The 288,358-nt window shown below is 38.6% G+C and overlaps 11 protein-coding genes across 13 annotated transcripts; 6 read left to right on the top strand and 5 right to left on the bottom strand.

The window, feature by feature from the left end:
- Positions 1-12,515: 12,515 nt before the first annotated feature.
- Positions 12,516-25,407, bottom strand: LOC137385558 (pre-mRNA-processing factor 6-like). The gene is made up of 17 exons (XM_068072042.1): positions 25,249-25,407; positions 22,032-22,091; positions 21,808-21,892; positions 21,522-21,719; positions 21,141-21,422; positions 20,437-20,531; positions 20,063-20,255; positions 19,376-19,525; positions 18,201-18,459; positions 17,443-17,621; positions 16,818-17,033; positions 16,496-16,633; positions 15,279-15,444; positions 14,924-15,163; positions 14,631-14,769; positions 13,706-13,832; positions 12,516-13,203 (listed from the first exon to the last, which is right to left on the bottom strand). The coding sequence occupies exons 1-17, from the start codon at positions 25,341-25,343 to the stop codon at positions 13,051-13,053; spliced, it is 2,775 nt and encodes a 924-aa protein (XP_067928143.1). The 5' UTR covers positions 25,344-25,407; the 3' UTR covers positions 12,516-13,050.
- Positions 25,408-25,519: 112 nt separating this feature from the next.
- On the top strand, positions 25,520-54,407 carry LOC137404594 (uncharacterized). The gene is made up of 11 exons (XM_068090816.1): positions 25,520-25,568; positions 36,414-36,511; positions 37,835-37,941; positions 38,147-38,314; positions 39,953-40,148; positions 40,255-40,292; positions 43,783-43,824; positions 43,965-44,103; positions 44,293-44,413; positions 53,380-53,517; positions 54,059-54,407. Exons 1-11 carry the CDS (start codon positions 25,556-25,558, stop codon positions 54,190-54,192), a joined length of 1,194 nt encoding a protein of 397 aa, XP_067946917.1. The 5' UTR covers positions 25,520-25,555; the 3' UTR covers positions 54,193-54,407.
- Positions 54,408-65,466: 11,059 nt separating this feature from the next.
- LOC137408444 (UDP-GalNAc:beta-1,3-N-acetylgalactosaminyltransferase 1-like) lies at positions 65,467-76,920 on the bottom strand. The gene is made up of 3 exons (XM_068094978.1): positions 76,777-76,920; positions 72,084-72,305; positions 65,467-66,596 (listed from the first exon to the last, which is right to left on the bottom strand). The coding sequence occupies exons 1-3, from the start codon at positions 76,895-76,897 to the stop codon at positions 65,956-65,958; spliced, it is 984 nt and encodes a 327-aa protein (XP_067951079.1). The 5' UTR covers positions 76,898-76,920; the 3' UTR covers positions 65,467-65,955.
- A 15,691-nt stretch (positions 76,921-92,611) lies between these two features.
- Positions 92,612-115,784, top strand: LOC137400506 (tRNA-dihydrouridine(16/17) synthase [NAD(P)(+)]-like). The gene is made up of 11 exons (XM_068086834.1): positions 92,612-92,663; positions 97,551-97,695; positions 97,805-97,982; positions 98,859-99,018; positions 99,147-99,342; positions 100,541-100,644; positions 101,390-101,534; positions 101,884-102,075; positions 105,253-105,466; positions 108,126-108,201; positions 114,989-115,784. Exons 2-11 carry the CDS (start codon positions 97,610-97,612, stop codon positions 115,087-115,089), a joined length of 1,452 nt encoding a protein of 483 aa, XP_067942935.1. The 5' UTR covers positions 92,612-92,663; positions 97,551-97,609; the 3' UTR covers positions 115,090-115,784.
- Positions 115,785-120,618: 4,834 nt separating this feature from the next.
- On the top strand, positions 120,619-147,996 carry LOC137409125 (uncharacterized). The gene is made up of 15 exons (XM_068095541.1): positions 120,619-120,701; positions 125,813-126,129; positions 129,810-130,032; positions 131,550-131,621; positions 131,728-131,955; positions 132,873-134,951; positions 135,095-135,607; positions 136,013-136,597; positions 137,447-137,815; positions 139,944-141,608; positions 141,723-144,230; positions 144,747-145,850; positions 146,144-146,509; positions 146,751-147,149; positions 147,462-147,996. The coding sequence occupies exons 1-15, from the start codon at positions 120,629-120,631 to the stop codon at positions 147,599-147,601; spliced, it is 10,641 nt and encodes a 3,546-aa protein (XP_067951642.1). The 5' UTR covers positions 120,619-120,628; the 3' UTR covers positions 147,602-147,996.
- Positions 147,997-150,810: 2,814 nt separating this feature from the next.
- Positions 150,811-168,658, top strand: LOC137388255 (solute carrier organic anion transporter family member 2B1-like). Its single transcript, XM_068075001.1, has 14 exons — positions 150,811-150,844; positions 151,791-152,070; positions 152,871-152,998; positions 153,747-153,793; positions 155,995-156,174; positions 156,802-156,888; positions 157,855-157,983; positions 163,532-163,696; positions 164,265-164,429; positions 165,072-165,264; positions 165,570-165,693; positions 166,708-166,865; positions 167,126-167,317; positions 168,522-168,658. Exons 2-14 carry the CDS (start codon positions 151,792-151,794, stop codon positions 168,637-168,639), a joined length of 1,965 nt encoding a protein of 654 aa, XP_067931102.1. The 5' UTR covers positions 150,811-150,844; position 151,791; the 3' UTR covers positions 168,640-168,658.
- Positions 168,652-180,148, bottom strand: LOC137389217 (leucine-rich repeat-containing protein 47-like). Of its 2 annotated transcripts, none has more exons than XM_068076456.1 (8): positions 180,043-180,148; positions 174,854-175,600; positions 174,651-174,721; positions 174,281-174,433; positions 174,019-174,135; positions 170,131-170,249; positions 169,683-169,785; positions 168,652-169,125 (listed from the first exon to the last, which is right to left on the bottom strand). In XM_068076456.1, exons 2-8 carry the CDS (start codon positions 175,590-175,592, stop codon positions 168,865-168,867), a joined length of 1,563 nt encoding a protein of 520 aa, XP_067932557.1. In that variant the 5' UTR covers positions 175,593-175,600; positions 180,043-180,148; the 3' UTR covers positions 168,652-168,864. The 2 variants fall into 2 exon arrangements, with proteins under 2 accessions (XP_067932557.1, XP_067931785.1); XM_068075684.1 differs by lacking the exon at positions 180,043-180,148 and adding an exon at positions 179,835-179,961.
- A 66-nt stretch (positions 180,149-180,214) lies between these two features.
- Positions 180,215-204,631, top strand: LOC137398319 (rho guanine nucleotide exchange factor 3-like). 2 transcript variants are annotated; one of them, XM_068084428.1, is made up of 14 exons: positions 180,215-180,320; positions 181,877-181,970; positions 186,102-186,207; positions 197,213-197,389; positions 197,895-198,083; positions 198,466-198,528; positions 198,840-198,936; positions 199,421-199,497; positions 199,884-200,040; positions 200,835-200,893; positions 201,347-201,388; positions 202,395-202,565; positions 203,576-203,762; positions 204,140-204,631. In XM_068084428.1, the coding sequence occupies exons 2-14, from the start codon at positions 181,900-181,902 to the stop codon at positions 204,391-204,393; spliced, it is 1,650 nt and encodes a 549-aa protein (XP_067940529.1). In that variant the 5' UTR covers positions 180,215-180,320; positions 181,877-181,899; the 3' UTR covers positions 204,394-204,631. The 2 variants fall into 2 exon arrangements, with proteins under 2 accessions (XP_067940529.1, XP_067940534.1); XM_068084433.1 differs by lacking the exons at positions 180,215-180,320; positions 181,877-181,970; positions 186,102-186,207 and adding an exon at positions 195,900-196,138.
- A 148-nt stretch (positions 204,632-204,779) lies between these two features.
- On the bottom strand, positions 204,780-220,231 carry LOC137398314 (uncharacterized). The gene is made up of 16 exons (XM_068084424.1): positions 220,149-220,231; positions 219,450-219,518; positions 219,039-219,355; positions 218,187-218,409; positions 217,498-217,578; positions 216,840-217,073; positions 214,406-216,484; positions 213,751-214,263; positions 212,792-213,376; positions 212,252-212,620; positions 210,474-212,138; positions 207,740-210,259; positions 206,438-207,523; positions 205,805-206,317; positions 205,285-205,680; positions 204,780-205,166 (listed from the first exon to the last, which is right to left on the bottom strand). Exons 2-16 carry the CDS (start codon positions 219,496-219,498, stop codon positions 205,018-205,020), a joined length of 10,779 nt encoding a protein of 3,592 aa, XP_067940525.1. The 5' UTR covers positions 219,499-219,518; positions 220,149-220,231; the 3' UTR covers positions 204,780-205,017.
- Positions 220,232-224,229: 3,998 nt separating this feature from the next.
- Positions 224,230-269,687, bottom strand: LOC137399899 (RAD50-interacting protein 1-like). Its single transcript, XM_068086163.1, has 14 exons — positions 269,563-269,687; positions 264,968-265,203; positions 264,208-264,381; positions 263,744-263,893; positions 256,919-257,075; positions 255,520-255,649; positions 253,641-253,850; positions 245,128-245,268; positions 239,417-239,610; positions 233,619-233,720; positions 233,103-233,275; positions 228,741-228,930; positions 226,968-227,086; positions 224,230-224,983 (listed from the first exon to the last, which is right to left on the bottom strand). The coding sequence occupies exons 1-14, from the start codon at positions 269,593-269,595 to the stop codon at positions 224,776-224,778; spliced, it is 2,217 nt and encodes a 738-aa protein (XP_067942264.1). The 5' UTR covers positions 269,596-269,687; the 3' UTR covers positions 224,230-224,775.
- Positions 269,688-274,938: 5,251 nt separating this feature from the next.
- On the top strand, positions 274,939-283,310 carry LOC137401175 (E3 ubiquitin-protein ligase TRIM22-like). Its single transcript, XM_068087560.1, has 3 exons — positions 274,939-275,026; positions 278,680-279,331; positions 281,724-283,310. The coding sequence occupies exons 2-3, from the start codon at positions 278,705-278,707 to the stop codon at positions 282,873-282,875; spliced, it is 1,779 nt and encodes a 592-aa protein (XP_067943661.1). The 5' UTR covers positions 274,939-275,026; positions 278,680-278,704; the 3' UTR covers positions 282,876-283,310.
- The last annotated feature ends 5,048 nt before the right edge of the window (positions 283,311-288,358 follow it).

Below are 288,358 nucleotides of genomic sequence, written 5' to 3'. Positions count from 1 at the left end.
CTAGTCAGAGTGACTAAACTTCAATATGAGGCAGCTAAACAGTATTCAAACAGATGGTTGATATTGGAAGAAGAGAGCATTCAATGTGAAATTATTCAAAAAGTGCCAAGCATTGGGAACTTTGATGAGAGTTCAGACTCGTTATGTCATTATGCCTGTTATAAAAAGTATTGTAACAAACTTTTTATGGAAAGAGCTGAGAAAAGACACGAGAAGAGACAGAAGAATGTGATACAGCAGAAGAGGTGAAGCTAGATATCTATTACTTTACAAATTCATGATGATTACTCCATGATAATGGTACTTTGGTGGGAGAAAAAGAAAACATTTTTATGTTTGTCTGCACATTTTGTGAGCAGCAAAACTAACTCTTTGCAGTTTACATGACGTGTTATAGCTACAATTTGGGCGTAAATGTATAGATAAATTACATGTATGATCCTTCCTTGGTTTTTTGCATATGACCACACAAACTATGCTAGATATGGCACGCTGTACTATGCAGAAATGACTAATCTGAAAGTATCGCAGATCAAGGCGTATGAGGCTCTTATGAAGAAGGGGTATTTTACTTATCAATCACGACATCACTGTCCATTCCGCTCTATCGCTTGTGATCAATCTATTGAGCAAACAGTTAAAAGAGACTCAAAGTCTCACGGTGGAATCATAGAGTTTACCAGGAAGTCATTGGCCTCTCAACGCTGGACTCCATCTCACCAGGAACGAACAGCTGTACATACAGGCATGAAGAAGATGCCAGTGCTTAGTGATTCGGATGCAGCAAGTTATGAGATGCGTGAAAAGGCATGGAAGGCTGATGAGGAAATGAGGGAAGTCATGAAAGACTCATAACAGCAAGAATAAATCCGTTTGCGTTTCAAACCACCAAGCTAGTACGTATTACCAGTGGTGCAAAAGCCTCTATTGAAGTGAAGTAGGATCTTGAAATGGCAAATGTGATAGGAGAGAAACAGCTTTCAGAATTTGTTCAGAAGAGATTAAGCACCGAAGAGATTGATTTCAATGCATCTATCAAGTCAAACAAGCTCAAAACCTTCACCACATTACCATCAGCTAAGAAATCAAAATAAAAAGTCCTAGAGTGTTCACACAGATTGTTTGATAATTTGGAAGTGATCAGCCAACAGCGTAACTTGGATTTGAGAAAAGTGTTATCATTCTCTCTTGGCAACATATCAGCTGGTCCCTGGCTAACTGTGATGGCTCTATATTGAAGACTGCTAAGTTGGCTCTGATGGCTGCTGTTGAGAAAGATGTTGCTGATCAACCATCAATTTATGTTAACCAGGATCAGCTACCAGTCTTTGACGCGGTTGTGGTTGATGCTATAGCCAAAATTCAGACCCTGACACTCCTCCAGCGTTTGCAACGAATAGTTAGTATTGGAAGCTTGTATCACACATGTGGCGTGGATTTTGTTTGTGACACATACCCTGATATCAGCATTAAGGGAGGTGAGAGAAGTCATAGAAGTGTGAGAGGAAGGCAGAAGGTTGCTGTGTTTAGTCCGAACTAATCATTGCCAAAATGGTTTGAATTTTTAGCAGATGGCTCAAACAAGACTGCCCTAGTGAAATTTTTGAAGGATACATGATGCAAGTCAACTGTGAAGCAGAAACTTGTAACAGCTTTTTCTCAAGAATGCCACATGATCAGCTATGACCTTGATGAATCAATCGCTGTAAGCCAAATAAATAATTTGACATCAGACCACGAGGAGGCAGATACGGGCATGTTACACTTAGCGCAAAGATAATGGAAGACAAACCCAGCTCAAAAGTTCTAATGAAGTGCCAGGACACAGATGTTTTCCTAAGCTGTCTATCTCTAGTGGATGAGCTGCTATCACAGAAACTCATTTACTGCTGTGGTAAGAAGAAGCAGTTGAGATATGTAATCATAGGCTGTCTGTCTATCGTCTTCACAACTGAACGATGCAAAGCACTGCTCGGGCTCCATGCTCTAAGTGGATCCGACAGTGTAAGCGCATTCTATTCCAAAGGGAAGATAACTTTCTTCAAGCTGCTAAAGAACAATCCTGAATTCTGTAACACACTGAAATCATTGGGAACAGATTTTGAAGTTGATGGTGCAATATGAGAACCTATTGAGACATTCATATGCAGATTATATGGTGAGGAGACAAATCACATCAATGAAGCACGGAATAAGATCTTCTGCTCACCGTCTTGCACATCACAATCAAACCTACCACCCATACTAGATGAGTTAAATCTCCATATACCTAGGACTGCTTACCAGGCCACGATTTGGAGAAGAGCCAAGCAAATCATCATCAATGCCCCATCCCCCGGCAACATGGATGGTTTATGGAAGGTGGAAAGCTTAAAGCTATATGGATGACAGAACAACCAGCGCCTCCTGATGTGTTCATGGACACGTTTTGTCGATGCAAAACTAGATGCCAGTCTTGTCGCTTTCAGTGCAACAACACAGATCTCAAGGGTACGGACATGTGCAGATGCAGCAGCAATAGAAATAAAGATGGAGATAAAAGTAGTAATGCAGAAGACTCAGATGACTGCGAATTAGAAGGTTATTATTCGAGAGGTATTGTAACCAAAAGTGTGCTTCATGTTTGATTAGAATACATGTGTCATACCGTATAAAAGACTGACTAATTGCGATTTCACTTGCATAATAAAGTACACGGTTCAACATAATAAGCATTAATGATGAATATATGTATACTAAAATATCATATATACATGGTCTTAGTCTCTAAAAATACTTTTCATTTTGTTTTGTAGATCTGTAATGATATAGGAGTTGTGGAATAGCAAGGACAAACTGTAACGCTGCTACAATATCAACAAAACTGGAAATACATAATATTATATAATACACTTGTAATATTATTCTAATATTTGAATAATAAATCATTTAGTGTTATTAGAATTGATTTCAACTTAGGTTATTGCTAATTATTTAGTATTTATATGCCATTTTCATTTTCACTTTGTTGGCAGAAGCACATAAAACATTACAGACATTTGTTTAATTAAAATAATATATTAATTATATTGCTCAAAAATGAACAATCTGAAAGGTGTAGAAACCAGATATTTGAAATCAGCTCAAAATTCTGATCTAGGTACCACTCTTATCACATAGCCCACCTTCAAAAGGAATAAATCACTTTTTTTGACAGCTTTTTGATGCCTTCCTGCTCTACTATATGCTTCAATCTAGACAAGGGTGTTATAGTTCATGCCTTAATCTAAAATTAGGTGTCTATAGCCTAAACAACAAAAATTACAAATTAGTGTTGTAGCGTATTATTTAATCTAGATTAAAGTAGAATAGCCCATAATCCAATCTAGAAAGGGCGCTAAAGCTTATATTCCTATATAAAATAGAGTGCTGTGGCACATTTTCCTATATAAAATTGGGTGCCATAGCCAAAGCTCTATAATGCAGAATAGAGTGGTATTATTAGCCTATGCTCCTAGAAAAGACTGATGTGGCTTATGTTCTAATCTAAGATTAGTATGATATAAACTCATAGGATAGTCAGCACTGGCTTCAAACAGTGAAAGTAGTTCAATTGAATGTTAATAGGATCAAGTGTACCTGTTAGTAATAACCAAATATCCTCTTGAGGTTTGTCTTCTCCTGCTTTAGTGCTTCTACCCAAATTTTACATCTAAATGACTACTGAGAAGGGTTAACCAGTAAAGAGAAACAAGATTATGCATAATTTCTCAAGGTTGATTTTAAATTTATTTAAATAAAACAAAGTAATTTCACCCTACACTCACGCGGAATCAAAATGAATTATTTAAAACATCAGGTTCTTAGGCTAAAATAGAGAAACGCGAGAGTTAGTTCTATATTATCTATCAAGTTGATTTAGTGTGTTCTGGTGATGAGCTCTCTGCTTGCTACAAACATATTCCTAACGATCATCACTAGCTGAGTCATGAGTGCTGCCATCGAAAGATGATGTCATCGGGATTACTAGGGTTTCCTGGCTTGCTTTGTCAAAAGATCTGTAAAGAAAGTTTTTGTCAGTAGTGCAACTGTCTGGTAACAGCGATTTTCTTTTTTCAAAAACAGCTTCTGCCAAGCTTAGTTTTTTTATCTTTTTTGCTGCTTTCTCTCTGTTTGCTGCTTTCTCTCTGTTTGCTGCTAGCTCGCCATCTACTAGAGCCCGAAATTTAGAATTGTCAAAAGACCTCTGAACGCTTGAGCTAGTCGTTTCAGTTAATCGGTGAATCAAACTGCTAGTAGCCTCACTTTCGGGTTGACATGCCAAAACCTCTGATGTCATCAATTTTTCCTTCCTGTCGACTGAGTTTAACAATGCAGAAACCTCTGGTGTCATCGATTGTTCCTTCCTGTCGACTGAGCTTAACAAATTGTCAAATACTCCGACTGTAGAGTCGTCAAAATCAAACTCATCAAAATCATCAAATCTCACACAAGTTTTCACATTTAAGTTTGTCAAATCGTGTGCAAGGGCTGTGAGGTGTTCACTTTCCTTCTGTGAGATGATTCTCATTGCTCGAATGAAGCACATCTAGAACACATATAAGTATGATAAAAACATCTTTGGTAGAACGAGTTATAATACAATCAATTGTAATCAGAAATAAAAATAACTATGAATATTATTTTTATTTCTGATTTCTGACTACTACCTTAAACAGGCATTTTCTTTTTCTCATGTACTCTCTTTCTCTCCGCAATGGTTTTAAGCCTACAAATTATCAAATCGAGACAATTGTAAAACACCAATAATAATGATTTTTTTTCCAAACTAATAAATGCCTCGGTCAAACAAATACAATCAGCACTATACTCCCTAAAGAGAAGTAAAACTCTGAAGTTCAACAATTGGAGTACCTAAACCAATCTAAAATCAGAAAATAATAAATGTGTCGGTGTAGAGATGCCTAAGCTTGTGTCAGCTGTTTTTACCTGACCAACAATTTGTCACTACTACCTTAAACAGGCATTCCATTTCCTCATGTACTTTCTTTCTCTCTCTTTCTCTCTGCAATGGTTTTAAGCCTACAAATTATCAAATTGAGACAATTTGAAAACACTTACCATTAGCTGAGGGTCTCGCAGAAGAACTTTTTCGGCCCGCTTCAATTTAGCATAACCTTGCGTTGAGTCGATTTGGTGTTTCTGTAGCTCTTCATAAACGTCCTTGACTGTAGTAAGAGTAGAAGGTGTATCATTATAGTTTTTTACATGGGTTGGCAGATGATTCCAGAATGTTCTAACTCCTGGTGTCTGTGTATTGTCTCCCTTGCTGTTAAATTGCGGGTCTTTACTTTTTTTTGAGCTTATCTTACCTCCCATCATAAGAGACAGAGACGGAGAGCAACCAGCTGTGAGAAGACACGTTCTGTAGCTTGATGTCACTATTTCTTCATCGCTAAGGAGCAAAAATCAATAATTGTATCAATTAAGATGCCCCTACAGGGAATCTATCACTACCTTTTCAATTCCCATTAAATGGCCTATTAAAGATTACATCTCTTTAAGAGCTCCTAAATAATGAATGCAAAGCTTTTTAATCTATTGAATATCATTAAACTTTTATTAAATTATAACAATGTTTCCAACATTTACATGTACATAATTCTCTAAGAAACACAAAAAATTATATCTGAAGCAGTAAATACTAAATAGAAAGAATATAAGTTTTGTTACAAACTTTGTAAATAAAAAATATTGACAGAGTAATAAGTGCAGTGTGTTGGCTTGTAGGTCTTACCTATATAGCGGTCTTCATAAAGCATGCTATCTCGTACATATAATTATAGTTGCATTAGAAACGCAAACGGCTGTATGGAACAGAGTTGAAATCACGAGTGGTTGTTATTCAGCTAGCTGTCATATATGTTTCTGTTTGCTCACACCGGCATGCATAATTTATATCCTACAATCTTGTGATTGGGTAACATTTTCAATGCTAACACTTACATCAATATATGCATGAAAATGTAGGCTCTGTATTTGTTAAGTTGTATTACATTACGCCCATTTATGGGTAACTCTGAAACATCAATCCCTTTTAACTAAAGGCATGCCTCAGTCTGTCAGCAACAGAAATCAATGGCAAAACTTTTAAAAACAAAATGTTACATCAGCATAATTGACAAGAAAACTTGAGTCGTGTTTGGGCCATGCGACTACAGGCATTGCCTAATCAAACAAGTTTTGAGGTTGTCCGTTTCAAATAATTTTTGTAGCAGTCTGGAATTGCTCCTGGTGGTCCTAAAACCTTTAGACTTATTACACTGAGTAACTCGAGTTGGTATTTTTATGCAATAAGCATTTTCTCTCTATAAGACAGGTCCACGTAAGTGTATAGCAACAAAGCAGTAAAACAGCAATTGTTCCAATTCTTTTATATGCATGCAATGCTTCGAATAAAAAAATGCTTCCGGTTGTTAGCATTGTATCTTCATTTGTGTCTTCACCATCATTAAATGTTCTTCCATGGTTCATCTGTTCTCAACCATATCAAGATCATATCAAGATTGCATTGACCATATCAAGGTCATATGAAGATCATATCACGATCATATCAAGATCACACAGAGACCATATCAAGATTATATCAAGACCACATAGACCATATCAAGACCACATAAACCATATCAAAATCATATTAAGTTCACATCAAGATCATATCAAGGTCATATCAATATCATATCAAGATCGTATCAAGATCATATCAAGGTCATATCAATATCATATCAAGATCATATCAAGATCATATCAAGATCATATCAAGATCATATCAAGATCATGTCAAGATCACATCAAGATCATATCAAGATCATATCAAGATCACATCAAGATCATATCAAGATCATATCAAGATTATATCAAGATCACACAGAGACCATATCAAGATCATATTGAGAAGTGAACGCAAATTTTGATATGGCTGCATTTATAAAATGAGCGTCAAAGTCTGATTGCTACGTATTGTAGGCCACAATAGCTGGCAGCGGACTTGACAGACTATCAGTAAGTAAATGAGAACCTACACACTGAGGGCTGTCGATAGCTGTTGATAGCTGCCAATAGCTGCCGACGGTCAGAGCGACAAATGAATGCTGTTCAATTTTCACAAGGATCTACAAGCAAAATATTTTCAACACGTTGTACAGTTCAAGGTCAGCACGAGATCGTTGCCATGGTTTTGCTGCTTATGTGAGAACTATGCTTAGTAGCTTTAGTGCCTTGTTCAGTACAGCCATTGTCAAATCAACCTTGACATTATGTACCAGTTTAGCCATTCGATTATCAACAGTAAGGCTTTATGAGAGTACATGCATTAGAGTGTAACACCATAATGTTAGTACATGCATCAGAGTGTAATATCATAATGTTAGTACATGCATCAGAGTGTAATACCATAACGTTTTCCTGAGTGAAATTGTAGCCAGTTCTATGGCCAATGTGAAAACCATCCATATTAAAGTCATATAATAACTTGCTATGGCAATATAATCTCTAACAAAAATATTTGCTCAAACCTGAATGATAAAATTTTATTATATGATATGTACTGTAAATTATATGTAGTCTTATAATAATGTAATCTACTTTGTTGTACTGTAATAATCTCTGTGAAAACTGAAAACTGTTGCATGCTGCCCATAATAAAGTCACTATCGGCATGTTTGACTTTTTCTAAATAATTTTATTGCTCAGGTTAATTAGCTAAAAATATTCAGAAGTCAGTTTATCTTAGGAGTGCATGGAGATTGAAGAAAGTCTTTAAAAAATGTTCTAGTGATCCTGTGACCTTAGTGAGTTGTCGGTTTAAAAAAAACCTTTTTTGCCATATAATAATGCAACACAATGCAAGGAGTTTGGCCTGCTGGCAGCTCGCTGGCCTTGACCCCCTGTCTTAAAAGATATTCATCAAAGGGGAACAAATATTGGCAAGTGACCCTGCAATACAAAGAAATGGTCAGCATACAGAGGTATAACCTAGGATATGAACTGCCTTCTTGAGCTTCTATTGATTGTAACAAAATCTTGAATTTAGCATAATCCTAATGAAAAAATGGTTTTAGGTAAATTTTATATATAAAGTGTAAATATAAATTTTATATAACATATAAAAAAGCACTTTTTGAAGATGATGAAAATGTATATAGATAATACTAATTTCGTTTGTTCATTCTTCTAAGCATTGTTATTGTTATTATTATTGTTAGTATTACCATTGTTATTATTATTGCATTTTCAAGGATAATCCGTAGAGTCAACAGGAAGTCTGAATTGAAACCATTACTTTGGCCTAAACTCTATACATAGAGGTAATCAAGAAATGATCATGTAGATATAATGGGCTGTTCATTTTTCGAACTTTTCACTCTTGCCTCAGTCCTAGCAGTCGCAACAAAGTTGCGTCAACCAACTTCTGAGTTAATCATTGATGCGAAGAGCTGGCCCTGGAAATGTAACCTTGAATGTAGCTTAGCCCTTGACAGAAGCCTCAAATTATCGCAGTAGCCTGTTATGACGGTATGGTCAAACAGCTAAAGCAATGAATAACTAAGGCTATAATCTCGAGCAGATACCATGTTTAATAGCATTATAATAAAATCTCCGCTGCTTGTGTGAAGCGCTTGCTAACAACCATATTTTTTGACAACGAATTGATTTGCACCAGTTATATGTTCAAAGCTGTCATAACCCATGCGGTTACATGGTAGCAACCTTCTGTCAACAAAAACGCATGCTGGATAAGTACCCCAGTATCTTAATAACACCAGTCTTGTTTCAAATGAGCAATATGATTGCTTATTTCGACACTTCATGACAAGTGCTCGTTTGATCTGATATTTGCACTAGAAATTCCCTTCTCAGCTATATAGATTCTGTTGCATAATGTTATCTAGAGTAAATAGCAGGTCCTTCTTCAGCAACCTGTAATGGCATGCCAGCAACTGGGAACAGTCATTACATTTATCACACCCTCTAGCACCTGTTTTATCGAGATTTCGCTATCTTTTACCACACTTTCTTACACACATTTGTTCAACCATTTAATGGTACCTACGAACAAGTATTGTTCAAGAATTTTCTAACATCTGATATGTAGACAATGCTTCCTCAAATTAAAACCTACCCAAAAAGGAGCAGAGATGTGAAAAATATTCAGGAATGGATTGAAAAATTTAAGGTAAGATATTAACTGATGGTGTAGAGCTCTATGACTGTAGCATGTTTTAGAACATGTAAAGAACTTTTTCAACTTTTTTTCCGTATATATAGTGATTATCAAAATTTCTCAGTTGATAGTTAAAACTTACTAAAAATGATGCATTCTAGGTATGCCCATATTTAAACAGTTACATAAAAACATGAGAAATCTTCCATAGAGCCTTGTTTATCTGAAAGATCTTTGAGGTCAATTTTGAAATTGGAACATTTTTAGCGCGTTATTATGCAGTCAAATCAAAAAGGCTGAAGTTCTCACCTGATTGAATAAAATTAGCAGAGTATCATATGACTTACCTTTATGTAGCAGCTCGTATCCATCAGCTATTGCTTGTAAGTATACAGAGCCTCAAGCCTGCAGAAGGCAGTGTTTTGTTTTGTAGAGAAACAAGCCAGAGTACAACTCTACCTCGCAATGCATCTTTTACTCACATGAGAGTAACAAGCATCTCTTATACGACAGCAATAGTTTTCCTAAGCCACGGATCTCCAGGTTTGCCAGTTTAAGCTAAAACATAGGATAGCTAACAAGCGATATTTTAGTATATATCAAAATTTATTCAATGCAAATATTGCCAGTTTTGTGTCTAGAATGAAAGTAATTAATGTTTTTTATGCTTAGAGCTTTCTTAATTTCCTAGTCAGCACCCTTTGTTAGTTTCCTAGTGAGTACCCTTTGTTAGTTTCCTAGTGAGTACCCTTTGTTAGTTTCCTAGTGAGTACCCTTTGTTAGTTTCCTAGTCAGTACCCTTTGTTAGTTTCCTAGTCAGTACCCTTTGTTAGTTTCCTAGTCAGTACCCTTTGTTAGTTTCCTAGTAAGTACCCTTTGTTAGTTTCTTAGTCAGTACCCTTTGTTAGTTTCCTAGTCAGTGCCCTTTGTTAGTTTCCTAGTCAGTACCCTTTGTTAGTTTCCTAGTCAGTACCCTTTGTTAGTTTCCTAGTGAGTACCCTTTGTTAGTTTCCTATTCAGTACCCTTTGTTAGTTTCCTAGTCAGTACCCTTTGTTAGTTTCCTATTCAGTACCCTTTGTTAGTTCCGTAGTCAGTACCCATTCTTAGTTTCCTAGTCAGTACCCTTTGTTAGTTTCCTATTCAGTACCCTTTGTTAGTTCCGTAGTCAGTACCCATTCTTAGTTTCCTAGTCAGTATACATCGTCAGTTCTCTCGTCACACCTTTTGCTGTGCCCTAGTCATGTTGGTTTTATAACGACTGACGACAACGACTGGTTTTATGCAAACTGACATAATCTCTGGCAGTGCAGTTGCTCACCTATTCAGCTGGCTCAGAGGCCAGAATGAGCTTAATGTCAAGACAGTCCATTGCTGTCATTTGCAAACAAATCATGATATCTCTAGAATGTAGTCTCTACATATAGGCATGTTTTAACGCTTTTGTTGTTTTTTCAAACTTTCTGAACTTTAAAATTGCTGCGAAAATTTTATCTGGTCAAGTTAATCATACAGACTGAGCATAAAACACTAGTATATTACTGTACTAGTATAAACACTAGTGCTGCGTGAGCGCGTAAAGGGAAGCATAAGTGTGAAATTTGTGACTCTTATCAGCACCCGCCAAGGATATAAATTATACTGTCAATGACTGGCTACTTCAGTCTAGACTTTAAAGCAAGTGTTCATGGAAAGGGGTGTTGGCTGATTCCTTAGCAACCAAATATATTCAATCGCTCTCTTTTTAATAATACTGGTGTTGGTTGCATGTGTATATTAGCTAATGCTGCTACATCTATGCATTCCGAGAAATCTTCAATTATCCTTTAAATTGAATTTTTAATGATCTGTGAATTATTCAATAATTCAGTTTGAAATATTGTATTTTATTCAATAAAATACAATATTATCGAATAAGAATTCTTGAATAATTCACAGAAAAAATCAATAAACGAACTGGCTTACCAACTCTCATAACTTTGTATGATGCAAAAAGTGAGCACATCGCAGCATGGTTAGCCAATGAGGTGTGAGTGATGGAGAAGTGCTTCAAACCAACTCTGAACGCTAAACCTAGTTGCAATGTCAAGAATCTTTTTAGCTACTCCTCAGTAGGTTATGGTAATATAAAATTTCCATCTTGCTTGCAGCGACCAATACTGGCATCAGCTGCTGGACAAAACAGAGAACCAAAAAAAATCGAAAGACAATAGAGGAGATCGCAGCAAGGATAGGTCTATTCGTCAGATATTGGCCAAGCAAAAACGATTTATAGTCGATTTTCAAAACTCATTAGAGAAGAGACGTCAGTTCTTGGAGCCAAATGGTACCAAAAAAGTAAGAGCCAAGATGGGTGGTGGTCATAGCCGGAAGGTTCTAGAACATAGAGTATCAAACACAGAGATAATTGTACATAGCCATCAGACTTGCGCCACAAACAGCTCTTATCCAATGGAGCATGAATCAAGAATCAAACCTCATCCAGTTACTCACAAACATGTGGCGCCCATCCAACTACCCAAGTTGGTTCTACCACCGAATTCACTTGAGCGCCCACAAAGGAACCTTCCCAGGATCTTTCTTACCCCAAAAACGCAACAACGAGTTGAAAGCTGGGTGAACAGCATTCCGGTCGAAGAGATCTCGATCACCTAACTAGAGTAGCGTTAAAAAATTACATTTTACTATTTCTATGTTTTGATATGATTTGATGTAAAATATTTGCAAGGCAAATCGGTTGGAAACAGGCAAGGTATTTTAATGATACACTTGACAACCTGTGCATATCACGAATATTGACAGACTGTAATAATGTAATAATCAGCATTCGTGCTTCGATGCTGAAGTTCGACATATTGAACTCGCACAAGGGACCTTATCTACAGCAATTTTGATCTGTATGTGCATTCCATTAAGTTGGAGCCATTGAGCATTTCAGGCTCACCAGTAAGAGAGAACAGAATAACAGCATTGTGTAGAGCCATTTAGATTTAGACTTCGTCGGACATTCACCTCATTTCGATTAACCAATATATATTGCTTATTGCTCATCCGTAAGACAATTTGAACTGTGTCCAATAAAACGGCTAATACAACAGTGCAGACGATGACTATTGGCTCCGTAGGCAACATGTAAATCCACAGAGAGTTGGCTCACATAGACTTACATTCAGTGCACCTAATGAACCGAAGGAGAGAGTTCTTTTACAAGAGGAAATTTCAATTACCTGTAGTACTATACTGACGCTGCAAACACTGAGCTCCAGACCAAAGATGTCTGTTCCTAGCAATACAGACAATTCAACATACACAGTATATGATAATGCACTTGTATTAGGGAATATAGTCTTGATTCCTTTGTGGCCATATAATGTTTCAAGTTTACAAATTGAAATGTAACATGGTATTGATTTGGCAATGTCCGTATCTGATACATATCAGTTAATATTTAAATTTAGCATATTTACATCCATTAAAGATTTACAGAAAATATCACGAGCGTCAAACTTTAGAGTAAACTATTGACAAAGTGAATATTAAAGTAAAGAATGTGTGCTGCCACACGTGCAAACGATGCATGAGCTCTAACAGAAGCTGAGAAGAAACTAAGATTGAGTGGTAACTGTAAGATGACATTGACATTGTGGCCTAATAAGGCAAAAATATAATACAATATGAATGCCTGTACAGCCATATCTTATCAGTACGCGTGTTCAATGAACCGAAACTGCAGGATAATACACATGTATTGCGTGTCCACCACTAATATAAAAAAGTGATATTTCTATTATCTTTGCTATGTACACAGATGGCAGTAGCTTAGGGCGAGATACCTCCACCTTCAACCGCATCAGGTAGGTACTTGTAGCAGTGCAGCAGCTGCTTTCAAAATGTCTTCCGTTTTAAATCTCCAATTCTTAACATCTTTTGAAACTGAGCACCAGACCTCTCCATGTCTTGGTTCGGCCTTAGTGCACCTCATCAGGATTTCTGCCTGCTGTTCCTAATCAAGTAACATTTAAATGCCACAAATAGAATACAACAACATGAAAAATTTCACAGACGGAAGATGATGTGCAAACATTGAACTAAACAGAGAGATAATTTATAAACACTAGATTAAACGGAGAGAAAACAATGTATAAACACATATAAAGAGAAGACAATATACATGCATTAAAATACAAAGGGAGCAGGTAATATGCAGTAATACATATACGTATATAAGCTAGATTAAGCAGAGAGATGACATTAGATAAATATTGATATCAACAAAGAAAAGATAATATTTAAACAATTACTTGAACAGAGGAAAAATTTTGTAATCCCACTTTCAAGTTGAGAAAAGACAATGTATATCCTAACATAAACAGAGAGCAGACAATATATAAAGGCTTAATTCAACAAATAACAAATACTTAATTCAGCAGAAAAAAACAATATTTCTAACCAGTAGCAAACACAAATTATTACTAAAACTATGAATAGAATTGAAGCAGGCGTACCTCTGTGCCATGTAACATTTCAAACTTGTAAAAAAAGGCCCAAGCATCTCCAAGACTTGAGTCAATCTTGACTGTGCGTGTAAACCAGCTTCTTGCCTTGTCAATCTTCCTGTCACTCCAAAACAACCTGCAGTATAGACATGAGCCTGTAGTAGATACAAACCAACCGTCTAGACTTGAATAAATATTAAATCTGTTGCCTGATGTGCAGTCAAATCTCAAAATAAGGAGTTAATCCATTCCGAGACTGCCTTCGCGTGTCAAAACCGTCGATTCCAGATTTGTGCTCTTCGCATAATTTTCACTTTCTTCCTCGTGATAATTATTTGACAGCTTTAGAGATTTTGGAAAGAGTTGATTTCTTACTGTCTTAATTATAAGCAAGCATTACCTTATTCTTTTTGTCATCACTACCATCAGTAGCGCTAGTCAAAAACTAAAAGGAAAGAAGGTACGAAGGACTGTTTAGTATTAATCGAACACGGTAGAACCTAACTATGTGAAGTAGAGGTGCGTGCATATGTATTGATTTATAAAAACTGCAATGTTTCGAAACACTTTGGATGTCATGTTACAAATTACTTTAGATGTCTAGTCAAATATTTGCTACAACTTTACGTTGTGAGTAAAAAAACGAGCACGTTCCGGTGATTGTCAAGGTTTGACTGCACAAGCACGTTGGTTTAGCAGGTGTGGATGGTAAAGTAATATATTATCTAATAGCAATTAGATTAAGTAGACAACTACTATACCATGTGGTGGGCGAGATACAACTGTTCTGATATAACAGTATAACAGAACACATAAGGGAGATGTTGTTCTAATGGCTCCACACTATTCATTAGAACTCTAATGTTATAATTGTGGCGAAGAGTAACACATGAAAAACTAAACTAACACCTCATAGACCAGCCCTTACTCTTACTTTGCAACTGCCAGCATAACATGAGGATCGTGTTCACATTTTTTAAGAGCGTCGAGGGATTTCGTTCTTCTCTGAGGCTTGGCTTCTAGGAATATAGCCTCAGACCAGAGAGGTCCTGATGTACCACACTCCTGCAAAGCTACAACCCAAAATGTTCAACACAAACATTGATGTTATATTTTTAAAATGTATTATGTACAGCGACATTAATAGGAGGAAGTCATGTTATACATAATTATATATATATTAATTTATTTATATGTAATTAGTCGCTTCACAAACGATTTGCTCACCTTTAGCCATCTGATTTTGAGCTATAACTTTATTACCAGCTCTGACTTCAAGGCGAACTGACTCGAGCCAAAGTAAAGGGTTTTGCGGATTGCGCAGACGAGCCTTCTCGAGAATAGAGCGAGCTTTGGTCAGCTGTTTCTGAGATTCCTCCAGTCGAGACCAGAGTGTCCAGAGCGGAATAGCCTGAGAACATTTTTTAGTAGCCTGACTGTAAGCATCTCTGGCTTCTTTAACGTTACCTGTAGTACATTGATCCACATTTTCATTAGAGCCGCGAATAATTTAAAAGGTCTTTTTGTAAAATACTATACTGAAACAAACAAAAGCTAAAGCAGAAGATAAAGGCAGACTTACTGAGACACTCCTCGATCTGTCCCTTCATCATCCAGAGCTTAGGATAATCATCAAAATGCTTCAGTCCCTCCTCTAAGAGAGCCTTTGCCGTGTCTATGTCTCCGAGGCACCACTCAAGCTTGACTGACTTCATGAAGACTCTCGCTGTCGGAGCATTACCTCGCGCCTACACATAGAACAGCATCGCCTCGCTGCCTTAAATTATATCACCATTGCAACGAGCCTCTTACAAGACCTAACAGGCTACAGCAGTTAAACAGAGATCTGCAACCCACCCATAAAGAGCCAAATCCTAAAGACACCTTTGTTGGTCTTTGTGTGCCCAAAAAAAGATGGTTGACGAGAGTATTCCGTCTTGACCATTCACCTCTTGCGTTGATGACTAACGGAATGGAAATTCAGTTCAACCGAAAGAACACTTGAACACTCTCAAATACTAGCATTGTTACTAAAGAAACCTGACCTGATCGATACTAGTAACAATATTCAAGAGATAGGACTGCCTATAAACACCCAAAGGTTCAACTATCACAAATCCTACAGGTACTTAAAGACCAGGAAACATCTTAATCTGCTACTAGATTTACTTAAATACATGGTCATACTCTCACCTTATGCTAGAGATACCTTAGGACAAGGGCATATTCTTAACTTCTGCTAGAGGTACTTAAAGACAAGGTCATATTCTTATCTTATGCTAGAGGTACTTAAAGACAAGGTCATATTCTCATAGGTCTATATTGTTATAGGTCTTATAGGTCAATATTCTTACCAGGTATATATTCCATAGGTCTCATTTTCTGCAGTAGTTTCTGATCTTTTGCAGCTATTTTTCACATGATCACCCTCTCTATGAATTCCTAAGATTGCCTACTTTTCCTGGAGTTAATTTATAACTAATCTGTGCATCGCTATGCTTCCTAAGGAAGTGTACTAAATTCTATAAAGATACACTGCCTAAAGAACAGTTCTACCAGTTCCGATCACTTCTACAAGGACATGTTACCTTTTGCTGGTTCCCATCACTTCTACAAGGATACGCTACCTTTGGCTGGTTCCTAACACTTCTAAACGGATACACTACCTTCTCCCAGTTCATATCACTTCTACACAGATACGCTACCCCCCGATTTCTATCACTTCTACGCGCTTACGCTACCTTCGACTGGTTCCTATCTTCTGCAGCAGGTTCTCATATTTTGGATGAGCTAGCTTACCTTCTGAAGGAGTTTTCTTGCTCGCACAAACTCATTATTCTCTGACTCAAGTTTAACAGCGGCTAGCCAAATCTCCTCACTATTACCATTGGCTTGAAAAGCAAGGGAGAGAATCCTACGCGCTGCTGGCACATCTCCCTGCGGCAGCAACAGGCACATCAAGGAGGAAGAGAATGCAGGGCCTTTCATATGGCATAATAAAACTAAAGACATTAGATACAAGTAAAGCTGGCTATTAGATGGCTTCATGTGAGTTTGTAAATGTATTTAAGTAAATGGACTACATCTTCATTTCCTGCAAATCTCCCATTAATGAACTTACAGCTAGCCACTTAGACTTGGCGCCCATAAGCCATAAGACCTCCGCTTTAGGGCAATGCTTAACAGCCCGCTGCAACAGCTCTTCGAGAGATTCCCTGTCTCCATGATCTTTCTCAAAATGAGCAGCGTCTATCCAGATAGATTTCTTCTCAGGGTACATGCTGAGAGCGTGTTCATAAATAGCTCTTGAGCACTGTATAGCTCCGTGGCTGGCACACTGTAACACAAAGTCTTAAAATAGCGAGTGCAAAAGAGCTTGAGCGTTGCGATGTGAGCAGTCCGAGAACTTCGAGCAGCTCCTCAGTATGCAGCTGCTATGTCTCATTTTCTATAAGATACATTCTAACATTGCGAGTTGCAACATAAATACAGAGCTGGTAGCTGGAGAGTTGGTACCACTTGAAGGCTCGCTATGGCTTCCTCAACTTTAAGTTACACTATATTGGGCTGCTCACAAGCCAAGCAAATACTTTGTTTTAATACAAAAACCATCATTAAATACAATCTGCATCAACTTCCTTCACTTTCATGCCATGTTTCATGCACTGGTGAAGCTCCTGTCATTCAACACCTAATAAGACAACATAAGTCTAGAAAGTGTAGGACTAGGATAATGAGACACTCACAGCGTCAGCATCATCTATCCAAGTCCTGATGCGGTCCTCCTCCTCCACTCCTGTACCTATGACAGACTTTATGATAGCTTTACATGTAGCAGGACTGCCCGCCTTCTCACAATCCTCTGCATCCTCTATCCACTCCTCTCGTTTTATGTCTACCATGTTCGCCTTTAGTGATGTCAGCGCTGGTAAAAACAACTAAATCCTAAACACTATAAATGATAATGACACTGTTGCTGCCAAAGTTACGAAAAATTGCCCAACCTCCGCTGATCATTATTATACCATTAACAAAGCATCTGTTTTGAATAGCCTAAGTTTTAGTACATGACGCTGTTGATCCGCAAGTTTGTGTCATTCACACGATGGAAATGACAAAAAACCCACAAAGTGAGTTTTGCTGCTCGGAAATTTTCATCGAATGTTTCATGCTTGCGAACGATGGAAACGTCACTTGCGAATGGGAGAAAAAACGCTGGGCAAACTATTCCATTTTAAACATTTTCCACACTTGAGTCATTCTTATTTCAACTTGAACATGTGCTACTAAGTGAGACAAGAGTACCCCAATACAAGCTGTAACATAGAATTCTATATACTTTTTTAACAAAGTGGTCCATTGAAACACTTATGGAAAATAACTCCATGTGCGCACAATTCCAAATCTGCATCATTCGCGCACTGGAAACAACATGATAGTGTGCCCATCAACATTTCCAGCTCACAGCTAATTTAAAAAATCATTCAATAGGAATAGAACATACCTCTGTCCACAATCTTATCCACCATAGTAATATTGCCATGCGCTTCTTCCAGCTTCGCTGCAGTTATCCAAATATGTCTGTCAGAAGGAATACTCTCTCTCGCCCTGTTCAGGACCCGCCTAGCATTCTCATAATTTTCCAACCTAGCCAGAGCAAGCCAGAGCTCCACACTGGTCGGACAGCACTCAACCGCCCGACTCAACATCACCTTGGCGTCTTCTGGAGTCTCTATGTCAACAGCTGCCTTCCACAACCGCACCTGTCAATTAAAGGGGATTAGATAGTTAACCAGAAGAGAGAAATGAGCCAATAAAATAAGGGCCAGTAGGTCAGCAGCAGAGAATAGAGGATTAATGACAATGCTAGTTAATGTATTCGGAACACACTGAAAGTACCCTAGAGTAAGAGCTATTATTTGAGTTAAAAATTAACAACATGTATCTTATAAATCTTATAATAGGTCACCTAATCCCGTCATAATTGAATTTATTCCATTATAACCTCATCAGGTGATCGTAATTGATCCTGATAGCTATAAGTGGGTTTGTGGGGTCGCAAGTTCCATGGCAACTAATGTATGTTCATTTTAGGTAGCGCTGCAAAAGGTGCTCATATCAACTATGAACTTTGGTAATTAAAAATATATGCATCCACGCAAGCTTCACAAAAGGTCTATGTAGTGTTTATAAAATCGTATGCAGACTAAATTTATAATAAAATCACCAACAATGTAAAAAAATTTTATTGGCTAGTAAATTTGTAAGGCTATTTAAAAATTTAACTTTAAGATTTATGAAAAAGAGAAGTATTTATAGAGTTACACTGTTTAAGTGCTGAGAAGTCTCTATAAACATGCGCATGGTACACTTCAAAATAGAGAAAAAAAATCATTATTTAAAAGTATATTAAAATAGTTCTTCATAAGAAACGCGTAAAACGATTACATAATTATTATAGAATGCTCTCCTCTCCAAGGAATAACAATGATTATCATTTCAGTTTAATTTATCATTAATTTTAAATATTTGTCATGAGTTACATAAGGCCACAGTATTAAAACAGCAACCAATCATGATCTTAAATATGAATGTTAAAACACTTTCCATATTTCCTATGAACTATTCCTACATGCTTTCAAGTCTCCAGCATGAAGTTCTGCAATTAGATGCACTTACAGAATTGGGAATGCTTTCTAGAGCTTTCCGAAAGACTCTACGCTTGTACTTGACCTCCACTTCAACATCAGAAGCCTTGATCCATAGTCTGACTGAAGAAGGAAGGTGGCGTACAGCTTGTGCTACGACAGCCTTAGCCTGGTCTGCGGGCTACAATATACATCATTACTCACAAAGAATCCATTAATCTACTGATAGACTATCTAGCGACACTCGCTAGATGGACCCTGTGAAAGGGTTAAATTTTTTTTCTCAATATTTCAACAAAGTGTTTGCAAAATACGATACCAACTTTTATTTGAACACACCATCTAATGAAATGCCGTTCTAAGGGGAGGGTTGAAAAATAGAGCGCCATGACGTTCAAATAAAGGTGTTATGGTATATATGTATTGGCTATTGTGTTCAAATTGCGGTGTTACTCGTCTCTATTATGCTGATCTCTTTGCAAATACAAACACCATAATCACACTCGCTTGATCCAGACGTTTTAACCGGGATCAAGTTTTGTCAATTTTAATCTTGAAACATCCTGTCAGTCAGATCACCTCAAACATCAAAAACAATTGCAAATGATAGAAAAATACCAATACTTTCTGATAAAATCTACTAAAATATTCTGGAAGTTCATGTTTAGGCAGTTGGTTAGGGCTGTAAAGAGGTGTATCATGTATGTATCATGCAGACCATGAGTCGCACTGCCTCCAGCCACACATCCTCAGACTTAGTGCAGTGTTCTGTGCCCTTCATTATAAGATTTCTAGCCGCTTGCAGTTTACCAGTGAGCTCCTCGAGTCGAGCTGATGCAATCCATGCAGGGGCGTGTGAGGGATTCGTTTCTCGCACAGATTTGAGTAAAGTGCGGCCTTTCTTCACGTCACTAAAATATTGTGCGGTATAATTCTTTAGGCAAATCGGTTTATCCTATGGATTATGACGTCTAAAATGGTATGACAGTGAAAATATCTCTATGCACTGATTTACTAGCTGGAAACTACAAAAATTACACTGATATAGAGAAAGGACTAGATCATAGAGCAATGATGAGTGCTAAGGCCTACTTTATGTCCCCTCCGTAGGTCGGTATCATAGACTGCAGGTCAGTCAGGTAGCCCTTTGGATCAACGACAGTTTGTCCTGAGACTGAGTCTGATACCTACAGAGTAACAGAGAAATCATGGGTGCATGATCAGAGGTGCTCAATAACTTACACAAATAAACTCAAGTTTTAATCAGAGCGACTAGTGATAAAATGATGTAAGCGGCTCATAGACTAGACAAGTATTACCCTTTGGCAATGTTGTACTCATATACACATATAGATCCAGCCTAAGAATAGGTAGTTAATAGACTGAGATCCAAATAACCTGAGAGACTGCGACTGTGTTAAATTTGAGACTGAGAGATATTTGCTGTCTCAAATTTAACACAGTCACAGTCTCTCAGGTTATTTGGAAAAAATAAAAAATATGTCTAAAATGCTGTCTAAAATACTCAGGTCACCTCTCCAATCTACCTGACCGTCCATCGCAGTAGTACTTCCCCAGAAAATCGACTAAACCTTGTACCAAACACCAACACCTTGTTAATCCACACTATAGAACAGCATTATGCAAAAAGAGCTTCTTCTTTCAATACACACAATTTACTTGACTATTCATTATTTTTTGTCTTTCATGGTCTAACTTACTTTGTATGGCATTTACTGGTGCAAACAAAGCTCATATCTATCCAAACAATATAAGACAATAGCAAACAAACGTACCTGAGAGAGTTTAATGTCCATGAGAGAGTTTCTCGCCTGCCCAATCTTCTTCATATCGATATCGCTTGGAGTTGAAAGTCCGCTGGTTTCAAGTCCTCCAATCAACTGCTCCTTGACATCGACAGCATTGTTCATCTCTCCGACAGATACAGCCTTTGATAGGAAAGAGTCTGACATGGCTGAATATTTTTCCTTGCGAGGTTTTCTCTGCTTTTTGTTGCGAGCATCACCAACCTCGGGAATGGCATCCCACTCCGCCTCCGACACCGTGTCCAACTTCCTCTAATCAAACATAACATATAAATCTCACTTGTCTCACCTCACCAGCTAAAAGTTCAGGGAAATAACTACGCGGCTTATCATTTCAATGCGTGTGAATACCTTTAAATCTGAAAATTGCTGCTGAATTTTTGGTCTTTCTTGGCGAAACTTTTCAACTTCCTCTTTGAACTTCTGTTCTCTTCGTTCCTTACGCTTCTCATCCATCCTCTGATCGATGGCATCATATATCATGTCAGCCTCTTCATCATCCTTCTCATACGGATCTTTGGCGCAAATGCTGCCTCCGTACCCGGTGAACTACACATAGAACGGGATGAGGTCAACAAAAATAAAATCTAATTTAATTTAATAAAAATCGTCCCAAATGATTACTTTTCTCTTTCACCTCATCATAGTTGGCATCATTGAGATCCTCCTCTTGCTCTTCCTCCTTTGGCTTTCCTGGCTTGAAGTATGGATGTCTATCATCCCTGAACCCAGAAAATATTAATAAAAAATAAATATTCACCACCTTGACACCTTCTAACGCGAAAACCTGGTGATTTCAAAAACAGAAAATGGATTTGCGACGTGTTAGACAGTTACACAGGAATTATGAAGAAAACTTACGTGACATCAGTAGCCTCCCGAGCGGGTCCAATATCCGATCGTGTAGTGAAGCCGGTAGCTCTATGTAAAAGAAGATAAAAAGTTACGTTAGGTTGAGGGAAAGCTTAAGACTAGATACATTGTGTGTTTGAGCAAAAGGTCCACTCGATGGTCAAGCTATGAACATGTTCATACACAGGTAGTCATGCCACCATGTCTCACATGACTGATAGTTAATGAATACCCCTAGCCTGATTCTCTGTATTAATTTTAATACAATGTTATTAATCTTTGCCATTAATGTACTCTTGTTCTGTGCTCCATTATTTCACCCTTTGTCCAGAAGTCTAACTTGGAGATTCTATTTGAAGTCCATCTGGTGGCATATCATTCAGGATTCTAATTTAGACTGCACGGTGTGTGTTAAATATGCCAACAACAAAATCTCCATTAAAGGGAATTTAGCTGCACTTTTTAGTGGATTCATTTAGGCTTTTTAGCTCAGACTCAGAGGCATATATAAAACATGCATACGATTATAAATTTTATTGTTTTATTACAGCGGAATTGCCAAACTGTATTAATATCAATAAACAGTTGAACAACCTATTTTTTGTTCTGTTACTAAAACATTGACCATCATGCAAGATGTTGGACCAATACAAATTATTAAAAAACATTAGGGCACATACATAGCATGGAGTTATTACATCTTTGTATTGTATAGTACACTTACTCTAAAGCATAACAAATTTTAATTTTCTTAGTGCAATATTTCCAAGTGCTAGGTTAGCCTATACAAACCAAAGAGTAGATGATTTTAACCATGTTATTGACTTAAAAAGCAAAAATAAATAAAGAAGCAAAATAAGGATTTGATACCTTTAGAGATGATAATAAATTTTCTGAAAGGAATTAACTTCTTACAGGTATGCTAGTCATTGTACTCAAAATAAGGAAACTGCAGATGAAGTGTAAAGAAGTTAAAATTTACTAAAACGTAGTTTTGCCAAAGCTTTTTGTTTTACCAAAACTTGACCCCAAAAAGTTTGATTTGCAAGTACAACAATCCTTGGTTGAATCGACTTTACTATCTATTTCAGGTAAACTAGTATTGTGTTTGAAACCTAAATGGTTCTTGTGTTGCTGATTCAGAGATATCAAATTGTGATTAATGTAGGCTCCAAGTCCAAAGTATATTTTCCAACATTGTCTAACAAAAAAGAGAAAAACAATTTTCTTCGACTGGAACAAATTTCAATGACCTTATAATGACATAGATTAGCAAATGAATTGCAGCATGATTTAAACAAGGTTTGGCTATTCGCTTAGTGAATTAAACAGGAACAGTAAGCAGACATTCCTACAGACTAGCGCATTCAACTAATCAGATATATTGAAAGGCGTGACTCCACAATAATACATTTGTAGTGTGTAGTTTAGTTGTATTGATACACACGTATATTCATATGCATTGTATTTGAATTGTACTACTTTAGCCCAGCCATCTACTACGAATAAGTAACCTTGCAGTAGTTGACAATCTGTCTCACAAGTTGTAAGTCTATACTATACTAGATCATCTACAATCCATCTGTGTTAAGGTAGTTTAGGGTCTTCAAGATATTACACATGTTTTAAAGTACATGAAAAGCAGTAATGGGTAAGGTACAGACCTTAAGAGGGCACCAAAGGTAATTGGAGAAAGCTTAATGGCGAGAATGGAAAGCGATTTTTGACAAAATACCAGTTAATAGTTGAACTACTAGTAGGTATCAAGGATGTAGATAAGCCACAAAACTAGGAATTACTTCACTGTCAAAAACTTGTTGAAGGCTCTACTAAAATCTAGCATTAGCGCATCAGTCAACTCGCTTGGTTTGTTGAGTTTTGTAAACTGAGACAATATTGACAGACTTCATACCATTTGTTGGGGAAGTATACTAGCAGATATAGGTGCTATATATGCCACAAAACAAAATTTTTGGGAAGCTATCAAATGCCAAGTTTCTTCTAAGATTTTAGTCTTGATGTGCGGTAAAAATTTCTTATTCTCAATTTCACCAAAGGTTTGAAACTCAGTGTTTTCAAAGGGTGAATGATTAATAGCTGGAGAGAGTTATGATCTCGAATGAAAAGCAACTAAGAATTTCTGCAAGCTTTGCGGTTTCTTTAATGTCATATTCAATTATCTCTCTTTAGGCTTAATAGTCAACTTTCAACAATTAACTCTCCTTCATACCTCCATATTTTTCACCTAAACATGTAAACAGGTTGAAATCTCCTGCTCATGGTCTTTCCTCCTAAGTTATAGAAAAAGAAAAACCATTCTTCATGGGTGAGTACTAATTAGAAAGATATAGTGAGAACTAAGCAAAATAAAACGCAAATATATAGGTACGCTTTTAAAACTAACTTTCAGAAGCAAATATAACTAATAGGTAATGAATGACAAGCCATACGTCAATTGAGCTACGAAATGTTTGCATCCTGTAAGATATTCAATTTTTTGCAAATTGCATGAAGCTTCTGACTGTTCCACTCAGGCCTGCCAACCCAATAGTGGGGCAATGCTTGAGATTTGGTTTTGGGGCAATTGATTTTGGGCCACAGAATTTCTCTCCTGATGAGAATTCTTTCAAACGAGGAAAGACTCTAAATACTATCATCAGCATATGACGAAATAACAAACAATAGAACTTTAACTACAATGCACACAAGATCTGCGAAGAGAGGAGAACCTGCCTCAATATATGCCTCTAAACAGTTGTACTACAACAGCTTTCTACCCAGAAGTATCCGAGACCTAAAAATAGGGCAGTAATCTCATGATGCCCAAATCCTAAAATAAATGATTTCAAATAAATTTTGTAATTAAAACAGCTAAATGCTGGAATATTGATAGTGCATAAAGTATTCATAACTAAATCTATCAACAATGAGGCACTCAAAACCCTTATACCACTAGGTAGTTTTTTAGAGTGTTCTAAATTATCTGAGGTAAGATCTGAGGTAAGATGTATCAATGGTAGTACATATAAAATTGTGGAAATTCGGGCAAAAAGCTCACGCATTTCTCACTCATTTTTATTTTTTCTTTGGTGTGATTGCGTGAGTCTCACGCCCAATGCGTGAGAGTTGGCAGGCCTGGTTCCACTATACAATGGTGTAGTGGCAAGCTTAATTTTAGTAGTCATGCTGGGAGACCTTTGGATTACCTATATCTCTATAAACCTACCCTCTTCCTAAACCCGGGACATATCCTAATGGAGCATTCAATCCAATGAAAGCTTTCTTCTTTTTACTAACAAATGATTGTTGTACCCCAGACATGGTCACTCTTTGCGTGTACACATAAGCGAGAAGGATAGAAGCGGTCGCCTAACTAATCGCTGGAATTCGTCGGACTTTCGTTCTTTCAATCAACCTTGACACGGCATGAGAAATATGAAAACATGTACGTACACTGTAAATCATTTGGGTTCTCGAACTAAGTAAAATGTAAATTTCCTGTTTATAAGTTGTTCTTCGTTTGTAACCTGTTCATGAGCAATATTGGTAATTTTCGTATCACTCACGGCGTAATAGTGTCATGCTAACTCTCTCTAATTTTTACACACTACACTTGTTTCCTAAATCATACAAATTGCTAGATGAAGTATAGTTATGTGGAATTGGAATGGGTCATCTAGATAGATTGTGTGATTTGTGTCAAAAGTGTAACGGCAAAAATCGGAAGAACCTGATTGAAAAGTTAAAATAGTATTTGGTAAACCTAAAATTAGCGCTTAGTATTATAAGCAAACATTTTGATTTGCTCGATCAATATTTTGGTAACTAAGGGTGCTATTAATCATCGGATCAGTTTTTAAATATGATCATTTTTGGGCATGCCGAGCTTATCTATGCAGAGTATCTAACTAGTAAGTAGGCTAGTAGCCCTACTTTTTACACCATTTTTTACACTTTTTGGTTCAGCATAACAAGAATAGGTAAAAGATTGACCCAATTTTGTGACATGTGTTGGATCCTGCGACCAACACGTAGAGGCGACTAGGTCGGCTTACTCTACCGGTCTGCATTCACTCTTCACAGGGGCTGTGTAAGGGTTGCCCGTGACCAACACGCGGAGGCGACTAGGTCGACTTACACCACCGGTCAACATCAACCACCTTACACCAGGAACTGCTCCCAGAGTGGTGCTATACTAGTTCAACAAGGTCGACGGGGTCGACAGTGTTTCTGTGGCTTTACTCCCACAGCACAGTCCATAGACTGAGTCTTGGAGTAAAGTAAGTGCTCGGTGTGGTTCTGCTATTGCGCAAGGTAACAGAAGAGTATGGTTCCAAATGCAAGGCATATATTGAACAACGTAAATGAGCCGAGGCTCTGCCTTAAATACAGCTGATTATGTAAATAAGGTAGCACGGGCCAGCCTCCTTTAGGGGCGTGGTTACATAAATGAAAAAGAGAGTACAACTCCAAATGATATAAAGAAAAAGGGAATGGCAACATACGTTTCCATCACACATGCCGCCCCTATAGACAACCATCGGCTATATAAAACAAACCAAAAAAAGAAAAGAAAAATAAAATAGTATGAGAGAACACCAACTAACTAAAACATACCAAGAGAAAATAGGGATAAACAATGTCTTTCGATCGCATCTTCTATGGGGTCGACATTCGGTTCGCCAGGTCTTCTAGACGGCGGGCCGTCCGTCTGAGATTGGAGGCCTCTTCCCGCAGGACGTCCACCGTGACTCGGGGTCGGATATCCCCCAGTCGGCTCTGGACGCTTCCGACCGTGGTTAGTTTCCTGGGAGCTGGGATCGGCCGTTCTACCTTGAGCGGACTACACCGCTTTTTCTTCGGGGGAGAGGGAAAGGGCGCCTGGGGCCCTCTTCTCACAGGCGGCTTCGCTTTAACTGGCCCGTAGGGTGTGGGTTTCTCGAATGCTGGGGGGTTAGTCAGTTGGACCTTCTGGCTCCATGCGGGGTAGTTGGTGCGGTCGACCTCATAAATAGTGATGCCCTTTCCGCCGTGGGCTTTTCGTGTCTCCGCATCTCTAATTCGTGACTGGTGTTTCGCGATAGTGTTTTTGGAAGTGGAATTCCTCCCACATTTACAAAAAAATCTGGTGAAATGCTGCGCGATATGTATCCGGCGCCGTCGGGGGGTAGACAATAGCTGCTGACACAGTGGGCAGTTAACACCATTTTCCCGGCATAATCTTAAGATCTTCCTGGCCGTCTCTTCAGAGATCCACTTGGTCGGCAGGTGGGAGTGTGGAGAGGAATCCTCTTTCACTGAGTCTGACTCCGTGTCGTCCAGGGTTTCGTTAGGAGCTGGGTGGAGCTCCAGTGGAATGATCAATTCGGATAATAGAGGCAAGGCTCCGATGATTGGAGAAGCCTTCTTTACTGTCTCTTTCGTTACTTCCATGTTTAGAGGAGGTGCAGATGTATACGCTTCGAGTTGACAGCAAGCAATGAGCCCGCTCTCTCTGGTGTCCAAGATGGCCGCCCTCTGACCTTGGCCTCTGGTGGCTTCTCCTGATTGGACGGCGCTGGTATCATAGTCGGCTAAATACGCAGGAGGCTTTCTTATTCGTTGGGGCCGGGATGTGTTCCCAGCCCCGGTGTTACTAGCCTGGGCTCCTATATTTCCCGTGGTTCTTGCCTCCTCGGTCGTCAATCCGCAGCCAGGGTCGGGGTCAGCCCTCGAGTTAGGGTTACGTTCCCCTGGAGAGACCAAGGAATCTTCGCCGGGAAACCGAAGTGATTCCAATCTTCCCGGCGATTGGAGTATTGGTAACTCCATTAGTCGGCTAGGCAGGAGTGATTCTAGAATAACGGCATCCGGATTATTGTTTCCACGTGAGACTCGTCTCCGGGGGTGACCTCTCATGTTAGGACGTCGGGCAGGCTCGACTTCAACTGGGGCTCGTCCTTGTTGCACCGGACTAGGGCGACAGAGCCTTAACCTTCCTTCAGCTTGAGTGGATCGCTGTCCATACCTTTCTATTTCGTAAGTATGATTTTCGTGACTCCTTAGTACGCGATAGGGTCCCACATACTTGGCCGCTAATTTTGGATTTTCCCCTTTTCTCCGCCGCTTGCTTAGTAACCATACGAGGTCACCCTCATTGAATAGCGGAGGCTCTCTCACATCGGTTGACACAATTTCCTTCTGTCTATCTCGGAGGAGAGTATGGGCTTGCATCAACCGGTCGTGAACAGTCTGGACATACTCGTGTATGCTTGTAAATGATTCCAGCCTGTTTCCATACAGCAACTGGTCAGGAAGACGAAGCTCTCGACCCAACATCAAGTAATTGGGTGTTTCCTTAGTGGCGGAGTGCGGTAAACCTCGCAGCGTCCGCATGATTTGTGGCAGTAACTGATCCCAATCTTCTTGTCCTCTGCCCAGTAAGAGGGCTCGTAGGGAGTCACCCAGTACACAATTATTTCTTTCGACCACACCATTCCCTTCGGGGTGGTACGGAGTGGTCCTAGATTTGTCGACTCCCCACAAGTCACAAGTCTTGGAATAGAGGACTCGAATTGGCTCCCCTGGTCGGTGTGGATAATTTCGGGCAGACCGAAGTAGCTGAATATTCTCTCGTCCAGGACCTGAGCTACCGTTGGGGCTGTAGCGTCGGGGATGGCTAAGGCATCTGACCACCGAGTAAAATGGTCAGTGAGCACCAACACCCAGCTATTTCCTCGAGGGGTCTGAGGTAGGGGTCCCACCAAGTCTACGGCTAGGCGTTGTCATGGCCTCCCGGCGTACAGCCGTTGTCTGTTCCCGGAGGTCCGGCCTTTTCCCGTCTTGGCCCTCTGGCAAACTTCACAAGAGAGAACTGCCCTCCGGATATCTCCAGCCATGCCCGGCCAGTACCAGTCCAATTGGACGCGTTTCAAGGTCCTCTCCACACCGCAGTGTGTTTGTTCGTGGGCTTTCCACAGGATTTCCTGTCTCAGCGTTTGCGGGCATACCACCACCACCCTTTCTCGCCCATTCTGAGTGAGATGAAGGGTCAATACACCTGACTCGTCGAGCTGGAGCTGGTGGAACATCCGGGCCAATCGCTGCAGCTCGGGGCTGCCTACTTGCAGCGCGGCCTCTTCTATTCTTTTCCGGTTCCTGACGGCCTGGTAAATTATCCCTAGGTCGGTAGCGGGTCTCTGTTGTAATGCCCGTACTTCATCTAGCGAATTCTGCACTACTGTCAACCGTTCCGGGACCTTTGGGACCGTGCTTTCACCAGCTCCCTCAACGAGTCCGGTTTCACCTGCCATCTTGATGGCCCGTAACCGAGGGTCTTGAAGTCTTCTGGGAGGGTCGTCCAACACTCCTGGTGACCCCGCACCGCATGGCAGCCGTACTGGGACTGGACTGGCTGGTGTGGGAATCGGGAGGCCGGGCCCTGAAGCATGTCCGCTGCTGGGTAGTCGAGGCCATTCGTCTTCATCCAACTGGCGGGTGTTGGGACTGGGTGTTCCTGTACCTCTTGGTGGCTGTACCGGAACCTGGTCCACTGGCACAGCAGTTTCCCAATTTGTTCCTGGGGTTACTAGAGAGTCACACACTTGTGACCTAGTTGGCCCCTGATCCCGCTTCTCAATGGCAGCACACTGCCGGCAGTCGATGCACTGTCGTCGACTCAATCCATCGGCGTTACCGTGCTTAACGCCTTTTCGATGGATAATTCGGTACTTGTGCTCGGCCAGGCTCTCCAGCCACCGGGCCACCTGGCAAGAGGGTTCCTTCCTCCGGTGCAACCAAACCAAGGAGGCATGATCGGTCCGGATCGTAAATTCTCTGCCATATAGGTAGGGCCGGAAATGCCGGACAGCCAGCACAACTGCCAGCAACTCTCTTCTAGTCACGCAGTAATTGCGTTCGGCGGTGGAGAGGGTCTTGCTATAGTAGGCTATAGGTCGCTCCTTGCCTTGCTGGACCTGGGATAGCACAGCCCCGGTCCCTACGTTACTAGCATCGGTATCGAGCACGTAGGGCAAGGAGGGATCGGGATATGCCAGTACTGGAGCGTGCGTCAGTGACCACTTGAGCCTAAGGAAAGCTTCCTGTTCCTCTTCCTCCCACTTCCAGGTGACCCCTTCGCTTGTCAACAAGGTGAGAGGTTTGGCGATCGAGGCGTAGTCAGGCACGTATCGGTGATAGTACCCAGTGGTACTCAAGTATGACCTTAACTGCGTCACATCCTGGGGTGCTGCCCATCCACTGATGGCCTGAATCTTCTCAGGGTCGGTAGCCACTCCAGTGTCGCTGACTATGTGGCCCAGGTACTTTACTTGGGTCTGGAACAGACTGCATTTAGAGGGCTTTAGTTTCAGCCCGGCCTGTCTCAATCGCTCCAACACCTCTGCCAGCCTAGTTACATGACTAGAGAAGTCTGCCGACATGACGATGATGTCGTCCAGGTACAACAGCAAGGTTTTCCAGTGTAGCCCTTGGAGGACGCGTTCCATTAGCCGCTGGAAGGTAGCCGGGGCGGAGGTCAGTCCAAAGGGGAGCACCTTCCACCTCCATAACCCACTGCGTGTGGCGAACGCTGACCGTTCCTGGGCCTCGGCGGAGAGGGGTACCTGCCAGTATCCGCTCATCATGTCCAAGGTACTGAAAAGCCTGCTGCCGGACAAGGCGTCCAAACTCTCGTCAATCCGGGGGAGGGGGTAGGCGTCCTGGCGAGTGACACTATTGAGTTTTCTATAGTCTACACACAATCGCCACGCCCCGTCCTTCTTCCTCACCAAGACCACCGGAGAGCTCCAGGCCCCGTGAGCGGGCTCAATCATGCCTTGTTTCTCCAGGGCCGAGACCTGTCGCTCGATTTCGGCTTCTTTCTCGTGTCCTACTCGATATGGGTGTTGACGGATGGGTTGCGCCTCTGGAAGAAGGGGGATCTCGTGCTGTACCAGGGTGGTACGCCCCACGTCCTCGCTTCCTTGGCTAAATACATCCGCATAACGGACCAAAAGGTCTTCCATCCTTCGGTGCTCGGTAGGGGACGAGCAATGTGGCGCCGCCTGTTGGAGCAAGCCCAGCATGTGGGGAGGTACGTTGGAAACAAAAGAGGGAGGTTCCTTAGAAATCTCGGCCTCTCCCTTCGCTGTCCAGGGGACCCCTATTTCGTCCGGCCCGACTCCAGTGTATTGTCCCACGACCGTCCCTGCCGTCACGCTGACTGGATGGTCGGTGGGATTCATGCAGCGGATGGCCACTCTCCCTTTCTCACCGGGTTGATGTAGGCTGGCGGCCACCATATAACCGTTTCTTATTCCCTCGATTAACCCGACTGGTTGATAGGATGAGGACGTGAGACGTCCGGCAACCAGGACCTCGGTTCGAGGGGGAAGCGTTGTGGCTCGCATTATTTGAACTCCACTTGTCAGAGGTCGACCCTCTCGGTCAGTGCAAGTCAACTTCTGCCCATTTAACACCAACGTGGGTTGCTGAAAGTTCATCTCACAGTGGTGGTCGACCAAGAAGGGCATGCCCAGGATGGCGTCCTCCTTCAGTGCACACACCACGAGAGATACAGTAACCTGGACACTCCTGACTCTGACTGGGAGAGTGATGAGTCCGTGAAACTGCAGCCGGGTACCATCTGCCATCCGTCCATAGTCTTCCCGAACCTCTAATTGGCTTTTGACATCCTTGGGTAAGCGCTCAAAGACATGTCGTCCCAACAGATTAGAGGTGCATCCGGTGTCCACGAGAAACTGGACGGGCTGGCCTCCGATGCGACCTGGCAAGAAATAGCTGCTATTATGCGGCTTCCATGATTCGTCTCCGTGAGTTCGTCTGGCTTTGCTCATTCTCTGGGGGCCTTTTTTGGAAGGCCGAGGCGGCTTTGGCCAGACGTACGTTTCTTCCTTGGCTTCTGAGGGTGGGAGACCTGCACACTCAGGTAAGGGTTGATACTGGTTGTGCAAGGGGACCGGTGGCGAGCAGGGGGGAGCCTGTGTCGCCTAGTCCGCCATGGCCGTTGCCACTGGCCTTGCAGGGGTATATTTGATCCACAGTCAGTACTTCCCCCTACTGCTGTGGATGGGAACCGTTTCCCGACCTCGTGGCTTGAGGTGGTTGTCCTTGGGAGACTTGAGGACACCGGCGTTGGGTGTGCCCTGTCTTGCCGCAACCCCAACATTTTGGTCCCCTTTTCTCCACTCCCCGTTGTCTCAACAGATTTCCTTCCCTTAGTCCATCCGCTAATCCTTTTATAGCCATCAGGACGTCATTCAGGGTGGCTGATGGGGGATCCGAGTGGACGGGGGCGACTGTAGCAGGGGTAGTCTCCTCCTCCTCCACTGTCATTATTATGGGTCGGGCACCAGGCCGAGGAAGAGTGGGCTGAATTTGCAGGAACTCATTCCCTGCCTGCACTGCTTCCTCCAAGCTCTGGGCTTTTATTGCCAAAAGATGGCGTTGGAGGGGCGTGTTTCCCAGGGTCAGGGAAAACGCATCCATGGCCATACTGGATTGGTAGGAGTCTGGAAGGTCAGCGTACGCTATCTTCACCAGACGCTCCATTTCTGTTGCGTGTTCTTGGAGGCTCGTCTTGGGTTCCCTCTTGAGGTGGAGCCTACTCTTAGCCTCTCTCGGGGAGAGCCCGTACTTTGTGCGTAAGGCCGAGAAGATGGAGGCAGGCGAGTCCCCTCGACTACAGCTTCTGGCTCCCTCCTTCAATGTCTCACGCAGGTGGAGGAGAGTGGCCTTCTCACTCCACTCATTAGCTTCCGCAACCTCTTCGAACTGGGAGATGAACAACTCTACATCTTCACTCCCATCGAACTTCGGTGGCTTGAAGCTAGCTTCCTTCTTGGGTATTTGTAAGGCTCTAGTAATAGCCTCTGTCAGTTGACCAATCTGGTCGACATGGTGTAACTCTGCCTCAGCCAGACCTCTGGTAGCATTCCGTCGGCTGTTTGGCATGGTTACAAGGGTTGTCTTAGAAGTCCGTGGTCAAATCCCACTGCTGCCACCAGTGTGTTGGATCCTGCAACCAACACGTAGAGGCGACTAGGTCGGCTTACTCTACCGGTCTGCATTCACTCTTCACAGGGGCTGTGTAAGGGTTGCCCGTGACCAACACGCGGAGGCGACTAGGTCGACTTACACCACCGGTCAACATCAACCACCTTACACCAGGAACTGCTCCCAGAGTGGTGCTATACTAGTTCAACAAGGTCGACCTGAGGTCGACGGGGTCGACAGTGTTTCTGTGGCTTTACTCCCACAGCACAGTCCATAGACTGAGTCTTGGAGTAAAGTAAGTGCTCGGTGTGGTTCTGCTATTGCGCAAGGTAACAGAAGAGTATGGTTCCAAATGCAAGGCATATATTGAACAACGTAAATGAGCCGAGGCTCTGCCTTAAATACAGCTGATTATGTAAATAAGGTAGCACGGGCCAGCCTCCTTTAGGGGCGTGGTTACATAAATGAAAAAGAGAGTACAACTCCAAATGATATAAAGAAAAAGGGAATGGCAACATACGTTTCCATCACAGACAACATCAACAAGCTACATTAGAAGAGAAAAAGTAGAAAACAAAGTCGTTAAAACTTGTTTTAAATTTTGGTTGCTGAAGGGTAAAGTGAGTTTTTTAAGCAATGAAGTGTCAAACTCACCTTGTTCTTGTGGTTTTCACGATGACATACATGTAAATGCTGTGCATTTTCCTATATTTATTGCTATGGGCTATAATTTATTTGTAGACCATCTACTTTTAAAAAGTCAAAAAAATGTGACTCAACAACCTATAGGCCTTATGTCTATCTTACTGCGGTGCACCTCCTTCTTCTAAACCTCAAAAATCCTCAGAAACAGCTCTCAATACATAGACTACAGTTGTTGTTATTTATCACGCAACATAAGTATCATACTTGACAACCAACTAGGGTTCATTAAATAGAGATGTCACAGTTAAACAAAACAACTCGTCATTATTCAAATGTTTCTACACAGTATTGCAGCTAAGTTGATGAGCTCTTATACAAATCGCATTTGCTTTACAACCATCAAATAAGTAAAAATTCTTATTTTGTATCTCAGTTAAAGTTTTATATATTGTCATTGCTAGAAGAAGTATTCATAACAGTAGGTTATAAATTTTCAATGAAAAGAATTTCTTATGCTAAACCTATTACAATTGGCTACTACAGTCATTCATGCTAAATATACTTCATGTACAGCAGATACTATTGTTGCTTCGACTTTGTGTAATTTGAAATTATTTTTTGAAAAAATAAAGAAATATCATGAAATAGCAGCTTCTACACACATAATATATGTAAGAGAACTGCATCATGAAATAAAGGGTACTCCAATAGTTCCCCAAAAAATATTGGTAAATGAGTAATCTGCATGACCTGAAGGTTACATTTAAAAACCCAGTAAAGAGACTTAAGGTTTATTGAGGCAAGATAGGCATAAGGATTGTAGAGTTACTCAGAGTAAAATTAAAGGTGATTCTTGATTTAGGTGTTCTCAAAGCCATCCATGTGTGCTGCAATGTTGGCGTTAACTTGTTGCATAATCAGCTGTAAGCAGCTTCTAGCTCCTAAAATATTTTAAGGATTTAAAGAATAGTAATAAGTTTTTGAATAGGTATATGATTTCAGAAGAAACATTGCAGTCATTTTTAGTGAGCACTGAGATATGCGATGTCCTGGATGTAGCTTAATTCATATCGCTGTTGAGAACCATAGGTGCTAGAGGAAATAAAGGGTAAAAAACTATGACTCTTACACTGGAAAGCAGATGCACAGAAGAGTGTGTATGACAAAGTATGTCAAAGGTTTGAGGGACTTTGTATGTTGCGGTTGAAGGCAGCTCAAATTCATGAGATCACCGATAAAATGTGCGATAGAAAAACTAATAATAAGCTTTCAACACAATTACGTACAGTGGTGTGGTTACGCTAATTTGATGTTTTACATATGACAGAGTAATGTTGCACGCTTGAATATTGAATGTTACAGAAAAAAATTGTTCCAAGCACAAGTAACTCCATCACCACACCAACACTGCTGTAATTAATCTCAAATTAATCAGCATTTTGAAAAACATAGGTGCTGGGAGTGTTTGCAGCCAGCCAATTTAATGACAAAACAGAGTGTCCCTATAGCCAAAAAGCTCTGTGTGTATTTGAAACTAAAAAAGCAAAGCGGCTCTAAATATGTTTATTATTTTAAGGGGGAAAACAAAAAAATAATAGCTTAGGAAGGAATCTTCTCATCAAGTTACCTGTTGTAATTACTTAATAGAACAGAAATCTTATAATGCTGGTAGTTATCTTTTAATGTGATGTAATGTGATCTTGTGATAGCAGAATGCACCTACTATATAGAGCCGTTGGTGTCCAATAAAGGAATTGGCAGGGAAAGATATGAAAACTTGAATAAATCATTTGCGAGACTGGAGATACCTCTTAGCATCCAAACTGACAATGCACACAGTTTTCAGCTTTCAAGTTTTAGATCCTGTAAGAAAGTATCATTAATTGCACAGCCAATACTTATCATGAGACATGCTGGACTACTACAGACTTTATAAGTCGTAAACAATTGCTTGCAGGTCGGGATATTTTTTTGATAATTAATCCTTATTCAGTAAAATAGTGCAAATAATGAAAAGAAAGGAAATAGGAATTGCACAGTTTATGAGAGTGTTACAATAAGATGATATCAAAATATTTTTTGTGTTTAACAAACACAGATTGAAACGAGGTATTGGGTAAAGGTAAAAGGTAAAGGTATTGAAACAAACTGCAAAATGTTATTACAGTGTAGACTACAATACTAATACTATATTGCAAAGCTATTAGTGACAAATTAACTCACCAGCTACAAAGTTACTGTTACTAATGCTTGCTGATACTGACCAAGCTACTCCGAATAGTCATTCTTTTTTAACCCACAAAACAATATTCTTGCAGTATAGCAACCCTCGGAACCAAGTGAAATAAGTAGCCCCAAGTATCACTATGAATAGAAAGATCCATGATGATTAAAAAAATTCAAGCAGTATGAAGTAATTATATTGAAAACACTATCAAAGAGCCTTACATTTTTCAGAAAGACTTCATAGGAATTATGGATAAATTTGTAGTTTCTTCTAAAACCAGACATTTTAATTTTTATATCAATGTTTTCTTTTGTACTGTGTCGGGTGTTTTATATATGTTTTTGTGCTGTTTTATATGTTCATTAAATGGATTGAATGCTTCATAATATATTTTTAAGCTATTTTCGCTGTAAAACTTGCCATCCTTCAGTTGGAGAGTTCAGCCAATCATAGTTTTTAATTACAGCGATTCTATGAACACCAATTTACATACTGTGTAAATAAAATATATGTATCTTTTGTAGTCGAACTCACCATGAAGTTTAAAACGGTCCGAGAAGGTGAACAAGCGGTTCTATATAATTATTTAGGGCAAGGGACGTTGTTAAAGGGTCCACAGCGGGCAAGTATCCTTATGAGATTACTCAAGCTAAGCATTAGCCAATTACTATTATACCTCAACATTTGAGCTTAATGCATAGGGGACTGAGCTCATATGTCAATTTGCTCGTATGTCAATTTGCTCGTATGTCAATTTGCTCGTATGTCAATTTGCTTATACATGTATATGTATGTCAATTTGCTCGTATGTCAATTTGCTCGTATGTCAATTTGCTCTTATGTCAATTTGCTCGTATGTCAATGCAATATTTCCTGTATAAAGTAACTAAATACAAATTAATCTGTTGCCATATTATGAAAAGGATATTACGATGGAAAAACATGTTTTTAGTTGTTGTAATTCAGTACCTACGCTTACAAACTCGCGAAACAATTACCTATTTAGTGGTTATGATCTGCAATAAATCGTAAAATCACTATGCGCTGTACGTTATGGAGCTCTTACCTTGGAGACAGAAGTAGTGTCTAATGTCATTTTAACGAGTTTAGCTCACTAAACACACACTTGAAGCTAAGTTTTAATCTTTTACATAACTTTAATTTTGTCATCGTCTTAATTTTTTATTATCTGTTTCCGGCTTGACGCTGTTTTTCTTGCTTTCAATATAACTTTTAGCTAACCTTATTTAAACGTTTTTCAAACTTATGCTCTGAAAACGACCGACCAATCTCGCATACTTGGCTATTTAATGGCCATCAAGAACTGGCTCATAGGCTCGTATCTCAAAGGTTTCTTGTATTTCAAAGCAGTAACTTGCTCGGAATTCTGCTCATATCTCGATTTTTATCTTATGTTAGTGCACTTGTATGTTTAGGCACTTATACGTATGTGGAGGTGTGACTGTATATTGCTACATTTTTCTAGGACGTTTTAGTGCTACAATGGTAATGGTAATAGTAACAGTAATAGTAACAGTAATAGTAACAGTAATAGTAACAGTAATAAGAACAGTAATAGTAATAGTAACAGTAATAAGAACAGTAATAGTAACAGTAATAGTAGCAGTAATAGTAACAGTAATAGTAACAGTAATAAGAACAGTAATAGTAACAGTAATAGTAACAGTAATAGTAACAGTAATAGTAACAGTAATAGTAACAGTAATAGTAACAGTAATAGTAACAGTAATAGTAACAGTAATAGTAACAGTAATAGTAACAGTAATAGTAATATTAATAGTAACGGTAATAGTAACGGTAATAGTAACGGTAATAGTAACGGTAATAGTAACGGTAATAGTAACGGTAATAGTAACGGTAATAGTAACAATAATAGTAACCGTAATAGTAACAGTAATGTTTGGATATCTTGTAATTTATACAGGTCTTTATATTCCGAGACCATCTTGTAATGTTAGAAAGGAAAACTGCTTCTCAGTATGAGTATCTTGAGCTGAAAGACACAGTTGGAAATGTGACACATGTTCCAGGGTAAGTCCTACCACATCTGTGTAAGCTGTTAAGTAGTTGTCTAGACTTACCTGTGTTCCTGTCACGAGAAAATGTTAAAAAGGATTTTTAGGCAATACTTTGTAAATTGTGTATTATAACTTTCGGTCTCTTAACTTTCACCTCTGGGTTTGGCCACCCAGCCCTTAGCGTTTACAACTCCTTATTTCTACATTTGATTACACAGACCTTGTGAGATGTTTCTAAATCCATTGGAGCTGGCTGCGTTGGAGGTGAAGGACGCTATCAGGATCGCAAGCAATCATGTGATCGTCGTGTACAGGAAGAATGAGAATGAGGTCATCAGACGAATAGTTGAAGGTCCAACAGTGTTTATACCCACTGCGAATGAATGGTGAGCCTTTCCTTTACCATGCTACGCTAATAGATGAGATCGGAGCAGGTGTAGGCTTGACCTTAAATAATTGTTGACTAATAATTGAGGTAAAATTAATTTAATTAATTGCTTGTTCTGTTAGCATCACTTTAATAATTATTTTTTCTGCATATATTATGACCCTCAGTTTAACATGGGCTATCTCGCATATTGATTATATAATTAGTATGAATAACATATTGAATATTAAATATGTTATTACTAGCTGTGCTACCCAGCCTTGCCCGGGTAATAGAAAAGTCTTTGGACAGAAAATTGATTTGTATTTAACATGTAACAACATTTGCCATTCTAACTTTCAAACTACATATCATGAAAAAAGTGTTTTGTCTTATAAACAATGAGAAGTAGTGAGAGTTGCTTGCTATTAGCCAGTTTAATAATGTGAGCGAACAGCTTCTCGTGATGTTATGCTATGACCCACGTCATACTCAAAGCAGTTAGGTATTTGCTTTCATATAATGATTCATATTGGTAAGCTCGAAATTCGATATCTGTAGTCTAGTGGGTAAGGCGTCAGACTGGTGAATGGCAGGGTCTGAGATCAAATCTCCTTTGGTACAGAATATTTATTCCAAGATTTTAAGATCTATAGTCGGACAATCAATCCTACAAACCTACATACAACAAACTTTGAGAAATATAGATTTATCCTTGCTCACTGTTATCTTATCAATACCTGATTATTGCTTTGCTAGTGAACTACTGCTTAGCGTTTCTGCATAAGGCATTATTTGCATATCACCATTGATACTTCCTACGTAATCTCGGTGTACGTAATGTCAGTGTACGTAATCTCAGTGTACGTAATCTCAGTGTCTCATTCCACATGACCATAACATAGGTTTCTTATAAATTACGCAACACACATTTTTTTGTTTGACAGTTTTTGATGTTAGTGCTGATATTCCATAACACCAACATGCTACTTCCACCATTGTATGTTTTAGTTTGTGAACTTTCTGTTATTACAACCTTAAATTCATTATCTCGACTCCTCCGTAATACTATTAGATTAACAATTTTTAAAACACGTCTGTTCAACTAACTCAATACTTCATGATTTCTGTTTTGTAATTGTTTTTTTGACAAGTAACGGAAAACATCATTTTGTTGATAATTACCAGTAATCACCGATGTTATGAGGAGTTGTATTCTCATGATGTTGCTGAAGCTCACTCTTCTGTTTACTGGTGTCATAAATTCGCACGAATATCTCTTTTCTAAATTATTTCTGCACACAGATTTAGTTTTCCTAGTAATTGCCATTTGTAGGATGTGGCCAAATCCCTCCTCCTGTTTGATTTAAGAGATTATAAAGTCTTTTTCCATTAAATAAAGAAAGACAAAGTTTAAAAAGTGAGATTATCACGATGACTAATCTTAGAGTAGTTGAAGCAGGCATTTTTAGCCAGTCAATAGTAGATTATGGTCCAAGATAACATGAACATAGATGCCATCATTCCTTTTGGAACCTTTGTTCTCTTCCTGTCTCAACTCTTTGTTAAGATTCAGTGCACTAGTAAAGTACGTAGAACTGCTGTAATGCTATGGAGTGACAACCACCAATATGTACTATGAACCTTTCTTTCTTAGGATTCACACATTTGAATGGCATGGCCCAGACCAGGCAGAGGCAGATCATATGATCAGAGCTGCGCGTAAGATCACACAACTCCCAATGATGCCCGAGCACTTCTCAGATAAAGTAAATGAAGTGCGAACTATCGATGATACAAAGATGGTGATAAAGTTGATGGTGTATTATGAGCTGGCAGATGCTCTGAAAATGGTAAACATTTTCCCTATAACTATTGTCATGTTTATGGTAGACTGATAGTCTTGGACTTTCGTACGTGTTGAGTAACTTTTAATAGATTGGCTCTTGTGTGTTGTAGCTGGAGGAGACGTCTGACCCCATAGCGGACATGATGAAGTGAGTTAAACATTTTAACTATTTTATGACTGTTCACTTGCACAGTCAAACCTCAACACGCAGAGTTGATTCGTTTCCGTAATTTAGTTGTATGTTATGTCATAATCAACAGATGTTGAAGTGAGTATTTCCATACGAGTACCATGTAGTTCATTTGATCGATTGCTCAACTGAAAAAACTATAGCTATAGTAACTCCATGTAAAACAGTAATACTATGGTGAAGCTATGGTAACTCTATGTAAAACAGTAATACTATGGTGAAGCTATGGTAACTCTATGTAAAACAGTAATACTATGGTGAAGCTGTGGTAACTCTATGTAAAACAGTAATACTATGGTGAAGCTATGGTAACTCTATGTAAAACAGTAATACTATGGTGAAGCTATGGTAACTCTATGTAAAACAGTAATACTATGGTGAAGCTATGGTAACTCTATGTAAAACAGTAATACTATGGTGAAGCTATGGTAACATTAGGTAAAAATATGTACAAAACTAAATTATATATAAATAAATTACAATAAAGTGGGATAATGTATGAAAATAGGTTTTTATTAGGTAATAAGCTAACACTTACTTTATTGCTTAAAGAAAAGCGGGTGGAAGTGTTGCTGTGGCAATACGGTGGAAGGATGATAGGTAGAAATTGCAATACAGATGTGGAGCTAGACTAACCCTGTGAGGCCCCATGTAGCATATGCACTACATAGATTATGAAGTCAGGTATTACTTTAGATTTAGCATGAATATAATTAATGTTTACGTTAAAGCCCAACATTGCATCTGTGCTACGCAGAGAATCTGAACTTTCATTGGTTACTCAAATCATGTGACTTCAAAACAGCCATATTTGAAAAATGAATACTACTATTACTAATAAAGAGTTCAGTGCAACACTGATGTCTCTTGTTTGCTGAATTTATGACTATAAAAGGTGAGAAACTACTTAATTTTGAGGCTAAAATATAGAAAAAGAAACTGAAATATAGAACAATGCATCGATTCACTTCGTAAGTATCTTGTATATATTGAGAGTATCATACATCCCTTTTAATACTTGTCACCTATTTGTTTAAAAACCACTCATTTCTTTTCATTCAATAAAATTTTTCATTATATTTCTAGTAGTACCAGCAATAGTAGCATTGAGGGAAAACTAATGTAATACAGCTTGTCAAATTGACATATTTTGACATATTTCATTTTGAGTGTTCAGCTGTTTCACTTGGTTGCTTTTGCTTTCCTATCAGTTTGTAACCTGTTGGTCATGTTTTATTATTATTATCATCAATACATCAATATAAATTATTTCTGTAAAATACTGTATTTTTTAGTTATCTAATAATGGCATCCACCTCAAGACCGCATCTCGTGATTAATGTCTTGAATGCTATAGATTGCAATTTGAATGATGTTGATAGCTTCAGTGATGACAGCATCATCAAACCATCACATTTCGCCATGAAATCAATTTCACTGATTTCGTTTTGTTGGTTTGAATTGTTTTTACCAGGAAATCAATTCAAACCAATAAAAAGGAGATTGAAAAGGTTATAGGCATGTTCTTTCATATGGTTTTAGTGAGGATGTCAAGGGTAAAACAGTGTTGGGATACTGAGACTGCTTACAGTCTGCTTACAGCTCGTTAATGGGTAATGGGTTGAGAGACATTTTGACAAAACTAATTCTTGTGAACAATTTAGAGATTGCTGAAGAGGATAAGAAAGCTGACAAAGTATGGAAGATTATTATTAAATTATGGCCAAATATGGAAGCTAAACTAGAACAGCGTGGATGGTGCAGATATTGTGATTTAAAGTCAAATTTCACAACGACTATACGCACTAAATGCGATGTTCGCCTTTGCTTTGTTGAGGGCAGAAATCGCTCTTTAAACTTTCACCTCAATTAGATATACATGTATGTAGATTTAAGTTATATAGAGGTTAATAATCTTAGAATGCTTCCAAACCTCCAATTGAATGCCACTTTTACGTGTATTTGACCGCCACCTCTATTTGACCGCCACCTCTATTTGACCGCCACCTCTATTTGACCGCCACCTCTATTTGACCGCCACCTCTATTTGACCGCCACCTCTATTTGACCGCCACCTCTATTTGACCGCCACCTCTATTTGACCGCCACCTCTATTTGACCGCCACCTCTATTTGACCGCCACCTCTATTTGACCGCCACCTCTATTTGACCGCCACCTCTATTTGACCGCCACCTCTATTTGACCGCCACCTCTATTTGACCGCCACCTCTATTTGACCGCCACCTCTATTTGACCGCCACCTCTATTTGACCGCCACCTCTATTTGACCGCCACTATAGGGGAAGGTTGAAACTTTTTTTTACCATCACTATTTACATTTTTTGATCTTTATGAATCTATAGTAGCAAGTGATCAGTACAAAAATGTCCACAAAATCATACTTATAGTGACTTGGTTACATTAATAACAATTAGTCTTTCATTGTTTCTGTTCATATCGAAGTTTGTTTTAAAAGTGAGTAATTTGCATTTGGATTACAGAAGCAGTAAATGTTTACTGTGCATTAGAAAATTGTAATGTATTGCAAAATTATTGCATACTGCACTGCAAAATTTATTGCATAATGCACTGCAATGACACAGTGCAGTTAATGCATCACAACCCAAAGCGATGAGTTTTTTTAGGATTCACATTTTAGAAATAAACATTTTGAACAATAAAGAATCAAACTACCGTATATGAAGGAGAACTGCGTACACTTTTTCCGACTTACAAAACTGTAATGTTTCAAGAAATTGGATGTCGTAGGTTGGAAATTACTTTAGATGGGAAGACAAATATTTGTTCAAATTTTACATTGTATGTTGATACATTGTATGTTGATACATTGTATGTTGATACATTGTATGTTGATACATTGTATGTTGATACATTGTATGTTGATACATTGTATGTTGATAAATTGTATCTTGATAAATTGTATGTTAAGGTGATCATAAGTAGAGGTTTGACTGTATTCTATATTGAACTCTCGTACGCTTGTAACATCATCTAGTTGTAATTCTGTTATAAAAGCAGTTTATAGAGTTCTTGTCTCAAACATTTAGAGTGATTTACTTTATATTGCTAAGTGGCTTGACTTTTGCAGTCAAAAGATGTCCTAGTTGACTGTTACTTTTGATATAGCCTACCTATATCATCTTACCTATGGCATGGTATATGTAAAAAGAGGCGATCTTGCTTTCAAATGATTTACATTAGTTAAGATGTGTCAGTTAATGCTTGTGTTGTTTGTTTCTACTTTAGTTTTATTGGTTGCTCGTGTTGTCTATTTAAATATGCAGCTGGAGAGTGCTAGTTTTTGTTAGAGCAACAGTGCTGTTGGTAAGACCTATTCTAAGTAAAATACAATGGGAAATGCTGACTGTAAGGACTTGTAAGCACCACTCAGTCACATGTGCCTATTTAGATTACTATTCTTTGTAGCGCCATGTGTGCAGATGTCATACAGTTTGCTGGGAGACTCACGTGAGTATAATATGACACTTGAGAGAAAATTGTTAAAAATGTTCTCTTTCTACTAGTATTCTATTTCTGTGTGTAATTTTTCTGCATGGAGCTAAATGCTAGCCAATCAAATTTCACCATTCTTTGGCCTTTTGGCGCAGATTTCAAGAGTTTGTATCGCAATCTAACAGCCTGAACAAAACAGACACTTTCACTCAGTTGCTACAGATCTGTGATAAAATTGGCTATAAGCTAAACAAGATAGTCTACCGTGGTTACACCGTTACCATCAAGCTTCAGGTGGGTATAGAGCTGCTGATGGGTGCATTCTCTCTTTCATTTGATGGATGACCTTGTCTCTTATTTACTATTCTTAGCCTCACTTCGCATCTTACCATGTTAGCTTGCCTGCTATCTTTTGGTCGTACTTTACGTTGTTCTATAACATACAATTTGCTGGCCACAGGCTAACTGGCTCTTCACTTACAGGAAATGCATAACAGAAACATTGAGAATCGAACCCGTATGAAACTGCAGCACGAGACGCAGGCTATGGAGCAGAGGATCAAAGACTTTACACTCTCCAAGCAACAGGATCGTGTAGCTCAGTGTAAGTACATGTCATCAAACATTGGTTTGATTTATTGTTACAGGTTTACATTACTCACTATTAATGTATAAGTCACTCCCCATACGTGGATCACTGTATGTGCATGAGTCACTATTGGTGCATGAGTCACTATTGGTGCAGGAGTCACTATTGGTGTACATACCACTGTTAGTGCGTGAGTCACTATTGGTGCATGAGTCACTATTGGAGTACATACTCACTGTTAGTGCATGAGTCACTATTGGTGCACGTCCTCACTGTTGGTGCACGTACTCACTATTGGTGCATGAGTCACTATTGGTGCATGAGTCACTATTGGTGCATGAGTCACTATATATAGCATTTATGCGGATGCTAGGCAAGTTTGGTACACTTTATGCGGAGTATACCGTATGTAGCGACAAGGCTAATCCAAACAAGGAGATTGCACTGCTGCTTGGTAAATGAATTGAACGAGTTTATTTATTCTTGGCGACGAACAAATCTATACATGTTGTCCAACTCTTAATTCACCAATACACCGTGAAATCTAAAAGTTTAAATGAATATGTGACATGTGGTTTGCAATACTAGAAAAGATAAAAAGTGTACATAACAGCCATAAAAACATGCTAGAAAAAATGAATTTTACATTACATAAAAAGTAGCATACCTTTAATTGTCCAGGAATTGCCTTGTGTGCATATAGTAGGCATGAACTTCTGGAGTATACAGCTATACACGTCCTTTAGTCAAGGCATGAAAAAACCTACTGCCCAGGCTTGTCAGAGCACCCACTGGTCAGCAAGAGCAATTACTGGTGTCCCCAAACCCCATTGGTAGATGTAAGGTGACGACCTCCAACAAACCCAATCACAAGTCACCAGACTACCTGCTGCCTAGGCCTGGTTATTACGTAACAAACCCCATCACCAGACCGCTGTTGCCTAGTCCTGTTTATTACATAACAAACCCCATCACCAGACCACTGTTGCCTAGTCCTGTTTATTACACTCCCACCTAATTTTATACAAAATTATACACCTTGATTAAACATGATACTATCGAAGCTATGACACTGTGGGTATAATATATGGGTATAATAACTGTAAGCATATGCTATCTAACTATCTATTGCTGGCACAAGAAGTATCAACTTCTGGACGGGCCTCTCCAGCACAGAAGGTTCCGTCATCTTCTTTCCTTGTCTGTCGAGGTGTCTGTTTGCTACTCGCAGCTGAACTCTTCGTACCAGGGCATCATTGTCCTTGAACACCTGCTGTACAACTGCTGTGAGCCATTGTCCCCGTGGTAGATTTTCGTCCATTATCAACGCAATGTCACCAATTGCTATGGATCTCTCTATCTTTGTCCATTTTTGTCGTTTAATTATGTGAACGAAGTACTGATTGCGCCACTCTGTCCAGAAGTGTTCAGCGAATTGTTGTACCTTTCGCCACATTTTACGGCCATACACCTCTTGATTGCCAAATTCTCCTGGAACTACAGTTGATTGACTGGGCTTCATAGTGATCAAATGATTAGGTGTGAGCACTATTTCGTCAGGCTTGTTGAGATTATCTACACTAAGTGGCCTGCTATTCACGATAGCCATGACTTCGTAGAAAGCGGTTTTCAGAGCCATCGTGTCCATTCTTGTGGTATAGGTAGGAAGCATAGCGTTGAGCACAGACTTCACTGTGCGTATCTGCCTCTCCCACACGCCACCGGCGTGGCTGGCACTCGGAGCATTGAACTTAAACTCTATCATAGAGTCTTTCAAGGCGTCTTGAATGCCGGAGCCCAGGCTCGCAAAACTGGCGAGGAGCTCATTTTTTGCGCCTATAAAATTTGTTCCGTTGTCGCAGCATATTGTTTTAACGGGACCTCGAATGCAAATAAAGGAGCGCAGAGCATTTATTAGAGCGTCTGTTGACATTGAATCCAGGAGCTCTATGTGGATAGCCCTAGAATACATGCAAGTCAGAAGGAGACCCCATCTCTTTACTTCTATACGGCGATCCTTAACTGTGTATGGTCCAAAACAGTCCATACCTATATGCGTGAAAGGCGGAGTAGGCTCAATCCGGCTTTGGGGCAGTTCTCCCATCTACTGCTGTACTGCTGGTGCCCTCATTGCTCTGCAAGGTGCACACTGATGAATATGGCGTTTAACTAGCTTGTTCGCAGCTGTTATCCAATAGCCTTGAGTTCTTAGAGCCCCTAAGGTCATGGCCTGCCCTTGGTGATACACCTTCTGATGGGCTCGTTCTATCAGAAATTTTGAGACATGAGCTTTCTCAGGCAATATCAGAGGGTGCTTCTCTTCGAAGCTTAACACTAAGGATCTCCTAGCTCTCTCACCAATCCTCATCATGCCTTGTTTATCCAGGAATGGGGTCAAACACAGTAGTGAGCTTTGCTTGTGCACCGACTGAGAGCTTTCGAGAGCCTTCAGCTCATCTCTATAGTATTCTCTTTGCGTTAGCTTGATAACTATTTTCTCTGCTTCTTGCAGTTGAAAAACATCCAAGTTTGGTTTTCGCCAACTTCTATTTTTGAGCATTGTTTTAGCCGTGGCGATTGCTCTAATCAATTTTGTCCACGATCCATGTCGTTCAAAGTTTAGCTTTCTTTCTTCTGGCTGAGCCTTCCTTGCACACAACGCCTGCTTGGGTCGTTTGATCTCTGGATCCTCAGGGAGTGTTTCACCTGAATACTCATTGTTTAAGTGTTTCCTTATATCTGGAGCATGCAGAAACTGTGGTCCATCCCACCATGCGGACTTTTGGAGGCTAAATAAGCTTGCACCCCGAGAAACTAGATCGGCGGGGTTAGCCTTTCCTAGAACGTGGTGCCATTGCTCACATTTAAAGTTGCTTCGTATTGTCTGCACCCTGTTTGCCACAAACATGTGATAGCGGTGTTCATTGTTCTTAATGTAGCCTAAGGCTACAGCAGAATCGGACCAAAAATATTTTTTGTTGATTTTCATATTGAGCTCGGCCTTGAGAGTTGCGCTGAGTTTTGCTGCTTCTACAGCTGCCTGCAGCTCTAAACGTGGTATAGTCATCAGCTTCGTGGGAGCAACTCTTCCTTTAGCCATAAGCAGTGTAACATGGACCTTGCTATGTTCATCCACCATTCTCAGATACGTGCAAGCACTATAGCCTTGTAGGCTTGCGTCACTAAAGTGATGCAGCTCTGTGTGCACTGCTCTGCCAAGGTCTTTTGCTTGAACACATCGATCGATTTTGACGGTGTCTAGATTGTCTAGCTCATTAACCCATTCTTGCCACTGTTCTTGCAACTGCATGGATACTTCTGCGTCCTATTCGCCTTTCTCCTGACAAGCTTTTTGGGAAATCATTTTTAGTGTAAAAGGAGAGAGCAACCCCAAAGGGTCGTAAAGCTGCGAGACGGCAGACAGTATTCCTCTTCTGGTAGGGGCTGTGAACTTCATGTTATTCTTGAACTCTATGGTATCGGTTTGTATAGACCATTCTATGCCAAGAGTTCTTTCAGTAGGTAGACGGTCATGAAACAGGTTAAAACCCTGTGCTTCCTGTACTACTTCAGACGGTGGTATAGCAGCCATTACTTCTCGGCTATTGCTTACAAACTTATGAAGTCGCAAGTTACCACTGTTGCATATGTCAGTTGCTTCGGCAATCAGGTTGACAGCCTCCTCTGTTGTATTGACACTAGTGATTCCATTGTCTACGTAGAAGTCTTTGATGATAAATCTGCTAACTGAAGGTTTCTCATGTTCGTGTTGTCTTGCAATGTGTCGCAAGGCAAAGGTTGCGACGCCTGGAGACGAGGTGGCTCCAAAGAGATGCCTTGTCATTCTATAGGTACTCACTGATTTCAGATCTGGGTCAATCCAAAGAAACCGTAAATAATCTCTATGTGCTTCTGGAACATAAAAGTTGTGGAACATTTTCTCCACGTCGCAAGATATTGCTATTGGGTTCTTACGGAACCGCAAAAGAATGCCCACCAAACTATTCATGTGATCGGGCCCAGTAAGCAACTTCTCATTGAGTGACTCATTTGCATATCTGGCACTGGCGTCAAAAACTACGCGAAGTTTTCTCTTTTTTGGGTGATATATGCCAAAATGTGGGATAAACCACTCCTTGCCTTTATCAGCTTCATCAGCGGCTACTTCTGCAAAGCCGTTGTCTACCATATCTTTGACGAAACTGAAATACTCGTTCTTGTACTCTTCATCTCTTTTGAATCTTTCAACTAGCTGCTTTAGTCTTTTCTCGGCTTGTGCCTTGTTATTAGGCATAAAAGACTTGTCCTTGAATGGAAGTGGTAGGCAGTAGGACCCACTTTCTAGCTTTGTTATTCCTCCTTCCAAGGTGTCCAAGAATTGCAAATCATGTTGTGACAGCTTTGGTTGTCCAAGAGAGTGATCATCCAGCACACATTCTTGTTTGATTTGGGTGTTATGTACTGTGAACTCTTGTACCGGCTTGCTTATCTCACCACACAGCGTCCATCCGAGCTTCGTTTTTACTGCAAAAGGCTGTCCTTCCTGCCCGAGTATGGTTTTTAATGGGGCTAATGCTTTTGAGCAGTCAACTCCTATGAGCAGTCCCACTGGAATATCCATCTTGGGTGGTAGCTTTCTGAGCAAGCTCTTTAGATGCGGGAGATCAGCTACATGACTTCTATTCGGTATTTGAGTTGGTGTACAGGGGATACATTCCTGCTCATAAGCCTCAATCTCTAACTCTTCTGTTGCTGCTAAGCCAAAGCCCCTAACTGTGAGCTTGTAGCGATTTAAAAGCTTAGTCTTCTGTCCATTTAGTGTCGTAATAGTGATTCTTTCTGGCGTGAACATTGGCTTTAACTTAGAAGCTAGGCTCTGAGAAATGAAGCTGACATCTGACTGGGTGTCAAGAAGAGCATAGACCAGCTGCTCTGATAGACTCATTCCCACGTAAACTGGTACAATCATACTAAGGAGCCTGCTTTGACCCTGTTTCGCTGCATTAGCATTTACTTTCTCACTTTCGGCTACGCTCTCGCCAGACCTTTGCGGCTGAATTTGCTTCTCTTTAGTACTTTCTTGCTTGATTGCTTTCTCCTTAGTAGAGCTTCTTTTTTGATGTAGAGCTGTAGGATGGGCTTTGCCGCATTTACCGCAGGTAGCCCTTTCTGAACAGCTTTTGCTGCTATGTCCGGGCTTTATGCAGCCAAAGCATAGCCTTCGCTCTATGATAAACTTCTTATCTTCCTCGCTTTTAGCCGCTAATGAGCGACACTCTGTGACAATGTGAGAGTTTTATGACAAAATATGCAATCTTCAGCCTTGCTAGCGTTGGAGCGATAGCTTCTTGCATTTTGTGGTTTGTCTGAGATGTTGGCTTTTGACTTGGAATTTGGTTTTGAGTCACTTCCATCTCGCAAGTTGTTGTTTGACACTCTAGCTTCACGAGCGACAAATTCCACATACTTTGAAAAAGGTGGAAATCCTCCCTTCTCTTCTTGGTCCGTTACATAATACATCCAGCGGTTGATTGCCCATCCAGGGAGAGCCTTTATAAACTTCTTATTCTCTCTTTTCTCATCCAGAGCCTTGAGGTTTGGAATAGCTGCTTGAGCCGCGAGACATTGTCTCAAGAAATATGAGTACTTTTTGAGTGCTACTTGGTCTTTATTGCCTATCTTTGGCCATCCTTCCAACTTGTCTCTGAAGCCATTTTCTACCAAGTCGTCTCTACCAAATTCTTCTTGGAGAGTTGCAAGCGCTTCTTCATAAGCATTAGTAGTTTGCAGCCGGAAATATCCACTGATAGCTTCTAGTGCTTCTCCACTTACATATTTCCTGAGTCGGTGCAACTTTTCTATCAGTGTTCCTTTTTTGGAATAAATGAGGCCATTAAACGAGGCTCTCCAATCGGCATACTGGAGAGGGTCTCCACTAAAGACAAATGGCTCTGGTGGAGCTAACAAAGATATGTGCATCCGTTCTGTAACGGCGTCTGCTATGTCCTCCGCTTTATTTAACATGTTTTGTTGTGACGTTGCTGTTGTAGGACTCCATTGTTGTGCTACTTGATATCCTCCAAGTGCTTCATGCTGAGCCTGGAAGCTGTTTCTAGATGTTTGCGGTAGAATTGGCTGTTCAGATGTAGACTCTCTGTTGAGCTCAATGGCAGATGCTCTTACTGGTTGATGCTCTTGTCTTCTGATTGGCTGGTTAGAAACGTGTGAATTTTGTGGCATAATGTCTGCCTCCAACACTGAGCGTCTACGTCCTGTGGGAAGTGGTGGTGCTGTCTGTATGGTAGCTGGATTCGGTTGCTGCGTACTTTCTGCATTGTCAGATCTTGTTTTTCTCAGCAGTCGTAGCTGCCTAGCAGCCATACGAGCTTGCAACTGCTTCATCTGCTCTTCCAATTGAGTTTTGGCCTCCTGCAATGCTGCCTCTTCCTCTTGTAGCATTCGCTCATTTTCCTCATGCCTTCTCGTTGTTGAAGATAATCTCTTAACTGCTGGCTTTTAGCAATAAACTGCTCAAAGAGGTTTTGTGTGACAGTTTCAACTTTATTTTCACTAAGTGTCTTAATCTCATCAAATGTACTACATATAGCATGCAATTTATGTTCTATCTGTGAAATAAAAACTTGTACATCATGCAGCTCTTTGCTTTCAGCAGCTACTGAAAATGTTTCACTTTGCTCTTGAAACTCATCAACAATTTTTACTAATCTCTGCGAAAGTACTAAAACCTTTTGCTCTCTAGCTTTTAAAGTAAGTTTAGTGTCACGCCTGGACCTTTTAAGTGCTTCGCTCTCAGACACATGTGCACTGTCAGGCACAGCTACATGACTACTATTACCCTCTTTACTCTGCTCAGTCGTAGATAGGGTTTCATTTACATTTGACTACGATGTCATTAACTCTTCATCAGAGGATGCCATTGTGCACAAAATCTTATTATTGAGTCAACCTTATGCTATTACTAATAATCTACACCACAATATTTGTGTGCAGTTAACCACAGCAAGTTTGGGAATGGTCAATACATTAATTGCGAGCTTATCAATAATTGCCTTTTTTACACTTTACTTCAATGTAAGGGAATTGGACAAGGTTCTACTGCAAGAAAGACAGCTTGAGCAACTGCGGCAAACCAAGGCCAAGCAACAGGTAGACAAACCACAAGTAACAGGATGAGGGTGGGGCCACCATCAACTCCGCGAGCTCGTGGACACACAAACAATAACCCGCCCAACCAAGGTGTGCTCTGACAGTCCTACCCAGTTACAAGAGTAACTAATAAAGAAAATGCAGTATATAGAGACAAAAAACAAACAAAACTATGACTAACTGTAACAGGTCCAAAACGAATTATGACTAACTCAAACCTACTGGGTAAACAGATTGCTGGGTAAACAGATTTCAACTTTAATTAAAATGTAATAAATTGTATGTGTAGCAACTTAGCTGTAGCTGACGCATGGGTAAGAGCTCTTGTGTGTTCTCTGGTATGTCGATACAACGATGTCTCTATGTTTAGTGTACGATATGTATGAGAGTGTTAATAGCAGTGTGTTTACGACGATGAACTGTAGTTTCCACTGTGAATGTTTGCTTCAATATGCACGGTTCTATCTCTGTAGATGCGCAGTACTGTGTAGCCTTTGATGTATCTCTGTACGACTATTGTCTGTGATTGTTGTTTAATCAGCTGACTTTTGACTACGCGTGTATCCTTGTACGTTTAGTACGTCTACGATTTAGTGTTAAATCCGTAACGTGAGACTAGATATTCTTGACTCTATGCCTATATGCGTCTAGGTTCACAGAAGTCACTCCTAGAGAGGTCGAAGAATTTCACTCCTTGTGAGAGGAATTAAGAGGTCGAATAATTTCACTCCTTATGAGAGAAAATTAAAGATTTCACTATAGCATTTATGCGGATGCTAGGCAAGTTTGGTACACTTTATGCGGAGTGTACCGTATGTAGCGACAAGGCTAATCCAAACAAGGAGATTGCACTGCTGCTTGGTAAATGAATTGAACGAGTTTATTTATTTTTGGCGACGAACAAATCTATACATGTTGTCCAACTCTTAATTCACCAATACACCGTGAAATCTAAAAGTTTAAATGAATATGTGACACGTGGTTTGCAATACTAGAAAAGATAAAAAGTGTACATAACAGCCATAAAAACATGCTAGAAAAAATGAATTTTACATTACATAAAAAGTAGCATACCTTTAATTGTCCAGGAATTGCCTTGTGTGCATATAGTAGGCATGAACTTCTGGAGTATACAGCTATACACGTCCTTTAGTCAAGGCATGAAAAAACCTACTGCCCAGGCTTGTCAGAGCACCCACTGGTCAGTAAGAGCAATTACTGGTGTCCCCAAACCCCATTGGTAGATGTAAGGTGACGACCTCCAACAAACCCAATCACAAGTCACCAGACTACCTGCTGCCTAGGCCTGGTTATTACGTAACAAACCCCATCACCAGACCACTGTTGCCTAGTTCTGTTTATTACATAACAAACCCCATCACCAGACCACTGTTGCCTAGTCCTGTTTATTACACTATATATGCATGAGTCACTCTTGGTGCACGTACTCACTTTTGGTACATTTACTCACTAACAGTGTTTAATTCACTATTGGTGCCAGATTCAGCCCTTGCTCAAACTTTTAGCTAGTTTTTTGCCATGTGTATATTGTTTGGCGGCAAGTATGTGTAGAATTATTCAGCTTTTCTCTTACTCCAAACACTGAACACGTGTGCAGTTTAGGGGTTTAGTAGTGCCTTTCAACACTTTGAGTCTATGGTGCTCAGGCTATCTACTCGGCTAGTTATATGTTCTTCACATTTATATGCAGTGTTAATGTAAATATAATATTCTGCCTGTCAAATACTTCAGCGTTTTTAAGCTCATAGTTTCGCTGATGCCAAAGGCTAGTTATGAGTTGTCTGTTTTTGCAGTGAATGAAGTTGCTGACATGAAGGAGCAGCATTCTCAGACAAGGACCAAACTAATATCAGACCATGCTCTGCAGAAAGCCTCAGAGGAGCATGCTCAGCTCCTGCGTCTCAAGAAGCTAAGGCTTGACTCTGAAATGAGTATGTTCCTTTTGATCTATTTGGCAGTGGACATGTGATGGCAGGAAAAATTGTTCCTGGCTCAGTTGTCAGAAAGTGCTTGCAAATGTTTTATTACTTTAGTCTTGCTATCTTACAAATGGCAATTACTAGGAAAACTACTACACACAGATTTAGTTTTCCTAGTAATGTTCTACACACAAATTAACTACTATCAAAAGGAGATATTTGCAATAATTTGTTACAACAGTAAACATAAGAGTACGTTTCAGCGACAGCATGAGAATACAACTCTACATAACAGGCTTCACAACTCGTTGAACAAAATGTCATGATTTTCTTGGTATTTTTGTCTAAAAAAAGATTTTATGTCTTCTTTATTCGCCATCAGCGGTGAGACCAGTAAATTTGTAGTCATAAACTTAGAGTTGGCTTCCATCGGCTTTTCTCAGAGATAAAAATGATTGAAGAAACAAACCTTTCTGTAAGCTCTTTACAGCGTCAAACTCGGTGTATCCGCTTTAATGTTCGAAAACTGAAGGAGGTTGTTTAATTTTGACAGGGCTGCAGGCTGAGAAAAATGAGCAGGAGGCAGAATACATGCAGAGGCTGACAGGACTGGGAGTGGATCTCACTCAGTATTTGCGCACAAAACAGGCTGAGCCATGCTCGGAGCTTGTTGTTATCCAGAGTTAAATCTACAGTGAATGTTGCCAGTCAGATTTGAAAGAACATTCGTTAGCGGAAACGTCCATATTTCTATTTTTTTACATTATTCTTGTAAGACTTTGACTATATTACATAAATTATTGATTTATTGTTATTTATCCACGATTACTTATATGGCTTTGTGTAATAACATAAAAGAAAGAGTTTCTGTGCAAAATATTCATGTGTCAAGAAGATATGATTAACATGATTGTGTTTGTTGCCAAGGTACATCATCGCTCTGCTAGTCTCAATCTCTCACTCTCTATCCTTCCTGACAGTCCATATTTAGACTAGGCTTGTTGTAATGTCGCATTCACCAATGAGAACTTGGCAATGTATGGCAGTTTACATCATTTATATTTTACCTCCCGTATATTTGTGAGAGCTCAGATTTGAATCAAAATTGGTAAAAAGTAAGTATAAAAAATAGGTATTGAATGTTCATAAGCACATTTCGCTGCTAGCATATTATAGGTATCCTTGGGGGAACGCTTAGCGACAATCCATAGTGTTGTTTTTACTGCAGATAAAAAAGTCTAAGAAAACTTATTTGGCTTATTGATACAAAGTAGCCTGCTTAGTATAAAAAAATAGAGTATAAACTATAAAAGTAAATAATATGCAAGTATACAGCGTATGGTTAAATAGCCAGTAGAATGTACGTGTACTAAAAATGGTATTTGATTAGCTGATGAAATGTCACATAATAATTATAGACTTCATCGCATGTCAGTGCATAGTAAACAAGAGAGTTATGGCAACGGAACTCCGGATCAGCAAATGAAAGGGTGAAGAGTAGACAATGGTTACATCTAACCAAAACAGGCTTGAGCTATACGTGCACAAAAAAGCAAACGTTATATGCATGTACCTCAACAAAAATTGTACATGAAATGGGAGGTTACTTTTTGTTGTACATGAAATAATCTGGCTATAGACAAAAATCCAAGGCAATTACCTAACTACTATGCATACATTTATGTGTTTTGAGATGGTCATTTCATGAACATGAAAGTTAGTAGCAGGTGCAATATCATATTTACCTCCAGTGAAGGCGTTTTCTCGGAGGTCTTGGGCGGTTTTCAAAAGGTGGCCTTTCTCGTCTACGAAGAGGTTGTAATACACGAATATTTTTTCCATGTTGATAAGAACCTCTAGGTTGCATTTTTAGTTTCTTTTGTTGCATGATGAGGTCTTTGTCATAATCTGGTCGCCTATGTGACGGTCTCCTAAGATTTGGCAACCTTTTCCGACCTTTGTCACGATCTGGTCGCCAATGTGGCGCTCTCCAAAAATCTGATAGCTTTTTCTGTTGTTTTTTTCTCATTTCAATTGTAAGAAATGGCGTCATCATATCTGAACTTACATATTCGAATATTTCTAACATGTGCAGCTCTAGATTTTGCGGCAAATGCTGTGCTAAAATTGTGCCATTGGCAAAGGAAGTAATATTTTTATGTGTGAGGTCATGATAACCATAGTCCAACATACTATATATATCTACGGTAGTTGTCTCTACCTGCTCTTGCAGGACCCCTAAATATCTGTCCTCCATCCAAAATGGCTTATTTACAGCTATTTTTGGCTGCAACAGTTTCGGTATATCTCCGGACATCACAATAAAAAATCCTGCACAGAATGGAGGATAGATTGTTTTACCTGGAAGCACGGAGTCATCCACAGCCCAATAATCTCTGGACTTAGTTTTATATCGAACTATCTTTGCTTCTTCATGCAGACTGCAGGCCATAGTTGCAGAAGGTATAGAGCTAAGGCTTTCAGTGTTGTTTGTCAAGATCAGTGCTATCTCTTCCAATAAAATTGTTGGATGGAAAATAACATCATCATCCATTTTGAGTATTAGCTTAATGTTGTAGCAGTATTCTGCGATATACTCAATTCCACTGATTGTTTTGTAGACCAGAGTCTCATATGTATCTGTAAGTCACATATGAAGATATGAAGATGTTATTGGTGAGCGTATATTTATGCAATAAATGGCAATCACAAAAATCATTCGAGTAATGTTTTACTTTTTTGTGATTTGCAGAGGCTTAACGTAAAAATCAATGCGAATGTCTAGCCAAATAACAATTTGGCACTCTTACCTTTAAAATTAGCCTGTACAATGTCTTTGTGCATTTCAAATTCATATTCTAGCAAGTGTTGGTAGTGTGCCTCCCCTGTGCTTGGTAGTCCCAAAAAGAATACTAACAGTACCTTGATACCATCGGGCCAGATTTTAGGATTCCCCATCGTTTCACGAAAAATGGATCGGAGGTTTGAAGAAATAATTCTGCCTTGCACCCATATCAACACATCTGGGGATTCTGCGAAAAAATTGGAGGTTTGCCTAGACGCTACATTATGACTGAATTTTGTTAAACCAAAATTTTGTACATTCTATATGGTATTGCAACACATTCTAAAATTTTCAGTCTCTGACAATAGCCTCAATTTCAATGTTCATATAGGCTCTCAGTCTATCAAAATAATTTTCTGTGTAAATACAATTTTAATTTAATTTGTGGTGTAATGTAATTTAATAACGTGTAAATACAATTGCTTCATAGTTTAAATCATTTGGAGGTTAATTGTGAATACAATGAAAAGTTGGATAAGCAACACTGGGAGGAGTTCGAACAACTCAGAAATATAAACTGTTTTTTAAAAATATCATTTGTAACACTGTTGCTAATACATGATGTAACAAGTTTGAGCTATGTATGACACTTCACACACTACAGTATATTTAACATATCATATCACACACTACAGCATATTTAGCATATCATATCACACACTACAGTATATTTAACATATCATATCACACACTACAGTATATTTAACATATCATACTCGTTTTATTAGACTCAATGCATTATCCTCGACACTTGATGGTTTCTGGACTATAAACTACGCCTTATATCTTCTGTATGATAATCCATGAATAACACTTTATGCATAATACTCTATGCATAACACTCTATGCATAGCACTCTACGCATAACACTCTACGCATAACACTCAATGCATAATACTCTATGCATAGCACTCTATGCATAACACTCTATGCATTATACTCTATGCATAACACTTTATGCATAGCACTCTATGCATAACATTCTATGCATAATACTCTATGCATAATACACTATGCATAAAGGATTAAATTTCATAAATTGCATTTTATCCAAAATAATAATTTGGTAAACATTAGAGGGTCAGCAAAAGTGTAGGGTAGTAAGGCAACTCCAAAAAAGCCTGTTGACAAAGTCACCCTTTATTAAATGTAAAGGGAATGCAATAGGTAACAGACGTTAATAGTAACTGGTATAAAAGTAGCAATCAAGCGCAGTCAGTGATTGGTAAACTAACGAGGGAATCATATTATTATTTCAACGGCAGTATGATCATCACTCACAAACAGAAGAAAATAGTAGTAATTTGTAATGATAGGTGATAAACTCGATATTGAACAGCAGCAAATAAGGTTAATATTGATAGCATAAGCTATCCTGATTAAAACTAACTTTTCTCCTAATACTCTTGTACTCTTGTCTGCGTCAGTCTAGAAATATTCATCTAGGTAAAAACAGCATAAACATCGATCACGCTGGTAGGTCTATGTATTGTAGTAAATAGTGTGTGATGTTTATAATGAAAGTTACTTCGGCTTTTATTCGCCTTTATAATTTGTAAACTTTTGGTGTGTTGCGTACATAATAATTCAGTCGAGTATTTGTTGAAGGGGTCTTTACAGCAATCGCCTTTACTTCTGTTTGTCATTCTACTTCATCACCCCTACGAAATCATAATTCTGTCTTCGGAGTTAGTACGGTTAGCAGGGTAGATATTTGATGGCACGGACGACGTAATCTCCCTATTTTTATGGCGGGCTTCTATTTCTATGTGAGTGGCGTAGAGTAAGTGGGAATGCTAGTGTCGTTCCCTCATCTCCACTAGCTGAGTGAAAGTTTTCCTGCCTTAATTCGGACCCTACCTTTACTTGTAGAGAGGTCAGTAGGGCACTATCTGAGCCAGAGGGTGTGTCATTTGATATGTCTCCAAGAATGGGATCTTCTGGTGTTATACCATTGTCACAGGGTGGTTGGAAGATTTCATATATCACGACCGTGTCGGTCAGAAGAGTGGGGGTCCTCTCGGTCTGGAGTCGAGAGTCAACCTCTGACACAGGCTTATCTTCAGCAACGTAAAGCTTAATCCAGCCTTCATGTTGGATTGTCTCCTCTTCTCCTTTCTCCATTTCATACACCTGGTATCGTATGATCCATAATTTTAGATTGTAGCTTTGCACATTTCCTCTAAAAGATTATTTCAACCAGACTCGGTCTCCAACATTGAACAGTGGGACAGCTCCTTCTTCAACTCTTGTCCCAGTTTGCCATGCTCTAAATAATTCTCTTACACTCTGCATTCACTCTTGTAGATCAATGATGTATTTATTCTCCGTGAACTCAGGGTGGTCAACGGTGTGGAACACATCCAGAGGTAGTCGCGTTTCTCTGCCCAACATTAGAAAAACGGCTGAGTCTCCTGTCATTCGATGTGACATTGATCCAACAGTTCTCATGATTGATCGTAGTAGTCAGTTCCATGTACTCATCAATTGGCCTTTTAGTAATCGCTCGCAGTAAATTCTCTACGGTCCTGTTTAGTCTTTTTACAATCGAATTCTCTTAGGACCATTAGAGGTCTGTGTCATATCACGCCACCAGAGCTCACAGCATGCTTAGAACATATCTGATTGGAATTGGACACCCTGGCTGGAATTTATGGCCTTAGGAATACCAAAATACGCAAAGACTCATTTGTCCAGTATTTTGGTGATTGTCGTAGCCTTCTCGGCGAGTATTGGAATCACATTACTCTACCGAATGAAATTGTCAGTAAGCACCAGAATTAGTGTGTTTGACTTCTCAGTAGTAGGCAGCAGTCTCCACAGTTTGATGCCGACAATTTGTCAGAGACGACCTGTGTATAAATTGTTGTTTGCTCTGCTACATGTCTGCTCATTTCTCTTAGCATGCTGCTAATCTTTGCATAATCGGATCCCTCGCCTGGCCACACTCGTTATTCCTGGTCAGAATCAGTCTCATCGAATGGCGGCTATAACCTTGTTGGCACCAAAATGTGCCTCCTAATGAGTAGACTCTATCAACGACTTTTGTTGATTGCCTAGACAGAATATTCTCCTTTTTTCGCCAGCTCTTGTGAGCTGCAGTTCTTCAAAGGTATTGAGGCTTAAATGTTTGCTTAGTCACCAGGCTTCAGCAGTTTCTGCATTATAGCCTGCATTATCAGTCTCAAATTAGGGTCCTCGAGTTGTGGCTAGCCGAGGTTTCACTTCCTGGGCGCTCGTACTTGGCAAACAAGTTTCTCTTCTTGTCGAGGTATTTGGGAGCAAACGACTTGACTCAAAGTTCTACACTTTAGTGCTACGATCAGAATTTGAACGTTTTTCTTTTTGTGTCACCCTTGGGATGTTGCTAAGCAGGGTATTTTTCGATAATAGACAACAGTTTAGTGTAGAAAACTGGATCTCTCCGTAAATGTTGGCTGTGTTGCCGGGTTTGACGAGTACAGCTGGCTTAGAGAAATAGTGTCAAGCTTGGAATCAAGGAATCTTGGCATCTTGCACCATGCTTTCCCGAGGTCGAGTGTTCTGAATAGGCTTCCAACAGTGTTGAGGGTACAAAATTAGGCAGCTTATCTGTAGTAGTGTGTAGTCTGGTTTCTTGGAGGAAGCTTTTGGTCGATCGACATCTGTCTTCCATATGAGGATCTGGGCAAACAATGGGAGAGCATTGGCCGCAGTTTTTGCATACTTATCGGCTAAGTTTGTGAATGTTGTTATGAACTCTACCTTTTTGGTACTCAATCGAGAAATTATAAGGAGTCAAAATCTCTATCCACATAGCCAGTCAACCTTGAGGGTGGGCTGTTTGTAGCAATCAGGCAAAAAATGTATAGTCTGTTTGAGCCAAGAAACATTGTCCATACAACTCAGGTTTAAAGCGTAGTAGCGCCTTGTCTATCATCAATAATTTTTTATGATTGGTGCAATAGTTGTGTTCTTCTGCACACACCATCTTGGAGAAGTATGCCAAGACTCTTGAGGTACTTCTTCAAGACTTTCTCTTCCCCCTCTTAACGTTGAGACGATATAGCTCCAGGGCCGACTGCACTGGCGATCCAGTAACAGTGGGTTTGTATAATCTGGATAGGCCAGAGTTAGTGCAGTGACAAACTTTTGTTTCAGGATGTCAAATGCCAATTGTCCTTAAAACTCATCTGTGTGAGTGGTCAAGCAATCTTCAGAATATCCTTGAATAAACTGTCGGCAATAGTTACAGGTTCCGAGGAATGAACGAGATCCTTCTTATGTTGCGGACAAGGCCAGTTTTTTATCTTTGTCAGTCTCTACTCCCTGCCGCTCACCGTGTGTCTCAAGCATTTGACTAAGTCTGCGAATAGGGCACATTTTTTTAGCTTTAATTTCAGATGAGTTGCCTTTAACTATGAGAGAACCTCTTCCAAACGTTCGATGTGAGTGTCCATGTCTGGGGCCAAGACGATGATATCGCCTAGATAGATTAATTCGGTCTGCCAGTGCAGGCATCCAAGGACTGTTTCCATTAGCATCTCAAATGTAGAAAAAGCCAAAGTTAAGCCTAAGGGTAACACCTACTCATAGAGTCCATAGCGCATAGTAAATACGGCCTTCTCTTTGGTGGTCTTGTCCAGCTCAACCTGCCAGTAGCCACTAGTAAGGTCCAGAGTACTCAAGATAGTGCTGTGGCCCAGTGTATTGAGGTTGTCATCTATCCTTGGCAATGGGTAAGTGTCTTTTGAAGTCACCTTGTTGAGTTTTCTATAGTCTACACAGAAGCGCCAGCTAATGTCTTTCTTTTGGACTAGTACCACCGGTGAGCTCTATGCTTCCGTGCTTTCAGTAATGAGGTCAGGTTGCTTAAGCTCCTCTACTTGTTGCTCGATCTCTTCTTCTTGCGCCAGCTCATATCTGTACAGGCGCTGTTTGATAGGTCATGCATTCTCAACTAATGGTTTGCCATGTTGCTCCGGCTCAAGTCAAATTATGAGGAGCTGAACATGTGTTGGTGGCGTGTCAGTATCTGCCGAGCTTTGTACTAATTTTTCCTTTATAATCCACTTTTCCGGAGCAGCTCTTTTAGGGTGGTGGATAGTTTTCAGTTAGTTTCTGTGGGTGTGACTGGTTCTATAGCTTTTCGAGCCTCTTTTACCAGCTGGTATTTCAATGACATTAGCTGTTAAATTGCATACCTGGATCCAGATGTGCCCATTGTGTGGCGTGTGGTAACAATTTGGTAAAAAATGGTAATAATTTGTAATCATACTTGATAAACTCGATATTGAACAGCAACAAATAATATTAATATTGATATAATGCGCTATCTTGATTAAAACTAACTTTTCTACAACCATTCTCGTCTGCGTCAATCTAGAAATAATCATCTAGGTTAAAAACAACGTGAACATCAATAATGCTGGTAAGTCTATGAATATGGGTAAATAGCATGCAATGTGTATAGTGAATGTTACCTCGGCTTTTGTTTGTGTTTTTAATTTGTAAACTTTTGTTGCGCTGCATACATAATAATCTAGTTGGGTATTCGTCGCTTCGGTTTCTACAGCGATCGTCTTTACTTCCGTTGGTCGTTCTACTTCAATTTTATATATACATGTACTTTCTACCAGGTTTCATTGTTAATCGGACTGAAAAATCTTTACAGTCGCAACAATAATGCAGCTATAGCTACTTATTCATAATCAAACAATCATGCTGAATGGGTTTCTATCCATCATAGTGTTTATATCTGCTTGTATAGGATAGTCACACTTGATTAAGTTTGGTTTTTAAACCATGACTTGCAATTATAACCTTAGTTTTGGGAAACAAGAACGTACTGAAGCACTTGCCAAGGAAAACCACTCCAGTATTAGTGCTGATATTTGTCTCTGTCATCGAAGCAATACGTCAGCCTTCTTTCAATTTTCTTGATAACCTCGTAGGCCAGAAGCTTAGCATTAAAGCCTGAGCGCCAAAGGCTCAGCCCTAAAGGCTCAGCACTGAAGGCTCAACACTGAACGTTATGAGTTATCTGCACAATGGCATTGATAGATTAAGCAGCCCTCTATTGTAACAACCTTCACTACAAACTCTTCTCACCAACCTCTAAGGCTCTAAGGTTCTATCAACAAGATACCTTGTGATATGTAGTCAATTTAACCTGCTTATCTAGCATAGTCCTGGACATGTAGGTAATTAACACTGCTGAACTAGGGCCAACCAGCTCATGTGTCTTCAGGAACTGTCCCAATACAATGAGGAGACAACTTGCTAGTTTAGTATCACTCTACTTAAACTAATAACCGACGGATTACATGTACAAGCTAAAAGATAAACTGAAAGACAAAATAATTGTTGCAACTCTTCTAATAGCCTATGTAAAATACATTGCATTGTGTGGTTAGAATTGACATATTCAAGGTTCTTAGGCTATGCCTAGTTTGTACTGCTTAAACAGGCTTTTGTGATTTTGGTGTCAAATAGCTTAAAAACTACTTACTGAAACAAAAATGTGAGTGAAACAAGCAGCTTGCATGGAAGTTATTAATAGCTACAGTAGATGGAGTGCTAATAGAAAACAGTCCACCACAAGTACAGTCCAGTGCATAACCATCTATAGAGAGAGACGATGTGTCTCAATTTTGCTTTGAAGATGTCCTCCTGCAGTGGTTTCTTATAGATGACGTCTTGCTAACAACCTGCCCTTCTTAACAATCTTTTACTTGGCTGTATATAAAGTCATGCTATTCAATGAATCTCAACAGCATGGTTTACAGAGATGGCTTGAGCTGAGGCTAAGCTGAAAAGGACCACAATTACGATTCACCTATGAACTCGCAAAATTTAATTCCAATCACTGAACCTTTTACCCACCAATAAGGAAAGATCGATTTATTCAGCATTTCTTTTCGACGCATCAGCATCTAAAGAGATGAGCTATATATAGGCTTTAGCAAACCCTCACCAGCTCGACATCTGGTTAGATCTCCCATAACAAACTCCGTAGCTTGCTGACTCCTAGAAACTGCAGCAAGAAAGACCACCGAAAATAGGCATAGCTGCCAGCCAGGCATGATATTAGTATATATCCATAGAGTATCTGGTGCCTTAGTGACTACTTCTAAAGAGTATCGTCATGTATAGCTTTTTCATTTAGTATAAGCTCTATAAACAACATCTTTGGTGTACGATTAGATTACGCTAAATGAAGCTCAACTCCTATACATAACATGAATCCAGCACAACTAGGTTACTACCTATATCACAAAGAGCATTATAAAAGCTGTTGTCACAAAAAGGCACACTAATCAATATTTGAACTAGTACAAACATTTGTTCAGCACAATAGCATGAATACGGAATAGAATTTGGTCTGTTTTGGGTGGATGGATTGAAGGAAGAGATGTAGGGGGGGGGGTGGGGGGCGGGGATGAGAGAGGGAGGATTGTTAGAACTAAGTTCAGGGATCGTTACTCAAAGCAGAAAATAAAGAAGCGTTGGGATAGATGAGGCCAGCCAACAGAAAACATTTAATAGAAATATGAGAAAAGTAGGGAGCGTCCACCTTAAAAAACTGGATTAGAAAATTGGTTACAAAGATGTTCATCTTTCTCACCTCTTATCTTCGTTCAAGAGAGAGTAAGTTTACCTTTGACTGGTCAATTTGTGATAGCCGGATGTCACAGTCATGAGAACCATGCCATACACCACATCTGTCTATCAAAATGAGCTTTAAAAAGAATTTAGTTGTTGTTCTAAACAACGTATTTCAGTATATCAGTTTCTTTATCTGACGTCACTTACTGACTTAAATAGTTTCCAAGGCTACCCTGCATAGCTTCTACGCCATATATAAGTTCAGAAATACAACACCATATTTTCCATCTTTCAAATTAACATATTACAAAAAGTTTTTCTGCTCTGTAATGCGTTTAGCAACTTTGTTACCTCAGGTTTGGCAGATTAAAGCACTTGTGAAATAAATAAAAAATGGGAGTTATTACAGACTCAAATGTTTGGAATATAATTCTAGGGTTACATAACCGCAGAACAAAAACGACTAAAATTCAGGGTGCTCTGAGGACACCCCCACTGCTTTCCGTAAACATCCAAGGCTTTTTAGTGACATCCATGTCTCAGTAGTTCTTTTCTAGTCATTCATCATCTCTTAAAAAGATCGAGGACATAATAATGAGTATTTTATTGCAGCAGAGCATCTGTACAGAACAGTGCATGGAACATCATAAGCATATGAGTTAGCATTTTGAGCAATTCTTTTAAAAAACAGAGATGAATAGCAAGTGAAAGTGATGCCAAGGATATATTATTTCCTTATTATTATGCGCGTTAACATTAAGCACCTGGCAGCAGGAAACATCAAGACCCCTTTGAGTGTCAGAAAACCGAAAAACATTGAGGACAAATTTCTAATGATTGAGTGACAGAGCTGAACTAAATATAAACAAAAAGTTGAAAAGAGTTTAAACCCAAGATAATTACCAACTGCCATGTTATGGATACATGAAACACAAAGCATCAGATAACATTATGCGGTATATGCTATTTATCATATAAAAAATGTATTTCATTAAATCGCCATGAATTGAGAGTACCAAAGTCCGTTTCCTATGCCCGCATTAAAGCCAAATGGCTAAATTTACTGAATGGTGAAAAATGTTTAATTGATGTTTTGTAACATAAAATATTGATGAAAGTGCATCGATTGACGATATATAGTTCCAGCTCTGTAACATGTTGAACCAGTTTTTTTGCTAAACTGTTGTACATGTAGTCTGCATATAATCATAAAAATATCATCACCTTATTATCGGCAAGCTTGTACCTTGAGAGGTGGTAGCGACAACACTTTTTATTGTACTATTTAATTAGCAGGCATACAAGTGTTTCACTGAACTCTCCAAAAAATCAAAATTTGAATGAGGAAGGATGAATACAGACAATGTTAGCCAATTGCGAAGCATTAATATGACAGAAATGTTGTTTTGCATGCCACACGGTATCTATGAGTTACTCTAGTTTTTGATAACTGTAATATCTGCCTTGTCACATTCTATATTGCCATGGCAACCAAACAATACAAGATAATGCATACCAACTGACCGCAATTGACTTATAGTGTTTATTTGTATGATCTATATTAATATTGGTTTTCTATCAAATGGAATTTAATTCTCAATTAGTGAAAATTGTGATGCAACCAAATGGTAACAAAAAGTGAGTTGTCTTTCAAAGAAAGCCATTGTGTTCCTCATAAATAATTTGAAAAATGCACAAATAATAACACTTGACAGCATTGTAGCACGAGCCATGGGAGCATGATGTTCTCACAAACTATTAACAATCTCTGACTCATGGATAACATATTATAAACCGTGCCCGGCTGGTCAAATAGTCTAAGGATTTAGGGCTGTATAGCTAATTACCCGCATACGTTATGGCTAGGTCATGGACAAACTCTCCTAATGAATATTTACAAAAAATAAAGAGAAAAACCGCTAGATGATTTGTAGCAAACAATTGAATTGTATGAAAAATATTCAGTATAATAAAAAGAAGCAATATAAAAATATATTTTAAAAATATGCTTATTGTCATCAGGAGTGAATTGGTTCAAAATTTTGTTTTAAACCTAATAATGTCAGACTTAGGTATTGAAATAGTTGCCAAATATGAGCTTTTTGTTTGCCTGGCAGGTGTCTGACTAAAAACCGCTGTTCAAGAATATCTGCCATATCTCTATTTTTTAAAGTTCTATAGCCAAAATCTAATATATCATTGATTGTTATATTTCTAATAGAAGCATATTTTTGTAGAACACCCATGTACCTATCATCCATCCAGAATGGTTTATTTTTAGCTATATGAGGTTGTAGCAATCGGGGAACATCTCCCGACATAGCTACGAAAAAACCAGCACAAAAAGGTGGATAACGGGTTATTCCTGGTAGCACGCTATCATCGACTGCATTGAAATGTTTGGGGTGGTCTTTGAGCCTCCATACATCAAAGTCATCAATAAGATGACAAGCTATCAGTTTAGGAGGAAAAGTTTCTAAAGTCAACACGGCTTTAGCTTGAGTTCTCTTGGTAAGTGCTTCTAGAAGTTTCTCAAGCAGCAGACGAGGATGGAATATGATGTCATCATCTATGCGAAGGATAAGTTTTGCAGTTTTACAATGGTCTGAGATGTAGTTGATAGCAGTCATGAGCTTGTATGTCTGGTTGGTATAGGCTTCTACAAGCGTACTAGATACACAGTAAAACCTTCAACAAACACACCAAACATCGTATGGAATTGTCAACAAACATACAAATATAGAGTTGAAGCATACCAGAGATGAGCCTTTCAGCAGAAACCATATTTATTTTCATGTACGAACTCGTGTACATATTTTTAACTGTTGAGAGTTATCTCCACAGAGTTGAATCAAATTAGACTATTTTTAGAAACTAATAAAAATGTGATGAAATTGTTAAAAGTAAAACTTTCAAAGATGCAAACCTATAATAAAAAGTAAAAATGTGCCAATTCTGAAAAGTCTGGCAGATCCGAAAACGCTATTATTTTAGCAATTCCACTTTCAATCAATTTAGATTTTGAATTAGTAGTTTAAATGAATTGCTTGTCAAATTAGAGCTCAAGCTTCAACAGCAAGAGCAAGCAGAGCATCTTCAAATAGAATCCGACAGTGCAGGGTTGTGACCATTAAGAAACAATCATAACTGCACATTGATAAGTACTCACTGATGCCTGGATGTAAAATATATTACAGCGGCAGTAAATGTTTGCCTGAATGTTTATATAGCAGGGATTGCTAAACATATTATGAAAATGTTTTCTTTTCCATATCCTTTTCCATATCCAGCTTTTTTGGGGTTAATAACTAGCACCGTTAACCGTTATGACGTAACGATTGTAAAGCTGACCCAAAACTCAGTATTGGTTTAGTAAAGATTTTAGTAAAAATCTAGCTTTTCAGGTAAGTTACTCAAATTCATTAGGTAACTATTCTACTACCTGCAATTAGAGGTGGAACGAGGCAGGTTTTCTAAGTTCGAGACGAGACTCAAGACACTGTCTTGTGAAAATTCGAGACTCGAGACACGAGACAGTAAAATAATGAGCATTTGATGATGATTTCACTACACAAGGACTAGCGTACTTGATATATAAAATTAATAAACCTCTTTTTAAATTGAATTTTAACCTGGTGTAAACGATTTAAATACAACATTTTAATAGCGATATGCATGAATTTTTTTGGAAACAAAAGTGAAACAAACAGCTCTAAAATAGCGAAGTTATATATTTCTAAGAAATTTGAGCTTGATTGATAATAATTATTATAAACATATTGCTTTGTACATGATTATCTTTTCCATCTATTGAATAGGTCGTACTTTTTAATGTATTACAATGTGGAATGAAACCGATAGCTGTCGATCTACAAAGAAGTACCACAACTAAAAGAACACACGATAACATTTTTATTCTTATTGTTTCATTTATGTTAAGTTTTTTTTGTGTATTAACTGTAGTATGTGAATTATATATATATTTAAATTGCACTCATGAAATTATATGAACTACTGTACATGTATATATTCTTATATTGAACTAACAAAAATGTCATTGTTACCCGAACACGGACTATGGTCGACAGGGCCTTTAGTTCGTTTCTCCGTGTCCGGGCAAGTTTTACCCGCAATTGGTAGTATATAAAAGAGGCCTGAATTTTATGAAGGGCAGTTAGTGTTTGGACACGATACGATAAAATACAGAGATCTTAGCCGCAACAGTTTTATTTATTAGATCGGATTATCCGGAGGGTAGTTGGATACGACCCGGTATCTGTTTTAAGAACACCGAACCGGACTACAATATACTAACAGGGCCGTTGTCCCTACTACATGATTTGACTCGGTGGCCAACGTAATCAATAACGACAAGTAGTAACGGACCGGGTATAACTTTAAAGGCAGTTGCCCGCAATACATTATAATATACATATACATGTATGGAGTTGTTGTTACCGCGAGAAGCTATGTTTTAACAGCCGTGCGCAGGCGCTTTAGTTCTATTTCCTGTCTCGAGTTTGGCAATAGTTAGGTCGAGACGAGACCGATACGAGATAGGTCGATACTCGAGATGTCTCATGTCTCGTTCCACCTCTACCTGCAGTGCAGGAGTAGAATATGACACAGTGACAATTGACACAGTGCAGTTCTAATGCGTCACAACCCTACTTTCGAATTGTTTGAACTTCTCCCAATCTTGCTTATCCAAACTTACCGTTATACTCACAACTAGTCTCTAAATGATTTGAGTTAAAAAGTGATTGTATTTACACAACAAAATAAATTGATAGATGACATCTTGCAATCTTGTAATCAGTTAACCTGCCTGATCAAACCAAGCGAGTAAATGTGTATGACTGACATCATTTCAAATGATTCAATTATGAGCAGTAGTCTTTTTACTAGAAATTGCTGTGTCAGGCAGTTAGTTATCAAAGCTTATAATACAGTAGTGTCACATGCTATGAAGTTTTGTCATATTTTTCATCTTCGTAGCATGTAAATGGTTGAAACGTAAACGTAAATGTAAAAGTTGAATCTTGAAATCTTCGAAGCGATTCAAACCTCTGTTTCAAGGGGGGTATTTTTGAAAACATCGTAGCAACAACGAAGTACTGCATATCATGTAAACATCGATATTCGTATTATTGTACCAGCCTTTGCGATCGGAGGTTGGATTTTCATCGTTTTCATTAGTGACGTCCTTACAGCATCTCTGTTTTTAATGCACATGCTTTAAAAATATTATCTTCAAAATAAAAAATATTAACTCCGAAATTTAAAGAAAACTTTCTTACACGCTTTGACATTGACGTTTGATCTTAGATGCATTTTAGGAGTGCCAGCCGCTATATAAATCATGCGCCCCATTGTAGATAAAAGCGCAACAGATTAATAGTCTAACAAACAGAAAACGCGGAGTTGTACGACAATTTCTTCGTAGCGGGTAAACTCATCAGCTATGAATAATTGCGAGTGGTGCGACCACTCCTGCGTATCATGTAAATTTGTCCTCGCATTCCTACGATCAAAACCACAACTTCGAAGCTCAAAAATAGCATGTAACACTAGTGATAGACCTATTAACTATACCTATAATTTATAACTACATGTAGGCCCTATATCAGTATAGTTAATAGGTCTATGGAGTTTTGTATCTATGTATGTATAACTTATAACTATATCAGTATAGTTAATAGGTCTATGGAGTTTTGGATCTATGTATGTATAACTTATAACTATATCTGTATAGTTAATAGGTCTATGGAGTTTTGTATCTATGTATGTATAACTTATAACTATATCAGTATAGTTAATAGGTCTATAGAGTTTTGTATCTATGTATGTAAAACTTATAACTATATCAGTATAGTTAATAGGTCTATAGAGTTTTGTATCTATGTATGTAAAACTTATAACTATATCAGTATAGTTAATAGATCTATGGAGCTTTGTATCTATGTATCTATAACCTTTTATTGGCATTGGTAATCATCAGCAAAATGTGTTTTTCATTACATGCCGGAAAAAAGACAAAATGAAAAGACAGAAATCAGGAATTATTCAGAGAGTTGAACAAATGTGTTTTACAAATTGGTAATCTAATAGTATTGCGAAGGAGTCAGGATAGTGAATTGTAGGTTGTAATAACAGAAAGTTCATAAACTGAAGCATACACCGGTGAATTTAATATGTTGGTATCACTTTTTGAGGTCAAAGATGTCAGAGTGTTATACATCTTTGTTGTTCAAAGTAAGAAAGATTACAATTTCTAGATTGCTCTTTGAATGAAGAGCGGCTTCACTTGTAGCATGGACTACTCCAGATACTCTGATTGGGTGATGTGAGGTGTCTGAGTTTCTATAGGCTATCTCTCACAAAGAGAAAAATAATATGTTTTGTTTTTCTTGGATACATGATGGCACATGATGACTGAGTAGGGCAGAGTTCGTGACAGGGGACAAAGCAGCATGACAGCATAGGCCAGGGTTTGAGATATTTATGAATATGTTTATTTTTGTAGGATATGAGAACTGAACTTTTGCCTCTTATCAAACAGAATCAGCATCTGAGAAAAATGTTTATTGCATTCATCCCTAAGTCGTCGATGAAGTAATTACTGTGTCTGTCACATGAAATGTAGAAGATAGTCCTAACTTTATGGATACTCATAGGTCTAAACAAATGCTATTCACTGTCTGCAGCAGATATTTCTTATCATATTTTGTCACTCATACGTCTAGGTTAGTTGTACCGCAAGGCTACTCAGATTTGCACAATGTTTGACATTGCTCCTATACACACGGATTATTATGTCTCTGTTGTGCGTAATATGTAAGAATCCACATTTTTCATACTTTTAAACTCCGGGTATGCAGAACTTAATTTCAAGTTAGTTTTAATGCAGATTTACTAAATCAGACTCAAGCTTCTGTCTATTACCTAACTTGATAATGTTATGACAACTAGCAATGACAATAACATTTATTAGCATGTGTACCAAAGTGAATTGAAACTGATTCCGACCAATGGAACTAGTTGATTACAAGTGCATGGACAAGGTTTTTCAGAAATACAATTTGTCTACTATAGCAAACTGCTAGGAGTAACTTGATAAAACTACACCATGCCATTATCAAAATAATCCAAATGTTAGTGGCCAGAGTTGAACTCTCTAAGTATTACAAATTACATTTGTTGAACATTTTTCTGCAAGATTCACTAGTTATGAGTAAATGCCGTAGAAAAATCGTTTTATAAATTTAATCTAATTTTCATACTTTTGTGCATTTCAATGCATAAATAAACGAAAAAAGCTTTAAATTTTATTCAAAATAAAATAAGCATAGGCAATCATGGTTCATCAATTAAAGATTAATTAATTAGGTAAATTAAATTAAACCATTAAAGGTTCACCAGGTCTAAGGTCATCTTGTTTTTTGTCTCAAAAGCAGCACTTGTCTGAGTTAAGACTTGGCAATGCAGGCTGATGTTTGGTACCAGCCCGAGTTCTAACTTGGCAACTCTCCGCTCAGCACGTACAATGTTTTCCAACCTTTAGCCTGTCTAACCACAAGTTGGTCTGCGATTGTTCAGTTTATTAGCAGGCTAGCCATTAATCGACTGTTTACAGTATAAACATTCCACTTTAGCACCTAACCTTAGTAAAGAGGCAGCCTGTCCCTCAGTGACATGTCGTAGAGGTCGCTTGTAATTTGAGCGTTTTCCACTAGTATTTGTTGTACGATGGAATGTTTACAATATTGTAGGCTACCATATGCATATCATAAATATGCAAACTTGCTGATTTTTAAAAAATAATTTTCATTTTGATGAGAGTTGAATTATTGCTTGTGAAACTTCAATACAATTTAGGTATGTTTTTTACGCTGAGAGTTCAGCCCTTTTTGCCAACTAAAAAAACTGAAAAAGGATAAAAAAAATGATGAAAAAACTTGGCTTAATTACAAAGTTTAACACACCTAATCGAATTTAATAAGATGAGATTCTCAATTCGCCATTGTATAACTTTTCTATCTCTTCATCATATTATTAAGCTCTATCCAACGCCATCAGCTACACGCATCCCTGAATAAAAATAGATTTTAATTCTCTTCAACCAAATATATTATATCTCACTTGCCTATGAAATCAGCCTGCACAATGTCATTGTACATCTCAAACTCATATTCCAGCCGAGATTGATGGAGGGAGCTGTCTTTGGGCGATACCCCTAGGATAAATATAGTCATAACCTTGATCTTGCCAGGCCACATCATTGAGTTGCTAAATGTTTCTCGGATCATACTTCTTTGTTGAGCAGAAGTTGCTCTCCCTTGCACCCAGATTAGTATGTCAGGTTTCTCTAAAAAATACAGAAGTACCAAGTACATATCATTATAAAGTCTGGTCGTTATAACAATGTCACTGTCCGTGACAAAAGATAAAAGGAAAAAATCATTAAATTAAAAGATTGATAAAATGGACTGGCATATCATCAGTAAAAAATTACAGAACTTTGATCAATGCCATCGATACGATTTAAAAAGCCGATCCTATCAAAAAGTTATTGATTGTAGATGAAATTCAGCCCTAAACAATGTACTCGTCTGTATTGTAGACTAATTACTGCGCAGCGATAATTAATCACTAATGCCCGGACGGACGAAAATATATTACAGTTGCAGTAAAAAAATTTCTGAATGATTACGTAGCCGTATTAGCAGTGTAGAAGCAGTAGTAAGCGTGTTACAGCCATGTAGTATGCAGTACAGCTGTTGCATTGCACACTTTTAGTACTGCCCAGAATGCAGTATACATGCAGTACAACTATTTTCTAATCCATAGTAAGTAGTATTGGTGCAGTGATGATATTACTCATTGGGAGTCTATTAGGAGTCTATTAGGAGGTCAGGTATGTGTATCACATTGTTGTGATTAACTTACAGAGCAAAAGCTCACTGAGGTCTAACCTATAATCGAAAGCATCATGTTGTAATCTCTGTCTGGCCTTTGGAGGCGAAGTCTATTTTTATGTTATGCAGACAATAGAAGCACTGCTCGTCCAGTGTTACAAAGTTTGACCGCATATAAGGAAATAAGTAATGATAAATTTAATTGACTCACATTTTAAAAATTTCAATTGACACACCTTCCTTGCCAAACTAAGCACAAACGCATTGAAACTATTAATCAATTTGAGAGCCGAGTACAGGAGAGTGCCAAAGGTTGGCATAAAAGTTTGAATAATTAAATTTGTGTAGGCCGTTTTCAATAAATTGTAAGAGTTACGTGCGTAGATAGTGAAATGGTCCACTGGAAAGGCCTTTAGTACTGCGTTACTAGTAAAACTGCTTTTTTTTCTAAAGCGCAGTATTGCATCGCATTCCACTTTTGTTTTACTAGCTGTTCTACCCGATGTTGCCATAGTAATAAAAAAGTCTTTGCACAAAAAATTGATTTATATTTAACGTATAACAACATTTGCCATTCCAACTTTCAAATTGCATATCTTGAGAAAACTGCTTTGCGTAGTTGAAATAACTTGAGAGAAAAAATATAATCAACTGTAAAGGTTTTCAAACTTTGTCAAACAATTCTAACTTTAAAACTTCATATCATGAAAAAAATATTTTGTGCGGATCAAATATATTTTGAAAAAAAGTAAAACAACTATAAAAGGGTTTAGGTGTAAATGTGAAATAATTAGCAAGCAATAGCTAAATTAAGTCTGTTTTGCTACGATTACAAAAAATATGATTCGGTAATTATACAATTAATACAAACTGAGAAAACAAAATAAAAATCCTGAATATGTTGAATTAAGAATAGCAATTCTTGCATAGAAGTGTGTGTATAAAAAAGGTTACTGCTTTACCAGAAGCTATCCATCAAAACTTTGAATACGACGATACTGGTACCTCTCGATACTGGTACAAAGGTAAAAATGAGATATCGTACTGTGTTTGTCTGACCGAATGGAGAGAGAATGTCAAGGCTCTTCCTATGGAGATAATACAAATGTTCACATGAAAAGAATTGGTCTTGACTGCAATATAGCAATTGAACCTTATGAAAAACCGAAAATAGAAGTTCAAGAAAAGTTACTATAACGGACAACGCTGAACGCGAACTTATTGTCGATATCACTGGGCGGAACAAATTAGCCCTAAGGAAAAAAGACCAAGAAGCATCTGCATATACGTGCTGCACATCTGCATAGCGTGCTGCATATACTTAGGTCCAAAATATTTCTTAACAGGCACATCGTAACGCATGGGCACACTGCTAGAATAACTTAGCGTGTGCATACGCTATACGATATATGATGATGTCTATGATCAATACAATAGCCTTCTGTAGCTCAGAGGTAGAGCGCACGGATTTAAAATTTGCGGTTGCAATCTCTGTGAGTTCAAATTTATCAAAATGCAAAATTTTAATTCCAAGATTTTAATAGCTATAGCTGGACAATCACAAGACAGATACACGAATATACACATAGACAAACTTTGAGAAGTGTACATAGATATGGGAGAGATAGCTCATGGGGTGCCCGTTGTAGATGATTTAGCTAACTTGTGTAGCGCTCCAGGTAAGATTTTAAGCCTGGTTCCCATATACGCCGCAAGTACCGGTGACATCGCCGCAGGTCTATCAGAGGTGAAATGTGAACCGAGTATCGTCGATTGGTGCCAGTGGTCAATGCAAGGGTTCAGCGCTGTTCAACTTTTGCGAAGAGCTGCAGGCAAAATCTTTCTGAAATGCACTGTACAGGTGAAGGTCAGTATTTTCGAGACGGCATGGCGAGCGAATATTTTTAATGCGATTATTAGGGATGCAGCGTTATGTGAACAGAAGCCGCCGAGCCTAGCATCACAAGTGTTTTCCTGCGCAAGAACCGCCGATATGAGCCAGATTACAGCCAATATGGGAACCAGGTCTTACAGTAGTATTCCGCAGAAAGCGTAATCAGTTTCATCTAAATATATTTGTGATCACGACGACGCATTTATGATAACTTCTACAAGCAAGCGGCAAAATCTCATTAGTTGAAAATGAAAAATAAACTGTTATGCACACTGTTATATAATACATAACTGTAATGATTGTTACATAACTAGCAAAAGTAAATCAGGGACCTTGCATTTCATGACAATGTAATATTCGCAGAGCAATAGTTGTAGGAAGATGTGCTAGATGTTAAATTCGCAAGTCCATTTGCTGATGGACTTGCGAAGATTATATGCAATCGGCGAACTACTGTTGCGTTGAACATTGTACATTTCATCATTCGTTCTCACCCCTGCAAGCTATTATATCGTGACCGTCTGATATTTCAGCAATATCCAAACAGTTAGCACAAGGGTCACACGTGTTGGCATTTTTAATGTTTTTTTCCTATATCAAAGGGAGTGTACATTTAAAAGCCAATCAAGCACGTGATGTCAATAAGATCATCTCAGCTGCCTATGAGCTGTATATGTCCTAGCTTTATGCTGTGACTTCAAAACTATTTTTGAAGTGAAGCACAAGTAATAGAACAAAAAGCATCGGTCTATAATGTACAGTTTTGTTTGCTGATTCAATTGCTTGCTACTAGAATGCCACACCTACCTAAGGTCTGTCTCACAAGCTAATGTTTATTCAACGTCTCACCAGCCCCTCTTCGCAGAAGGACATACCTTTCAGAAGCTTGTCTGAATGATTAAGTTTTCAACGTTTCTTCAAAGTTATTTGATGCGCTGACCATTATTCATTAAAACCTGCTTTTGCTGTCAATTGGGCAACAAAGTTTTACATTTGAAATCTTCAACGATCACCATTTCAATTATGTTTAACTTTTAGTAACTTTGCAAAGTGCAAAAAGTGAGTTTAAAGTGGACAGAATCAGCTAATAAATATGTGAGCATTGCTGTAATTTGAACACACTCCAACAGGTTGAGACAAGTCTCACCGGCATTGTTAGGAAATGCTGAACATGTAAGAACGAATCGATGTTCCATTTCATGTTTGAGTTGGAACATGGGTTTGTATGATCAATCCTTCGGAATGTAGATAAGCGCATTTACTTTTCAAAAATATCAAGTCTGTGATAGAATGCACCCAGCATGCTTTCAAAAGCATAATATACTGCTTTTAAAACAAGCATGTGCTTCACCTCGGCTTAAATATGACCCGCAAACTTAGGGACGCTATGTTCATAAAGCACATCACCTATATTCTGAACACCTTGGTTACAAATGTGTTTTCCTTGTGGATTTTTTGTTGCCAATGAATCTAGTAATAAACTGAGCATGCTGCCAAAAAGGCAGTATGCTCAGTTTTAACATTGATAAAACTGTATGGCAATTAAAATGCTCATAAGAAAAATATGTGTAAGATGATGTCACTAGTTGTTTTTTGTTTGATAGTTGACATCGGGTATTACGTTCGGTTTGAGGCGTTACGGGTCTTTATTCTGTCGGACCTTTTGCGATTATAGATGTCATAATCACACTTTTATTGATCTGAGCATTTTATCACGATCAAACTGTATCGACTTCAATCTTGAAACATCTTGGCAGTCCGATCACCTCAAACATAAAAAACTAATGCAAATAATAGAAAAATAGAAAACGACCGACACTTTCTGATCAAATGTACTAAAATTGTTGTCTAAGTTTATTATATTAATTCTCATCTGACTAACTTTGTAATTTTCCATTTCATAAATAAATTAAATTCATCATTTTATTCACAACTAAATTTTACCGTGTGAGAGTTGAAAGATTTATTCCTCTTCATTGAACACATAGAAACCAGTTACAGTTTTGAGAAATAAATGAATGGCTTACCTACTATGCACCTGGAAAGGTCAGCCAGTATGTAGTCAAATGCAATGGTATGCTGCCAGCTCCATGCAATCTGTATAGTCAGCATCAATAACCATAAGAATCGCCTGTCTCTACTCGCCATTTCTTACATGGAGTCAAAACTGATTTGATAGCGCCTCATCAGCTCGCTCTACCTAGTCACGGTCTACTAATGCTTCAAGTTCCAGAGATCATGCATGAGCAGTTTGGTGATTGATGTACATTGGTTAGTACCTTGCCGATAGGACTCTACCTCTTGTCAGAGCTCGCATAGGTCATCAAGTGAAAATCAACATTTATCGTTACCTAATGGCTTACCTACCGCTTACAAAGACAGCGGAAAAACTGCAGACTTTGAAGGCAGCTAGAGTTGAAATCTAAATACCTTAGGAACTGGTTATGCTGAGAAAATTAACAACGTATCACTTGAAGCTCTGAGGTTTCTCAATTAGCGCATAATTAACTCATCAAATACCCAGATACCTGGCAGTTCTTAGCTGCTCAATCCTCTAGGAACATTCAACTAAAGCAGAAGTTAGCTAGCTTTCTCTTTGTGTTAGAAGTGCTGCGGAGGTTTAGTCAAAATCTTTGTTTAAATAGTTAGCTATGTTAGAAAGATGCACTACTCGATAGACAGGCAAAACAAGATATACGCATGTGTATATTAAAACACAGGAGTATGTTGATGAGTGGTCCAAATACTCTCCTGGAGGGGGAGAGGGGAGAGGGGAGAGGGGAGAGGGGAGAGGGGAGAGGGGAGAGGAGATAGTGAGAGGAGGGAGAGAGAGGAGAGAGGAGGGAGAGATATATTCATGGAGATGCCGATGTTATTTCATTCATTAGAAGAGAATCTAGTTGAGCAGATTATTGTCAATATTTACTATAATAAGAGCCGTGTACGTGCGTCTGTTCAGAGCCACACTAAGAGCATTAGGAAGAAAGATTGCCTTGCACAGGACTTGATCTCAGATATTTGGATTCAAAGGCAGGCTCCCTACCACTGCACCACCATCTAAGAATAATTCCACACTTAGTTACTACGCATGATGATCCGTCACAGCGCACAGGATAATAGTAGTAGGCCACATTTTTGCACAGCTTTAGGAGCAATTTTTCACAAACACCATATTAGCTGCCTTGCAGACTGTGCGAAGATGCGGTTGAAAAATTTAGTTAGTAGCAATAACAACGTCCATTGCTTTTTGAAAGCACAGGTTATATTACAAGCAAAATTATTTATTTAGCCAAATGAAATGCCTAAATTAGCTGTCGAAAGGTAGCTTTAGCTGATTAGATAAATTCCTCAACCAAATAAGTCTTCCTAACATTGGGGGGTAGGTTATACACAGTTTACACACCGTCAGCAAACATACTACATCTAGCGGGCACCAGATGCTGAGGTCGGTGGAAAATTCGTTAGCTCCGCCTATTAGCAATATAAAATGTTGTTTCCTATGCGCAGTTATAATAGTAAGACATACAGGTTCTGACTAACCTTTCTGGAATTGAAAAACATTTAAGTCAAGTGTGCGCGTGTGTGTGTGCCCGTGTGCCTGTGTGTGCGTGCGTGTGTGTGTGCGTGCGTGTGTGTGCGCGTGTGTGCCCGTGCCTGTGCGTGTGTGCGCGTGTGCCCGTGCGCGTGTGCCCGTGCGCGTGTGCCCGTGCCTGTGCGTGTGTGCGCGTGTGCCCGTGCGCGTGTGCCCGTGCGCGTGTGCCCGTGCGCGTGTGCCCGTGCGCGTGTGCCCGTGCGCGTGTGCCCGTGCGCGTGTGCCCGTGCGCGTGTGCCCGTGCGCGTGTGCCCGTGCGCGTGTGCCCGTGCGCGTGTGCCCGTGCGCGTGTGCCCGTGCGCGTGTGCCCGTGCGCGTGTGCCCGTGCGCGTGTGCCCGTGCGCGTGTGCCCGTGCGCGTGTGCCCGTGCGCGTGTGCCCGTGCGCGTGTGCCCGTGCGCGTGTGCCCGTGCGCGTGTGCCCGTGCGCGTGTGCCCGTGCGCGTGTGCCCGTGCGCGTGTGCCCGTGCGCGTGTGCCCGTGCGCGTGTGCCCGTGCGCGTGTGCCCGTGCGCGTGTGCCCGTGCGCGTGTGCCCGTGCGCGTGTGCCCGTGCGCGTGTGCCCGTGCGCGTGTGCCCGTGCGCGTGTGCCCGTGCGCGTGTGCCCGTGCGCGTGTGCCCGTGCGCGTGTGCCCGTGCGCGTGTGCCCGTGCGCGTGTGCCCGTGCGCGTGTGCCCGTGCGCGTGTGCCCGTGCGCGTGTGCCCGTGCGCGTGTGCCCGTGCGCGTGTGCCCGTGCGCGTGTGCCCGTGCGCGTGTGCCCGTGCGCGTGTGCCCGTGCGCGTGTGCCCGTGCGCGTGTGCCCGTGCGCGTGTGCCCGTGCGCGTGTGCCCGTGCGCGTGTGCCCGTGCGCGTGTGCCCGTGCGCGTGTGCCCGTGCGCGTGTGCCCGTGCGCGTGTGCCCGTGCGCGTGTGCCCGTGCGCGTGTGCCCGTGCGCGTGTGCCCGTGCGCGTGTGCCCGTGCGCGTGTGCCCGTGCGCGTGTGCCCGTGCGCGTGTGCCCGTGCGCGTGTGCCCGTGCGCGTGTGCCCGTGCGCGTGTGCCCGTGCGCGTGTGCCCGTGCGCGTGTGCCCGTGCGCGTGTGCCCGTGCGCGTGTGCCCGTGCGCGTGTGCCCGTGCGCGTGTGCCCGTGCGCGTGTGCCCGTGCGCGTGTGCCCGTGCGCGTGTGCCCGTGCGCGTGTGCCCGTGCGCGTGTGCCCGTGCGCGTGTGCCCGTGCGCGTGTGCCCGTGCGCGTGTGCCCGTGCGCGTGTGCCCGTGCGCGTGTGCCCGTGCGCGTGTGCCCGTGCGCGTGTGCCCGTGCGCGTGTGCCCGTGCGCGTGTGCCCGTGCGCGTGTGCCCGTGCGCGTGTGCCCGTGCGCGTGTGCCCGTGCGCGTGTGCCCGTGCGCGTGTGCCCGTGCGCGTGTGCCCGTGCGCGTGTGCCCGTGCGCGTGTGCCCGTGCGCGTGTGTGCGTGCGTGTGTTACTAATCCTATAATCGTCTATCACCTACTAGCTGTAATTGTTAACAAGTTAGGATATAGACTAGTTAACACAGTATGCAAACTCTTATAGTCTGGCATGTTAGTCTCCATCTCTATATAAAAAGTAGTAGATGTATTTTACATTATGATTGTCCACAAATGTTTCACTGGCCTTTACTGTTTTACTGTTTGATTGTCAAACGCTTCATACAAACTAATGAAAATATTTAAATTTCTGAAACATCATAACGGATGTTTACCGTCAGATAGAAAATTCATAAAACAAAACTATTGATCATGGTTTGGTAAATGTGTGTTCATAAATCATTTAATTAGCTGATCATTCATTCAATCTGTTACTCGTTACTCGGAATCTATTTTTGTTTGTTTTTAGGTTTAAAAGTTGTAGACTTTTCGTTTTTATATATTTGGATGAAAGCCTCAATAAAGGTGTTGGTATACATGTACATATTACTAGAAATTCCCCTGTCATACAGCCCACGACCTGATAATGGAATAAGTGATAATGGAAAATAGAAATGGCAGTGCTGGTTGTTGAAAAAGTAGTTGTCAGCAGGAGTTGGCAGAGTATAGTGTAAATGAAAATTGTTCGAAATGACATAAAATAAATTTGAGGGAGCACGACTTCAAAAAGGTGCAAATAACAATTTCAACAAATATAGAAACGTTAGATAAGTTCAGCGTTCTGTTAAAGGTCACGCAATCTAGTCTCTTCTCATTTACGTTGTAGGATTTGGTCATTGATAGCTAATCGAGTGATGCGCTCCCTAGCGAAGTTATTAACTTCTAGATTAAATTGTTAATTACAGCTGTAGGCCTAGCTTACTGTAATGTATGTAATTTAACAACAACAATAAGGAAATATGTTGATTATAACTCTGAAATGCAAAATTAGAAGTAAAATGGCAAGCTACTGTGTACTATACACAGTTTGGAAGTTGGTTGTGTTGAATGTAGAATGGTTTTGATAGCGATCTTTAACAAAAAGCAAGTACATGTATGATCGTTCACGCGTCTGGAAGTTTTCTGCAATCTGCAGCAAAATAAAAAATGTTCTCAGCATAAAGGGGCATTGTAGTTCGGCCCTAGTTTGTACATAAACTGTAAAGAATTTTGGCTAACGTTTTAAATAATTTAATGAAACCTTCGGTGATTGGACAAAAAAACATAGGCTTATAAACTGTGTACCACAATTTCGTACCTGTAAATCGGTCCACGCCTCAAATGGTCTACGTTTATTACAGAAACCTTCGAATAAATTCGATTACAAGTAAACAATGCCATAGACTGGTGAAATGAGCACGGTTTTCTCGTGAAATGGGCACTGCTAAATAGCTCTACTATCTGTCGCAAGGCTTTATTGGCGTATCCGTTGGCCGGCCTTAATTTCTATTAAACCAAGCTTTTAAGCGTTTTGTGGCGATTTTCGGCCCAATTAATCTGTCTATTTGTGTATAATCCGATCAGATGGGTAAGTTTTAAGATACTGTCGACAATTTTCAAAGACTTGGTAACATATTTAAATAGGCTTATATGTGTTTTGTATCGTTATTATACTTTAACGACTCTACAAAACGATGGTTAAATTTGTTGATGAGATTTCGAAACAAGGGTTTGCGACGATGTTGATGAAAATTCGTAAGTTGTGTGCACATGCATTTATTAGAAAAACTATCAAATTCGCTCCGCTCGTTTGGTCGTGGGATTAACACTATTAGTTATGCACCATATTACAATGCTATGCAAAATAAACATTAGCCCTTTGCTCATTGAACACATTGCTCAAATCCATTCATAATCTGCTGTTTTCGTCTTTTTTACCAGTAAACTAACATACATTATATATTACTAGATTTAAAATCTTGTAAAGATTCAGTATATTCTGTCAAATATTATGTCGAATTAGATGCAGTTTCTTAAACCGCTGTAATAAAAATAATTGGATTACATATCATCAGGTTTCATGCGATGATTTCTTGTTTCTAATATTTATACATATAAATTCTGTGTTTTCAAAATCTAGTCTTGTTCAAACTATGTGAGTTGAAAACAAGCCAATAAAAGTATGTGGTGTGATCATATCTGTACAGATTGCTATCTTCTACCATTAGTACGATGAAATGTTCAGAAGAAATTAGCCGACATAATCATTAGAGACCATAATTTTACATGTTTGGTTTACATATGTTGAAATCAAAACAAACTGAGGATTAATTTACTATATAGTTTGTGTTTATTGACTAAATTCACAATAATTAATAGTGTTGTAAATGAGAGTATTAGTTTTTTAAGTAAGAGGTTCAGTTTATTCCCCACACCACTGTACATTATATATATCACATACCGGTATGTTGTTAACAATTTTTATGCCTCATTAACACAATTATTATATATTAGATACGATCATTATAGATTCTTTTTAACTATTCTTGCTGTAGCAGTGTTTATGCTAATCGCTTACATTATACATACAATATTATTAATGATGTCCGTCAGTACTGATGATTAACTCTTTGCAACTTAGTAAGGTCTTCTGTAATAATACCGCAGTAATGTTTCAGGTAGAGCTGTGCATATGGTGAAGCTAAGTTAATTTGTGTAGAAAATAGAAAGTTCCCTTCTGTGCAAAACACAAATATTGAAACACTTGTACAACCTAGCGATAATAGCTAGACAAATAAGTATGATTGACATCATGCAAACCAATATCTTTTACAACAGAAATAATAAGCTGATCAAATAGGGCACCGATATTTCTTAGTGATAACCACACCTTACAGCTAAAATTTAGTTCTGTTAGTAGCTCATAAAACTGGGTGGATTCAGGCGGTTGTCGATGTCAAAGGAGAGAATGAGGCTGATAATTTGTACTAGCACCCTAGCAGTCCTGTTTTACTGTGAGAGATAGTCAGGTGTAATAAGTATTAGCACAATTATTCTTTAATTCGGAAGGTGGTTGAGTGGTGCAGTTGGTGGCGTGCCTAATTGAGTTCTGCATGAAGCAATATTTTTTCCTAACACTCTTAGCCTGGCTTCGGACAGACGGACAGACAGACACAGCTCTTGTTATAGTAAAGGCTAACCAAATGCTCGGCGTTGCATGGGTATTATAAAACAGCTTATAAGCTGTGGCGGGTAAGGTAGATGCTTTTGACTAATTTGAATAAGCTAGTATTTAATATTGCTAAACTTACTGATGAGAGCTGTGAGAGCAAGCTTTAGTGACGTTGTGCATAACACAGAGTTGCTATACTTGTTTTAACACAGATAATGACTCATAATTATCTTCTAATGAATCTATTGCATCTCATGCAGCTTAATGGGTTAGCTTGTCGACTTGCGAACGGGAGGTTCCGAGATGAAATCTGCGGTGATACAGATTTTTCATCGCTAGGTGTTAATCGCTATACCTGGACAGACACCAAATGACAACAGCGACAAACTTGAAGATTTATATATACTAGTGAATGCTTAGCATTGCACGAGTAACAAAAAATATTTTGAACAGAAAATTTACTTTGAATCAACAAAAACATTTATCATTCCGATTTTTAAATGAAGGTGTTTGTTTATTTATGTGTAGGCCTACTGTGTTTATTTCTGTTTACCGTGTTTATTTATGTGTAGGCCTACTGTGTTTATTTCTGTTTACCGTGTTTATTTATGTGTAGGCCTACTGTGTTTATTTCTGTTTACCGTGTTTATTTATGTGTAGGCCTACTGTGTTTATTTCTGTTTACCGTGTTTATTTCTGTGAAATTCATACCGTACCGGTTACAGTGCCTACTACAGATCTATACTGATAGCAATAGTCTTGTTGGCTATATGAGTTTAAGCATTTTTCTTCTGGTATGGTTTTACATACTTTGGTATGGCTTGAGGCATAACCATAGCTGCAGTATTTAGCCATGAAAGACTGGCATGTGTTTTTTTAGTATGGGCCCAATTTATTCTATGATGTAGCCAGTTGAACAGTGTAGTGTATTAGATAAATGGTTGTCCTCAGAACTGGAGGTTGTGAGTTCAAATCCAATTAATAGCGAATTTTTCATTCTTAAAACTTTAGTGCTATATAACTGGACAGACAGATGGAAAGATGGACAGACAGACATATACAGGCAGATGGACAAACATTGAGATTTGTATATAAACTAGCTGGATGCCTGGTGTATATGACTAACAAATATGGATTTGTGTATATGACTATCTAGTCTGGGCATATGTATATGCCTAATAAATCTGGGTATGTGTATATGACTAATAAATCTAGGTAGGCTATGTGTATATGACTAACTAGCCTGGGTATGTGTGTATGACTAACTCGTCTGGGTATATGTATATGACTAACTAGTCTGGGTATGTGTAAATGACTAACTAGTCTGGGTATGTGTATATGACTAACTAGTCTGGGTATGTGTATATGACTAACTAGCTTAGATATGGGTATATGACTAACTAGTCTGGGTATGTGTATATGACTAACTAGTCTGGGTATGTGTATATGACTAACTAGGCTGGATATGTGTATATGACTAACTAGTCTGGGTATGGGTATATGACTAACAAACTAAAAAACAATAAGATCAACCATCGTTATCTCTCTTTAAAACACTTACAGAGATTTAGACATTTAATTGAAGATCATTAGCAAGATAGTATAAAATAAGCATTTTAATTATGCTGAGTCATCAATTTAAAGGTCTAGCTGGAACTGATATATATTCTAAACAGAAAACTTACTTTTAAAAATACTGTATAAATGGGACATGTAATCTGCCACTGCAAAGTATGAAATGTTAGTTAAAAAGAGTATGGACATAGCTAAGATTTGTATTTTAATAAATTGTTAATATACTTACGCATTTGCGAGACTATTAAGCTTATCAATCGCTTGTTTAGTTTATGTGTCACGTTACCAGATGCTGTTTAAATCAATTCAATTTGCAATTCAATTTAGTTTTATCTTCCTAATTATTTACTCAATGCAGTTCAACCCAGTTAAATAGAGTTCATGAACAATGAGTTTTAAAAGGACTAACTTGACAGAAGCAGTTAATTAATTTCCCTGAGCTGAGCTAGTTGGACAAAATTTATTTGTGTTCTATGACAGATAAATGATCATCCAACAGTTTAGTTGGAAAATGTCTGCTAACAATTTATTTTGTTTATCCCATCCAAATCATTTTTTTTTCTTTTCAAATTGTATTATAAATTGCTATTGCATTGACCTACATTAGATGAAATAAAAACTGATTCAAATCAGTACCAAAGAGACTCACATTTGCACTCATCTAAACACAGCTCTGCTGGACATGTTTAATGATTTATGCGGCACCATCTCTTGTGTGTATCATCATGCAGCTATAAAGCCAAAAAAACTCAATTTCAGTTTAGATTTAAATCAGGCCAAAATGAGGTTTTCTGCAAAACTCTCATAGTATCTTTATGCGTTTTTAAACACCTAAAAATTAAGTCAATTTTTCTACAATAATCTCTCTCTAACACGTTGTTTCCACTTATGTTTAGGTGCTGTTCCAATATTTTAAGAAAACCATTCAGACATATCAGTACCAGTTATATGTTGTAGTGCAACAGTATAGCACTGCATTGCCTGTGTAAGTAGATTCTGGTTATTAGGCCAAGGGAGGTTGCTCAATCTCTGAACCCCTGTTCGCAGGAATCGCAACTCCAAACTTGCTGCTGGTTTTAAAAGGAAAAATACCACTTCCTCTGAGTCTTTACAAGTGAAAGTAGCCAAAATAGCAAAAGAGATACAGCTGTCCTGCTGGTGCAAAGCGGCAACCCAGCCCTTGGAGAGAATAAGCCAAATAGGTGCAATCTAGAAGATTGCCAACTTAGTCACATATTGAGGATGATGTTTGCAGGTTGACTGTGACACTAGTGCAATGCAAAGGATTGCTAGCTAGTTAATGCCTGTAGAAAGTTCCAGAGAAAGTTTTAGTTTGTCTTCTAATGTGCACAAGAATAAGTATAACTATACATACGGAAGTATTTATACCCTAGAGTTTGGGCCTTACCAAGTTCAAGAGGGTAAAAGTGGATTTGTCAGCTATCTTAAGTGGCTAGATATAAGAGTTACAATGATATGTAGTTAGTAGCAAACAGACCCGCCATCAACACATGAGGATATAAATTATACATATCTAATGAGTACACACACAAAGGATAAATGAGGATATATATTGTACTATTTATACCAGTACACATAACTCTCCTCCCCTAGGATTGAAGTACTAATCCAATTATTTTAAACAATTGAGGCTTTGGAAGAGCTTGAATGTCCCAATTTGTTCAGCGTTTCTTTTTATTAGAACAAGGAGGTCCATCTCTCTGGTCAACTGGCTCGCCATCTTTTTTATTCTTTCAAACTTCAACTTGTTTGTCTGTTTATTTTCTATGTTGTAGAGCTGGTGAATTTGAATGTTGTTGTCTGCACAGTTGTGAGAGAGAGAGAGAGAGAGAGAGAGAGAGAGAGAGAGAGAGAGAGAGAGAGAGAGAGGGAGAGAGAGAGAGAGAGAGAGATGAGCCTGGTGAATATGATTTTTTTTTTAAACCTTGACTCTAGCTTGTTTAGTTCAACATCTGGAAGCCAATCGGGGACCTCCTTGTGCGCACAAATTGTTTTGATGTCTGCTATTGGTTGATTACCTTCTTGAGGTAATCAACCTCTCTACCTCTTCTGATTCATTATTTAGAATTAGTTGAGGTGTGTCATTCTCCTGTACTTCTTTCAGTACTGGCCTATCTAAATTCTCACTAGTTCTCATTGGTTTTATGATGGATGACTCTAGTGTTGGGGGTAGTAACTTCGGGGCTGCAATATTCCATGGAAACAGTTGTTACTCCACCTTTCTTGACAAACAACTTTCTTTTTCTCAACTCTTTGTCCTGCTCTTGGAGGCGAGCAACTGGGTTCTTCGCAACTACGGGCAGATCTTCAGTCAACAGTTGCTGGGTGGTATAATTTTAGTTTTTCCTCATTCACAATGGCGACCATGTCATTTTGTTTAAAGTACCATAATCGAATTGTTCAAGTATTGCATTTGGGTCATAATGCTTTGGTTGTAATTTGGTACTGCTTTCTTTTCTGAAACTCTTGGCTAACATCCACACTTGATTCCCTTTTACAAATTATAGTTCTGGTTCAGGGTCAGCTTTTCTGATGTCTCGTTGTTGACCATAAACAAATATATGACTATCAGCCATTCTATCTGATTGTTCTGCTGCGTAATTGCTCCTTGACTGCTTTGGTTGACTTGGTCTAGCAATGACAGTGTCAGATAGAGCAGTTCTCCCCCAAACATCATAAAATTTCAGTTTCTTTAGTGAGCGAATGTGGTGTTGCACATAATGATCGCATGATCTAGGGTAGTACTGAATCCTAATCAGTTTCATCTCTTGAAAGCAACATCGACCTGAGAGCATCTTCTAGATTGCAACTGCCACGCTCCATCATCCCATTGCTTTGTGGGTGATAGCTAGCAGTGTGAATTTTGCTGACCCCTCCCCCAAGTGCTAGACAGCTCATACATGTATGAGGTTTGACTCAAATTGACTCTCCATATCTTTGTGAATTCTCTCAAGTAGTCTGAAATGAGCAAAAATCCTTTGACCTAGTATCGGCCACTGTCTCGACGGTCTTGTCTGAGATGGCGTTGGCATCTCGCCATCTAGTGATATGATTCAATATAACCAGAATCATTTTATTTCCTCTCCGGGTTCAAAGAGTCCCACAAGGCCAATGGACCCAACTTGTCAGGGTCTGCTAGCAACTAATCTGTGTTAGCCCTGATTTGGGGTGTCTACTGTTCTTAGTTTGTGACAGAGCTCGCTTGCCTTAACTATTCTACAGATGTCATCTGACATCCCTGGCCAGTACCATGCGAGCTGTAAATGTTTTTATGTTTTGCTTATTCTAGCACTGTGTTGAGTGTGTGCTGTTTAAACGACAATAGCCTTCAAGCCCATGGAGCAGATGATCACCCAGTCTGCTGGCTTGTTATGGGTCATCCTGATTTTTAAGATTCCTTCCTCTATTTGGCATAAATACAGTTGTTTTGTTAACTCTTTAAGTTCTTGATCTTTTTGGTTGATTGTCTTTCTGTTGATTCTTGGACCTGACTTTAGGGCCGCGATGATATAAGCTGTACTGTTGCAAGGCTAGGATTTCTTTGCTCTTTGGGTCAGTCATCTTATTTGACTAGTAATAGCTTTTTCTGTGTCGGGATTCACACTTTTGGTATGGAGTGTGATTTTGCATCTTTATTCTTGTACTTAGATTCTAGTAGGCTCTCATCTTTGCCCTCAATACGTTTACATCGTTTGCATTCTGTACAATTTTTGCTGAGCGCATCAGCATTGCCATGTTTATTGTCAGCTCGGTGTTGGGGCTGTCTGACAAACTCTGACAGTATTTCCAATTACCAAGGCACTTGTGAGCTGGCTTTTTTTTCCTGTATAACCCCTGTAGTGAAGCATGGTCGGTGCGCAAGATGAAATGTTGCTCGTACAAATTTGGTTTGAAATGCTTCGCCGCAAGTACTAGTTCGAGGAGTTCTCTCCTTGTAGTGCAGTAGTTTCTCGTACTACAAGAGAGATACTTAGAGTAATAGGCAATCAGTCTCTTTTCTCCATGTTGAACTTGCAAGAGTATGGCTCCAACACTATCTATGCTAGCATCTGTATTCAGTATATATTGCTTAGGGAGATCTAGTCAAGCTAATATTGATGTTTCGAGTAGAAATGCTTTCAGTTTTTGAAAGGAGTCCTCTCCCGTTTTACTCTACTCTAGCTTAGCTTTTTTAGCGGTCAAACACTTTAGCGGCTTGACTACCATGACATAATCAAAACAAAAACAGGGATAACAAATCACATATCAAAGAAATGTGCAAAATTATGTCAGGCAGGTGAGAGTTGTTCACTCTCTAACAGTCTAAATTTTATCTGAGTCTGTCTTGACCTTTTGGTGGCTGGCTACCTGACCCAGGTACTTGAAATTTTTTGCTTGCAGCAACTCATATTTGCCATGTTTGAGTTTCAAGTTGGTTTACTTGAACTTTTCCAACACAAACATCAATCTATCCAGATGCGCATCAAAATTCTTCGCAAAGACTACAATGTCATCAAGGTAGAGTAGTAGTGAATACTACGTATGACCGTGTAGAAATTTATGTATTTTTTGCTCAAACATAGCCGGTGCTGATGTGAGCCCAAATGGCAAGCGTTTTGGTTACCAAACTCTGCTTATTTTACAAAAGCCGCTTTGTTGTTGGCATTTTTGCTTATCTTGAGTTGTCAGTACCAGGATACAAGATTTAATGTTGAGAAGTAGACGCTGCCTGACAGTGCATTTAGGTTGTCATCCATACATGAGAGTGACTATGCATCTTTCCTGGTAACTACATTGAGCTTCCTGTAATAGACAAACAGTCTCCAGGAGTTGTCTTTCTTTTTAATAAGTACTACCAGGGAGCTCAAGACACTGTCGGGTGGCTTTACCAGGCCGCGTCGCACAAATCCATGTACTTGCCATTCTATCTTTTGGTTTTTTTCTGTTCTTAGCCACCGAGGTGCTTATTTCACAGGCGGAGTGCTAATTTTGTGTGGGACTAGCTCAGTCAACTCAAAACATTCTCTCTTGTGCTAAACACAGTTGTGGACTTGGTAATCAGCTGTGTAATTTTATCGAGTTGTTTCACATTTGTGCAGTTTTTACATGCTTGTTCTAGCGGGGGTTGAACGTGTTTGAGGACTTATGGCTCACTGCTAATGGAGTGTTAGACTTGATGAATTGCCATGGTAAGGTGGGTGTTTGGGGGAGAGTTGGTGATGATCTGTTTCTCTTCTAAACTTGTGAACAGTCCGACGCCTGTGCTTGGTTGAATGTCGATGGGAGCCGAGTGTTGGTTGATACACCTTTCTTGAGATCTTTACCAGTATGGAAGCAATACTCAATCTGAGGTCTTCCTCGCTGATTGTTCCATGGGTCCAATTGGTGTAGCTGTTTCAGTGATGAGACATCACTGAAGCTTACATTCAGAGTTGGCTAGGATACTTGTGAGCCCTGTCAGTTCTACCCCTGACCAAACTGGTTCCTGCGCTTGTTTGCACATGTGAGGAGGCATTCTCCTATTCTGAGCATGTTTTTGTTCATTAGTAGCTGGCATAGAAAGTCCTTGAAAAACTTCATATCGAGTATGACATCTTTAGCTATGTTTGCAACTCGAAAAGAAACTTTTGCTGGTACACAGCGTATTCTGCATTGTAGTGAAATTGTTTTGCATAGCAGGAGGTTGCTGCCATTTGCAACTGAGGCTGTGATTCTTTTTGCATCAAGTCTGTCTTTTGTTCTAAAGAGTAGGCGGTTAAATGCATTCTTCGATAAGATGTTGTCACTGGCTCTGGTATCGAGTAGATAGTGGACAGATATTTTAATCTTGATCTTGCCAGGCCAGGCATAGATAGACAACTCCCATGGGCTAAACTCTTAGCTTCTGATTTCAGTATAAGTGTCTCCTCTTCACAGGTGTGTTGATCCTTACGTTTGGGAAGTCTGGTTCGAATGGTCCTCTCTAGTCCAGGCGGAGTAAAACCAATTACTGGTTTGCCATGTGGAGTTTCTCGACGATGCTCTCTGGTCCGTGCTTGCTCTGCCCTTTATTTTCGGCAGCCCTTTTTCCAATAGCCAGTTTCTCTACAGTAGAAGTATGGTACAGCCATGTGAGTAGTCTTCTTGACAGGTCTGGTAGCTTGTGTTACCAAATTAGCTTGGTTGGCAATTAGGGCTTCCAAGATTGTCAAGATCAACTTTAGTTTGTTTGGTGAAGTCATTTGCACTTGTTCAATTTGTGGGTCTGGGTCTACTATTGGGCTACACACCAGTTTAGGTTTCCAACTGCAAACATTCATCTGTTATTTGTACTGCCTTTGTTATTGTGTGGTGAGTCGTGGTGAGTAAGTATTGCTGTAGCCTGGTGTAGTTTAGTCCTTTCTAGAACTTCTTCATCGCTGTCTGAGTGCTGAAAGTTTTATTTATGTAGGGGTATGCAATGTCGACTCATCTACTGATCTTAGCTTCATAGTCATGCAAATTTTGCTTGAGATCCACCTGATTTAGTCTGAACGATCTTTAGCCCGATAAGCTGTCATGACGTACTGTCCCAGTAAGTTGGCGTCAATCTCTGTTGGTGTTTGCTCTCTTCCAGATTTTATTGCCAGCTCATCTTGGCAGGTTCTGAGGTAAAGAGTAGCTTCTTTGTCATTCCAATAGTTAACTTTTTGCCATGTCATTGCATTGTGATATGAATTCATTTGGAGCTACTCATCAGTGGCTCCAAATGAATTGGGGAGGCTTGAATTTGCTTTTTCATTATGTCAGTTGGGAGAATAGCTTCTCTATTAGGCTGAGGTCAGTTTCATATCCCGTCATTGAGGTGTGAAGCTTAGGTGACTTGGCTTGCCACTCCCTCTCTTTAATTTTTTCACTCAATTGTTTTAGTTCATTGGTTGTATGCATTATTGTCCTTCTTCTTGGCATATTGTGTCCCCGGGCTTTTACCTTCTTGTTTACAATCCCACTGTTGCCACAAATAAAGTGGATTTTGGTTAGTAGGATAAGGGAGGTTGCCCGGTCCCTGACTCTTTGTTCCCAAAGATTGCAACTTTAAACTTTCTGCTGGCTTTAAAGGAAAAATACCACATTTTCTGAGTCCTGACAGGTAGAAAGGGTCAGGGAGACAGAACTGTCCTGCTGGTGCAAGGTGGCAACTTAGCCCCTTAGAGAGAACAAGCCAAACTGATTAAATCTATAGGATTGTCAACTTAGTCACTTGTTGAGGCTGATGTTTGCTGGAGCATTCTGAATGCTGGTGCGTGTTAGTTAGTTGATGCTAACTAGCTAGTTGATGTTTGTAGAAAGATTCAAAGAAGGTTGTAGTTTGTTTTGTACTGTGCACAAGAATAAACATAACTATACATACAGAAGTATTTATACCCTAGAGGCCGCGCCTTAGCTAGTTCAAGAGGGTAAAAGTGGATTTGTCAGCTATCTTAAGCGGCTAGATATAAGAGTTACAATGACAGGCTTCGCACTCAAAGCCAATGATATTATTCATGTCTAATGGTTACACACACAAAAGATAGGTGAAGATATATATTGTATTGTTTATACCAATGATATACAGCCTCCCTGCAGGGAGGTGTGGGAGGGCTGTATATCATTGTTTATACCAGTCAACATAATGTGCTTTGATTTTGGACCTGTTGATTGGTTTGTCTTACAACAAGATTGCATTAAAATTAAGTTGCATTTGATCAAATGGAAAAGTTAAAGATTTAAAATCTTATCTTGCGTTCTGATGATTCGATTAATGGTCAAGTTGCAGAAATCTTATTCAAATGTTTCTAATATTGTAATATGCTGAATGAATTAAATTGAGCTGAGAATCTAAACTAAAATATCACAGTGCTAAATTAATGGTAGTATCGGAATGAACTTGAGTTTTTTTAATAATTTTAGAATGGTGATAGTAACAATAAAACCTTGTTCGGTCTAAATTTGTTCTGGAGCGTCTAACGAGCATCAATTATTTACTACAGGATTGTCTACCCCTGCAAAACAATTATTAGTTTATGGTTACATTTATGGGCACGTTTTAAAATAACCTTGACATGTTAAACAGTTTTAAAATAAAGACGACCGGCGTTGTAGCCGTCTCATACTACATTAAGAATTTGGATTAAGAACTAGCAACACAGACATTGGCAAAGACGCAAGTAGGCACGATATCAGCTGATTCTCCCTTTTTAACAAATTTTGGATAGGAACGTGAGAGCATTTGCTATGATTGTATATTTAAAACAATTTTAACATTATCAAAATTTTTATTACGTTTTTTAGTAAAAGCAGTTGACGTTAGAGTCAATAAGTTTTATTTGCGTTTGATTCGCGTGTTGTGCTGACTCGGCTTGGTCGATGTGAAGCTTGGTTGAAGCGCATGAAGTTGACTTTTTATTGGTCTTTCAAATAGCTAATAATAAATTTTAGCATTCTGTTGTCATTTTGGAAACTGTTTGATATTTAAGTGACTTCGTCGTAACACCTGGATAACACTACCGCTTTCGAGTTTGCTTACACGTAGCACTAACTAGCCAGCTTTCTGGGGAAAAGAACGTTTGCATTTGAGGTTTTTTGGTTAATAACCTTTCAAAAAAAGTTTATATGTTTATATATGTATTAAATGTATAACTATTTTACATTATATACTAGAAATTCCACTGTCATACAGCCCACGACCAAAGAGATATTGGAAAAAAAGAAAGGGTACTGATGGTTGAGAAATGCAATATTAGCAGTCAAATGGCACTCCAGTGCAATAGGATAACTGCAATGGTAGCTGTAATGTACTGGGTGTGGGTGTTATTATATACAACAAATAGCAATAATGAAAGGAAAAGATTATATGTTCATAATGTATCTCTCCCCCTGCAATAGGAGAAATGCAATATTGGCCAATATTAGAAGTAAAATGCACTGATATTATTAGAATAACCAATATTATTAATATAGTAATAATATAAACCAATGCACAATTTTGTTTACATTTAAAAACGTCATAGCTAGCAATATCAAGAAGTTGTGATATTTATATAGATTTTTAGAAAATCGGTACTACCTACGTAGTCATTGTTCTGTAGTCATCCAAACTTATAATTAAATATTGTAATAATCTCATAAGAATCGTTAGAAAAAAATATCATCGTCATTTCCTTTACTTACACTGCGTTGGACATCAGTTAGCATACCAAAGTACTCAAAAGTTTCCAAAATGTCAGTTACTTTGAAATCGGCAAAAAGGAAATGATTTCTGTACTTCTACGTTAATTACAGAAACCTTCGGCAATTTGACAATGCTATAGACTGGTAAAATGTGCACGTTATTTTTTCGTGAAATGCGCACGATTTAATGGTTCTATTCTCTGTTGCTCGGCGTTTCGTTTGCCGGTCTTAATTTTTATTAAACCAAGCTTTTCAAGCGTTTTGTGACAATTTTCGGCCAAATTAATCTGTCTATTTGTGTATAATCCGATCAGATGGGTAAGTTTTAAGAGACTGTCGACAATTTACAAAGACTTGGTAATATATTTAAATCGGCTTATATGTGTTTTGTATCGTTATTATACTTTAACGACTCTACAAAACGATGATTAAATTTGTTGATGAGATTTCGAGACAAGGATTTGCGACGTTTTTGATGAATAATTTTCATAAGTTGTTTGCACATGCATTTATCATAAAAACTCTCAAACTTCGCTCCCGCTCGTTTGGTCGTGGGATAATATAAAACTGTCTTGATTTCATTTTATATATAATATATATATTAGTAGATAATTAGATAAAGTATTTATTTTGGTTATCTACTGGTAGTTTCGTGCTTGCGCAATCATCAGGCTCTCAATCTCAACTGAAACGTTTCAGTTGAGGTCTACAGCCTGATGACTGCGCAAGCATGAAACTGCCAGTAGCTAACCAAGTTAAGTGCTCTAATTCTCAACTAATTTATTACTTATAGCGCCAATTTATGTTGAGTGCTGTAGTTTTAGTTCTACTTGTGGTAAACTTCAATATGTATACACATGTATATATAACCGTAAAACCTCTAATTGAAAGCCACCTCTACTTGCACGCCACCTCGATTTGACTGCCACTTTGACTATTTTTTATCTTTATAAACCACTAGCTGTGCTACCCGGCATTGCCCGGGTAATAGAAAAGCCTTTTTGGACAGAAAATTGATTTGTATTTAACATATAACAACATTTGTCATTCTAACTTTCAAACTACATATCATGAGAAAAGTGTTTTGTCTTATAAACAATGAGAAGTAGTGAAAGCTGTTCGCTATTAGCCTGGCATATTGCCAATGGAAAATTCTAGTAAGCTAATTAATAATGCCGGTAGTCATGACGTTGTGTCACAGCTTTGTTGTTCAGCTACGCTATTCTAATAATAGCCATAGCTGGAAGGACAGACATACTTTCACATTTATATACATATACATAGATATATTATATCTATATATATTAGATAGATATTTATATGTATATACATAGATAATATCAAATGATCAGTAGCAAAATATCCACAAAATCGTATTAATAATGAATTTTTTACATTTATAACAATCAATTCTCTCGTTGTCCAACTTCAAAACTTTTTCGCTTTTTCTGTTAAAACTTTGAAAGCAACACCATTGAAATAATTAATAACTGTCTCATGCTACTTCTACTTTCTACTTCGAAGTAACTTACATATGTATAAAAAATGGTTTAAATTTACGATGGTAGATAAAGTTTGATAACAACACCATAGAAATAATTACTGTGTCAGACTAATAGTAGTTCTTTATTTAACGCGGTTTTAATACTTCGATGTACATATATAAGAAACTGTTTGCAAATTTTGGGCCAAAGGTTACGTTTAGCGAGCAAAACTTTTACATTTTGCATTTATGCTAAATTCAGCCGTAAAAGTTTTGCTCTGCCTAAAAATTGTTCGGACGCTAATATTGATTAGCTCAACAGTGCGAAAGAAGAGTTGAGGCCAGAGGATATTGCAGAAGGTATTGGACAACTAGAACATGTTCGTTCCATCGAAAGAAACAATCCGAATGCAGCTATTCACGCTAACGATGAAAATATTTTTGTTTTAAAAACGTTAATTTTTGTATATGCATTTAATATAAGTATAACTCGTTTATGTCACTTGTTCATGAGTATTTATTTTAGCATTTGGTAGATTATCATTATATGACTTATAAATTTGCAAATTTATAGTATACTAGCTGTCCTACCTGGAGTTACCCAGGTATTAAAAAGCTTATAAACAATGAGAGGTAATGAAAGTTGCCTGCCACTTGTTATTAGCTTGGCACATTGCCAATGGATAATTCGAGTAAGCTTAATATTAAGAGCTACCTACGTTACGCCATGACTTTGCATCGTGACCGAAAGTAGTCGCCCAGTTGTTCCCATATAACGACATATATCGCCTAACAAGTCTATTAAGCTCTGTGGCTTAGTTTTCATTCACCAGTCCAGGCACTGGACTGGTGAATGGGAGATTCCGAGATTAAATCTTCTGCTTTACAGATTCTTTATTCCAAGATTTCAATAGCTATAGCTGGACATATACAACGACGACAAACTTTGAGAAATATATATAGATTAATTGATAGCATCATTGCATTAATCTGATCATACAATCGATCCGGCGCTCTTAACTCTTCTATTGCATATGAAAACTAGTTTTGGTTGCAAACTGTAGCAAACATATCAATGCAATGAGCTTTTATGCCACATTGGTAAGTATATATATTAAATAGAAATGTCTTCAAATTTAGAATGAATTGAAAATTGAAAGTGCCAACAAATTGCAAAGAGGGACACAGGCTAAAATACCATTGCAGGTCAATTGCAAGCAATAGATATCAACTAGTGGAGATATTTCTCTGTTTCTCAATGCATATTTATTAAGATATCTTTGACAAGTTAGAGGTAAGCTAGCAGATTTATTGCATCCAAAAGGTTTAATATTGCTCCTCCGGAAAAAGAGAGCAAAGTATAGGTGATATTCGCTTCGCCCGTAAAAGAGCTCAATTTATTTTTCGTAAATCATTTGAAAATACACCGCCAGCCTCTATTTGAACGCCGCCTCCAATTGACCGCCACTGCAAAAATAGAGCGCCATGGCATTCATTTAGAGGTTTTACAGTATATATCATAAGCAACGCAACCAGCATTGACTGCTAGCTGTTCTTGCACTTTAAAATTAACTCATCAAACATTCAGATGCGGAAGAACCGAATGGTTTCTGTCAGTTGCTCTATCTATTAGTGTTATCATAATGCCGATGATAGAGTGGTTGAGATTATTGTACCTTGTATAACTTATAAAAAATGCTCTCTGAGCATTTTTTTGGAATCTCAATCTTTGGCTGACAAACTCTTAGTGGCATCAACTGTACCAGTAATTTTCCACAGCCGTCATCTGCATTACCGCTACCTCCGATTGTAGTGCTTTATAATTGCAGAGCTTACATGACCTTTCTATGTAACTGTATGTAACCCTCTCTAAAACTGACCTTTCTATGTAACTGTATGTAACCCTCTCTAAAACTGACCTTTCTATGTAACTGTATGTAACCCTCTCTAAAACTGACCTTTCTATGTAACTGTATGTAACCCTCTCTAAAACTGACCTTTCTATGTAACTGTATGTAACCCTCTCTAAAACTGACCTTTCTATGTAACTGTATGTAACCCTCTCTAAAACTGACCTTTCTATGTAACTGTATGTAACCCTCTCTAAAACTGACCTTTCTATGTAACTGTATGTAACCCTCTCTAAAACTGACCTTCTATGTAAAAGTTTTATGTTGATTAGGGTGGGTAAGGTAGCTAATTGATTCACACTTTACAAATGTTGTAAGGTAATGCTAGTTTTTCGTGCAGTACCTACAGACATGGTCTTTCCATTGGTGCTGGATGTTTAGATACATATTGTGCAAGGCAATATTTGTTTGATAGATTGGCAAAACTATGTTTATCCTGATGTATTGTAAATAAGGTTTTGGTTGTATAAAAACCTATTTACTCTTTGTTTCAGGAAAAGCAGTCAATATTCTAGCTTACAGGCTTATTGTTGTCTGCTGCAGATCGCAGAGGGCTTCAGCGTACAGTATATCCAGTTCACTCCACGTTTTGAGGGGGTGAAATGAGTAATGCAGATGCTAGTCATTTCTCACAATTGGAAAAATTGCGAGGATTCGATTTCTGGGACAGAAGCCTCCGAGCTGCCAGGTGACTGTCATCAATATAATCAAATAGTCAAAGCCTCAGCTGCCGTGTGTTTTCATGTTGTTCATCACACCATGTCGAGCATTTCAGAAGGCGTGGTGACTGTTTGCAGACATGTAGTGGCTCCTATGGTAGACCAGAGTGAGCTAGCTTGGCGGATGCTCTCTCGTCGTCATAACGCTCATCTCTGCTACACTCCCATGCTGCATTCTTCTGTATTCATTCGTGACCTATCATACAGAAAGGAGAGCCTGGCTACATGCGAAGGAGATCGTCCTCTCATCGTTCAGGTCAGAGGTTTTTTTTTCTAAATTACACAAATGTGCATCTTCATTGAGTATGTTTGACTAGGCCTCACCAATCTGCTGGATAGTAGCAAAACTGCTCCAACCTGTTGCCATTGCTGCAATAGGGCAGTGATGTGGCGATAGTTATTTATGCTACACCCATGTACTGTATCTGCAAACTAATTGGCGGAGCGTCAAGTTGCAATACTACTTGCTACTAACAACATAACTTGTCACTATTTGAGAAAGTTTCAGTTTTTGAGGAACAGTATATTGGAAGTCGTCCTTACTACGTTGTGTAAACAACTTTAAATTATTGGCTCAGATATGTCCAATCCAAAGCAAAAAATAGTAAGTTTCCTGTTGTTTGGATATATGTTTATTTCCCATGAGTTTAATTATTTTTACTCATTAGCTGAGCATGTTGTTATTCTGCACACCCATGTATAACCACTTGTTCTGTTTCCAATAAAAGTTTAACAAGATGACAGCTACTTGTCATCCAATATATTTGTATCGTAATCCCTGTAAAAGTCTTTCAAATGAACAAGTAAGACCTTCCATGTTTCAAGTGAGGCAAAAGTAAAAATTTTCTATTGCCTTTAGATGTTCAAAACAATTTTTCCATTTATTCATCAGCTTTAGTTGTTCTTATATTCACAAAGTTTGGTTAAAGCCGACTTTAGCAGATAAAGTCATTGCTAATGGCTGAGTTTCTGTATATTTATTCATAGCTTTGTATACAGATTCATGTAGATTTGTGTGATGATTTTGTGATAGATCTGTGTAGATTTGTGTAATTTTGCGTAGATTTGTGTGATTCATTTAGATTTTAGCGTATTGAACATTGATTATTACCAAGCATATATTTGACTTCAGTTCTGCGGGAACAATGCGAGTACATTGGTAGAGGCAGGCCTGAAATGTCAGCACATGTGTGATGCTATTGACATCAACCTAGGCTGTCCCCAGTCTATCGCCAAACGGGGTCATTACGGTGCTTTTCTCCAAGATGAATGGCAACTCCTTAAAGAAATTGGTACGTCAGCATTATTACTCATGTGATTGGCATTTTAGGTTCAACCAGCTTCAGGTCATACTCGGAGTATATACTGCGCATGATTTTCTTTGCATGACTCTTATATATCATTCTATGAACTTATTCAGTCTCAGAGTGCCATGCCAAGTGGAGTATACCAGTCACAGCTAAGATCCGAATATTCCCCAGTATTACCAAGACTGTCGAGTATGCGCTGATGTTAGAAGAAGCAGGTGCACAATTATTGACTGTACATGGCCGTACAAGGGAACAAAAGGGGCCTCTCACAGGCCTAGCTTCTTGGGCTCACATTCAGGCTGTCAGGTACAGTTGTAGCACCCTATCATGAATGCCTAATAATATCTCGGAAGGCTCCAATTGTCCGAGCACCAAAAAAGTAAGTTGGCAAGTAGTCATTTAAGGATGAATGGTGTTGCTTTGACATGCGTTTTCAGCGTTTATTCTGTTGGCCATTCAAACTCGCGTGTTGGGCTAACAGTGTTCAACTATCACCAACTGTATAACCGGTAATTCGCTGATGCGAGAGGTTAATAAAAAAACTAGAGTTATAAGTAATTGTCGCTTCATCAGGATAGCTGAGATCCACTACTAGCTGAGTCGCTTGTTATCCTAACTGAGCTAGCCTTTTTTTGCAGACTCTACCCAATATCCTTATATTATGACGAGTCTCCCTTCTGTTGATGGTTTTCTCATATCTGTAATTGTACAAATGGCCCTTCGAAGTTGAGCATAGTGTCACCAGTTGTAACTTGATATGAACTGTTTATGAACCTAGTACTGGAATAGTCTAGGACTGACCATTTGATTGTAAAATTGTTCATGAGTCCAATAAATGATAAGTCTCTAAATCTAGTACTCGAGGATATTCGCTACCTTTTACGTGTGGTTGCTAAGGCATTAGAGAGATAATCTTAAATGAAGTCAGTTAACAAACTATACTGTTATGTTACTAGTATACCCATATGTGAGAATGAATGTTATTTACCTTCTAAGTTCATGTGTTAAGTATTTGCAGTTAGAGAAGAGATTCATGAAAATTAATGTAAATATAGAATTCTACGATGTTCTAGATTTGCCTCAATGCATTACGTATGTGAATTTATCCAAAATATGCGGTGTTGTAGGGTTAGACTGTATCCTGTTTGGTCAAATCTGAGATAAATTAATTTGGTTCAGTGTTATCATTCAGATATAAGATATTGATTATGATAATTTTTATAATATATACTTATGTTTTTCTGTTAACCTTTAGTCCCTTTGTTGATATTTCATTATTATTGTACATTTTGTATTTGTAAATTGAGTTCCAGATGATAAATCCAATGATCCTAATTGAACATACTCATATGTGGCAGAACAGTTAGCCTGTGCTTCTGATGTTTGCAGTTTGAATGTTTCTAAATTTAAAAGCTAATGTACAATGTGCCATACCTGGTTGTAAGAGCCGGTTCACACTTTATCCGTTGTTTCTCTGTTTATTTCTCCACGTTTGATTTTGCAGGCAAGCTGTTAAAATACCTGTATTTGCGAATGGTAACATACAGTACCTAGATGATGTGAGGGAATGCATGAAGGCCACAGGAGTGGAAGGGGTCATGATTGCAGGTGATTGTCTCACGTTTTGCCACTGTCAGTCACATACATGTCCATCTTCAGAGCTAACCTGCTTATGCTTTCCAGTGTCAGAAGTATTGTCAGTTAGCATTTAAGGCCTGGCTCTCACCTTGAAAAACATTACGTGCATTATTTTTATCTTACATTAGAAGCTTCTGCAGCATAAGTAACAGGTATGCCCTGTAGGATACACTCTATATGATATGCTCTGTAGGGGTGTATGTTGCTTAATATAAAACTCATGCTGCAGGATAGTCTTACATTTCTTTGTGTCGTGGTGATAATCAAAGCGTGTACCTGTATCGCGTACCTGTATCATGTACCTGTATCGTGTACTTGTATCGTGTACCCTTATCGAGTACCCGTATCGTGTACCCGTATCGTGTACCCGTATCATGTACCTGTATTATGTATCCGTATCATGTACCCGTATCGTGTACCCGTATCGTGTACCCGTATCGTGTACCCGTATCCTGTACCCGTATCCTGTACCCGTATGCTGTACCCGTATCGTGTACCCGTATCGTGTACCCGTATCGTGTACCCGTATCGTGTACCCGTATCGTGTACCCGTAGCGTGTACCCGTAGCGTGTACCCGTATTGTGTACCCGTATCCTGTACCCGTATCCTGTACCCGTATCCTGTAACCGTTTCGTGTACCCGTATCCTGTACCCGTATCATGTACCCGTATCCTGTACTCGTATCGTGTACCCGTATCGTGTACCTGTTTGCAGAAGGAAGTCTGCACAATCCAGCTCTCTTCGATGGAGTAAACCCTTTTGTATGGGACATAATTGAGGAGTATTTGGAGTTGGCTACACAATATCCCTGTAATCTAACCTTTGTTAGAGGTCATGTCTTCAAGATGTGCATACACGCGTGAGTAGCTGCTGCAGCTCTGAATTGAATTCAACTGCTCCGTCTCATTTGAGCCTGTAGATAGCATTAGTCTGGAACACTTTCTACTCATCATTTGGTTTGAGTAGTAACTCTTCATTTTAGGAGAGGCCTATGAGGAATGGTAGAAAGGCATGCAAAGGAATAAACCGATTGCTTTCATTCATGTGATGAATTCTCAGAGTAGAGTGCATTCTACCTGTATTGCACATTTCATCAAACATTCTCCTAATTTTTACAACCATAGCATGTGCTTTAGCAACCATTGTGTCTTTCTTGACGCATAGAAATATGTCTTCGCGTCTGAATGTCATGTGACTTGGGTTCACAGGTTTGATCAGTACAACAGTTGGAGGATGAAGCTCGGAGAATGCAAGTCTTTGGAAGCTGTGAAATCAGTAGTAAATGATTTTATGGGGGTGCTCAAGGCTGATGAGCAGAGATACAGGGATAACCCTGAGTTGTTTGACTTTGGCAGCCTCAAATATCCATACTGGATGTGCCAGCCCTACGTGCGGCCTGAGTGAGTGTTCTATGGCTCTGTGTACTGCTCATGGTAAATTTGGAATGTCCGATCCTTATTTCAAAAATGTGTAACAATATTTCACAACATCCCTTGGCACTGGATGATCTGAGCGAGCAATCTCTCACAAAAAGCTAAAAAATATTTTTAATTGTCACTGTTAACTATTTAGCAATATTCAATTTCACGCATTTGTTGGTTTGTTCATCGTAAGGGCTGGCGAACGTTAACTTGTTCAAACATTGTATCCGGCATGTTGGTAGCGCCATCATTTGAGAACGTGAGACTTGCAAAATTTTGAATAATTTCTCTATTTGAACTCACGTGTCACGGCGAATACTTATGATGATTCAAGCAGCTCAGCAGTTATGACTGTCTAATATGAAAGAGAAGTAGAAAATTGCAAATTTTTGATGATATCCAGTTGTTAAATGAAAATTAAAATATAACACAGTTCGTTTTAAATGCTTTTTGTTTTATACACTTGAACCTCCACTTATGATCATCTCAGTTTACGAATTTCTTGATATACATGTATGACATCAAATTTGAGCAACAAATAACTCCAGAATTTGTTGAAACATTACAATTTTGTAACTTTAAGTATAATGATAGAAGAAAATAACAATAAAGTTTAAAAATAGTATGGATTATATAAAATTCAAGCTTATACATTTTGCTTTCTACACAGCTTTATAAAAAATATGTTTGTATGCTATATATATTTACTAGAAATATCGTTGACTTTCAGGCTGTTGACCGAATCGAGCGAAATACAAAACATTCATCTAGGAATATTTGCTTCGACGTTTATATTTTGGCAGCCAAAGCAAATATTAATAACTTCCCATGCGGAGGTTTGACTGTATTGATGTACGGCAATAAGTGTTGTTGGAAGTCAATCCTGTCCTGATACATGTCTACATCCAAACCAAGAATATGTTCGGGAACATGTATTTTGACGAAAACTTGATATCACAACTTTAAGACGTTTTATACGATTGAAATGGTTTGTTTTCTTTGCAGTCATCATTTCGTGATGACAGTTCTTGTCCGGACCAATTTTATGGTCCAGTTAGTGATAAGGGAAATGGGTTCTTGTCAGGAGATGTAAAACTATACAATGGTCCATACTATACATTGTATATTACTATACGTTGTCCTCTTTGCTGGTTTTACATGTGCGTGTAGTCTAGAGGTGGAACGAGACAGGTTTTTTAAGTTCGAGACGAGACTCGAGACACTGTCTTGTAAAAATTCGAGACACGAGACAGTAAAATAACGAGCATTTGGTGATGATTTCACTACACAAGTACTAGCTACTTGGTATATATAAAATTAATAAAACTATTTTTAAATTGAATTTTCACCTGGTGTAAACGATTTAAATACAACATTTTAATAGTGATATGCATGTAGTTTTTGTAAACAAAAGTGACACAAACAGCTCTAAAACACCAAAGTTATATATTCTAAGAATTTTGAGCTTGATTGATCATAATTATTATAAACATATTGCTTTGTACATGTATATTTTTACCATCTATTGAATAGTTCTTACTTTTTGATGTAATGAAACTGATAGCCATCGCTCTACAAAGAAATACCGCAACTAAAAGAACACACGATAACACTTTCATTCTTATCGTTTCATTAATGTCAAGTGTTGTTTGTGTATTAACTGAAGTATGTGAATTATATTTAAATTGTACTCATGAAATTATATTAGTTACTGTATACATGCACATGTATATTCTTATATTGAGCTAACAAAACGTTATTGTTAACCGAACACGGACTATGGTCGACACGGCCTTTCGTTCGTTTCTCCGTGTCCGGGCAAGTTTTACCCGCGATTGGTAACCCGCGATTGGTAGTATATACGTAAAAGAGGCCCGAATTTTATGAAAGACAGTTGGTGTTTAGACACGATACGATAAAATACAGACATTTTACCCGCAAGTCTTATTTATTAAATTGGATTATCCGAAGAGTAATTAGATACGACCCGGTATCTGTTTTAAGGACACAGAACCGAACTGAAATATAACAGGGCCGTTGTCCGGACTACATGATTAGACTCAGTGGCCAACATAATCAATAGCAACAGGTAGTAACGGACCGGGTATAACTTTAAAGGCAGTTGCCCGCAATCCATTACAATATATGGAGTTGTTGTTACCGCAAGAAGCCATGTTTTAACAGCCGTGCGCAGGCGCTTTAGTTCTATTTCCTGTCTCGAGTTTGGCAATAGTTAAGTCGAGACAAGACCGATACGAGACGAGACAGGTCGATACTCGAGACGTCTCGTGTCTCGTTCCACCTCTAGTGTAGTCCATATAAGATATTCTTATGTTGTTTGCCATTTTGATATTGGTTTCAGCATCAGATGATGTTTGAATCCCGTGTCAATGTTGGCGAAGCCTAGTCATTTCGTAAGCAATGATTTTTGTGATGTCTTATTATGGATGCTCGATAATTACCTGTTGGCTTTGATCTGTACCATATTCTTGTGTTACTAGTTACTACTACACTTGCCAGTCTCGTGCGCTGTAAAAAATCGTCATGAGTAATCAGTGTATGGAGAATTATCCTGTGAAGCGGTAAGGGGATTGTAATGTGGTGTGTAATCTAGTGGTGTAATGGTAGCAGACGTGCTTATTAACCTGATGCCCTGGGTTTGATTCCTAGCGGAGCAACTTTTTTCCTAGCGTTCTTAGCATGGCTACGGACGAACACTGCTATTATTGTAGTAAAGATTGTTCATTGATTCCAAATTTCATTAGGCTAAAGATTCAAATTTATTTATGAAATAGTCTAACTGAATGCTTGCAATGATCGATGATCTAGGAAATTAGAAGCCCTGAGGTTTCTTGAAAGTATTGCTGCCTGCTGTTTATCAAAATCCTCGAATAGTTGTATCTTTATGTGGGAGTCTGTTGCAACTTTGATAAATTCACTTTCTGCACTTGAGTTTCTCAGTACACTTGGTATCTTTTTTAATGGTCTTACCTTTTGCAATGTCTCGTTTAACTAAGTTGTTACAAATTGATATTAAAAATGTTAACACTTGTGTTATACTTAGATTTGTTAATATATTAGCATTAATCAGTTAAAGCTTCCAACATTTCTATAACAGATTTGTTAAGATGCTAACATTTGTTGCTTGTTGATTAGCCCGAATGCAAAAACTGAGGAACCTAGTGACGCAAAACGACAAAAAATTCTCTCCGATGCACAGCTGAAGAATGGCTTACCCGAGGCTCTTCAGCGACTCTCCAAAAAGAAGTTGAAAAAGGCCCTCCAGAAGCCACATAAGTCTATGAGCAATATAGAAACACCAGGCCGGGGCAAGTTTGAGATGTGTGTGGAATGTAAATCTAATGCAAGGGTGAGCTAACTTTTGACTGTTACGTATGTTATTGTTACGATGTATCTGACTCGTTTCTCACCTTGAACATTTTATAACTCTCTTTGGAGTTATAAAATGGACAATACGCTTTTGATTTTAAAAGACGTTTTTAACATTCTAAAGTTGAAACCCGCCATAACAATGGCTGCTATTATGTCATACGAAGTTCCTGGAGAATATTCTCATCATTCAGAAGGTTTTTAAGGTCTTCAGATTGTAAATCACACTATGAATGAATCTGAAAACAATGAATCGGATTTAGACCTTGATGACATTGAATCAGAATGTAGTTCTGATGATTGTGACGATCGATCTTCTCAGGTACATCGTCACTAAAATCACGACAACCACTACAGCAATAATGAAAAAAAACTAATTGTTATTAATGTAGATGTGTCATTATTAGTACCATTTTGTGTACAATTTTCTACTGATGCATTTAATTATGGGTTTGTAAAGATCAAAAAATGTCAAAATGGCAGGCGACTAGAGGTGGCGTCCAATTAAAGGGTGTCATTGTATTTTTTAACTCTTCTTTTATAAAGAAGTTCAAGTAAAGGTGGTGTGCAAATAGAGGTTTTGCGGTACTTTCTGTTGTTTTTATTACGAGGTCTTACAATTGTTATAACAGTAGAATCTTTTAGAATTACATATTTTTGTGCAAGCATGCAGTACATTACATACGTAATATATATGTATTATTATTCATTATAATATATATTATAATCTATGCATATTATAATCCCACGACCAAACACGAGCGGAGCGATTGTTCGGGAGATTTGTGATAAATGCATATGTGCACACGACTCATGAAAATTATTCATCAACGGCCATCACAAACCCTTGTACCGAAATCTCATCAACAAATTTAACCATTTGATACACAACACATATAAACCTATTTAAATATGTTACCAAGTCTTTGAAAAGTGTAGACAATATCCTAAACCTTACCCATCTTATCGCATTATACATAAATAGACAGATTAATTCTGCCAAAAATCGCCGCAAAACACTTGAAAAGCTTGTTTTAATCATAATCAAGACCGGCCTACGATACGAAAAAAGCCGTGCGACAGATAGTAGAACTATTTAGCAGTGCGCATTTCACAAGAAAAACATGCTCATTTCACCAGTCTATGGCAATGTTTAATTGCTAAGGCTTCTAATATTTTTCCGTTTTTACTATCTTGCGAAAATAATTAATTATAAGAATAATTATTCAATTTTATAAAATTATTGTTAAATTTAATGATAAGAATAGAATAATTATTCGAATTTATCCGAAGGTTTCTGTAATAAACGTAGACCGTTTGAGGCTTAGACCGATTTACAGGTACGAAATTGTGGTACACAGTTTATCAGCCGATGTTTTTTTTTGTCCAGTCACTAAAGGTTTCATTAAATTATTTAAAACGTTAGCCGAAATTCTTTACATCTTATGTACAAGCTAGGGTCGAACGACAATGCCCCTTTATGACAAGAACATTTTTTTATTTTGCTCCAGTTTGCAGAAAACGTCCAGACGCATGAACGCTCATACTTGCTTTCTGTTAAAGATCGCTATCAAAACCATTCTACATTCAACACAACCAACTTTCAAACTGTGTATAGTACACAGCAGCTTGCCATTCTACTTCTAATATTGCATTTCAGAGTTATAATAAACATATTTCCTTATTGTTGTTGTTAAATTACATACATTATAGTAGGTTAGGCCTACAGCTTTAATTATCTTATCTAACTTATCTATATTTGTTGAAATTGTTAGTTGCACCTTTTTGGAGTCGTGCTCCCTCAAATTTATTTTATGTCATCTCGAACAACTCTCATTTACACTATACTCTGCCAATTCCTACTGACTACTTTTTCAACAACCAGCACTACCATTTCTTTTTTCCATTATCACTTATTCCATTATCAGGTCGTGGGCTGTATGACAGGGGAATTTCTAGTATATATTATGATATTACTAAATATAATACTTATATAATATATAGTGTATGTAATAATCTTACCAAATAAAATATATATTATATTTAGTATATACATGTGTATACCAAATATAAATATGGCACAAATACGATCATGCTGACATGCTCGTCATAATTGATTATAAATAATTTAAGGTAATAGAATTAAATACAGTATTCTCTGGCTTCACATGTTACTTTATTCTCTGAATAGTTGGTCCAAATTTTTTTGACGCTATCACAAAGTTGAAATGAGCTTAAAAGATGCCTGCATTGGATAGTAAATAAATCATCTGCCAGGAGATGCAGACTCCTAACTTACTGTGTTCAGAAATGACCTTAACCCTGAAACTAATGAAATATAAAGAAACAATGTATTTCTAAGAATTTAAGTCACTTGCATCTTGATGCACAAAGGTCTTGTCGAGTATGTATAGCATTTTCAAGATGTCAAGATATCTGAATTACACCAATAAAAAAAAATTGCAGTTTTTTAGTATGCAACAACATAATACATGTATGCAGCTAGTCATAATTACTTTTTACCATATTGTTCCCTAAGTGTAACTTTCAAGCATCCTCTTAAGGTTGAAGGGCTCTACTCGTGTCCATCCTTCTCATTCCACTCATTTCAATCTTATGCCATGCCTCTTCTTTTGCAGGGCCTCAAGTGTGAGAGGGAGTGTTGCAAAGTTTGCTGCAAACGACTTGCTGTGGAGTTGTCCTCAAACTGCTCAGGTAAATTTTAGCTTTTACTGTTCTATCTTGTAGCATAACCGTTTTCTTTTTGGCACTAGCCATGGATTTCCGAGCCAAAGGTTGTGTGACTTTCATTACAGAAGGCTGGAATTGGATTATATCGATTTTTACACTACTGTGTAAATTAGAATGATAATTGGACTGTGCTTGAAAACTTGATTAAAAACTTGTGATAATCATGCAAAGCAGTTCATCCCCATCTAGAGTAGTTTCATGAAGAGCGTTATTGCTTTTGCTAATGGCAATTGAGGGCTATAGAATAGTTGATCAGAGTCATTAGATGTAAAAGCTGTATTCTGTTCCAACTAGTACAGAATCTCATTGAATCTCGCTTTACATATTCCTAAATGTGTATGTTTACATCCATCAAAAATTAACACTTGATATATGTACAACTTTTTACAAAAGGTACATACACCAAGTTTTAGTATAGCTCTGCTTCGTGTACAGAGCACCTTTTAGCAAGAAAGACAATACTTCTTTGTCTATCAAAAACCATATATACGTACAGTCAAACATGTATAACTCGCCCACGGATAGCTCGAACACATGGTTAATTCAAACGGTTTCTTTGGTCCGTTCCCACGTAATGATAAATTGCTATAGATAACTCGAACTCAACACTGTTAACTCGAACTGTTTTTTTCCCAACGGCTACCGAAACGGTTGTTATCGCTTTAGAAAATCACTTTATTCCAAGCCGTAGAGGTAAACCTCAACTTTTCGTAATTCATAAGCGTCGTTATTACCACCATCGGCAAAATATTTTTGTCAACGACTTTTCTAAAGGTTTGGTGAAATTTGATTTATACCAAACATCCGCTTAGCGATTGCCCTTCGGAAGCAAAGTAAAGTGAGGTAATATTTGCATAAACTTCAAGAAAAATCGGCAAAATTGATCGTGGGTAAAACGCTCAAAAGAAAAAGATGTCTTTTCTTTTGAGCATTTCAACAACGATCAAGTTTTGCCAATATCAATCTAAAAAACGTCCTGGCAATAAACATCACCTCAAACAACAAACCAGTCTCAAGTGATAGAAAAATCTCTATACTTTTTGATAAAAACGTTTTAAACTTTACATTAGAAGCATTTAATTTGAAACAAGCCATTTGTGCTTTTGATTTATATTATAGTTTGTATATGTACATGTATCTACTAATAAATAAGTAAATACATGGACTTATGACAGTGCTCTGATAACTTGAACGCTCTGATAATTCGAACACTTTCGCTCGGTCCCGTGAAGTTCGAGTTATCCATGTTTGACTGTATATACAGTGAAACATGGATAACTCGCCCTCAGATATAGCGAACACATGGTTAACTCGAATGGATTTGCTTAGTCCGTTCCCACGCAATGATAAATGGTTTTATATAACTCGACCTGGGCACCGTTAACTCAAACAGTTTTTTGCCGAATTCACAAACGGTTTCCGTTCAATTTATTTTGAAGGAGTTTCCACTAGTCACGGAGCTGAGACTACTCTGCTTTCTTAACGAAAGCGCTTTTAGTACGCGTGTAGTGTACGTATAATTTCCCCCGTACCGTATAATGGAACCGAAAAAGAAATCGTATAAAAATGATTGATAGGGTCGCTAAGACGTTCGCTTAGTTACGGCCAAGCTATAAACGTTGGAAGGTATTAGCGATAAAAATTTAATAAAGATAGACACAACATGCAAAAAAACATATTGTAACAGTGATTATATGCGGATACATAAAGATAAAATGTCACAAATAGGCTCGTGGCTTGGCGTCCACTACAACAGACATCTGCTTTACGATGGCATCACGCAAGCAAAGAAAAGCGTGGAAACCTTCTGACAAACTTAAAGTACTCAAGGAAATCGAAGCAGGAAAAAAGCTATCAGCATTATCAAAAAGAGAAAATCTTCCAAAAAGTACAGTGTCAACATGGATTAAACAAAAAGAAAGAATAAGATCGTTATGTGACCAAAATTCATCAAGGCTAAGAGATCGTTCAACGTCGCACGATGATTTGGATGGTGTATTATTGACTTGGTTTAGACAAGTGCGTAGTGAAGTCGTACCTATCGATGGGCCAATTTTGTTAGAAAAGGCTAACAAGTTTTTAAGGACTATAATAACTGTTGAAAATCTATTTCTACAATAAGTCACACTGTTGATCTTTGTCAAAAAATACCTTGTCACAGACTACACTCGATAAGTTTTTTAAATGAAACAACTGATCAGATGTAAAGCATGCTTTTTTGCATTGGTCATAAATGTTTACTTATGTCCAGTTTTAAAAATTATCAGAAAGAATAGATATTTTTCTATTGGGCTGAGATTTGTTTGCAGTTTTAGGTGATGTGACTGACAAGACGTTTTAAGATTAAAATTGGCAAAATTGATCTCGAGTAAAACACTCAGAAGAAAAAATGTCTTCTGAGCGTTTTAACCGCGATTAGGTTTTGCCAATTTTAACCTGAAAAAGTTCTGGCAGTCACATCACCCAAAACAGCACACAAATCTCAAGTGTATAAAAATATCTATACTTTCTGATAAATACTTTAAAACTCTACATCAGATGCCCTTTAACTTACAACAAACAACCTATACTTTAGTTTTATATATACATGTAGTTTGTATATGTATCTACTGATAAATACATTCACTTGTGACTGTGCTCTGATAACTTGAACGCTCTGATAACTCAAACACTTTCGCTCGGTCCCGTGAAGTTTGAGTTATCCATGTTTCACTGTATATGTAAATTCACATCATAAGTAAACGCTATCAGGTTACAAAGTTCCTGTAGCATTTTCTTTTTTTAAATTTGGGTGGAATGTTTTTAGATTTGGTCAATTAATAGACAGTTAGGTTTTATGGCTCATTTGATTATCATAGATCTTGAAGAGTCCTTCAGTTTGGTGCAATTGAAAGGTGGTTAATTCCAGTAATCTCCATCTACGTCCACTTTAACAAATATTCCTAATTAACTATTTTCACTTAGATATGCAAAGAAACACTTTTCCTTAAAAGTTGACTTGCAACAAAATTCGCATTACAGTTATTTGGTAATAAAAGGTTCACCATGTTTTACTCTGTTGTGTTGTAGGTGCAAAATATGTGGAAATGTGATTACAAGCTCTTAAAAGCTCAAAAACGAAGTGTTAATCGCAACCATCACAAAAACGCCATAGTTTACAATCTCTTTATTTCGATGATATACTCAACCATTGTGGTTATTGTTTTGACACGTGATTGTTATCACATGAAATAAAAGGCTCAACATAAAATGCCTCGGTAGCACTAGTTTATGACAAACACTTCGGGTTCTACCAGAAAGCCCATATCAAATATAGATGCTCGCTACATTACAGTTTTGTTTCTGCTTGGTCTAATCATCTAGTCGTAATTGATCTTGTGACCCATACTTCCTGCCAACTGGCGCGAACAATTTCTGCAGCATTTTTTGACTATAACAGGTGGCCAACAGGCTCCTCATGTTTATCAGAGGATTATAAGCACTTCTTTGAGCTATGGTTAAAAGATTGAACGAATTTTTATGGTAGGTTTTGAGCTATCAGTACTCAAAGTGACAGCATTACAATAATGTTGAAATAGTCGCGTAAGGACAATAGACAGGGTTTTATTGAATGCTTGACGTATACTATATTTGTAAAAATATTTCGGCGAATGAGGCTGCATGAAAGTGTAAACAGAAGCCATCGTGTTCAACTACTTCCCATTTGAGCCGTTTTGGAAAGGGATTCCAATCTACGGCGTTTTCATGATGGCTGCGATTAACTGTTCGTTTTTTAGCTTTTAAGAGCTTTTAATCACATTTCCACATATTTTGCACCTACAACACAGCAGAGTAAGACACGGTGAACCCTTTGATACCAACTACAGTAATACTTCAACTTACGAGTGCTCCAACGTACGATAAATTCGAGATACGAGCCAGCTTTTAAGCAAGTTTTAGCACTAGCATATGAGCCATGTTTGAGATACGAGCACGTGAGTCAGTTGCCAAGTATGCCGGAGGTGTTTTATGAGAACAGCATCACTCTGTATTTTTCAACTGCTCAGGCTATACTTTAGTACCGTGTTTTTTGTGCGCGACTTTCAGTGCAGAATTATGTGAATTAAAAGTACTGTGCGTAGACCGAAAGTTTGCCAGGAAAATGAAAGATGAAATGCAAAGAAAAAGCAAATGATAACAATTATTGAACGAAAAATTATTGAAAAATGGGCTGAGTGTGTATGCGTGATTGAGCTAGCTCAGCAATATAACAGAAATACATTCGCAATTATCAAACAGAAGGATTATATTCTGGGCATTTATTTAGTTCGCAAAAGGACTAACCATAGTTTCTAAACGGCGCAGCGACCTTCACGACCGCTGATGGGAGAGACTGCTCAGGCATTGGATAAAAGATCAACAATTGGCCGGTGACGGCGTAACTGAACGATGCTATGTGAAAAGGCCGGTGCTATCTATCAAAACTATAAACATTCGGACAAGTTGGCTAGTGGTCGTACATTAACCGTTTGTGACGACACCTGTGTTCGTCCTAATTGCAACATGTTGAAAGGGTGACAAAGGCAAACGTCCTTAGATAGGTTTATCTTAAAACGGCCAGCTAGTCGTGAAAGCGAAACAAAGGAAAAATTAGCTAACCGGCGAGAAACTTCAAACTACCGTATGAACGCCGAAGAAATTTTAATTACGTCAAGTTAAAAATGAAAGTTTGCTTTTAGGTTTGCTTCTCTAAGTTTGTCTTTTAAGACTTTGATAAAATCCAAATTTATCAAAGTCAACTGTTGTAATGAAGGATAACTCTCTATAACTCCCTAGGATATCTCCCTCTCTGGCAAATGCTAGCGTTAGCTGCTATTGTATGTATTTAATTTTACATTTTAATTAATCACATTTCCTTGCATTATATTTTATTTGTTGCTTTTTAAAAGCTTATGGTAAGTTAGGACAATAACCAACATGTTCTTTCTGTTACAATATCTTGTTTTGAGTGTTTTATTTGCATTTTTTAGAGTATGGAAACCAATCAATATATATTTAATTGTTCTATATATAAATTAATTGCACCAACATGCGAGTAAATTGACATACGAGCTCAGTCTCGGAACGCATTAAGCTCGTAAGTCGAAGTATGACTGTAACTGTAATGAGAATTTTGTTGCAAGTCAAACTTTGAAGTAAATGTAATAGAAGTTAAATGAATAATTGAATAAGTAAGATGATAGGTAACTTCAACCCAGAAGTGTTAGCAACAATGTTCCTGGCACGCAGACACAGTATGTTAGTAGTGATATTAATCACTTGAGTCTACAGAGAGCACTAAATAAACTTTTCATATCTTTCCCTACACCAAGATTCTCTGTTGTAAAGTGATATCGTGGTGTTTTGTTTTTGTAACACCTCAACCTAAATCTGCCTGTTATACTGCTCAGACAGACACTACTGTTTTTGTAATAACTCAGCCTAAATCTGCCTATTGTACTGCTCAGACAGACACTACTGTTTTGTAACATCTCAACCTAAATCTGCCTGTTGTACCGCTAAGAAAGGCACTACTGTTTTTGTAACACCTCAACCTAAATTTGCCTGTTGTGCTCCTCAGACAGACACTACTGTTTTGTAACACCTCAACCTAAATCTGCCTGTTGTGCTCCTCAGACAGACACTACTGTTTTGTAACATCTCAACCTAAATCTGCCTGTTGTGCTCCTCAGACAGACACTACTGTTTTGTAACACCTCAACCTAAATCTGCCTGTTGTGCTCCTCAGACAGACACTACTGTTTTGTAACACCTCAACCTAAATCTGCCTGTTATACTCCTCAGAAAGGCACTACTGTTTTGGTAACACCTCAACCTAAATCTGCCTGTTATACTCCTCAGACAGACACTACTGTTTTTGTAACACCTCAACCTAAATCTTTCTGTTGTACTCCTCAGACAGACACTACTGTTTTGTAACACCTCAACCTAAATCTGCCTGTTGTACTGCTCAGAAAGGCACTACTGTTTTGTAACACCTCAACCTAAATCTGCCTGCTGTACTGCTCAGGAAGACACTAATGTTTTTGTAACACCTCAACCTAAATCTGCCTGTTATACTCCTCAGACAGACACTACTGTTTTTGTAACACCTAAACCTAAATCTGCCTGTTGTGCTCCTCAGACAGACACTACTGTTTTTGTAACACCTCAACCTAAATCTGCCTGTTGTGCTCCTCAGACAGACACTACTGTTTTGTAACACCTCAACCTAAATCTGCCTGTTGTGCTCCTCAGACAGACACTACTGTTTTGTAACATCTCAACCTAAATCTGCCTGTTGTACCGCTAAGAAAGGCACTACTGTTTTGGTAACACCTCAACCTAAATCTGCCTGTTGTACTCCTCAGAAAGGCACTACTGCTTTGGTAACACCTCAACCTAAATCTGCCTGTTATACTCCTCAGACAGACACTACTGTTTTTGTAACACCTCAACCTAAATCTTTCTGTTGTACTCCTCAGAAAGGCACTACTGTTTTTGTAACATCTCAACCTAAATCTGCCTGCTGTACTGCTCAGGAAGACACTACTGTTTTTGTAACACTTCAACCTAAATCTGCCTGTTATACTGCTCAGACATATTGTTTTTGCCTGTTATTAATCACCAAGTCACATGTTTAAAAAACAACCGCATATACGTATATATTTATACATTGTATTTTAAATATATATATGCTAATATCTAATGTTTATTTTCTTTCGTTCTTCAGCCCACAATTTTTACTACAACAAATCTACTGTCAGGAGGAAACTAGAGAAGGTGGAGAGAGATGATAACAGTGTTGTTGGCGCAATGGCTTCTTCTACTTAACCTATCTACTTCAATCTCTCTGTTAAGTTTGCTGAAGATCTTTATTTTTTTACACGTTTTGGTTTGGAATGTCGGGCGTTATGATTAGTAACAGCTCAGCAGATGATGAGAGTCCCATCCATCAGGATTATAGCCTCTAGTAATTATCGCGCTTGTCTCTGTAGGCCAGCGATTCAGTCCAAGTCAATCGGGTCGCTCGAATTCTCCCACTGGGTTGATGTTTATGACCGATCGGTGTGGATTGAAGGCATTATTGCGCTGTATCATTATGCCTGGGATAATGTTCCAGAAAAATCTATTTTTTCTTATGAACAAGGAATGACTCATGCAGTGTTTATATTGCTCTGTTATTAAACTCTTTTATGAATTGAGATAAAGTTCACTATTTTATGTCTGAGGTCAGGATGGTATAATCGAGTATTGAGGGACAACCCCTTGTGTTACTGGCATTTTATTGGCAAATTTAAAGTTTTGACTTTATGAAATGTTTGAAATGTATGCCTTGTTTTGCTGATCATGCATGAAGAATATCTGTTATCACATGTATCACTCCTAGTCTTCAACTGTTTTCACGTGCGGTCTAAGTAACGTTTCCTGATCTGACCTCTCTTTTAAATTTTTGTGTGAACAAAAAAGCAGTTTTTCTAATACAATATCACTTTGAGGAAAGAAACTATTGTGCATTCCAAATACATCACACAAGGCAATAAAGAGCTTTCAAGATCTCTAGCTGTATGAAAATTGTGTAAGTTTGTGAAGTTAGGCTTTGCTAGTAACTACTAGTAAAATGTTATTGCTAGTCTATGCATTTGGTCCATATGTACATTTATCATCCTAATGGGATGTTATGATGCTCAAACAAGCTTTGGTGAATCAACAGGCTACCCGCCGTATCTCTCTGAGCAGTCTGTCGTCTCTCCTCGTAATACCAGTGTGGGCTGTGTATAATGCTCCGTGGTTATTTACGGTTAGCGGTTGAAAAATCTTTGCTTGTCGACATACTGAGACAATCACTGCACAAGAGCTCTGTTACCAAAGTTACCAAACCCCTTGACACATGCTCCTCGAATGTATCTTGGATACTTACGTTTGGGAACATTAATATTGAAAATGACTGCCTGGCTTTTCTCTCCTTCAGTGCACCATCGATGGCGCAGTCAGGGCTGCTGGTCATGGAGCACTAGCCGTATTTCTTCAAAGTTGGGAAATAGGGAAAATATTCCCTTTAATGAAGTTTTGTCTCCTTGACTAGTCAGAACATCATGATAAAAACATCTTTGGCTACATATATCAACATTAGCATTCCATCTTTAGATATAATCTTCAGTTAGCATGTCTACATTTGAATAGTTCCACTACGCCCAAGACAACGTAGTTTTGAAGAACTCCAGCTGTCCATTTTGCCTCAGTAATGCAAGTATTGCTGTAGTGTTGTATTGTAGTGCTGTATTGTTGTAGTGTTGTATTGTAGTGCTGTATTGTAGTGCTGTAGTGTTGTATCGTAGTGCTACAATATCTCCCTATCAGTACTTCATATTCGTCCCAATTGTGCTAAACTTTAAAGGACAAGATGATAAAATAGTGAACGTTTTAATGGACAAAGCATAGCAGCAATGCAGTTGATTGTCTTCTCATGTCTGATAGTTTTACACGCCAGTCCCAATGCAATAATGACAGCACTTTTGATGGCAACACTCCTTCCTTTGCTCGCAATTGTGGTTGTGATTATGCTACCCTCTCTTACTAGCACTCCTGGTTGTTACTGTGTTACCATTTCTTTCAACCAGTTGCTGTTGTGTTAGCTAACATGTTCAAGGTTTTTTGTTATGTTAGAATACCACATAATCATGTCTCTCGTGAAAGTATGTCTCTTCTAGCCAATTTATTTCACAACTAACATTAAGACTGGCGATGACCAGAGTTTCTTACATTCTCAACCAGACAGCCCGCGGGTTGATGTTTGAGAGGCTGGTTCACAGGAACCAGACAGAGTGTTGAAAACAAATATATTTGCCGACGGAGCAGATGCGTGTGAAGCTTGAATGAAATTGGCCAAAAAATTGGAAAACACTGTTTACGCAGACTAACAGACATACATGATGACAAAGGGGATTTATTAATGAAGCTATAGTGTACCGTAACACTATATGATGTGTCAGCGGTATTGTTTATATTTCAAAGCATAAAGTATTTTCACGCATTTTCTCTGTCCCAAAAGTCAATAGAGATTGTTTATCGTTATGTACACCCAACAGCATAATATTACATTCTACACTTCTGTGTGCGCTCTATATAGCGGTATCTATTGTATAGCGCTGTGTGTGTTCCACAGTGCAGGGTAAATGTTACGGCGAACTGTATATTACAGTGTTGTGTTTATTTGGTGTCGCAGTATATTTGACAACCCTATGGGTTCAATCAACCTGCTTCAATTAATTGCTTCTAATTAAAAAAGCCATGAGCTCTCACTACCTTTATGACCTTCCTAAGATGATTACGGTATTAAATAAAAGTTTATGTGTAAGTCAATGTATGTAAGTGTTCCTACGATTTCGTTGACGGCAACTTACTTTAGTAAACTATTGAGAGGGCTGCATCCCTTACCTTTTCTCACCAGCAGATTTATCTGTCATTTTACTACTGATATCATACTGAATCTCAAGTACGTATTAATTACCCAGTAAGTTTCTTATATGTGGGGTGGGAGACTTAATAGAGTGAGGAATAAAGATAAGCCATACCATTGTTATTGCTCATTATGCTCTCTTTTGTTCCTTCGAGTGTAACTCTGTGTATATACGTGGTAGGTAACCTTGAAGAATTCTCATAATAGTCTATTCCGCTACTTAAAATTTCTCCGCTTCCAATTCAAATGATTGAAGTTTTCTTATATCTGATACCGGCAGGTGGTCTTCATAGTCTGTGTTAGTCTTCTGGCTGTCTCCAGCCGGTGCTAATTAAACACTCCAAGAACTGGATATTTCGTTACTTTGACAAAAAAACTGTCGCGATAAATACATCCAAAGACGGGTAATTGGTATTAACACTATTATAGCAGGATGTCAAACTAGTTCTATTGACTATTAAGCGAGAGAGTGTAGGAATGGATCTGTTCAGAGTTGTCTATGTTTACCTTAGTTCATCTCTGACTTAAGGTACTATACAAGCATTAATATTAGTTGACTTACTAGCACGAAAGAGGAAATTATAAGGTCTGTTTAATTGAATTTTTAACCACTACTTTAGAAAAGGAAATTAATAAAAAATATGTATAGAATATGTATTATAACAAGATTTTCCCAGCCTCTATTCGTGTCTGTCTGAAGCCATTATTTTAGAGGTTGGGTAAAAAAGATCACATCATACTAGGGACTTTCAAATGGTACAACAACACTCAAGCGATTGCACCAATGGACCACCTCTTGGCATTCCAGAATAATTGTATGTATATTTATTACACCTGACAGTCTCTTGCAGCACACTGAACCAGCAGGGTCTCTAGCACATATAATCTTTACTATAATAAGATCAGTGTCCGTCTGTCCGAAGTGACACCAGGGCATTACAAATAAAATCGCCTCATTAGGAATTGAACTCGGGTACTGTGATATACAGTCTGGTACTCTAACCACTACACCACTGAATGACCATGTGATATTTGTACATAAATGAAAAAAACAATTACCTGTATCTGCATGTGTTGAACCAATAAAAATATATTAACAACCCATCTTGACTTGTTTCGCTTTGCAAAATCTTTTGTTTTTGTTAGCAATGACCAATCGTGTCCGATGCATTACAGCTACGAATTTCTGCTAATTTTAGATTTATGGACTTTTGTTGATTTTTATTGAACAATACTACTGATGAAAGTTATTATTCATATTATATTAGTAATAATAAGGCCGTACACTGTAATAATATTGATAAATCGTTCACCGCAGACACACGGTCTTTTCGAAAATGGTCGAAAAAGTGTTCGTTCTCATTCTGCAATGCATAGGGGGTATTTTTAATGGCATCAGCTAATGTAAAATTTTATGATTAATTTAGTATCAAAATGTTCTTATAGACTGTATGGTTCAACTGTTATGACGATTTATACACGCCTTTGACAAATATTAGGTTTAAATGATTTAGAGAAGAGCGTTAGAAAAAAAGAATGCTTTGCGCAGGAATCGATCCGGGGACATCCAATTTAAGCGCAAGCACACCACCATTACACCACTAGGGAGCCCTAACAGCTGATTGGATAATTCTCCAATAGTGGCTACTCATGATGATCTCTCACAGTGCACGGGACTGGCACCCATACTAGTGTATAGTAAATTGGTATTGACAGTACACTATATGGTGTACTGTATAGAACATGGTACAGTTTATAATGTGGTGCCATAATGTATGCCATCATATGTATAGTATATGGTATCATAAATAGTATACAATGTCATATACAAAGCAGGAGCTGGGATGTCGCTGTGGTGTTGTACTGACTGCTATTGAAACATTGGCTACACCATAAAATGATCTTTTTCATAATTTTGTAGTATACGTACTGGTGTCACTGTGTAGGTTTTTAAATGGGCCAAAGTAAATATTGGCTTAGAGAAAAATTCATTTTATCTCCTAAAATACCTTTTTTACTGACAATTATTAGATTTATCATTCATGGATGACTCAGTCACAGAGGAATAGCAGGTGTTTTTCCATAGAGATGTACATGTAGGTTGATTTACATGTACTGACAGCCAGACATATAGTTTGTGCCAAGAATGTTGAATCAGTTGGCTAGAATTGGTTTCCAAGTTCATTTATAAATAGCAGAGGAATGTGCCACCTGTGAAATTGATGTGAGGCACACGGCAAGGGTACGCGTCATAAATTGTTGACGAGTGGGAAGGCGTAATTAATTGTCTGTCCTGTCTAATTGGGACAGTGAACATTTACTTCAATTTGTCTCTACACACAATGCTAACACGGGTGACACCTGAATCTATATACAGTTCAGTTTTTTCAACTTAGACGAGGCAGTAGTTCACTCTTTCACTTTATGCATTTTATATTATCTTCTTTCTATTCATCAGCTGATAGTTCATAGCCCTGGTATTGTCGGGCCACTTAGTTTTGTGTTTATGTGCCATAGTTGGAACTTGGATCATTGATGTTACCCCGAGTAATGCATAGTTATTAAATGTTGTCTAGCGGAAATTTCTGCAATACTCACCTACTCAGCTTTCTTACATGCAAAATTTCATAGTTAATTTCTTTGAATTTGAGTTTTAAATCTGATTGATTAGTTTAGCTCTAGATTAATGCTAATGTAAATATTCAAAAATATTTAGTTGTTAACATTTTTCTTTGATACCCATTTACAGCACTAGAGCTAAGGGAAGAGTTGAAAACACTAGAGATCATTGGTACTCCGTTGTGTCCTCAGTGGGACGTATGCGCACGCCTATATGATTGATGGGCCATAGATATGCGCCATGTCTGTGGTAATCTTTAGAGCGCCTTCAGTGTGTTTCTGGCTGAGCTGAAGATGTGGAGACGACGATCTCGTCTCTGTTCTAGCGCAGTGGCAGCTTTGACTTTGGCGCTGGTCGCTTCACAAGGTTAGTAAAGTGGATTTTAAAGTTTGTTAAAAAGTTTTCTTATTCAGTAAGTCATCATCATGATTGTTAGCTCTCAGGATTAAGATTAAACTGTTCCAAGTAGAGAAATTATTATCTCTCACTTTTGGCTTAACGTTGAGTTTGTTTCACAAAAAGTTTGTAACTTTCCAATTTTGCAACAATTAAAAATTCTTAAAAACAATCCAATTTTAAATCTATCAAACGGTTTGTGGTCGAAAAGTTTGGTGTCCATCATCAATATTAACAGGGAAACTATTCTCACTTTTTCAGCTATCATAAAGGGTAATGGCAGGAGTGATTTAGCAAGCTACGCAAAACTGAAAACATCTTTCGCTACTGTGTAATAAATTTGACTTAAAATATAATTCTTAGATATTAAAACCCAGATTTATCAGTAGGATGTGTCCTTGCTATTATTGTGACTCAGATTTGTCAGGATGTGCCCTTGTTATTATGGCCATAAAATAGGAGAATAAGTGTAATTAATTAGTTTATAATTTTTCTCTTTCAGTTTTAGAAGTTTGCCATAACAGGAGACTAAGAAAAATGTAGAATGTCTGCACAGCAGTCTTAAGTTTTTACATATCTTAGACTTTACATATGTAAAGTACAAACAGGCAAAGTACAAAAGGCACCTTTGTGTTTGTTACAATTGTGAACATCATAACATAAGTATAATTTCTTTTCATTTGAGGAATGCTGAATTGAAAAATCTATGAACAATCATACTTCTTGTTGAGCTCGAGCAAGTCATCACATTTGCAGGGATATTGCACACTATTTTTTGCCTCCATTCTCATCATCTCATTTTTTGCCCGTTATTGATCCACTTTCTCATTCATCTCACCTTTTTTTACTCTTATCATCACACAATTCAGCCATTTCATCATCTTCTTCAATTCTTTTTCATCTTCTTTATGCTTTTTCTTACCTACTTTGCTACTCTATTGCTAGATGAAACAGCAAATCAGGTTTGTTTCTGAATGCAAAATTGATTTTTATCTGTATCCCTCCGCTCACGATATGGAGGAAACACTCAACAATATGATTTATGACCTCCCGTCTCATATAGCTGCATTTGATGAAGTCGTGTAGGCAGAAGATGTATCTTTGTGTCACATGTCATTGGTTTTTTGGCAAGCGTAAGGCAATTCTGACTTCAGGTATATGCATCACCTTGGCTATGGGAATAGATATTTAAAAATATCTATTTTTATAGTTTTGTGGTTTGACGCTGCTATCATCAGGGTCATCTCCTCGACTGCTGTCATGCTGTCAGTGTCTCAAGGGTGCTGTTTCTCTGCATTCATTATGCCTCCTTCCTAGACACTTTCCGCTGCTTGTACATTTACCGTTGTTACAAAAATCCCAACCACTAGCAGTTGTCTGTCTCTACCTCTAATTAGAAAAATCTTATGTGATACGAGCTGCTCTTAAATTATAAGTGAAGTCACTTTATTGACATAGAGTTATTCTTAAACATTTGGCTTCGCTTACCACGGTGCTTACAATTAGTTTTTATTGTAATAGAATACTGCTATAAAATGTATTCCTTTGGACTGTAAAAATATGGTTTTTCAATTGCAAATGAAATGGCAATTTACATGAGGATGTCAGTAAAACTGGTATAATATGTAAAAAGCCAAAGGTATATCTTTAAACAGTTACCTATGACACGCCCCTGCAACCAAAGGTATATCTTTAAACAGTTACCTATGACACGCCCTCTGCAACCAAAGGTATATCTTTAAACAGTTACCTATGACACGCCCCTGCAACCAAAGGTATATCTTTAAACAGTTACCTATGACACGCCCCTGCAACCAAAGGTATATCTTTAAACAGTTACCTATGACACGCCCCTGCAACCATAGGTATATCTTTAAACAGTTACCTATGACACGCCCCTGCAACCAAAGGTATATCTTTAAACAGTTACCTATGACACGCCCCTGCAAAACGCGTAGCCATTGCATAGATACAGGTATTTGAGAAAGCTACATGCAAGTGCATGTAGCTTCCTCAGAAAGATTGAATAAAGAGATTTGATCTCAGCCGTGTGAAGACTCGGCGTCCATCATGATTCCCCATAGCCAATATTCAAGTATCAGCATTGTAATTTTCTATTATCGATTATCAACAACTCATGATAGCGATTATGCTTGGGCAGCTCTATCTGTTTTCTCTGTTATATTTTTTCTCAATGTGGAAGTGTCTGATGTAAGTACTGATGAAAGTGAGTCAAGTGTAAAAATAACCTGTGTTCATGAAATGCAAAAAAACTATAAAAAACTTCAGTTTACAGTCAATTTAATCAGCTAAGGAATTAGCCAAAATATTTCATGGACAATTCCTATTTATACCTGTGGCTTTTCCACATCTGTTACAGCTAAGAATATTTTCATACAAATAGTTGTTTGTTTGAAGCCCTGTCACAGCCGGTCAAAAGCAAATCTCAAACAAAATAAGCTCCCGTTAGAAATGAATTAAATGGAATCGATATTATGTCCGCAAGGAATCAGCTTTCTAGGCCAATCACATTTGTGTTTGTTTTTTCTCTACCAACATAATCATTTAGACCCGACACGTCAGGACTCAGGACTGCATCAAGATTAAATAATTGTCACAGATCTTTGGTGTGCGTAGCTCCCCATTAAACATCTCTCGGGGCGCTTATCTTTGGGTTTATTAGATATCAGGCACCTTCTCATGTAATAATAGCAATATAATGCCCAGTCATTTTTTATGGATCATCGTTCTCATGGCACAGTATTCTTGTTTATTATTATATTTAACTTAAGAATAACATATATATTGCTTAATATATATGTTCTTCTTATATAGCTATGCTTATCCCCTCCCTTCCTCATCTCTCTACGGCAATAGTCCCTCTTTACGGTTCTCCTTTTTGCGCATGATAATTTGTGTTGAAACTCAAATGCACTACGTATTTCTAAATTTGGAATTGTTACCTAAAACCCGAGGAAAATCAGTAGATGGGTGCAATTTTAATCTGGTGATGATTAACAACTATTTATCACAAGAAAATTAATTAGAAAAACTTTCCCGCAACTGGTAGGCTTTGTTATAATTTTATAATTGCATTTTCTAAGACAACTGATTGGCTGTAAAAGTAATTCTGATTACAAATTGGCAACCAAATTATGAAGCACGCTGACCTTGTGTGATTACTGAAGAAATCATTAGAAAATTTTTATACAGTCATATAAATTCTTATACAGTCATACCTCGACATACAGTCATACCTCGACATACAGTATATACCTCGACATATGAAGTTAATCCAGTTTAATATTTGCTTTGGGTGACACGACTGTCACAGGTCAAAACTGTCATCTGTCAAAACTGCTGTATGTCAAGGCAGCTCTGGACTGAAACTGTTGTATGTTGAAACTGTCGTATGTCAAAACTGTCATGTCAAAACTGTCATCTGTCAAAACTGCTGTATGTCAAGGCAGCTCTGGACTGAAACTGTTGTATGTTGAAACTGTCGTATGTCAAAACTGTTGTATGTCGAAAGAAATATTTGTAAAATTACCGTATGTTTGTCTGATTCGTTACAGAGCCTGAAGAACAATGTAAGAGAGTTTAAAATAATAACATATAACATTAAAACAGATGCATCATATAAAACTGTGTAAGAAACTGAATGCAAAAACCTAAATTATATGTAGGGATTAAATTATTAAGGTGATAATTATTAAAAAGATATTTTTGTTATTTTACCATAGAGACATGTAAACAGAAATGTAGGTTCAGCGAGTGATAGATATACATATACATCATCTGACTTACACTAACTTACACTTGATATAATTTAAATTAACTTATGCTCTTTTATTATTATTATGTTATATTCCAGCTCCATCAGCACCATTGCTTGCAAAGCAAGTATTCTCAGATATTTTTTACACATTGTACATGTATGTTGAAAACAACATCGTATGTCAAGATATTGACATTTCTTCAAAATTCATACGACGAGGTGATTGTAAGTCAAGGTTGGACTCAGTGACAAACAAATCGTTACTTTTAAGTCCTGTTAGCAATGTTATTATCATAATTTGTATACTGGCTGCGCTAGATATGACATGATTCTATACACTCGCTGTGCTGGTATGCCTGGTGATCAATTACTTGCCAAAATTAAATATTCTGCCACGAGGTGCATGGAATAAATTACCATCAAAATAGGAATTGATCTGAGGGATTAGAGGAAGAGCTCAGCCATACATACATGTTATGAATTGTTTTAAAAACGACTTCATATTATTTCAAAATTTCTCTTAGTGCCACACCATGTAATCAAATTACTATGGTTACCGTTGTCTAATTAAAGAATGTCAACTATCCAAAAAGTTACATTGTCTTTTTGTGCCAAAATCTGTAATGTAGTTGTTGTCATAGGTTGCATGTATTTATTTAGAAGTCAATTTATATCCTATTGTAAAGAAGTTCTGTAACAATAACTGGAAACTGGTATAAGGCTGATATAATCAAATGTGTTGTGGTATCTGTGTGCATTTCAAGTACGAACATGGATTACGTGTGAAAGGATTGGCTTTGCAATCAGTTTCTATCGGTTGTAAGATCAGCATACATCTGGCCCACAATGTCCACTCTAATAGTCCACACGTTTCAACACACAATTTTAATTAAATATTGCGGAAAATTGAAGAGCTCAATAAAGCTTTGTTGCTACTGAAAAATCTCTAAAAATATCAAACATTTATGATTTATGGAAACATAAATCATAAGTGTTTTCAGGGAACTTCTGACTTATGGAAACACTTTTAGTGATTCCATAAATCTATTCTTCAATTGATTTTCATAATCGCTTTTCTCGTTACCAGCTACAAATATACCCAACAATTGTAACTTCAATATTGTGTTCTAATCTACTCTACCTTAGCACTGCTAGAGTGTATCTCTCTATTTTATGTGTTCTTTATTGTTGAAATGAAAAATATGTTACTATTATTGATGGACAGCAGCATAAAGCACTGATAATAGTATCAACAGTAATAAAATAACAGTAAAAGAACAAAATTCTCTTTGCGCTGTTTTAGCCACAGAATGGGATATACCGGTTGGCACGCGATTTTCTGGAAATAACATCACAGCCAGATCAGAGACGCATAACTTAAAGGACTTCGGAAGGTCATATATTGATCTTGGGATAGAGATATTGCCTGGAGTACTGCAGGCCTTCCAGTACTACATATATAATCCATATGGAACAGCCAGACCACAGAGGGCAAAGTTCTTAGTCTGGGAACTTCAGTTTCAAGAGTTCACCGGACAGACTAACCAACTTTACAATTCCTCTATTGTACTCAAGTATGAACTTGCGTTTACTGTTGGAACACAGACTGGGGTATACACGGTGAGTTGAAGAAATGCTTTTACTTGTTCTTTTAGCAAAACAACTATTTAACGTGATTCAAGTATTCTAGTGTCGCTTGAAGTTAAAATGACTAAATTTTGAAAAATTTGAATAGCTTCCTTTAACGAAATCAATGCAGAGACTACATTAGGTGCAAATTCCAGCAGTTGGCACACCACACAGACTCCAACAATTAACGTGAACTGCCGATGGTGTGCAATCATTTCTGCCTAGTGACTATTGCTCGATTGGCAATTCCGTGCTGAAGTGTGTATTGTTCTGTAGTTAATTCTGTGCTGAAGTGTGTATTGTTCTGTAGTTAATTCTGTGCTGAAGTGTGTATTGTTCTGTAGTTATTTCTGTGCTGAAGTGTGTATTGTTCTGTAGTTACTTCTGCGCTGAAGTGTGTATCATTCTGTGGTTACTTCTGTGTTGTTTAGTGTACTGCTACATATGGTGAGTCTACTAAGGAAAATCCTAGACTGTGTTACTTTGAAGATATGAAATTATCACCTGAATGACCTGAGCTATACTATCATAAATTCTCAGATCAGGATTTGTGAGTCTTAGTGTCTCATTCCAAAACTTGCAACACTTCAGAGCAAGAGGATTTAGTTATTGTAATACTACTGAGTATGTTGAGGTTTTTAAGCTATCATATCATATCTCAGACTCTTGATTAGTCAATTCTAATCAGCGGTAGCTTTAAAATTTTATGCAAATGAAAGTTTCTGAAATCACTATGTGAAGCCACTAAGTACTAGATGAAACTGGGTGTTTTTCTATGCAAAAAGAATGCATACGGGTATATGAGTGACGTGTGTATTTTAGTAACTCGCCTCTCACAAGAATTACACTTGTTTTGGGATTCATGATATTAAGCAACAACAAAGCCATTTAATTATCTTTGACAGGGTGGTAGGAGTAGACATTAAAAACTGTATCTTAGGATCTTTATAAGTATTATATTATAATATATTATATAATAATATATAATATATTACATATAAAAAATGTGTTTGGTGAAAGTTGAAAGTACTTTTGTTGGACTCACTCGCAGATCAAACTCTAATCAAAAGAGTATTTTATGTTGAAAGTGGCATGTAGAAGACAACTCCCAGTTTATGGATACTTGTAGGATGACACAATTCTTTATCGAGTAGCCCTCATTCAATAATACAAGGGTAGAGGGAGGAATCCACAAATGCCTATCATTGCTCACACAAGTTCTTGTTACATACGTAGATGAACATTACGCTAGCTCTGCTCCATTCACACGTCTAAACATGACTCGCATAAGTTTATGGTATCTATTGTACATATATGCAAGTGTGTACATGGTACATTTACTTATAAGGATTACAAGCGCATAGTAGAAATCTTTATGTCTATTTGCCTGCTCAGTTACTTCAGTAGCTAGGTGTTGCCATTGGAGTGGGACACGGGCTATTAGGGTTTAAATAGATTAGTTCTGTGAATCGCTATTAAGTAAAAAACCAGCACATCTGTCCTGTTTGGTTGACTATGTAAAGCCTGACATCAGGAAAGTCGCAAGAGACTATCGCAGAGTGTTCATCATTTACCAATACATTTACGTATACAATTTAATATCATATACCTAAAGTTATCACACTTTGCTACCAGAATTTGGAGATACAGCCGACTGGGGTGGCTCCTTGGACACCAGAGTTGCTACTCATAATTCATTCTGACGAGATGGCAGCATTTGAAATTCCTTAGTAATATGATTGAGTGAATAACTCAAGTACCCATAATGCACCAGTTTGAGACTACAAGTCTCTCCTCCCATTCATCAGACTAACCAGAAAATAATTTTCAAAGAGATTTTTGCTAAAGATGAAAGATAAGATACCGTAGCTGAGATCGTCTCTTGATGATATGTAGACGGTTATTATGACCAATATATTTGTCAAATTCATCGTGTGGTTTACTTCTATGTACTTGCATCATATGAGGGGGTACGGTTAAGAGTTGAACTGCGTTACGCCGCTGAATCATTACATCTGTATGTCGTTTCATAAATCAATCAGGTCGGAGCAATGTTTTAAAATAGACTCGTTTCAACGCGTGGCAGGTGACAGTGCGGTTACTTCCACAAATTTCATCAAATACACCACTGATAATAATAACCCAAATTCCACCAAATACACCTCCGATAATAATAGCCCAAGTTTCATCAAATACACCACCGACAATAATAGCCCAAATTTCATCAAATACACCTCCGATAATAATAGCCCAAATTTCATCAAATACACCGCTGGTAATAATAGCCCAAAATTCATCAAATACACCACCGATAATAATAGCCCAAATTCCACTAAATACACCGCTGGTAATAATAGCCGAGAGATGGCATGCTACCCCTTATGCAACCTTTATAAGGAATTCCTCAACTACTTCTTATTGTCTTCTCTTTTTGAAGACTACACATAATTTTGACATTCTATATTATAAAATTTGCAGGTCTTAAACTAAAAGTTTAAACTTTGTTTAAAATAAAAGCTGAATTATGTTTAAAATTTACCCAAGGAAGAGACAGACGCCTAGGAATGTATCTCATGAAAAAGAAAATCCAGGGAAAGTAATTGCAGGGGTTTTTAAAACAGTGCTGGCAGGAAACACTTTGCACGTATCAACAATACCAGTAATATGTTGTAAGAGGTATTGCTGATATTTTAAACCTTATTGTAATGAAATTCAAGTTTTCCATGCTTTGAAAGACAAGATAACTATAGAATACGAGCAAATACCAAAACTGACATATGTGTACCTCGATTGATTATGATGTCAATACACTACTTATGCCCCACCCATCTCCGGTGATCTCATCATAGCCGATGATGTTTGCCACACGGATTAACTAGTTCATAGCTCTTTGAAATAGCAATTTTCCTGAGCTTAGGTTGTAGTTTATCTTTAGCTAATCTTCCTATGGATCTATTCTGTGGTGTGAATTATACTGGCTGCTAGCTGAAAGCTTTTTTTAGCTTTATCTAGTCTCCTTTTGCCTCATGGAAAAAGATGCATTGATAGTTGCATTGGAAGTATAACACTTTTGTTTAAAGTTAGGCGCTTACTGTGTTTCTATAGTGGCCTCAAACCATTAACATGCCCCTAACAATCACGATATCTGTAAACGCCTTGTTTGTGTCTCGTTTGAATGATGGGACAAGTTGAGCAAACTTATTATACCATGTTAGGTATCGCTTAGAGTTTGACTTAAACTTAGCTGAACTCATACACGTAATGGAAGCCTTTCTGAGATTGTTAAGTTCTTATCAGTTTTAATGACTCGGTTAACACAAAATGTTAAGCGACTGTCGCTAGAGGATGTTATCATAGCATTCTGAACTAGCAATAAATTACACTACTGATGTTGTCCTAATAGTTAGGATATATCTATGGTTTTGAATAATTCTCTTTGATTCCGAAGCTAAACTATTAGTAGGATATTAAAAGTTTAGCTTCGGAATAGTATAATAGTAATAGTATAATTATAGTAATTAGGATACATCTATGGTTTTCCATAATTCTCTTTGATTCCGAAGCTAAACTTTTATTCTAATGATCGCTTTTAAGTTTTGTTTTGCAACAGTGCAGTTAAGGTTGACAAGCATTGTGCTGCCATATTTCACTGACTATCCCCTATCTCCTAGGTGCCTGTTACCGATCGACCTAACATGAAAGCCCAGTACTTCTTGGGATTCAGCACTACTGAAGGAGTGATACCATTCACGTTTGACTACGCGACGCATAACTCTGCTAAGAAGGTTGTGCCCACGCTAGAGCTATCTGTTCCACGCGTTGGGGACACCAGCACAGCGCAGGACTCTGACGGGGAACGGGTGATATATTCAATTGGGGCTATCGTTGATCCAGGTGGGTTCTCATCACAATAAATGCCTTTTGTCAGATCAGTAGGTTTTTATCAAGAGAGTTGGCTCTTGTTTAGCGATTACAAAGTTTCCATACTGTAGTGACACCTGGGTGCGCCAGTGCCGAAGCGATACGCAGGGCCGACCAGCAGACCATGTTTCCATAAGGTGCTATAGTAGACAGCGATGGTTGTGCAAGGCCTTGTGTCAAGGTTGTATCATTAAGATGTCAAGGACACATGAAGCATATTAAGCAACAGGAAAGCAAGACCTATAGGCAGTACTAGTGTGGCTCCATTGGTCACTAAGCCCGTTTCTATGGCACAAATATGGCGCATCGCACGGGTCTTTCACTTTCAAACAGCGACACCGAATCACAACAGAAGGAGATTGACACGGCTGTTTCCATGTTGGCATGGTAGCGCCACATGGGGGTGTGTCGCTACTCTACCGCTGCATGGAAACTTAGTAAATATGGACTCCAGTGAGGTTAGTCGCTAGGCGCTCTCCTAACAAGTGAGGTGGTTTTCTGTGAGATAATGTTACAGTTGCATAAGTCTTTTGTTCATTTCCAATGCGTCAGTTTATTTATTACGATATAAACAGTTTATTTAAGCTGTTGAATTGTCTCAGCACAAACCCATCAGTGTCAATTCGATGACAGGCTTTAAAATTTGTGTCTATTGATTTGAAGCTTACTTAATAGATGAGAAGAGCAAATGTGAGGGCAATTTTCTGCGTTTTATAGCTTTTTCACATAAACTATTTAGTGCTGGTTTTATAAAGCCCACAAAGTTAAAACATTTTGTGTAATTACTTTTAGCCATCACTTTCTTAAATGTTATTTCAGCAGAGTAATTGCTGATAGCTCACTGGCTAGCCAGCCAATCAACTCTAGCCACGTAAATTCCTGTTTCAACTCGTTTGTCTAAAAAGTTGGCTATGAAATAACTTTCAAGTTTTTTTAGCAGTCCATCGTGTACATAAGGTACATGTAGATGCTTGCTGCCTATGAGCGGTCATGTTCTTTCATTAACTTATTCTTGCTCTATGATTACATGAAAATATATAGATATAAACACGTGTATTACTCTATTATTGGATTAGAATACAAAGCTACAACTACACTCATTACTCTATTATTGGATTAGAATACAAAGCTACAACTACACTCATTACTTTATGATTGGATGAGAACCTTTAAATATATAGACGCTGTCACAGGTTTCACAAGTGAGCTTTTTTTATCTTTCTTTTTTATTTCATATTTGTCCATATCTTCGTTGTCTTTGTTCTTCTAGTCTTTTTCCTCTCAACTTTTTTGCTTTGATCTCTCATTCCGTTGCTTTGATCTCTCATTCCGTTGCTGGTCCATTATAGCATTTTTTTACAAACATTACCACCTTTTATGTTACATTTTCACTATCTTCATCCTTTTTTGGCTTATTGGCCAAGGCATGCCCAGGATAATTTTAAGTTATGTTGTGTAACATACAATTCACGTGTTACAACATGTTACAGTGATAATAAATGAAGAGACCGGAGAGGAAGACAACAGAATGATGTGTTACTATGGTTACAGCTGTGATTACTGTAAGTTTCTTATACTGCAACCTTCTGAACCGCAAGAGATTTTTTTTTATACTAGACCTTATCGGCTGTGACAGCTTTTATATGGAGTTTTCCTACATTTTATCAGCCATCAATTATGGAGCCACTGGGGCTACGGGCCAGCCAGGTGCTGATGGAGAGCCTGGTCAACCTGGTGCACCAGGTATTCAAGGACCACCTGGTAGCACCGGTGTTGATGGTGATGTCGGAGAGAAAGGGCAGCCTGGAGCCACTGGGGCACCTGGAGAGCCAGGACAACCTGGTATGAAAGGAAACCAAGGAAGAGATGGTAATACTGGCAGACCTGGAAACCCTGGTACGACTTGATTATAGACTTTATTTGTTCAAATGGTCTAAAGGTCCAGCCACACGTAACGAATTATTCGTTCAATCTGACCGAATTCACGAATTTCACAGAATTCACAGATTTATTCGGCCGAATATCACAGAATCGTCTGAGCTGTGCATGCACACCGAATTCGTCAACGAAACGCTTTTAATTGGCTAACCAATTTTTTTAGCGAGCACGGTTCTAGTAGCTTTGACAAGTGGTATAGTCCAAGACACCTACGACGACACACAATAAAAGTATCACCGCGATATGACTTGATACATACGATGCAACGGCCTATATGCGCTATTGTTGGTTCTCTCTCGTTGGTTCACCATGGCAGGAACTTCTCATCGTGTATCCAGAATTTTCTTTTAGATGTTTTAGAAGCTATGAATTATTTCTTTTTCAATAATAATAATTTCTTTTTATGTAGCAAAAGCTCCGTCGCAAAAACAGTCGCTATCTTTAGCGCATATAGGCAGTTGCATCGTATGTATCAAGTCATATTGCGGTGATACTTTTATTGTGTGTCGTCGTACGTGTCTTGAACTATACCACTTGTCAAAGCTACTAGAATCGTGCTCGCTAAAAAATTAGTTAACCAATTAAAAGCGTTTCGTTGACGAATTCGGTGTGCATGCACAGCTCAGACGATTCTGTGATATTCGGCCGAATAAATCTGTGAATTCCGTGAAATTCGTGAATTCGGTCAGATTGAACGAATACTTCGTTACATGTGGCCAGACCTTAATACTGGCTAATTATGCTTCTAATTGCAAGATGAAGTAGAGAATAAGGCATAGCAACATGGCTGCTAGCAATAGATATATGATATACATGTAATATTATAGCAACCAGTTTGCTTTTTATACATATAATTTGGGTTTTGTTAATGACAGGGCGACCAGGTTCTGATGGGCTACCTGGAACAAGAGGACAAGATGGCAGAGACGGATTTGATGGAAGAGATGGTTTTGATGGTTCTCCGGGTGAGCCAGGAGAGCCTGGATTTCCAGGCCAAGATGGGAATCCTGGTTCAAGTGGACAACCAGGTACTCCTGGACAAGATGGTTTTCCTGGCCAAACTGGTGTGCCTGGACAGACAGGCGCTAATGGAGAGCCTGGCTCACCAGGTCAAAAAGGAAATGCTGGGATCAGAGGATCAAATGGGTTGCCAGGAAGGGATGGATTACCAGGAGAAAGAGGTGCTTCTGGTGCACCTGGTTCAGATGGTAGACCGGGAAATGATGGACGTGATGGCAATCCAGGAGACAGAGGAGCACCAGGACAACAAGGTCGAAATGGAGAGCCAGGTAGACCTGGCACTCCTGGTTTAAAAGGTAATGCAGGAGCCGATGGAAGAGATGGAAGGGATGGGGAAGATGGTAGAGATGGCAACAGAGGAGAACCAGGGCAGCAAGGAGCTCCAGGTCAACAAGGTTTGCCAGGCCAACCTGGTAATGAAGGACAGAGTGGATCACCTGGAGCTAGGGGTGCAGATGGGCAGAATGGTGAAAAGGGTGATAGAGGAATCTCTGGGCAAGATGGTAGACCAGGAGAACGTGGGCAGCCTGGCACACCAGGGCTGCCAGGTAGTACTGGAGCGTCTGGTACTCCAGGCCGTGCTGGTAATCCTGGACAGGATGGTCAAGATGGAAGAGAAGGCTCACGTGGAGAAGCAGGAAGGCCTGGCCAAGATGGGGTGAATGGGCAAGATGGACAAAATGGTAGAGATGGTATTGATGGTTTTGATGGGGCGCCAGGGGTAAAGGGTAACCAGGGTGTTAGAGGTGAGCCTGGCGCTTCAGGAACTCCAGGACAAGATGGTATTGATGGGCGTCCAGGCGAGAGAGGTTCTCCAGGGAACATAGGTCAGCAAGGTCAAACTGGCTCTGAAGGTCAACCAGGACAAGATGGTAGCCCAGGACAAGATGGATCGGATGGATCGCCCGGGATGCCAGGGCGAGATGGCTTTGATGGTCAGCCAGGTGCACCTGGGCAACCAGGACAGCCAGGTTCTAAGGGAAGCAATGGTTTACCTGGCAGAGATGGCAATCCAGGCAGAACTGGTGAGCGTGGTGACCAAGGTCTACCGGGAAGCCCTGGATCTGATGGTATTCCAGGAAGAAATGGTGCTAAAGGAGAGCGAGGAAATGATGGCGTACCAGGACAAGATGGTAGACCGGGTCAGCCTGGCAATGATGGATTAAGTGGAGATCCTGGCCAACAAGGTTTACCAGGCAAAGATGGGGCTTCTGGGCAACCTGGTCAAAATGGTCTTAAAGGAGAAAAAGGCAACAATGGTTATGATGGGCAGCCAGGATTACGTGGCGATTCAGGATTACCTGGAAGAGATGGAAATCCGGGAAGAGAAGGCCAGAAAGGAGCAGATGGGGCTCCAGGCTTTAATGGTAGAGATGGGCAAGATGGTAGACCTGGAGACCGGGGAGCTGATGGAATCCCTGGTAACCCTGGAACCGATGGGCAAAGCGGAGCTAAAGGTGAACAAGGAGAACCTGGTCAGCCTGGAGAAAATGGTAGAGATGGAAGGAATGGGTTTGACGGCAGAAATGGTCAAGATGGGCAACCTGGGGAAAGCGGTCTAGCAGGGCTACCTGGTGCTCCAGGATCTGATGGTCAGCCCGGTGTCAATGGAAATCCTGGCACCCCTGGCATCAGAGGATCCAAGGGAGAGCCTGGAAGAGCAGGTGCAACTGGAGCTGCAGGACGAAATGGAGAGCCAGGAAGAGATGGTCAATCTGGTTCTCCTGGTTTTGATGGACAAAATGGTTTACCCGGACTAAAAGGAGATTCAGGAGTGAAAGGCGCTCCTGGTAACCCAGGTGCACCAGGCTTCTCTGGTGCCCCAGGACAGGATGGCCAAGATGGGAATGATGGGCAAGATGGTAGACCCGGTGAAAGGGGAAGTCCTGGACAACCTGGCACTGATGGAAGAAATGGACAACCTGGAAGCAAAGGTATGTAGCAAATACTGTGTAATCATTTAAATTTCTATTATTTTGTAAAGTTGCCTACATAGTTATAAACTTAGTTTTACTATTCCAAATAAATGAACTTTCATACTTCTCTTATGGAATAAAAATGTGCACCCTTGACATAGGTTCACCTGGTTCTGATGGACGAAGTGGAAATCCTGGACAGGATGGTCGACCGGGTGAGCCGGGTAGAGATGGATTCGATGGACTGGATGGTTCACCTGGCTTTCCCGGACAGCCTGGTTTACGAGGAAATGATGGACAACCTGGAGATACTGGTGCACCTGGTGCACAAGGGCAACCTGGTCAACCCGGTCAGAGAGGAGACAGAGGTTCACCCGGCCAGCAAGGAGCTCCAGGGAAAGATGGGGATCCTGGAAGAGATGGAGACAGGGGATCAGATGGAGCTCCGGGGCAAAGTGGTAGAGATGGACAAGATGGTAGACCTGGAGAGAGGGGTGCTGATGGCCTACGTGGTACTCCTGGATTTGATGGGCAAAGTGGCGCGAAAGGAGATCAAGGTGAACCTGGTCAGCCTGGGCAGGATGGAAGAGATGGAAGGAATGGGTTTGATGGTCAGGATGGAGAAAGAGGAAGTCCAGGAGTTCCTGGCAGAGATGGTTCTAATGGTCTTCCTGGTAAGAAATATTGTAAACTATGAATTTTATATTATACCAGCGCCATAATTGGCTAATATTTTAGTATGAATAGTGCACAGAACTTACCGTACTATAGTGTGTTGTAAACTGATTGTTATTTTTGCACTTTGTGTAGCATATACATGTATGTACTGTATATGCTACACATGCACATATACACATGTAGCATATCCATGTATGTACATATATATGCGTATTCTGTGCTGCTAACAGATATTGTAATGATAACTATCTGATTTCCTTTGGATAATAAATATTGACTTGTTTGTGTATATGAAGGCTGATGATGCAATGGATATTTTGTATCCGCTACAACTTTTGTTTGTCCGAAGTCCTCTGCTAGAACAAACTTTAAATAATATATTTGAATTTTGGCTTTTGCAGGAGAAAGAGGTAATTCGGGCCAGCCTGGCGACCGAGGTAGTCCAGGCAGAGATGGATCAGATGGAAATCCTGGCTTTCCAGGACAAGATGGTCAACCTGGCTCGCCTGGTAGAGATGGTGAGCCTGGGAGAATTGGTCAAGATGGCAGAGACGGATTTCCTGGTGAACCTGGAGAGCACGGCCAACCTGGAAATCCTGGTCAGCAGGGTTCACCTGGGAGAGACGGAGAAAGAGGTAGAGATGGCTCTCCTGGTGAACAAGGTGCACCTGGTAGGCCTGGACAGCAAGGCCAACCCGGACAACCCGGTGGTCAAGGACTTCCAGGAAGTGATGGCAACCCAGGCAGAGATGGAGAAAACGGCTCTCCTGGAGCTCCAGGCCAAAATGGTAGAGATGGGCAAGATGGTAGACCTGGGGATAGGGGAGCAGATGGAATTTCTGGTACTCCTGGCTTTGATGGTCAGAATGGAGCTAAAGGAGACCGAGGTGAACCTGGTCAGCCCGGACAGGATGGTAGAGATGGACAAGACGGATTTGATGGCCAACCTGGACAAGATGGACAGCCAGGCCAGAGTGGCCAGCCAGGTGGGTCCTGCACAACTGTCAAATGGCTAATCCTAAATGACAGTAGAAGGAGTCAATGCTCCATCTTGACTCCTAGACACTATAGCTTGTTGTCTGTGCTCACTGTAATTTATTGTAAGCAAGTGCAAAAAGTGGTTTGCCACTTTTGTGTTGCTGTAACTTGGGCTGGTTGACTGAAATATTCTCCTAAACTTGAGTGAATAAGAACTCAATATATTTGTCTCATTCCAAAAATTCTCATAAGTTTTCACAACGCACTTAGGACAACTTAATTTTTGACTATATCTACATCCAGTTACTCTGCTACTCTGTAAAATAATGAAACAATCTATAATTGTTTTACACGCTAGTAGGATTGTCTCGCGGTATATGTATGGTGACTTGTGTTTGTTGAGTTTTTATTATTTCAAGTCTGTAAAACCTCATGACGCTATCATGAACACATCTATCATTGTTACCTCATAAACATCTCGGACAAACATTATAGAGCCTGGCTATGACAAGGTCAAATAACCATCTAGGACATACATTATAGAGCCTGGCTATGACAAGGTCAAATAACCATCTAGGACATACATTATAGAGCCTGGCTATGACAAGGTCAAGTAACCATCTCGAACATACATTATAGAGCCTGGCTATGACAAGGTCAAGTAACCATCTCGAACATACATTATAGAGCCTGGCTATGACAAGGTCAAATAACCATCTAGGACATACATTTTAGAGCCTGGCTATGACAAGGTCAAATAGAGGCAAAAAGTGAAACTTCTGTTTGAATCTATCAATATGAAACTTCGTCTTCAAGTTGAGGTTCTTTTTAAATTACTCGGTTGTTTTGCTTGATAGGCGAAAGAGGATCTCCTGGTAGAGATGGAAGTCCAGGAGCTCCGGGAGATAGAGGAGCTGCAGGGGAGCCTGGTCAACCAGGGCTGCCTGGTAGTACTGGTCTACCTGGACAAGATGGAAATGCAGGAAGAGATGGGGAAAGAGGGTCTCCTGGAGCACCAGGGCAAAATGGTAGAGATGGACAAGATGGCAGACCTGGAGAAAGGGGTGCTGATGGATTATCTGGCACACCCGGATTTGATGGTCAGGATGGAACCAAAGGCGATCGTGGAGAACCTGGGCGTCCCGGGCAGGCTGGTAGAGACGGTCAAAATGGATTTGATGGAAGGAATGGTGAAGATGGACGGCCCGGCCAAGATGGTCAACCGGGTAAGTCAGTTTTCATGCTACGTATCAGGATAGTAATAAGTTTTAATACTTTTTTCATAAGAGCAGCTGCCACAAGGTCTCTACTGCTTCTCATCCTCATTCAAGCACTACAGTCGAGCACCTCATGAGATCACCCTTTTATCAGTGATATACTAAGTTGATCAAGCGCTGTACAGCTCGGAGAATGTCTCATAAACAAAAAGAAAAGATTGGGTGAAAGTAATTGCCTTTTTATTTTCTTAAAGGATACAGGATACTGGCAGGAAACACCTCACACATACCAACACTACCAACGATCTGTTGGATGATGGGAATTGTTTCAAACTTTGGCGTGTAGAATAATACAGCATATATATATATATATATATATATATATATATATATATATATATATATATATATATGATGTATGATGATTTTAGTGAGAGCAGTAGCTACACAAGATGACTTTAGTGAGAGCAGTAGCTACCAATACTACACAAGATGACTTTAGTGAGAGCAGTAGCTACCAATACTACACAAGATGACTTTAGTGAGAGCAGTAGCTACCAATACTACACAAGATGACTTTAGTGAGAGCAGTAGCTACCAATACTACACAAGATGACTTTAGTGAGAGCAGTAGCTACCAATACTACACAAGATGACTTTAGTGAGAGCAGTAGCTACCAATACTACACAAGATGACTTTAGTGAGAGCAGTAGCTACCAATACTACACAAGATGACTTTAGTGAGAGCAGTAGCTACCAATACTACACAAGATGACTTTAGTGAGAGCAGTAGCTACCAATACTACACAAGATGACTTTAGTGAGAGCAGTAGCTACCAATACTACACAAGATGACTTTAGTGAGAGCAGTAGCTACCAATACTACACAAGATGACTTTAGTGAGAGCAGTAGCTACCAATACTACACAAGATGACTTTAGTGAGAGCAGTAGCTACCAATACTACAAAAGATGACTTTAGTGAGAGCAGTAGCTACTAGAGTTGCCCCGATTTTGGTATCGGAATCAGTATCGGTGCCGATATGAGTGTCAAGTATCTGAATCGGTATCGGCCGATCTTTTCTTAAAAAATCTGAACCTTCCGATACTTTTTACAGATCAACCATTTAGCAGAAAACTGTATTTTAGCCTGCTATACTAAGTAAAAAATCATCAGCTGTAAGCTTCTTACTTTTACTTAATGAATTTCAGGCCTGCCACACAATTTATTTCATGTCTATAGCCTGATCAACACAGCGAAGGAAACTTTTTAGCCAGAACGTAAACAAAAAGTGTGGTATTTACCAATTACAGCGATAGGTTTTATTGCAAGCAATCACGAACAAGATAACAAAAGTGGGAAACAAGAACGCAGTGTAATATTTCTATTTACTAGCATTACGAAAGTAATTTAAACAGTCGACGCATAAAGTTATCCATCCCTCTCTTGATCCTGACGATACAATGGATCGTTTGTAATGTACAAAAAACGGTAACCCCAGTGGCGTATCGGTATGTAGCCTGTCCTCCAACATCTGTTGCAAGGGAATCCCCTTCAGTACGCTCGGCTACATTGATAATGATGGAAGAAAAGAGACGTCTTACTGAGATAATTGAATCACTAACGGTTTTTAAAAGAAACATTGATTTGCTCTAAACTTGTACAGGCACAGCAGTTCATCCAACAATAGAAGAGGGACTTCGTTATCACAGATAGAACTGTACCACTAACAGTAATTACCTTTATTTACAAATTACAAGAAACATGGACTGTTTTGTTACTACATGCACGGTATGTCAGTATGTGAATATGTATATATTTTTTCCATAAATGCAAACAAATAGATACAATAATATTCATGTTTTCTTTGCATTATGTTTGTATTTGCAAATTAAAATGAGCTACTATCTATGCAACACAAAAGATCTGAATCGGTATCTGAATCGGATTATTTTTCAATTAGGATCGGTATATCGGATCGGTATCTGAATCGGCTGGTGAATTTAGAATCGGGGCATCTCTAGTAGCTACCAATACTACACAAGATTATAGTAGACTAAAACTATGTGCTCATATCTGCTCGACTGTTTAGAGATATTGGACTGTTTCTAACTTGTCTATGTATTTCCTTTCTAGGAGCTCGAGGACAACCTGGCATTGCTGGCAATGATGGTACACCAGGCTTACCGGGAGCAAAGGGAGACGCTGGAGTACCTGGTTCAGACGGGAGACCTGGAGAAAATGGTCGACCGGGATCTGATGGCAATGATGGTGCAGACGGTTTTCCAGGAGCACCTGGACAAGATGGTAGGCTAGGTAGAAAAGGCAATGATGGTAGACCAGGGGCTCCTGGAGCTATTGGACAGCCGGGTGAACAAGGGAGAAATGGTTTAGATGGTCAAAAAGGAGCGGTGGGTGCTCCTGGTAATAATGGACGAGATGGCATTCCAGGTCAACCTGGCAGGGCAGGTGATCGTGGTAGCCCAGGTGAGCCTGGAAGAGTGGGTCAACCAGGGTCCTCTGGTCAGCGAGGTAACAATGGAGCACCTGGGCAACCAGGGTTGCCTGGAGCAGATGGACAACCTGGACAAGATGGTCAGGATGGGCGAAATGGCTTTGATGGTAACCCTGGCAGGGATGGTAGTCCGGGAGCTCCTGGGTTACCTGGCAATGACGGATTTCCTGGGCAGCCTGGTCAACCTGGAGAACAAGGTCTTTCTGGTCAACCTGGAGTACCAGGTTCTACTGGACTGCCTGGTAATCGTGGAAATGATGGGGCTCCAGGACGTCCAGGTGATCGTGGTTCGAATGGTAATGATGGTAGACCTGGTCAACCCGGACAAGATGGAAATCCTGGACAGAGAGGATTTGATGGGCGGCCTGGACAGGATGGAAGACCAGGTTCAGTAGGTGCACCTGGGCAAGCTGGACAGCCTGGAAGAGATGGTCAGCCAGGACAGAGAGGGACTCCGGGTAGTCCTGGACAAAGAGGGAGCTCTGGACAGCCGGGGCAACGTGGAATCTCTGGTCAAGATGGTGAAACGGGTAGACCGGGAGAAGCAGGTCAAGATGGTCAACCTGGTTTTCCAGGAGCAACTGGACAGCCTGGTATAAGAGGAAGCAAAGGAGATCAAGGGTCACCAGGGAGCCCTGGACAAAGTGGAACAGATGGACTACCAGGGCAGCCTGGAAGACCAGGAGACATTGGTAGGCCAGGTACACCAGGCACAAATGGGGCAACTGGTGCTCAAGGGCTGCCAGGTTCACCTGGACAAAGAGGAATTCCAGGTAGTCGAGGTACTCCAGGAGAGCGAGGAGTAAATGGTCTGCCAGGACAGCAAGGAGAAAAAGGAGCTGTGGGAACTAAAGGGTCAAGGGGTCAAGATGGTCGAGATGGAGAAAGCGGCAATGATGGAAGGAATGGCCAGGATGGTTCACCTGGACAAAGGGGATCGACAGGTGCTAATGGTCGAGATGGTCAACCAGGAGCTCGCGGTTTTCCTGGAAGAGATGGACAACAAGGTGCACCCGGTCAGCCAGGGGAGCGTGGTCGAGATGGTCCAGCCGGACGTGAAGGACAGCGTGGTGCGCCTGGTCGTGATGGTTTACGTGGGTCAAATGGACAGGATGGACAGCCTGGTTCAAGAGGCTTTGATGGGAGACCTGGTGAAAATGGCTCAGATGGTCTGCCAGGACAACGAGGCTTACCTGGACAGAAAGGCCAAAATGGTGCTTCTGGACGTGATGGTGCTGATGGGTTTCCTGGTCAAGATGGAAATCCTGGGGTGCCTGGAAGAGATGGTATGTATTCACCTTTGATCCTTTCTGCAAATGTGATAACTATAAACATTTTCATTGAAACTGTCATAATCTATTTTGCAATATCCAATTTAATAAATTTGTAATTTTTTGCAGGTTTTGATGGCCAAATCGGCGAACGAGGCAGACCAGGTGACTCAGGACAACCTGGACAGCCAGGACCTCAAGGAGCACCAGGACAACAAGGGACCAGAGGGAATAACGGAAGAGATGGACAAAGTGGTCGGCAAGGCGCACCCGGTGAGCCTGGACAACGAGGAGAAATGGGACAACGTGGACAGCCAGGAAATCCTGGAAGAGATGGTGCTCCAGGTCAGCCTGGACAGCGAGGGTCCAACGGTCAAAATGGCCTGCCTGGAACTGATGGCCGTCCAGGTTTTGATGGTTCTCCAGGCAGACCTGGGCAGCCTGGTTTAATTGGGCAACCGGGTGAGCCTGGAGGTCGAGGTGCTACTGGAGCTACGGGAGCTAAGGGTTCATCAGGAAGAGATGGTCGAGATGGAATAAATGGCCTGAGGGGATCCCCTGGTAATCCTGGACAACGTGGATCTGATGGCCAACCTGGAAACCCTGGGGTTTCTGGTAGATCTGGCGCTAAAGGAACAAATGGTGTACCTGGCCAACCTGGTCGTGCTGGTCGTGATGGGCAGCCTGGAAGCCCTGGGCCTGCAGGCAATCCAGGATTACCTGGAAATGATGGCGAGAGAGGTCAACCTGGTGTTTCAGGAAGAGATGGTAGACCTGGACAACAAGGTTTGCCGGGTGGCCCTGGTCTTCAAGGTTTCCCTGGAGATAAGGGAAACCCTGGTCAACCAGGCCGTGATGGACGACCTGGAAGGCCAGGTCTGCGAGGACAAATTGGTGCCCCAGGTGTGAATGGAGTAACAGGAAGTACTGGTGTAGCTGGAAGACCAGGGCTACCTGGACGTGATGGAAACCCCGGGCGAACTGGTCTACCAGGATTTAGAGGTTCTGATGGACAGCGAGGTGCTCCAGGCGAGCGAGGAGAAACAGGTGAGGCTGGCATCAACGGAGCAACAGGAGCAACAGGGGCCAGAGGGCCAGCAGGGCCGGAAGGACAAAGAGGTACTCCGGGAGATCCTGGTCAAAGAGGTCTTGATGGAGAAATGGGAGCTACAGGAGCCACTGGAGTAGCAGAAACTGGTGCTACAGGCGCCCCTGGCAACAAAGGTCAAAAAGGAGAGAGTGGTGTATATGGCATAAATGGAGCCACAGGAGCTACTGGTGCTTCTGGTTTACCTGGAAACCCTGGTATACCAGGAAGCACTGGTCAACCAGGACTGGACGGAGCACCAGGTTTGCCAGGTTTAAAAGGAAATACAGGAAACATTGGCTTGGATGGAGAGAGGGGAGCAACTGGTGCAAGCGGTAGTTCTGGAGCACCAGGTGCGACTGGCATACCCGGAATACGTGGCTTAAAAGGAGATGAAGGTCAGCCTGGTGCAAGTGGTTTTGTTGGCTCTACTGGCAGAACTGGAACTCGGGGCATTAAAGGTGCACAAGGAAGAGCAGGTCCAACTGGTCTTTCAGGTCAAAAAGGAGAACCAGGCACGGGTATTGGGAAAGATGGAGCAACAGGAGCACCTGGGGAGCGAGGTTTACCTGGTAGTGCAGGTGTTAAGGGAGATCGAGGTTTTCCCGGTAATGCTGGTTCAAAAGGCAGGAAAGGAGAGTCTGGCGCATTTGGAATAAATGGTGCAACTGGTGTTCAAGGTGTTCCTGGTCAACCTGGAGTACCAGGAGTTGAAGGACAACCTGGGATTCCAGGTATAAAAGGAGAAAAAGGTTATGGCGAAAGTGGTGGAACAGGTGGTACAGGTGCTACTGGGGCTAGCGGCAGAAGAGGTGCCCCTGGACCCCGAGGTTTACCAGGTGAGCCTGGTGATGGATTTCTTGGAGCAGTTGGATCTACTGGAGCAACTGGTCCCATCGGTCAACCTGGTGTTCCTGGCTTTGTTGGTGCAACTGGATTAAAAGGAGAACCAGGAGATGGATTTGATGGACAACCAGGTGCAACTGGAGCAAGCGGTCAAAGAGGTCGTCGTGGACCAAAAGGTGAAAGAGGAGATGGAGAGAATGGAGAACCTGGTATTCCAGGAACACCAGGGTTACCAGGAAGTAAAGGAGAGGTCGGGGCCACGGGTTCAAAGGGTTCTGACGGAATTGTTGGTCGTCCAGGGTTTCCTGGTGAAAAAGGAGAACCTGGCATTTCAGGAGGAGAGCTTGGTGCAACTGGTGCTACCGGTCGTCCTGGAAACACAGGCTCTTCTGGATCTAGGGGAATAAAAGGAGAGCCTGGAGAGCGTGGATTGGACGGGCTTCCAGGTGTGACTGGCAGTATTGGAGTTCCTGGTGAAAAAGGATCAGATGGACAACGTGGAGAGCCTGGTTTACCTGGAGAACCTGGGGCAAAGGGTCTTCGCGGATTTCCTGGAGATGGTGGGCCAGGCACTAGAGGTTCGACAGGTGCAACAGGCAGGTCGGGAGTAGCTGGAGTCAAAGGAGACATTGGAATCCCTGGATTTGATGGACAAGATGGGGAAGTCGGAGCACCTGGAGACAAGGGAGCACCGGGACTTCAAGGTTTGTACAAAACAGCCTGAGTGTTCACGAGTCGAAGTCTTTTAAAATTTTCCTTTTTGTTGTTAAAATGTAGCAAAAACTTTTTTCAGTCATGCAATTCTTACTAGGGGATGTTTATTAGGGCAAAAGTTGCGCACTAGTGCTCACCAGACACATATAGATAGAGTTAACCATCTGAAGCTAACAGGCATGCTTTGGCGTTTTTGTCAAGCAAAACGGCAATGTGTAGTTTTCTTAGAATGAAGCAATTTAGGCTTTATGTATCTGTAAACATTGGTACCCTAATTACAGTGGACTGAACAGAAATGCAAACTATCTTATAGTGTTTGTAGATTGGCCATATGATGGTGCAATCAGTTAACCAATGTGAGAGGAAGTACTGCTGAGTGAATGTTTGCAGGAGCAATAACGAAAATAATAATCTAGTATATTGATCAAGCATACAATCTGAGATAGAAATATTTTAATTTTCATTGTAGTTCGCAGCTGCATATATCTATTGCTTATTGTTTCTAGGAATTCCTGGGTTGACCGGTGCGAAGGGAGAACGTGGAGAGCCTGGAGCACCTGCTGCTGGTGGTCCTGGGTTTAAAGGAGAAAAAGGAGATCTTGGCCTTCCTGGTTCAGATGGTGTACCAGGGCCTCAAGGAGAGAAAGGAGTTCCTGGCGATAGAGGATTTGATGGTGTGGAAGGCTCAGTGGGAGAGCCTGGGAATCCTGGCATCAAAGGAGACCAGGGTTTGGCTGGTTTGCAAGGTGACATCGGGGCAACCGGGGAGAGAGGGCCTAGAGGACAAAAAGGAGAACCAGCTGGTTTTGAGTTAGGTGGGGATGGAATAGGTGCAACAGGCTCCACTGGTGTCAAGGGTATTAGGGGTGCACCTGGTTTGCAAGGAGTAACTGGAGCACCTGGATTAAGTGGTGCCAATGGTACTGATGGAGCACCCGGCCTACCTGGCATGAAAGGGGAACCAGGAGCGCCTGGTGCAGCCGGACCAGTTGGTTTACCTGGTGCTACAGGTGATCCTGGAGCACAAGGTGATCCAGGGTTGAAAGGATCAATGGGTGATCAAGGTCTGCCTGGTCTTGATGGAGCTGATGCAGTAGCAGGAGAGATTGGTGCAACTGGAGTTCCTGGTGCTCCTGGAATCAAAGGAGCATTAGGAGACATTGGAGCTCCTGGGCCACAAGGAATAAAAGGTGAAATGGGAGACAGAGGTCTGCCAGGTGTCACTGGGGAAAGAGGCTTGAAAGGATTCAAAGGAGATGCAGGTTTTGATGGCCTGGATGGCAGACTCGGTGATACCGGTCTTCAAGGTCCAACTGGAGAAAAGGGAGAGCAAGGTGTAAAAGGCATCGCCGGCATTGTTGGTCCTAAGGGTGCGAGAGGCGATCAGGGAGCTCAAGGTCTTAAAGGAGCTGCCGGAGCAACAGGAGACAAAGGAATTGTTGGTGATCCTGGAGTAGATGGCAGAGATGGAAAGTTTGCCGTGACAATTAATGAATGTTCCACGAATAATGGCGAGTGCTCCCAAGTCTGCCTTAATACACTAGGAGGATATTACTGCGCTTGTGACAAAGGCTTTGAGCTTCTAGCATCTGGCCCATCTAGTTGCGATGGTAAGTACTGCTGAACACAGCTTGGTAAAAAATAGCTCTAGAATAGATTCACTTAAAGAAATCGAGCAAAAATTTAATAGTAACTAAGTGCAGTCATATAATCTCCATCTTTGCTGGATTGTACGCTAACCACTGTACTTTCTAAACGCTTTAAGGGTAGTAGGAAGTATTGCTCATTTCTTACCTGCAAAGTTTTTTATTTTGAACGAGAAAATTCATTGTGATCCAATAACCGTGTAAACCAAACTATAGTTACGGCAGCTTTGCTATCAGCACTGTTGTTTTGGTTTTAGCGGGAACTATCTACTGCGACAGCTATTTTCACTATGGCACATTGTGCTACTGTCAAAAGCTTGGAGTCGTCACTCCTATGAATGGAACAGCTTGTAAAAATATAGATGAGTGTGCTGTTGATAATGGCAACTGTGAACACATATGCACAAACACTCTGGGAAGTCGTACTTGTTCCTGCGATCCTGGCTATGCGCTGACAAGTGATGGACGCGGGTGTCAGGATATTGATGAATGCGCTGAAAAAGCTGACGGCTGCAGCCATATCTGCGTCAACACACTTGGAGGCTATTACTGTGGCTGTCCAGCTAACATGGAAATGTCTACTTCACCAAGTCCTTCTATAGACCTTTGCGTACCTAATCAAAGTGAGTATAGCAAATTATCATTTCAGATGCATTTTGGTAGATTTATGCAAATTGAACCTAACATCGAAGTGCAGTGTATTTTCTGCTCAGCATTTTCAGAACAACATTCCGTAAATTTAATATTGTCATGTGAATAATATTGCTTTTGTGTTTTGGTCGCTAATTGTGAATGGTTTTAAATGGTTTTATTGCTTGAATATGAGGTCACTATAACATAAACTCTATGATTTGACTCTTACAGGAGGAAAGTGCGAATGGACGAAGGATTACCGCAATGTATGTTATTGCCATTTGGCAAATAATTTTGCTGTCACCAAGGAAAACACGACTTGTCAACCACGTAACGAATGTGCAAAGAATAATGGAGGGTGCGCGCATGTCTGTACCAACACACTAGATGGTCACATGTGTTCGTGTTTTCCACCACCTAATAGCGGCGAAACTGCTGGCTGGCCTAGCGATGTTTGGCAGCTTAGTACCAATGGGTATGATTGCATGGACGTAGATGAGTGTGCCGATCCAGCATTCACGACCACCACGTGTCGATCAGAAACACACTACTGCATTAATAAGCCTGGATATTGGGAATGCATACAAAGAGGTTTAATAGTCGCAAAGTCTGGAGCTGTCTTGTCACAACGTATGTCCCAAATATTACTTCGCAGCACTTGTGTAAAAATTAAACTATGTAATTCATTGGAATACAAATGCTCTTTCACCTCAAGCAGACTTGTTAAGAAATGGTTACTATATGTTAACACATGTTAAGAATGGTTAATATATGTTAGCATAGCTTAATCACATATTAACATATAGTTAGCATATGTCAATGTAAGTTAACATATAGTTAACATACGTTAACCATGTTTTAACATATAGCTACCGTAAAGCTAACAAACGTTAACGTATTTTAAAAGACGCGCTTGTCAACATATAATCTTATTTGTTGCAGTGAGTGGCAGCAAGCAAATATCTGGCGACTCTATGCTGAGCACAATGATAGTCGGCAGCATTTCAATTGTCATCATCGTCGTGCTGCTGTCAATCATAGTCGTCCTTAAAGCGAGAGAGCGAAGAGCTTCAAGGTACTGAGTTGTAGGCTAACAAACACTCACCGAGGATATTCATTGCTCAAAAGATCGCTCTCAGTTCTGAGCAGCTTTCATTATATATTTAAACGGAATTAACTTTAGCATACAAGTCAGCATGTATTTCATGATACTCGGTAGGTTTTGCCCAACATTCTGTTAATAGACTTTGTGTATCTATCTAAAAAAACTTAGACTTATTTTGTTTATGCTTGCAATATTCTTTTTCAAACCTGCGGTTTTACCGATTGTATGCTTCAGTGTTGTACGGGAGCTGTACTGTATTTTGTAATATTTATATGGCCAGAAGCGTGAGTAGTAATCCAGAGAGAACATGATTGCTAGTGTTTCTTATATTACTTATTAAGAAATACAGCAATGTATTTGGGAAGCTGTGAATGTATCTTTGTCTGTACACACTGTATCCCAGAACTTGCATAGCCCTAGCATACTTTTGTATGTTCCTAGTAGATGTAGTTAGAGGATAAGGTTGACTTGATTAATTTGGAACATATAATATGTTGAGTAATATATCAGAAAAGGCATTACATATTCTAAAGCCAGCTAAGTCAGTTACGTAACTATTGCAACTGTGGTGAAAGCTAAAATTTCACTGAGTTATTTGCTCAATTGAGCCCTGTTTATATCTGGGAGGATAACTCCAATCATTCATATGTTTTTATTTACATATACATGTAAACATAAATAGCTAATTCTTGCTCACGGCTAAAGACACTGCAATGAGAAGAGATTCTGAAAGCTGTAAACATGGCAGTATAGCGTGACGCTGTCTCACTCGGTCCGACTACCATTCTGACGACTTGGCCTTACCAGCCCTAGACTCTCATAAGTTATAGCCATAACTTATGAGAGTCTAGGGGTGGCTAAGGCCATAGCCACCATATACCACTATAACCCTAAAATATCATAGGTTATTAGGGGTGGCCTTACCACCATAGCCCTAAAATCTCATAGGTTATTGAAGCTGCTTTTTCAAAAATGAAACACTTCAAGTGTAATATTAAGAATAGGTTAGTTTCAATTGTGATACACATTAACAATTTGGTTTTTTACTGGCTTGACAGAGAAAAATAGAGAATGTGTAGTTAGTGCCGCTCTGGGTGTGATGTATTCAGAACTATGGAACTATGTGCGTGTCTGTGACTGACTCCTCCATTCATGTTCATGGTTTTTAGAATGGTGTAGTCACTTCCTCTGCCTCTTTGTTATTACCAGCGACAAATTTATAATTTGTTCAAGTTGTATTAGCAGTATTTTAGATTTTAAACACACGAAAGATAGACACATAAGGCATTTTAGATATTAGATGTACCTCAGATATATATATGATTAGCTGCTGAATAGAATATGAGCATAGATGTTCCAAGTATAAATACAGAAATAAAAAATATTACATATAAACAAATCTATCTAGAAGTAGATCAGATCTCCGCTAGCTTTACTGGCCACCAACTAGGCATGCAATAATGTACTATATGCTGACCAGACAAGTGTCGAGGGTTTTGAAGGCAGTTACCATTTAGGTGCTTTACTGAGCTCAGCAAAAGGTTACACTATTGAAAGAAGCCAGTGGTTAACACAGACTCTTGGTAAAAACTGCTGGTATTCACAGGCTGTCGCAGATAGCCCTGGTAAGGATAATGCTCTGTAGCTATAGGTGTTTGGTGAGTGTTTCCGTGTTGATATTTTGGTGCACTACGCATATTTTCTAACTTCTGATTGCTTTCTAGGTTTTTCGATCAAAATGGCCTAGCATAGGCAAATACTACTAAATAAATATGCAGAAAATTAGACGTCATGAAAACATAAAAACAACATAATAGGCATACACTACTCTACACACAATAACATAGCTATCATGAATTAGAAATGGAACAGATATTCAATCTGTTTTTTCCTTTATTCTTACAGCTGTTACATAATATTTGGTATTTAATAGCGTACAGTTTGGTGTTGGCTAACTGTCACGTCTCTCTACTCCACAGTGAACTTTTCTAGCTTTCTTTCCATATAATACCAAGCAGGGTGGCTCCTGCCTTAGGTATTGGCACCTTTCCATCTTGCTTAATCTCTCATCGCCATAATATTAGAGTTCCTCACTATACTAGGTAGAATGCTGCCAGACACTTCCTATAAATGTAATGAGACCACAACTCCTTCTTTAATCAAGCTGTTCATTTCTATGACTGAACCATGGCTTATGCTTGCGCAACTTGGGCCCAGTCTTGGCTTAGTGAGATGTTGCGGAGAATACTTGAGTATCCACTAAAATCATGTTTGTGGTCCTTATGGAACTAAAGCTAGCGACAGGGTAGCATTGTACCAACAACATTTGTTTGTATGAAGTGGCATGTGAATGTCTGCAACTTGTGCTCTATATTCAGCGCATTACCAGTCAGCGGACACGCTGCAGCATCACCTTCTAACACCCTCCGAACACCATAAGGCGGGTGAAGGTTTCTGAAGATCTGTTGGATGGTTTTTGGTGTATCAATGCACAGTTTGCATCCAGGACCACTTATTGGGATATATATGTATGTGGTTAATTCTTATCCTAAAACAATCAGGTTTATAAAAACAATCTGCACACTCACAGCATATCACTATCTTGATAGACATTAAACAGTCTAAAATCACTAACAACCACTACACCAAACTACAACCACTAACAACTATGTAACTAATTAAACAACTAAGATCTAAACTGCATTACAATTTACAAATTGCTTCGGTTCGTATGGAATGCCATGTGAATATCTGTTAAAACCGTCTAAAATTTAGAAAAAAATACAATTTTTTTGCGTTAGAAATCACCAGTGCTCACATCATAAGCAACTGTGCAATTGCCTCTTTATAATTCAGCAGGTGCGCATTCTAAATTCAGCTTGCAATGCACAAAATAAAACCAATCCATTAAACAAGCAACCATTCTGCAAGGTTCTCTACCAACACCAAGCAAGATTCTCTACCAACACCAAGCAAGATTCTCTACCAACGCCAAGCAAAGTCTACTTACTAAAATGGATTACAAACTTCTTCAGTTTATTAAGTCTTTAATAGTTTCTTCCGGTTGGTCAGCCCATCTACCTTTCTTCTAGCTGGAGGTGTCTCCATTCTTATCATGTGAATCCCAAATGTATTGTATAACAAAAGGTTAAGAGTCAAACAAGTGGTTAGTCCAGCACCGGTCATTTGGCAAGGAGGAACAGGTACTCGTGTTGCAGGGGTAGGCCTACAATCTGCTATATGTATATTAATTTCACTTTAAAATATTTCTTTCCGTGTAGGGCTCAGTTGTTCCCATCATTACAGGCTGACTATTATTTGACATACAGACCGCTCTATTATACAAATGTAGCTTCTCAATGTGTGATTGTAAAGTGCTGAACCTGCTAGAGCATAAAGGAAAGGTGATGCATTGACAAGACAGCACTAGCTGTAGCTGCCGAGGTCTGGAGGTTCGCAGTAAACTCTAGCTAGTTCTTAGCAAGTTGACCTGAAAATTCAGGCTATTTCATTGATCGTAATATCTGCTATATAAATTGATACCAAAGGTCTGTTTGTCATCGAAAGGAATGATTAGGCATCATAGACTTCTAGACCAAATTAGGTTGTTATTAGAAGTATGATTATGTGAAGGGTCAATCAACTTTGCATTGCTTTACCATACTCCTTGATAATTTTCACAGCACTGGCAGCTAATAGAGGTGTTGTCTAAACCATTACACGCTCTGATGCACATGCAGAGTGTATGAAAACATGAGACACATAAAGGCTAAACAAGCTTGGAGTGTAAATTATCTAAAGATTCTAAACCATGACTAGAGAGTTAATTGCATCATTTACAAGAGCATATTTGTTTGTGTTGATGTGCTCGAGGCTGACTGTGTTGATGTGATCGAGGCTGACTGTGTTGATGTGCACGAGGCTGACTGTGTTGATGTGCTCGAGGCTGACTGTGTTGATGTGCTCGAGGCTGACTGTGTTGATGTGCTCGAGGCTGACTGTGTTGATGTGCTCGAGGCTGACTGTGTTGATATGCTCGAGGCTGACGAGGCTGACGAGGCTGACGAGGCTGACGAGGCTGACTGTGTTGATGTGCTCGAGGCTGACTGTGTTGATGTGCTCGAGGCTGACGAGGCTGACGAGGCTGACGAGGTTAATTTTTTTAGAATGGCTGTCATCAACGACCGTTGCGGATTCGGGCCGCTGAAACGGAACGCAAATTTGCAAAAGTGTGCGAATCTGTGGCTCTACTCTATCATACTCGGGCTCGTTGTCTTTGGAGTCTCCGGGTGCTACAGTTATATGAGTGCCGTGCTAAGCACATCACAGACTGTCTTCTCTCTCAGCTCACAAGATGTCGGAGTCTGGTATTCAATGTTTGAAATTGGCAGTATTCTTTCTAACCTTATCGCATCATATTTCTTCACCAACAAGAATGTACCAAACGTAAGACAGTATAGATCAATATGGGTTTGTTGAACTGATTGCATATAAAATATTATTCACAGTCTATGCTTATCCAATCTTTGCTACGAAGTTTATTGCTCCTAAAATGAAGTCGAAAGTTCTTCAACTGGAATTAACAGACAGGTAATGATGAACAGCAAAAATTCGTTAAAACGAAACAGCATTCCTCAGTGAATCTTGGCGGTGTTGTATCTCTTTCTCTTGTCACCTAACCATTTTAATATATTTGATGAGAAAACTGTGAATGGCAAGCCACCAGTTGACGCCTGTCAGTATGACAAATGTGTCAAAAACTTAGGAGGTGTTTACATCAGGATGATTTTTCAGAGTTGTGTAGCCGCTGAGGAGTTGGAGTTGGAATGGCTTCTACTCTGTTTACGATTTGAAATGCATTTTTGCAAAAATTACACTAAACCAACTCGAGTTCTGGCTATACAAACTAGGTAACCTTTGGTAGCCAATAAAATACAAGATCGATGTTGATTCCATTTGTTTGTATTTTCGGCACTATCACCATTGCGAGATATGATTGGTCAATTCCGGTCAAGAACGGGAGTCAAAAACGGATTAACATAGTATGCCACATTTCACTGATTTTGTGTCGGCCACTGGGACAAAGCTGTATTTACAATTATTATTCGGGAAGCATCTCCAATAAAATCGTCTTGGTGCAACTGCACCCTGACTCAGCGCGGTACACATGCACTAATTAGGTTGTTTACAGTATTTTTGGTGGTATTGGACTCAAAAGATTTTGCCACATCTGTCTTTGCCTATAGGTGCTGTCCTGTGGTCTCACGGTCGTCATTGTCGGTGCATTTACTCATGCTATCCCTCATTTCCTACTTAATTATGAGGAAAAGATTCAAAGCACAAAGGAAGTCGATGCAAACTTTTACATTGCAGAGTAAGTAGCTCATTCTGTTATCTCGCAAGTTAAAAGTGAAGCCTTTTCTATCATTTAAATCATTCTATCATTTAAATCATTCTATCATTTCTTTCAATCATTTAAAGTTCATATCGTAACACAAAATACATTAAATAGTTTTTAGGTGCCTCTGTCTTTTCGCCCTCCCTTACTCGACCAACTTCCCTTGCTGACTGAGCTATGTGCCAAAACAGTAGCTGTGTCCCTTAATCTCGCTGCATGTCCTTCTGTTTTCCTGAATTAGTTGACTGATATACTTCTGCAACAGCTCGATGACTTCATTCCTCACATAAGTGGCTTCAACTTTATGGTAGATACAATTCAATCTTGTAGATAACTATAAACAATCTTCTCTCAAAGATAAACTCATTTTGACATACTGCGAGCTTTACACAATGATAAGATAATGAAGGACTGACTTGAGCGATTAAAACGAGGTACAGGTTTGTTTGTTGACGACCTCCTGTCAGTTTTATCACCATAACACAATCGGTATTTGTTAGTTCGCTTCTATCTTTCTTTACTTTTCTCCTTTTCTTTATTCTTTCCCTCGGTCTTGTGTACTCACCCATTCACTCATTCTCTATCCCACCTTCTTCACACAGGGCAATCTCAATAACAGGGCATCTCATGTGTGAAAGAAATAATAACAGGATGGTTCTCACTAATGATTGGCTGTTCCTTCTAATGTCTATCTTCATTTCATAAAAAATTGATTTGATTTCAGAAACCTCTGTGACAGCTTGAGAGCCAACATATCTTGGAATACTACAGGTAGAGTATAGTAGCATGAGTTTTACCTTATTCATACCGCAGTCTGTCATAGAACAAACATACTACAAACTGCTACTGTAGCCCTAGATCTTAAAGACTTTGAACTATTTACTAACTTTATGTATCCAAGCAGTTTAGCAGTTCATAAAACAAAAACTTGTATAAACATTGGTGGCAGATTAAGAAGCAGAGAACTTATAATATATACAAAAGTTCACTAAAGATTTTTTAATTGTCAAGTAAAACCCAAACACAATCGATCATATGTTGAGACAGCGGTGCAAACATTGCAATGCTCAAGCTTGGAGTTCTATATAGCCAGCCAACAATGTTATTGCAAATTTATAGTGGTGTAAGCAGCTATCACTTGTAGTCGTAGACCTATTAACTATACTAACTATATTACTAGGTAATAGTCATAGACCTATTAACTATAATATAGTTATATAGTATATTATTATTACTAGTTAATAGTCATAGACCTATTAACTATTAACTATATTAACTATACTGTATAGTTAATAGGTCTATGCTTTTAGTCAAAAAAACACTTTGTAGCAGTTTCTTCTGGATTCTGCCTAAAGCTTTAAGTTTTGTGTGGTAGTTTCAAACACCTTAATTGTTTCACTGACTTAGTTGTCTGACAGTCATGTATGATAGAAACGTTACATTTACCTTAATTTCCTCGTAATAATAGAATTATTCGTTATCAATTTACTAGATGTTTTTAGGGTTATAAAAATCAATGCTATACAACGTCTAACACAGTTGATAGTTCATCGTATTTTATAGACAAGCTCATCAGTGCAGTGAACAACCACTTATAAATTGGCTTTTAAAAGGCTAACAATTATACAAAGAGTTAGTCGCTCCGTAGATAATGCAGTCATTCAATTTTTTTTATAGCAACGCTAAAGTTCTGTATCCTAATGAAATAATGTCAAGGCTGTTGTACTCTGTTCTGTGAGTCTTGGAAGTATCATTTTTTGAATAATTTACCAAGCAAATTTGGTAATTCTTAATACCTCCTAAGAATGGCATGATGCAACACACTATTCACATAGTGTATCACTATGTTTCCATGGTGCGCAGTACTGCGAAGCAGCCCCCTCCGAAGTCGAGGGGATTGTACGTTTCCATGCTGCGCAGTGGTTTTCAGCAAATACCGCAAATTAGCCAGAGAAGAGAAATTGTATAAATCGAATCGCCTGATGGAGAAATAGAATCGATCACGGATACCGAACGCCATAAACGGTCTTTTTATGATTCTCTCATCATTATACTTTTTTTGCAATACACATTCACAAGGTTTTACAAACCTTAACACAATTTTTACATAGTAATATATTTTTAATAAGTATTTTTAAGTAATATATTATTTAAACGTTAATTTAGGACTTGCCACCTATTTTTCGAAAAGTGTTGGCATCGATAACAAAGTCCAGGAAAGTAATCACCTCATCATCCTAGTGAATGCAGACCATAATGAAATTTAGGTGAAAGAAGATCGGAAGAATAGTAAAAAAACAAGATTAGCAGGACAACCTTTGTACTAGTTTACGGCCCTCGAAGAATCCGTCTCCACGGCGTGAGAGCTATGCGTAGCCACTGCGCAGTCGCTGTTTCCTTGCTGCGAATTCGCACTGGCTTCGAACTGATCAGTGCGCAGTGATTTCAGTGCGAAGACGCCGTTTCCATGATTCGGAGATAGCGCAACTCCGAAGCACTGCGCATCATGGAAACATACACATAGTCCACTCTGCGCTAGTAGCAGTCATCAGGTGACCTGTAGTTACACAAGGGGTGGTATGTGTTTATTTAGGTTTGTGTAATTTATAAACAATACACGCGACTACTGATGTGATTTTTTATGTATTTTTCTTCTGAGCGTTTTAACTGCCATCAAGTTTTGTCAATTTTAATCTTGAAACATCCTGTCAGTCAGATCACCTCAAACATCAAACAAAATCTCAAATAATAGAAAAGTATCTATACTTATTGATAAAATCGTTTAAAATTGACGCGAGTGACCCTTCAAAGCTCAAATTTTTTTTCTAATGTTCTGAAAATCATACAATTTAAGAGCAATGAGCCTCAAAGGGTTGTTAGTCATTTAATTTGATATTTTATGAACAGTTCTCACACACAAGCATGGTTTTCAACAATATTCTATGAAATGATATTTGACATGGCATTTCCAGGAGATGAAACAACAGTCACTGCGTCAAACTATGGTGATTCTACATTCTCTAAGACAGTCCTAACAGTATACTGCATTGCTGGATTTCTTATGGGTGTCGGGTACGCCCCCTTCTGGTGTTTAGGACTTGCCTATGTTGACAATAATGTGAAGAAAAGCCATGAAACTGCCAAATTTTTAGGTAAGAGTTCTACAGCTTGCGCTACTCTTAGAATGCATAGACCGTGAAGAGCTGATTACATATTTATACATACTAACTGATCCCTTAATGCTAGAGTTTTAGATGTCTATGCAGCATAATTTATGTATATTAATTTTTTGTCCACATAAATGCTCATAGAGATTTTGACAACTTTTTTAGTTTTTGGCTGCTCACATAGTTTCTGCGTATTCTTTCACATCTTTTACATTTGTCTATTAGCCAATGAAAGTCATTAAAAATCTATTTATTGGCCAAAACTCATTAAAAATCTATCTATTGGTTAATGAAACTCATTAAAAATCTATCTATTGGCCAATGCGCAGTTTTTATGCTTGGCGCTGGTTAAAAGATCTATCAACATCCAAAAGTATTGATTCACTGGGTAATAAGTATTATTTCTATACAAAGCTCTTAAAATAGGTTAATTTATCATTCTAATAATATGTTCTAATAAATGAATTTTGCTAATCAAATAGATTAAGCAAATATTCTGAAAAAAAATTCAGTATTTTTCAATATTCTGTTGTCTCCTAGCATCAGTCTTTAAAACTACTACAATGGTATCTGTCATGCTGTTACGTTAGATACGTTACTTTCTTCTCTCAGGCATCATTTTGACTTTCTATACAATTGGCCCTGTGATTGGCTTTGGATCTGGCGGCTTGTTTCTCAACATCTATGTGACGCTTGGAGGTGAGTGTTTTGCTATGATTTCCCTGAAACATTCAAAGATTTTTACTGTTAAATCATTAAATAAGTACGTATATTATTCTGGTCATTAGAACGGAAAAAATATTATTTTTGAGTTGATCTAATTGGTGTATTACTCAGTTTTACTCCATGCAACCACAAAACATTTACACCGCAGTTAAGTGTTATATTACTAGGTTATACACCGCAGTTAAGTGTTATATTACTAGGTTATACACCGCAGTTAAGTGTTATATTACTAGGTTATACACCGCAGTTAAGTGTTATATTACTAGGTTATACACCGCAGTTAAGTGTTATATTACTAGGTTATACACCGCAGTTAAGTGTTATATTACTAGGTTATACACCGCAGTTAAGTGTTATATTACTAGGTTATATAACTTTTACTTAGCTTAAAAATGGTGCCTGTTAATAAAGCTTTGCATAAATTTCCTTTGCAGACACTATCAGGCTTTCTCTGCATGTTCTTGTCATATGACACTATATTGTGGTTGGTTTAAGGTGAGACAATTCCAAGATTGAGATTTCAGTGTTTGTACTGCTGTCTCAATATATGACCAATTGTATTTTGGTTAAAAATCTGCAGTGAAGTTTTTCCGCGTACAGGGATTAAACTAGTTCAGCTGTCAATATGTATTAATTCTCATTATATTAAGGACTTTGATACAGATCAAGAAGAGTATGTGATTTTATTTACCACACAATAAAAATAGCTTATTCAAATATTTGAGATTTTGTGTGTTTTTGCAGCATATTTTGACTGTAGTGTTTATTTGACGAACTGATCAATTTTTTAAACTCTGAACTCTTTGCGTTCTTTTGTTGAATCATAATTGAATTACTTTGATATTTATCATCCTTAAACTGGTCATTCTTTTTGTTACCACTGCATCATGTGACAGCTACAACATACCACAGCTCACTCACCTTCTGTTGTTTTGACAGAGACATACCTAACGAGTGAGGACGAACAGTGGATCGGTGCCTATTGGATGGGTTACTTGGTATTCGGAGCATTTCTGATTCTTCTTTTACCTGTCATATTCATGTTTCCTAAGAGTCTGCCAAGGAAGGGTAATTCTTATCAAACGTTTATAAAATTCCGCGCACTTTATTTTGTCAATATAAACTGACAGCTATATCTCAAGCATGCTCAGCATCCATAGCTATGTAAGTTTACACTAGTTTAGCTATACTACACTTTAGCTAATGAAGTTTTCACCTAAAAAATGTGACACTTCTGGCCGCTTGTTGAAAGAGGATTAAATGTTTAATGAACACAAATTAAGAAGTATATTTACTTATTCATTTTCCCACAGAATTGTTTAGTATGTAGTAATTTATTGGAAGCACAACTCTGTGATTATGCATCTTATACCTGGTCTAAGTGTAAAATGACAACGTCTATTTTATGTGCTGACGTAACTTGTGAATGGGGTTATGGATCTATCAATCCCTTCAGTTTCCTCTATAGAAACTCACTGAGTTAGCTATTAACCCCCAATACCTCATATCTCGCGTAATACCACATATCTTACATAATACCACATATCTCACATAATACCACATATCTCACATAATACCACATATCTTACATAATACCACATATCTCACATAATACCACATATCTCACATAATACCACATATCTCACATAATACCACATATTTCACATAATACCACGTATCTCACATAATACCACATATCTTGAATAATACCACATATCCCACATAATACCACATATCTCACATAATACCACATATCTCACATAATACCACATATTTCACATAATACCACGTATCTCACATAACACCACATATCTTGAATAATACCACATATCCCACATAATACCACATATCTCACATAATACCACATATCTCACATAATACCACATATTTCACATAATACCACGTATCTCACATAACACCACATATCTTGAATAATACCACATATCTCACATAATACCACATATCTCACAAAATACCACATATTTCACATAATACCACATATCTTACATAATCTCACACTAGTGGATGAACCGACCTATCGAATATATCTGAGCCCTAGCTATTTATCAAGGTGATACTTGATAACACCCCTGATTCATGGGTTATATTAAAAATCTATTAATTAAATGTAGTTGATGTGTCTATTTAGAAAGTTCTTAAACAGCTCTTTAAATTGTGTGGAAGTTATTTAAATCAAAATTAGCTAGAAAACTGTTTAATTTGCGTTTATGTAGTTTTACTAATGCGTAATAAAGAATAGATTTTTAGAGGTGAATACTTATTTTGGTAGCAACTTGTATAATCGCCAATATTTCTAAAGAACATCGGTTCTATAGAAACGCCTTTGATACTTCAAGATGGACCTCTGTCTAAATGTGTTATAATCTTAGCCTTTCTTAGCTTTATCTCTAAAAGAGCACTAAAATTGAAAATTATATTATAAGGCATAACAGCTGTTTAAATCTAGTAAGATAATTCTATGGCTAAATGGCATTAAAAGTTGCATTTCAGACTTTTTGGAAACAAGAAGTACTATCTTAGCAAAACAAGCAACTCTCTAAAATACTTGGGAGATAAATTGTTTATGCAGTTATTATATTTAAAAGGTTGAAGTATCTAGACTCAACGCATACGTCTTACCAAGAAATATAATTAAAAACACTTCGATAGCATTACATATATATTTTTACACATCATATATAGCCTATATATAAAAATAAGTTATTTGTTTTTATATATTTATAATTTGTTTATATATATGCATTATATATATATATATACATATATATATATATATATATATATATATATACAAGACAGATAACGCAGTTGGTAAGGTATTGGGACAATGATCATTAGGTCCTAGGTTCAAACCCCAACAACTGCACCCTTAGACACGACCCTTGCTTGTATAATGTCTACAACCTCTATGATGAGTGCAATAACCAAAGCCATGCCGGCTCGGACGTCGCCCGGTCAAACAAGGTCCACGCTACCTGTAGCTGAACCAGGATAAGGCAGCGAAAAATGGGCTACTAGTTCAAAACGGATGAAATGGTCTCAGACTGATAACACAGACCTCATGCAGTGCTACTTTAGTGAACCTCAAAAGTAGGGCTATATGGGAAGGATGCGTTAACTGTGGATAAACATGCGCCCTGAATTGCCACTAACCACTAAGCAACTTGTAGCTCAGAGAAGTAACATAATCAAGCGGCACCTCGTATCAGAACTTGAGGTAGAGGAAATTAGGTAACAGTTCACCCAAGTAACCTCGACCAACGAGGAGTGCATATCAACACACACCGTCACACATACAAGATCTTGTGTTTACTCACAAGTTGAAGAAGACATGCACTTTGACCTTGACCCAAGGGTGAAGGAGCTTGCGGAAAATATCATCAACAAGATGCTAGCTGCTAATGATTATGGAAGCAGGGTACCACTACGGAGAGTTAGCAAGACCATACTCAAGAAGCTGTTAGAAGACTTTAACTTGGCACTGGAGTCGATCTCAACTGAATCGGTCAGTGAGACTAATGCCTTAATCTACAGTACGGCAGCCATCGTTTTGGAGGAGATGGGTATTAAGCCACTGCCAACAAGGCTTCAAGCCATTCCATCTTGGCAGCTGAGGCTACAAAATAAGATCAAGGACTTGCGCAAGAAAGTTAGTAGGCTCAGTGAAAGATCTAACCACAGTTTGGAGCGTTCAAAAAGGGGAGCCACAATAGAAGCTTTAGAATCTGCCAAACAGCAGCTAATAGCACTCTCGGTACGACTGAAGCGGTACACCAAAGAGCGGGATAACAAAAGAATAAACAAACTGTTCATCAATAATCCATCTAAAGTGTATTCTCAGTTCAAAGGTGAACTGCGGAGGCCAATGTCAGATCCTCCCCGATCCAGCACCTCAAAGTTCTGAAAGGACATCTGGGAGAAAGAGACTACTCATAACAACACTGCAAATTGGCTGAAGAGGCTTAAAGAGAACCACCAACACACTGTGGCTCAGCAAGGACTCACCATCAGCGAAGTGGACATCAAGTGCAGAGTGCAGCGTATGAAGAACTGGGCAGCACCTGGCCATGACATGATTCAAGCTTTCTGGTTGAAGAAATTGACATCACTTCACACTAGAATGGCTAAGCAGATGGAATGCCTAATAGAAGAAGGCGACCATCCGGAATGGCTGACCAAAGGATGAACTGTACTTCTGATAAAAGATCCAAAGCAGGGGTCGATTCCCAAGAACTATTGACCAATAACGTGCTTGCCCACCACCTGGAAACTGCTCTCGGGAATAGTTGCAGACAAACTGAAAGAGCACATGAGTCACTATATGACCAGTGCTCAGAAAGGAATTGGGCGCAACATCCGAGGAGCCAAATATCAGTTACTGGTGGATCGGACGGTCTGTCAAGACAGCAGGAGAAAGCATACCAATCTTGCCATGGCTTGGATCGACTACAAAAAAGGCCTATGACTCAATTCCCCATAGTTGGATACTTGAGTGCCTCAGTATGTGCAATGTTCACCCTGCTCTTGTGGCATTCATCAAGATGTCAATGACCAAATGAAAGACAGAACTGGAGGCTAATGGCAAAAAGCTGGCGAGTGTAAAAATTAAGCGAGGCATCTATCAAGGTGACTCCTTATCACCGCTGCTCTTCTGCATATGCCTAAACCCTCTAAGCAATATGCTAGAGAATACTCACTATGGGTACCAGTTTAAGAGTGGCACCAAAGATAAACCATCTCTTCTACATGGATGACATCAAGCTGTACGCTAACAAAGAAAGGGACAGTGATTCGCTAATACGCCTCACTCAGGCATACAGCAAGGACATCGGAATGACCTTCGGTATTGAGAAATGTGGAAGGCTAATTCTTAAGAAAAACCATTCTATGCTCACAGATGGCCTAAGAATGCCGAATGGTACCATCAAAGATATAGAAGAAGGGTACAAGTACTTGGGGATTATGCAAAGCAACATCAACCACGAAGCCGAAGTACGTCACAAAGCCATTACTGAATACAAGAAACGCCTTCGGCAGGTCCTACGGAGCCAGCTCAATGCCAAGAACCAAGTCATGGCAATAAATACCTACGCACTGCCAGTAATAAGATATCCAGCAGGCATAATAAAGTAGACTGAGGAAGCCATCAAGGAAACAGATATAGCAACTCGTAAACTGCTGACCATGCATGGAGCACTCCACTCAAAATCTGATACTACTAGATTGTATCTCGATAGGAAAGATGGCGGTAGGGGACTCAAAAGTGTACAGCAGACAGTGAAGGAGGAAGAGCAAAGCATCAAAGCCTATGCAGCCTCCATGGCCACTTCAGATATGTTGCTAGCTGAACTTCAATCAGCTGCTCTTACAATGGACCTTCGCCCTGATGATGAGGAAATTGACTGGCGCACGAAACCTCTTCATGGTACTTACCACCGACAAATATCTAAGGTTGGCGATCTTTACCAGACATATATGTGGCTGAACAAAGGAAACCTAACGGCTAATACAGAGTCGCTAATCATGGCAGCCCAGGAGCAAGTGCTCCAAACAAGGCAACTCCAAACAAAAATCTATCACACTAGAGACGATCCTAGATGCAGACTGTACAAAGATGCACCTGAGACCATCCAACCCATCATCAGTGGATGCAAGCAGCTAGCAGGAAACGCATACACTGAGCGGCATAATCATGTCGCAGGTGTTGTGTATAGAAGTCTATGTGACGAGTATGGCCTTAATAAACCACAACACTGGTGGAAACTCCTGGTAAGGTCAATGAAAATGACCGCACTAAGATCCTCTGGGACTTCTACATCCGGACTGACAAGCATGTCCTAGCAAACCAACCAGATATAGTGGTGGTGGACAAGGAGAACAAGAGGGCTACTATAATAGATATAGCAGTACCCAATGACTACAATATAGACAGCAAAGAAAAAGAAAAGGTAGAGAAATATCTCCCTCTTAGAGAAGAGATTGAAAAATGTTGGGATGTAAGAACAACTGTAATCCCAGTAGTCATTGGGGCACTGGGCGCAATAACACCGGCGGATAAAATGTGGCTTGCCCAAATACCAACAGCAATCAACTCAGGTGAGTTGCAGAAAAGTGCGCTACTGGGAACAGCTAAGATCTTGAGGCGAGTGCTCAAACTCCCAGGTCTCTGGTAGGAGACCCGAGTTGAAGCAGAAATTACCACCCATACGGGTTAACCGGGGTGAGGAAATAATTTTATATATATATACATACATATATAAATACTTCTTATCTATATAAATTATATATATAGGTAAGAAGAAGTGTTTAGCTAAAAGTTACTACAAATTATTTCGTACAATTGCACTCTTCAGGTGACAAGAGGTGTAGATATCTGTGTAAATTACACAAGAAACTCTTGTCTACCATCTGTGCTGTAAAAGCCATCAACAGTGAAAATAATTTAGCTATTATGCATTATCACCATGATTCCAAAAATTATTTTATTTTATATAAAGTCTATACTACACTTCCTTTTCTCTTATCCTACAAACAGTTTGAAAAAATTAAAGAAAAGCTGCTTCCTGAAAAAAATTTAAACCCAGTTATATTGTAGATGATAATTCACCTGGAAGCTTAAGTCTTTATAATATTGTCAAATCGGACCTTCCTGGGCTTACCAAAACAGACGAAGGAGAGCCTGAGCTGGTTGCTCAGCTGCAGCCACAAGAAGCTCAAACAAATAAAGTCAATGTTAAAGATAATTTGAGAAGTATAAAAGGTCAGCCAATCAATCCTCTATACTGTTGTTAATAGGTCTGATATTCATAAAGATAGCTATATCTTAAACAGCAGAACTCAAGTTTTGGATGCTATTCTAACGAGATGGTTTAGTCTATATAGTGGACAGACCAGACCATATATATAAATTAAATCATGTTGTTAAAGAAGAAACTCAACTTCTCTGTAGCAAACAACGACTAAAGCTCATCTTTTTATATTACTGAGTTGAAATTATAATTAAATATAATTATAATTAAAATTATAATTGCTCATTAAAAGATTAAGTTCATTTTTACTACAGAGACAGATGTCAAATTAGTGTGAATTTCAGTAGCTGCTGAAACGATGTTTTACATGTTGGTATGTAACTGCTTGAGCACCATCTAAATTTTCTATTAGATAACATCAATATGATCTGTAAAGCCAATCTATATCAGATTTCAGCTTCAATTGTAAAGCCTTTTTTTTTAAATTATTTTTGATCCAAGTCTAGGTTTTTAGCAGTTTTGTAAACATTAGTAATTGATTGCGTTTATATGTCCTGTATGTGATCTTATGTTGTTTAGGATTTCTGCCCACATTTTTGCGCCTTGCCACAAACCCCCTGTTTATAATAGAAGTTCTGGCCAGCTGTTGTGGAGTCTATTATATCTCTGGCTGGCTTGGTTTTCTACCCAAATATTTTGAAGAGACATTTCACTACACAGCATCAAATGCCAGCACTTATGCAGGTAGAGTCAGAAAACATTCATGAAAAACTGTTATTCATTGTTTCAATATGCCTATAATTACAAACGCAGCTTTTAAGTGGAAATAATTGAAAAAAATTTCTCAAGACAATAAAAAAGCCACATTCTTCAATATGTACTAAAAACTTGCTTCAATAGAAAAAATCTGCATTGTGATTGATGAAATGAACTTTTCAAATATTACACAAACATCTACAAACAAAAAATCTCCACAATAACGCTACCTAATAAAATGATATACAATAAAGACAATTGAGAGTTGTCTTTTCTATACTTTTGGATTTATTGTTACCGTATCATACCCCTGTATCATGATGTCACTGTCAACTTTTAGAAATTTTGGAATGTTTTATGATATATGCAATAAAAGCGCATTACATTGTTTGTACTTACGACGGAAAAACTATTTTTTGCACTTGCTAAGGCAAACAGTTTTTATTTATTTTGTACCTGAAATTCTCACGCTCTGAAAGAGCTGAATTTCAAGCTCCTTTCATCCTGCTTATTGACCAAGAAAGGTTACTGACCCTAAAAAGATATGTTCCTAATCTGAATGTCTCGTCTTTTTAACCTCAAATCTAAGTCGCATGCAGATGATGATAAGCTTATATTTATACACTGCAGGTGCAATACCTCCTTTGCTCAGCTGTATTGGGGTGTTTGCTGGTGGCTACTTATCTTCAAGGTACAAACTCAACACTCAGCAGAGCGCAGTCTTTTTGTTTGTATCCACCTTGACCAGCACGCTGTTGTTGGTGCCTCTTTTCTTTCTCAGATGTGACCAGTATCCGGTTCAGCAGCCTGATTTTGACTCCGTGTATGTATTGCAGCTAATACCGCTTTTTTTCTGCTACCCTTTTTATTGTCAGCAACGTGTGTAAATGTTCTAGTATTTGCCCTTGGCTGAAGTCACTAGCTATTAGAACAAGTTTGTGATTTCTAAATGATTATGCTCTGATATCACAATAAAGACTAAAAGCTCTCTCTATCAAACTTATTTGCCTGCTCTTTGAAGAGATGAATGACTGGTAGATGAGAGAAGCTTACATAGACATCCAACCTCGAACTATCTGTTATTTGTTGCGGTTAGCGTGTAGCAATGTTGATATGGCTGTTTTATAGGCTGTGCGCAAGCTCATGTGGATGTGATGAGAACGCGCATGTACCAGTCTGCCATGAGCAGACAACTTACAGATCTCCCTGTGTTATTGGATGTGAGAACTACACAGCTTCTGGAGATGAGCTGGTAAGCTAGCGCACATTATGTTACACACTGTTCGAAGAGAATACTAATATAATGTCAATTGATGGAGGTTGAGATCGGACGCTGAGCTACGGAGCCAAATAAAGCTTATAAAACATTCATAACTGCAACATTTTGAATGTTAGTCAGTTGTTTAAATTACGGACCTTGCTTAAAGCTCTTATATCTTTTTACTCATCATATTCTCATCTCTCACAACACTATTTCACTCGAAATTCTAAATTCAACTTACCTCTACCTAAAGCATTTTCTGCTGCTGGTCACAAAAGAACAATTTATCAATAAGCTGTTTTATGGAACCCTCTGCCTATCTCTATTCGCAGTATACAAAACATGTTAGGTTTTAAGAGGATGGCTATTGAAATGATATTTTTAACTATAGTATTTAATTAACTTTTGCCTGTAATCTGCCACCTAGGTCCGCGCTAAATATTAGCTTTTGCTATCGCGCACATGGCCTCATCATCACCTTCTCTGAATGCTCTTTCTCTAGTTTTCATTTCTTTTGTATATATTCATATATTAATGATGAAATGAAGCAAACAAACAATCACAGCTACCAAATGTCACTTCTGAAAGATTTTTGGCTATGTATGAAAATTAGGGAGCATTTCAAAAATGTCTTCAGCTTACAGTTTTTTGGTATTGGTGTGGCTTATATGTAGATGGTGTAATGATAACACACCAAAGTATGTAGTAAGATATCAAAGTTCTGTCTCGAGGCAGTCAACAATTTAAGTGCCCCAGTAGATAGAAGCTGCAAACTGTATTCACACACCACACAATTTTTCTCAAACAAAAGGGTTTGATACTTTCTCAAATATCAGTCTACATAAAATAAACTTTAATCAAAGTTTTGGTGCGGGTCTGATTCACTATAAATAAGTTTTTTGAAGATCTGAAACCTGTACAGCCATTTAATTGAGAGAGTATGTGTGACACTTGAGAACGCTTTGATGCTAGTTTTCCTCAAAAGGCTTTACCATCATGTTGTAGAAATACGCGAGATGTTTCTGTGAGCGTAACATCACTGTGTCTGTTGGTGCATGCCAGCAAACAGACTGCATTTCTTCTCAAATATTTTTGGCATGCGCAATACTCGCAACCACTGCTTTTGTCTGCAGTTCCAGCGCTGGTCTCAATATTATTATGAGGTACATTGTTATTATACCTGCTCTGATATGAAACTTTGGACATATTGCTATAAACAAGAGCACAGCTCATCATTACTAGGATTATTTTCCGACTATAACTTAATGCTGACTTATGCATGCCAGCAGCGCCTACCCACATCATATTCATGGGCTTTACCACATATTCATAACGCATTTTAACCCATAATTAGCACAACGCTAAAAGCCTTATTGAGCATCAACAAATTACCAGTCTGATGCACTATTGAATTATTTACAAGGGCTGTGGCCGAAGAGGATAAAAGCCTTGCTCTGGGTGTACAGTCAAGTTTAAACAGCCTCTTAGCTTGGATCCCTGCTCCAATTCTTTATGGCATGTTGATAGACTCTACCTGCAAGATCTGGGAGCATCCTGATGACCCATATTTTAAGGGCTACTGCATGGAATACTACAATGAAGACTATGCTAACAAGTATGTCATGATAAACATTGAAAACTGTATTGGTGAGTAGTAAGCTGTCAAATGTTTTTGGCATCAAATCAAGGTAGGCGGCAAGGAGTCAACAGTCAACACCTCAATATCGACTTCTGCTGCGCCTGCAACTGACTGGAGCTGGTGATAAATCTAGCTTAGTACAAGGGTTGTGACAACTGATAAATAGTACTAACTGATAACCAGATGAGAAATGCATTGCAGCAAGATTTTGCAGGATATCTATGTACATGTAGTTGCATTTGAGTGCAACTACATAGATATCCAAGCAAAGTTACATTAGCAGTGCACTAGCAAGCATGTCACAGCCATGCAGTATAAATTGCATCACATACTTTTACTACTGTGCAGGACACAGTACAATTATTAACTAACATGCAGTTAGTAGTATTGGTGCAGTGGCGGTATTGCCTACTGCTCACTGCAATATGCAGTTCTGGATGTGATGGGAATGTTGCTAGTGCACATTTCGCAGTGTTACATGCAGTAGGAACCTTTGCATTACACTGTACATACATGTACAACACATCTTCATGAAAACTCATCCCAGAATTGAGTATTGAGTTATGCAACCACAACACAATGGCAAGATGTGAATTCTGCTCAAACTTGAATATGAGTGGGCAAAAATTGATTACAATGAATATGTTGTAAATGATTAAAATGATAATCTATTGCACTTCTAGTTTTAATATATGTTAATGAAGATACAATACAAAGGCCCTAATTGCATTGATTGAAATGGTGATAATGCCAGACACCCTCATTTGAAATATGCTAGTTAGAGTGCAAGTTCATGAGCTTGCTAAACATAGCATCAGACAAGTTTATACAATGCAGTACAGCTGCTTGGAACACTAACAGAGTCAGTTGATCCACAGGAGCGGTTACTGTATACATGCAGTTTCAAGTTTTGAAGAATGCACATTCGCAGTATGCATGAGTAGCTGGCCTTCTGGTAAAACATCAAGGAAGTAAAAGTGCAGCTCGCAGTGGGAAACTTGTAGTAGGAGCACAGTTGCAGTACATGTCTACTGCACATTGGATGTTGTAATGCACTGCAAAATTACTGCGTACTACTGCACTGCAATGATGCAGTGCAATTCTAATGTGTCACAACTCTGCCTAGTATAGAGTAAGCTGGAGCCAAATTAAAAGTGTGACAGTGTTTGCTTTTCTGTAGGTATGTGGGGATGACGGTGGGTGCCATGTCTCTTACTTGCTTCTTCTGCGGACTCGGTGTACCTGTATCCCGCATGAAAAGGTACATCAAAGAAGAGACACAAGAGGTCTGTGAGTGAATTGAGCAAAAGAACTGACAATAAGATTATAATTAAAGTAGGCTGAAAAAAATGAAAATGTTGACACATTTATTAGACAGTGTATAGGCAAACATGCACTAGCATGCCAGGTTAAAATACTCTACATCTGCATTGTAAGCAGTTTTACTATTCATTTCCTTATAATGATAGTTATTCATCATTGACAATATATGCTCCAAATAGAGAGACAGTAAATGTGCAATCTCAGTCTCGTTGAACGTGGCAGGGTACGTCCTGCAGGTCAATACGTGATGGGTACACAGTCTTTAGGTGGGCTGTTGAAGTAACCACCCTGACTTGTTCAACAACAAGATGATTTCCTGTCCTCTCCGCTCCTCCCTCCAGGCCGGAACCAATGTTGAGAGATAGAAGTTCCTTGATGAGAGACTCGGCAACTTGCTTGCAAATGAGCAGTGATTTGCTACTTGTCACCTCCACCAGCACATCCCGAGTAGCAGCATTGATCTATAAAATGCAAGGCTTGTGAGAATGCATCATGGACTCACAAGTGAGCATAACTTCCCCTATTAGTAAATTGACTATATTCTGTATATATAAACTGTACTAACAGAGCCTGATGTAACAGATCAGGCGAGAATTATTTTTCAGAATAAAGCATTCCATTATGAATAAATATATCCCACTCAAAAATCCAGCATTGTTTGATTAGCCAACAGGCATCAGAACAGCAAGAAGCTAATAAAACAAGAACTCTCAGGCCAAGAAAAACCAGAGGAAAAAGTGGCATGACACACCTATAAAACAATAAAAAACCAGAATGGTAAGCTAGTGTAACATTCAACCTCCTCTTCTATGGATGATGGAAAGACAACTCATCCATAACGTTAAAAGACCAGACATTCTTGACATGACATCAACTATAACCTTCACTAAGCTAAATAAATGGTCAGAGCATATTGAAGGACAGCAGGTATGAATCATATATTCTGTTAGTAGCCTCACACTGCACCGTTATGTACGGGAAGTCAATAGTTTTCATGGTCAATGAAATAGATAATTACCTTGGTTGACTCGCAGTTGGTGATTGGTGGGAATGAGATGACTCGATCATCTCTATCCAATAAGAATGGATAAAGAGTTTTACCCTTGAGCATATCCAAGTACCTTCAGAAAGACAATAAGATCTTTACACTTCTGTCCCTCAGTTAATCAATTCATTGCTGCTTTTGCTTATTTTGTCATTTTTTCCCTTTTTGCTATCTAAACAATCGCTTTGCTATAATGTTATAAACATCTCGACAGGATACATTAAAACAGACCTGACTAGCAACATCACATGCGCATATTATATACATGTAAGAATAATATATCGCATTCTATGACACTCTGATATCACTTGTGTAGCTAGTCTAAGTGGTCATATTGTGATCTATTACAGTGGTTTACTACTAGACACACTTGCAGATGCTTTCAAGCAAGCTGCAGATATGCGGATATACAAGGACCTACTTAGAGACTCCTGATGTTGTGTTCCTCTTCTTAGCTTTTCGTAAGTCATCCGCTTCCTTCTTGAGTTTGGCCATAAAGTCAGCGGCAGTCACAGCTTTCTGGCGACCAAGGGGTACAACCTGCAACAAATTCAACCATAACAAGAGGACCAACGGGTACAACCTGCAACACATTCAACCTTTCTGGCGACCAAGGGGCACAACCTGCAACACATTCAACCATAACAGGAGAAAATATAATTTGCATATAAAAAAATTTCCGTGTTCAGTAAGACCTCGATAACATAACCTCTCGACATATAAAATTTTGAGCAAATGTTAGTTTTGATATAAGAAGTTATTTTCAACATATGGTGTCTTCGGTTTCTTGAAACATTGTCGGCTTGTAAATCAGCGCTCATGCCAACAGCTCTTCATCAAATAATTTGGTTCAATGTTTTTCGAATGATATTAAACAGTGAATCATACATCATTTTTTTTCAGTTGTAAAATCATGGATCTCAAGAAAATGCAAGTGGTTTTTTTTTAAAAAAAAGGGTGCAACAACATGAGCAAACACCCTCAAATCAATTTTTTTACGCCATTTAGTAGTTACTGTGAGGAAAAAAGTGGAAAGTGGTGCAAAGAAAAGATACCTGATAGCAAATGAAAGTGAAGAGACTGCCCGTGATAAAAGATAGAATATGAAAAATATCAAATATAACAACAAAATTATATCTGTTATGATAAGTTTATGTAGTCTAAATCAGACTAGCACCATATCTCTTTAAGTATGTCTACCTACACACTATTTGTCTCATATTTCACAAAGACTATCTCAATTCAACATTTTAAGGAAAGGTGGCATTACAAGAAAAACTTCTTTTCATTGATTATATATTCGGTTTCTTACATATAATTTAGTGTTTTTATGTAGTTTCAGATAATGCATTTATTTTATTACTATATGCACTTACTAGAAGTATTACTTTTTCAAGTTTTTTTGGGCTGTGAAACAAACGAAACTAAATATGAGCAGACCAACTTTTTGAGCGTTTCCAACCTCAAACGAATCATAATTTGAACAAACCATTTGCCACTTTTTTTTAATACCGAACAAATATTTAGAATTCAAAATTTTCTGCTTCAGATACCAAACAAAAATTAAAATCTCATTACTTCCAAGACAGTTGTAACCCGAAGTCAAACAAAATTTGATACTCAATTATCGCCGAGAAAAACAAAAAAAAACTTGACAGCGCAACTCAGTTGCCAATTGAATTGTAGTGTATTAGTCTACCATTACTCTTTATTTCACAATAAAACAAGCTATTTCCACACTTTCATATTTTATGCAAAAGTTTGAGAAACCAAAACTGGGATATAAGCTGCTACAGCAATACATTCCCAGCCTAGCCTTTTATATTAAAGCACATAAATTATATAATCTTTTTATTATATAGTACAATACATCAGAGTCTTGGCTTTCGAATGAGCCTATATTCAATACACAAAGAATAATAGAACTATGAAAGACAGGGTGTCAAAAGTATGTCCTGCGATAAAAAAACACTTGGTTGCGGTTCCCACAATGTGATGTCATAATTATTATTTTGCCTTAGGTAGTCGATCTCTTTCGCTGCCATTGGGGCTGCGCTTTTCTGTGACAACTGGTGCTGTTAAACTCAGAGAGAGCTAATAACAAACTAAGATTCTAAATAATCAACAATGCCCGGGATCGTGCTAACGTCAGACCAATACAAACACATGTTCTGGGTTAATTAATTATGCTTCAAAACCCTAGGACACTTTTATTTCGCTAGTATTTAGTTTCGTGAGTAGCACAGAGAGTAAAATTTTGCTGCAACTTAATTTCGCGGCTCTGATGAGTACGAAAATATAGTGATGTGAAAATAAATACAGTGGAAAAAACAGATTACATTCCTAAGGTCCAGTTTGCTAATAAGGAAAAAATTCAATTTGGGACTAGTTCGTATTTGTAAACCGCAGGTTGAAATGTGTGGGTGAGATCGATAATTCAATTTGATCACTTGCTGCCATTTGTTTCTTGGACTATCAATGACGCCTAGGTCCCTCCTGCCGTGACTTTCACACTCGAATCCCAAGAAGAAGAAAATATATAGGTAACAACCAACTTCACAACCAAAACTGTATAACCCTTTTGCAGCCATAAACGCATTTATGCGTTTTCTAGGGGCCACTGCCATAAACGCATTTTTGGACTTTCTCAGCAATTGCGTGGTAATCTGATTTTATTATTTGTTGACCACATAACCCACGGTCCTTAAGAGTTTTATGAAATTGACTGTGTTGTCCGAAGATTTCTCTATAAAATCAGCCTAAAACAACGACACAATTTCAAACTTTTGTTCGAGAATTTCTAATCTACAAACGAGCATTTTTCTGTGAGTTCATCAACTACCGCGCACGAGTCATAAAACAGGTAATTAGTTGTTGATGACATTATAGCCAATGAATATTTAGATTTTCGTGATTATACAGATAAAGTAGCAGCACTGTCTTTAATGTGTCTGTTCACAACCAAAACTGTATAATGTGGTTGGACCTGGTGAGGGTTGATATTTTTTTAGTTGGTAATAAAATTCTTCACTACAATAATTATTCTTCAATTTTACGACTTCACCTACCAGACTTTCGTCCTCATCAGTTACAAATTCGGTGACTAAACTGATATCATCTTAATTTGCTTTGCCATGCTGCTCAGTCGGTGTATTAGCTATAATGAGTTTACCAGAAATTTCCCATCGAGCCCAACCACAGACGAAAATTGCTTGCATTTATGATATGAAGATTTTATTATGGATATTAATGAACAAAGCTATTTAATTTCGCGTTTTCGCTCGTTCGTTATGATAGTTTAGTTTCGCTCATGAATTTTTCGCGAGAGGATGACACCGCGAAAATGCGAAAGTTAGATGACGCGAATACATAAGTGTCCTAGGGTAAGTATACTGTCATTGATAAAGGTAATGAAATCACATCGATTAAATTGTGACCTGCAGTTACGTGGGGCTAGGACTAAATGTCAATCGCACTTTCGCGAGATCACGCAATGCTTGAAATTAATTAGTCTGAATCGTGCCCCATAACATCACAATAAACAGAGAGAGCTAGTGCATAATATCATCAGGAAAACATAGTGTGGTGCTTGGAATCTGAGTTATCTATCATAAAAATAATTTGTACATGGAGAGCTAATGACACTGATTCCTTTGTCATCTTCATTGGTTCTCTGGAGTTGTCCTACCTTCACCTGCCACTAGCGTCATTATCGTAGTTGACAAATATAAGCGCTAAGCAATAAAATAAGCGGTAAGTGCACACAGCACCGAATTTCAAGCCTATACCATTGAACATTTCTGCGGTAGAGCTCTGGGGAAATCCTATAAACACCAACCAATGTCTGTCTCACCATGTCAAACAATGGCTCATTCGAAAGCCAAGACTGATGTATTGAAAAATATGATAAAAAAATTATGTAATTTATGTGCTTTAATGATGTTTGAAATGTTAAGTGTACTTCATACTTTACCTGTTCTCTTATTATAGTTTTTCCTGTGAAACAATGTAACAATTCGTTACAAATTTGTTTTTTTAGTCTTGGATCAGATTAAACTTATTTACATTATTTATAAAATAAAATTTAAGTAATAAAAAATGTTTCAGATTGCGAGCAATTTACTTTTTGAACAGCTTTCTGTAATGGATTGTGGTCAAAACTGAAGGCGGACTGTATGGCTATAAATTTTTTTACCATATGAGACATAAGGAACGCATATAAAAACGGACTAACTTCGCATGTATGTCAAGGTTTGGCTATAAAACATTCGTGTATGTAGAAAAGTTATAGCATAAATGAAATCCCTACCATAGTATCAGATGGATTCCTGGCATCATACTTCAGAGGAGCTCTGATCTGGGCCAGGTCGTGGGTGGCTATGGTAGCCTGCAACCTCTTTTCACATATACCTTCATGCAGCCGTGTCTGTCACACCACAGTATTAATATATTATTCATTGTATGGGAAATATAATGTAAATAGTGTGAATACAGCACTGAGTCACAATACATCAGTGAGCCATAAAAGAAATAGCTACATCTGTACCTCTAGTTGACTGACAAATATTTACCTGCAAAGCAATAAACTGCTTGTATGTTGTTGCTGTTCTGGATAAATCAATGTTTCGGACAATGCAACACACAATGTGTGGTCTAACGGCAGCAACTTCCTCTGTTATAGTCACTTCCACCTTGGAGGCTTGGTCATCAGCACAGTGCAGCACCTGCATTCAGAAACAAACTAAAATGCATATGCATTGAGAGCTAATGTTTACATGTATTATGCCCATTATCCTACCGCATGCATCACCATGGGAATCAGAGAAAATCAGCCATGATAACTTCATTAGTTATATTCTGATCCTGTGAGTTGACAAACTCCACTGCAAAGTGCAAAAAATTGCACTCAGTAGAAGAGGCAACGATATTACAGCAACTAACTCTTATTGATTCTGTGATCTCAGAAAGCTCATCATCTTCAGAATCTCCACCTGGTGTACTCTTCTTGCTCCCTAAAATACATCACTTATACACATGCTACTAATATATGGAAATTCTATGCTATTCACAAAAGCGTTTTAATATTCAAATGGAGCTTTATCACAAGGCATAAATGGAAAGAGATGATATGAAGATAAGCTTACCGCTAGCGGACAGCTTGTCATAAAGTGGTTTGAGGTGCTTGAAGACACCCTTAGGCTGAGTTTGCTCTACATTGGCCAACTTCAACAATCTCCGGTCACTGAATTTATTACCTCTCAAGTCCAAAATTCGAAGTTTGTCGAGACAGACCAGAGCTGGAGGAAGGTCAGTGAGCTCGTTTTTAGCTAAATGAAGGGCCTTCAACATGTGCATTTTTCCGATATCACTTGGCAATGAAGAGATTTGGTTATGATCAGCTTGAACAGTGGCCAAATGCTGGAGGCCGCATAAATCATCTGGCAAACATGATAGTTTATTGCCAGTCACAAAAAGGTCATGCAGATTTACCATGCCGGACATTTGTGGGAGAGTTGTGATGTCATTCTGTGCTAGATTCAACGTCAGCAGGGCTGCTAAGTTATTCACAGAGGGTGTAACGGATGTAAGCTTATTTCTAGAAACATCAAGATATTTAAGGTGTACGAGTTTTCCAATGGATTCGGGCAAGTCAGTCAACTGATTTTCATGCAGCATTAGACTGGTAAGCTTCTCGAAAAGATTTGAGATACTTGGATCTAGCACTTGCAGTGAAGTTTGACTGATTCTCAAAAGATTCACATCCACCAACTCAAACAGACTGTCATCAAAACCTGATTCTTCAATTCGTTTAGATATTGCCGCTCCATCTAGAAGAAGTTCTTTTTTCTTGTCTTTCTTTGCAGCTTGAACTTCTGGCCACATCCTGGTAGCTAAATAGTACACAGTCATTAGTCAGCATATTTACGTGCAGAAGTAAATACAAATGGTGTTCATAACTAAACTATGAGGTAAAGAAATGTTTGGTAAATGCATGGATCTAAATATTTTATTTTTAGAACCGATATTTAAAATTTGTGATGTATTTCTACGCAGCAGCTAAATTTGAAGCATGAGCACTCATCACTGTTTACTTTCCTACAGACAGTGCTGATTTAGCACTACTTTGCGTGTATATACAGCCAGTTATTAAAGAACAAGTTGCACTAATATTTCACTCTCAATATTTTCACTATCCTTATATATAATATAATAATGCCAATATCAGTCAGCAAAACTACACTTAACATAAAACCTCTATTTGAAAGCTATGGCGCTCTATTTTTCAACCTTTCCCTTATAGTGGCGTTTAGTTAGAAGTGACGTTCAAATAAAGGGTGGCGATGTATTTTTCGACTAACTTGTCAGAATTTTGGAAGAATAAATTCAAGCCTTTCACAGACAGTTTGATACTAATGGTACCTATACTTTACACCCTCCTTCGGGTGGATCGACTTTAATGCTTCTTTGTTAAGCCTTTTTCATATATGTCAAAGTATCAGATCGAGTTAAACAAGGAACTACTTTGATTATAAAATGTTAGCATGGTACTGTTATTAATTATTGCGATGGTGTCGCTCACAGTTTTAAAGAAATAACCGTGAGGCTTTGAGTTAGAAAATGGACATTACGTTTCTAATTTTTAAAGATGTGTTTAATGTTTTAATATTAGAATATGACATAACAAAGGCTGCTATTACGTCGAACGGTGTTTCTGAAGAGTATTCTCATCGTTCATGAAAACGCTTTAAAGTCTTCAGGAGGTAAGATTGTAAACTGCATTATGAACGAATTTAAAAACGGCGGATATGATTTAGACCTTAGTGACTTCGAATCAACATGTAGTTCTGATGTTTGTAGTGATCGATCTTTTCAGGTAAGCCGCCACAAAAATCATAGCAACCACTACAGCAACAACGAAAAAAAGTAATTGTTATTGATGTAACCGAGTCATTACTAGTACCATTTTGTGAACACTTTTTTACTGATCACTTTCTAATATTATGGTTCGTAAAGATCAAATAATGTTAAAGCGGCAGGCAAATAAAGCTGGTGTTCAATTAAAGGGTGGCGTTGTATTTTTCACCTTTTCTCCTATAGTGGCATTCTATTAGAGATGGTTTTAAAATTAAAGTGGCATTCAAATAGAGGTTTTACGGTATATTACATGAACCATTGCTTGTTAGCAAAAAAAAGAAAACAAAAATGCATTTGAAAATATGAGTTTTATGAATCTTCACCTTGAACATTTTCTGGTAAATGCATTTGGCATGCTTTATTACTTGAGCATAAAAGAAAAAAGACTGGGTTCCTATTATTTTAAATTCTCAAAGCTGCAGTAAGCTAAGCTTCATCAGCTTCAGCATATTAGTCACCCCGCACTAAAATTCTCAAACTTATTCATCGTGACTTTTTGCATTTAGATAACACAAATTAGTTGCATAATAAAGTTGTCATGGCATTTTACAATAAATTGTTAAAACAAAAACCAAATTGATTTTACAAACATGTGAACATAAGTCTTTTTCTTTAAAGGTATGAGGCTAGAATTTGAGAAACTTCATATACTAATAATATATTTAATTTATCAACACTGAATTGAGATTTGCCTCCATTGATCTGCTTTTGTGTGATGATACATTCAAATGATATGCACTAGTGCTTTATTTCATATATTTGTAGTGCTTTTATTTCACTATATTTCATACAGTAGCATTAAACAGCAAATTTCCATTAGCATGAACCTGCATTTTAGTTTCACAAGCTTATTTTTCACTGAGTTTATACATGTCGAATAGAAATGGTGATCAAGTGGAAGAAGTCAAACAAATTTCAGTAAGCGAGCTGTTATAATGGTATTTATCAAAGTATATCAAAGCAAAAAATGAGCCAATTAGTGACTGTTCAAATGTTGAAACTTTGCAAGTGTAGCTATAAACCGAGAACAATAATGAAATTATGTGTATGCACCCCATACATAATAGAGAGAAAGAGAAAAACTTACTGAAAGTTAGTTGTAAATTCTCCTGAAGCCAATAAAAGATTTAGACTTTCACAAGGAGTAATCACAGAAATGATTCAGATATTGAAACAAGAGCAGACAGAATTAAAACAATTAACACATTTCTCTACATGTAAATAAGAATTAGTAGGTAATTGGAAGTGAGCACTTCCAATAGACAGCATGTCAAGAACTCCATTTGATGAAAATTTTTTTCTATGAAACACATTTTCCATGAAGTGTGCATTTCAGTCTGAGATTAATTATATTTATTCTGATGATATTAAGCAAAAAACTTTAATATGTGCAGCTGTACGATTAATGTTTTTTCACGATGACATTTGCCTCGAAGTTTCACTCTTTGCTTATATCGTACCCTAGGACACTTATATTTCGCTAGTATTTAGTTTCATGAGTAGCTCACAGAGTAAAATTTCGAAGCAACTTAATTTCGCAGCTCTGATGAGTGCGAAAATATAGTGATGTGAAAATAAATGCAGTGGAACAAACATAATTATATTCCTCAGGTTCGGTTCACCGATAAAAAAAATTTCAATTAGCGACTAGTTTGTAATTGTGAACCGCAGGTAGAATGGTGTGGGCAAGGTCGATAATGCAATTTGATCGCTTGCTGCCATTTGTTTCTTAGACTATCAACAGGCCAGTTTTCACTGGGGCAGCTGGCCGGCTGAGCCGCCCCAACTTTTTGGGAATTTTTTACGGTAAGTACAGTCCAACTCGAAAAACTCGCCCTCAGATAAAATGTAACATTTCATCTCAAACACAAGGTCAACTCAAACGGATTTGTTTGGTCAGTTCCAACGCAATGATAAATTCCTTCAGATAACTCAACCTCAACATCCATTATTCGAAAAGTTATTTGCCCAACGGCCATGGACGCGGTTTTTATCGCTGTAGAATGTCACTTCATTCCAAGCCATAGAGACAAACATCAACTTCTAGTAGTTCTTAGGCATCATTATTATCATCATCAGAGGCAAAATATTTTTGTTAACGACTTTTATAAAGGTTTGCAGAAGATTAAGTTTCATCAATCACCCGCTTGGCCGTGTCCCATCGAAAGCGTAAAAGCCTCCGAATGAACTTAAAATAAAATCCGCAAAATTGATCTTTGTTAAAACGCTCAAAAGGAAAAGATGTTTTTTTCTGAGCGTATTAACTGCGGTCATGTTTTGCCTATTTTAATTTAAAAACGTATCGTCAGTCAATTCACTTAAAACAAAACAAATCTCAAAAAATTAGAAGTTATTGAAGAGGTGTCAGTGGTGAATGCAAACCTTTCCAGAGCCATGCTGCTTGTGTAGTACTGCGAGTGTCAGTGCATGTGTCTTATTTTCTTTCAACACACGGTGCTCACTGCATTGATTGATGTCCCCAGCAAACGATAACGCTAACTAATGCATGTGCATTGACATCAAATTCCTATCATTATAAATCATTCCTAATGGGAAAATAATCCTAAATAATTGCAAAATAATAACGTAATAAATTTTGACAGTCAAATTATTTTGTCGGTTTATATTTTAACGATGCTATAGTGGTCGTTAAAAACGTTAAAATAAATGTCGTTATAAAATTCAATTATACAGTATCAATGAACAAAGCTATTTAGTTTCGCTTTTTCGCTCGTTTGTTATGATAGTTTAGTTTCGCACATGAAACTTTCGCGAGAGGATGACACCGCGAAAACGCGAAAGTTAGATGCTGCGAATACATAAGTGTCCTAGGGTAGCTGCTGCTTTAGCAGCCTCGTTTAAAAATTTCACATATATAACAAAATATAATCTTAAGTAAGCTTCTTATTTAACATACGAAAATAATGCACGTTTTTAATGGTCAAATGTGTATCTAGAGTATCCTCTAAATCTGGAGATGGATAAAAAAAAGCGTTGCATTTTACAGTTGTTGCTGCACTTTATTATATTGACAGTAGCCAATGAGAAAGGCAGCAAAACTATTACAATAAGAATTCAATTTTCGATACATTTTAGATAATGCTACTCGTGGGCATCATGAGTTACCACACATAGCCCATAAAGCAGCGAAAAAGAAATTCGAAGCAAAATGTTTTCTAAGAAATAGAGTGTACAAATTGCAAAAAATACCTATAACTATTCTGTTGAAATCACATGTAAATATTTCTGTTTCTAACAAGTTCACACTTATGTGTAAAAAAGATAAATGCAAACTACTAGCAGCACCGGTAGCATATTGTGAATGAACTTGTCGACATTGCACCACTCTTGCGCTATAGAGCTCATATGTTGGTACACGCAGGAAACAAATAGCTGATTTACAACTCTACAACCTCACCTGCGTACGATAATGTCTCAAGCTATAGTGCACGCGCTTAAAATTGTGAACTTGCGTTTACATAGAGTTATTGTATACAAAGCATTTTATAGAAGGGCTTATTTGCAGTTCAGCATTTTGCGTTGACATTGATTCAAAAGCGCAGTTTACGCTGTCGGTTAAAAAAGTTCTTTAGATGAGCTGCTAGCAAAAGAACGTAAAATGCCGACGGTTGCTGAGAACATCTTCTTCCGGCGCAAAATTTAAAGCAACAAAGTTTGCAAATTCTTGTCGTTCAGGTGATTTTCTTTCAATTTTTATTAGCTTGTAGTGTCAGCACAAGTGACTCACATACAATTGTGCTATTTAATTTCAAAGCATCTCATTCGTGCCTCGGCATATATTACAAAAATTTAATGTGCATGTGAACGTTAATATTTATTAAATAAGTTAGGCGGGTTAAACGGGTTTTAATGTTTGGGTTTTAGTGATGGCTTTTAAGGGTTTTAGTGATGGCTTCATTAAAACCCTATTTATTTTTTAGGGCTTAGTTACAGAGCTAATAGCAGTTCATCATTAAATGGGCTGTTGTAATCTACAGTTTGCTAACTGCTTGGTCTTTTGTGTGAATACCTGCAACTATTTCTACATTTTAATAACGCCTAAATTGAGCGCTGTAAAACATGCACACAACTGCTCATAAACAAATCTTTGTTTGACATTGCATTAGAACGCATTCAAAGAAGCCTGCAAGCCTTAAATACTTTGATCTCATTATGTTTCTATGAACACAAATATAAGATCACGCGTCACCTTTTTAAAATTTCCAATGTTCTATCTTAGTATTAAAATATGCAAAAAATTGGCGAGGTTTAGCCTCGCCACTTATGACCGAAAACCTATGACTCATGATGGTATCACCAAATACCATTGGTGATGGAAAATCTGTTTTCTTAAAATTGATTGTCGTTTACAAGCACTTTATTCCACATTTTCTAGCAGAATTCATGTTATTTGAGTATGTAGAACAAACATACCATATACAAGCATTTTGCAGTTTACAGTGTAAACAACAGGCATGTGATAACTGGCAGATTAGGCAGTTTGATAACTGCACCAGTGTTATTTTAAATTATGTTCTCAGAAGGTCCAGTTATAATTTGGCTGTTTAGTTATCTACCACTGCTCATTACCAATTTGCGATAGCAATAACATTGGTGCAGCTATTTATCTCAATATATTTTTGCTCAATAAAAAAATGTAGCATATTAGGAAAATTAGCTAAGCATAAAAAATAATTTTGATTCGTCAAATTGAATTGGAGAAACAAATTCAGGTTTCAACAGATTTAATTACATGAACAAATATTTCAGGGTCAGTTTCAATTTACACCATTAGTGGTTGTGACATATCTGTTACATAGTGAGAACATCCTTTTTCACATAAAAACAGTTTTACGTGTGAAACCCTGTTATTGTCGCTTGATAGTAGATCTTTAGTGAAATCGGCTCGCGTCGAAAATACTTAAATGGAACTGACATTAATTGGAAATCAACTCTTTTGGCCAATTACAAATACGCTGCTTTTTTCTCTTCCGGTATTTTCCCGACATGTTTGTTTACAAACAACACATTGACCATACATTGGCTTTGTAAATGCTCATCTGCAGCCACCCCTTGAAACCAAATATAGTCAGTGTGAAAAGTACGGTACAAAAACACATTGTTTGGTATATTCTGAGTATTTAAGTTGTCTAGGACTTTCATTCTTCTACATAACCCTTCAGGGTTGAGCAATCGTTGACTGACACTCCAAGATCTTTAAAAGGAATCCTGTATATTTATTATAATTGCAGAGAATTGCTGAGGCTCAAGCAGGATGGATCTGAAGGAGAACCAGTCTCCTGAGAGGGAGAGTAACATATCCTTTGGAGACAGCGCGGAGTTTGAGTAAGTTGAGACAGCATGCTTGCTCTTTGCTTTGCACTTCTCAGCTTTAAAGGGGACGTGATCTCTCAGAAGTCAAGTGCTAAGGAAGGGGAATTTTTTTGCTATGGTTGTACAGTAGTAACTTCTACACAATTTTGACATATTTTTTATTCACTTTCTTCAAAAATAATTAGACTGCGATATTCCTGTAAATTAATGTTGTCTGTAGCGTGGTTCAAGATTGGTGATTGCAAAACTAAACAGCTTTGCGCTTTTTATTATAAGTAAAAGCTCAGTCAAGTTTTGTTACCTTAAAATTGTTAAATATTTTAAAATTCTTTCATTCAATACAGCCCATTGATGTCTCCAGCATTGCAAGGGTGCAATACCCTTTGACTCTGCTGTCTCCAGCATTGCAAGGGTGCAGTACCCTTTGACTCTGCTGTCTCCAGCATTGCAAGGGTGCAATAACCTTTGACTCTGCTGTCTCCAGCATTGCAAGGGTGCAATACCCTTTGACTCTGCTGTCTCCAGCATTGCAAGGGTGCAATACCCTTTGACTCTGCTGTCTCCAGCATTGCAAGGGTGCAATACCCTTTGACTCTGCTGTCTCCAGCATTGCAAGGGTGCAATAACCTTTGACTCTGCTGTCTCCAGCATTGCAAGGGTGCAATACCCTTTGACTCTGCTGTCTCCAGCATTGCAAGGGTGCAATACCCTTTGACTCTGCTGTCTCCAGCATTGCAAGGGTGCAATACCCTTTTGACTCTGCTGTCTCCAGCATTGTAATGGGTGCAATACCCTTTGACTCTGCTGTCTCCAGCATTGTAATGGGTGCAATACCCTTTGACTCTGCTGTCTCCAGCATTGTAATGGGTGCAATACCCTTTGACTCTGCTGTCTCCAGCATTGTAATGGGTGCAATACCCTTTGACTCTGATGTCTCCAGCATTGTAATGGGTGCAATACCCTTTGACTCTGCTGTCTCCAGCATTGTAATGGGTGCAATACCCTTTGACTCTGCTGTCTCCAGCATTGTAATGGGTGCAATACCCTTTGACTCTGCTGTCTCCAGCATTGTAATGGGTGCAATACCCTTTGACTCTACTGTCTCCAGCATTGTAATGGGTGCAATACCCTTTGACTCTGCTGTCTCCAGCATTGTAATGGGTGCAATACCCTTTGACTCTGATGTCTCCAGCATTGTAATGGGTGCAATACCCTTTGACTCTGCTGTCTCCAGCATTGTAATGGGTGCAATACTCTTCGACTCTGCTGTCTCCAACATTGCAATGGGTGCAATACCCTTTGACTCTGCTGTCTCCAGCATTGCAAGGGTGCAATACCCTTTGACTCTGCTGTCTCCAGCATTGTAATGGGTGCAATACCCTTTGACTCTGCTGTCTCCAGCATTGCAAGGGTGCAATACTCTTTGACTTGCTGTCTCCAGCATTGCAAGGGTGCAATACCCTTTGACTCTGCTGTCTCCAGCATTGCAAGAGTGCAATACCCTTTGATTCTGCTGTTTTCAGCATTGCAAGGGTGCAATACCCTTTGACTCTGCTGTCTCTAGCATTGCAAGGGTGCAATACCCTTTGACTCTGCTGTCTCTAGCATTGCAAGGGTGCAATACCCTTTGACTTTGCTGTCTCCAGCATTGTAAGGGTGCAATACCCTTTGGCCCTGCTGCTTAGTCTGGTTCTCAGGTTTCTTTTTTCTCTCATTGTTTCACTAGTCTACTCTCAATAATGGGAGTTGTCTTTACTTTGATGTTGTTTAAATTATTTTACTTTTAAGTTATATATGTATTTAGTATAGTAATATTCAAGCAACAAATTGTTTTTTAGCTGCTGTAAAACCATTTGGTATTACATTGATAATTTTGATGAGAGGCATTGTAAACTGTATTATCTACCTGTCTAATCCCTATCTACCTGTCTAATCCCTATCTACCTGTATTATCCCTATCTACCTGTATTATCCCTATCTAACTGTATCATCCCTATCTACCTGTATTATCCCTATCTACCTGTATTATCCCTATCTACCTGTATTATCCCTATCTACCTGTATTATCTCTATCTACCTCTATTATTCCTATCTACCTGCATTATACTTATCTACCTGTATTATCCTTATCTGCCTGTATTATCTCTATCTACCTCTATTATCCCCATCTACCTGCATTATACTTATCTACCTGTATTATCCCTATCTACCTGCATTATCCTCATCTACCAAGGTATAATCACTACCGTACAGGATGAAAATATTCGTTGGTCATAAAAATTCGCGATTTCGCGAACAGGCAACTCCGCGAATTATAAAATTCCGTGAATATTTAGTTCTATTTTTAATCACAAGGGAGAATAACTACTGCATCAAATTAAAAATTAGCCGCTAGGTTGGTTTTTAATATAAATACTAAACATAGTTGAGTTTCAAAACATTCTTAAAATCATTGCCTGGGCTTTGAGCTAACACCATTGCAAATGCATCACATTTCTTTACAAAATTATTCAAGGTTGTCACAAGATATGCAGAATGGCGTCATCGCAAAAATAGCCACTAGGCAGAAGTACTAAACGTAGCCGAGTTCCAAAACTTCTTTAAAATCATCGCTGGGCTTCGAGTTTTATTGCCATTGCATCAAACTTTACAAAATTATTCAAGGTTTTCACAAGTTATTCGGCATGGCTTCGTCATCGCAAAAAATCTCTCCCAGTCTTTTTACATTGAAATCAACTCCATCAATCTCTATTACCGAAGTTGAGGACGATTATGATCTGGACATTATGGTATGTATTTGTTTTGCAGTGCAGATACGTTTTTTCTATAATCAACTGCATTAGTTAATTCGTTTGTTTAAAAACCGATCGCTTTCAATAAATACTTCAGGTATTGTTTTTGTACTTTCTTAACACTTATTAATATTTTTTTCTTTTTTGTGTTTGCTGCAGATTGAGAATGAAACAACCTACTCCGATTACGAAAACTAGAGACAAGTAGTGATATTCACCGTGGCAGAAATATTGGCAGAGAAGCAACCAGTCAACCTAGAAGCAAAGCAACCAGGCAGAAAAGCAACCAGTCAACCCCTTCATCGACAACAAGTCCTTGATATCGCTGCAGCAAACATGATTAAATTATATATTTTATTTCATGTATAGATATATTATAATTTATTACAAACTTGAGTGTACAAATACAATGTTTCAAAAACAAATACAATTTTACAAACGATGAATGGAGTAAATATAAACAGTTTAGTCTATATGGCGGTTGTCTAGAGCAATAAAATTAAACTGATACTCTTGATAAGTGAATACTAGTGTGTAATGGTGCTCTCTGATTAGTTATTGTGGTAATAGCAGCTCTATATCGCTGTCACTGTCTTGAGTAGATGTTAAAGGCGATTCTCTCGCTACTACATAGCTGGTAAGGAAGTTATCATTAGAACTCCTCGTGGCTTACTATTGCAATGTTCTGCCGGTTAGCCAAAGATTCGTGCTCGTAAAGGCGTTTTTGTTCCTTTTTTAAACATATATATTCTCTTCGTAAGTAGCTGCAGTCACTTCTACCTCAATTTTCAGACCTCCCTGAATAATTGGTGATCTTTTAAGAATGACATATACCACCCTTGCAGTCATTGTGCTCGCGTGTATGATGAAAAATATTTCTCTCACACTAAAACAAATAATGAAGCAGTAAGGATGGAAAAAATAAATATTGCGTTATACCGAAGAACCAAAGTAAAATTCAACTAATTAAGTAAATGGTTTTGAGAAAAAAACTCATTACTTACCACAAATTGTTGGTTCATCAAAAGCCTCCAAATCTATGAATATTCGTGAAAACCTCTGAACGCAACAAAGAATTTATAGCTTAGTAGTTGTATCCACCCGTAGTTGTAAGCTAAATAGAAAACAAAACACTCAATACACGTAGCCGCGCATGCGTAAGGTTAACTCTATTGCTAGACGTAATAGAGTTAACTTTTCCTAGAGAGTGGCAGTTTTTAGCCGCGAATAAATTCATCCGCGAATATGCATTAAAAGACAATTTTCGCGAAATATAACTCCGCGAATAAATTCATCCTGTACGGTATTTATCTGTATTATTAGCCATTCTGCACGCATGCTTTGATTTCAGTTTCATAGAGCCATCACCTGTTGGAGTCAAACGATCCAAGCGCTTGCTAAAGAGGTTCGGTTCTACTGTCAGCATCGATACCAGTTTTCTTTCCGGCACAATTAAGGTAAGCTGCATCACTGTGTGTGTGGGAGTTTTCCTCACCATCATGGTATTGCCGAAGCTATTCATGACTCAGTCAAGCATGACATTTATGTAATGATTTATGGCTTTCTTTTCTTTCGAGTGATTCTGAGGCATATAATGACTTGTTCCTATCTGTTGGATTTTTCCTCAAAGTTTAACTTTCCTGAATTACTCACTAATGAATCATTGTCCTGGTCAAGTCACGTTTGAGTCAGCATTTGTCTGTTAAACTCGATCAACTTCTTTCATAGATTGTACTTTCTATCATAAGCTGGAAGTTTTCATTCTTTTCTTCTATTCCCAGTCGTCGTGCTGTGTTGTGTCATTTCTTCTGTATCATGTGATACATTTAACCATTAGTATTTTTACTATCTTTGCTTTACTGACCTTGTCGCAGTGCTGTTTGTACACAAACCAAATTTCTTTCCAATCTTGTAAAATTAACAATAACAACAGCCCGTCACCTCTGCATCAGTATTCTTAACCTCTAATGAAATCCATATGTAGTCCTTTACATTTCTTCTGGTTCCATCATAATTGACTATTCAAACCAGCGAATGCTTGTGGATAGAAATTGGAATATATATTATATTAAAACTCATTTGGATTTATCTTGAGGAAAATAGTGACATAAGTGTGAATAACAAAGATGGAGCAATTTTCGTTACTCTTACGTAGTTTATGAAGGAAATTCTAGCTCTAAAACTATGATTCGCATAAAGACATGCGTAAATCAATTTTTAATGATTTTCTCAGTTTTGTTGCAACACAGTTTTTATCGTTCCAATTTTGAAAATAAACCGTTTGTAATGTAGGGTTCACAAAAAGGTCATGCAACTCATAATTATTCATACATAACCAATTTTATAATGACATTGCATCTTCAACTTTCTATTCCTCCCCAATTTACTCTCCATTCACACAGTAACAGTGATTGCTGCACTCATACAAGCAGTTTGCATAGGTCGGTGTCTTTTGAGTATATGTTGTAATTACCTTTGTTACATGATCCGCTCAAGGTACGTTAGTTTGGTGCTGAGTGTGCCATGTGAGACGAAAACAATTTTTCTGGACCCCTGTTTGTACATACCAGTTGGTTGACTAATAGGTGGATGTATGAACTGTGTGTGGCTCATCTTTAGTGAGAAAGTAAAGAGACGTGGAGGTCACCTTATTAGTTTACTAGACAGTTTTGTTGTCGTCTCAGACCTGTTGTTATTCATACTCACAATTACTAGTCAACATAAGAAATACTAAAAATAACAACTCCGCTGTATTGCTCTAAAGTCTAAAATAAGCTTGGACATCTTAATTCATACTATCCTACGTTTACTGTAAGAATGGCCATAAGTCATTCTCACGGTTCGATTAGAATTTAGGAGTGGTTTTTGCCATCCAAGCAGGTTTCATTAGCAGTTTGGTTAGACACCTGTAAGTTGGTACTCCATATAAAAACAGTAGTAATGAGTATGCACCACCAATCACATCATCAGTATCACCATCAGTAATACCGCTCTTTATTGAATTATCTTCTGCATAGCCATAACTAAATCACTGTATAGGTGCCTCTTTTAGATTGATTGAAAGGTTAAACAAGGGAGGCAAGTCCTAATTTAGTTTCAGCTTAAATCGTGTGCGCAAAAGTAGTTATTTTTTGAAATTTGTACAGGGCTTGTGTCATATCTTTATATAGGTCTACTTTCATCACAACTATAGGTATTAGAAAGTCATCAGTGTGTTGCGACCCTCCTTGACGCACTGCCTATAAATGAGCATTTTCAAAGTAAATAATGTTTCTCTAACAAAATAGAAAAGGTAAATATTAACTTTGGGTCGGTTAGCGGATGTCTGAAACCATCTTACGAAAACCTTGTCACAACAATTCATATCCCAGTTTAAAACACATTATAATGACATTGAATTCAATTTCATAGCTTTCTATTTGCAGCTAAAGTTACAGGTTCTGCTCTGCGTGTATCACATGTTTGAAAAGTCCTGCTGCTTTAGATATTCTGAAAGAGCAGAGACAGCGGCAGGCTAAACTCATCTTGCAAAAACACGCAGTACATGATCATTTATCGAATGTCAGCAAAGTTTATTACAGCTCAATTTCTAATATAGATTTCATAAAACTTGTTTATCTATTTAATAATTTTATATATAAATCTGTGTTTGTTATTCCTTGATTCTGTAACTCAGTGTGTCCAACTATAGCTATTAAAATCTTGAAATGAAAGCTCGTATCATGCCGGATTTGAATTCACGAAGATTGCAACTGCATGTTTGTAAACCAATCATCTTACCGCAAGTCTACAAAGGCTCTTACGATTCCATAGCTCTTACTATATACTGTATACCGTTTTCCGATTTCACACGCTAAATGATGTATTAATTAATACATCGCGCCGTATCGTCACCAAATCATTTGTTTTGTATTTTACATAATTGCTATTTATTTCACATCTACATTTATTTGCTCTCATATATGCTTTTAATTTGTAATTTTCAAATGTGTTCAAATTTTCAATTTCAAATCTGTGACTATAACTGCCCAATTTCAAACTTCAATAATAATAAATGAAAGTAAATATACTCGCTACTATTTAAGCCGCCCAATCATTTGCTCTCATAAGCGAATCCGTCGTTTTGAATAGTCAGTGCCATCTTCGCACCAACTCAGCAATGTCGGCGCTGGCGGTACTTCTCAGAATCGCCATACTTCGAATCTTCAAATCGAACAAATTCTTACTAACAGATATTGAGTTCAAGCTCATGGTTGAGCAGTGTGAAGGTCTTTACAGCGATTGCTTCTAAAGTGATTTTTTATGCTAGTAAAAGCAAACATTGCCGATATAATTATAGTACACTTGTTATAAACAGGGCTGATATGATAACACTGATGCAAGCTTAGGCCTGCCTAGTTCAAATGGACATTTTACCGTGACACCAAAATTCTAGAAATTTCAAAAATAAATTTTCATAATTTATATGAAACTACATGAATGCCCGGGTAATAAATGTCTTTGCACAGAAAAATTTAGTTTTATTTAACACGCAACAACGGTTACTATTCTAACTTTCTAACTTCATATCATGAGGAAAATGTTTTATAAAGGTCAAGTAAATTAAGAAACAAAATAAAACGACTATAAATGTGTTTCAATGTAAATTTGAAATAATTAGCATGTAATAGCTAAATTAAGTCTGTTTTGCTATGATTACAATAAAAGATGATTTGGTGATCACTGATCATACAATTAATACGAACTGAGAAAACAAAATAAAAATAATGAATATGTTGAATTAATAATAACAATTAGTACATAGAAGTGTGAGTGTATAAAAAAGGTTAGGGCCTAGTGTTTCAGCAGAAGCTATCCATCAAAACTTTGAATTCGATAATACTGATACATCTCAATACTGGTACATCTCAAAACTGTTCAAAATGTACAAATGTAAAAATGAGATATCGGACTGTCTTTGTCTAGCCGAACGGAGAGAGAATGTAGAGGCTATTCCTACTCGACATAATACAATTGTCCGCGTGAAAAGTATTAGCCTTCATTGATTTAGCAATCGGTAAAGTAACGGCACATTTGAAATTGAAATGGCACATTTAAAAGTTTCAAATTAAAAAAAATAGGTTCTGGTAGCAAAATATTAGTTTTTAAACAATTTCAAAAAATAACAAATGCAAAAGGTAATATTAGTAAATAATCAAAAGTGCACATTTAGCGTGTGCATACGGTACATGGTAAATGATAAGAGCGATAGAATTCTAAAGACTGTATAGCTCAGTGGTGGTTAAATGTTGGGTTTGAAATTTGCGGCCGCAATCTGGGAGTTCAAATCTAGCACGCAGCGAGCTTTTTATTCCAAGATTTTAATAGCTATAACTGGACAAACTGAAGTACACACACACAGACACACAAACTTTGAGAATAATATATATAAATTTATTAAAATATTATATAAAGTATACTATTGCATCACAATGTATTATGACTCCGAATGAGGCCTGCACAAAGTATACTACAATCCCTCAGCAATTTATCATGTACTGAAGCAATTAGGTTTTGTATTTGACCTGATATCATATCAGTAGTAGGGTTAGTTTCTGTACTAATATTAGAATCTTTGTTACCTTAAAAACATCCGATTTCAAAACCTTCGCAGTAATTATACATTGCGGCCCCAGTAACTGTCAGATAAGCCTAGTTGATAGTTTATTGAATATATGGAATATTGGCATAGCAATCTTGGTAATAATAATAATCCTTTGTTTGTCATTGACCTTCGCTGCTACTAAACATGCCAAACATTTAAAAAATATTTAATAAGGAAATTACTCCAGATTGAAGTTGTGTGCTTTAACCATTTCTAACAAATATCTTGTACTGTAGGTAGCACACCTTTTTTAGCACAAAACAAGGTGTTTTGCTACGTTTTTAGAATTCATGTTTTCAAGGTAAGCAATGGCATCAAGAGAACCAGACCTTGAGCAGTATGTTCTTATTAGCTGCAAGCTGAGCGTTTTCTCAAATACGTATTTACCAACCACTAATATGCTTATACAAAGTTTCAGTTGTTTTGAGCATAGGTCATGTCGTACACATGACTGAAAATTTGCGCTAGGTGCCATAACAAAGCAACAACACAATCTGCTTTACTTCAGGTCTCTTGTGGCCACAAAATCCTTTGTGTAGTTTATCCAGCAACATTGAATGTAGAAGTTTAGAAAAACATGGTAATTGAATTAGCCCTGAACAAGCAAATATTTCAAGTTAGCGCGATGGCTACTGGCCCTTGTATTGTTGATAAGAAAGCTTTCAGGAAGTGTTTATCATTAAAAGTAAACACAAACTAGGGACAGTCATAAATTCCCTACCGATATTATTTCTTTCTAGTACTCTGTCTGACAGAATGCATAGGCAATGAGTATAATTTATAGTGTTTACAACCTAAACTAGCCCTAGCTTGTTGGTTTCTGTAAGCAGAGTGACTGTCTGAGGAGTTGACCACCTTTGGACTTGAATCTGATTCCATTTTATTCATTTTCATCTCATACCATTCTCATTGTAACCAGTGCGTTGGCAGTCCTGTGCGGGCAGTCTTGGCAGTTTACTCATGTGTAATAAGTGTGCACAATTATACTCGGATGTGAAAAGGTGGTTTAGTGATGCAGTTGGTAGCCAGCTTGAGGGAGAGTCTGAATGTCGCGGCGCGATTCCTGTGCTGTGCAATTTTTGCCTAACGCTCTTACCAAGGCTTCAGACAGACGGACACGACTCTTATTATAGTAAAGACTAGTACTCTGGCAGTTTTTGTGTGCCATGAGAGATCATCATGTGTAATAACTGTGTGTACAATTATTCCTAGATGTGGAAAGGTGGCGCAGATGAAAGCGTGCTTGGCTAGGAATCTAAATATCCGGGGTCTATTCAAAACCCGGGTTTCACTTCGTATGTTTGGTCAAACATGATTATCGCCATTACCTATTCAGACCTCACTCCTGAGAATTAAACAACTGACATTCCAGTTAGTATGAAATATTAGAAACTGGTCAACCATTTTCATTGGCCCATATGTTTGTCAGTACATTTATCGTTCATCCATTACTGTATTCATTTAGTTTTACTCACAATCTAGTTTTAGCATCGATTCTGTCTTGAAGCTGTTGACAAAGTACATGTGTCTAACTCACTGTGCTTTTGATACGAGTCTCTCACAAAAACCATACAATGATTTTAATGTGAGTTGCTTAAAGCTTATGTATGGACTAAGCCATATATAAGCTTTAACTAGATGGATGCCCGGCATTGCACGGGTAATAAACAAAAGTTTTTGTGCAGAAAATTTACTTTTAATCAACATAGTCAACATCAACATTTACTTTTCTAACTTTTAAATCAAGTTGTTTGTTCATTTCTGTGAACTGTGTTATTTCTGTTTACTGTGTTTATTTCTGTGTAATTCATATCGTGCCGGCTGCAGTGCTTACTACAGATCTATACTGATTGCAATAGTCTTGTTGGCTATTTGAGTTTAAGCATTTTTCTTCACCTATCATTGGGCATGCATTTTTTTTCTTCTGGTAAGGTTTTCACGATTTGTTCTTCTGGTATGGCTTTACACATAAAGCTAGCTGCAGTGTTTAACGTGAAGCTATGAAGGATTGGCATGTATCCCAAGTATGCACCAAATTTATTCCATGGTATAGCAAGTTGGACAGCGTGGCGTATTGGGTAAATAGCTGTCCGCAGAACTGGAGGTTATGAGTTCAAATCCAGTTCGCAGTGAATTTCTCATTCTTAAAACTTTATTGCCATAGCTGGACAGACAGAAGAACAGATAGATAAACCTTGAAATATACAGTCAAACATGGATAACTCGCCCTCGGATAGCTCGAACACATGGTTAACTCGAACGGTTTTGTTTGGTCCGTTCCCTCGCAATGATAAATTGCTTCAAATAACTCGGCCTCAACTTCGTTAACTCGAACAGTTTTTTGCCCAACGACTACCGAGACAGTTGTTATCGCTTTAAAATATCGCTTTATTCCAAGTCATAGAGATAAACCTCAACTTTTAGTAGTTCATAGGCGTCGTTATTACCATCATCGGCAAAATATTTTTGTCAATGACTTTTCAAAAGGTTTGGTAAAATTTGATTTTTACTAAACATCCGCTTAGCGATGGTCCTTCCAAGGTAAGGAAAAGCGATGTAACCTCGGCATAAGCTTCAAGAAAAGTCGGCAAAATTTATCTTGGTTAAAACGCTAAAAAAGATGTCTTTTCTTCTGAGCATTTCAACAGTGAACAAGTTTTTGCCAATTTTAATCTGAAAAGCGTCCTGGCAGTCACATCACCTAAAACAACAAACAAATCTCAAGTGATAGAAAAATCTATACTTTCTGGTAAAAAATTTTTAAACTTTACATTAGAAGCATTTAATTCGAAACAAGCCATTTATGCTTTTGATTTCTATTATAGTTTGTATATGTACATGTATCCACTAATAAATACATGGACTTGTGACAGTGCTCTAATAATTTGAACGCTCTGATAACTTGAACACTTTCACTCGATCCCGTGAAGTTTGAGTTATCCATTTTGACTGTATATATATACTAGCTGTGCTACCTGGCGTTGCCCAGGTAATAAAATGTCTTTGGACAGAAAATTGATTTCTATTTAACATATATAACAACATTTGCCTTTCTAACTTTCAAACCTCATATCATGAGGAAAGGATTTTGTGCAGGTCAAATAAATAAAATACAACGCCTATAAAGGTTTTCAAACCACTGTAAATTTAAAATTTCATAATTATCGGCGACGTATGTATATCTTTTAATAACGTACAGTGGAACCTCGGTTCTCGAACACAATCCGTTACAGAATGTTGCTAGAAAACCGAGTTGTTCGCGATCCGAGACGATTTTTCCCATTAGAATAAATGTATGTAAATTTTAATCCGTTCGAGAAAACAATTAATTAAGCGAGAAACAACTTCGGTAAAGTATTTTACATTTTACACCATAAACTTTTTTGTGTACTGCATACTATAAATGAAAACAGGTAGATATACATTGTGTTTAATTTTAATAAAATGTTTTCTATTTATGGTGATGAAAAAAGAAAACGAAAGTAAACATTTCGTATGTTTTGCTCTTAAAACATCAAAAAACACTAAAGGCTAAGATACAATAACAAAAATTGCAGAAATTGATAATGAAACAGCAAAAAAATGCAACAGATCAGTTGTAACACCAATAATCTTAGGAAAAATAAAATATAAACAGCAATGGAACGTTTACTTCGCATCTCTGAAGGAAAATCCTCCTCCAATACAAAACTCGACTGGAGGGTTATCTCCCTAGCAAATCTCTTCGGCAAAGGAGACGTTGTTCCAGATGGTTCCTCCCTTTTTGTAAAGAATTTAGGAAGCGTAAATTGCTTCTCCGTTTGTTTCCTTATGCTGTTTCTTGAGCTGTTCCAATGCCCATGTTCCTGTTTGGTTGAGAACCGAATTTGTGTTCGAGATCCCGAGACGAACAAATCTCAAAATCTTTGGTCGAGAACCGAAGTGTTTGAGAACCGAAGTTCCACTGTAGCCTATATAATCAGTACACAAATCGCCAAATTTTAATTTTGGGATAATCTAATGTTGATACCGTTTTGCTAAAAACAAATTAGCCCTAGTAAGGCGAGGACGAAAAAGCATCGCGTTTCGTAGAGCTAAACGAGTTGGTAGAGTTTCAATTAATACGTCATTTTTGTGTGAAAACGGGAAAGGATGTATATGTTATGTAGTATGTGCCTTGTATCGCAAGAGCTTTCGTGGTCTTGTGGTTAGAGAATTGGATTGTCAATTTTGTGATTGCCATCTACGTGAGTTCAAATCCAGCACAATGTGAATTTTCAAGTCCAAGATTTTAATCGCTATAGCTGGACATACCAAATACAGAAAACAGACAGAAGACAAATTTTGAGAAATATTGATGTATATATATACAGATAGAAGCAGAAAATACCATGAAAGAATAAATATGAAATAGATGACACTTCACACAAATACATTTTAACAATTGAACTTAAAATTAAGAGATCTACAGAAAGAGGGGAAAGATCTGGAATTGAGCAGAACCTGCTCTCATGACGGTGAAAGGGCGGCGAAATGTGTCAGATTAACAAGTTGGGACATTTTTAACAAAAACTTATAATAAGCATCGTCTCAAATGTCGGAGCAGATAAACATGCCTGTCTCAGTGTTACCACACCTAACGATTACTTTTGGCTTAATGCATTGATGTGTTGTGTATTGATATCAGTTTGCTGCACTTACATAGGAGTGTACATAATAACTTATTTAAAAAAGCATCCTGTATCTGCTTCAGAATAATTGTACTGTATCCATCATAAATTATAGTGCATATGTTGAACATGGGTCTTAATTTTAGAATAATATATAAAACATTACGCGACTACAACGAAAGCTTCTGACTTGATACCTTATTGTGTATCTAAATCTAGCAGTTGCTTTCTTTTTGCCACCTGCAGTTCTCCCATAGCCGGCGACTTACACAAAAAATGATGAAATCTAAAATCATATTAGGACTTGAATTTGTTTTGTATTTTTTGATAAATTGAACTTGGTGACGCTACATGCGTGTAAGAATTAAGCTTTCTGTTTTTTTCGTTATTTTGTTTAGTTTTAAAATAAAATATTCGTCAATCTTAAGATCTGTTAAAAAAAGTCTAGTTCAACTATCTGTTTAGTCCTTGCTAATCGCTAACCAATGCTTCCTATTTACATCTTGATAGACCTTACAGTCTTACAAAATATATCCATCAGTCTCCCCATGATGTTTCTTCCAACTCGTACACTACCCTACTGCGAGCATGCCTAATTGAGTTACCATTTGATAGAATCGCACTACCGTAACCATGGGAGCTCTGCATTCACACCAGTTTGAAAAGCTCTTAACGTAATGCCTTCAACATCTGTTCCTAGCCAGTTGCTACTGCTTTAATTTTTCGTGCATCGGCTGGCTTATCTCTGCCTCCCATTGTTCTATCGCTCTAGGGAGAACACTCAACGTAATGACTTAGGCTGGGTTTGTAGCGCGTGGTTAACGACTGGGTTGTTTTGTCACTCTGATAAGAAAGCTTTGAGATGAAAGTGGCCGAAGCATTTTCATTGTGAAAGTAGCTGCTGGCGAATAGGCAGTTAGGCGCTCGTACCAGAGAGTCATGCGGTTACATAGACAACTTTCCATGGAGGAATTATCAGCTGACGATTTAGCACTTTTCGAATCGATTGTTCAGTCATTGCATCTGGTCGAACCTTCGGAGGACCCGAGGGTCGCTTGCGATGATGAGCTACACACGTTGGCTCTGTCGATGCTTGTAGGTTGTTTTAAAACTTTCTATGTTATCATATTGTTTTTGTGTTTTACTTTTATTGTTGTTTTTGGACTAGGTTTATTTGAACATCAATAGCAGTTTCCTGATCGCGGTGTATACATGTCATTCATGTTGCCTTGAGTTTATAAGAACTTGGTGAGGAGTGCTTGGACAGTAAATATGGCCTGATCATATCGCGTGAGATGAGACACTCGGCATGGTAGTGTCACAGTCAGCGATAATGTCACAGTCAGCAGCAAGTTTTGTTAAAGCTGTTAGTCATGTTGGAAATTACCAAAGCAGTTTAGTTGAATGTAACATAATGAAAGCTATTATCGATTCAATGAGGACCAATCATTGGTTGATTGATTGGCTACTGTTATAGTATATATGGAACGCGACTCCCCTTATCAGGGTTTCCCTTTATTTTGGTTATAAGTAGTTGCTGGTTGACTGTGCCTTGTAGTTATGCTGAGAGAGATTAAATGAAGAATTTGACATAGGTAGTTTCACAGCACTGGTTTACGAGAGCTATCATGTCTTTGATGTTTGTAAGGTTCATGAATAGCCGGGCAAGCTATCATGCAATAGCCGTAAGTATTAGGGGCGTAAGTATTAGGGGCGTAAGTATTAGAGGAGTAAGTATTAGGGGCGTAAGTATTAGGGGAGACTGAAGTTGTTCTAGTTCACTACCTGAATGCTCTATAGGTTATTACTAGGGTTTCACTACCTGAATGCTCTATAGGTTATTACTAGGGTTTCACTACCTGAATGCTCTATAGGTTATTACTAGGGTTTCACTACCTGAATGCTCTATAGGTTATTACTAGGGTTTCACTACCTGAATGCTCTATAGGTTATTACTAGGGTTTCACTACCTGAATGCTCTATAGGTTATTACTAGGGTTTCCATATAGCAATAAGCTCAGTTATTTGGAGCGTAAGGCTGCGGGTGATCAAAAGTATGGTAAATGTGTATTAGACTGTTATGTCTTCCTTTTATCTGGGATGACAGAGGTAGAGCTCGCATAACTCAACAATCTTTTCTTGGTGTGAATATCAGCAGATTGTTTGTAGAGAAAAAGAAAAAGGAAGGACGTGGATGACGATAGTCTGAGTGTTCAGAGTTTAGACGTTGTGCGGGAGGGAGAGGATGGCAACGAGAAAAAGAACAAACGCCGATCGATGGTCAAAATGTCATCGCTCTTCAACATTCTCTCTCCAGCTGCTGGTCGAAAGGGTAAAACTCTGGAGGTAGGCTCGTTTTTTACTCCACACACTAACACTAGCGGTCATCAGTCTTGGCACAGCTTAGATGGTACCACCCGTTGGCACTGTCCCTTGCTGTCTAGTGCAGCAGAGCTGACATCTCTGATCTATTCAAATGCCATTAAGAGCAGCGTTGATCTCATCCCAAAAATAACAAGCTTTCTGCCAACTGTAGGACTGGTCATACATACGTTCATACCTTCGCTAGTGTTAGTGAAGTCACTTAGACCTGTCTGGTCGCTGCGTTCGGTCTTTACAATTTTTGTGCGTTCTTAGCTATTTCACCGCTCATGGCTCGACTTGACATTTTTAAAGTTAGGAAGGAACGAAAGTGTTCTAGTTGCAAACTTTGTGGGAGTGGCAGCAGTGCTTCTCTAAAGGTAGGTAGGATCAGCGGTGGAGCTCTTCCAAGGCATAATTGTCTGCGTCTGCTCTATTCTGTTTCAATATAGATGATAGAAACTCTAGCCGCTCTGTCCATTTATTTCAGAGGTCGTTTAGCTTCAAGGCGCCGAGCTCCCCGGCAACTGCTGTTGCTCAGCCCACACACAGGCAGATCACACCTTATAAGAAGCCTAAGCCCGCATGCGCCGACAGACGTTCTAGTCGATTCTGGTCAGAAACGGTCGGTTTGGATCTGAGAGCGAGGTTCTCAGCTGAGGAGATAAAGAGGCAGGAGGTGACTAGCTAATTGTTCTTCTGTTATCACAATTAGCATGAGCATTCTGTCCTTGTATAAAATCTTGTCTGTAGTATTTGTTTACCTACAAAGCTTATAGGAGTGTTTTGCCACTTGAAGTTCGTATATAGAGTTTCTCTGTTTGTGGTTGATAGCAAAACAAAATTCAGTTGTAAGAGGCAGCTTAAACTGTCTGTTGAGACCAAGTTTTATACCTTGGCCAACCAAGCCCGCCTCCCCACCCTCATCCTCAATGCACTGATAGTATACATACTTCTGTCGAATTCATTAGACCACAATTGAATAATTAATCTGGTCTAGCCTTATGCTGCTGACTCTGTCCTATATCTGGTCGTTCACTGCTTCCATATGCCTTTTGTAGGCTATACATGAGCTTGTTGAGGGGGAACAGGACCTCATACAGGATTTGTCAATGGTTCACAAGGTACTGCTGTAGCACCTTTGGACTCTCTCAATGTCACACGATATCATTGTTTATTGCAATCGTGAGTCTGTTGGTTTTTGGCAGTTTGTTTATGAGATGGTTGTATGAGATATTAGCATTGTGTCACATTTATTTTTGTACTTGTTAGGTCAAAAGTCAATCAGATATATCACTTAGGATATCCTGTATAAAAACACCTTAGGTGTGTGTGGGTGGCTCATGTTATCTCCATCTTCTTTTCTGATTGAGCCATCATGACAATAGTTTATCCTGTTGTCAACATTGAAGTAGCCCTTACCTCCCTTTTACAGCTCTACTACAACTCAATGAAGCAGCTCAAACTTCTAACAGAAGAGGAGCTCGACAATATCTTTGGGATAGTTGAGCGCCTTGTTCCATTCCATGAAGGTGAGTCAGACGTGATAACGTTGTCCCATCTCAATTTGGCATTGCGTAGAGTATGACAAATTGAGTTACACAATATTTAATAGCTTTCCGGTTCAGCATGGCTAATCGCTAAGTCGAGATACCCGATACTATTGGGAGATTAGATTGGAGGACTGTTTGGGTCTTTCATACGGTCATAGTTTCATCAGCTCTGTTGGTTGATGAATCATCTTGAACTTAGCCCGCCACACCGCAGGCAGGGTATGGGGCGCACCTCACGGCTGCATTGTTATTCAAACATTTAGCCTTTGTCAGTTATAGTCAATAAGTGTAAGAGCTAAAACATATTTTATTACCTGAATGAGGATGGAAGCCAATTGAGAGGTCAAGAGTGGGCATGTTGGTGCAGGTGCTTGTTTACACACAGTTCACAACTGCCATGACTGAATTCTATGTTATTAGTTAAGTACTAATTGTATTTCTAATTAAAGCCTTCTGGTTACAGATCTTCTGAGCAGTTTGCGTTCACTGAGGAAGTCTGATGGCACAACAGATCAAATAGGAGACAGATTCTTACAATGGGTTAGTGTTGAATAGAGAGAATAGACAAATTGCTTGTGTCACTTCCTTCTTACCGTCCTCACTAGCGATAGACAATAGCAGTTGTTCTCTTTACAACTTACAATCACCGCTCGTTATACAAAGCTCATTGTCTGTTCTGTTCCCCCTTATAAGTCTAGGTGCATTGTAAAATTGTAACGCTAATTATTTGTATTTAGAAATCTTTCCTGCCCTTCCTTTGGAGGTTGGAATTGATTAGTCGTCATCCGGGTAGAGCGTTTTGCTGTTGCTACCAATGCCAATCACTTTGCTATCATTTCTCCATTTAACAAACTTCAGTGATGTCTTCTTGACATATTTGGCATGCAAGACGGTGGCCGTTCACTGACCTCTTCTTTCTTATCCAGGTACCAAACCTGAAGCACTACGAGACATACTGCGCTAATCAGGTATTTGCCAAGGGGCTACTTGATTATAAGAAAACAGATCCTAAAGTTGATGACTTCCTCACACGATGTCAAGAATCTTCTTTTAGCAGAAAACTTGATCTCTGGAATTTTTTAGGTTAGTACACAATAGGTTCCCAGGTCTTGCGATTCACTGCTCTGTTATAGTTTATTCTCTAGTGCCGTATTCTGAAGAATCTATATGGTGAAGTCATGAGAGAATAAACCGTCCTAATAAGTAGTGGTCTATTCTTGCCGATAATTACTTGGTATCCAATTTTGAGTTGATGTCTATCTGTCGATCGCTTCAGGTTCCACGAAATTATTTTTTGTCCCATCATTATTGGAATTGCGCATTATCACTAACTGGATGATAAAGTAGAATTCATTAATCTCCTATGCGCCTTGTCTGCTTGAAGCCTTGTCTGCTTGAAGCTTTGCAAAGCATGGAAGCTTGTATTTGCTTCCTTCTAAATAGATCATACTAATTGTGGGAGGCCGGTGAGCCTGAGCAAAGTCCATGACAGATCTACACTTACATATAAACATATCATTTTGTGTTTATTTTATTGATTGACAAGTGATTGAATTACAACCTTCTGACAAGGCTGCTGACATGATGAATTTTTGGTGCATGGGATGCTGCTGAGTGCAGTGTACCTGGTTTGAAGGAAGTACAACAGTTGCAGAGCCACATGCTTTGGAAAACTTGCTACGGGACGTAGTTTTTTTAGTTCGCAGTATGTTTCCTTGTTCATCTGATAAATATTTGTCTACAGATAGCTTAAAGTTTACATCTCTATGTCCGACACATGTTCATGCGCCAGTTAATGTGCTGTGCACCTTGTACTCTGCGCTATAATCTTTCAATCTGTTTATTCCATGGCTGTAAACTATTCCATATTGTTCCAGATTTGCCCCGGAGTCGTCTTGTCAAGTATCCTCTGCTTCTCAAAGAGGTCTACAAATACGTAAGTTGTTAGAGCACTCATTGTCAATGTGTCGATGTGTAATCCTGGGGGTTTGCTGAGGTAATTGAGTGTTTTTATTTATTCCCACTGTTGAAACGGCAGGTGTCTTGATTTAAACTCTGTAGTCTACAATGAGCTTTGGGCAATGGCCAAAAACTGTGAATAAATCAAGTTGAATATAGGGTCTATTTATACGCATTGCGAAGGGGGGTCGACGGAGTGCAGCGTAGACTTTGCTACCAAAACCCTCAAGCAGGAGACAAATCTGTTTGTCTTATATATTGGGCAACAGAGATTCGATTTATTTATACTCAGCTGTTTGGTCACTATGTAACCTCTTGCTAGATTTTATGATTGTTTAATGACTTTCAAACTACCATCGTGCTTCTATTTATTCAGCGAGTTTTTGCTGGAAACGAAAGTAGTTGTATTTATGTTGGCGTGTGTTTGCAGACTGCTGATGGGCACAGCGACAGAGAGACAATCCCAAGAGTGGTAGGTTCAATTCTCTTATTAGCTACGTTTTCATTGGCCATTTCGACTATCACAAATGCTACCTTTACTAGCTTGTTTGTAATGAGCATTTGATGGAAGGCTTTAGTTTGGTACGCCAGCTATGACAGGCCTCTAAATTGTGTGAACTGACGCTTATCACTCTCAGAACCTTTTGACCGTCAAGCAACATTACCGAGCAATAAAACCATTTGCCGAGCTCGGTTCGCTTATTCCGAGTTTCTTGTTATATTTCACCGCTAGAATATAACCGTCACTTTGCGTTAAAGTAATGCGTTTTATAAAACTTAGTTTATATAAATACTTATCATAGAAATGACCCAGTTTAATTCTGTCGAAATACTTTATGAGGTGATTGGACGACACTTCTATAACTTCTTTTCAGGGCACACTCACACTTGTGTACACTTGTGTACACTTACATATGAGTCACAGAGTTTTGATCTCTCACTCCCATTGTGTGTGCTCTTTATTACCTTTACATTGAAACCTTATCGCTACGCTATATATTCATTACAATTAATACTAGGGCACGTGCCAGCAAGCAGGTCTTTGCCCGAGCCACTAATTATAATACAGTTACATGATGCAAGTCATTCCATCATTTTTTTCGATTTTATGTAGCTATGTAAAAGTAAGAAAATTACATACAAGTGTTCTCACCTTGGCACACCTTAACTTGTTCCCCATCACAAGCAGCTAGCTTAGTTGTTTGTACAGTTCTTTTCTGATGCCCAGAAGTTTGTGTTTTTAGCCAATTTTGTAGTAAGCAAACGGAAATTCAGACAGCAAAAACTGTCTTCAACCCCAGAGAGCAAAGGTTTTCACTGTCTTTTTCTTTGCACGGCACGCGCAATTTTGTTAACTTTATTTTGGTACAACATCTTCACATTAAAACAGTAATACACTGTGTTGTCAGGTCGACCACTTGTACACGTACACTAGAAACGAAGCTCTCACTATATACATGTAAGTCTCTCCATTGCAGCTTGAGCAACTTGAAGCTATCATAGATGATGTGGATGTAAGGATCGGTGAGTCCGAGTGCAAACATATGCTGAGCAGCCTCCACTACCTCTATGACTCACAGAGGTCTGAGCTCATTGACCAATCAACTGCTGTTATCTGTTCAGGGCAACTAAAAAATGACCGGGGAACGGTAAGGCTCTATTCACTTCCTTTCTAGTGTTACTGGCCGGTCACTAACTCGATAATAATTGACGGAAAGTGTTTGGTCTTCGGAAAGTTGTTTGGTATTTGTCTCGATAGGCCACTTTTTTATGTAACTTATCAATTTACTCATACGTAAGTCACAACTACAGACAGTCTTAGTCAAGTCGACTGACTGCGAGAGAAAGAGAGAGAATTTACTCATCTGCCATTTCCTGAACAATAAAATGAACTGAGTCTCCCTAATCCAATGTCATTGCATCATTAGTCTCTATCTCGTCTATGATTTGTTGTTTTAGATGTACTTAGAAAAATCATGTTATTTTCATAGTTCACAATTTATTAGATGGTATGTTAAACAAATTTATAATAATTTAAATACTTCATTTGGTTTGTCAGCCCCTCATTTTACATTGATGGGATTTTACATTGATGGGACCAGCTTCTAATATTGTAAATGTATGTGATTGTTGAATTGTAATTTTTAAAACATTTCATCATCAAAGTTTTCTTCATATATTTTGAGCTAATGCAGTTCGTATCGCGTTCATAAATTAATAATTTTACCAGTAAATTTAATCCAATGTTGAATATTGTCTTCTTCTGCATAAGGGAGAGAAACTCTTAACATTCCGTAGATATCGCTGTATATTTCCCAAGTGTTAGATGGGCTGCAGATTACTTGCAATTATATTGTATAAATTCAATACTTTGCAGTTTGCACACACGCATGATCTTTGCTTAAAAACTATAGAATTAACTCTTTTATCAATTGTTCTTGTTCACTGATCTCCCCGTTAAAGATCGTCAAAAGCCATAATAGCATGAGTAAAGGTAAACAACCTGTTCACACAGGCCTCACTCCTACAGTTTTTGCTCCAATTCTCAATATGGACTTAATTGTGGACAAGATTCAAGATACAAGATCCTCTAGCTAACAGTTTATTGGTTGGTCTGTCACTTTTAGAAATTGAATGTGGTACTTTCTGTCATTTGTAGAAGCTGCATGTCGTACTTTTCGACAAAGTTTTAGTAGTTACCCGCCAGGCTACTCGTAACAACACCATGAAGTACCAGTTAGTCAAAGATCCCATTCCAATCGCACATCTCGACTTTACAGACCTTTCAGAGTCTGAAGGAAAAAAAGGTTCTTTCAAAAATAAAGTCCTAAGGAATCCACTAACAGGTCAGTACCATCTCTGTCACATTCATAAAGTATCCTTGTTTTCAACTATTGCTTTCCTTGAACTGCTTCTCTTCCAATACATTGAGACAAACCTTACATGACCAGATCAACTAATGTATGTAATTCCAGCAGTGCATCAAGGTATAGAACAGTTGATTTATGACCACAGCCATCACGCTAATCCATACATTTTTCATTTTCGCCACAGCAGCTAATAGTTAAACATGGCTATACAGCATGAATAACAGTTCTTCAATTGTTAACTTGACAATAGAGTTGCAATAGAGCTCTTGCTTTTTGGATCCTTATCTAATGAGCTTACAATTCTTTATTTCATTCCAACCTTTTCATTTTTTGACATAACATTCTTTTTGTAGATAAATACGCATTTCGAGTATTTTCGAGAGATTCAAGTCAGTCGCACACTCTCTACGCAAGGGATGAACATGATAAACGCCAATGGCTTACCTCTCTTCAGAGCGCTTTGGAGAAGTCAAATGCCAGGCCAGTGCCTGAGACCGACAACTCTAAAGCCCCATTGGCAGATGATCCTGACATAGACACAGAAAAAACGTCTCGGGAAGAACCTACTGAAATATTGTCAATAAGACCCCATGAAACATCTGTCTAAGCTGGCGAAATGTCATTCATGTGTACATACAGACACTTGCAAATTTTGTAAATAATAAATATTTTTTTCTAATTGCCATATTAAAGAAGTTGTAATTGTTGCTAGATGATCCTGTTTCCTTGGCTCATGTCTTGGCAAACAATTCTTGCATTACCTATTTGATATTGTAAAACGCTTTTATTACTCCCAATGTTATTTATGTACAAGTATATATATATATATTATAAGACTTGATGTATACTCATTAGCTTGATTTGTGATATACTGGAGTATAGCAATATTTGACTAGTACATGTACAGGGAATTATGTAAATACAGCATGTTGAGCGGAAATCATAAGAAAAATAATAAAAGTAAAAATTATCATTATCAGCTAAAGTAGCCGGTTCGGTTTAGTATAACATTTATTTCTGACAGAAAATGTGCACCATAAAAGAACTGAGTTGCAAATATCTTTTAATTTGTGACCGAGGGTAACTCCGAATAAATGACACGAGTAGAATAGTACTTCCACCTGAAAAAACATGGTTTCTAGAGTAACTGCCATTGATTGAATGTCGGCATCATAAATATTGATATAAAAATACAATTGAGCAATTTGTTCTATCCTCAACTGCACTGGTCTCAGCTGCTGGCGTGTTCGATGTCTGCCCTTGACACGGCGTTGACCTTTCTCCGTACCACAAGTATTGCCACCAATATGACAATAACAATGGTTGCAACTGCTGCATATGCAAATCCTGTCACTGTAGAAATGCTGACACTTCCTTCAGCTGCAAATATAAAATACACATTTATAAGACAGTTGTAAACCAGGCCATATTGGTTGCTGTGGTATTTACAAACGATTTACATTCTTCAATAAGTCTTACAGAAGTCGATGAGGCCTACCTGAGCTGACTAAGCCTGACTTGCTGATGGCTGTATTCTGTATGCAGCTAAAATATCCTGGGGTGTTTACACATTTGGCCGGAGATGGACAGTTGAAGTCGACAAATGACCTGGTAGCGCACTCGTCAATGTCAATGCAGTCATACTTGTTATCGCTCAACTCCCATACCGGGGCTGGGTATGAGTTAGGTCCGGGGAAACAGCTGCACTCAAACCCATTTTCTGTGTCAGTGCATTGGTGTGCGCAGCCACCATTGTTTAAGAGACATTCATTTCTTAAACCACAGGTTGTTCCATTGAGAGTGACGACACGGACCTCTTGATTGGGAAGCGGTGTCATGTAACAGTAGCATACATAGTAGACCTGGTCGACCCACTCGCAGACTATATTTTCCTCTGTAAATCAGAACAACATCATGATCTCTCACTGGCAGATATGTTTATTAGGATTGGTTTCAAGAAAAGATATATGGATACATTAATGCTATACACGCAATATGTTGGACACATAACTCCTTACCCAAGCATCCACTATAGTTGGGAGCCAGCAGAGCGGGGCGATTACTGTTTTCTTTACATGAGCATGTCTGTATTCCAAAGTTGTTGCCTGGGTTTGTGCAAGTATACCGAGTCTGATGGTCGATTGGGTATCCCTCACACCTCGATTCGTCGGCGATTCCAGAGAACACCGGCACAATAGACGGGTTGAGCTGACGATTATCAGGACATGAGCAGTAATATCCACCTACAGTGTTAACGCAGCCTCCTTCGCATCCATCGATAATATCTGTTCTTTCACATTCATCCACATCTTGACAGCCCTGCCCATCGGCTTGCAGCTCATAGCCTGGATTACATGAGCACCGGTAGCTTCCAACTGTGTCGACGCAATTATGCTCACAGCCACCGTTTTCAACAGCGCACTCGTTTGTATCAACACAAGTTGTGCCATTCATTAGAGCAACCAATCCATTCACCTTGCAGTAGCAGAGAGTTCCGTAGAAGAAGTATTGCTCACAGTAGGTTGTGCCGGCTGCAATGGAAAGGTAAAACAATATGTAATTAATAAAGATAGAGTGAGATAATTGAAGAGTTAACTGAAAGACATAGTATATGCTAGTAAATGTTTAGCTGACAGTTTGTTTCAACTTACCATCACAATTGATTGTAGTTGGTCGACTTAGTTGAGATCCTTGGTTACAGGCGCAGTAGTATCCTCCCAGGGTGTTGATGCATACATCAGAGCATCGGCCATTGTCAGTCATGCACTCATTCACATTATCTGCATCTGCTCCATTCACACCTGGAGCGCCGGTAGCTCCTTGGTCACCTTTGTCTCCCTTCAAGCCAACATTTCCAGGTAGACCTATGGGTCCAACGTCTCCCTTGGTACCAGCTGCACCTGTCGCCCCGATCGCACCGGGTGCACCAATATCTCCAACATCTCCTTTTAATCCCCTAACTCCTGGAGCACCAGCAGCACCATCTGTGCCATTGAATCCTCTTTCACCTTTCTGTCCTTGAGTACCAGCAGCCCCCTGTATACCTGGAGCTCCGACTTCGCCTTTGGCACCTGCAGCTCCTGCAGAGCCTGTATTTCCAGGAGCGCCTTTGTCGCCCTTTGCTCCTGCAGAACCTGGAGCTCCGGTAGCACCATTTTCTCCCTTGGCTGCAGCGGCACCATTTGCACCTGGTAAACCACGGTCTCCCTTATCACCTTTCCCGCCAATAGCTCCTTTACTGCCAGCAACACCAGCGACTCCAGGATCTCCTCTTGCTCCTGTTATACCAGGTGCTCCTACATCTCCCTTTGCCCCAGGAAGACCTGGCGCTCCAGGTGAGCCATCAGTTCCGTTGAAGCCATCTCTTCCAGGAGCTCCAACTATTCCAGGAAGACCTTGAGCACCGGGAGCGCCAGTGTCTCCTCGGGCTCCTTCTGCAGCACTTTCTCCTCTTTCACCTTTCAATCCCTGCAAACCAGTTGCTCCAACAACACCTGGTGTACCACCAACACCTGGAGCACCTCTATCGCCTTTAAGGCCTTGTGGACCGACAAGGCCTTGTATGCCAGGCTCTCCGGCAGACCCTCGGTCGCCTTTAATACCTTGTGCACCAGCTATACCACTATTGCCAGGAAGACCTGTATCACCTCTGCTTCCTTTTTCACCAGGATTACCATTGATACCCGCAATACCAGGAGCTCCAGGTTCACCTTTTGGTCCAGCTGCTCCTTCAAGACCTAAGAAACAGGACATGCGTATTTGTGATCATATGAAATACAAATGATTTTAGATATGAGAATCAATAGAGCATTTTAATACCCTTGTTCTTGATTTTTTAAGCAGTAACAAATGAAGAAGTCAATGGATGACTATACTACTTTACAGTTAAAAAATCTTGCATAAATGATGTGCCATAAAACTAGTCTTTAGCAAAAATCTAAAAGGAAATATACCTGGTAATCCTGCTTCTCCAGGTACTCCAGTGTTGCCTTGAGGTCCTGGCCCTCCATCCCTACCATCAAATCCCTGATCTCCTCTTTCTCCTTTAGTTCCAGGAGCCCCAATACTACCAGTAGATCCTGTGGCACCTCTTGATCCTGCAGCACCAGATTCTCCCTTATCACCTCGAGCACCTTCTGGGCCAGGCATTCCTGTCAGTCCAGGAAGCCCGTCTTGGCCATCTAAGCCCCTAGTTCCTGGTAAACCAGTTGCTCCTGTTGAACCATCAAAGCCTTGAATGCCGCTGTCTCCTTTTTCTCCATTTAGACCTGAAAGTCCTGGGTTGCCTGTTTGCCCTGGAGCTCCAGTCGCTCCTGTCCCGCCATTTTGGCCTTGTGCGCCTGACTCACCCTTTTGTCCTGTGGCACCGATTGCACCAGGAGCACCAGTAAAACCAGGAGCACCGACATCGCCCTTGTTTCCTTGTGCTCCAGGCACACCAACAGCACCAGGTTCACCAGTTCGCCCTTGTGATCCGGCATCTCCTTTTTCTCCTTGAAAACCAGGTTCTCCCCTAAATCCTGTGGCCCCAGTAGCTCCATTAATTCCTTGAATACCACTTTCTCCCTTCTGTCCACGACTTCCTTCACTTCCTTTTAAACCAGGGGTTCCGGTAGGTCCAGCCACACCCGTTGCACCAGTGGCACCATTTTGACCTATCACTCCACTTTCTCCTTTGACACCTTTTAGACCAGGTTGTCCTTCTAAACCTGGTGCTCCGGGAAAACCAGTTGCACCAGTAGCTCCATACTGTCCAATGACACCACTTTCACCCTTTTGGCCTCTCAGGCCTGGAGCGCCATCATTTCCTGGTAATCCTTGCTCTCCAGGTGTACCAGTAGCACCAGTTGCTCCATTTTGACCAGCAGCACCTGATTCACCCTTTTGCCCTTGGCTACCTTGTACCCCAGGCAAACCAAAGTCTCCTCTGTCTCCCTTTGAGCCAACTGCTCCTGCGGGTCCTGGCGTTCCGGGCGCACCAACACTACCATCTTGTCCTGCCTCACCTCTTTCTCCTTTAAGACCAGGTAATCCAGCTAAACCTGGTTCCCCTACTAAACCTGGTAAACCTCTTAAACCTGTAGACCCAGTTGCTCCATTTAGACCAAAAGCACCACTTTCTCCTTTTTGACCTTGTAGGCCAGGATTTCCTTGCAGGCCTGTAGCACCAGTTCGTCCAGTAGAACCTGTGGACCCGGTAGAACCATTTTGTCCAATAGCCCCACTTTCACCCTTTTGCCCTCTGTCTCCAGGCATTCCTGTAGAACCAGCTCTTCCTGTTAAACCAGCCACACCTGGAATTCCTTGGCTTCCGGGAGCGCCAGTAGCTCCTGTTGCGCCATTAGATCCAGCAGCTCCACTTTCACCCTTTTGACCCCGCGTACCATCAGCTCCTGCCTGACCATCAGCTCCTCTCGGCCCAGGAACTCCAGGAAATCCATCACTTCCCGGTAATCCTCTTAATCCAGTTGCCCCTACACTTCCCTTATCGCCAGTTGTCCCAGGCAGACCAGAAAGACCTGTTGCGCCTGTTGCTCCATTAAATCCCTGAGCACCACTGTCTCCTTTTTGCCCTTTTATTCCTGCAGCTCCGTTTTGACCAGGCAAGCCAGGATTTCCAGGTTCACCATCACGGCCAGGACTTCCATTTAAACCATTTTGACCAGAGCGACCAGTAGCTCCAGTTGCACCATTGATACCTTGGACACCACTTTCTCCTTTAAGTCCTCGAGCTCCGTCTGCCCCATCTTGTCCATTTTGCCCAGGATTGCCCGGAATTCCATCTCTTCCAGGTGAACCAGTCCTTCCTGTAGAACCTGTTCGTCCAGTAGCACCATCAAGACCAGCTAGTCCTGGTTCTCCTTGCCGACCAGGAATTCCATCATTACCACGCTGCCCGGGAGCTCCTTGGTTTCCTGGTCTACCATCTAAACCATCTTGACCTGGTGATCCAACTGCGCCAGTTGCACCAATCTGACCACGAGGACCAGGCAAACCTGGAGATCCTGTTAAGCCAGGCCGTCCAGCTGCGCCTGGATTACCATCATTGCCTCGCTCACCTTGCCGTCCATCTTGACCTCGCTGACCATCTTGGCCAGGTAGTCCTCGCACACCGGTTGCACCAGTAGCTCCAGCTGCTCCAAATACACCAGATTCCCCCTTTTGTCCACGTCTACCAGGTAATCCATCATTTCCTGGCTGACCATCACGACCAGGCAATCCAGGCTGTCCTGAATTTCCAGTTGCACCTCTTTCACCAGGGAGACCGTTTTGTCCAGGTTGTCCTGGGTTGCCGGTGAGTCCAATGTCACCCTGATTGCCAGGAAGACCTGGTTGTCCTGGTGTGCCATCTTGACCAGGATTGCCATCTGTACCAGGTATGCCTGGTGCTCCTCGATCACCCGGTCTCCCAGTTAATCCTGTTGAACCAGTTCTGCCAGTAGATCCCTGCAAGCCAGTTGCACCTGTATTACCTGCAAAAATCATCAAATTCATTAAGCTTCGTTTACAAAATTTTGTAAATGACAACAAAAGTCAAGACCAGGCCATTATGAGACTCTGCTCAATCACTTTGCTTCAACACCTTTAACACAATAAATAGAAAATGCCAGCAAAAATAATTATATAATGATGTGATTAACTTCTATAAACAAAATATAACAGGAAGTTGTCAAACAAATCACATACCATTTCTTCCTGGAATTCCAGGTGAGCCAGGAGCTCCTCGGTCACCCGGTGTACCGTCTTGTCCATTCAACCCTGGTGCACCAGACTGTCCAGGCAGTCCTTGCTGTCCGGTAGAACCTGGCGTGCCATTCTGGCCAGGATTACCATCACGTCCTGGTTCACCTGGCAGTCCATCAAGTCCATTTCTTCCATCCTGTCCATCTCTACCTGGAGCACCTTGTTCACCCCTTTCACCAGGCTGTCCAGATAAGCCTGGCTGACCAGGAGCACCAGTAGAGCCATCAGCACCGTCTTGTCCAGGCAAACCATTCAAACCATCAATTCCATCTTGGCCGTCTCTACCGGGCTCTCCTCTTTGGCCTGGTATTCCAGGATTGCCATCTACACCATTTTGTCCATTTAATCCATTCACTCCATCTCGTCCAGGCTCTCCTGGTGCTCCACGATCTCCTGGGACACCAGGTGCCCCAGTCTGTCCAACATTACCATCTCGCCCAGGTGATCCTGGTGCTCCTGAAATTCCTGGTTCTCCTGCTACACCTGGTACTCCTGGATTACCTCGCTCTCCAGTTCGCCCTCTTTCTCCGGGCAAGCCATCTAAGCCTGGTGTTCCAGGATTACCATCTACACCATTTCTACCAGGTCGACCATCTGTACCAGACTGTCCTCTTTCTCCTGGAGTACCTGGTAAACCTGTTGCTCCGTCATTACCTGGTAAGCCAGGAGCACCATCAGTACCTGGTAAACCTGGACTTCCTTGTTCTCCTGGTAGACCATCTGTTCCTGGCAAGCCATCTTGTCCAGGAAATCCCCTTTCTCCAGGTCTTCCATCAGATCCTCTCTGCCCCGGAGTGCCATCACGCCCAGACTCACCATCTCTACCAGTTTGACCAGGTTGTCCAGGTAATCCATCTTGACCTGGAAGTCCATCTGATCCATTTTCTCCCCTTGCGCCAGGTTGACCCGGCAAACCTGGTGCCCCTTCTTGTCCATCCCTGCCTCTTTCTCCTGGGTTACCTGGAGCTCCGCTTGCACCTGGTGTTCCTGGTTGTCCCCTTTCTCCTGGTCTGCCATTTATTCCAGGCTGCCCTGTTTGGCCAGCATCACCTTTTGACCCAGGTAGACCATCTTGACCAGGTGCTCCGGGATTGCCAGTTGCACCATTCAATCCAGGAGCCCCATCTTGGCCATTTGTTCCAGGAAATCCGTCAATACCATCTCTACCATCCTGTCCCGGTACCCCTGGACTGCCTTGCTCTCCTCTTGCTCCTGGTGCACCAGATTGCCCTGGAAAACCCCTTTCTCCTGGAATACCTTGGCTACCTGGTAAACCAGTAGAACCTGGCCTACCATCAGCTCCATCTAATCCATTTTCACCAGGTGCACCTTTCTCTCCTTGTAGCCCTGGTTCTGCATTCTGACCTGGTAAACCGGGTGCTCCACGAGCACCTGGTGTTCCAGGCTGCCCATCCGCTCCAGGTGCTCCAGCTTCACCATCTCGCCCTGGTTCTCCTGGTCTGCCATCTCTTCCATCAAACCCAGTAGCACCAGGAGTTCCATCCTCCCCTGGTATTCCATCCCTTCCAGGTGCTCCAGTATCACCTCTTTGGCCAGGTAAACCTGGAGCTCCATCTCTGCCATTATTTCCTGGATTGCCATCAGTTCCTGTGGACAAGTTGAAGACCATAAAAGCAAGTGTTACAAGTGTTCAATAGTAAATCTCAAATATTAAGTTACCAAAATATGTAGCTGTAAGGACTATATCATTTGCTATCAACCTTGTTGGCCAGGATTTCCAGGTAGTCCATCCAGCCCAGGAATTCCATCTCTACCATCTTCTCCATCTATACCATTTTGGCCAGGTTGGCCAGGTACTCCTTGATCTCCTTTAGCACCATTTTGCCCATCAGTTCCAGGATTGCCAGGGATTCCATCAGCACCCCGGTCTCCAGGTCTACCATCTTGGCCATTTCTGCCATCAGTTCCTGGAGATCCAGGTGCTCCCCTTTCTCCAGGGACTCCAGGATTACCATCCCTTCCGGAAGATCCAGGAAAACCAGGAGCACCCTGCTCGCCGCGTTGACCCGGTTCTCCTCTTTGTCCTGGTTGTCCATCAACTCCTGGATTCCCATCAACTCCAGGAGAGCCTAACAAAAATTTCAGTGAGATGTGTGACAATGCATCATGAGGTTATATTTTCAAATCTCAATTACTGGTGAACAGAAACCAATCCTACTACGTCTACATAGGTAGCTCTAAAAAGTGTGAAAGCACTTCTTAAAACTGTGTTTCATTTTGTATAATAAACACAAGCTCACCTGGTGCTCCTGACGCTCCTGGTTGGCCACGCTGTCCTGGTAAACCATCTCTTCCATTTTCACCATTTCTACCATCCTGTCCAGGTAGTCCAGGTGCTCCCCGCTCTCCATTAGCTCCATCTCGCCCATCAGTTCCAGAATTACCGGGCAGTCCATCAGCACCTCGATCTCCGGGTCGTCCATCTTGCCCATCTCTGCCATCTCTTCCAGGTGCACCACTGGCGCCTCTTTCTCCAGGAGCTCCTGGACTACCGTCATTTCCTGGTGCTCCGGGTTGCCCAGTTTGCCCAGGAAATCCATCAGTACCTGGTTGACCAGGCACTCCATCCTGGCCAGGTAAACCGATACTGCCAGGTTGTCCACTGGCTCCTGGGTTTCCAGGTAACCCTATTTCACCAGGCTGACCGCGCTCACCAGGTGTTCCTGGAGCGCCGCTCTGACCATCTAAACCATTACGTCCTGGTTGTCCTGTCGCGCCTGGTTGACCTGGTGACCCATCATTGCCACGTAATCCAGGCAAGCCATTTGCTCCGTCTTGTCCTGGTGTACCCTGCTGTCCAGGAGATCCAGGGGATCCTGTTTGACCTGAAGTAGGCCAAACAAGTACATGTATTCCCAAGTTATGTTCTCATGCGCTCAAGTCGACAACTAATAATTGTTAGTAATATTAATATATGCTGGAAAATGTAAACAATATATAGCATAACATTAAATATGCAACATGAGATGTTAACCTAGTATAATATAGTACACTACTATATAATATATAGTCATATAACACAATATAATGGTAATATAACATAACAGTACATGTGTAATAACATCATAATATGTGTAAGATTTATCCACCGCAACTTTCAGCCAGATGGTATCATCTTGACCAAATGTCTTGACTATTGTGAGGTAGGAAAGTGTAAATATTGGGCCATTGTTAAAGACCTCAACTTCACCATTCTTACCTGGTGTGCCAGGGAAACCATCTTGACCAGTAGCTCCTGGTAAACCATCCTGCCCAGGTGCTCCATTTCTGCCATCCACTCCATTTTGGCCGTCTCGTCCAGGTTCACCTCGAACTCCCTGATCACCCTTAGAACCCGTTTGTCCTACAGCTCCAGGTGTACCGGGTAGGCCATCTGTACCCCTGTCTCCAGGTCTACCATCCTGCCCATTTCTGCCATCTACTCCAGGTGCTCCACTTGCACCTCTCTCTCCTGGTGCACCAGGACTACCATCCCTTCCAGCTGTACCAGGAAAACCAGGGGCTCCTTGTTCACCTTGCTCACCTGGTGCTCCAGGTCTACCTGTTTCTCCTGGAGCTCCATTGGCACCAGGATTTCCATTTCGGCCATCCTGTCCTGGTAACCCATCTATACCGGGAGCACCAGTTTGACCAGGTAGTCCGTCCCTTCCAGCTTGGCCAGAAGACCCTGGTTGTCCTGGCTCTCCAGGAGTACCAGCTTGTCCAGTTTCGCCTAAAACAAATTTTAACCATTGCAAAACTTGACTTTATAATTTTTCATTTAGTAAAATCAATTTATAAATTCATAACTCATAAATGATCTGTACTGATATGAATGAGAAGAATTGCGAAGCAAATAGTGAAGAGGCTTTTACCTCTTGTGCCGGGAAGACCATCTTGTCCATTTCTTCCAGGACTCCCTGGACTACCCCTGTCACCAGGAACTCCATCTCTACCATGTTGACCGTCTACACCGTCACGCCCAGGTGCACCAGATTCACCACGCAGCCCAGGGGCACCATTTTCACCTTTAGTCCCGGCGTCTCCTTGACGACCAGGCTGACCAGGATTACCATCACGACCAGGAAGGCCTGGAGATCCATCAGCTCCTGGCGATCCATCCAATCCATCGTTACCACGAGCTCCAGGAGAGCCATTGGTTCCGGGTTCTCCTGGCTGGCCAGTACTTCCTGGTTGACCTGGAGTTCCTGGTAAGCCATCACTGCCAGAAGCCCCTGGAACACCTGGTTCTCCTCTTGATCCTGGAAGTCCGTCATTTCCAGGCATTCCATCTCTTCCATTATTTCCATTTCTGCCATCTTGTCCTGGTTGACCAGGTGCTCCCTGATCGCCCTTAGCGCCAGTTTGACCGGACAATCCAGGATTACCGGGTAGTCCATCAGCACCCCTATCTCCAGGTCTACCATCTTGTCCATCTCTTCCATTCAACCCAGGAACACCATCAGATCCTCGCTCTCCATCCCTCCCTGGGTTGCCTGTGTTACCAGGAACTCCAGGGCTACCTTGTGCACCTGGTTCACCTGGTCTGCCCACTTCTCCTCTTTCACCAGGTTGTCCTGGAGTACCATCACGACCGTTTGCTCCTGATTGTCCATCTAGGCCAGGAGCCCCATCTTGGCCTCTTACACCTGGTTGTCCAGGAGTGCCCGGAGTTCCATCTTGACCAGGCAGTCCATTGTTGCCACGATCACCCTTGGCACCACTTAACCCAGGTGATCCGTCTGAGCCTCGAATACCAGGAGTGCCTGGCTGTCCAGATTCACCTTTCATGCCTGGTGCACCAACTGCTCCAGGCTCACCATTAAAACCATCAGCTCCACGGACTCCTGGTTGGCCAGTTTGACCTGGTTGACCTGGGTTTCCATCTCTGCCAGGGGTACCTGGATTACCATCTCGCCCATCAGAGCCTCTCTCACCCTTTGCGCCATTAGATCCAGCAGCACCTGTTTGACCAGGAATTCCTGGACCACCTGGCTCACCACGCTCTCCAGGTGTACCATTTCGACCTGGTCGACCGTCAGCACCATTTTGCCCAGGTTGACCAGTTGCTCCCCGATCTCCATTAGAACCTTTAGCTCCATCTTGACCATTTCTTCCAGGCTGGCCATCAGCACCGGGAATTCCATTAGATCCATCGCGCCCAGGTAAACCTGGTTGTCCTTGATCTCCTTTCGCACCATCTCGACCATTTGCTCCAGAACGTCCATCCTCTCCCGGCAATCCTGTTTGCCCTTGACTCCCAGGAAGACCAGGCGCACCTGACTGCCCACGTTGCCCAGAAGCACCAGGCTGTCCATCAGCACCTCTCTCACCTTTGGTTCCATCTCGACCATCATTACCTCGATCTCCTGGAGCTCCTCTCGCTCCTGTGTCTCCAGGTATGCCTCTTTGTCCAGGCGTTCCATCGGCGCCAGGCTGTCCAGGTGCTCCCTGAGCTCCATCTCTGCCATCAATTCCATCTCTACCATTTGTCCCATCTCTTCCAGCATCACCTTTAGCACCTGAAACACCAGGGTTACCTGGCTGACCAGGCTGGCCATCAGCACCAGAAGAACCAGGCTCTCCAGGAAGACCATCCCGTCCATCATTTCCTGGTCGACCATCGATTCCCGGGAAGCCAGGTGAGCCTCTTTCGCCAGGACGTCCATTACTTCCTGGTACGCCATCCGAACCTCTTGCCCCCGAATCCCCTCTCAGTCCGGGTAAGCCGGGAGCACCTTGTGTTCCTTTTTGGCCAGGAGCACCATCTTGGCCATCCTGACCATCTCTGCCAGTTCTACCAGGCTCCCCAATAGTTCCAGGTGTTCCATCTGCTCCAGGATTTCCAGGAGCTCCTTGAGTGCCGGGTTCCCCTTTTGCGCCATCTCTACCGTCAAATCCATCCCGTCCATCTTGTCCTCTAGCACCTGGGGCCCCAGGAAGTCCTGTTGCACCTAATAATAAAACAGGTAACCAATGTACTAGCTATCCCTGCAGGATAGCTTACCATATCATACACACAGTCGTACAATAATCTATTGCAAATGGTCATGCAGCCGCAAAACACCAAGTGAAAGTACAGTACATGTTATAATTAAAGTGCCATGTAAAAATTATGCTAACAGATTTTACATGCATGATCAGAAAAGCAGTTTGGAGTGTAAGCATGACTCAAAGTATCGCATATTATTGGTAAGCAAAACGTGAATCAACCAACTGACATCAGATAAACAGCTTTACAGACCAGAGAGTCTTAGCTGCAAGATGGCAGATGAGTCCAACCCACAGTCAAATGTGTCTCTTACTTACCAGTTTCTCCACTCTCTCCACTAGCTCCATCCGAGCCATTTTCCCCACTTTCTCCTTTTTGACCGGGACGACCGGGTTGGCCCGTTTGGCCAGTTACTCCACGCATCCCTCCCTCTCCTTTACTCCCTTTCATACCAGGACTACCAGGCTGACCAGCGGGACCAGTCTGTCCATCTTGTCCTGGCTGTCCATCACTACCCTGAGATCCTGTGGCCCCTGTTGCTCCCATGTTGTCTACATAAAAGGTACAAAACTTAACCAGCGGTTAAAAGCTAGGTCTAGCGAATGGAAAGGAAATACGACGATATAGTGCATAATAAGCTCATGTAATGGCACACTGTTTGCGAGCCACAAATGGGAAATGAAAGGGTTTATACCAACAAACACAGAGGCTCACATAAGGCATACTGTTTAGGTGAGAGTGATAGAGCCATGTTAGGTCAAACTGAAGTTAGTCAACCAACCAATAACGTTTTATGGAGTTCTGGTCGACATGCCAGTTACACAAGAAAACTCCAGCTTGATTACAAAGCAATACTGCAAGTGTAGATAACTCCAGCTTGATTACAAAGCAATACTGCAAGTGTTTTTATTATAAAAATACATATCAGGAGATAAATAGCAGTAGCCACCAAGTATCATTTATATAAATACTTACTGCAAGCGTAGCCGTAGCCATATGCATAGCCATATGGATCACACGGTGGTAGTGTTGTGTATTCTGGGTCAGTTGGATCAACTGCAAAGAGAGCAAACTTTCACATTTAAGACTGATCACATAGTATGTTTGTATATGTTGGCATAAAGCAGCACATAATACGATACCATAAATGCGCTGTATCCCATCACTTAGTAGCGCATGGTATCTCGTTTTAAGCGCATTGCATCACACCAATTAGTAGTGCATGATATCACACTGTAAGCACACCGCATCATATCACTTAGTAGCGCATCATACCACACTGTAAGCGTATCAAATCACATCACTTAGTAGCATACAGTATTCCAAAAGTCATGAGTCATGTGAGCAGTATAGCAAATCACAAAGCAGCTTACTATTTTGTGCAAAACTCAGTCAACTCCTGTGATCCTATTGTCAGCTCTCACAACTCATCTCAACCCTCTACCAATTTAGCAACTATAATATTTTGGAGTTATGAACCCTCTCTCTCTGTTTGCGTTTGGCTAGGTTTAACTACTGTTTAATACATCTTTAACAGAGAAATTATCTATGAAACAGAAGAAAACATTGTAATGTACCATAAATCATGTCCAATAGTCTAAATTTAATGCCTTCCATTGCATAAACATATCAGCAGCAATGTCAGATTTTGATTGGTAACTTACTTGGGTCAACAACGGCTCCAATAGAGTAGACAACCTGCTCTCCATCGTCTTGCATAGCATATCTCTCATCGCCAACAGACGGCAGGCTGCTGCCACTGATTGGCACGACCTTCTTAACACCTGGCCGAGATATCCGGTCAAAGGTGAAGGGAATTTCATTAGTACTCGTTGCAAATCCGAGTATGTGATGATTTTTCACGATAGGCCTGTCTGTCACGTCAACCTTAAGACAAGTACAGCGCGTTAAAAAAAAAAATGCACAAGTTTTGTGCAACAAATGTACCCAAGCCAAGTGCACCTATATACATGCAGTATCACTAAAATTATTGTTGTAACTCCAAAAAAAATAGTTTTCCAACCTTGCTCTACTAAATTATCGCTTTTGATTTTCTCTCAGGGATTTGGTTTATATTACTCATCCATGGTAGTCTGTGGAATGAAAATACATTTTCTTTTTTACACATATACAAAAGTTGAATATTTCTTTAGCGGTTTTTAGGTGAAACAGTGAGGGCGAAAGGAAAATAGAACATTCCACTATACAAATACGTAACATATCATAACATGCCTGATCAAGCTTTAACTTTGCATCCCCGCAAAAGATTTTGAGAAATAGTGAAAAGTTCATTTTGGTAATTAAATCCTTGCCAACTTTAAAAAAGACAGTGATTTGCAAGCACAAAGGTTCGTTAGCAGACAAATTGGCCATTACGCCTATGCGAGGAGCTAATAGGCACGCTCCTAGCATCAGCTGATACCAGGCTCATCATCTATAAGCTATGTTAAACCTCGGCTAATCCCCGAGATCCACAGATCCTTCTACCATAGCATAGCACAACTCCCTAGACTCACAGTGTATACTCCTGTTGTTGTGCCAGTCCTTGTCTGCGCTTGATATACTAGCTCTAATGAGGTGTTGAGTAGGGCGTTAGTACCGCCGTGAAAAAGCTGTTCTTTTATTTCCCACACTTGAAACCAGACAAACTGCGAGGAGAGTTCATTGTATGGATTGTATATATAGTATTGAAAGCTATGTAGTATTCCTGTGTGTAGCTCTATGTTAAAGTCCACGTAAGATCCTCTCGTTTCTTTTTTTTGTGAGACCATAGATCTAGCGGTGATGTTATTTCCAGCAAATAATGTTCCTGTCGGAATCTCCCATGTTGTAACTGCAACGGAAAGATACAAGCTGACAAGTCTCGAAACAATTGCATCTGATTGAGAGTTACAGATAGAAATAGCTGACTAGCGGATTATACTTACATTGCGCCGATGCAAGGGTCGCAACCACTAGCCCAAAAACAACCCTCATCTTCTCACCCAACGATAGATCTGAAAACACAAAGGCTTGATAAGTGGAAGGCAAAAGACATTAGTCCTGCACAGTGACAATAATTTCTTATAATAATTTGTTATTCTGGTATGCATGAAATTGGCTCAGTTAGCATTGATATTCAAGAAACTGTCCTCCCTATTCTAGTTGTTATGGTGACAGGAAACAATTTATTCCTTGACCCTGTGATTGAGCTTGTTGATTTTTTGAAGGGAGGCATCACTTACCTCAATATGTTATTATCTGAAACTAAATCAAACTATTAATTTGACTTCCACGTTTAGCCTGTCAGACAGGCGTTAGCAACCAGCAGTAATATAAATCAAATGTAAACTCTTAAATCAATAGAAAAGATGAGACTGATAGGTGATGCAGGTGTCTGTTGAAGCAGTTCCCAACATTTCCAAGAGCTATCTGACTTCTTTCAAGACAGGCATTGGCTTAGAATCTGCTGATCCATATAGCTACCGAATGGCAACCAGGTAACCCTGAGAGAATCTATCCGAGCGAGTATGACCGTAGAAATCACAATTACAGGAAAGATTTAGTAAAAAGAATTCAAATACATGAATGACTAAAAAAATGAAGAAGAGTACTTAGAGAGAAAGTGGGAGATGCTATGAACCCACCTGTGCTCTAGCTAGTCCAATTCTAATGTCCTGTGTACGCGGTAATACTGTATAATAAGTTGTATAGTGTTGCTAATCCCTAGGGCCAGCCTCTTACAGAGCTTCTCAGCGGCCAGCCGCTCAGATGAACTCTTAACTCTGTATTTTTCTGTTATAGCTCCGACTGTTACCCTCACCGCGTCTTAGCGTTAAATAAAGTAATACTGGTCTCATATATAACAAATAAAGGCACTGCTAGTCATAAATGTTATTACCATGGTAACGAAATATCTGGTAAGAGCAATGAACCATAAAGGGAGGACTTAAAAAACTTCTGAGACATGGTCATATATTGCATGGATGCAAATTATAGACTTGCTGAGGTGGATAACAGGTTACAGATCAAATCTCACCTCACTCCAGCAGGACAGATCCGATTTAGGGGCAACCTTCGCAATCGGTCCTCTGACCTCAGTCTGGCCTTGGTATCTGGAGATCAGACTTAATGACAAGATGATATGAATATTAATTTTATTATTATTCTCTAGTAGCCGCTCAATTAACAGTTCTGTTTTGGGAACAAAGCTGTCCAAGTAAGATTTTAATAGTTTAAAATAGTTTAAAAATTTTAAAACCGTAGTTTTTCAATTTTGTTTAATTGTCGTTATCATTAAAAACAGATCTTCTCTTACTATGTATAATGCATGCCACACGAGTGAGTCTGGAATAATCCTCAGGCAGTTTAGACAGCATCATAACTGAAGAAATAGTTATAATCGTTTGAAGTGACTGAGAAAATTTGAGATCACGTGAAGGATTTAGATGCCAAAGAATTTGGCAGGGCGAATCGGCTATGCATGGCTGCCATATGAAAGAAGTAAGAACTCATTTCGTATCAATTACCAAATTCAAAAGCTTTTCAAAATTTCAGCAACGCCCTTTTTTCTAGATGAAACTGGAAAAAATAGAATCTATCTACATGCCACGCATTGGGGTACAGAATCCTTTTAGACAGGCAGATTTCTTCAAAGAAACAGCCCAGGTTTTTGAAAATGTGAAACGGCAGGCGGAATGATAAAGTAGAGGAAATATTCCTTCCTATGAGAGAATATAAATAGAAAATGCTTGCTGGCACTGACTACTAGACCTTTCTGCTGATAAAAATCAGCTATCACCTGAAATCAAATGTGAACGGGTACTTTTTTGCCATATATAGTCATTGCATATTAACAATGATCATGTGAACTCGCAAAACCTATGCTACTACTTGAGTCTTGTTAGTAGAAGCATATTCTCCTGCTCTGTAGTTGATAAGCAAGACGTGACACTCAGATTTTCAAATTGTTTCACTATACAGTCACCGCCAGTTCACCACGGCAATATATTTTTTATGCAAAACAAATGTCCACCCATTCAATGTTTAGCATAGCCAAAAATGTTTTCAAAATGAAAAAATTCTTTAGCGTGCTTTAGTGCAGACATAAATAACACACGCGTAATAACTTATTTTAATGCAATGTATAGCCTGTTCTAGGGAGGACCTCAAATTGGTGGCTAATTCAAACAGTGTTGAGTTCGCTCTACGGCAAGACGCATGAAAATAAGGTGATGCAACAAATAGGAATTTATTACATTCAGCTCTGAATAGCAAAACCTAAAGCTGACACTAAAAGGGCCTTCAGAGGGCCAACAGCAGACACGCGGACTGATGTAATCTGCATATTGAATATAATGAATAAGATGAGATGTAGATGACATACCGGCTGTGTTCGTTCTTACATACACAAACTCGTACAAGGTGCTCCCTGTTTTGGTTAAACATTCATATGGCATACAATTCTCACCCTCATGGCTACATATCTGTATGGGGTAATGTACTTTTTGTTATGGTTATGCAATCACATGGAATAAACTGCTCACTTTTGTGGTTATGCACTCATATGTGATAATATGCTTACTGCTATACAATATATGCTGTCATTGCTATGGCTACACATTCATATGATATGTGCTCACTGTTGTGATTACATACTCATATGGGGTAAGGCATGGTGTACCTATGCATAAACTTTAGTTGTGAATCTAATCTTGCTCTTATATCTTTTAGCTAATCAGATGAGAAACAACTTACAGCGAAACACGATATTTTTGCGAAATAACGTTTTTGTCATAAATTCTTGAAGTAAAATTTTCGTAAATTTTTCACGGGGTAAACATCGATTACGGATACAAAAATTTAGTTTGTCAACAATAAAGAAAACCCAGTTTCGACACCGGTAGTAATCAGTCAATCAATTAAATTGTTATTTGACATTCGACTAAAAGTTTCTCCTGTTTTACATAAAAAAATCTAATAAAAAAGACCATAAAAGGTTTATCTGCAATAAACATAATAATAATATTCATAACGAATGAGAAATGTCTTAACCTTGAATATAGATGATAAAAATCCAATTGTCATCAGAACGTATCAATCAACACTGTTGACTCATTTATCTACTATGCTAGCGGCCTTAACATCAAATGGCTGATTTCATTTCCTATTATTTGCTACAACTGTCATTTTCTAAACATCGCTAGCCATCCTCTGCCATGAAAGTTTGTGGTATGTGCTGACTCAGAAATTAATGTTCAAAAGGTTACAATATCTTAAAAATGAGTAAGAGATCAAATCCCCTCATCTACCGCCACTGGAAAGGGACATTCCTTTGAGAAGCAGTGACAATTGATGAACCAAATCATAGAAACTGCAAGCAGTAATTCTGACATCTATTCCTTACGTGCATCGTTCAACCTTATTAATTTTGGTGTTGCAAGGGAAGTTGGTACAGAGTTAGACCAATGTCTGACAAAGACTCTGAGCATTTCCAACAGACCACACTTCTGAATCACTCTATAACCTGCGCTATTATTCACTTGTTATGACAAATCTTCATCAACAAGCCTTCAACCGAAGCACGCAAATCAAACCAAATATAGAACAACATGACAAGAGATGACAGGCGCCACAGGAACCAGAGATGTGCCACTGACATCATAAACCATTGCGTATGTAGGATTCAGGTTAGAGTGGAACCGACGGACGACTCCGAGAGTCAGGGCAGACCAACGCATCATGAAGATGGGAACAGACAAAGAGCCTACTCCATCACTCACTGTATTTTTCTGACATTTACAGCATATTAATATTAACGTTAATTAATCGATGCTCACAGGTAGTAGAGCAAGTAATCTAGTCCATATCTTGTTCTACACATTGACCCAGAAAAAGCCTGTCGTTCTGCAAAACATATACGGCACTTGGGATACAACCAAGATTTCCGGCATGCAATGAAAATGATTAAGGGTAAAGAATGTATAAAAACCGCACGAACATAAGTAAATGTAACTTTTGTTGGTATAATCGACTGATAGTAAATCTTAGTAAAGCTTCAAGATCAATCATTTTAGAACGATTGATCTTGAAGCTGTACAAGAGTCTTGTAGAAAACCTTATAGTTATTTGTAGGTTCTTATATTTATCTGTGAATGTCACCTGGAAAAAATAAAGTCAGGAACACCAAATTCTTAAGAATGCTGGCCTCCCATCCATGGTGGACAGTCTGATAAAAAAGGCCTAAGATGACTGGGAAATGTGCACAGGATGGATCATGTGTGATTACCAGGACAACTATTATATTACCAACACTACATAGGAAAGAGGAATCAAGGTAGGCCCAGACTGAGATACAAATATTTAGCTAAGAGTCACATGGAGTTGAGGAAACTAGACACCAACTGATGGCAAAAGAACTCGGAAAACCAAGTTGCATAGAACTTGGTGCTAAAGCCTACACCATAAGACAGTTGTAAAGCCTACACCATAAGACAGTTGTAAAGCCTACACCATAAGACAGTTGTAAAGCCTACACCATAAGACAGTTGTAAAGCCTACACCATAAGACAGTTGTAAAGCCTACACCATAAGACAGTTGTAAAGCCTACACCATAAGACAGTTGTAAAGCCTACACCATAAGACAGTCATCGTCGAAACGGCTGATTGCAAGAAAGAGGGAAAGAGAGGGATATTTCTCAAGTTTAAAACATAACAAATAAAAGCTGTGAAGATGAGAAGAAATACATTATTAATCAACCAAAGCACTGAACATCTTGTCCATGCAGTTCATTAAAACGCTTGTATGTATGAAATTATTTTAAGTTATAAAATCAGCGATGTGAATTCTAAATAGAAGAAATCGTGAGACGGAGATTGGAAATCAGTTGCCAGTTCTAAGAAGCACCCGATGTATTGCACAATTCAGCTAATCACAGGCGTAAGCCACAAGAAAATATGAAGAGACACAAAATACAGCTGATCAAGTTATTTGATTAGTTCTTATCCTATCAGTGACTTCCATAAATTAAACAATTACCTGCGGACATGGAAACACCCGGTGATTGATGACAAGCCAAGAGTTGAAGTCTAAAGTGATCCAACGACATATTTCTACTTTAGCTTTGACTAATTAACCAGCATATTATCAGAAACTATTAAACAGGTAAATTCTACAAATATTTAATGCATAAAAATTTGGAAAAAAAATTTTCGAAGAGCACCCAATCAAGTAATACATAGACACTTCCATCTCATAAGTTATTAAGTTAAGTTTAACAGTTACGGAGGAGATCATTTCGTCTGCTCAACACCAACTCGACCTCTTCTGGAGAAAGCCGGTTAACTCCCTGCTCCTGCACCAATGCGATCGGATCCTCGAGGTGCTTGCCAGTCATGCTGTGCAGTGAATCATACAGCGTCTCCTTGAGAAGCAGAGCATCACCGAGTTGCATTGTAAGAAGATGGCACGACTCCTTTACCCTAAAACAGGTAGAGTGTGTCAGTACGTTTGTTGTTGCTGAGAGCACAAAAAAGGATTAATCTAAATATATAAATCTCGGTGTTTGTCTGTCTTCTGTCTGTCATTCAGTCTGTTAAATTATAGCGATAAAGGTTTTGCAACAAAAAATCGCCTTCGTACTGGAACTGACGACAATAAAATGGCAGGTCTACTAACAAGCACGCATAATCTCAAGGTTATCCATTCTTATCAAACCCATCACTCTTATCATATGCTGTATATCCTTTTCACGATTGCACATGCTAAATCTACACTTTCTATTAATAAATAGTGTACCCTTGGGTTACGGTGCCCTGTTATAAAAGTTTTTTCGCTTTTGTATATGAAACACGATGTTTTCCGTCTTCCCCATATGAGAGCAAATTGTTTTTCAATTTTTTTTCGCCAAACAATATAAACAAAATTTATCTTGAAATTAAAATTTGGCAGTCGGTGTACTGATTATGACGAAATAAGGAAAATGCTGATATGCGATTCACCAAAATCCCTCCCACAACGCCTGAAAGAGATATATGATGCTCGCTATCTTAGTTCAGCGTTATTCGCTATAAGCTATAATAAAAATGAAACCGAAAACAGATAGGGTATAAAATTTTAGCCTATGACAAAGTTGAAGTTTAGTTTAGTAAAATACATACTAAAACTTAGCTTTAAGTATGCGTTTAGTGAGCTAAAATCATTTAAGTTAAATTCAAGGTGTATGTTATACACCTGTCTTGAAGGTAAAAACTCCCCACGGTATGTACTGCACGTAGCACATTATAATGTTACATTTTCTTCTAGATCATAACCACTAAATAAACTAAAGTTACTATAGGTAACTATAGTTACTATTATTTTGTTACTAATGTTTAATATGTACAATACGTATATAAATTTCTCATGATTTTTACCAGGGGGTGTTAGATTATTACGATGCCTTACGATGCCAACACTGAAACCAATTAAAATCATATAATCGTATACCAAATCATTTTTCATTGTAATCGTAGCAAAATAGACTTTATTTAGCCATTACTTGCCAATTGCTTCACATTTAAACACATTTTTAGTTGTTTTATTTTTTCTCTTAATTTTTTTGAACTGCACAAAGCACTTTTCACATATGGAGTCGAAAGGTTCAAATAGTAACTGCTGTTGTATGTTGAAAAAAAAATTTCTGTGCCGACTTTTCTATTCCATGGACAACACCGGGTATTTAGCTAGTATTTACTATAATAAGAGCCGTGTCCGTCTGTTCGAAGCCACACAAAGAGCGTTGGGAAAAAGATGGCCAAACGCAAGAATTGAACCCAGATATTCCAATTCCCAGGCAAGCACGCTACTATCTGCCCACTCCATCACCTTCGAGAACCAAAGAATAATTATGCAAATAGTGATTAGATACGATGATCTCTCACAGCGTACGAGTCTGCCAGTGTAATAGTTATACTAATAGTAATCAGCATCTTCGTTACAAGGGGGTAAAAAGGCTGATGGAAGTGAAATCATTTAAAAAGAATTGGCAGCGAGAAACAAGCTGATAAGGTGATTGTCATGGTTCCAAGGAACAGAGCTAAATTACATTCGGTTATCGGCAAGTTTTAAGGCTGACAAGTGATGAAGGGTGACAGAGTGTCATTGGTGATGGAAGCGCGAGCAAAAGAATGCCACAGCTCATAGCTATCTCATTGCACACGTGGGATTAGCGAGATTACTCACATCTGAATGTCAGTAGTAATGAAGCAAAGAGAAAAGACCGTGTATAAAGACAGTTAAGAGATTGACCAACAGAATTCATTAGCAAGGTGCGTTACAACACCACTAATAACACTAATAATAATGACGTCTGCTCTCCAATTTCTTTTTCTTCACCACACCGCAGGTATAGAGATAGAAATGAGATAGACAAACCACCTGTGCTTACCACGACTGATTCACACAATAGTGCAGCGTATCCCTTACCTCCTCAAAAAGTTCTCTGGTTTGCTCGTGTGCTTGCCTATGACGGGAAAGAGGTTCCTAGTCATATCAAAGTTGAGCTGAATAGCTCCTCCTTCACTAAAATGGTTGGCTGTTATTACCTGAAGAGAGAGAGAGAATCGTGTTAGAGCAAGCCTTATACATAAGGTAATTCCAGCGGATAGATTGTTCAGCAAGAACAATGCTAAAAAGATGTCAATGAAGCGCGTGTAGGGTATGAGGGAAAAGGAGGTAGATGCTATCTGTTGAAAACTAATGGCCTATCTTGTCACATCTCAAATCGACCAGAGGGAGATCTGAGGTGAGATAGTTGACCTTGGGAATAACAAGCACTTGCTGGGAGTTGTCAGAGTATGTATAGGCTGTCAATGCAACCAACTAGTATATGAGAAGGAAGTAGTATCTGTCAGTTGATATTCTGTGCAGCTATACAAAAAGTGATTGTTAGACAAAGGAGTACCGTGTGAGATTGACTTTGCATAGACACACATCCACAATACAACTAAATAAGTACTGCTTTTATAATCTTACAAAAGCCCAGCTTTCCTAAGAGAACCAGAGTGTTGTAGTCTGAGAGTGCATTTATGACTAGTTTTAGGATGGTGCTACTAGGAACAGGAAGTTGGTCAGGGTGTTTCCCACAGTCAGCCAGCTTTATGATGCCACATTATCTAGAAAAGCTATGTATGGGAAATTACGAAATCATTTGTCAAATTTGGGCTAGGATGGTTCATTTGACAAAAATTTCCTGAAAGGATTTTCATCGATCATGTACAGGCATCTCCAAACCCCGATTACTTTCTTAGTACAAACTAATAACACTGTTGCTGACTCCCAGCATGGCTGTAGTGAACATGTTGGAGTCACACGATCAGCAAACTGGGTGGCACCGCGGTCACACTGAATGTGACCATAATACCATAGTGTTCCTATTCCAATGGTATTCAGAGTGCAACACAAGCACAAGCAAAAGAAGCCATAAACCATTAGAAAACTAAGTCCTCAGAGACTAGCGAGATAAAAAGATTTAGAGGTAAGCTAGCAGGTCTAAGGAGACATGAATCTCAGGTACTTATGGTCAATATTTCATTAACGGATGATTTGCAGACGCCCCAAGTATGGCAGGCACTCAATCCTAGCCTTTCGGTAGACAGCTGGTTTTTTGCACCCCTTATAATTCTATAGTTACTCGGTATTTTACAGTAAAAATGTTAGTCAAGCGTTCACATGACCAAACCGAGAGAGTGGCCATGCTTCTCGGAATAGATAGGGATGATGAGGATTGATTGGAAACAGTCAGCCGAAATGAAATGCAGGAAAATGCTAGCGGTGAAAGAAACGCTTCTCCTAGAACTGCATTGGAGAGGACTGGGAGGAGTTGTATATATTAATCTTTAGCGATCGCAATGAATACCGCGAGAGTTCAAGTACACATAGGAGACTGGTACATGTATGAAATGTCCTTTGCTTGAACCAAAAACATTGCATTATACATTCTGAGTCTAAAAGGAGTCATATAGGGTAAATAAATTAATACATTCCCATCTCCTTATGCCACTCTTGGGGTGTTATGGCCACAAATACACCGGCAGAACATCTGACAGATTCGAAAGCTCGGTGTCACTGGAGATGAATTTACATTTAGCTGTATCTAAATGATAAAATTCAATGGGTTTATGGATATGGAAACCATAGTCTACTTTCATGGAAATACAACCACAACCTGCAAAATACGGCGTCCTGCGAGATGTTTACCATAGTGTAGATGAGAGAATCGAGCTCCTGAGCAACCTGTTGTGAGAATCGGCTGAAGAGGCGTTTGTGAAGACCGTCTGCGGTGAGCTGCAAGCAGGTCTGGAGGTGAAGCAGGAAGTCACAGGCTGTCACAGAGAGACCGATCATTACCTGCTCATCCTTGTGTTTGAGATGTGGAAGACCAGTCCACCTACAACGTAGAGTAAAGCTCATATGTATTATCACAGGCTATTAATGGATTCAAAAATTACATGAGCATCTGCTGCAAAATGAGGTAATTATCTGCCATGTCCCACTTGAGCTCTCTCCTCTAAGCATTTGTATTTCCAGCTTCTCCCTCCCATACAAACTTCAAGCACTTTCACACTCACAAAGTAGCCAAGTGTGGCAGGTGACACATGCCACTGGGTGAGTGTTCTACTGCATCTCGATACATGACCAGCGTGCTAGAGTGATGTGTTCCTGCAAATGCTAAGAGTGATCACTTAAAGTAATTGTTTAGATAGGATATAATGATAACCTGTGTATCTATTTGATCATTTTTAGAAGTGAACAACTAAAGCAAATAGTGTGTAACTGACAACCAAGTCAACACACAGCAAATACTTTATAGCATTTTAATATCTTATATAACCTTTATACGCTTCACCGCTGTGGCCAACTGGGGCTGCAAAGATTTCTAGCAAGTACGTCGGCAGCCAGCGAGTATAACACAGGGAAAAGTCAGAAGAATTATAAGAAAGCTTGCATTGTGGCAAGTACTAGTTGGGCGTGGGCATATACGAGGTTGGCATGGTAGCAGGCTTATAGGGAATAAATTCCATAGAGTTGAGCAGTTGAGGGTAGACCGGCACTCGCAATGAATAAGCTAGTACAGGGAAAAAACACCTGTTTTACTTACTACTAATCTGTTATCTGTTAGGTTAGTACGGAGTGTTCTTATGCGGAGTCTGTATTCACTTCAGACGGGCCACCATGACAGGGAATTAGTGAAGTTAACAAACTTGTGAATTGTTAAACACAGAAATGAAACTAAAGACTGCCACAGACGGAGCAGTTGAGGGGATTTTTTTATTACAAGTCAAGTGACTAACAGACTTCTGAAGGCCTGAGTGTAACTTAAACCGATATTGGTAGTGCTTGTGAGGCCAATATTATACACCTATAACTAAACATAACTATGGTTACTGCATTTTATATGCGAGCATATTTAATAGGACTGAGAGGCGGAATAGATTGTGAGAAAGTCGGTTTGGAATGGCTTATAATTTAAACGAACCCTTGGGAACTATGAGAGAATGCTACTCAGGAGTGACATCTATGTCTAGGGAGAGCTTGAGAACAATGCAGACCAAAATCCCTAAGGCAGATCTCTGTGGAAGGCACATATATATCGTAGATAGAGTATTGAGATTAACAATCATACAAATGAGGCATTTAATTTATCAAATAGACTCACTGGAGGCGATGTAGCAGTATACCACTTGTTTGTCATATCTCCTCTCTCTCTTATACGTAATGAGCATTTTTAATGATTGCGCCATTGAACAATTGACGGAGAGCCTGGTGCAGACGGATATTTATCCATTATATATGTGTAAGCATGAATCTTTTTTGATGACACAATGATGATTTTAAGTGTTTCCTGTGCAGTCAGGACATGGTAAAATGTAAAGCCATCATCAGGTATTGCGTCTTTGTATAGTAGGCGTTACAAGATAACAGTCTACTCCAACACCAGGAAGGTGATTCATTGCAACTTTCCATTCACTAGTCTTAGTTACGTTTCATAATATAGTTTATAGCCAATAGGCTAGCAAATGAAACCATAGCTAAACCTAAGGTCCGAGTTCAACAAGCAATCATAGTTGAACCCTACTCTCACATATACAGTCAAATCTCTATCTATGATCACTTTCACATATGAATGTTTCGACATACAACCTTAAACTTGATCGAATATGTTTCAAAGAAATTTTCGATATGTAACATATAAAACACTGTTGCTTTGAAAGTCAGTACTTATGTACGCAGTTGTCCTTTTTATATAACTTGGATGTACATACTTGAATAATATTAAACAGTAGTTGATGCCTTCTTTTTTGTTTTAAAGTCATGGATGACAAGTCCGGCGGAAGTGGTGATGAAAAAAAGAAGCAGTACCTTCCTAACATTTAAAACAACGAATAAAAAAGAAACAAACACCTTTATATAAACTTTAAATAATCTCTAGTAGTTATCATAAGGAGAAAAGTGAAAATGAATGGAAAAAGTAGGTGTGAAACTAGTGAAAGTGACGAGGCTATATTGCCACACTTTATCATGAAGACAGTGCAAAAATAAAAACTTCTTTTCATGGATTATTACTTCATTTATTTAGTTTCTTGAAAATTATTTAGTTTTTATATAATTTGATGTAATGCCTTTTTTAATGCTACATGTAATCACCTAAAACTAGTATCGCCAGATTTTTGAGCTGTAAGATGAAATAAACAAAACACAATGTATTCTAATAAGAATATTTACACCGACATACAATTACCTACACTTTAGTTCAACATATGAACAAATATCTGAGCTGATTGTGTACGCTGAGGTTTGATTGTATAACGGTACAGTCTATTATAATCAGAGCAGGGCTACTTACATGATAAAATTGTAAAAAACCTTCTATAACTAGATTCAAATATATCAGAGCACATGTTTGAACAATTAGGATATTGTAACGTAGTACAATATCCTAATTGTTAAAATCTGTATGACTAAATCAGCATGATAATGATATCTTAAGAAATGTGTCTAAACATGCTTGAAACAAACACTACTTTATACAAATGGTAGAAGGAATATCTAGCCATAATTCCAAAGAATGCCACATATTTTTAAAGGTTAGCACTTAGGCTAGATTTGACTCGCTAAACTAGGATGAGGAGGTAAAATATACCATCAGCTTGTTCCATTAAATAAGTTAGGCTGATGAAGGGCTGTTAAAGCATTAAGGAAAAACTACATTTCAGCCCCTGAGAGAAAGTAGGGTGTTGCAATAGAAACAGTGTTGAGCTCTAATATATATTCACATTTATAATGCTACCCTCAAAGGGCTTTATTATAATTTATAAAAGTGTGAATATGTAATTCTGGTGCATCTAATAACAGTGCTGACGCATCTTGCTGAGCCTAAATAGCAACACTTCAGCGGAGATTAACTGAGCAATGGTGTAAATTTAAGTGAAAATAAGACAATACATAAATGAGACGAAACAGCCGCGAGGAAATTGATCTATTCACAGCTAATTTCAATAACTACCCTGATGTCTCCTTTCTGAAGAAAACAAATGGAGAGAGACCTACTTGAGCTATCATGTGCTAAAAATGAGAAAATAGATAGGAATTTCCTCATAAAGAACAAAAAGTATTTTGGACCATTTTTGGCAGACGGAGTGAAGTGTCAAATAAAATGTAAAAAATTTAATACATAATCAAGATGACAATGACTTCTATGGCTGCTGACACATTCCTAGGAGCTAAAAGCTGCTTTATTAAAGAAAGGAAGCCTAAATCCATTGAACAATGACATCCAGCATACTAATGTCTGATCTGTTGTCTGATCTGAGCAGGTTGTGAGGCTTTAGAAGTTGATATGAATGCATTCCACAGCACAGCTTGGTTTCCTACTTCATGTTAGGGGATATTCTATAGGACTCTATGAAATAGTCTACAGTGTATAAGGGATAGACTATAAGGGATAGTCTATAATATTATAGAAGATAGTTTATAGTACTATAGGGGATAATCTATAAATACTATAGGGGATAGTCGATAATACTATAAGGGATAGTCTATAATACTATTATAAGGGATAGTCTATAATATTATAAGGCATAGTCTACAATACTAAGGAAGATAGTCTATAGTACTATAGGCGATAGTCTATAATATTATAAGGAAGGGTCTATAATACTATACGGGTTAGTCTATAATATTCTAAGAGATAGTCTATAGTATTCTAGGTGGTGGTCTATGATTTTTCACATGATACTCCATTGTACTTAAGGGGATAGCCTGTTGTACTACTCTATGGAATACTCCATGGTATTGTAGGGGAAGTCCAAAGCACTCTAGATATTTTACAGCACCCTAGACTGCAGTCTATAGTGACATATGTACCAGTGGTAAAATTTTGATACATATTAGATTATGATGGGAATTTGACTTTGCAATCTCAGAAAAGAATCTAATCTAAGAAACTAAAAATTTAGAAGAACTTTTGCTAGCTAACCAAGGAGACTACTGATCTGACGACCTGCCGACTGACTAAACGTGTCAGAGCAAATAATAATAAACATCTCTGCAGGTACCCACGAGCTATGGTTGTTATCCGCATAGGCTTTTAGCTTTGTCTTCAACTCGGCTACTACGTGCTTGGTAAGGGTCTTTATCATCTCCCTTTCCAGAGAACAGATGTTATCGACGCTCGACTCAAATAAGTGGCAGTCGAGTTCCTCTAAGGCTGACTCGTCTATAGATTGAGGCAGCTAGAAATAGAAGCAACATAGTTTCAAGGTTTGAAAAAAAAGGAAAACAAATATGTAAATATCATAGCATGTCTGCACAAGCACAAGAAAAACTTTATCTTAGCATCCTAGATATATTCTTAGATATATCAGCACATTCTCCTTTTGTCAGATTTATGATCAGATAGAATTTGCGCGGAGGCGGTCCAACGGTGTCACTCGCTAAATATAGATCGCTATAGCTGATGTCAGCTATGGAAACCATGGCACACCACAGGGGAAATGAAGGGTGACTGACAATCCGCAACCCTGGAATGGGAGGAGCATATGCCAGCTCTTCTACATAATGGATGGCCGCACACACCTGGTATGATGCATTCTTTGAGAGAAGACTGGGCAATACAGATGATAGGGTCTCTCCTCCGCCAACTAGCAGACTTGCCTGGTACTGCAGCTTCAGAAAAAACTAAAAATTTAAAAATAACCAATAAAAGGATAAGTTTAAACTAGAGCCATGTATGAGTGTAGGAGAAAGATTACTGACTTTATCAAAAGAACATAACATTTCATAACACAATGATACTCTATATGAGAGGAATTATAACACACGAAGTTGGGTACAAACTTTTTCATACAAAATTCCAGTAAAGCTTTTTACTACGTAATGAGCCACGAGTTGATCATTATGTTGAACAGAAATTATGGGAGGAACCGATGCTATCCTCCAACCAGAAGTATTATGGGAGGAACCGATGCTATCCTCCAACCAGAAGTATTATGGGAGAAACCGATGCTATCCTCCAACCAGAAGTATTATGGGAGGTACCGATGCTATTCTTCAACAAAATGTTTTAAACTGGGACAATGATCAGAAGCAGGATATGCTTGCATAAGCAATTATCTCTTCATCACCAGCAAAATTTACACAGTTTTCGTAGAAGTGATAACATCTTGCAAATCATGAGTTAGCATTCTGTATGAAGATAGTCTCTTACACATTTAACTTTCATAGCCTCATATAATTTAGTTCAAATCCATTTCAAAGTGCCTCAGTGTGACCTACATTAACGCATCAACTTTCCGTGCTAGGAAAAGCTGGCTAATGAGGACATCACAAACATGCAAGCTCATGCAAATCACTGGCTCCTAGCATTATTATTATTTATTATCTGTTGAAGTTCAGATGAGATTAGCTAGAGTATCCTATCTATATGTGATCATGCAGTGTATCTAAGTGCTATTGTGGTTTTTTTAAGAATTATTGGTCGTTCTACGAAAGACTACGCCTAAAAGAGAAGTAAAATGGAAGGCATAAAAAGTTGTGATAACTTCTTCCGTGCATTTGGCTGAGCCTTCAGTTCATTGCCCTCATCGGTCACTCCACGATCCATTGAGACAACTTCCATAAACCCTCACTACTCCAAGTAGCTGTGGCTGACAGCCTGGTTCATAACAGAACTGGTGAATATCTGGATGGATCAGAATTTAAGAGAGGAATGCTGAAGGGCGTTGAGGCCATGACCAATGCATCACTTACCAAATAATTTAATTGCATATAATTAGAATATTTTGATGACGGATTGTCCTAATTTGGCACCTTTAACTTTGGGAGTCAGAGGCATTCATCGACTATTCATCGACTATTCATCGACGATTCATCGACTATTCATCGACTATTCATCGACTATTCATCGACTATTCATCGACTATTCATGGGCAGTTGTTCTCTTAAAGATGAACTTGTACAATATTTTAATAAATTTTATCAGAAAGTATCGATATTTTTCTATCATTTGCGATTGTTTTTGATGTTTGAGGTCAATGACTGTCAGGATGTCTCAAGATTAAAATCAACAAAACTGGATCACGGTCAAAACTTACAACACTTAAACCATGCGAAAATGCAATTATGATGTCTATAGTTGTAAAGAGACCAACAGGATAGAGACGCGTAACGTTGCAACTTTAACACAAGATACTATATCAACTATAGCAATGATAACAACTAGTGACGTCATTTCGCACATATCATTCTTTTGAGCATTTTAACCGCGATCACGTTTTGTCAATTTTAATTTTGGAACATCTTAGCAGTCAGATCACCTCAAACATCAAAAACAATCGCAAATGAAAGAAAAATGCAGATACTTTCTGATAACATCCACTAAAATCTTTTTAAAAGTTCATTTGTAAATACTAAATGACACCATGATTGCCTTGAATGTAAGCCATTAAAATAAATTTCCAACCCAACAAAATACAACATATGAAGGCAAGTTGTATAGAAATGTTACTTCAACAATTGTTTTGTCATTAGAACTATGAATAAGGCTTGGCTATACATTCACAAGGTGACACTCTCTCGGCCTTCAGTGCCCAGACTCGATAAAAGCGATAAGTGTTCTCTTGCGATGCATACAATTCCATTTATTATAATAAGAAAGTCGATACTAAATACTAATAACTGTGAACTGTGTCTAATCTTGTAGGGATTTTAATATGCGAAAGAAGGCTTCTATAGTAAAAACTAATGATTTTTACTACAGTGATAGTCACATGTTCCAGATTTAAACAAATCAGCAAATATTATCTCTATTTACAATTGTCCTCCAATCATTTATTTTGAAATCTTAAATATCGCACTTATTCTTTTAAATAGCTTCGACTTCATATAACTTAAACCATAACTGCAATGTGCAACCGCTATCATTAATTCTAGGTAAATCAGACACGCTGATTTTGTACTCAAAATAAAGATTGGTTCACTAACTTTCAGAGTAATGAAGGCTTTTTTACAGCGTTTCAATATCGGTCTCGAAAACAACACAATCGGCACAACAAGCTCCACCCATAAATATGTGATGTATGCTAGCTTTTTAAGAACGGAAGTTGGGGATGTTTAGTCCAATTTAGAATGATGGAGATGGGTGTCTTAAAACCCATTATTATCTAAAGTCAGCTTTCAAAATAATCTCAGTCTTTTATGAAAGGTAGATAAACTATTTAAAATTGCTTGTAGCTTGTTACAGGATGTTTAATAGGCTGAAGGCCGAGAAAAATGAACTCAAAAAAGCGCGGTAAAAACGCTAGCTTGTGATACAATCGGGCTTTTTTGAGCTAATTTTTCTCGGCGTTCAGCCTATCAAATATCCTGTAACAAGCTACAAGCAATTTTAAATAATTTATCTACCTTTCAGAAAAAAACTGAGATCATTTTGAATGCTAAATTTAAATAATAATGGGTTTTCAGAAACCCATCCCTATTATTCTAAATCAGACTAAACATCCCCAACTTTTGCTCCTAAAAAGCTAGCATACATCACATATTTATGGGTGGAGCTTGTGCCGATTGTGTTGTTTTCGTAACCGATATTGAAACGCTGTAAAAAGTCCTTCATGGCTTTGAAAGTTAGTGGACGAATTTTTATTTTGAGTATACAAAATTGTAATCAGCGTGTCTGATTTACCTAAAAAAAACGATAAAAGTTGTACGTGACAGTTATGGTCTAAGCACAATGACTTAGTATAACTTAACTTTGACAGCACCTTGACTTAGTATAACTTAACTTTGCCAGCACCTTGACTTAGTTTAATGTAACTTTGTAAGACCCTTGACTTAGTTAACTGTGAAACCTCAATTTGAATGCCATGGCGCTCTATTTTTTCAACCCTTTTCCTATTGAGCCGTTTTATTAAAGGTGACATTCAAATAGAGGGTGGTGTTGTATTTTTCGAACAGCTCATAAAAATTTCGAGAAAGCTAAATTTAATCCTTTTATGGGCGAAGCGATGCTAATTTTGACCATATTTTGTTATATTTTGCGACAATCGGTGCCGTCAGCCTCAGCATTTTTGCTAAACCATGTTTCATATACGTCGAATTATCAGACTGAGTTATACAAGAAACTACTTTGATTATAAGTTTGTGGGATACAGCTATTAATTATTTTGATGGTGTCACATTCAAAGTTTTGAAGAAAAAATTGTAACGCTTTAGAGTTAGAAACCAGATATAACGTTGCTAAGTTTTAAAAACGTTTTAAAGTTAAAATACGCCATAACAATGGCTGCTATTACGTCGTACAATGTTCCTGAAGAGTATTCTCATCGTTCATCAGAACACTTTAAAGTCTTAGGTGAGATTGTAAACGATATTACGGACAAATATGAAAGCAATGAATAAAATTTAGACGTTTGCGACGTTTTGCGAATCAGTGTAGTTCTGATGATTGTGACAATCGTTCTTCTCAGGAACACCACCACTAAAATCATGGCAACCACTACAGCAACAAGAAAAGAATTAATTGTTATTGGTGCAACCAAGTCATTATTAGTACCATTTTGTGTACACTTTTTTACTGATCACTTGCTATTATGGGTTCATAAAGACCAGATAATGTCAAAGTGGTGGACAAATAGAGGTGGCATTCAATAAAGGACAGTGCTGTATTTTTCAACCCTTCTTCTACAGTGCTGTTCTATTAAGAGGTGGCGTTCAAATAAAGGTGGCATTCAAATAGAGGTTTTTAGTAACATAACTTTGCCAACACCTTGACTTAGTATGACTACTTTGCTAACACTTTGACTCAGTATAACTCCTTTGCAAACACCTGGACTTTACTATAACTTTACTAAATCAAATTAGAGTATTCTCATACCATTTAAATCCTTTCCTATTGTCTTAATCGCCAGCTTTTCATTAGCATACAATTACTTGTTAACATCGCAAATCCCTCATTATAATACAGCGATTAAGTACGTATTAAATATATGTAGCTTCATGCAAACTTGCTGTCAGAAATGACAAATACGACCAACGGTCACCAAGTTTACATGAGGCGATGCTTTATTGAAGAGGGGTTTGCGAGACAGTACATCGACCTATGAGGTGAATTTCCATACCCAAACGAATGAGCAATCACTCACAGATCAAGTATGATGCCTGCTTAACTTAATGCAACCAGAGGCTGTGCCTGTTTTCAAAAGACATTGTAATACAAACAATGTCTCTGTGATCTTGGTTGAACATGCCTGGGACCAGTGGCAAGGGAACCTCAACAACTAGAGAAGTGCCCGGTTGCGGGTGTAATTCATTCCTGTCACCACCACCAGCAGCCTTTTTTGAGAATTTAACCCCAACCTGTTGTTCGCAGGTCAGATGTTTTAGACCACAAGAAGGCTTGTGATCTAAAACGTTTTTAGACCACATTTAGGTTGAAGTAAGCTCTACTCATGATCAATGCTCTATTTCAGGACCACGAGAGAAAAGTACCAGTTGTGGTACTTGATCTGAAGAAAAAACTTACATCGACTTGATATTTCTCACTTTACATTATTTTTGTGACGTAGTGAGTAAGGTCGTATGCGCATCAGCCAATAATGCATTATTAGTTCTCACTGATTCTGGTACTGACCGAATTGCTTCACAAGTGCGCACATGGATTGATCTACATTGCCGATATAAATTGTACAAGCGAATGAATCGATAATTTCTGTTGGTTATATGTGCATTACTAAATATTAATATGTCTTCACTTGCAAACTAAAATGAGCATGTTCTGTGTAAAAAAATACAACTGTGTTTTCAATTTGATCTTATCGGTCGTCATCACTGAGTTGTCATCTACAAATTGACCAGGTTCAAACTGTAGGTCAGCTTACTTGTAGACATTGTTTATGGCAGGCCGCAAATGAAGATTTTCGGCAATTCATCGGCTGAGCAATTGTCAGCAATGCTGAGCATCGGATTTGCAATTGTCAGCTTGTGTACACGCAGTTCCAACTTTCACTAACAAACTAAACCGTGTGGTTGCAATAAAAGAGCTCAAGGACGATAAGCCAATCAGCACGATATTTCAATGCATCTCAAAGGCTTTATATGGTGCATTTATGAACCAATTTTTGAACTACTTATTTCCATGTGTCAACAAACCCCGAATCTTCTATGCAAGCTCTTGAGAATTGAATGACTGGTAGTGAGCCATGCCAGCAACATACTCATACTTACATTAGCACCGGTTGATACATCTCATCAGAAGCTCCCAGCAAGCCTGATAGCTTGATAATGCTGCAGAATAACTGTGTTGATATCTGTTCCTGCTGCCTAGCATCCCTACATAAAGACTTTTGAAAGAGATCATTGCACTCTTTGTGTATACTCACTGGTTGTTCGACCCATTCCCGTAGTACAGATATGATGTGATGCGCTGTGTTCAATATGGCCAAATATTGAGGGGTTGATGGTGAAAGCTCTTTCCTCAGTTGTACCAGCCGTACCCTATAGTCTTCCAACAGCTCTTGTTTCATACAGACGAACATGAGTTGACAGACGGGATAGGGCAGATGCTCATATCTCTCTACAAACCGTAATAGATAGCTTTAAACCGCAGTACAATGGATTATAAATCTAAGGGTAATCAGGTAGTGCTCATAGACAAGCTTAAGATGGGAGCATGGACATCTAACAATAGACAACTGTGGATTTAGGCTTATGATGAACTCAAAGAACCAGTTTCTTAGAAAATCTAGGCAGCAAAAGCTGCCTATTGGAGAGATACTTGAATATTTTTATACTACAAAAGGTGAATCTTCCAAATCGATACGAACTTTCTCCTACGGAAGCATGACAAACACAGCGTAAAGTAAATATTGATGCAAGAATATCAGGGAGCACTAGTGAGGGTGGGAACTGATACGCCCGACATCAGCTAATATACGTGAAGTTTGTTTGACCATCTAGCCAGAAACATACAGAGCATCAGGTGACCTAGAATATACTTCTGCACTCCACACCAACACCTAGCAACTAAGACTCCGATTGAGCACAACTCTGTGAGGGTTAAACTTAAATTTTTGGCAACACACTTACGCGCGCTGATAAGATTGCATCAGAGAGTGTATAATGAAGATGAGAGTAATGTGTCCACACCCAAAAATCGTTAGCACAGTATTTTAGCGGGATTAATCTGCCATGAAAATTATTAAGATGGTCAAATTTGTCACAGAATAACAACATTATAGTTGACTGATTAACGGTGAATAATTAGATATATGTTCTTTAAATATAGATCATGCGCTGCAGCGGTGGCACCGTGCCATCTAATGAATCTCGGAAATCCATCCATTATCCACCTGCCAGCCAGCCGAGTAAGCACACGACTATCTCTGCCGTTATTAGGTGCTGAAACCTCAAATATTTCTAAAAATGTTAGTCAGTCAAAAAAAATGTGAAAAAGTGTCTGTGAACTGCTCGTTGAGATTCCAACTTTCAAGTTGGACGAAGCTGAAAGCAGAATACACTGAGTATGAAATATTGAGACACTAAATCGGTGTTGTAAACCCACTCAGAAGTGCTAAGCTTCCAATTGAAGAAATATCTGGTCATAAAGTTAATCACTTGTGAAGAATGCACTACACTCTGCTCATCAGCTCTGGCATGGCATGGCAGGTGTAAATCCAGCTGATTGATAAACATGCGGGTTTCATAAATTCGTGAACAGTGTCCATCAATAAGCAATTTTTTTATAAGACGGTCGGGGTAAATGATTCCTCATTGTACCCTATGAAAAAAGTATCAGACAAAAAATCATTTACGCATAAATGTAAAAGTTGTAAAAGCTACAAAAGATGATGAATCAGAAACAATGTCTTATAACCAAGGAAAGCGATGCGAAATGTGAATCTTTATAGCTAAAACGGTAGAGGTTTGTGAAGTAGATTTATACGATACAAGAGAGAATGGAGTACCAGCTGCACACACTTGAGCTAGACTACAATGGGGAGAGAAGTATCTATGGTACGATATCCTTATCTGGCAACAGGTTTTACCACTCTCATTTACCAAGAATTAGGAAAAGGAGCCTGCATGCAGCAGATGCATTGGAAGCGTGGCGTGACGAAAGCATTTCCACAGGACATTCTTGTAACATGCCAATCATAGTGTAACTCTGCAACAGCTCCTGGTATGGAACAACTTTAACATTTAGCTGACAAGTGAGTAAAAGTGTTGTCAACAGTGACTGGAGTGAAGTTCCGTGAGATCAAGTGAATAACACTGACATATGATTTCAGTTGACAAATATTTATAAATGCTCAAGTGATAAACTGTATTGATAACAGCACCAATAGATATGAAACAATCGGCCAATGTGACTGTTACAGTCATGTCTCCTGATAAATTCTGAAGTGAGTACATATATGGGAGTTCAAACAGTATGTAAAGATGTTCTTGTTTCCCATTCGAACATCACTGATACTTCATGCTTAGGGTGCTGAACGCCTCCAAGATAGGCCAAGGAGACCCGATGACACAGATCAGTTGCGACTGACACTTTCTCCCTCTCCCCTCCCCCTCCCCCTCCCCCTCCCCCCTCCCTTGATATCTTTAGCATTCAGCTGGTGTATGCAGGTGTGGTCATTGTTCGTTGTGATTTACAAAATATTGACTGTATATTGTCTCGTACATAGTGCATTATTATTATTTTTTTGCTCAAATAAAAGACGCAAGTTATTTCTAAACTGTTATATTTTGTGCAAAAACTTTAAAAATAAGGCTATGTTAAGAGCTGTTACAGATACAACATATCCCCAGGCTATCCTTCTCTACCAATAGAGTATCAGTGAGAAATCCCGAGTTCTTTATAACATCACCTATTCACTTAATATTTACAGATTATAGTGTAAAATAATGTACAAAGGCTTGGCCGGGATTAAAATTGTTTACATTGTTTTATTTGAATGAACTTGCTTCAAAATTTGAACTATTGACCTTTTGAACGACATTCTGGGACAGATTGTGGTCGGAAATCGAGGTCAAACAGTACCCATTTACACAGCGATTGCTAATTCACCTACCTTTATCATTGACCAATAGAAATGATAATCGAACAACCAATGATAACATGGAATTAATGTTCAGTATACATAAAAGTGGAACTAAAATAATTCTTATAAACAAAAATGGTCAGACGTCGCGGGACTAGATGAGAAATGCGTAATGGCTAAGCTAAGTACAATCTGCAATTGGTTTTTATCTGCAACAAATCACTGCAACTCAGCATTGTTGATAGCTGGTGTTTAGAGGTGTAGAGAATAACACTAAACATTAGCTGTTTAAATATGCATGTTTTGTTGCCAATGCTTTAAAAAATTTGAGAAATTATTCACAAATTCAATAGAAGTTGAAACACGAAGCCACAATTAAAGCAAACCACCCGATAATGATACTCATCCCACTTGGAAATAGTTTTGTTATTGTATGAGTTGTTATGCTTGTATCTATAGCTATTACAAAGTATGCCAGGCATACAGTCACTCCGATAAAGACGACACAATATGTAATGTGATTTAGCTTTAAAATATAGTTTTTTTTTTTAAATATAAGTTAAGTTTGTACCTGTAAAAATTCTCCAAGCATGCAAGGTATAAATTCAGCGGCGGAGCATTGTCAATTAGCATTGTCAATTTGTCAATTACAATCAAACCTCTACATAGGAAGAATTCATTCGAGAGCCTAAAAACAGCGGGTAGGTATGTCAGCTAATAGCTTATCGGATTAAAATAAATGCATTACGTAAAACTATGCAAAAACTAAATGCAAAAGCTTAAATAGTAAATAATATGCAAAAACTAAATTAGTACAGTAATAATCAGTACAAAAAAATTATATTATCACTTTAAAGACACATGAAAGGGAGTTTAAGCTTTGCAATGGGTTCAGTAGATGAGTGTGTGATAGAAATGAGTGGTCTAACTCCCTTTACCTTACACTATATTCAACTTACACTATGTTCAACTTACACTATATTCAACTTACACTATATTCAACTTACACTATATTCAACTTGCACTATATTCAACTTACACTATATTCAACTTACACTATATTCAACTTACACTATATTCAACTTACACTATATTCAACTTACACTATATTCAACTTACACTATATTCAACTTAAACTATATTCAACTTACACTATATTCAACTTACACTATATTCAACTTACACTATATTCAACTTACACTATATTCAACTTACACTATATTCAACTTACACTATATTCAACTTGCACTATATTCAACTTACGCTATATTCAACTTACACTATATTCAACTTACACTATATTCAACTTACACTATATTCAACTTGCACTATATTCAACTTACACTATATTCAACTTAAACTATATTCAACTTACACTATATTCAACTTACACTATATTCAACTTGCACTATATTCAACTTGCACTATATTCAACTTACACTATATTCAACTTACACTATATTCAACTTGCACTATATTCAACTTACACTATATTCAACTTACACTATATTCAACTTACACTATATTCAACTTACACTATATTCAACTTGCACTATATTCAACTTACACTATATTCAACTTAAACTATATTCAACTTACACTATATTCAACTTACACTATATTCAACTTGCACTATATTCAACTTACACTATATTCAACTTACACTATATTCAACTTACACTATATTCAACTTAAACCAAATTAAGTTTTTATTGCTCTTATCACCTATCATTAATTTCTGATAGGTTAATTTTACTTCTACTCTAATTCTCTTTTAAAGCATTGCAGTATTGCATGTGCTTTACAAAATCTCCGATAAATTATGCTGAAAATTACTTTGTTATGTTAAGATAAATATTTGCTCAAATTGCGCTTCGAGTGTCAAAAGAATGTGCAATTTAGAGGCGACTGCGTGTCAAGGCTTGACTGTAGACAGAGAAAACTAAAGTAACATTTGTTAGGAAATATTTTCATAGTTACTTCACATCAAAGACACACAATAGAAATGCAAGCTGCACGGTGCATGAGCTCAGAAGGCGTTGTGGTGATAAACATGTAAATATATACATGTATATATGTATTTATGTATATAGCTATTCTAACTTGAACTATATATTTTCATTATTTGTATGTTCTCACCTTATGTCTGGTTCTAATGAGCCTCTTTATTTACATTTATGAAACTACAATGTTATGATGAACTTCGATCATCATATGTAAACATTATTGACTAGAATTTTGTATATTGTTGGAAAAATTGTAGACATGCTAGAATTGCATCTAACCATACATGTAATGACAGAGTGTGGCAGCATTGTTATTCCTACCATATGTATTTTATCATTATTATTTTTACCATATGAATCAATATCATTATTATCCCGAATAGGTGTATGATTATCATTCCTGCTACGTGTATCATCAAAGGATTGTATTGTAAAAAGTAATCTGTCAACAAAATATGAAACAGAACTGTGACAAATGGTTTGAGCAAAAATACCTTCCATGTTCTCATACCACAATGAATAAATTGGCAGTGGTTCAACTGAAAGCATCAACAACGTAAAATAAGCAAATCTCTCACTAGACTCAAGGACACCCAGAAGCACATGCTAGTATGGAAATACAGAGTAGGGTTGGTACTGAGCATTTTGAAGAGCTGTCCAAAACCTACTTGAGAGACAAGTAAATATGTGCTAGATAGTTGGGTATTGAGTAGGAGTACAGCAGGGCAGCGTACAAGACACTGTAGTACAAATGAATCTGCTGCCAAGCAGTCTATGAGCATGTATTGGTTTTATGGCCCTCACCTACTAGAAGTGAAGTAGCATCACAAAATTAGCCTCAGGACATAAATCCATCAGTTATAATATAGGCTCAGTACCAGCACCTATCACTATACTAGTTATAAACCAGCCGAGGTACCTACATCTACTAGTTTCAGACTAGCTTCAGCAGCTAACAGTTTTAGTCTATCCGCAGCACTTTCACTTACCAGTTCTAGTCTCAACAACTGCTGGATATAAATTAGCCTTAGTGCCTATACTTACCAGTTATGGCATTAAGAAGGGCGATAAAGCTTTCAGCACACTCGGCAGTCTTGGCATGATCATCATCGTCCAACTCCGAGTTGTACTGGCAGGTCCATGCACCGCTTGATGTCATCATTTTATCCATTTTTTCTTGCGCAACTGTTTAAATAAATATGTTTCTTTTACACAATATGAATATAGTCCATCCCTAACTATACCGACACAGGATGTAAACTTGAAATGAAACTGGGTAAAGCTTGATAGCAACTAGAAGTCACACTCAGACATGATGATCTGACAAGGAGAACGTCTGATATACAGGAGTGCAGGTGTGAACATTATACAGTGATAAATTCTTCATATTTCCAAACTAATTCCAGATTTGTCTCCCTCGGTAAATCCTTGCGCTGAAGCACTCAAGTACTGCTTTCTATGCACATTTTAACTGCTAATACACAATCCTTTATATAGGCATACTAGTTGAATGCGCAGCATTGCACAGGTAATAAAAAAATTTGTTTTTACAGAAAATTCACTTTTAATCCACATATACAACATTTACGATTCTAACTTTAAAATGAAGGCGTTTGTCTATTTCTGCGTAATTCAAACCACACCGGCTGCAGTGCCTACTACAGATCTATACTGATTGCAATAGTCTTCTTGGCTATAATTATGAGTTTAAGCATTATTCTTCACTTATGGGCATGCATTTTTTTCTGGTAAGGCTTCAAGGAATTTTCTTCTGGTATAGCTTTACATATAATGCTACCTGCAGTGTTTCATGTGAAGCTATGAAAGATTGGCATGTATTCCAAGTATGTACCAAATTTATTCCATGGTATAGCAAGTTGGACAGTGTAGTGTATTGGATAAATAGATGTCCGCAAAACTGGAGATTGCAAGTTCAAATCCAGTTCGCAGCAGATTTCTCCTTCTTAAAATGTTACGCCATAGCTGGACAGACTGAAGAACAGACAAACAGAAGATCAAACATTGAGATTTATATATATAGATATAGTTAAGTTATAAAAACTAGTCTTTATCAAAGTTAAAAAAAGTTGCTAAAAAACTATTTTTTGTCATATTTCTAGAACAGCCAAACGCAAAAAATTTCCTATGTATTATGTTTGCAATAGCTTACTTAAATCAGTTGGATAAAAGCAATACAAATTTTGCTTATATTACTATTAGCTGATATCGGGCGATCAGTTCCAACCCTCACCTTTGTCATGCACTCAATCAATATTAAACTTTGCTTATTTGTGTGTCCAGAATGGTCTACCATTAAACTAGTACATAACTAAAGGGGGGGGGGGGGGTCAGTAACTGTCATGTTCTTGATCCTAAATTTTCCAAGTTGATAGATGTCTCATCATTTGAGCTCTATGAGTCCAGAGTAGGACTCCGAAAGTGAAGGAATTAAAAGAAGCCTACATCATGATGATACACGGCCATAACTAAGCCTATAAGTGTTAATGGAATACAGTATGCAGGCCTTAACCAATTTGATTTTACTACAGACAGCAAATAAACTGCGAAGGAGGAAATTATATTTTAATAAATTAACTAAATGACTGGGCTGATGTATGAATAAAATTTCAAATTTTTAAACATTTCAACGAGTTCAAAATGTAATGAATTAACCTCGTCCTTTTGACAAGCCTATTTCTAGCTTTAGACAAGAAAATTATTTATAACTTATAACTATTCTTTATAAAAATTGTATGTTTTATTCTCCTTCGCAACGAATTACTTAAGATATGACAAGCAAAGAGGCCAATGTAGAGACAGATCCTGTAATTCTGTGTTAGGTTACTTGAACAATACACAATAAACCATTCACGATATAAGAACATGTAAAGGTTGGTTGTGGCAGTCAAATTCAGTCAAATTCCTCTGCTAAATGAATTATATGTGATTTTTATAATACAATACAAGTATCTATAATAAATCATATGACCTTTGATAAAAAGATTACTTTTGTGGAGTGACACCAGGCTCCGTGTCGGTTCAGCCCTTTTTATTCTCTACATCAATGACCTGTGCAAGATTATATAAATCCTCAAATAATCTCATGCTGATGCTATGAACATTTTCCTCAAAAGGTGTTTGGTTGGATAACCTAATACCTATGATAAGGCAGATCTTAACACTTAAGCAAACGCTGACCTAAAAATTTACTCACCCAAAATTTTGATAAAACCAACAGCACTATTTTAAAGAGTTGCTAAAATATGGTTACCTTATATACAGAACTGCACAAATTAAATGTAACAGCTATAATCAAATCTGACACGCAAAGGTCTGCTTCGAGTAACCTTCATATCGAACAGCAAGTTTATTAATCCAGTTTATTCAATTAACTTCATTACTTTGACTTGCTCTATAAAATCTCTCTTCTTTGCAATGAAACCAGCATTTTATTCTTTATTAAGTTATATAATTAGTTCATGGTAAAACAGAAAAATTCTCCAAAGTATAAGAACTACAATATCGATCTCCTTTTAAAAATGCTCAAAATTATCAACAAAAATACAAGTTTTTCAGGACTAAAAATGCTTAATAACTGAAAATTGGGATGTATACGCATAAAGACTATATAGTAATGATTGAAATGTTGGACATAGCAGCAACAGTAGGCAATCTACCACAAATAAAAGCTAGCTAGTGCAAGCTTAAAAGCTAACACATAGCAAGAATGAGTCCTGCAGCTATGGTTGCCTGATGAATACGTAGATGATTACAATCACAAAATTCAACTGGTGAAAATGCTTCCTTTTTACTAGAGGGTTATACGTCAGACTACCTAGCAGTTTTGATTGCCAAGGCATCTGGCAAATTCACTGTTCTATTTGTAACTCAGGTAAGAGCATCATCTATACTGATATATTTTCTAAATTATGATGTTGATCACAGAATAAATTTCAAGCTTTAATATAGATGGTTCAAATCCTGTTCACCAAAATTTTATTTCAACTTTGTAAAATGTCCGAATCCAAAAAGTGAATCCGAGAGGGGCATATGGCGATTGCAAAACAGTCATGAACTTTTGTTAGAATGAATTGAATGAATTGAACTGATGCATTCATTGAATCAATTGTGAGTTAAACCAGTCGATCTAAAGTTATGCTCCAAGTTTTACAAAAGTATATTTCAAATCAATTGGTATTTTTGGCTAAATAGGACATAATTTTACCTATCTTAAACCCATTGGCAGAATTTAGAAACCTGTTTAATAAACCACTTCTGTCTGCTGTGAATAGCTGGAATTTTAAAGTTTGGAAGTCAAGTACTACATGATTATTCAGTAAATCGTATGAATTTTAAGATCTGGTTAAAAACATGTTCTGCAACCATCTAATCTAACAGAAAGGTAAAAAAGGCTGGAAAGCCACTACAAATGACACACGATGATTCCAGATGTTTCAAGCCAGAGTAATGGTAATTTTCTAACCATTCTAGCCAGAGTTTTGCCATTGTTTTTAACTAATACACGAAAGAGATGCCACTCAGGCTGCCAACCTGACAGCGATTGTCAGGGGACGGCCACAAAGTTACTCATCAATCAGCTCACAAGTTTCGCAAGCCTCTAAATCTCACTTTAGCTCCCTCATCACCTTTTCCTAATAATAGTAGAAGAGAGATTAGGGTTGGGAAATCGGGCATGGATAGCAACTGCCTTGTTATGACCTTTCACACAAAGAGAGAGTAGATATCATGAAACAATGAAATACAAAATGACTAAAGCTTAACATAAATTTCTTTTTTAGATTCTTTCGATACATAAGAGGATTGTCAAGACATAGGTTAGTTCAAGTAGAGACCATCACACCTAGATAGGTTAGTTCATGTAGAGACCATCATACCTAGATAGGTTAGTTCATGTAGAGACCATCACACCTAGATAGGTTAGTTCATGTAGAGACCATCACACCTAGATGGGTTAGTTCATGTAGAGACCATCACACCTAGATGGGTTAGCTCATGTAGAGATCATCCCACCTAGATGGGTTAGCTTATGTAGAGACCATCACACCTAGATAGGTCAGTTCATGTAGAGACCATCACACCTAGATAGGTTAGTTCATGTAGAGACCATCACACCTAGATGGGTTAGTTCATGTAGAGACCATCCCACCTAGATGGGTCAGTTCATGTAGAGACCATCCCACCTAGATGGGTCAGTTCATGTAGAGATCATCCCAAATAGAGAGGTTAGTTCATGTAGAGACCATCACACCTAGATAGGTTAGCTCATGTAGAGACCATCACACCTAGATGGGTTAGTTCATGTAGAGACCATCACACCTAGATAGGTTAGTTCATGTAGAGACCATCATAACTAGATGGGTTAGTTCAAGTAGAGACCATCACACCTAGATGGGTTAATTCATGTAGAGATCATCCCACCTAGATGGGTCAGTTCATGTAGAGACCATCATACCTAGATGGGTCAGTTCATGTAGAGACCATCACACCTAGATAGGTTAGTTCATGTAGAAACCATCACATCTAGATAGGTTAGTTCATGTAGAGATCATCCCACCTAGATAGGTTAGTTCATGTAGAGATCATCCCACCTAGATAGGTTAGTTCATGTAGAGACCATCACACCTAGATGGGTCAGTTCATGTAGAGACCATCACACCTAGATGGGTTAGCTCATGTAGAGATCATCCCACCTAGATGGGTTAGCTTATGTAGAGATCATCCCACCTAGATGGGTCAGTTCATGTAGAGACCATCATACCTAGATGGGTTAGCTCATGTAGAGACCATCCCACCTAGATGGGTCAGTTCATGTAGAGATCATCCCAAATAGAGAGGTTAGTTCATGTAGAGACCATCACACCTAGATGGGTCAGTTCATGTAGAGACCATCATACCTAGATGGGTCAGTTCATGTACAGACCATCATACCTAGATAGGTTAGTTCATGTAGAAACCATCACATCTAGATAGGTTAGTTCATGTAGAAACCATCACACCTAGATAGGTTAGTTCATGTAGAGACCATCCCACCTAGATGGGTCAGTTCATGTAGAGACCATCCCACCTAGATGGGTCAGTTCATGTAGAGATCATCCCAAATAGAGAGGTTAGTTCATGTAGAGACCATCACACCTAGATAGGTTAGTTCATGTAGAGACCATCACACCTAGATGGGTTAGTTCATGTAGAGACCATCACACCTAGATAGGTTAGTTCATGTAGAGACCATCATAACTAGATGGGTTAGTTCAAGTAGAGACCATCACACCTAGATGGGTTAATTCATGTAGAGATCATCCCACCTAGATGGGTCAGTTCATGTAGAGACCATCATACCTAGATGGGTCAGTTCATGTAGAGACCATCACACCTAGATAGGTTAGTTCATGTAGAAACCATCACATCTAGATAGGTTAGTTCATGTAGAGATCATCCCACCTAGATAGGTTAGTTCATGTAGAGATCATCCCACCTAGATAGGTTAGTTCATGTAGAGACCATCACACCTAGATGGGTCAGTTCATGTAGAGACCATCACACCTAGATGGGTTAGCTCATGTAGAGATCATCCCACCTAGATGGGTTAGCTTATGTAGAGATCATCCCACCTAGATGGGTCAGTTCATATAGAGACCATCATATCTAGATGGGTTAGCTCATGTAGAGACCATCCCACCTAGATGGGTCAGTTCATGTAGAGATCATCCCAAATAGAGAGGTTAGTTCATGTAGAGACCATCACACCTAGATGGGTCAGTTCATGTAGAGACCATCATACCTAGATGGGTCAGTTCATGTACAGACCATCATACCTAGATAGGTTAGTTCATGTAGAAACCATCACATCTAGATAGGTTAGTTCATGTAGAGACCATCACACCTAGATAGGTTAGTTCATGTAGAGACCATCACACCTAGATAGGTTAGTTCATGTAGAGACCATCCTACCTAGATGGGTCAGTTCATGTAGAGACCATCACACCTAGATGGGTTAGCTCATGTAGAGATCATCCCACCTAGATGGGTTAGCTCATGTAGAGATCATCCCACCTAGATGGGTTAGCTTATGTAGAGACCATCACACCTAGATAGGTCAGTTCATGTAGAGACCATCACACCTAGATAGGTTAGTTCATGTAGAGACCATCACACCTAGATGGGTTAGTTCATGTAGAGACCATCCCACCTAGATGGGTCAGTTCATGTAGAGACCATCCCACCTAGATGGGTCAGTTCATGTAGAGATCATCCCAAATAGAGAGGTTAGTTCATGTAGAGACCATCACACCTAGATAGGTTAGTTCATGTAGAGACCATCACACCTAGATGGGTTAGTTCATGTAGAGACCATCACACCTAGATAGGTTAGTTCATGTAGAGACCATCATAACTAGATGGGTTAGTTCAAGTAGAGACCATCACACCTAGATGGGTTAATTCATGTAGAGATCATCCCACCTAGATGGGTCAGTTCATGTAGAGACCATCATACCTAGATGGGTCAGTTCATGTAGAGACCATCACACCTAGATAGGTTAGTTCATGTAGAAACCATCACATCTAGATAGGTTAGTTCATGTAGAGATCATCCCACCTAGATAGGTTAGTTCATGTAGAGATCATCCCACCTAGATAGGTTAGTTCATGTAGAGACCATCACACCTAGATGGGTTAGTTCATGTAGAGACCATCACACCTAGATGGGTTAGCTCATGTAGAGATCATCCCACCTAGATGGGTTAGCTTATGTAGAGATCATCCCACCTAGATGGGTCAGTTCATGTAGAGACCATCATACCTAGATGGGTTAGCTCATGTAGAGACCATCCCACCTAGATGGGTCAGTTTATGTAGAGATCATCCCAAATACAGAGGTTAGTTCATGTAGAGACCATCACACCTAGATGGGTCAGTTCATGTAGAGACCATCATACCTAGATGGGTCAGTTCATGTACAGACCATCATACCTAGATAGGTTAGTTCATGTAGAAACCATCACATCTAGATAGGTTAGTTCATGTAGAAACCATCACACCTAGATAGGTTAGTTCATGTAGAGACCATCACACCTAGATAGGTTAGTTCATGTCGAGACCATCCTACCTAGATGGGTCAGTTCATGTAGAGACCATCACACCTAGATGGGTTAGCTCATGTAGAGATCATCCCACCTAGATGGGTTAGCTCATGTAGAGATCATCCCACCTAGATGGGTCAGTTCATGTAGAGACCATCATACCTAGATGGGTCAGTTCATGTAGAGACCATCCCACCTAGATGGGTCAGTTCATGTAGAGATCATCCCAAATAGAGAGGTTAGTTCATGTAGAGACCATCACACCTAGATAGGTTAGTTCATGTAGAGACCATCACACCTAGATAGGTTAGTTCATGTAGAGACCATCACACCTAGATAGGTTAGTTCATGTAGAGAGCATCACACCTAGATAGGTTAGTTCATGTAGAGACCATCCCACCTAGATGGGTTAGTTCGTGTAGAGACCATCATACCTAGATGGGTTAGTTCATGTAGAGACCATCATACGTAGAGAGGTTAGTTCATGTAGAGACCATCACACCTAGATAGGTTAGTTCGTGTAGAGACCATCACACCTAGATGGGTCAGCTAATGTAGAGACCATCACACCTAGATAGGTTAGTTCATGTAGAGATCAACAATCTACAAGTTAACGTCTCAAGACAAAATGATGTAGCTAAGAAGACTTAACGACGAGTGGTTGATGGGTGTGTCATCAACTGAGGACGAGCAGTAGTTAGCCGGATGGGCCTATTAAACGGATGGGGATTGGCCTATTAAACGACTGCAGATGAATGAGTGTTATTACAAGGTATGCGGGTAATAGCTGACCATTACACAGCTAATTACCTCTGTCAATACTACTCGCCCATCTTCGCCTCCTTACGCTTTAATACCAATGATAAAAATCTTTCATCATTTTAGCAATTATTGAAGATACATCTTAAATTACTCTAATTACTGTGAAATGTTTTGCAGAAAATATAAGTCCAGAAAAGAATTCCATTAGCTAGTGAAAGGAGTTGTCTATCGATGGTAGTTAACAGGTCAGCTATCAGTAACCTTATTCCTCTCATATTTTGGGTGCTGGCTAATTTAGCCTGTGATCCTACAATGTCTCACATCTCTTCCTCATTTATGGTAAAGCTTTACAGATCTCTGTGCAAGCTCCATACGTTAGCTAAATCTTACATCTTTGGCATTTATGAGACGTTCTGCTAAAAATATCTAAATAGGCAAAAAGTAGGAGTTGGCAAAAATTGTAATAATTCCACCTAGCTACTGATTGAAAAATAAACCCTGCCGACAAAACTCAAATCTAGGTCAAGTAAGTAAACCAAGTACTACCCTTTCACAGCTTATGACCTTAAATTAATGGCCTCCATGAAGCTATTGATTCATTCTATGACACGAGAGTTTACTTCCAGTTATATTTGAGCGGCTCGTCTCCACGACTACCAGATAACATCCTTATGTACATGCAAACCGCAGACTCACATTTCTTTTCTATGACTATCCACTTGCTAAAGGGTTCCTCCGCTGTAAGTGCGTGCAGGCAGCTAGGCCAATCTTCCGGATACTCATGCAGTTGCAACATATCAGAGTGGAAGGAGAGGGCCTCGTGGATCAGGTGTGAGAATAGGTGCTCATCATAGAGGATTTCTGTCATACAGGATATCAGCTTCTCCGTGGCAAGCATGTGCAGCGCTGTATAAAACCAACCAATAATACTTACACAATGCACCAGCTTTATGTAAAGGCAATATTGAACTGCTACTGGTTCCATTGAACAAGTGTAACATCAGCAGTGGTCAATTAGGGGTATATACATATTCATAGTAATGATAAAATAATATCTCTAACTATCAATGGGCTAAAGAAAATCTGGGTTTTAAGATGAATGCGTATGGAAGATACAGTTCACAAACAAGTGACCAGCCCTTACACAGCAATCTAGAAGAAAAATATATCAAAATAAAAAGGTATGTATTTGCATGTAAATCATAGCAACAATGCGGAGTGGATTAAAGATTTGCAGGGAAACAAACAACCTAATCCTACGCAGCTTTTAGTTGAGTAGGAATCTAGAGGTCATAGATCTGAATCAGCGAATCACTTTGAGCAAGGACTGATCAATTCGACTTCAAATACAGCAATTCTTTTTTACAAAAACTTAAGAGAAGGGCAGAGCAAACATTAAGCATGAGATTATCTCAAACTGAACGGATTAACCAGTTGAGCCAAACAAAAATAATATCGATGATGGATTAGGTCGGTTATAAGTAGCCATGATTTGCATTACACACACACCAAAATGGTTGCCACCTAGACTTTGTCAGTCCCGAATCTGGTCTAAATTTATTAAGTTATCGTCATACCAACATAGCAGGTTAAATAGTCATGAGCCGGTTCCATAGACAAGTCTACCTAGAAGGTCAGCTGACTAGGGCTATGCGACTATATATGAGTATATATCTCTTATATCCACACTCATATCTACATGAACGATAAAAAGATGCTTGCTTGGAGACATCGGTGGAGTTCATTGTAGAACTTTATACAAAGGGTGAGAGAGCCCTAATGTTTGACAATGAACCCGTTTGCTAGGACATATTGCATAAGCCGTAAACTATTACAACTGACTTACTAGTACCATTGGTTCTAGACTAAAGCTTGTACACATCCTGATGACTTAATTTACTAGAATTACAAAAAGTAAGAGTTGTTTACAAGCAGACTGTTTGTTGGCAGTGACAGGATGTCAAGAGATATTATTCATGCCATGCTGTTGTAAACAAACAGTCATTGCACTTCTAACATATTTAATAACGCAACACGACAACTGCCAGAGTAAGAGAGTGTCTGTTTAGATTAAGGAAACCTATCAGGCCTGACTTAGGTGACAGCACTTCCTGTCATCTGACTACGGGTCTGTCTATGGATACCGTTTGTAGTTAGAAAGGTGGTAAGCTCATAATTTATGATCATTTCTGATTCTGCAGTATAAACTGTAGAGAAATTTAGGATAAGTAACACGGTATTTAGTAACCGCAGCAGAAAATTATTAGTGTCTCATCTGTCCGTGGATGGGGATGATTTTGTTTTTACTCAAGTTCAGACGCGCGCTCAGCCTTTTGAAGATTCAAAAGGAGGACCTTTAATAGTTCCAGTAAGACTGGGACTAGTAGGCGTAGACTACTACCAAAAGTGTACAGTAATCATACAATGAACACCTATGCGTTTCCTTGCTACACAATGTGACAGAACACCTTTATATGCCAAATATACTAAGGGGATCACGCTGACATAAATAGGTATACTGAGGGGATATAAATGCTGACATTCATCATGACAATGACACTGCTCAGCAAGTTACCTTTTAGGAACTCGAGGTTGGCATTGACAAACTTATAACCAGCGTCCCAGAGCGCCGGCTGTATAACTGTGGACAAGTACTCTGCATGGTTCTTTGCCCAGGTAAGCAGTTGCGTGAAGAACCATTCTGGCTAGAAAATAGTGGCAGAGGTAAAATATAGTTTGTAATCAGGAATGGGTGCTGCGCAGACAACTTAGGTCAACTTAGGTCTGGGTAGCTCTTACAAACCAGATGTTACTAATAATCAAGGCATCAATTACAACAGTAAGCCTATAGCCTTGTGTCTCTCATACATACACAAAAAACAATACGAAATTTCTGCCACTAATCCTTTGGCATGCATATATTACAGGAATTGAATGCTCCACTCTGACCAGTCACTGGCTTCTCTATGGCTTGCATTATTCTATAGATTGACGTGTTTGTGATGAAGACATATAAACAGATGGTGCAACTCATATGACTAGTTATGATGTGTCAGTCCTGTGGTATGTAGCGGTGGGCGACTCCGCATTTCCCAGAATTCTATTCTAACTCTGACCTGAGAATAGTCACTATGGACCCTGCCAAACCTACTAATCATAATCGCTCTCTGAGAAGCTCATAGTCACAATTGCATCTCATTTAACATACAGCTTTTTAAAAAAAACATCAAATAGTAATTGTGACTGCCACTTCAAGAGGGAAATTAAAAAACTAGAGTTTTTCTCTTAATAACAAGCAAATTTAGGCGCAAAAATGTTAACCATTACGCAGAAAAGGTTAGCTCACACAAATGTATGTGCGAGAGTGGTGCGGCGCTCAAAAGGAAAAGACACTTAAACTCAATGGTGTGTTGAGTGTCCCTCCATGAGACACATTTGACATGATCACCATATGACACTTTCTATGCATATTTCCACATGCATGCTATTGCTACAGAGTTGCCATGCAATGACCAACACGTCACATAGATTAGTAACGCTTCCAGCAGGAGATTGTAAGGCATTCAACAAGCTCTGCTGATATCATATAAACAGAATATTTATCCGATTCCGATCTCAAAATGCAAAAACTCAAACAATATTTTAGACAACACGAAAACAAGCTCTAAATTAATTTAGAGCCTGCATACTCTAAATTAATTTATGCCAAAAACTTGCCAATACTTCACATTCAATGGTTACTCTCTACTACTTACTACCCATACCAATACATAAAACACCCACTCACGATTTTCTTAAAGATCGACATTTGAATAGTTATAGGAAATTCGCAAACATCCGAAACATCGGAGGTTGACTCAGCTAAACGCAATGTTAAATAATTGAGCTGACCAATAGATTACAAATATAGCTCTACATCAATGAAACACCTCACAGCTTTCTGTCTCATGGGATATAAATTTGGAGTTACACACCTTGTCAAGACTGTTGGTCTGTTTGTTCCCATAGAAGTGAAACTTAAACCGTTTCCTCAATGGTTCGACTAGCAGCCGCATGGGTAAAAGAGGCCTCTTATATCCGGGCAGGCTGGCGATAATAGAGTGAAGTTTGGACTCATCAGCAATAGAGGCGCTTATGAGAATAGTAGAGGGAAATATTGTATATACTTGTGTGAAGAAAGGACACTACCGAATATTGTATTTACTTGCGTGAAGAAAGGACACTACCGAATATTGTATATACTTGTGTGAATAAAGGACACTACCGAATATTGTGTATACTTGTATGAAGAAAGGACACTACCAAATATTGTATATACTTGTATGAAGAAAGGACACTACCGAATATTGTATATACTTGTGTGAAGAAAGGACACTACCGAATATTGTATATACTTGTGTGAAGGACGGACACTACCGAATATTGTATATACTTGTGTGAAGAAAGGACACTACCGAATATTCTATATACTTGTGTGAAGGACGGACACTACCAAATATTGTATATACTTGTATAAAGAAAGGACACTACCGAATACTCTATATACTTGTATGAAGAAAGGACACTACCGAATATTGTATATACTTGTGTGAAGGAAGGACACTACCAAATATTGTATATACTTGTATGAAGAAAGGACACTACCGAATACTGTATATACTTGTGTGAAGAAAGGACACTACCGAATATTGTATTTACTTGTGTGAAGAAAGGACGCTACCGAATATTGTATATACTTGTGTGAAGAAAGGACACTACCGAATATTGTATATACTTGTGTGAAGAAAGGACACTACCAAATATTGTATATACTTGTATGAAGAAAGGACACTACCGAATACTCTATATACTTGTGTGAAGAAAGGACACTACCGAATATTGTATATACTTGTGTGAAGGACGGACACTACCGAATATTGTATATACTTGTGTGAAGAAAGGACACTACCGAATATTGTATATACTTGTGTGAAGGACGGACACTACCAAATATTGTATATACTTGTATAAAGAAAGGACACTACCGAATACTCTATATACTTGTGTGAAGAAAGGACACTACCGAATATTGTATATACTTGTGTGAAGGACGGACACTACCGAATATTGTATATACTTGTGTGAAGAAAAGACACTACCGAATATTGTATTTACTTGTGTGAAGAAAAGACACTACCGAATATTGTATATACTTAAGTGAAGGAAGGACACTACCGAATATTGTATTTACTTGTGTGAAGAAAGGACGCTACCAAATATTGTATAATAATACTTGTGTGAAGAAAGGACACTACCGAATATTGCATATACTTGTGTGAAGAAAGGACACTACCGAATATTGTATTTACTTGTGTGAAGAAAGAACACTACCGAATATTGGATAATAATACTTATGTGAAGAAAGGACACTACCGAATATTGTATATACTTGTGTGAAGAAAGGACACTACCGAATATTGTATTTACTTGTGTGAAGAAAGGAAACTACCGAATATTGTATATACTTGTGTGAAGAAAGAACACTACCGAATATTGTATAATAATACTTGTGTGAAGAAAGGACACTACCGAATATTGTATATACTTGTGTGAAGAAAGAACACTGCCGAATATTGTATATACTTGTGTGAAGAAAGGACACTACCGAATATTGTTTATACTTGTGTGAAGAAAGAACACTGCCGAATATTGTATATACTTGTGTGAAGGAAGGACACTACCGAATATTGTATATACTTGTGTGAAGAAAAGACACTACCGAATATTGTATATACTTGTGTGAAGAAAAGACACTACCGAATATTGTATTTACTTGTGTGAAGAAAGGACACTACCGAATATTGTATATACTTGTGTGAAGAAAGAACACTGCCGAATATTGTATATGCTTGTGTGAAGAAAGGACACTACCGAATATTGTTTATACTTGTGTGAAGAAAGAACACTGCCGAATATTGTATATACTTGTGTGAAGGACGGACACTACCGAATATTGTATTTACTTATGTGAAGAAAGGACACTACCGAATATTGTTTATACTTGTGTGAAGAAAGGACACTCCCGAATTTTGTATATACTTGTGTGAAGATAGGCCACTACCGAATATTTTATATACTTGTGTGAAGAAAGGACACATCCGAATATTGTATATACTTGTATGAAGAAAAGACACTACCGAGTACTGTATATACTTGTGTGAAGAAAGGACACTACCGAATATTGTATTTACTTGTGTGAAGAAAGGACGCTACCGAATATTGTATATACTTGTGTGAAGAAAGAACACTAATGAATATTGTATAATAATACTTGTGTGAAGAAAGGACACTACCGAATATTGTATATACTTGTGTGAAGAAAGAACACTGCCGAATATTGTATATACTTGTGTGAAGAAAGGACACTACCGAATATTGTATATACTTGTGTGAAGAAAGAACACTGCCGAATATTGTATATACTTGTATGAAGAAAGGACACTACCGAATATTGTATTTACTTGTGTGAAGAAAGGACACTACCGAATATTGTTTATACTTGTGTGAAGAAAGGACACTACCGAATATTGTATTTACTTGTGTGAAGAAAGGAAACTACCGAATATTGTATATACTTGTGTGAAGAAAGAACACTACCGAATATTGTATATACTTGTGTGAAGAAAGGACACTCTCGAATATTGTATATACTTGTGTGAAGATAGGCCACTACCGAATATTGTATTTACTTATGTGAAGAAAGGAGGCTACCAAATATTGTATAATAATACTTGTGTGAAGAAAGGACACTACCGAATATTGCATATACTTGTGTGAAGAAAGGACACTACCGAATATTGTATTTACTTGTGTGAAGAAAGAACACTACCGAATATTGGATAATAATACTTATGTGAAGAAAGGACACTACCGAATATTGTATATACTTGTGTGAAGAAAGGACACTACCGAATATTGTATTTACTTGTGTGAAGAAAGGAAACTACCGAATATTGTATATACTTGTGTGAAGAAAGAACACTACCGAATATTGTATAATAATACTTGTGTGAAGAAAGGACACTACCGAATATTGTATATACTTGTGTGAAGAAAGAACACTGCCGAATATTGTATATACTTGTGTGAAGAAAGGACACTACCGAATATTGTTTATACTTGTGTGAAGAAAGAACACTGCCGAATATTGTATATACTTGTGTGAAGGACGGACACTACCGAATATTGTATTTAATTATGTGAAGAAAGGACACTCCCGAATTTTGTATATACTTGTGTGAAGAAAGGACACTACCGAATATTGTATATACTTGTGTGAAGGAAGGACACTACCGAATATTGTATATACTTGTGTGAAGAAAAGACACTACCGAATATTGTATATACTTGTGTGAAGAAAAGACACTACCGAATATTGTATTTACTTGTGTGAAGAAAGGACACTACCGAATATTGTATATACTTGTGTGAAGAAAGAACACTGCCGAATATTGTATATACTTGTGTGAAGAAAGGACACTACCGAATATTGTTTATACTTGTGTGAAGAAAGAACACTGCCGAATATTGTATATACTTGTGTGAAGGACGGACACTACCGAATATTGTATTTACTTGTGTGAAGAAAGGACACTACCGAATATTGTTTATACTTGTGTGAAGAAAGGACACTCCCGAATTTTGTATATACTTGTGTGAAGATAGGCCACTACCGAATATTTTATATACTTGTGTGAAGAAAGGACACATCCGAATATTGTATATACTTGTATGAAGAAAAGACACTACCGAGTACTGTATATACTTGTGTGAAGAAAGGACACTACCGAATATTGTATTTACTTGTGTGAAGAAAGGACGCTACCGAATATTGTATATACTTGTGTGAAGAAAGAACACTAATGAATATTGTATAATAATACTTGTGTGAAGAAAGGACACTACCGAATATTGTATATACTTGTGTGAAGAAAGAACACTGCCGAATATTGTATATACTTGTGTGAAGAAAGGACACTACCGAATATTGTATTTACTTATGTGAAGAAAGGACACTACCGAATATTGTTTATACTTGTGTGAAGAAAGGACACTCTCGAATATTGTATATACTTGTGTGAAGATAGGCCACTACCGAATATTGTATATACTTGTGTGAAGAAAGGACACATCCGAATATTGTATATACTTGTATGAAGAAAAGACACTACCGAGTACTGTATATACTTGTGTGAAGAAAGGACACTACCGAATATTGTATTTACTTGTGTGAAGAAAGGACGCTACCGAATATTGTATATACTTGTGTGAAGAAAGGACACTACCGAATATTGTATATACTTGTGTGAAGAAAGGACACTACCAAATATTGTATATACTTGTATGAAGAAAGGACACTACCGAATACTCTATATACTTGTGTGAAGAAAGGACACTACCGAATATTGTATATACTTGTGTGAAGGAAGGACACTACCGAATATTGTATATACTTGTGTGAAGAAAAGACACTACCGAATATTGTATTTACTTGTGTGAAGAAAAGACACTACCGAATATTGTATATACTTGTGTGAAGGAAGGACACTACCGAATATTGTATTTACTTGTGTGAAGAAAGGACGCTACCAAATATTGTATAATAATACTTGTGTGAAGAAAGGACACTACCGAATATTGCATATACTTGTGTGAAGAAAGGACACTACCGAATATTGTATATACTTGTGTGAAGAAAGAACACTACCGAATATTGTATTTACTTGTATGAAGAAAGGAAACTACCGAATATTTTAAATACTTGTGTGAAGAAAGGACATATCCGAATATTGTATTTACTTGTGTGAAGAAAGGACGCTACCAAATATTGTATAATAATACTTGTGTGAAGAAAGGACACTACCGAATATTGCATATACTTGTGTGAAGAAAGGACACTACCGAATATTGTATATACTTGTGTGAAGAAAGAACACTACCGAATATTGTATTTACTTGTATGAAGAAAGGAAACTACCGAATATTTTAAATACTTGTGTGAAGAAAGGACATATCCGAATATTGTATTTACTTGTGTGAAGAAAGGACACTACCGAATATTGTATTTACTTGTGTGAAGAAAGAACACTACCGAATATTGGATAATAATACTTATGTGAAGAAAGGACACTACCGAATATTGTATATACTTGTGTGAAGAAAGGACACTACCGAATATTGTATTTACTTGTGTGAAGAAAGGAAACTACCGAATATTGTATATACTTGTGTGAAGAAAGAACACTACCGAATATTGTATAATAATACTTGTGTGAAGAAAGGACACTACCGAATATTGTATATACTTGTGTGAAGAAAGAACACTGCCGAATATTGTATATACTTGTGTGAAGAAAGGACACTACCGAATATTTTATTTACTTATGTGAAGAAAGGACACTACCGAATATTGTTTATACTTGTGTGAAAAAAGGACACTCCCGAATATTGTATATACTTGTGTGAAGATAGGCCACTACCGAATATTTTATATACTTGTGTGAAGAAAGGACATTACCGAATATTGTATATACTTGTGTGAAGAAAGGACACATCCGAATATTGTATATACTTGTATGAAGAAAAGACACTACCAAATACTGTATTTACTTGTGTGAAGAAAGGGCGTCGCCATAGTTGTGGTAATGAGAATTTTAGTTGTCCTAACTTGTCCAGCTTATGAAAATCTTGCAGGTATAAATGTTCTGCTGATAACCTTGCAGGTATGAAGATCAGGGTCAAATGATAAGTGCCGTCATTTCCCAAAGGAAGTTGTTGCTATCTTTAGATCATTTGCTTTCTGCATTTAATAAAAAGATGGCAAAACCCTGTATGTACTTATAAAACTCTATAAGGCACTGATCTTGATACCATAGTCACAGCTGTTATAATATTTTAAAACTTTAAATCACCTTGGGTGATTAGCTTACCATTAATATTACCTGTTAATATATGAAGTTAAGTTATACATTATACTTTCAGTGTACACTAGTGTTCATACGGATTACACTTTGTATGGATTATACCTCATCTCCTGTACAGACTACATCTTGAGGGTGCCTCATCCTCTATACTGATTACACCTTGAGGATGCCTCATCTTCTATACAGATTACACCTCAAGGTTGCCTCATCTTCTACATAAACTACATCCTGAGGGTGTCTCATTTTCTATGCAGATTACACTTTGAGGGTGCCTCATCTTTTATACAGATTACACCTTGAGGGTACCTCATCTTCCATATAAACTACACTCAGAGGGTGCCTCATTTTCTATGCAGATTACACCTTGAGGGTGCAACAGAAATTATACAGATTACACCTTGAGGGCACCTCATCTTCCATATAAACTACACTCTGAGGGTGCCTCATTTTCTATACAGATTACACCTTGATGGTGCAACAGAAGTTATACAGATTAGACCTTGAGGGTACCTCATCTTCCATATAAACTGCATTCTGAGGGTGCCTCATTTTCTATGCAGATTACACCTTGATGGTGCAACAGAAGTTATACAGATTAGACTTTGAGGGTACCTCATCTTCCATATAAACTACATTCTGAGGGTGCCTCATTTTCTATGCAGGTTACACCTTGAGGGTGCAACAGAAATTATACAGATTAGACCTTGAGGAAACGTTACCTTTTTGTACACATTTCACCTTCTGGTCAGATCAGTTTCCGTAGACTAAGCATATTGCTAATAGAGTTTGGTTTGCTACTTAACTTATATGAAAGGTTGCGAATAAATGAAAGGATACGGCAGCTGAATCCTCAACAGTTGTTTGAATATCTTGCTCAAATTTGATTTGATGACTTTTGGTTCACTGGTTGCACTCGACTTTGGCTTTTGGGTATTAATGGCCGCTATAAAGGGCCACTCCATAAATTTCATAATAGCAGACATCTCTCTGCAGCAGATGCAAAATTTGCACAAACAGTAAGCTTACAAGAATTTTATTTGGCTGAGTTGTACGAGCGAACATCTTTATGACATACCCAATGAGATCAGATAAGAACCACTTGAAATAGTATCAAAAAATAGAGAGAATAACTCCACACACATACATGCATTTATGAAGTTGACAACAGTTTAGTTTTTCCCAAAGTTATCTTAGTTTTCCCAAAGCGTCATGCGTATGTATAAAATAAATTAAAATAAATTATTCTCCCAGGCTATCAGATAAAAAAGAAGCAAGGCTAATGCTCTGCAAGCATGAAATACCTGCTAATGCTGTCCATGAGCACCTTATGCCAGTGTCGAATAGTTCGCTCAAGGTAGTTCATGAGATACATGCATGTTGAACCAGTTAACTTCTCCCTCAGACTCACAAACTCCTCAAATGTATCGATCGCCTTATCAATCGAATCAACCAGCATGGCCGCTTGCAATGAACAGCTAAAAAGAAGATTGTAAAAATGCAAATAGCTAGATTTAATTACCGCTGCAGCACCTATAAAAGCTAATAGAGCCTATCAGATATATTAACATTTAAGAGGTTTTGCCTTTGTTTCCAGCAGAGAGAACTGAGCTGTACGATGGTGTTGATATATGCATGGCGTGAAGCAATATCTACAGATAAGAGACAGCAACTTGACACCTAAGAATCAGCCTTGTCAGCAGCAAAGAGTGAGTTGAAGTGTGACCAGCATTTAGATAGTTCCACCGTTGTACGATGAGTATTGGAGTCAAGCTTGGAAGAATAAACTTTATTTCAGGTCAGCTTAAGTACACTAAAATAAACTCATTCTCACCATGAAAATAAAACTGCAGATTGAAAAACATTAATGCCATCTTGGCCATGTTCAATTTACTAATCCGTTCCACATAAAAGACACCAAAAATCGCACCTGATAAAGGTGCCTTTCTTAGCCTAATAAATATCAGGTTTGCACGCCAGATAAAAAGTGATACAAGTCTCGCAGACATTTCGCTAACATACAAATCTCAAATATTCATTTGAAAACATTCCTCATCAACTTACCTCAAATGTTCGATATGGTCCAGACATCGCAGATAGGCTTGGCACCGTTCAACAGTTGCTGCTTTATCCACAAGTTCAGCTAGGCGCGACAGCGAGCTGTTAACTGTCTCCAAATGGGTAGATACATCTGTTTGAAAAGTGTGCACTGACGCCTCGACCGTGGCAACCTGCTCGGTGATGTTCGGAGTAGAAATCAAAGCCCCTTCATCATCACAAACCTCTGATTGAGCTGCTGACTACAAGGTAAATTCCTAAGAGATAGCAACTCCAGTAAATGACGTATTGTTACCATCGATGGAGTTATGCAGTATATCTTTTCACGAATTGTCACATCTAGGCGTAACAAAGTCTTCGTCTAGATTTGAGGTATTTTGTTACCCTGGTCTAGACGTTGTTAGTCTAATGTTGTTAGTCATTTTTATTATTTTTTTATAAGTGAGAAAAATTCGGTGATGAATAAAATTCATCACCAAATCATCACTTCAAATCGCTTAGCAATTATCTCAAATAGAGCTTGGAGTTTGTTTACCTGTACGATGACTAAAATCTCATAACCATTTGAGTGTGAATTTTAGAAAATTGCGGTAAAAACTTAAGGATTTCAAATCGCTTAGCAATTACCTCAAATCTGAGCCCGTATTACATTACACGTAGATTCAATTTTTTCTTGTGCATGACGCACTGAGTTGTGAGACTTCCTATAGATAAAGCATAATACATGGTGCGTATAAAAACATTAGTATTAACTACATAAACCGACAAGGACTAACAAATGAAAAATCTACTGCGATGATACTTTGTTAATATAGCTAGTTGATTGCTAGTGTTGTCGCAGTTACATATCACTTCATGAATGGAGTGATTATAAATTACAATGCTACATAATAGTTTTAATTAACGTGAAGATTAGCAGTAGTTGTCTTTCAATGAGAGGACAACTCCACAAGACAAAACATTTTACACACGGTAACTCAAATACTTAATGTTAAAAACATTGACAAGCTGACACCACACTACATTTTGTTTGCCACACAGCTTGTTGTTAGTCATTATGGAGCAAACTGGCTATCAGCTTTTACGCATTCGTTGTGCATGAAGTTCTGTTAGAGCCAGTAGAAGCACTATAGAAGATGTATAATTATACTATACTATCAGATTATATTAATGGCAGAGGACTATTCAAAAGAAGGTCATGCTACCCGTAAGCAAAAATTCTAGCAGCAAAATTTCTTAATACTTATGTATTAATTTGTTTAAGCAAATCACTAATTTGGTGCATAAAGTATTCGTTGACTGGCTAATTGAACTAGGAAAATCTCATATCAGATTCAGTGTTTATAAATCCTTAAATTAAAGGTTGACTAACAAAATTTACATAACAGTTATTTGATATGAAAAGACTCACCATGTTTTACTCTGTTGTGTTGTAGGTGCCAAATATGTGTGAATGAGATTACAAGCTTTTAAAAGCTGAAAAACTAACAGTTAATCGCAGCCACACGAGACCGCCGTAGTTTGGATTCCCTTTCCAAAACGGCTCAAATGTGACGCAGCTGTGGTAGATGGTTTCTGTTTACACTTTCATGCAACCTTATTCGTCGAAATATTTTCACAAATATACTTCACGCATTCAATAAAACCATGTCTATTGTTCTTACGGGTCTATTTTATCGTCATGTAATGCTGTCACTTTTAGCAGTGATATCTATTAACTTACTGTAAAAATTCATTTAATTTTTTAACCTTACCTCGAAGGAGCACATATCATTGTCTGATAATCATGACGAGCCTGTTGGTCACCTGTGATAATCAAAAAGTGCTGCAAAAATTATTTGCGAAGTATTGGGTCACATGATCAGATTACGACTTGGCGATTAGTTCAAGCCGAAACAAAACTGTAAAGTAGCGAGCATCTATATTTGATACGGGGTCTTCGGTAAAACCCGAAGTGTTTGTCATAAACTAGTGCTACGATAAGTCTATATCGAGCTTTTTATTGGCTTTTCAATTCACATGAGAACATCACATGACAAGACAATAACCAAACTGTCCTGACTACGTCAGAGAAATAAACAGATTCCAATCTACGGCGGTTTTTCGTTTTTGAGCTTTTAAGAGCTTGTAATCACATTTCCACATATTTGGCACCTACAACACAGCAGAGTAAGACATGGTGAATCTTTTGATACAAAATAACTGTAATGTGAATTTTGTTGCAAGTCAACCTTTAATTAAGTATTCACAGGGTTTCTGTAGCAGCGACTTTAAAACCAGCCCATTTCTCTTTCAAGGCTATAGCTAACTTCTAAATGTTCTCAATTAATTATTGTATTTACTATTATCTTTCTTAATTAATTACCCAATGAATTTAAGTAGCATAGCTGGTAAAGCTAGTAACTTATTATATTAAGATGTCCTACAACTGAAGCTAGCATTTTGAAGCAAGTGATGCATAAGTATATATGCTCTATTATGCCATATCATGGCAAGGACAAAGTAATGTAGTAGACTGGCTCGCTAGTCTGCTGACCTGGAGGTTCTGAGTTCAAATCATTTGCAAAGCAGATTTTTCGTTTCTAAAACTTCATCACTATAACTGGACAGATGAATGACATAAAAACACTGAGATTTATAGATTTGATAGATGAACATTCACGGAAAACAAGTTTTTCCATCATTACATACAACTAGAAATTCCCCTGTCATACAGCCCACGACCAAAGTGATATTGGGAAAAAGAAAGGGTACTGATGGTTGAGAAATACAATATTAGCGGTCAAATGGCACGGCAGTGCAATAGGATAACTGCAATGGTAGCTGTAATGTACTGGGTGTTATTATCTACAAGAAACAGCAAAAATGAAAGGAAAAGATTATATGTTTATATCTCTCCCCCGCAACAGGAGAAATGCAATATTAGAAGCAAAATGCACTGATATTATTAGAATAATCAATATTATTAATATAGTAATACAGTAATAATAGAAAACCAATGCAAAATTTTCTTTACATTTCAAAACGTCATAGCTAACAATATCAAGAAGTTGTGATATTTATATAGATTTTTAGAAAATCTATTTAGCAAAACTATATAGAAAAGATAATAACAGTAACATATTGCCCAACATCGGTCACTATATACATCGATCTTGTAAATTCGAATGCTTATTCTTATAATTAAATCTTATAAAACCGAATAATTATTCTTATAATTAAATATTGTAATAATCTCATAAGAATCGTTAGAAAAAATATCATCGTCATTTCCTTTACTTTCACAGCTTTAGACATCAGTTGGAATACCAAAGTACTCATAAGTGTCCAAAATGTCAGTTACTTTGAAATCGGCAAAAAAGACACGATTACTTTTCAGTAATTCTACGTTAATTACATAAACCTTCGGCAATTGCACAATGCCATAGACTGGTGAAATGTGCACGTTTTTTCGTGAAATGCGCACAACTTAATGGTTCTATTCTCTGTCGTTCAGCGTTTCGTTGGCCGGTCTCAATTTTGATAAAAAATAAGGCTTGTCAAGTTTTAATAACGATTTTAAGCCGAATTAATCTGTCTATTTATGTATAATCCGATCAGATGGGTAAGGTTTAGGATATTGTCTACAAATTTCAAAGACTTAGTAACATATCTAAATAGGTTTATACGTGTTTTGTATCGTTATTATACTTAAACGACTCTATTGACAAATGGTTAAATTTTTTCATGAGATTTCAGTACAAGGGTTTGCGACGGTGCTGATGAATAATTTTCGTGAGTTGTGTGCGCATATGCATTTATCATAAAGCTCCTAAACAATCGCTTCGCTCGTGTTTGGTCGTGGGATGATCGTACTAAAGTTGAGGAATTAGACTTCGCTCATGTGTGTAAACAGAGTACTAATAAAGTGCTTTACGAGTGAATGTAAAAAATGGTAAAAAATTTTAAAAAAAAATAGTAAAAACATGCATGAGATAAGTCTTTGAATTTGCATGAATACAAAGTCGTTATAACCAGTTGACACAAAATCTAGTTTAAAACATAAGTAAAGAATAGAAAGTTTCCTTGACAAAGAATAAAGAGTTCAATGATATATCATAGTTAAAAAATAGCACCAACGGATCTAGCGTGAAGCAAATTCTAACATCCTATATTGAATGGATGCGCATAGCTGAAATGATGCTTGTATATTGATTTTATGAAAGGTAAGAGGTTACACAATCAGTTTGAATCATACAAATAGCAATAAAAAATCTAACTTAAAAAACAACAGATAAAAAAACTACTAGAATTCAGAAGGAAACGGAGAGAGATTTACATGACACGAGCTGAAGTGGTGGGACAAGTAATCACATTTTATGTATCGTTTATCTCGTGGTCAAATCACAGAGCATTAATATCTTTACATATAAGCAGAGATAGATGATATTTCGATACCAATGTAAAACCGACTCATAAACATACACAAGATATTGCTTATATAAGCGAGATAGAAGCAACCTAAAAAACACAACAGATAAGCTGTCATGTTTTATGATCATTTAGGGACAGATGAAGAGATCCAAGTGGAGACTATTCAAGTAAAGAGATGTAAATGCTACCTTTTTCTTTAATCGTGACTCTTCTTTCTTCATTGACTCATAGAGAGCTGATGCCTGGGAGAGAGAGGAAATACCATCTTTAAAGGCTTCGTTTAAAAACTCCACACAGTTTAAGTTTTTTTCCATCATTCTACAGGCAAAGAATAAAACTGCTTGCAATGTATACATCTAGAAATCCGGTATTCATCCACATACAGGAATCTTGTATGTTTCATCTATATACATAAACTTCAGTGTTAGTTTGTTTTCATCTCCGTGTGCATCGATTAGAATCTAGCGACTAAAAATCTGCTTTACAGACGATTTCAACCCGCGGCATTCAAATGCCAAATCTATAAACAAGCGCGCCTAACCAATAAGCTAAGTCGTTCTTAGCATTCATGATGCTCTTACGTATAAGTATATCCTTTTCACAATTGTACTCGCTAAATATGCATATTTTATTATTAATTAATATTACCTTTTACTATTGTTATTTTTTAGAAATTTTTTAAAAAGCTTGTCTTTTTCACCATCACTTATCTTTTTAGTTTTTAATTTTCCAATGTGCCGTTTCAATTTCAAATGTGCTGTTACACTCTTATTTCCGGTTTCAGTAAATCTGTAAAAGCTAAATACTTTTCACATGGAAAAATGTAGTATCTTGTGTAAGAATCACCTCTACAATTTCTCTTCGTTTGGTCTCTTCATTTTTTTCTCTTAATTTACTTGAACTGCACAAAAGCACTTTTCACATGATATTAAGTTTAAAAGTTAGAATGGTAATTGTTGCATATGTTAAATAAAAAAAGGTTTTCTGTGTTTTTTGACTTTTTATTACCCGAGCAATGCCAGGCATTCACCTAGTCTCTATATACATGTAAATGTGAGTGTCCGTCTGTTCAGTTATAGCGATAAAGTTTTAGTCACAAAAAATCTGCTTTACGGAGTATTTAATCACAGAACCTCTAGTTCTGGAGGCGTCAAGCTTTTCCCTTAGACTACAACTGAGCATAGCGATCAATAATGGTGAAGATATTCATTCCATCAATTAAAATACGCATAGGGGAAGGCGGGGTAATTTGTGCCAGGGCACTTTTTGGAAAAACTAATGTATGTATGATACTGTCTTCTCTCTCAAATAACAGGTATTGGCTGGTGGCCATATTCTTGTCTGTTTCTTCTCTTCAAAGCACATGGTGAGTAATTTATTCCAACTTTAGCCATTTTCTTAGTAAAAAGCTTTTTTGATGCACGACATTTGGGAAGCTTTTTTTGAAGAATGAACTGTGAAAGTTAAGCCAAACCATTTATTCTTTTTTTAATATGTATGTTGGGTATAATGACATCAATGTGTGAATTGATTCTATGAAATAATTATTTCATAATTTCAGTTTTTGTTCAAAATGGAGGCTTGGGGTAATTTGAGCCACTGACAGGGTAATTATTGCGGGCGCAACTTACCTCGTGCTTTTAGTGTAACATATAAGTTTATACGAAATGTTGTTTATATATAGATCTTTACTGGTGAGCCTCTATTTTTTTAGCTTAATCTAACTGCTACAGTAAAGAAATGCCACAAAATTGCAAAAGAAAGACAATGCGTGCTGACAATATCAGTGATAGGGCAATTAAAAAGGCTATTAAGTTGGTTCATGAAGAGAAGTCCAGTATCAGGAATGCGGCCCAAGCGTATGGTCTGAACAGATTGACATTGGCTAAGTATAACACTAATAATAAGCAAAGAGGCTAAGAGAAGACTGCTGTTGCTCACAGGGTTTGTATCGATGAAGAAGAAAGATCTAAAGCTGAGCATATTAGAACTTTAGATGATTGCTTTTATGGGCTCAGTAAAAACACATCTCGAAAACTGGCTCTTGAATATGCATGCAGTTGCAAATCCGATAAAATTTCCATCCAATCGGACCAAGAAGATGATGGCTGGTGAGCAAGTACTTTTATGAGTCAAAACCATCTCTATTTTTTATATTTTCATCAGTGAATTTAATATTTTTCTACATTTTTAGGTGTTGAATGGTTTCAATCGTTTATGGAGCAAAATCATCTGTCCATGAGAAAGCCAGATGCAACTTCAGTGCCCCAAACTGGCAAATCCGATACTACTGAAAAAAACTTGCAACCATCTACAATGCTGCAAGCTTCAACTAGTCAAGTTACCCGTGGCAGATTCTGCCTGTGCCAAAATCCATTTTTAGAGCAAAATCATATAGGTAAAAATTGCAATCAGCCATCCTAACAGATACCCCAAAAAAGAGGCAAATTGAAAAATAACAAACTGAGAAAGCCTCTAAAAAAAGAAGCAAATGTGAAGCACCAGCAAAGAAGCGCAAAGTTAAAAAAGCTCCAATACCCGAGTCATCGTCAAAAGAGGATATGGAAGTTGAATCCGCTACAAGCAGATTCAGACAGACCAAATGATGAGTTTGGTGAAACTGACATCCTAGACCAGCCTACATTAGTTAAGAAGAGGGATTTTATGCTGGTGAAGCATGTGACTGATAAGCAGCATAACGAGTTTTATGTCCGAAAAGTGACAAAGTCCGAAAATGCTCTCGTAAAACATAACTGCGAAGTTAAATTCATGCGTAAAGGGGCCGGCAACATCATTCACTTTCTCTGACAATGATTATCTAGATTTGATTACATTTAATGATGTGATGCTAATGCTTAGAAAGCCCATTTCTATTGCTAGGACCAAAAGGGCTGCAAGTCATGTTTAGTATTGACTTGGGTGATTTCACCATTGAATAAAAATATTTTATTGTTTCAAGTACTGAATTGTGTAGCGTCACCATTTAATTAAGATGTATTATAGCATTTAAATACTTAGCTGAGTTATATTAGCTGTTACAAGTTTTATAAAGTGTTATTCTAATAAAGTCACCCAAAATTATGCAGTTTTGCGAATGTTTTATGCTGGCACAAATTACCCCGTATAAAACGATGTGGCACAACTTACCCCGCATGCGGGGTAAGTTGTGCCATTAACAAGGTTTTATAAGAAATCGCACCCTTGGTCACCTAGTAAGTTTTATTCAAACTGATTAATATTTCTTGTTAAAGAACATATTAAACTAAATACATACAGATATTTGGGTGAAAAGAGTTAAAAGACACTAATACATACATCAAAACCCAAAAAATGGCAAAAAATACCTTACCTTCCCCTACTGATATTGCGTAATACATAAGGATTAGCATCTAGTCTTACTAGTTGAATGTCCGGCGTTGCAAGGGTAATAAAAAGAGCTTATAAACAGTTTTTGTTAATGTAGTGTGAAGGTAATGTAACAGGTACTGTTTATATGCTGTTTTTTATTACTCATGCAATGCAGGTCATTCATCTAGTTGTTATATATATGCAGAAACCTAGTATTATCTGTAATTGATAGGTTCTATTTGCGATTCCCACAATCATAAAAACCATAAGGTAGCCCAGTGTATTTTGCTCAAAGTCATATTATAAGTTCATATCAAGAAGTTCTGCAAAACTTTTGAGCTGAGCTACCGAGTCCAATTTAAGCATATTTAAATCGGAGGATTTAGATGATTTGCCATGATCCGTTTTTCTACGTAGTGTTTATGCTTAACGAAGCCCATACAAACTTTTTTACTAAAAATGGATAAAAAGACATTGATTCTATAAAGCATACAATTAGTTAGTTTCTGATTGGCCAATCCAAATATAAAGGTAATATTACGGTGAAACTGTTTAAAAAAAGTAACTTTATTTTTATTTTAATTACTCTTGTTTATTTCAACTCAGCCTATTTAGTTGTTTTATTAATGTTTATGTTGTTTCCTATATTTAATACATATCGAGTTCTGTTAAGTGTGATAAGAAAAAATGAATATTGGTTAAGCAAACAGCATGTTTAAAAACTGGTTTTCAAATTGCCACACTAACTTCAATATCAATGTATGTGCAGTTAAAGTGGGTTGGGTTTGCAGTGCAAGACGAGGTATATATATATAACTTATAGTTTTAAGACCCGAGTTATATATATATATATATATACTTGGGTATATAATGTATATATAACTTGATATATATATATACATATATATATAACTTGGGGCTTATGGTTGATGCCATAAGACCCAAGGTATTATAAGATAATGAAAAAAGTGGTAGTGTGGTAGTGTACAAGATTTCTTTAGTGCTATATTGTTCAACAAAGTGTCCAAAAATTTTAATACGATGACTGTATTAGTTTCACAACACTTTAAATAAATTACATCAGAAGCTAGATGCGGTGAAACATAAAAGTAATATATACTTTTATACATTGCTCTAGTCGCAATATTCAAAATATTATTAAGAAAAAAACCCAAAAATTGTTTACATTCGTTTAACAATCTTATCTGTTTTGTTGCAAATTAATATCGCTTTAAGTCTTTAGTTAAAAAATTATGTTACAATATAACTTGTGCATTTGTTTCTTTGTCACTAACTGCCAGATCAATTTCAGAAAATAGCTGAATAAGAATAGCAAGAATGGAGAATTGTAAGAGAGAGTTGTCTCTTAGTGAAAGCACAACTTACTGCAGCGATAAACACATCGCAGCGCACAATATAATTATTGAAGGTGATCTTATGAAAACTGCTAATAAAACCATATCAGAAGAAAGTTTTGCAATGATTCCTTACTCGTATTACAAGCACGCTTCTATATACTCGCACAATATAACGCTAATGGTTGCAGTGGTGTTTTTAAGCAAAAAAACAGCTTTGTTTCCAAAAAGTTAGATGAGCAGCAAACTAAACTAAGTTTAAATTAAATTTCCACACAAATGCGACACCTCTTAAAAGCTCCCATAGCTTGCACTTCTACAAAGCTGCCATCAAAGGCTCAAAACATCTTAACTGAGATCACAGTTCACAGATATAAACCTTGATATTAACAAACTAGTGCAATTAATGTACTTTTATACAACTAAAATAGTTTCGCATTTTAAGTATTCAAGCATAAACAAACACTCACTAAACCAAATCGGCGAAATTTCAAAATAACAATTTATAGTTTCAAGATCATGCATTTGTATATATTTTAGCCAGTAGCAAAGTTTATTACTTGTATTGTAAAATAAATTATGCATTTCTCGTTTTTGTTATTTTTATTACAGTGATACAGTCACTGGAACATAGCCCCCCACATAGCCGTATCAACATAGACCCTATATGCAAAGAAAATACAAGTCAGCGTCAACAGCGTACAACATTCAACCTTGACATAGCATACATTTACCAATATGTTGCTAGTCTACACCGGGTGAATGTCAACAAAATTATTCAGAATTTACAAAATTTTGGTTCTATGTATAGAGGCTTCTGTGTAGAAGTCTATGCGCGCAGTCTCAGTTGGGCCGCGATATTCGTCATGCTGTAACTGTATTGCTCAGACCTATGTAGAAGATCATTCTGTTTTTACACGTCCAGGCGTTCAGCACAGTCGTGCAAATTGTATGATATAACATTGATTTCTTTCATAATATACACTATATTTATGCAATATCAGTTTCAATTCAAGACATGCTCTTTGTCAAAGAAACTACGTTAAAATTCTTGGTTTAATTCTGTACCATATTTTGTCAATTACCGCTTTGTAATAGTTTTTACTGGTAGCTTTGCACTAATTATCTGTTAATTATGTATTCATATTTAAGAAAACAGTTATTTTGCAAGGATTTCAATTTTTAAAGTATATGTATAAAAATATTTGTTTATAAATATTGAAAGGAGAAAAAATGAAATGGTTTTGAATTTTAACCCATAAAACTGTTTGAAATAAATATCAGTTGTTTACTGTTACATTTATGATAAGTTCATAGATCTGCGATATGAGGGTGATAATAATTATAATAATAGCAGTAGAATTTAAGTTTGTTTGCTCGGGGTTTGCTCATTGGTGCTAGATACAGACCTTTACAAACAGTCGTTTAAAAAAAGAGTTGCTCCTGAAGAAGATTTAGTTCAGTATTTTTTAGGCATGACGTGTCACAACTGTCTCAGTAGTGAGTGTAGTAGAGGCTTGTCATTAGTTGTTAATTTTAAAGTTTTCTGGAGACTTGACGGCTACACAAAGACAACAAATATGTATTGGTTTGTTCAATTAGTTTTTAATAAAAGTGAATTTTTACAGGCAGATTATTGATTCATATTAAAAACAAACTAAGAGTGCTAAAGGGTGTATATAGTTACAAGCATTTGGAACTAAGAGAAGCCATTTTTAAAACTTACTAGATAACAACATATTTCAAAGATCATGTTGTGTAACATAGTTATATTGAATCTATATAAATCCCTTTAATAAATCTCTTATTAAAAAATCTTTTGTTACATAAAATCAAACTCAATAAAAAACGAATCATGTGATCTAACATAAATTTGTTTCGAAATATGTAAATAGTTTGTAGTTATTGATAAATTGGAAGGATATCTTTTCATGAAAACATATACAAATAATAATTTAATAAAAATAGTAATTTGAACAGAGATTTATTTATAATCGCACCCTTTTCTACATTACAATTTTTACTTCACCGATGAAAAGTAATATTAAATCTGTTCATTGTTGTCTAATATGTTATGTCTAGTAATTGAGAATGCTGCAATGTGCTAGCATTTACTGAAATCCTCTGAGATATATATAACCAAAAAATGCTCATTCTCTTACAACATTTAGTATCAAATACAAATACAATTTTGACCATTATTTAGGCCCTAAGCCTTTCATGCATTTTTTGTACTAACAGCATTTTTTGTACTATACATGTATAGTTTTTAGTCTTAACACAACAAGCCTCTGCATACACTATTAATTCCTTCTAAGATTTTCTTGTTTGTCAAAACCATCGCTTATTGGAGAGAATATTGTAGTAAGATAGCACAGTATTTTGTTCGACTTTGCCGCAGATCACCTACTTAATAATAATTACCTCCAGTAATAATTACTGGAGGTAATTATTATTAAGTGGATGATCTGTAATGCTATGCATTACATTGTAATGCTATGCATAATTATTATGCAAAGCATTACAACAAAGGCTTTATGTAAAACTATTTAAAAAACAAACATAATTTAAAAAATAAATTTCACGGAAAGAGTTGAACTAATTGAGTAATAATCAGAAAAAAGAGATTTTTATTGTAACACTAATAGAACGGTTTTATGAAATGAATGGATGCGACGATGTTTTCTCATGTTTTTGTACAATATTTTATTTTAAAGGTTTACTTGCAACAAAGTTTACATTACAGGTATTTGGTATCAAAAGGTTCACCATGTTTTACTCTGCTGTGTTGTAGGTGCAAAATATGTAGAAATGTGATTACAAGCTCTTAAAAGCTCAAAAACGAACAGTTAATCGCAGCCATCACAAAAACGCCGTAGTTTGGAATCTCTTTATTTGGCTGACATACTTAAACGATTTGGTTATTGTTTTGACACGGGATGTTATCACGTGAAATTAAAGGCCAATAAAAGGCTCTATATAAAACGTCTCATGGCACTAGTTTACGACAAATGCTTCGGGTTCTACTGGAAAGCTCGTATCAAATATAAATGCTCGCTACTTCACAGTATCGTTTCAGCCTGGTCTAATCATCTAGTCGTAATCTGATTATGTGACCCATTCTTTCTGCCAAATTGCACGAACAGTTTCAGCAGCCTTTTTCGACTATCGCAGGTGATCAACAGTCTCCTCATGTGCGTCAGAGGATGATATGCACTCCTTCGAGCTAAGGTTAAGAGATTGAACAAATTTTTACGGTAGGTTTTCAGATATCAGTGCTCAAATGAGAGCTTTACAATTATGATGAAATAGGCGCGTAAGGACAATAGACATAGTTTTATTGAATGCGTAAAGCATATTTGTGAAAATATTTGGATGATTGAGGTTGCGTGAAAGTGTAAACAGAAGCCATCTCGTTCAACTACGTCCCATTTGAGCCGTTTTGAAAATGGATTCCAATCCCGATTTCATGATGGCTGCGATTAACTGTTCGTTTTTGAGCTTGTAATCGCATTTCCACATATTTTGCACCTTCAACACAGCAGAGTGAGACATTGTGAATCTGTTAATATCATATCAAATAACTGTAATGTGAATTTTGTTGCAAGTCAACCTTTAAGGTTAGCATTGTTTTCTTCCTTTTCTGACTACTACTATCACTCTCATTTTTTTGGGAACAATCGTTTCCAAATTAAAAAAGGTATGCATGAAGGACTGTTTAATATTGTTCAAACTACGGGAAGGAGAACTACATGCATATGTAGTTTTTTGAAACATTTACAAGACTGCAATGTTTCGAGAAACTTGAAAAGAATTTTAAAAAATCTAGCTCAAGTTTAAAAATTTGATGTCGAGTTGATCACAACAGCTTTAACTGTAGTTGCGGCAAATGGCGATGTGAAGGACATATGTTGAAGTAGAACACTAAATCTCAGCCTTGATGCTTTTCAAAACAAAGCTAGTCACTCTTTTTTATTTTCAGAAAAGAAGGGCCAGTGTTGTATCAGAGCATGCTATTATTTATTCAATTTTGTATTAATCTGTCAAATTGTGTCATAAGTAGATTGGAACCAACACTGCATTGGTGTCTGTAGCAGTCTCTATTGAACTACTTTGTAAATAGGCTTATGATTGCACCATTGAGATAGACTTTCAATATACTTTTTTTTGCTTAGATTGTAGCATTATATTAAAAACCTGTTTTGTCCACGGTTATGCAGTAATTACAACGTTTTCATTGGTGTGATTTGACAAATCTTCTAGTTTCAAAGGAATTTCTTGACCAGTTTTTCATTCAACTCATCACATTCTCTTTCCTGATCACTAATATTTCTCTGGTCGTTTTGACATTATTTGAATATAAATGTAAAAAAAATTTTAGATAACAAACACTTTTTATATACTTTGAATGTAAATGTAAAAAAAGTTCAGATAACGCAAACACATTTTATATACTAAGTTTGTGTTGGGTTCTTGAATTATTGTAATTATCGTAGAAAATTCAAGTAATTAACTGTCATGGCCAGATAAAGAATGGTGTAAATGGGCCACACAGTTATCACTTGATATAAAGAAATTTACTTCACAGAAATTTTGTTGCAGGGGCACTAGTTACCGTGGTACTGCGATGGCCAGCAATTTCAACATCTCGACAGAAGTACAAGCTGAGCTGAAGTGTAGTATTTGTCAAGACATCTACGATGAGCCTGTAACTATCACATGTGGCCACAATTTCTGCAGATGTTGCCTCAAAGGGGTTTTTGAAAAGTCTCACATGACTAGGACTAACAACTATGGCGAGGATGAGCAGTTTATTCACTGCGCTATTTGTCGTCAGCCATACGTCACAAGCCTCAGGCAGATCGAGATTATGTGCGTCAATCTCAGTCTTAGAAATATCGTCAGCGCTATCAGCGACAGCATCAGTGACGAGCTCCCTATTTGTAAGGTGCATGATTTAGTCTCCCACATTTACTGCAAAGATTGTCAGTTAGCTATGTGCTTGAATTGTTTTGTCAACTCGTGTGGAAAGAAAGATCATGAGGCGAAGGAAGTAGAGGAAGTGGCTAGCAAAATACGAAGCGAGTTAAAAGCCAAGCTGAATGTAGCGGAAACAGGAATGGAGCGTTTACAGAACCTTTGCAAGGGAGAAGATGCGGAGCTTGTCAAGTTGCGAAAACTAGCTGAAAAATTTGTTTCAATGATAGGAAAACTTGAAAGGGTTGAATCAAAGGTGTTAGCTCAGGATAAGGAGGTTAGTTTAAAGAAATGGAAGATCTTGTCAGAGATCAACTTACACAAAATTTTAGTAGATTTTATTATAAATTATTTGTGCTTTCCTATCATTTGCGATTGTTTTTGATCACCTCAAACATCGAAAATAATTGCAAATGACGGAAAACATCGATACTTTTTGATAAATCTATTAAAATATTGCGTAAGTTGACCTTTAACCCCCAGTTCGTGTTTCACTTACCTTGTTATACTCTATCATCAGGTCACGTTTAACCCCCAGTTCGTGTTTCACTTACCTTGTTATACTCTATCATCAGGTTACGTACATAGTACAACAGTTATGTAAAATATTGGGTTGTCTCTGTGCCTATAATGGGCAAGACGCATAATTCTAAGCCAATGAAGGGGTAAACCATTTTTATACATATGTGCACTAGAAGACATTGACTTAACTACCTTTGTACATGCTGTTATTCAGCCGGAAGGTATGAATATGCATTGCATAGTGTAAAAAATGGAAGAGTGTCTTCCTCCTTTTAAATGTTGCTCTTCTAAATCATATCGCCTGCAACAACTCGCGTTTAACAAAAATTTAGTTGTAGGGGTTTTTATATACGTAAGTTGGTTGCAGATTGGCTTTATAATGTTTGGTTTTGGTGTCCAGATCACCAGAAGATAATTGCTTACCTTACCTCTAAAATGAATAACAGAATGTCGATATTTAATTTTCGAAAATCTATGTAATTTAAAATTAAAATACTTTTGTTAATTAATTTGTTAGAACATGACCAAAAGTAAGCTAAGAATAACATATAAGTAAATCGTTTATATTTGCTAATGAACACCTTAAAATGTGTACAATAAGCAAGCAAAGTCTCAGTCAGTGTAAACCAGTAAGAGAGATCTTTGAAAATGTAGTTTTTGATTGATTATGCAACTGAACTCCACACTATGCTAAAATTATTTGAGTGTGAACAGTAAAGACTAACGGCTTATCGTCTATAGCTTTACACGGCCATAAAATATAAAAGTTCCAATACAGCAGGAAAATATGTTGCCAAGCTGACTTTCATTTAGTAGAAATATCGACAATATGTTTATGTGTTTCAGGAAAACTAAATAAATCGAAAAATTATATAGGCCTACGTAATACTTGGTCTGTTTCCATTTGTCTGTTTGCTGACGTGTAATTGGCTTAAATACCCATTAGCTGCTGGTACCCAAACTTTATATGTGAGTTTGCCTTATGGGACATTACCAGTTGTCTTAGAGGGCCGGGTTTGATTCACTTTTAAAGCCCTATTTTCGTTATAAATATTTCAGCTACATGTTGTGTCTTTAGTATCAATGTCAGCTGTTATTGCAGCTTTACAAGCTTATGCTTTATAAAGCATTCAGTTTTTACAGTCTACATTTACGCTCTTAGTTTCAGGCGCTCTAAAATAGAGCTTTCAGTGCCACACCTTTTTGTAACTAGTATGAAATAAGCAACAATAACATAACTAATGCTGGTGTCATCAGCCTTCAAGCTATGTTGCAGCATCTGAACAGACCTACAATCCACCTTCTAGTCTAAGTCAATTGGCCTAACATATGGCTAACAGAATACTTCATTTCCTTTAACAATGTATCAGCATTAAAGCAACACATAACTACCTCTTATTTGTGAAAATCAGAATAAAACTTATTTCAAGTCTATTTTAGACCAGTTATAGAGTATTCAGATACCAGTGTAGTTGTTGTGACATGGTTTTTTCACATAATTTCACAAAAACTCACACTAAACTAAACAAATTGATTCTTATTGGTCATCCAAGTAGCCAAGACCGGGTGCAAACGGGTCAATTTCTACTTATTTTGTAGGTTGTTTAGGCTTGATTGTGGCTGCAATAAATTTGTACCAATGGCTATTTATCACCCACTAAATACCAACCCTGATTTATCTCTGCAATACCTGTAGAATCTTTGCTACAAACTTGTTGACATCGTCGAAGTGTAAATGCAAGTTGATTTACTGAGGTGGTAGCTTACAGAAGGGAAAGCAAGTTCTGTGTTTAATTCATGAAAGTTTTTATCATCTTTGCTTTCTTTTATAGTTTGGGCCTTTCATGTATTTCTTTGGAATGTAGACTAACATATTTGTTTATATCGGTATATATATATATATATATATATTTGTTAATATTAGGACTTGAGGCTAAAAAGTAGACCACACTATGTAATTACATACCTTTGTTCTATGTTATCTAATTACCTATTTATTGTTTCTTGTTTATTTTGACAGAGAAAAAAGTTACTACAGTCTGTAGATGTATGAAGTGGGCCTTAACTAGTCGTACGAGTCTAATTACTAGCTTTAGATATCAAGTGAAACATGCAAAGTCATTATATCCTTCCAATGCTATTTGTAGACATGGCAAGATTGGGCCAAGCGGTTGAAAATGGTGTTAAATATGTCGAGTTCTTCTCTTATCGCTTCTCAAGAGAAAATGGATGCATTAGTTGCTCCGGAATTAGGTCTTGGCAACCTGTCCGCTTTTCACACTGACTGTTCCTGCCTAGCTGAGGATCTTAACATAAATATTAACTCATTGCAAGGAATGTTTAATAGTCGTAGTATCAGTTGGGAAGACATAGAAGAGACCAATGATGAAGCAGCTGGGTCACCAGATCCTTTTGAGGAGCCAGTTCTTCAGGCCAGCTCTCCTCGGTCCAGCCTCTCCGTGGAGTCCGTTTACTCAGTACTCGATGAGGGGACCAATAGCTCAGTTATTCGTATCGAGTATCCTAACATCTATATTAACAGTATCTCAGCAATGCCTTCATTCGTCCTGAATACGGATGGAGGATGCACTTACACTAATAATGGCACCCAGGCACCCTGGTTTCTTACCGGTCAGGTAGTGAGTGACATCTGCCTCATCGGTAATACCGGCCACGCTTTGGCTATCGTTGATAACAATATTGAGGTGCATGATAATGCTGAGATCTTGGAGCTCCGTGCGCCTCGCTACACATTGCCTCCACCACATATGAACAACCCTTGTCAGTTTGAATGCATAGGAGCAACTAGTGGTGAAGAGATCTTTTACGTAGCATCAGACACGGAAAATTCTTGTATCCATTTGTGGAATTCAGTTCAGTCATGCTGGTGCACCCCTATCGAAATGATACCGCATTTTAGACAGTTTTTACGACCCAGTTTTAAAATGTGTGTTTTCGAGGAACGGGTTTATGTGACATTCCACAACGAAAGCCTCGTTTTTGCCTTTGGTCTAACTGGCAGTGTCTTCTGGATCAATGAGAGCTGCAGCAGGCCAAATGGTCTCACGGTAAATGACCATGGAGTTTTCGTATGTGAGGGTGAGCTGGGGAATCATTGCATTACTATTTTGAACCTTGATGGAACATTCAGGGAATCTATTTTGAATGACTTTCTTGAAAGGCCATGGTCAGTTGCGCTACGTAATGGTGAGTTGGCAGTCCTCGAGAGGTATTATCGGCACAGCATTCGAAATGGACCCATGACTGTCTCCCTGTTTCATCAAGAGTACAGGGAATGAGATTCTAGTCCTTTTTCTAGTCAAATTTTAATATCTGTCTTGCCTTGGTGCTGGAAACTTAACCTACCTACATCAGTTTATGGAGGATTTTATCTCTTTTCTGTCTTTAGTTAATACCTACTGATGTATATTTTATCCTGTCCGATCTAACTACATACTCACCCGTCTTATCTAACTACTCACAGGCTATCAATGCTCAAGAGATTGTGTTTAATGTGCGTACATGTCTAGATTACGATAAATTTTGCTTTTTTTAAACCATAACTTTTTCATAGCTGTGCTGCTCAGGATTTCAGTTGTGCAGTGCAAAGCTTGTTTTATACTTTTCTATGTTCTACATATTAGGTGCTTTTATTAGCTAGTCTTTGGTGCACTCTCATATTCTTATCATCATACTATTTTTAAAGCATTTTAATAGAACAAAACTGCTTAATACTTTATACTGTTTAAGTGAATTGAAATATTTAGCAATAGCAATTATGTGTGGACAGGTAGTAGTGAGCCTACGAGTCATTTATTGACATCCACTAGACTCGGACGACCTACTGGAATTGTATTTAACACTTTCCCAGGGTCGAATTATGTTGGAGGTTTCACCTCATGGTCAATAGATGCAGCCTAATGGAGACAAGTAGGAGGAGCATAGTGATATATGATTTTAAGAAGAATGTATTTTTTCTAATGTGTCAAATCGTTTTTCTGAGAACCTCAAAATATCGTTAAACATTCACTACAAAGCGAGTTTCAAGTGGTGGCAGCTTTAGCTACGAATCACACAGTGGTTGGTGGTTGGTGGTTGGTGACCTTTAGGGATTTTAGAAATTTCTGGAAATATCCGGCTTGTGGTGTTCAACATTTCTATATGTAATCAGGCATTCAAAAAATCAGCTTTTTGGAGCAAATGTAAAATGTAGTCTTTAAATGTTTGTCTCATGAAATCAAGGAGGTCATTGGTAACAATTCTTTATTAAAACTTGATATCAATGTATTCCAAAAAGAGGTCGCTCTCTTTCAGTACTGAGAGTCAATAAGTTGTTAATAAACCATAATATCATTTCACTACCAGAATAATGCAACTCTTTTTGTATCTTATAAGCATGCTCTAGCTAATTGACTATAAATAAACCTTACATAAAAGTAAAAAACTTGTTTAGACTTAGAATACTGGTAGAGTCACAAAGATTAGAAGAAAAGGACTTTTACCATAGCAACTTACTGTATCACTAGCAACACACAAACGCAGTTTGATATAGTTAGGACATACATAAAAAGGAGATTTACAAACCTGTACAGATGCAGCCATGCATAAAACTGTGTTCCTATTTTGAAAAAAATAGCAGCGATCCTCCTTGATTGCGACATTTGTAAATATTCAATACTATTTAGCCAACCTGTGACAAATTAACGAGTAATAACTGTACAGGTTACATTACTGTCACTTGTAGAGAGATTTGCATTAGACTTGCATTAAATAAAATTAGATTGAATAAACTAGCATACTGTATATTAGTCTAGGAGTTGTCTTCTTTCTACTTATGGCTTGTCACAGAGTAACCTTGGTCTTCAAACTAACATTACGTTACCTGATATTTAGCACGATTATATTTTTCATTTGAATAGTTGAAAGCAGTAGAATTTCAGCTATATAAACGTAAATGATTGTGTAAAGTGTGATCAAGGTATGATCGAATAATACCAAGGTGAAATGAAACAATATACAAGCTATAATTAAGGTAAGATCAACATATGATCAAGGAGTGGCCAAAGTATGATGAGGCTATGATCAGGTTAAGCTCAAGGTATGATCTAAGAGAAATATCAGTATGATTTAGGCATGGCAAAGCTGTGATTAAGGCAAGTTCGAGATGAGATCAAAACGAGATCTATGTATGATCTAGATACGATACAGTCGTATTCAAGGTATGTTCTGTTTACATAGAGACAGACTCAAATATTTTTAGTTTCAAATCTGTTCTGTAATACCACTTAGTAACCAGCTTGCTCCCATATAGCTAGTTTAAACACCAATTATGAGCAAGCAAAAGTTATGCAATAGAATCTAGCGCTATATGACTTTCGACTATATAACTGAAAAGATAATCTCTGTAAAGAGCCATAAAAGCCAACATAAGGAAGCGTTTCAATCTAGCCTTGAGCAGATGTAGATTGTCATGAACTGATAAGGGTAAGTATCTTTAAAACTTTCTTTTCCAAAGCTTTATTGATCATTAGGGCTCGGCATAAGGTTAGATATGTTTAGAATAAACTACGATAGTTGTAACTAAAGCCTCATGTCTCCAAAAAGCTTCTTGCTGTTTTAGGAAGGGCGGCAGCATGACAAAGCCATTGGTGCATTACACGGATGTGCTATGCGAAGCACTCGAGTGTGTTGAGTGCAAGAAAATATTTACTGATCCTGTTGGGCTCCGTTGCCAGCACATGTTCTGTCGTGCATGCCTGATGGTCACGTATGAGAATACATCGCCAATGCCCCAGTCTGGTCGCCCAGAATGGGGCCTGCTAAAATGTCCTGTGTGTGAGAAAAGCGAATTCATGAAAATATCATCATTAGACACATTGCCAATAAATGTTCAAATACGAAACATCGTCGAAGCTCTAAAGGGTATACGAGACAGATGCAAACAACATAAGAAGCCTCATGTTCTTTTCTGCAGTCAGTGTGACGACAGTAAGTGTTTCACATGTTTTGCTAATGACTGCATGCCTAACCAGCATACGTGCGAAGATTTGGATGCGATGGCAAAAAAGGCAAGAACAAATGTAATTAAAAAGCGGCGGCAGCTCACAAAGATTTTAGAAACTGCCGTTCAAGACGGTAATAAGAGAAAATGTCAGCTGTTGCAAGAGATGAGACGACTCCTACCACCTGGTGCTAATTGTATCATGGATGATGTAGATAGCTGCTTCACTCAAGTCCTCACCAAAGAAGTAAAGGTAAATATTGGTATATCTTGTCACGAGTCGTTGGACCTAAGTGTAATGAAGTCTTTGTCTGATTTGGAGGTATTTTGTTACTCCTGGTCTGGATGTTGTTAGTCTATTGTTATTAACCCTTTTTATTATTTTCTTAAAAGTGAGAAATATTTGGTGATGACTAAAATCTCATAACCCTTTGACTTTTAAAAAATTGTGGTAAAAACCTAAAGATTTGAAATTGCAATTACCCCAAATCTAAGCGTATTGCATTACATCTAGTCTCAAAGTCATCCTGTGCATGATGCACTGGTATTAATGTTTACTCACTAAATATTGTTATATTGTGCAAGTCTCAAAAAGCTGGATAGTATTTATAGCACATGTATATAACCTTTTGCATCGTAAAAAAGGCACATTCAACTAAATATGGTATTAAAGTTTATTTGCCGATACAAATCAACCTATGCTAAAAGTATATTTATTTATGTATATATTTATACTAAAAGCTAACAAAACATTGTTGTATAACATATTGCTACATTTATGATAAGCATCTAAATCCAAAAATTGCTAATACGCATACAGAAATGTTACATTATGATTGCCAGGTTAATGCATGTTTACAGGCAAAAAAGTATGAATTAATATTGACGTAATAATTATTGCTAAAGAGATGATGTAGAGATACACTGAAGATTGGTGTGTACAACTTTTCAAATATGTCGCTCTTGCTACTTATGGTTCACGCTACTAAAGCAATCCTCAGGCAATGAATATCAAGTCATACTAAGTGAACACTCCTCCATATGAGATTATTAAGACTAAGTATAAATTAAGTGATTATAAGTCCCTATATTCTAGAGTATAAATTGTTTTTTCCACTCTATAGCCATATATTAAGTGAGGTAGTTAGACTAATTCATCGCAAGTTTTTTATGAGAGACGTACAAGATTGAGCACTAGTTTCAGGATCTAACAACTCTGGTTTATTACCTTAGAAGTATGAGCTAGAGTACTCTTATCCGCTCATAAAAACATCTTCTATCGATACAGTTAGTTGTGGTTGTTTATACAAGCATATCAGTCTTATGTGGCCAGGCTGTCTCGCTGACTACTAGTACCGGTATTATATCTTGGTCGAGGACAAATACCTGATGAAACGAAGGACAGAATCGTGTAACAAATTTCTTTGAATCAAGCTGATGAATTTGCTAAGGTCTCAGGGCAAACAAGCGATGCCAAGTTTTATAAAATCATTAGGGAAGAGGGATGATATGGTAGGGTGATTATCCTTGTTTGCCGCCTCCCTATTGGAAGTGAGATCTATACTACTGGTCAGTCATTTGTGAAAAAGTAGCTTATAACACTGTTATTATTTACAGTTATGTTATTCATTCAAGTAACTATAATCAATCGTAAACTAGTGTTCATTGTGAAAGATTTTAAGTTAATAATTTACTTAGGGACAAAATAGAAATGTAGCAAGACGTAAAAAAAATTATGTTCAGATTTTAGAAGAATATAGCTAGTGTTATAATTGGCTAGATTAGTGAGTTCAAAAAAACGACCAAAAACTTGGGGTCAGATGTGATTGTCGTTAAGAAGCTAATGTTTCATTTACCCAAGGTTTTGTGTGAGTTTCTGTGAGTCAACAGCACATTGTTCCTGTTTTTTATTTATGTCCTTATGTATGACTAAAATTAGTGTATAATTTTTATCCTAAGCACTCAAAAACTACAAAACAGTTTAATGTAAACAAAAACATTTTAGTGTGCATAAATTTGTCATGTGACTTTCATGAAAGCATTAAAATGGAAGTCTTTTTATCACCGGCTATTTATAAGGTAGAAAAATAGTTTGCTGAACAAATAGATATTTAGGTTCTACCATTACCAAAACTTAGTCATACATCATGTTAGAAGGCAACACAGAAGGCTACCAAAAATGTATGCTGATCAGAAGTAACTGGCTCTCAGAACCTAAAAGTTTGTCAGTAACTGAAACTTAATAGCTGAATATAGACAAATGACTCCAGTGCAAGTAACATTGTGAATTAGAGCTTTAGCATTTCTCAAATATGTTACGTTATAAATGCTTCTTTTCATCAGCTCAGATAAGGTCATCAAGAGTCCTCAAGGTGCCTGCCTACATTTCTAATATATTAAACGTAGAGTATAATTATATTGTCTTTTTTGGATAAGACGTATCGAGTATTTAGATTTATCTATGTACACAAAGAGGTCTTTGCCAGTGGGCTTTGAAGTTGATCGTAGCCTAGGTGACGATTGGCAGTAAGTTTGCTTGCTGTAGAAGTTGGCAAAGTATTTGGGCAAATCTCCTCACAATATGTCACTAAAATGTAGTTGTAGTGTTTAGTTCAAGTCCTGCCAAGATAATGATCAAGTGTATGTCAGGTGTACATTTAGTACGGTTTTTTGATACTGTTGGTAAAATGTCTCATAAGGTCAGATCAAATCAATAATATATTAGTTTGGATCAATAGTACATTAATTTGCATCAATAATAGATTAATTTGCATCAATAAT

This window comes from Watersipora subatra, chromosome 1 (genome assembly GCF_963576615.1).
Source record: "Watersipora subatra chromosome 1, tzWatSuba1.1, whole genome shotgun sequence".
Lineage (NCBI taxonomy): Eukaryota > Metazoa > Bryozoa > Gymnolaemata > Cheilostomatida > Watersiporidae > Watersipora > Watersipora subatra.
This window is presented reverse-complemented; position numbering and strand designations above follow the sequence as displayed.

Excerpts from the sequence above, each read along its gene's own strand:
- LOC137385558 (XM_068072042.1), bottom strand. The coding sequence starts at position 25,343 with ATGTCTGGGGTACAACAATCATTTGTTAGTAAAAAGAAGAAAGCTTTC. Across the intron at positions 15,164-15,278 it reads ACAGATCGAGGAGTGTCTCA|GTAACGTTAAAGAAGCCAGA; the intron begins GTAAGTCTGCCT and ends AATGTACTACAG. Across the intron at positions 13,204-13,705 it reads AAATGTTACATGGCACAGAG|GAACAGCAGGCAGAAATCCT; the intron begins GTACGCCTGCTT and ends TTACTTGATTAG.
- LOC137404594 (XM_068090816.1), top strand. Across the intron at positions 43,825-43,964 it reads CAGTTTGCTGGGAGACTCAC|ATTTCAAGAGTTTGTATCGC; the intron begins GTGAGTATAATA and ends CTTTTGGCGCAG. Across the intron at positions 44,104-44,292 it reads CCGTTACCATCAAGCTTCAG|GAAATGCATAACAGAAACAT; the intron begins GTGGGTATAGAG and ends CTTCACTTACAG.
- LOC137408444 (XM_068094978.1), bottom strand. The coding sequence starts at position 76,897 with ATGGCGAGTAGAGACAGGCGATTCTTATGGTTATTGATGCTGACTATA. Across the intron at positions 72,306-76,776 it reads CCTTTCCAGGTGCATAGTAG|AGAAACCTGACATACTAATC; the intron begins GTAAGCCATTCA and ends TGTATTTTTTAG. Across the intron at positions 66,597-72,083 it reads TGTGCAGGCTGATTTCATAG|AAGCCTATACCAACCAGACA; the intron begins GCAAGTGAGATA and ends GTACGCTTGTAG.
- LOC137400506 (XM_068086834.1), top strand. The coding sequence starts at position 97,610 with ATGAGTAATGCAGATGCTAGTCATTTCTCACAATTGGAAAAATTGCGA. Across the intron at positions 97,983-98,858 it reads ATCGTCCTCTCATCGTTCAG|TTCTGCGGGAACAATGCGAG; the intron begins GTCAGAGGTTTT and ends ATTTGACTTCAG. Across the intron at positions 105,467-108,125 it reads AATGTAAATCTAATGCAAGG|GGCCTCAAGTGTGAGAGGGA; the intron begins GTGAGCTAACTT and ends CTTCTTTTGCAG.
- LOC137409125 (XM_068095541.1), top strand. The coding sequence starts at position 120,629 with ATGTGGAGACGACGATCTCGTCTCTGTTCTAGCGCAGTGGCAGCTTTG. Across the intron at positions 130,033-131,549 it reads TGGGGCTATCGTTGATCCAG|TGATAATAAATGAAGAGACC; the intron begins GTGGGTTCTCAT and ends AACATGTTACAG. Across the intron at positions 141,609-141,722 it reads TGGGGTGCCTGGAAGAGATG|GTTTTGATGGCCAAATCGGC; the intron begins GTATGTATTCAC and ends AATTTTTTGCAG.
- LOC137388255 (XM_068075001.1), top strand. The coding sequence starts at position 151,792 with ATGGCTGTCATCAACGACCGTTGCGGATTCGGGCCGCTGAAACGGAAC. Across the intron at positions 156,175-156,801 it reads TGAAACTGCCAAATTTTTAG|GCATCATTTTGACTTTCTAT; the intron begins GTAAGAGTTCTA and ends TTCTTCTCTCAG. Across the intron at positions 167,318-168,521 it reads AATGAAGACTATGCTAACAA|GTATGTGGGGATGACGGTGG; the intron begins GTATGTCATGAT and ends GCTTTTCTGTAG.
- LOC137389217 (XM_068076456.1), bottom strand. The coding sequence starts at position 175,592 with ATGTGGCCAGAAGTTCAAGCTGCAAAGAAAGACAAGAAAAAAGAACTT. Across the intron at positions 174,136-174,280 it reads AGCAGTTTATTGCTTTGCAG|ACACGGCTGCATGAAGGTAT; the intron begins GTAAATATTTGT and ends GTGGTGTGACAG. Across the intron at positions 170,250-174,018 it reads GGAATCCATCTGATACTATG|GTTGTACCCCTTGGTCGCCA; the intron begins GTAGGGATTTCA and ends AATTTGTTGCAG.
- LOC137398319 (XM_068084428.1), top strand. The coding sequence starts at position 181,900 with ATGGATCTGAAGGAGAACCAGTCTCCTGAGAGGGAGAGTAACATATCC. Across the intron at positions 198,937-199,420 it reads CCTTGTTCCATTCCATGAAG|ATCTTCTGAGCAGTTTGCGT; the intron begins GTGAGTCAGACG and ends TTCTGGTTACAG. Across the intron at positions 200,894-201,346 it reads TCAAAGAGGTCTACAAATAC|ACTGCTGATGGGCACAGCGA; the intron begins GTAAGTTGTTAG and ends GTGTGTTTGCAG.
- LOC137398314 (XM_068084424.1), bottom strand. The coding sequence starts at position 219,498 with ATGAGGGTTGTTTTTGGGCTAGTGGTTGCGACCCTTGCATCGGCGCAA. Across the intron at positions 217,579-218,186 it reads TGGAGCCGTTGTTGACCCAA|TTGATCCAACTGACCCAGAA; the intron begins GTAAGTTACCAA and ends CTCTCTTTGCAG. Across the intron at positions 212,139-212,251 it reads TGGAAATCCTGGCCAACAAG|GAACTGATGGCAATCCAGGA; the intron begins GTTGATAGCAAA and ends ACTTGTCCACAG.
- LOC137399899 (XM_068086163.1), bottom strand. The coding sequence starts at position 269,595 with ATGAAGAAAGAAGAGTCACGATTAAAGAAAAAG. Across the intron at positions 253,851-255,519 it reads CAACCTCGAGTTCCTAAAAG|CGCTGCACATGCTTGCCACG; the intron begins GTAACTTGCTGA and ends GGTTTTATACAG. Across the intron at positions 224,984-226,967 it reads CCAGAGAACTTTTTGAGGAG|GGTAAAGGAGTCGTGCCATC; the intron begins GTAAGGGATACG and ends TACCTGTTTTAG.
- LOC137401175 (XM_068087560.1), top strand. The coding sequence starts at position 278,705 with ATGGCCAGCAATTTCAACATCTCGACAGAAGTACAAGCTGAGCTGAAG. Across the intron at positions 279,332-281,723 it reads TGTTAGCTCAGGATAAGGAG|ACATGGCAAGATTGGGCCAA; the intron begins GTTAGTTTAAAG and ends TGCTATTTGTAG.